The sequence below is a fragment of the Mesoplodon bidens genome, assembly GCF_964165515.1.
Source record: "Mesoplodon bidens genome assembly, chromosome: 10".
NCBI classification, from domain to species: Eukaryota; Metazoa; Chordata; class Mammalia; order Artiodactyla; family Ziphiidae; genus Mesoplodon; species Mesoplodon bidens.
The window spans coordinates 56,217,595-56,449,031 of record NC_138172.1 but is presented as its reverse complement, the minus strand read 5'-3'; the positions used below and the strand labels follow the sequence as shown (position 1 = coordinate 56,449,031).

The 231,437-nt window shown below is 38.9% G+C and overlaps 2 protein-coding genes and 1 pseudogene across 6 annotated transcripts; 1 reads left to right on the top strand and 2 right to left on the bottom strand.

The window, feature by feature from the left end:
* Positions 1-1,831: 1,831 nt before the first annotated feature.
* Positions 1,832-35,620, bottom strand: AZI2 (5-azacytidine induced 2). The gene is made up of 8 exons (XM_081245823.1): positions 35,514-35,620; positions 19,675-19,895; positions 18,075-18,200; positions 17,485-17,584; positions 16,276-16,424; positions 11,850-11,908; positions 6,306-6,424; positions 1,832-3,966 (listed from the first exon to the last, which is right to left on the bottom strand). Exons 2-8 carry the CDS (start codon positions 19,888-19,890, stop codon positions 3,554-3,556), a joined length of 1,182 nt encoding a protein of 393 aa, XP_081101949.1. The 5' UTR covers positions 19,891-19,895; positions 35,514-35,620; the 3' UTR covers positions 1,832-3,553.
* Positions 35,621-36,032: 412 nt separating this feature from the next.
* ZCWPW2 (zinc finger CW-type and PWWP domain containing 2) lies at positions 36,033-188,529 on the top strand. 4 transcript variants are annotated; one of them, XM_081245815.1, is made up of 9 exons: positions 36,033-36,109; positions 101,225-101,578; positions 115,501-115,660; positions 134,470-134,584; positions 165,130-165,176; positions 175,395-175,453; positions 176,536-176,603; positions 184,045-184,169; positions 187,921-188,529. In XM_081245815.1, the coding sequence occupies exons 2-9, from the start codon at positions 101,238-101,240 to the stop codon at positions 188,080-188,082; spliced, it is 1,077 nt and encodes a 358-aa protein (XP_081101941.1). In that variant the 5' UTR covers positions 36,033-36,109; positions 101,225-101,237; the 3' UTR covers positions 188,083-188,529. The 4 variants fall into 4 exon arrangements, with proteins under 4 accessions (XP_081101941.1, XP_081101944.1, XP_081101943.1 ...); XM_081245817.1 differs by lacking the exon at positions 36,033-36,109 and adding an exon at positions 97,581-98,909; XM_081245816.1 differs by lacking the exon at positions 36,033-36,109 and adding an exon at positions 100,566-101,117.
* A 12,684-nt stretch (positions 188,530-201,213) lies between these two features.
* LOC308623960 (small nuclear ribonucleoprotein Sm D1-like) lies at positions 201,214-201,817 on the bottom strand (annotated as a pseudogene). Its single transcript, XR_014017902.1, has 2 exons — positions 201,683-201,817; positions 201,214-201,559 (listed from the first exon to the last, which is right to left on the bottom strand). The product of XR_014017902.1 is annotated as a small nuclear ribonucleoprotein Sm D1-like (transcript).
* Positions 201,818-231,437: the final 29,620 nt, after the last annotated feature.

Genomic DNA, 231,437 nt, shown 5'->3' with positions numbered 1-231,437 from the left:
ACTGAGGATTAACTGAGTAGGTAAGTAGAGTATGTAGGACGGAGTCTTGGACGTGGTAAATGCGCTTTAATGGTTATTAGTAGAAGTAAAGGCTTATTTGGAAACATAGATGAGGAGATAAGTGCTTGTACATGAATTAGTTTTACTTACATCTTTAATAGAAAATTTCCTAAAATGTAGTGGCATTCCTTGGCCTGTTAATTCTGCTACTGAAAATATTTTAATCTTTTTAAAAGTCTTCTTTATAAGGATGAATGACCATTTTGTAACATGGTAGTGGTTTCAGGAACTAGTGTAAAAAATTCCTGTCCCAGTGTAATAATTTGATCCCAGGCTGAGCTTTTATATTAAAAGTTGCTCTTTTTTTTCCTATGAGCTGTTAACTCTTCACGATAGCCATTGTAACTAGTTTCCAGGTAAGTAAAATTTGTATGTACTTACATAGTTTTTATTAAAATGACAAATAGAAATTCCTGCCTACTAGGACAAGATTTAACTTAGGCCCCAATCCCATGAAATAGATCTGAGATCGAGTTAAAAGTAAATAGGACCCTAAAGAACCATGTGATGTTCAAGTTCCACACTTTGCTCTTGAGTAGACCACTCAAAGGAACTACTTGACTCTTACTTGAAACCCAGACCACATCTTCCAGGTATACAGATCAAAAGGAGGGAGACAACAGGAGCAGACAAGCAAAGCAGATACAGCCACGGAGACCACACGGCATGGGGGTAAACAAGCCCACGCTCCTCTGGGGGCCTTTGGATCTTGGTGCATTTCCTAGAGCACAGGAATTAGTTTGCTTTTAATGACTCAAGTGAAGAAAGGGCAAAATGGTTACTTTAAAAAGCTGCTAAAAATATACAACTTGTGGTTATTTTATAATTTTAATTAGAGGGGCCAGCTTCATTTTTATGTGGAAAATTCATCTATGTAGATGTTGCTTCCCCACAGGTGCTAGACAGACTAGGTTATAGCGTATAAAAATGTCCACTGCATGCATGGTACTCTGGGGAATCCGTCCCCGTCCACTCGGCTCTTCCTCTGGCTGGCAACCCTGCACCTCTGCTGACACTCTCCTGTTCAGTTACAGGCCACAGATCTTCTACCCATACGATCTGCCTTCTCCAGACAGCGCTTCTGCATGAGACAATCCTGTTTTCACAGGATTCAGTCCTTTAGTGCTTGAAGTCTGAACTCTCCCCTCTACTTCGGTTCTTGGGTTCCAGAGGTACATCCCTGCTCTAGTTATGAACTAGGTTCCATTTTAGCAGAACCTCAGTTTCCTTTTAGAGAAGATGTAACTTCTATTTTAGCTAATGGGGAGGATTGAGAGGTTTTTGTTGTTATCCATGTTCTTTTCACTGTTATGGATGTGCTGAATTGGGTTATCCTTATGAAAATCTGGAGGTTAAAGAAATTTTCAAGGGAAGTCCTTTGGAGCAAGCTTCAACTAGTATGAAACAAGTCAATACATTTTTCCATTTTAAATAAGCTACAGATGGGCCATTCTCTCACTTCTCTTTGAATCTTACCAATAACAGAAATGATCATAAAATACATTTAAAAATTCATGACTGGGAAAATTTCTTTTGGTTACTCTTTCCTAAATAGTTTTACATCATTTGTTTAGCACTTTAAACTGTCAAGAACATCAACCACTGATTTTCTAGCATACCTGTTTGATAGCTACCCTATTGTTTAGATGCAAAAGCACTGTCTCCATTCAGAAGTTGGTTTAACAAGACAAATGTCTGTTACATGAATCAGATTAACAACCTATAATTAGTACATGACCCTGGAATATTTAGGCAAGGACAATATTTCCACTTCAATTTCAAACAAAAATAATTTATTTTAAGTAATGTCTTGGCATTGTTCAAAACATTAATCAAGCCATTATGTCATACGACTTACTTTCTTTACAAAGGAAAATGCTCAATCTTGGTTTTAAAAAAGGCAAACCAGTAAGCTACATTAGAGATTAGATATAATGTACAGCCTATGCAGCCACATGACAAATAGTTTCTGCTGCTTTGTTATTACACAGGTAGTTGCTTCCTTCAGCTAAAGCCGGGAGTCTTGTATTTGTTTTATGCATATTGGGTTTTGTTCTATTACTTGGCAGGAGATGGTACTCCCTCGAGTCAGCTGTGTTCATTGGTCAGAATAAATTCCAGCATCTGACACCAACTCCATTAATCACAGACAAGCTTGAATAAGTGAGTAAGATAATAGACGAATATCTGGTGAATGGTGAACACTGTTTATATATGTATGCTATTCAGTTAATGTAGAAGAGATTTGAAATATTCTTTTGAGTCCAAGGTGTTTGCAACCATCTATCAAAAAGGATAAAGGCCTTCTACATGAAATGCTTTATCTCAGGCAAAAGATGTAGGAACGGAGACATATATTACTAATATTCTTAATACCACCACCCTGAAAGAATACAGAGAAATTTCCGTATAAAGCCATCCTTGTTACTTGTTTATAAATGATAGGCTCTTAGAATCAAAGCGCTGGGGGACATTTCATGATTATACTATATCATATATCAATACAGCACAGAATTTGGTTTCTAGGATTATAATTTCTAATTAATTAAAAACCACTTTCTCAATAAGTAAAATCATTACATTTCAAAACAAAGTTTAACCAGTTAATAAGCTGCTCTACGGAACAAGCAGGTGTAGACCCTTTGAAGAAAACGGCTTTATATAGTTAAACACCCATTGGGATTTTCACTATAGCACTGAAGGACAGATTACACTGAAGCCTTTGTGATACTATTCCTACTTCTAACTGGATAATGTATATGACTGTAATAGTTTATTCACACACCACATGGTTTTTCAACTATTTCATCACTTTTTTTCAATTAAGACTTGAGGGACGTACCAGGACAGAGTTGGCCTCAACAAGCAGATCACTTCAAGTCTTAAAATCCAAATTGTACTTTAAATTTTATCAACATCGTGATTAAAAAATGACTTTAAATCTTATACTTTGAGACACAACAGCACATATAGATGCAATAACCCAGATAATATTGTTCCACTGTAATCTCCTTATCCTTACGCATTATAAGGTCAGCAGAAATATAACCTAAGTCACGTTGCCGTTTTACTCCTTTATGCAACTTAAAGCAACTTAACATGCTTTTTCTCTGATACAATGGTCTCCTTTATTTTTATGAGTTAGGCATTTCACATGCTTTGTAAAACCGTGTCTGAAAACTTTCAATTCCATTCTTCACGTGAGGGACAGAAATGTACAATTATCATCAAAGGTAGAGTTGTCATTGTGAAACATCTTAGGTTTATTAATTAGTAACACATATCTGATTCTTAGCCAGAATATGGAGCTGGAGGGTGTTCTTTCATACTGAAAAATCAACTACATAATATGGTACATTATGTGCAAATGTAAATACCGAAGAACTCTGCAAAAGTTTAATCAAAATCTGCTTTCAGTTTGTTAATGATTTCCCAAGAAAATCACTGAGGGAGATACAGCAACCTCGTGAGAACATCATAAATCTCTTCATAATTAATTTTTATAATGGCAGTTTTGATTATGTTGATCCAAGTAATGCAGTAGTGGCAGGTTGGGTAAAGGCAAAGGTTTATTTTTAGTTTCCCCAAACGTGGTCTCACTTGATTTAGGAGGGCTTGGGAATACCCAAGAATTATCTTCCAGAGAATTTCTGCCATAAGAATTGTGTTCCTGAAAGTTTGTGCCATCGTGAGGAATGGATCGCTCATGATCTGTCCATGACTGGAGAGCTGCTTTCTCTGATAAAACCTTTGCATCTCCTGGTAAAGGGGAAGACGTGGTATGACAAAGAGTTTTGCCGTTTGGTGAGAGAGGGGCCTGTCTTTTGTACGTTGCAGTAAAATTCGTCAAGTGCAGTTTTGTGCTGTCTTTCCCAAGGTCTTCCATGCATCCTGCTGGGGCGCAAGCTGAAAAGAAAGCACAGGCTAAGCATCAGCTGTCCTGGTACTTATGATCATGAAACAGTAAACAAACACTTTGTTAACTTGGTTGATTCTAGAACTGGAAATGGACATTCCCCAGTTAGTGCGATCACTGTGGCAGTGTGACTTGAAGTTGACAGATGATCTCAGTTCTAATCCTGGACCCGCTATTTACTGACAGGGTGACACTTGACTGCTTGCTCCAGGTGTCACTTCTCTCGTCTGCAAAATGGACACAGGAATCTTGTCCCGCCCATTATCATAGTGAACATGAGGAAATTCCTATTTTAAAAAGCCGGAAACCAATTCACTTAAAATACAAGCAAAGACCCTGTTCCTGGCTCTTAATATGGCTGGAGAAGGCTTGCAGAATGTTTGTGTGTCAGTGGAGACTAAGAAAGCTGTTTTTAAGTTTTAAATATTTTGTTAGATATAATATTCCTTAGCTTTAGTCAAATCTGTTTTCCATAGGTGGTCCAAAAGTAAATTTTTCCAGAAATAACTACATTGTGAATTGGTGAGACCCAACTGAAATTTGATATATATTAAAGGCTTTTATGGATAAAACAATTTAAATTAAAAGCTATAAAATCATCTCATTTCTTGTCCAATATATATAATGGTAAATGTAAATTCTGCTATGGTCACAATATAGGTCAAAAAAAAAAAAAAGCAAAAAAAATGAGTTTAGTAACATGTAATGGCTTAGAAAACAGACCGCTCTCCAGCTGCTGTTCAGCCACAGACAACACAAAGCAAGGGTGTGCTTCCCTCCCTCTGCATTCCCTTTCCCCAGGCAGCAAAGACAAATTCACCCTCAGCCCAAGACGGATACCAAGTGCAACCAAGGCCTGACTCTAGTTTTAAAGGAGAAAGAAACTGAACCACATTAAAAAATAAGCTCATTGCCCCTTTTCTTGGGAGGAGGTGACAGTGCTCAGCTTCTGGACAGGGTGACATGTGGGTCTAGAGAAAAGGTGACCTGGGCTTACCTCTGGCCACTCCGCAAAGCACTCAGTTCTTTGTGGAGAGTGGTGGCCCCGGGCCTGGCACTGTCGTAGGAAACGTGCTAGAAACTTACGGTTCAAAGCAGGCAAAGACTGATCGTTCACCAGCTCAGAAGGGACATGACAGTAAGCATTTCCAAATGAGAAGACAGCATTTCTCCTTAATTATTTTTGGGAAGTTCTATTTAGTATATAAGACGCACACTGAAAACTCACTGAAAAATTACTCCATGAGTCTCGTTTAAGAGAGGTCTTATTTCTACCATCAACTTAAAGTTTTCTCATACGTAACCCTGGCCACTGGAAAACCTGAGGACAAATGAACCGTCAACTAAGTTGGGGCGTGCCAAAGCACCTTATTGTTTTGCCTGGTTCATAAGTAACTAACCCTAGAAACAGAAAGGCAATTCTGAATTTAGCTTTCTGTCCCAACGTGCAACGTCCCCCGCCCCACAGGAAACATTTCTGAGGAGGACTATTTATAAAATCTCTTGTGCCCTCTTTAGGAACAATCTGAGGTGCAAATGACAATTTTAAATTAATGATTTTTTTTTTTTAAAAAGTCACATCTCATCCTTTAAAAATAAAGTTTACGGCATTCAAATTTACATTACACAACTTTACAGGAATGCAACCATTACGTAATAAAAGGTACAAATGCACTGATTTTTCTCAGTATAGAAATAGCTTTGGCAAAGTAGCCACTACTAGTTAACCCAAAACTCAAGAAAAGGTTTAATCAGCCAAGCAGTTAAATATGAAAAGCAATGAAAAGTTTTGTTTGAAAGGGCTAAGTGAATAGCATCTACTCTCTATTCAAAACAATCTATCCTTTAAGGAAAGAAAAATTAAGTGTACAAAAAATGAAAATAACCAAATAACGCATCAGAGTTCTCTCTTTAAAAACAATTTAAAGAGCTACGTCTTTGGTGTATTCTGTAGCACTGGAATGAAAGTAGCTTTTGGTGTCTTTTTTTTTTTTTTTTTTTTTTTTTAATATATGAAGTAGTTGTGGTAAAAGGTCAACTAGAGCAAACTTAACACCTCAGCCTTGAACACATAAGCAACACTTGGCTGAGAAAAAAGCCACAAGGGGAAAAGAACACAGTACTGAAGAAACACACATCAGCAACACCTTTATGTGTGAAGTTGACCAGTATGAGGCTGAAGCCAGAGCAGAGAATGGGTGGCTGTGAATAGACTACATATACTTTGGCTTATCAAACTCATTTGATGAGATTTCAATAAGATACGATAACGAGCTGCTCTTTGAGCAGTTTGGCTGGAATCAGTGGTTTCCGGCAAACCCTGACTTGCCTTTCTTGATTGCAGTTGGGGTTTTCATCTTTCTTAGCAGTTCAGCTTGTACTTGAGTCACCAGATGTAAATTAGACATTTCTCTCTTCAGTTCCCAGTATGCACTTTGCATATTATCACTGAAATACAGGGTTTAAAAAAAAAATAAAGTTAATGGTTATTATTCTCGGTGGAGAGAAGGGAATAACTTTAAAATAGAAATAAGCTTATCTGCATTTCTGCTCAAATTCTTGTGCAATAATACAAATTAAGTAAAACTTCCTCATTAAATAATTACAGTATTTAAATAGAGCATTCTAACAAGTGAAAAAATCTTATTCACAATAACATTGACCTAATTTTTATCAATTAACTGAACTATATTAAACAGAAGGGTATTATAGAAAGTATTCTAACCAACGAGTTTAATAGTTCTCTTCTCAGGACTGAGATGTCATGGTAGCCTACGATGTGCAGTGGCGTTAATATATTTAATAGTAAGGGATATGGTCTTCACTTGCAAACCTGGTCAAGAATAAAGTGACATTCATTCATGGGTGGATTTTAAATTTGTATGTATCTTTTGATTATTCTGTCCTGATGCTGTGGATTGAAATGCTGTTATCAATTCTGAATGTACACCGAAGCCCACACTCAAATGAAATTTAGGTTTCGTGCATTCCGGTCTTTTATGTGTGACTGGGCTGTCTCATGTTGTTGGTGCTACACCGATGTGACATGACAGCACACACGCTGAGTTCCTGGTCCGGGAAAAGGAGCTGGAGAGAGGATCATGTGAGACACAAATACAAACTCCACAAATACCTCTCATAATTAAAAGCATCCTACCTCAGTCATCTGAGAAGTTATAAATCAGTTATGTTAAACCTAAGTTTACTGAGTTTCATCTTCCATTAAGCATTCTTATTCGCATATTTCATGATTTTTGTTTAGGTTCTTAGTTGCCCACTAAATAAATCAAAATCTTCAACACATATGTAAGCACTGATCTCATAGTGTTCAAACAACCCCTACTGCCTCTTAAAGATACTAGTGTAATTTTAGTGATAATGAAATCAAGTTAAACAGACATGTCACGTCATGCTTCAATTTTCTGTCTAGCTATAAACAAAAACCTTTAAACAAACTACAAGGATAACACTCTTCATATCTAAATCTAATATCTTATTCTAATTATGGAAACAGATATATTCAAAAACAGTTATTTTTAATTAGGACATTCCTTTTTTTGTCAAAATATTCCCATTCCACTCAGACTATAATTCTTTCAATAGGAGCAGGAGAATAAACTTTCTACTGCTTTTGAGAAAAATCTACTTGTTTTAATCTGTTGTAACGTCATTTGTTAACCAGTAGTCTATTAAAAAACACAGGGATTTTTGCAGGTTTTTGATAGGTGTGAAATAATTTCTTCACAAAAATTAGTTAACCACCTCTGCTTCGGCAGTCAACATCTGAGCCGTGTGCTACAATGAGTGTCTCACATAGGAACTGTCTGAGTTGTGAAGAGTCAGTGGTTCCTTGGTGCAATTCTGGGCATTCAGCATGCTTCCCAAAAAGAGTTACTCACACTACGTAGCAGCTAAGTGTAAACACTGTACATGTGCTAATTCATGCAGTCATGATATGAATCATACAGATTAAAAACAGTGGCTTGAGATGGTAAATCAGTACCTGACTTGGAGAAAAGCAAATACGGTACTCAAGACAGTGTTTGGATACTGGAATATCAAACATTTCATCATTCAAAATAGCTACCCATATAAAATAAGAGAAAATTATTAATAGAGGTGTTAATGCAGCACTAATACACATTTTCCAATTCAATTTAATGAACACTGCTTATAAATTAGGTGACACCAAAAACTAGGTCACCTAGTTTAACATATGTCTAATCTTTTTCTTTTGCCCTTAATGTCACCTGAATTGAAAACTACAGATATAAAAACCTAAAATTATTACTAAGTATAAGCTCTCCCTCTTGTGGATAACAAAGTAATGGCAGTTACTTTACACTTCACCATTTATATTAAAGTGCTATAGTCTTCAAAGTGTGTTAAAATTTTTAAAATTCTACTTGAACAAATCATTGCTTAAATAAGACTGGACAGTTGTCATCCACAGATCTTTAGCAGAGCTCCAGCTAACCTTTACTTATCCAGGTATTTTTGAGCCTATAAACTGTTCCCCTTCTACCTCGCACCAGCTGGGAATATAAATTAGTTAAATTTTGCTTTAAATACCATACAAGCAAAATCCTACTGATATATATAGTTGTGTACAAAGAACTCATAAAGCTACTTGAACACTGAGATGCAACACCAAAGCACCCCAAATGAGAACCCTAAGAAATAAGACAGATGAGACAAAAAGATAACGGTGGTTGAGCATGTACTATGTGCTAGACGGGCACCTCACCCCGTTCTCACACAAACGCGGCAACCTGGGAGCTCACTTCACACACAAGGAAGCAGGTGCAGGAGAACTTCCTGACTAACAAGCTGCTGTTCAAAGCTGCCTTTCAGCTATCCAGTCCTGTGACTGACTGCTGCCCTTTGTGGGTAACATTTTTCAAATCATCATAACCTTCAGCTTCATCACATGTTTACCAACTACTGACTTCCAACACAACCTTCTTCGTCCCAGTATAAAATTCCACACCTCTAAATTTTAAACGTAATGAAACCTGCTTATCCACATCTCAAGAAGGGGGCACATGTCCAGCTTACATGGTAAAAACTGTAAAAGCTCAGTTTTCTTAATTGACACTGTACGTTCAACTCTTTAATACTGAATGTTCCTTGTATAAGAAAAATCTACTTGATTTTTTTTTTTTTACTTCAGCCCTATTTTTCTTTAGCTTTTCAAAATTTATTGAGCTATTACATTCCCCAGAGGAATTAAAATGAAAGTATGGGATAGTCTTAGCCAAGAACTAGAGACTTAGAAATGTATATCTTGACAACTGTGATTTCTTCAAACAAGCATCTTTCAAATATTTTTAATTGTAAGGCACAGCAGGCAGTCATTTTACACTGCAACCCATATTCTGTTATGTTTTATTCTGTTTTATTTCTTATTTCTAAAATGCTTGTCTTAACTCACAAAATTTCATGATCAACTAAGGCAACACAGCACAGTGTGAAAAACACTAACCTAATCCCTATTTTCTAAACCAAGAATTTGCATCTGAAGAAGTTACCCCATACCTAGATCTGGCTTAAGAACTGAAGGCAACAACATAAAGATAACCCCAACTAGTACACTGGCAGGACACTGGCCAAGTTTCTGATGGGCAGGGCTGTTATTGTTAAATGATATTGTATACAATGAGGAACATATAAAAGGCCTCCAGTAATTAAAATGTTCACTCAGGAAACAATATGGGGAACAATACCTTGTTCCCCTGGCAATATGATGGAGGAAATGCAAAGAAGGAGGTGTTCCAAAAAGGGGAGTTTTCCAAATAACTGGAAAATAATCCTTAAAAATACCTAAACTTTTAGTTAATGGTTTTATGGAAACATTCCTATGTACTTTTCTCCTAATATAGTAAACTTAATTTAGCATCTGAATTGTTCCATTTAGAAGTGGATGACATAACTTAAAGACTAATAAAACAGGACTATAAACTGTAAATAGGTATAAATGATAAGGTAAAGGAAAAACAAGATAAAATGCAGTCAGGAATGAGGCTAACATAAAAATGCATGATATAAAGTTTACCAAGGGTAAGCTACAAGTTTGGTTATTAGTTTTCTAGTTGCTAACCAGAAGAGGGAGAGCTAATCAGTTCTGCAATCCACGCTGCTATGGGTTCGCAAACACAGAAATGTACTTGAGCACTGGGGAGCCATTAGGACCCGCTTTAATTACACAGTTCTTTAACATACAGAAACTCTTAGACTGAACTTAATTCATTCTAAAATCTTTTTCTCTCAGGTGATACCCTGAATTGATACTGAGCTTTAGAGAATTCAAAACTGTACTTCAAAGCCAAAATTACATAGTTCTCAGCCTCAGAAACCAGACTCATCTCTTGGGGCCTTCCTCCTCCTCCAAATCCTGGCCTAGAGATCCTTCACTATCTTTTTAGTTATATGATGCCTTCAAACACACATCTTTTTGGTGGGTGGCGGACAACTTTTCAAGTTATTCTCAAAAGAAGTGATCCAAATTATGTAACACTGCCCATGAATGGAAGCAGAAGCCCTGTTCTATACCATGTACTTCTAATAAACTATTTATATAAGCCCTTTTATTTGACCTACTGATTCTAACATGCTTCTTTCCAAAAATGGTTTAAGGCGGCTTATAAAAATGACAAATACAACAAAATTAGTAAGGGGAAACCTAGGTTGACAGGAAGAAAGAAGGTAACTGACATAGAAGACACCTTGGGAAAATAATTCACATGGACGCTATACTAGACACATGTTTTAAAAAAAAGGAAAAACTTCCTTGCTGGATACTTAGATGAAAATTGAAGGCATAAGTGAACTACTGTTTGAATGGCAGGGCTGAGTAGCTGCAATAGACTCTGGCCCATGACGCCTATAATACTTACTGCTGGCCCTTCACACAGGAAGAGGGGCTGCACCGTGTTTGCTCATACTGTTTTCCCCAACTGAGCGTTTCTCTCCATTAGATTTTTGATAGGAGGAATAGGTATGAGATAATTCAGTAAATTTTGGAAGTCAAATGAGTCTGTTTCATTGGGTGGAAGCATCCATGCAGAGGGGGGATGCTAACATAGCAGAACAAAAATTATCAGATAAAACAATGCACTTATGTTACTTAAATAAAAATGATATATATATTTGAGGAAAAAAAGGGCCAAAGTAACATACATGAACTCTGATAGCTACACTTTTTTTTTTTTTTTTTTTTTTTGCGGTACGCGGGCCTCTCACTGTTGTGGCCTCTCCCGTTGTGGAGCACAGGCTCTGGACGCGCAGGCCCAGCGGCCATGGCTCACGGGCCCAGCCGCTCCGCGGCATGTGGGATCTTCCCGGACCGGGGCACGAACCCGTGTCCCCTGCATCGGCAGGCGGACTTCTCAACCACTGTGCCACCAGGGAAGCCCATGATAGCTTATTTTATTCTTACCCCAAGAGGATAGTTCTCTTAAAATTCTTGTCGTATCAAAGACAAAGGCTGTCCACGTTTGCCCTTAAGACAAAGTGATATTGCTGTGTATGGAAATGCATAATTCTTCATGTAAAAATCAGGATTACAGAATACTTCTGCACAACTAGCTCCCTAAAATCCTATCTAAAATATTACTGAATGTTCAAAAATTTTATCTAAGGCATCACAATATGCACCTTTCTACTGCTCAAGTTCAAGCCTGTTGTTAAGGAACAGTTAAATATTTTTTATAAATACATTGTGATCAGAAATTACATGCAGTACCCAAATAGTGTCAATCTGTTTTTAAGGTCAAATCATAACAGAAATCTATGTACCTATACAAAGTGGCCTACAGAATAATCATTATTGTTATATAATGTATTATTATTCAATGCTGAAGGATGTTCATACCTTGAAATGCTTAGTCTTTGGAGATCTCTGCTCTTCAGATTGTCTTCCTGAGATGGATACTGTCATTGTTTAAAAAACAGTTTAAAAGTTGTAATTGTTACCTTCTATTTATTCTCAGTACTTTATTACCCTACACGTGCTTCACCTTTTACAGAATACATCTGTAACTGTACAGCATAAAACTAGTATCTTATATTCAATTTTAATGAAATAACTCCAAATCTATACCAGATATTTCTAAATCATTTCCAATTATTTAAAGCCAGTAATGCTTTAATTTTCTTTAAAAAATACACTTGCTCTCACATAAAAGACCTTGGAGTCTTACAAAATGTATTTCTGATGATACCAATCTGAAATCTATATTCAAAAAAGGGTAACAAATTTATCAAATTACTGTTTCTTCAGGTATAGCTGAGTGAATTCCACCAGAAAATGGAAGTTTATTGGTATTTCACTTTTTGGTATTATTACAAAGAAGTACCAAAATTTAACAGGTTATTGTTTAAAAAGATTAACATAAATTTCTTCTTTCCACAAGAAAATGACAGGGAAAGGACTTCATAAAGTCCTTATATACTTCTAAGTTTTAGTAGTTTAGGTTATAGATGACAAAAAGAACCTATAAAAGATATTTAAAAGTGGACTTAATACATTTAAGATAACTCTGTAACACACTTGTTCGCAATGCATTCAATTCAGGGTCTATAACAAATAAAAATGACTACCACAGGCACTAATTCTATTAGCAGAAATGGCCACTATAAACTAAGAGAACAAAATTTAACTTTACCATTTCTTATTTATATAATCTAAATGATATTTTTTAAAGTGGAACACTAAAAAGCCAGAAAAGGACTTCACGAGTCCTCTGAGTTTGGGAGTGTAAAATATCAAAATGTACTACAGAAGTTAAAGTGTCTTTGGATCTGATTGTTCAGAAAATACCAACTAAATACTGTCAATGATTTAGTTGCATCTCAGGGAGCCCTGTGGACAGGGGAAATAGAACTGGCCCACAAGTCAGAGGAAGTCTGACCACTAACAAAGCACATAACCTTGGACATTTTCCTTTCCTGTTCCTCACAGGAAATGAAGGAATCAGATCAAGTCACTTTTCGTTTCTCTGTATAATTAATTTAAAATGTACATTTTAATTACTGTATACTTATACATATATGCACAATGGAAACCTTCCTTGTTTTTAAAGCCAATGGTAGTAAACAAAACAAAACAAAAAACCTAACAGTTTTGCTTGGTGAAGTATTTCTCCAGCTACCACCTAATAATTCAGAAAATCTAACGTAAATTAGCAAAAAGCACAAAGGAATTGTCTCTAATACTCAAAGATCCTGTCCCGGCCAGTCGTCAGTTTGCCATGTTCTAAAGGCAGTAATGGATGTTTCCCAACTTGTGCCATCTGATGTTGGAGTTTCACATAAATGGGCCCATAGCTACAAAATCCTGGGAAACACTGTTCAAGTTAAATAGGTTCCTGTACTTCAGGACTGCTCAGAACCTTTAGTACACACAGCACACTGTGCATCTCTAAAGAGGCTGTTATTGGCTACCTTAGGCATCTACACCAACTCCATTTACTGAGCCAGTGTTTCCTATGCTTTGGTCCTAGTGTCTGTTTTTCTCAAAGGATCCACTGTTCTGAATATAAGTGGCTGGAAAACTGGAGGATACAGAAAGTAAAGAAGGCCCATAGTGGAACTGACCCTGGAACCTTGACCTCATTAATACCAAACACTCAATCAACTGAGTTCACTAAGTACTTTAAAAAAAAAAAGCAAAGCCCCCAAAGCCCCACTATTCTGTCCATGTAGGATGCTATTTCACACTTCAGAAGGTGTTATAAAATATGTTTCACAGAAAGTACCATCTTAAAAATATTTGTAAGTATAGCTACAGTAGATATAAGTAAGGTTATTAATGTGAACATAAATTTTCTCTCCATAGCTTGCTCTTTGACTCCCATATCCAAGAGGACTCTGACCAGTAACACCTTTGAAACAAGATTGAAATGTACACATCCCACAATACCAAGATTTAAACTTGGAACCCTTGATAAATTGATAAATTTCCACTCCATCTTTCCCTGGTTCATATCTTTATATTAGTTGTGAGCATTTTTGACTTTAAATCTCCCCTCCCCCAGCCAAATAAATTCCTATGAAGGGACCGTGTCTTAAATCCCCTTTTCAAAAAAACAATTCCTCCCTTACCTCACCTTCAACTCTTAAAGTTTCTTAGTCTCTCAGATTCAATTTCATCAGCAATAAAACAAGTGATTTCTAAAGTTTCTTCTACCTTCAAGTCTGTTTCTGATTTGTGAAAGATGAATTAAACTAAAAGCAAATTTATCCTCTAGCACCACCTAGTGGAAAACAAATAATAAGAACTGAACTGTATTAACACATATCACATACACACCCCTAAAGCGCTGCTTTTCTGGATTACCCTAATTAATTTTTTTGAAACACATTCACTTATTGAATACCCTATGTACTAGGCACCATGCTGCTTAGATATTTAATGTCAAGTTTATAGAAAAAAAGCTCAGTTAAATGAGTTTGCTAATGTCACAGTAAGCAACATAATCATGAACCAAGTTTTTATGATCCCATGGTTCTGCTTCCTACTCTACAAGGAGATATCCATTATTTATAAAAGCTATCAAATCATTTCAAGTAGAAAGTATATACTGACAATTGTAATTCAGAGCTTCAAGATGCAGAGCTTTTCCTGCAAGCACATCTTTTCAAAAGAAGCCTCTCAAGGGCTACGGCAACTGGGCTTGCAAGACAGGATGCGGGAAGCTACTAAAGGAATTGTGCGTGTAATCACGGGTGCAAAGCTAGGAAAATCAACTTCAGATGTCAAGTAGGAAAAACAATTTTTTTTTGCTCTAATGGGAGGTGATAGTAATTTTTATAGTGGGTGTTTCCCCTTTATCAGGTCTGGGGGCTCCAAATCAAGTTCTTAATGTCCAGTTCACAAGAATTCACCGGGTAAAGGCCAAGGCAGGATGCTGTATTATTCTTAATGCCTGTCTCATTCTTAACCAGTGGTCACCTTCAGTAAAGACCACATTAGAGACGAGAGACCTGTCGGCTCATCTAAGGATACTTGGGACTCAGGGCAGAGTGCTGGCTGGCAGTGAGCCACCTCCTCTTTCAGGTGGTGGCTGCTCAGAAGAACCTAGGGTGGGGACATAGCTCCTTAGTAGTGCTGGATACTCTGATGGGCAAAATGTTGACCTGAGGAATAATTATCTAAGTGGCTACCTTAGTTTGAAATACATAAGTGTATAGAATGTATATAATGGCTATTGAACTCCAGACTACTAAACTTTTCAATTTCTTGTAATAACTATTTTAAACTTTGTGTTTGGAGTATTGCTCCCACACTGCTCTGCTTCTCTACCATTCCTTCTTTTTATTCTCAGCATTGTCATGACATTGAAAACATTTATCCAAGCTTTTCTGAACCCAATGTAAACTTGTCCCTCAGTATCCTATCCAGGGGACACTGGTTCTAGGATCTGCAGTGGGTACCAAAATCTGCGTATGTTCAAGTCCCACAGTCGTCCCTCTGTATCCTCGGGTCAGCATCCATGGATTCAACCAACAATGGATAGCGTAGTCTACAACCTGTGGTGGCCTCGATCCACAGATGTGGAACCCACAGATACCAAAGACCGACTGTATACTTACTGAAAACAATCCTTGTATAAGCAGACCTCCACGGGTCACAATCCCATTGTTCAGGGATCACTGTATTAGTAGACAGACTCTGGGTGAGGACCTGAGAGGCAACTTATGTTTCAGTGGATGACTTCAGGCTAACCACACTTTAGCAGCTCAGCAGGGTTTTTGTTTTGCTCCCCACTCCCACCCCCCGCTCCGCCAACCCCAATTCTTGCATTCTCAGCTATTTGCTGAAAATTAAAGTTGCTCCAAAAGTATTAGACTTCTGAGAATTAGTGGATGCTGTAAAGTTTTGTTTTAATAATTCTAAAAGCAAGTCTCCTGTCATGTCTAAATTAATCCAATTATTACGTTAAATGAAGTGGGAAACTTAAAACCTGAGTTCTCTTTAAACTTTACAGAGAAAAAAATGACTTAAGGAAACTGAAGGAAACGAAGTCTGAAAGAACAGCTTTAATTAATAAACTAATAAGGTTTTTAAAAATTAGCTTTTAAACAAAAAAATCATAATTCTGGGATTATGCTAAAAGTATACAGTTATCATTTTAGCAAAAATGATTAAAGGGGAAGATAAAGGTGTATTTTCAGATAATGTGACTCTAAGAAGTTATAATTTATGTCAACTCTATGATTTAACACTTAGTTATAAATCCTACATATGATGCACACATATGCATGCTGAATTTCTCAATTCAATAATTTTGTAATACCGTTTGTCTGGCTTTTTGTAGCTCTATTTTGAGATCTCTACATTCTTTCCTCATCAGTTCCAGTTCTTGTTCCAAACCATGGATCTTCAGGTCACAGCTCAACTTTTCCACCTCCCAGTTGGATGAAGGTGGATTTAAATTTCTTATCACTAAAAAAAGGACGGACATTAAAATTGTTACTTCTGACTTCTACATTGGTTGCAATTCGAAAAAGATTATGCTAATAAAATGCAGGTTAAAAGAAAAACCAATATAAAACTTGAACAATTACTAAGTTTCTGAAAAACAGCAATTACTTTCAAGTATCTATGCTAGTAAGAAATCTAGCAATCTTATTTTAGAATGTATTAATTACCCCATCCCTGATTTTTGGTTTAGGATAAAGAGCAAATTTGTCAGCCTGAAACTTTAAAATATACAACACATATCAAGCATATGCTGAAATTATAGATGGATGAATAATCTATATACATCAAGGTTAAGAGTGATAAGAATTAAATGAAGTGAGTAAACTGATGCTCACTCAGCTCATCACTCCATCTAGTCCCTTTAGACAGTATAAAGTTTGACCATCAGGCCTAGAACATAACTTCCAAACAATTTTATTCATAAACATTCCACTGTACAAACTCAATACCACTGAATATGGACTAACCCTTGACTTGGTTCCTTAGGCTCTGTACATAGAAAAAGCCCCAATCAGCTGCCATGAGAGATCTCACCTCAATCTCCCATCAAAAGGTTTCTCAGAGGCCTACTCGTCAGCTTGTCTCATCAGAGTGAATGTGCATGGGAGCAGGCTAATACCCGCATCTCCCACTCTTAACTTTTCAACATAGCATCTCATCTGCACATTGTAACAACCTTTAGAAATTGGGGTGGGGGGGAAGCAACTGTAACTACTCAATGACAGGGCATCTAGCAGTGGGCAAGAGGCTTTGGAGAGGATGAGGTTCTACTCCTTTCTTCATCTACTTCACTGCAAACTAGCCCTCAATAAAAACCATCAAATTTTCCCTAGGAAAAGTACAATTTATATTCAAGGAAAAGTTAAAAGTTGATATTTTGTAAAAGCGCAATTAATATAAGCCTAAAAATTAAAAAATAAGTCCTTAGGATACAGATATAGAAAACTGATCATGGATATAACACAGGAATGGAAAAATGTATTAATTGCGTTAGAATTTATAACAAGTTTAAGTGGCCTACCCTGCTGAGTTTCCACCTCTGTCCTCAGCTGGAGGAGTTCTACTTCTTTAGATTGTAGCTGTTCATTCAATACTTTCAAAGATTCAGAGTTGTCTTTATTCTAGTTAAGTAGAGAAAATGCCAAATTACATTCAATAAAATCTATAGGTTGGTATTATACTATAAATTAATTTTCAGGCAGATGTTGAAAAAACTGATTCTAGCCTTTGAAAAGCAAGGTGGGAAATGAGCTCAGTTTTTCACTAATCTCTTTTTCTAACTTAGGACATATTATTCACTGGCTTTTTTAAAAAAACACAGTGATAAACTCTACTAAGTCATGATTTTTCAAAAAAAGTTAGTGGTGTTAGATGTACTTAAGACCTAAACATCAAAAAAAAAAAAAAAGACCTAAACATAATTACATATTGAGTACTTATTTTGTATAGAAATAACTTACAAATATTCCTATCAAAATTTTCTATTTTTGCCTTGAGCATGCAATTTTTTTAATCTAATAAGTGTAAATATCTCTCATTTCTAACTTTAACCTCTTGAAGGAGAAAACCCATTTACAATATACAGATACCATCCTTTTCAAACCAACTTACCATTTTATCCAATTTGCTCTTCAAATTATCTCTGTCAATGCAAACCTCTCGATATGCATGGTAGGCCTTATTTACTTGTTCTCGTCCCACAGAACTTGTTTCTTCATCCTTTCGAGCTCCTATAAGCTAATGGTATAAAATTAGAAGACAAAGCTTAAGAGGATATTCTACATAAGAAAATAAGTCAGTCTTCTATGGCTCCACAACTTACCTTAATTACTCTAATGCAGGGAATAAAGCCTGGACTACAATTAAGTGAACATTTCACTTCCACACAATTAAGCTTTACTGATTAAGAAAGTAAAAAGTACAGAACAGATATTTTAAAAACTCTTCTTTCAGGCTTTTACTTAATCAGTATCTTATACTTTGTAGTAACTATTTATAATATTAATTCGTCATACTAAACACAGTACATCATTCTTTTATAGTGCTTATGTGTTTTCCAAGCCAGCACAGAGTATTTAATTTCCATCATCAGAAAAGTATCAAGTTAGTGTGTACTTGACATTTTAAGGAATAGACGTGTTAGTTCAAGTCCTATATTATTCCAGAAGAGAAATTATTAGGATTGTTGGTCACAAAGTACAGAAATATGTCCAATGTTACTTATACCAAATCACATTTTTCTATTGACTTTTAGAATAAACCTAACTACAAGCTCCAAAATGTTACCTTTTGTCACTCTATCCAGTATGTCACAATTTTATTTAATAGTCATTAAGAAAATTCATACGAATACAAAGGAATTGATTATTTTTAAAACTGAGTCTTTTCTTACTTCCTCCAAATGAGTGAAACTCTACCAAGCCCTATCCTTAAGTTTTTATAACTAGATCATTTCCTTCCCCCTTTGTGCAAGCTGCTGTCTGTAACATACCACTACACTGAAGATCTAAGGATCATAAACTATGATCTGAAGAAAAATGAACTAAGTTAAACTTTAAAAATAAATGGATGCGTGAAGAAGATTTCCCAATAAATGGATGAGTGAGGAAGATTTCCCAATAAGCTAAGTAGATCTGATGATTTATAATTGAATCAGCTACCTTGCTTATGTATTCTATAACAGTTTCTGCATTAAAAGGTGTAAACAGAAGACATTAATTCATCAGTTAAATGCATTCTTATTACGTGTGTTCAAGAACAAAGAAGAATGTTGAGGTAAAGAAGATGTCAGTCCTGGTAAAATTTCAGTACTGATGAAAACATTATTAAACATATCAGAACAATGTTCCAGGAACTTCTTCCTTTGACACTTCATTTCCTTTGTTGGTATATAATTTTTTGCACATATTTAAAACTCCTGAATAAAATACATACAGCTATGAAGGTAAGGCAATCTGAAAAAAAGAGGTAAGAAAAATATTTGAACTTTAATCCCTTCATGTTGTTAATCCTATTCTGCAAATATTCACCAAGCACTATGATAAGTGAAACACAGTAGGCTAAGTAAAATGCCCAGAGTTTTGAGATTAGCAGGGAGTTATCCTTAGAAATTTGGTACTCATGGAAGACAGAGCAGAAAAATATTTAAAATTTCAAATGCTTTGAATTATTAAGTCACAAACATAATGAAGGTAGTAAATAGATAAATTACCTTTTCTTCCAAAACTCTTATTCTTTTTTTTAAGAAAGAGTTCTCTTTCTCTGAATCCTTAAGTCGTTTTTTGATGTCTTCATATGCAGTGACAAGGGCAAAATGTGAAGCAACAGATTCATCTCCTGAATATATTGAGACTGGAGTCACTGTATCTCTCCTATGGGCTTTTTCATGATTCAGAATGCAGATATCATCTTCTACCAGTGCATCCATGACAGCTATTTAAAAACATAAAACAGAATGTCTCATTGAATAAATGAGCAGAAAAAAGAAGGTATATTTAGAATAATGTGAATATTGGGGAAATGTTTAAAAACTCCTATTTCTTTTTCATTTTTTATTGAGATACAGTTGATGTATAATACTATGTAAGTTTCAGGTGTACAACACAGTGATTCACAATTTTAAAGGTTATATTCCATTTATAATTATTATAAAGTATTAGCTATATTTCCTGTGCTATACAATATATCCTTGTAGATCATTTTATACATAGTAGTTTGTACCTCTTAACTTCCTACCCCTATCTTGCCCCTCCCCCATTCCCTCTCCTCACTGGTAACCACTAGTTTGTTCTCTATACCTGTTTCTCTGTTATATTCACTAGTTTATTTTTTAGATTTCACATATAAGTGATACCATACAGTATTTGTCTTTCTCTGTCTGACTTGTTTCACTAAGCATAATACCCTCCAAATCCATCCATGTTGTTGCAAATGGCAAAATTTCATTCTTTTTTATGGCTGAGTAGTATTCATTCCATTGTACATATATACCACATCTTTTTTTCTCCATTCATCTGTCGATGGACACTTAGGTTGCTTGCTTCCACATCTTGACTATTGTAAATAGTACTATGAACACTGGGGTGCATGTATCTTTCTGAATTAGTGTTTTTACTTTTTTGGATATATACCCAGGAGTGAACTTGCTGGGTTATATGGTAACTCTATTTTTAGTTTTTTGAGAAACCTTCATACTCTTTCCACAGTAGTTGCACCAATGGCTTCTTGATGATAGCCATTCTGACAGATGTGAGATGATTTCTCATTGTAGTCTGAATTTGCATTTCTCTGACGATTAATGATGTTGAGCATGTTTTCCTGTGACTGTTGGCCATCTGCATTTGGAAAAATGTCTATTCAGGTCTTCCGTCCATTTTTTAATCAGGTTGTTTGTTTTTTTGATGTTGAGTTGTATGAGGTGTTTACATATTTTGGATATTAACCCCTTATCGGTCATAACACTTGGAAATATTTTCTCCCATTCAGTAGGTTGTCTTTTCATTTTGTGGATTATTTCCTTTGCTGTGAAAAAGCTTTTAAGTTTATTTAGGTCCCATTTGTGAATTTCTGCTTTTGTTTCCTTTGCTTTAGGAGATAGATCCAAAAAAAAAAAAATACTGCTATGAATTACGTCAAAGAGTGTTCCAACTGTTCTCTTCTTTATAGTTTCAGGTCTTACATTTAAGTCTTAATCCATTTTGAGTTTATTTTTGTATATCTTGTTAGAGAATGTTCTAATTTCATTCTTTTATATTAATTGTCCAGTTTTCCCAGCAACAGTTATTGAAGAGACTGTCTTTTCTCCATTGTTAACATTTTTTTTGTTTTTTACTTAAGTATAGTTGATTTACAATGTTCTGTTAGCTTCAGGTATACAGCACAGTGATTCAGTTTATGTATATATAATATGCACACACACACACACACGCCTGTAATGTTTGTTTTGCTTTATTTCAGACAACATGAATACTAAGGGAAGGTTTTGTTTGTTGTTTTCAGGGTCTGGTCTTCCATCATTGTCTATTTGCTTTTCTGATTTTATAACTGAAAGCTTCCAATTGCTCTCAACTAAAGTCAGAGTTTGGCATGTCCACTGATTTGTTTATATCTAGGATTATAGGAAAGTTAGGCAAAAGTAAATGTGTTTACTACAAATCTGAGTAGTTGAAACCTATGATTCAGTCATTCTTCACCAACACCAATTTAACGATTTCTAACCATGTAGGCCAACTCCTTAAGTTAGATTCTTTGCCAGTTTATCAAGAAAGTCGAAAAATACCCCAATATCCTACAATATCCCCCCAAAATGGCAGATCCTCATAACGATAATTAACTCCTGCTGCTTCCAGTACAAAACTGCACTTTCTCCTAATGATGGATAAAGAGTAAAGTTTTCTTCCTCTGAAGGGTTTACTTTTTCTTCTCTGGATTCAACTCTGTTCCAAAATAACAGTAAACTTAATTCGAATCACATTGCTAGTAGCTGAAATCCTCATATTTCCTTTCCAAAAGGAAAGTATGGGTTATTCCCATACTGCAAACCTCAAGTAGGCATATGTGTTTCTAAGACTCTTTCACACACACATTATATCTTAAAAGAGGAACAAGCAGAATAAGAGCACATGGCTAGTGGATGCAGTCTAGCTTAAGGAGAAGTAAAATTGTGCCTATCTTAGACATCTGACTTAAAATGTCTTAATATCCAACCAAATGGACAGGACTTATTCAACTGGAATCATTCTTTTTTTCCCTAAAGACAGCTGAAAAACAAACTGCTCTACAGAGTTGAAACAGATGGTATCCCACAGTTTGTGCACTTTGAGGATCCAAGCCTGTATGCTTTTGCTTTACACAAAGTTCTAACTAGGTCAGCAGTGTGACTTCCTACTCATTCATTTTTATCATGAAACAATCATTTACTCAGCAAGGAAAACCCAATGTGGGAGACGGCTGTGCAGTAAAATAATTGTTATGCCATAAAGGGAAGTAATATATTTGAGATAATACAGAATGCTATGAGGATTGAGGGGTGGGGAGGAGTAGGAATTTTTAAAGAAGGTACTGGGGAAAGATCAAATGACTCTTAACCCTGCATTCTTAGGTGAAGAGTGTGGTTATTTTTATTGTACTTTCTGTACTTAAACACTAACAGTTTGCTAACTTCCAGCAGGGGTAACAAGTTCAAGGGCCTGAAAGAGTGCGGAAAAAGAATGAGGAGGGGAATGACAAGAGATGAGATTGGAAAAACAGAATGGAGACCAATGGAGGTTGACCTTTACGATAAAGAGACTATAGGATTTGGTCCCCATTCTGTGGAATTTAAGAAAAACCTGGACATGATTCAAGAATGTGAGAAATACTTATACAACAACTATAAAATATATTTGTAATCAAATGAACTACTTAGTATTATGCTAAGTGTTTTACAAATGTTATCCCCATTAACTCTCATGATTACCCTATGAGGTAGGAAAATCTTATTACACCCATTTCACAGATGGAAAAACTGGGACCCATAAAGGTTATGAAGTTTAACCAAGATCAGCACAAAAACTTGGATTTCAGAGCCTGAACTATTAGTACTTTTCCCTCCCCACTGAATCTTTTTTTGTGTGTGTGTGCGGTACGCGGGCCTCTCACCGTTGTGGCCTCTCCCGTTGCGGAGCACAGGCTCCAGGCACGCAGGCTCAGCGGCCATGGCTCACGGGCCCAGCCTCTCCGCGGCATGTGGGATCTTCCTGGACCGGGGCACGAACCCGTGTCCCCTGCATCGGCAGGCAGACTCTCAACCACTGCGCCACCAGGGAAGCCCACCCAATGAATCTTTTACACACTAAATTCATCAAGAACTACAAAAGTAGGAACCTTTTGGAAGGTTTTTAAGTACCTTATATGGAAGGGAGTGTAATGATTTAACAATGTCACATTTTATGAAGTATGATAACTGGTCATTTTGAGGATAAAATGTGTAGTCAGATTGCTTATTTTATATACTTATATTTGTTGCCTATTTTATTTATAAATCACCCAAAGTTGCATATGGTCTCTCTCTAAATACAAGAAAACATTATTTGCCTAAAAAAGCTTTTTTCAAGTTTTATGTCATTATTCTATACACTATAAACATGACTTGGAATACACTGTCCTAAAAAATTGCTTATCTGTCTTAAAAAGTATATGAGAAATAGCCAAGCACACCAAAGAGAAAATCCACTTGCATCACAGATATGCATCAAATTTTAATAGTTGTCATTTAAATTTGTTATGAAATGAGAATGAAAATTTAATTTATATCCTTGCAAAAATAAATATAAAATCACATAAGTATCAGAAATATTAATGCTTATCATATTACTCCATACACACCCAACTTCTGGAGATTAAAAGCTGCAGGGCCAGGAAAATGAGATCTCAGAAAGGTACAAATAATAGAAGGCAGATATCCCACTGTATTTATTACTATACTGAAAGGAAAACTGCTAGCAAAGTAAAAAAACAGGTTATGTGTAACCTTTGGCTTTATTGCTAATGCAAGCATCCTTCCTCAACCTTATTTCTACAGAGAAGTAAAGGGAGCTGCAGTAGCCTACCTCGCAGTAAAGTAAGATTCAGTTTTATATACTTTGTGATGAAATGCCTCTTCATGGGTATCCAAAGTATCTGGCCCGGAAAATTTGATTTTCTGCATAAATGGTAAAAGCATAATTGGCTATTATTATACTTAAACTAGATGAAGCTAGCTTTAACATTTGCGAAAATTTATACTGTATCTAACCTTATTTACCATAACTTAAATTATCTTAAAATAACAAACCTGTGTTTACTTTAATCTTTAAAAAGTGAGTACCATGAGCAGAATATTATTATCAAAGATTAGAATGATCAAAAGATTAGACAGTATTTTAAATAGCCTAGCAGGAATTGATAATATTAATTTTTAAAACTTAACAAATGTCAAAAATATTATCCCAAGATTAAGTGGGCCTCTCTCTACCATGAAAGTCAATGATAAATGTATCCTACAGGAACATGCAACACAAAAAATGGTCTTTTACAAGAATATTCTAAGAAACTGGAGCTGACCTAGAGCAGTGTTTGCAAAGTGAGGAATGGATAACTGCCTTAGAATCATTTAGCCTTCTCTTCAAAACTACTGATTGCTAGGCTCCAGTGCAGATCTATGCAAATCAGAATGTTGGGGTGAAAATCATCAAACTGAACTGTCAGTAATCAGTCCATGTGACTTTAAGTCCCATTCCAATTTAAGGACCGCTACTGTAGTGGAAACAGAGCTAAGTGGAGACTACGTGATTTACAGAATCCCGATGATAACTAGTACTCCTAAACATTTGTGGGCACGGTTAGTTCTATGTTATCCGTTGGTAAACATCACCTAACTTTTCTTTTTTTTTTTTTTGAACATCTTTATTGGAGTATAATTGCTGTACAACAGTGTCATCACCTAACTTTTGCATGGAGATTTTGTTCTTATTACAGAAAGTTACTTCATATTCATCATTTCATCTTACCACAATAATAAAGGAGGGTGAGATATATTTATCTATAGACAAATAAATTTATATATAATCATGAAAACATTTTATATATTTGGCAATTAGATTTTGTTTCTTTTCAGAGGTTTACATAAGAGAAGTACAAATTAAAAGAGAATTAGAGGGCTTCCCTGGTGGCGCAGTGGTTGAGAGTCTGCCTGCCGATGCAGGGGATGTGCCCCGGTCCGGGAAGATCCCACATGCCGCGGAGCGGCTGGGCCCGTGAGCCATGGCCGCTGGGCTTGCGCGTCCGGAGCCTGTGCTCCGCAACGGGAGAGGCCACAACAGTGAGAGGCCCGCGTACCGCAAAAAAAAAAAAAAAGAGAGAATTAGAAAGGACTGAGGTGAAAGATGTTGACAATTGCTGAGAACAATGAAATTCCCAAGAACGATTAAAAGTTGTTGTGATCACCCAATTCCAGTGTGGGGGAGGAGGCATTTCCACACCATCAGCAAGCAATGCTCTGGACACCAGCTGGGTGCCCTACAATTCAACTCAATTCTGACACAATCTACCTAAAGATGGCATGGGATTCCACACATAAAGGGCTCAGTCCCACAAGACTTCCCTCTACTTCAGAAGCCAACGGCAAGCCCAAGTTGCTACCTGTACTTCTGAGGGACCAGCTGCAAACTGGAGGTTCCAATGATTCCCTCCAATTCAGGATGCCAATCACCAAGTCCAGGTTGTTACCTGTACTTCTGATCAACTGGCTGTAAATCAGAGGTGCCCACAACGTTCTTGAATTTGATTAACTTGCTAGAGCAGCTTAGAGAACCAAAGAAACCCATTTACTCACTTCATTACTGTTTATTATGAAGGATATTAAAGGGTATGAATCAACAGCCACGTGTAGAGATACACAGGGCCAGGTGCTAACAAAGGAGCTTCTGGCCTCCTGGAGTTTGGGGCCAGCATGGTGGCATGTGGAAATGTTCTGGTTCACCAACCTGGAAGCTCTCTAAACCCTCCCCTCTTTGGGTTTTTATGGAGGCCTCATTACATAGTCATGATTGATTAAATCACTGGCAACTGATTCAACATATCTCACCCTCCCACCCTCCATCCCCCAGGTCAATGGGACTGAAAGTTCTAATTCTCTAATCACCTGGTGAGTTCCCCTGGCAACCAGCCCTCATCCTGTGGTGCTTTCCAAAAGTCACCTCATTAACATAAATCCAGTCAAGGTGGAAAGTCTCCTGTTATAAGTAACAAGATACCCATTTATGTCACCTTGATGTCTCTGAAAAGGTTTCAGAAACTGAGGACAAGAGACCAAATATTATGGCAAAAGATGCTCCCATGGCTCTTATCCCTCAGGTAATTCCAAGCGTTTGGGGAGCTGTGGGCCAAGGAACCATGGATGAAGACCAAATGTATATGAGAAATATATTTTGGTCAGCTGAGTGACCACATATGTTTTTCTTACAAATCACAATATCACAATATTAATGGAGAAAGATGGGCACAATCTGACAGATGAGGTGGGTAGAAAAGAGAATAGCAGTCGCTGAAGGCTAGGGAAGAGATGTAAAAAGAAGAAGAAAAAAATTCAAACATTATTGATCAGAATTCATCTTAGGAGACCATAAATTTCAGTCTTTTCTACAATCAACTTTGAGAGGACCCTCAGTTGAGGTATGCTATACATACTGGGGTGTGAGAGACTAGAAAACATAGAATTATTTTCTGACACCAGATTAGTCTTTTTTCTAGGAAAAAAATGATTATCCTGTTGTATTTAATCACCTTAATATTTCCTATTTATTGCTCACTAACCATGTGACAGGTACTACTGCTTCTGCATAGTAGGGGAGAATTCACCCCCCCCAAAATATGTCTCTTTGGTTATGTTCTAAGAAACAAGAGAGGTGAGGAAAAACTGTTAAGACCAAGTAGGAGTTACCGTTTTGTAAGAAATTCACATTTATAAGGGAAATATCCATTTGTGAGGTTGTTTCCCTCTCTCTTCCAGAAAGCGGAGGATGACCAAACGTCTAGAAACTCTTATAACAACCTTATCCTTGTTTACCATGCTTATTCTAGGAACCTCCCATAACTGACTCTTCCCCACCCTTAACATCCCCTTTTGTCTTTAGCTGAGAATGGTAATATTTAAGGCGAGGGCTTTGACCATTTTGGCAAGTTACTCAGTTCTCCTGGGTCTCTCCCATGTATATGTATTAGTAAACTTTTGTTTCATTTTCTCCTGTTAACCTACCCTCATGTCAATTTAATTCTTAGACCAGCCAAAGGAACCTGGAAGGTGATATGATAAACTTCATATTTTATGGAAAGACAAGAAAAATTTAAACATAAAAGTTTTCTCTGCCCCTTTGGACCTCCTCCCTTCCCTTTAGTGTTGTGTTGTGCATCCGCATTAACCAGACCTCCTTAGGAGATAACTTCCTTCTTAATCTTTAAGGGGCCATGATGACCCCATGACCCACTACTCACTTTGTACTGGCAGATCTGGATTGTATAAACTGTCAATAACACATCATTTAGAGTATAACCCTTCTCTCAAAAACATGTAACTCTGCTTTGACCTCTAATGGGTGGAGCAGCCCTCAGAGCATTCTAAAAGACTGTCTCCCAGTACAATCACCAGGTTGGCTCAAGTAATATTTCCTATTTCTTTCTTAGATAGACTATTGATTAATCTTTTTGTTGACATGCATGTCTTACCACCAGAGGACACCTGGCGTCTACTGTGAACCAGTGCTCAGTACCAGCATGGGCTCATTAAGCCCCACCAGCTCAGATGTTCTGATGAGTTCTGATATTCAGATCTCATTACGTTTAAGTGATGATCCTAAAAATTTTATTCAGGCTGTTTTTACTTAAGACTTGGGTAACCGGTGCATTTCCCAGGCAGGGGACCTAAGGGGATCTGGGCTGGGCAGGAGGCCCAGGGAAACATAGGTGGCTGGGTTTTTGTTAGAGTTAAATTTAAAAAAACAAGTCAATATATGGTCTGAACAAAACTTCTGCTAGTGAAATGAGAAACTGAATTAATTCAGGTCTGAAGAACAAGGGACATCTGCTCCTTCCAGCCACAAAGAATTCTCAAGTGACTGAGAACCTAGTGGAAGTATCTGAGGATCAACCCTCGTGATGTCGCAGTCCTACAGGGGACCCCACTACAACCATTAAATACTGCTCTTCCAGAGGCGCACACTAGAAAGACTGATTGTCTTGTGCTCTTGATGCTGAGAACTCGGCCTCTTGTGCACCAGTGCCAAATCGAATCTCGGAGACAGTGTTCTGAGTGAAGTAGAAGAGAATAGCTTTATTGCTTTGCCAGGCAAAGGGGGACAAAGCAGGCTCCTGCCCCAAAAAACTGTGTGTCCTGACCTGGGAGGATATGATGAGGAGTTTATAGCAATGGTTCAAGGGTGAGGTTGCGGATAGAATTAGGGTGTGCCTCCTCTAATCTGGTCTCAGGTAATCTGCTTAATGAGCTCCTCTGGTTCCTTTAAAGTAGTCTCAGGTGGTCTTTCTCTGGTATGAAGAATGCTGACATTTTAAAGAGCTTAAAGACATTGTTATGTGTATCCCTTGAGGTGGCACCAGGACCCTGCCCCAAGGCTGCACAATTGTTTCTTGGCTGCTCCTCCCTTGTCTCTGCATCCCCTCCCTTCCTGGATTAGTAACTGTTCGAATCTGCCCTCTGGAACTCAGGGAGAGTCATGGAGGCTGGAGTTAAGAAACAGGGTACAGGAAGGCTTCCGTGCCCAGAAGCCCCACACAGTCTTGCTCAGTTTCACTATGAGCACTCTCAGAGGCTTTACTGGGGGAGGGAGAAACCGAGACACATAGAAGAGTAGAACTAATCCAAGAGTAACTCTTCAGGGAGCGAGAGAGAAGCAGCACACATCCCATCCACCTTTCTATCCTCAGAAAGTTGTTCAGAGCATATCTCATATCTGAATTAGACTACCAAATTCATAATGGGAAACTGTGCCTTAAAGGCCAAACAGCTCCTAGACATACTGCCACCTACGGGGATGCCAGCTGGGTTTATGTATGCTTGCAAGTGCTTACTTAATTGAGAATTAAAGGATATCCTGCCCTGAAACAGCCAAGATGGGGCTCTTTTTTGGCTTTCCAAAACTGATTTTTGCATGCAGTTAGAGAAAGCCAGCAGAAGCTAAGTTCTTACCCTGTCAGTCAGTCTCCTGGAACACTGCCTACAGGGTCTACTGGAAACGAGTGGTAAGAGTTTTTCTAAAATTAGATTATCATGAGAAAATATTTGTAAGGCTAGCTCCTCAGTTCCTTTGAATTAGAAAGACTTGTAAATTGTTGAAGTTTTAGAGAGCTCTCATCTTAAATTATTTTATCTATTTTAATTGGTATGCAGAAGCCCCAGAAGGCTTCAAAATGCCAAAACAGCTTCATTGAAAGATTTGTTGTAGAAGGCTAATGAAATATTAATGTTATAACAAGTACCTAAAATAAACAAAAAAATCCTTTAAGACTGATGATCCCTGGTCAGGAACTAAGATCCCACATGCTGTGCAGCATGGCCAAAAAAAAAAAAAAAAAAAGACTGACATAACTACTGCTCTCCTCTAACCTCCTTCAAGTACTCACTCATTCTAGTAATCCTCTGTCGGAATTGCCTTCCACTCTGAAGACACTATTAAGTGGTTACCATTAGAAATGGAATCACCCGAGGCTGTAAGTGAGCCTGTTCAGATCAGAGGCCAACTGAGGGCCATAGTTAAAGAATTTCTTAAACCCAGGAAGGATCCTCAAAAGTTTCTGTAAATAGATTACCAAGATGCGAGGCCACTGGTTTGACTAAATTGACCAGAGCTGATATTCAGAGCCTGATAGGAATTTTTTTTTTGGCGTTCTCCTCTAAGCTCAGTGAGGAAAAGAACATTCCAACATAGGTGGATGGGTAGGTCTTGATATCATTGCTGTGGCCATCCAATTCTTTGAGTAATTAAAAACAGCTGTCTTTTTTTTTTTTAATTACAAATCCAGTCTTTACAGAACCAGAGGTGTGGCTCCACAAACAATTTAAAGCCCACCAGTCCTTTTACCACTCCCAAAACCTCCCTTTGGTTTTTGGCTAAAATACCACTGGTTTTTAATCTGTGCTTTCCAGATACAAGGAAACCCTTCCCCTGGATCTAATTATGACTTATAGCAATTTGGTAAATTACACCTTTGTAAGTAGAATTGAAACATTTATCTTTTCTCTCTATCCAACCGTTCCCTCTAGAAATGGGAAACTCTTAGGTTCCCAGCACCTTTATCAGGTAAATAAGGAAGGCCACATCCTGATAGGTACAGGAATCTCAAGGTATTTGGGGGATCTCAAAAAGAGAGAACTTCACCCAAATCTACAGATATTGCAGGCAGAATCTGTGGCAAGTCTTTGGTGTAATTTATCTGGCCTTGAGAGGTCTTTTAAAGGTTTAATCTAAGATTCCTTATGAAAAGTTCCAACACAGCCAATTTATGAGTCTATGCGGTCAATTACAGACTTATTTCGCAAACAAATTAATATGGCTATATTTGGTAGAAATAAGGGTAATTTTAGAGAGAAAAAGATTATGCTTCAGTGGATATTAAATTCTAGTTTTGCTAAATGAGGCTTTTTTTTAAAATATTTACCGCCTGAGAGACTCGCTTCTTAGATGGCTCCTTGTTGTTATGCTTTATTACTGTAAAGTTTAATTGAATTATTAAAACAATACTCTAGTTTGTTTCTAAAGCTGATCACAATAATCTATTTTTTCTTTTCTTTCTTTTTTTTTTTTCTTGCTGTATGCGGGCCTCTCACTGTTGTGGCCTCTCCCGCTGCGGAGCACAGGCTCCGGACGCGCAGGCTCAGCGGCCATGGCTCACGGACCCACCTGCTCCGCGGCATGTGGGATCTTCCCGGACCAGGGCACGAACCCGCGTCCCCTGCATCGGCAGGCGGGCCCCCAACCACTGCGCCACCAGGGAAGCCCACAATAATCCATTTTTGGATGAAGATCAGATTCGCCGTGATCTGCAACCAGGAGATTATGCACACTGGAAAAGACATCAGATAAAAGACCCTGTACAGCCATGTTGGACGGGGCCATATCAGGCTTCCTCTCCTGAATGAACTGTAACTCCTATCTCTGACACCCGACTTTGACTAACTAGGACCAGCACTACCAGACCAGAACAAGAAGACAATGACATCTGAAGTAGACAGCTGACGCAAGATGACCCAGGCCTGCACACTATTACTTTGACAATTGCTCACACTTTTGCTTATAAATCCAATGTATTTTTTCCCTGGGCTCAATCATTTGCGAGTTTCAAAAATCAATCCAAACAAACCATAGGTTTGTGGACCTATGTCCAGTACTCCTAGGTTTCCTTGGAGGATTTCACCTCTCCAAGGCTCTAACTGGATGGCCCTTATTTTATTTTAGAAGAAACTCTAGTATTGTGCAAGCTACCCACTACCTTCAATATCACTAAGTGGGACCCTCTTATCTGGCCCATTAATGACACCTGTCCTGAACGTGCCCATAAACACTCCTTTTCACTAGATGAAAAGATACTGGGTAGCTCCTAATGGGACCTAATGGACTCATGAACAAGTTTATGGCCTTGGCTCTCTCCAGGATGATTAGAAAGATGTGCAACTGGTTTCCCTTGGGCTAAAGGTCACCTATGGGTAGCCTTGGAAACAGCCACTGCCAATTTGCCTTTAATGCTAGTGTGCTGGGTTTCTATCACTTTTCCAATAGTGTGACCATTTGGCCGAGATATTTGTTAACTCATAACACACATGAAGAGTCAAATTTCCACTCTGAATACTCCTCTTCCCAGTTTAGAAATAAAAATAGGAAAATGTTTTGATTTAGGAGGATCTTGGCTTAAACGTTTACTACTGACACTGTTACTCCTATTGTCAATCCTACATAGCTCTCTATAAATTAATGAACATGTACAACGCACCTGCAAAGTAGAATTGGCATAAGTCCTATTGGACAACTGGAATTGACCATTAGTCCTTGACAGACATCTCACTAGTACCACTCCCTAAAACAAGCTATTAAGACCCAACACCAAAGGACATGATGGACCCAGGGCACGTAAGCAACCACCCTGGCATAAGGCAACCAAATATTTGATTACCTAATGCTATCAAAAGATTAAAGATCAAAAGGGGGAACTGATGAGATAAAATTCATATTTTATAGAAGACAAGAAAAATTTAAACATAAAATTTTTCTCTACCCTTTTGGGCCTCCTCCCTTTCCTTTGGTGTGTGTTATGCATCTGCATTAACCAGACCTCCTTAGGAGATAACCTCCTTCTTAATCTCGTAAGAGGCCACAATGACCCACATGACTCATTACTCACTTTGTACATTTAGATCTGGATTGTGTAAACTGTCAAAATATGTCACTTGACGTATAATCCTTTGTCTCAAAAACTTATATATAACTATGCTTTGACCTCTAAGGGGCGGAACAGTCCTTAGAGCATTCTTAAAGACTGTCTCCTGGATTATAATCCTCAGGTTGGCTCCAGTAATATTAAGGTAGAGAAAAATTTCTTCTGGACAGCATGCATTTTCCTACTTCTCAGGTAGGTATTATTTTCCTAATTTATAAACAAATCTTAGAAAAATTAAAAGACCTTACCTACACCTACATAAAGAATCAGCAGCAAAGGTGAGAATGTGAACCCAGATAAGCCATCTTCCAAATGTATGCTTTTGACACCACATTCTGAGAGGCAACACAAAATTGATTCTTATTTTCCCAAGAAGAATCTGGACAAGGCAGAACTCAGTGGTAGAAAGAACAATGGCTTGAGATTCCAAAACCCAGACTCTAGTCTAAGATCTGCCACCTTTATTATTGATTAGTTTACCTCTCCAGATCTAAGTGTTCCCACTAATAAAACGCCAGGGTTGAACTACATCACTGAGATGCTGCCCTTCCTATATTGTGAAGGCAAACTTTTAATGTGAATACAGTATGGCAACCTCAACAGATAGAAGGGAATTCACTTTTACCAGGAACTGAGTAAAAGATATAGTACACATATTATGTCAACACCAAACTTGACTAGAAAGGTATTGTCACCACAGATGAGCAAACAGAGGCTCAAGGAAGTGAGGCAAATTTGTCTATACTCACACTGGCAGTATGTGACAGAGCTAGGGTCTGAATCAGGCCTATTTAATAGGCTCTTTCCTCGACTTTACATTGCCTCCTGAATTGAATCTTATCCAGAATTTTCATCATCTTTCTACCCCTCAAAAGCCAGACTATCCCTGTACCCACTTCTATGGAATAAGGATTAAGTCTTACAGAGGGAAATCAACACCTACTTCTCTTTCCCTTTTTAAAATGAAATAATTAAGGGCAGGAATGAGCTAACTGGTTTATAAAGAAGGGATCATCAAGTGCCTTTTTTCAAGATACTATGTACCTCAGCACTCTAATGCCCTATAATTCAGTGAGTGCCCCAAAATGTACTCAGCACCAGATATACAGTATGAAAAACCCCATTTTCATTTTTATAACCCTCATCGAGCTATCTCACTAACTGCCTTAGTCCAGAAATCAGTTTGTATGGCCACGGAATCATAAGACTCTTTCTGGGTTAGCACAGGTATGAAAAGCAGTCTACTTCTTTTCATTCCTTTCATAAATAATACATCTCAATGCAACTGAGCATCTTCACACACTAAATGTTACTAGTATTAGTGTTAATTATTCTCTAATAGTGATATGACAACTGTATTTTAATCCAAAATATAGGTACCAAAAGAAAGAAAAAAATTAAATTACACTGGTTTCATTACTTCAAGGATTATGAAGTACTTCATCACATCATCTTATTTAATAATCATGACAATGCTTTGTGTTGGCATGTCAGGTAGTGTGCTTTGACTTTTAGGGGAACTAGCTCATTTGTTCTCCATAACAATTCATTAGATATACATAAGACCTACGAGGTGAGCAAGAATTTCCTTATATCACAGATGGAGCAATTAAAACAGTGGGAGCCAGTAATGAAAAAATGGCTAGCTGACTCTATAGCTGCAAACTCTTGGAAACTATGCTTTGGTGCCTTGGAGAGAAAGATTATTCCCATTTTAGAGATAGGGAAAATGAAGAAGAGTTTTGGTTTCTTAGCCAGCGTCAAGTGAGTGGTAAATTCAGCACTCAGATTCTGAGTTAATGTTCTGACTTAATCCAGTGCATTTCCCATTTCACTACAATGTCTCTTTAACATTAAAACCTTACATTTGGGGCTTCCCTGGTGGCGCAGTGGTTGAGAATCTGCCTGCTAATGCAGGGGACACGGGTTCGAGCCCTGGTCTGCGAGGATCCCACATGCCGCGGAGCAACTAGGCCCGTGAGCCACAACTACTGAGCCTGCGCGTCTGGAGCCTGTGCTCCACAACAAGAGAGGCCATGATAGTGAGAGGCCCGCACACGGCGATGAAGAGTGGCCCCGGCTTGCCACAACTAGAGAAAGCCCTCGCACAGAAACGAAGACACAACATAGCAAAAATAAACTAATTAATTAATAAACTCCTACCCCCAACATCTAAAAAAAACAAAACAAAACAAAAAAAAACTTCCTGGTAAACTCACCAAGGCTGGCAAAAAATCTAAGAATAAAAATCAGTGCCAAAAGACAAGTACATTAAAAAAAAAAAACCTTACATTTGTGTACAACTTTCCATCTTAGAAAAACATAGCATTAAAATTTAACAACCCTGTGAAGGATGTACCATTCCTAACTGACAGACGATGTAAGGAGTGATCACAACAGGTTGGTAAATTAGACACGGTAAGTTTAGATAACTGTAATGTAAACCATGTCTTGAGATCTTGTTCAATCAAATTTAAAGCTCTAAAGGTAAAAAAGCAAGAGTCTTCTATGTTTAAGAGACAAGGATCAATTTCAATCCTAGTAGGTTGTCTTTGATCATCTCAGCATATCTCCAATATATCCTGGAGCAATTTGTTTTCATCTGTATTACAGTTTCTGTATTTTCTCTCACTTCTGAGTATCTGAGTTCCTTGTTTGTAGGGACGAGGGACTCAGCCTACCTGGCATGTAGTAGCCACTCAACAATGATGGAAAACCATCCTGAAAAAACCTAACATTACTGTTAGCCCTCGGTGATGTAAAGGGGTCGATTTACATCGCCCCAAGCAGGATCGTCCTAACCATACGCCCCTCTTTGGTTTCCGATTTAAACGCAGCCCCAATGAATTAAATAAAACTGCAGGCGCCCCGGTAAACCAGAGCACGGTAAGAAAACAAGCACTAGGGAGAACCGAGGACCAACCGGGGCCCGACCCGGCTCGCGGGAGTAGACGCGGTCGAGGATGCCGGGCGGGCCGCTCCCTGGTCCAAGGTTTGGAGAAATGACGCGTCTCTCCGCACCGGCGACGGGAGCAGAGGGTGGTCCCGGCACCGCCCCCGCCCCCGGGCCGGCCAAAGAGCGTCACTCACCCCGAACACAGGCTCCGTGGGGCCGCCCCAAGGGCCGCCGAGTTTCGATTCCCCAGCGTTTGGAAACGGACCGAAAACAAACCGGGTCGCTAGGGGTCACCGCGGGCTTCCTGTTTCCTCAAAGACAGCTCCGCTTCCCCGGCAAAGGCAGCCGCTCCGGGAACGCCGCGGAGGAACTCCCATTTCTCCCGCCTCGGTGGCGCCAGGGCCGGCGCGGCCAGCCAGTTGGCTACGGCCCGGGAGGCTCTGGAAGGAGGGCCGAGCCGCCGCCGGAGAAGGCCGGTTACCCGGCCCCGTCAGCGCCCGCCCTAGCCCGGCGCCGCGCAGGGGGAGCGCAGCGACGGGGCTGGCCAGGAGGGCACCCGGCTCACGACCGGAAACGGGGCCTCCAGTAATCCGCGGCTCGGCGCCTGGGCCGCGAAAGCAAACCGGAAGTCAGGCCGGAGGGAGATGGGAGGGCGTTCGCCAAGCCAGTGCTGGGGCTGGGTGGGGGAAAGGTGCGCAGAAAAGGAGGGCGCGGCGTACTACGTGTATAGTGAGCTCCCGCGACTGGACGGGCGGGGCCCCGGCAACGGCGGAGGCGGTGGCGCAGTGTGGTAAGACGTTATCCAACTTGGCGGAGGTTGAGTCGCTGGCCTCCTACAGCGCCGTCTTTTTCCCTCAGTGTCCGCTTGGGGGTCCCCGAACGTTGTAGCGCGTGTTGGCTCCGCTTAGTAGCGCTCGCCGTGGCCGGGAACTGGGGACCCGTGACGATTCGCGCCTGCGGGGAGCCGTTAACAACCCGACTAGTTTCGGGGCGTTGCTCCGGGTCCCCTAGTTATTCGGCACACAGCTCTTGTTAACATTGTGGAAGCTGTTGACTTCGGGGGGTGTACCCGGCTGCGCCAGGTAGAGGATGGACAGGTCTGAGCTGTGGGGTCACGAGTAGTTGAGTTGGGGGCCGTCCTTGGAGGTCTCAGGCAGACGGAACCCCTCCAGCTGTAGGCCTATTTTTGATTAAACGAATGAAGGGCATTTATCCTTACTGACTGCCAGTTAGCAGCAGTGATACTCCTCCCCAGCGCTTTCGACTAAGGACTTAAATATCGTTGGAGTCAGTGTTCTGTGGAAGATGTTTCTGCATCGCGGTTTTTTTAAAAAAATATTTATTTATTTTTGGCTGCGTTGTGTCTTCGTTGTTGCATCCGGGCTTTCTCTAGTTGCGGCGTTCTGGGGCAACTCATCGTTGCGGTGGGCGGGCTTCTCATTCCGGTGGCTTCTCTTGTTGCGGAGCACGGGCTCTAGGTGCGTGGGCTTCAGTAGTTGTGGCACTCAGGCTCAGTAGCTGTGGCTCTTGGGCTCTAGAGTGCAGGCTCAGTAGCTGTGGTGCCCAGGCTTAGTTGTTCCGCGGCATATGGGATCTTCCCGGACCAGGGCTTGAACCCGTGTCCCCTGCATTGGCAGGTGGATTCTTAACCACTGTGCCACCAGGGAAGCCCCGCATCGCAGTTCTAATTCATCAACCAACAGTCAGCTCATCAAGGATGGATTCGGCTCTAGGGTTTACTTTAAAATATTTTTTGTTGTTGTTAAGCCTCTCTTTGCTTTAGATTTAAGTGAAAATTCACAGCTGTTATGAACAAAGAGCACAACTTAAAGTTAACATGACATTTAAAAATATTTTAAAATCTGTATTAATGTAATCATTTAGAAAGATCCATTCAGTTTATCAGGCTGGGACATAAGAGCAGTGTTTAATATTTTGGACAAGAATCCTTTTTCGATTGGCTCGGTAATGTGCTTTACAGAATAAAAGCAAACCACCAAGAGGTATATTTTGCCTAGTTTTTGAAGAATGCTAACAAAATCGGTTGAGGCACCCCCAAATCATCAAAAATAAAATGATAATCTGGTTTCTGATTTGTAGATCTAGAAATGTTGAATCTTTACTCAATAATTTAGAATAATTTGAGACTTGTTGAAAAAGAAGGGAAATTCATTTTATCTTTTCTCTCTGAGTAAGATGACTTAGCTCAGTATTTTACTATATGTGATCAGTATGTTTTTGTTTTAAAATACACACTTCCCTATATAATAATGGAAAAAAGTGGGTCTTATTAACAATACTATTTGCTTGTTCAGAATGCATAAGCCTATCCATTTAGTCAAGTAAAACATCCTAATTTTTTTTGCCAGGGAATGGGGGCGGGGAGAGTGGTACCCCCGGTAGGTTATGACAAAATGTAATCCAGATATTTGTTAAATTGAGCTGAAATGGTCACTTTCTATCCACTTATGCATCCGCTTTAATTAATTTTAGCAAATAAATTATTAAAGAAAACTTGCCACACTTATGCTTTGTTATAGGCAGAAGTTGAAGTTTTATTACAATCTTGCTGTAAGGAAAAAGACCTCCGATAAGTCAAATAAAAGATGCAGTCTTGGTAGGGACATTTTATGGGAAAAGAAAATGGTTAGATAATTATCATTAAAGTAGATAACAGAAAGAAGGGAATTTGGGGGTCATTAGACTCTTAACTAATAGTCAACTGCTTAGGTGAGTGGATGGTTTTCCAGAGCAAATCTTAATTCTATTAAAGTTTTTTGGAAGGTTGCTTAGGCTTTTTTTTTTCAGGAATGGTCATTTCACCGCAAGAAAGGAGTTGTGAATTACAGTCATCCAAAAAAACATCTGTACCGGCCAGGTTTGGGACAGTTTTTTTTTAAATCATTATTACATCTTCTGTAACTACAAATGCAGTCTGAAATTTTCAAAACGATTCAGGTCTTTATAAACATATACTTGACACAAGGCACTTTTTTAAAGGTCCTGTTTTACAGGTTGTAGTAAACAAAAAAATAGGGAACAAAAGAGATTTTCCCCCACCTTGTCCCACCTTCTCCCATCCTCTCACCAAGGTCCTGATATTTTCCATCAGGAGCTGCTCCTGAAGGATAGAGTGAGGACTGGTTTCAGTGAGGTTCCCTTTTTCCCTGGGGTAGGTTGGATTTCCAAGCAATATCTGAACAAAGAATATGGCCCTGGCACAACTCTTGACTGTGGCTCAGCCTCCTTCTCCTGTTTTTAGGCAACTGTGCATCTTTAGAGCTGCTTCAAATTTTATTTTTTGTTTAATTAGGCACTATGTTAAAACAATGAAAAAAAGTGCTGTTGTGTTTTGTTTTTTTAATGGGAGCTATATATTTCCAGGTTGTGACGAATATTTACTGTTAGAGGAAAGAGAATACACCTTTTGAGGAAAATTTGTAAAGCGAATTTTGGGTTAGTGATTTAAATTTTATATTAGTTTAATTTGATTAAATCATACCATCCTAGGGATCATGTTTTCTGTGTCTCTGCCCTGTGTTCTGTGAGTACGGTGTATGTGTGGCTCTGCAGTGTCAGCAGAACAGAATTAAGATGTCAAAACCTTTAAGTTGAGGGCTTCCCTGGTGGCGCAGTGGTTGGGAGTCCGCCTGCCGGTGCGGGGGACACGGGTTCGTGTCCCGGTCCAGGAAGATCCCACATGCCGCGGAGCGGCTGGGCCCGTGAGCCATGGCAGCTGAGCCTGTGCGTCCGGAGCCTGTGCTCTGCAATGGGAGAGGCCACAGCAGTGAGAGGCCCACGTACTGCAAAAAAAAAAAAAACCTTTAAGTTGAAATAGCAATGTCACTTTTCATATTAAAATCAGCTTCAATGTCATTTCATCCATTAATGTCTTAAAAGCATTCTTCCTCTCTTCTCCCCCACCTATCGCATGTCCAGGTTAAAAGCCTTAGGGTAAGGGAATGGTTTCAGTGGCAGAGATACAAAACAGATTCAAAATTACTACCAATAATGAAAAATCTGCTATGTGAGCCTACATAGTCTGTTTTCCTTCTTTCCTCCCATACCTCATTGCTCATACCGCTACCCCCCCAACCAAAACACATACACACACAGAATGTCATGAATTGCAGAATCAAAGTTCATGATTTCTGTTACACTATGTGTATCTGAATCTGTGAATATGCCTGAAGCAGCAGGCAAACTGGACGTCATGGATCCCTAACCCTTAACCTTGGAAAGTACATGAAGGCTTTCCAGGGGGTTATGTAAATGATAGTTTAAGGGTATTAATTTTCATGCTGTTTACTTGCATGTTTCTTTCCTAAAATTGATCTGCCTCAGAGTGTGCCTAAACCAGGGCAGCTTTCCCCTTTCCTCTTTTGTACTTGTCCCTCTCCCGCTCTACAATTAAAGCAATACCTTTAATCTGACCTAAGTCTTGTTAGAAAGTAAATGATTCTAATAACTGGGTAGCTAATTGTTTCACAAGAGTAGTAATTTCCAATGGCTTTTGAAAATGCTTCAGAAGAACTCAATTGAGTTGTCAGCTGATCATTAAAAATAATTTTATGGGGGCTTCCCTGGTGGCGCAGTGGTTGAGAGTCCGCCTGCCGATGCAGGGGATACAGGTTCGTGCCCCGATCCGGGAAAATCCCACATGCCGCGGAGCGGCTGGGCCCGTGAGCCATGGCCGCTGAGCCTGCGCGTCCGGAGCCTGTGCTCCGCAATGGGAGAGGCCACAACAGTGAGAGGCCCGCCTACCGCAAAAAAAAAAAAAAAAAAAAAAAATTTATGACATACCCCATGTGATTTTTGGTACATAACTTAGTAGTTCAGAAGAATGATTATTGATATAACCAGAAATACTTCTGCTCCCAAATATTTGGAATGGAAGAACACAAAATATAAGAATAGGATCAGCTTGAACCCTGTTTCTTTCTAACAGCAAATAATATTCATTCTGATACATGACCTAAATGGGGGGAGAAGGTGCTATCCATTTCTGTATGAGATGCATTTCCAATAAAACTGACTTACAATATTTTATAATGATCATAATCTGTATTGAGTTTCTCATTTGATCAGTAGTGCTCTAGTAAATTAATGATAACACAATACTGATGACAGTTTTTAAAATTTATGTTCTCAGGAATTTTAAAATATACTCTTGTGTAGAGAAATATGATCAATTTAAAGTATTTTCAAGCACTAAAGTTATGTTGCGATAAGCTTGTGTGGGGGAAGTGAGATAATATGAATTCAAGGAGAAAAGGAATAATATCAGTTTCCTAACTGTGGAAGGAGATCTTGTTCATGTGCTTTTCAAATGGATGGGTTGATAGTAGATATCAAATTACTATGGCATTTACATTCCATTTATAAAAGGGATATATCCTACTGTCTCTAGCAGCTAACCTTGTCCTGGACAGGTAATCTGTGCTTCATAATAACTTTTTGACTTGAAATGTTTGCAGTCAGTAGGAATTAGCTTCTGACAGCTTTCTTTTTTTTTTTTTTGCTGTACACGGGCCTCTCACTGTTGTGGCCTCTCCCATTGCAGAGCACAGGCTCTGGACGCGCAGGCTCAGCGGCCATGGCTCACGGGCCTAGCTGCTCCGTGGCATGTGGGATCTTCCCGGACCGGGGCACGAACCCGTGTCCCCTGCATCGGCAGGTGGACTCTCAACCACTGCACCACCAGGGAAGCCCCTGACAGCTTTCATTTTTAGAAAAATAAACATGAATGTCATAACTTTATGCATAGAAACTAAATGCAGTGACTTTCTTTTGGAAACATATGTAGGTGAAGAAAAATTTAATAGTCTTAGAAAGCCTTTGATGTAAGGAGTGGGAGAAGAAATATGAGAAGAGCTAACAGAAGACCAGCAGCAGAGACCCCAAGATAGTGTTGGAAGATTGTACAGAGAAGGAAAAAAGATCCAGTAAGGGGAATTCTACACTTCTTACTAAATGAAGTAAGAGCAACCCTTCTCTGAGGCTTGATACTTACACTTTTACTATCTGAGATATGAATTAGTTTATTCAATACTTAACAAAATTCATTCAGAACTTACCATGTGTCATTGTTTTAGGCACTGAGATGAAACAGGCAAAACAGCTTTTTAAGGTATAAAGAAGTAAAATCTATCACAGAGAAATCAGTCACATAGACAAGACCTATGTGAAATTTAACATGATGAGAAATTACTTCCCATTAATTTTTTTTTATGACAGTTTCTATATATGCCTATGAAGAAAATAAACTTTTTCCTCTGTTTAAAATGGGAAGAGAGGAAGAAATAATTCTATTTTGTGACTGTCATATATACACTATAAAAACCAAGAAGATAAAGTCAGATTTTCAGAGGAAAGACATTTTTATAAAGCTACCAAATAAACAACAATGAAAGGATGGCATTAAACTTCAGTAAGATCTATAGAAAGAAATTAAATTAGATTTTTCAAGTAGACTATGTAGCAAAAGAGAGGGAAAATTTTCAAACCCATTTCACAGCTCACATGATATAAAAGTGAAATCATTGACTTTGTAACAGTTGCAAAATTACAGACATAATTTCCAACTGTAGGTTTTTCAGTTGTCTATGAATAGTCAGTTGATTCTTAAAACTCCAAAAGCAAAAAGATGTGTGTTTTTTTAAAAATTCACTTATATTTTGTTAATCATTTTCTCTTGACAGTCATTTTATATCATTCCCTTTTGGCTTTAATAACCCCCTCCCTCTCATCCCATAGCCAGTCTGTTCACCTGATTTTGTAGATTTTACCGTTTAGCTAATCTTTTGGATCTTTTTCATAGTCTCTACTATGCCACATTTTCCTATCCATCTATTATAATAGTTTCCTTTAATTAGTTCTAACTTTTTGTTTTTTAGTTTCCAAGTCATTCTTTATATTGATAGCTAAATGGTCTTTTAAAAATGTAAATCTTACCATTACGTTTCTCCTCTTAAACTCCTGGAATGACTCCTTAGCTTGTTTTAAAAGTCTATTCTTGGGCTTCCCTGGTGGCGCAGTGGTTGAGAGTCTGCCTGCTGATGCAGGGGACGTGGGTTCGTGCCCCGGTCCGGGAGGATCCCACATGCCGCGGAGTGGCTGGGCCCGTGAGCCATGGCCGCTGAGCCTGCGCTTCCGGAGCCTGTGCTCCGCAACGGGAGAGGCCACAACAGTGAGAGGCCCGTGTATCGCAAACAAAAACAAAAACAAAAACAAACAAAAAAATAAAAAATAAAAGTCTATTCTTTATCTAGCCTAGCCTATTTTACCACCAGCTTCTAGAGACACTGCCAGCTCAGACATTGAAATTGGATATCTTTACTCCTTTATAAGTTTTCATTCAGTTAACCCTGATTATGATTTTAGAATATTTACTTTCTTAGATTATCATTTGACATCTTTTCTAAATTTAAAAATTCTCAGAGAATTGGGGAACTCCAGAAAAAATTTTCAACATTAGTGTGAGAATTATGGCTCTACTTCTTACTTGTCCTAAAATGATATCACATTTGAAAGAGGATCCTATATCTTCAGATAATGGATATCAGCTTCAGAACATATGAAGCAAAACTAGACAGAACTAGGAGACATGCCCACAATACTGGAAGATTTTAACAGGTTTCCCTCACTAACTCATAGAATTTAAAAAAATACATTAAGGAAATAGATGATTGAATAAAATTATTAGCCTCACACTCATTAGGATGGCTATTATCAGAAATAAAACCAAAATGGAAAATATTCATCTTAAAATTAATATGGAATCTCAAAGGAACTTAAATAGTCAAAACAATCTTGAGAAAGAAGAACAAAGCTGGAGGCTTCCCATTTGCTGACCTCAAAACATATTACAAAGCTGCAGAATCAAAACGTGGTACTGGTGTAAAGACATACATATAGACCAATGGAATAGAATGGAGAGCACAAAAAGATCCTCACATATATGATTTTTAACAGATTTGCCAAGACCATCCCATGGGGAAATGTGGTTGGGAAAACTGAATATTCATATGCAAAACAATGAAGTTTGACCCTTACCTCACACTGGAAAAATTAAATCAAAATGGATCAAAGACCTAAATGTAACAACTAAAACTATGACACACTTAGAAGAAAAATAGCGGGAGGGCTTCATGACATTAGATTTGGCAATTTCTTGGATGTGACACCAAAAGCATAGGCAACAAAAAAAAATAGGTAACTAAAGGTCTCTAAATCAATCACTAATAAAATGTTAAAAAAATCATTATCTAGTGACTCCAATATTGGACAAATACTGTGTGATCTTTACTCTGAATTTCATTAGAATTATCTAAATTCAAAATTCCAAAAGTAAATAAAGAATATAATTTTAGGGACTTCCCTGGTGATCCAGGGGTTAAGAATCTGCCTTCCAATGCAGGGGACACGGCTTCAATCCCTGGTCGGGGAACTAAGATCCCACATGCCTCAGGGCAACTAAGCCTGTGTGCTCTAGAGCCCGCATGCCGCAACTACTGAGCCCGCACGCTCTGGAGCCTGCACGCCACAACTAGAGAGCCCACACGCCACAATGAAAGATCCTGCATGCCACAACTAAGACCCAACGCAGACAAATAAACATTAAAACAATTTTTTTAATATAATTTTATCTTCAAAACTAAAATAATGCCTATGCTTAAATAGTGTAGACATTTAATGATATGAGGAAATGTTCACAATATGTTGTTAAGAAAGCAAATTGTTGAGATCTGTTTGAGATTACAGACTGATTTACATCTTTTCCTTCCATTAAGATTGGAGTTAAAGAGTAAAATACATATACACATAACAGAAAAAGAAAGAGGTGGGGAGTCATCAGAGGACAAAGGATTTCAACAAATATTCTGAGAGAAACCAGGTATGAACCTCTCAGGAAATGAAGTGGAACCCAGGAAGCTTTAGCACAGAATATACTGGAGAAGAGTCCACAGAGGAGATAGGAATCAACCCTCCCAGAAAGATCATGATGAGGCCCTGAAGGCCCTAAATGAAAGATGGAGGATGGATATGACATTTTTGGAAGTCTTTCATGAAACTAATTTGCTTTTTTGTCTTCCCCATCTCATGCACAAAGACAAGCCGTCCAGACTCTCCTGTCAGAACAAAAGCGGAGAGAACCCTCTCCAAAGGAATTGAAAAGAAAATTAGACAAAGTGGGAAAAGCCTTTAGTTTGTTTCTTTCCAGGGTAGGAATTCCAACTTATTCCTGTTCTCAGTGTGTTATGCTTACTTTGCAATTTTAGATGTAGAAGAAGCATACTCTTAGTTTTGCATTATGCAATTTAAGTTAATTCCATTTTCACATTCTCATTTTAAAACTTTTTATTGATAGATTCCTTTTCTTAACATTTGTGTAGTGACTTTTGAAACATTAATTATATAGTTACTAGAATCCAGAGTAAAAAAGTTATCACTCTTTTTAAATTAGAATTATGCCACATTTCTGAAATGAGGAAAATAACTGACAATATATAAATAATATAATATATAAATTATTTTGAATGGCAAGTTTAAATTCTCTAATTAAATTAGCTTGAGATTCTGTTTCCATGTCTTGTGATTTAAAGGACATGATCAACTTAATTGAAGACTCTTCTTCTGCAATATTAGTGGAAGAAATTTTACCTTTAAGCAAATCAGCTGTGTGACTTACATGACAATATAACTTAGATAAAGGTCAATTGAGAATGGGCACATGTAGGGAGAAATAACTAAGCTGCTCTGAAATTAATACTCTCCTTGTTCAACCTACTGATATAATTCTAATCTTTTTATAGCAGTATTGCATTTGGTAGCCAGCCTGAAGAACTTAATTATTCTTGTTCGATCTGTTGTTTTATTCTCACAAGTCTCAATATAGTGAGTAATAGAAAATACTGGGATTCTTGCAGCCATCCAATATAGACATAAAGCATATAAACTGATTACTAAGGTTTAAAGTTGGCATTTAGCACAGTTTATCAGATTTCTACTTATTTGTTAACTTTTTCCTGGAAACAATTTAAAGCTGCAAAAGATACCATCCTTTAAATATGCCAGTAAACTTTCTTTCCATTTTATCAATACTTTGATTTCTTATTTTGGATGAAATCCATCAGTTATACTCATTATTAAAACAAAAAAAGAAAATATTAGGCATCTTGGAGCATTTATTGAGCTAGAAGCTACCCAGCAGTGTCTGCATAAAGTAGTCCCTGAATGATAAAGATAAATTACAACTTTGCACAGCTAATAGGCTCTTAAATTCCTGTTGAATTGTTAAATATAATCTAAGGTTGACATACAGGCACAAATTGGTTAATTAGGTATGAATGAACAGCAAATTTTAAATTTACATTATAGAGAAGATTAAGGATAAATGCATTTTAAGTTTAGAAACAAACTACCTAACCATTTGTTAAGTTGAGCACTTGAGAAAAATCATGAAGGAAAGACAAAATAGAGTGCTCTCATTCTGCATTGGTTTCTGCATATTTTAATTTTCTTATCTAACTATAAATACAACTCATTTAAAAGCAGTCTAGGGCTTCCCTGGTGGCGCAGTGGTTGAGAGTCCGCCTGCCGATGCAGGGGACACAGGTTCATGCCCCGGTCCGGGAAGATCCCACAGGCTGCGGAGCGGGTGGGCCCTTGAGCCATGGCCGCTGAGCCTGTGCATCTGGAGCCTGTGCTCTGCAACGGGAGAGGCCACAACAATGAGAGGCCCGTGTACCGCAAAAAAAAAAAAAAAAAAAAAAAAAGCAGTCTAGAAAGGAAGTCAAATATTTATTATATGTATTTAGTGTACCAGCACTGAAATGGGGTTTTTTATATGCTTTTTCATTTCATCATTAAAACCATCCTATGAATTATAATATTATTACCATCAACATGTACAGATGATAAAATGATAGATTATTTAACTGATTTGCCTTAATTTAAAAATCTCATAGGAAATGGAGCCAAAATTTAAATCCAGAGCTACGATTGATATTCAACTGATATACAAACAGCCATACTAGTTTTTAAATAATTTGAATATCGGTACTATCTAGGACAGCCTTAATGCTGAAGTTCATATTATTTTCATTATTTCATAATATAAATATTCACTCAGTGCTTCTCTTTGGCAAGTATTCTTTTAAGTGCTAGGGATACAGTGGTTAACAAGATAGATTGATTTGCCAGTGGATTTTCCTTGTCTTGTAGAGGACCTCATTAAATAAACTACAATACAGTGTGTTGAACGGTGTGGAGAGGGGGTAGAGATTGCTGGGGGCACACGGTAGGGGCATTGACTCTTAGTAATTTTTCAGATGGGCTTAGACATCACCTCTTCTCAGTAGCCTGACACAACCCCTACCTGGAAGTCTCAGGTGTGCCCCATACACTTCCAAATCATTCTGCATTGGTCTCTTAATAGCGCTTAATGTTACTTGAGGAGAGGAATTTTGTCTTTCCTTTAGCATTGTCTGGCTCATAGCAAACCCTCAAGAAGTATTTTAGAACAAAGAAAATAGAATTGAGGTCTGAAACAGCAGCAAGCAAGTGAGAGAACAGTTTTAGATAAGCTTTTAGGTATTGAGGTGGGAAGTGACAGAGATAATCCTTGTAATGTAGGAGGAAAGTTTATCTTTTGAGAATGGGGAGAATGGTCTGAGATTTTAAAAGGTTTAGAATAATCACTGAAGAATTGCAAGAGGAAAAAGAGAATACATAAAAAGGATAGACTTAAAGATGTGCTGAGGGCTCATCTGAGGTTGAAGTCTCTGAATTTGTAGTGGTACCAATAGGCATGACTACATAATATCCTCCAAGAATCAGCAGCTCAGATTCAAGACCTCGACGACTAAGGCTCTATTCCTTTGTTTTTAAATTAAACTAAATTAATTTATTTTTTATATAGCAGGTTCTTATTAGTTATCTGTTTTATACATATTAGCATCTATATGTCAATCCCAATCTCCCAATTCACCCCCCCACCACCAACCCCCTGCTTTCCCACCTTGGTGTCCATGTTTGCTCCCTACACCTGTGTCTCTATTTCTGCCTTGCATACCGGTTCATATGTACCATTTTTCTAAATTCCACATATATGTGTTAATATATGATATTTGTTTTAATCTTTCTGACTTACTTCACTGTGTATGACAGTCTCTAGGTCCATCCATGTCTCTACAAATGTCCCAGTTTCATTCCTTTTTATGGCTGATATTCCATTGTATATATGTACCACATCTTCTTTATCCATTCGTCTGTCAATGGGCATTTAGGTTGCTTCCATGACCTGGTTATTGTAAATAGTGCTGCAATGAATTGGGGTGCATGTGTTTTTTTTTTTTTTCTCTTGGTTATCTTTATTTTTTTAAATATATTTTTTGGAGTATAATTGCTTTACAATGTTGTGTTAGTTTCTGCTGTATAACAAAGTGAATCAGCTATACATATACATATATCCCCATATCCCTTCCCTCTTGTGTCTCCCTCCTTCCCTCCCTATCCCACCCCTCCAGGTGATCACAAAGCACCAAGCTGATCTCCCTGTGCTATGCAGCTGCTTCCCCCTAGCTATCTGTTTTACATTTGGTAGTGTATATATGTCAGTGCTACTCTTTCACTTTGTCCCAGCTTACCTTTTCCCCTCTCCATGTCCTCAAGAACATTCTCTACGTCTGCGTCTTTATTCCTGCCCTACCCGTAGGTTCATCAGAAAAAAAAATTTTTTTTTTTAGATTCCATATATATGTGTTAGCATACAGTATTTGTTTTTCTCTTTCTGACTTACTTCACTCAGTATGACAGACTCTAGGTCCATCCACCTCACTACAAATAACTCAGTTTTGTTTCTTTTTATGGCTGAGTAATATTCAATTGTATATATGTGCCACATCTTCTTTATCCTTTCATCTGTCAATGGATACTTAGGTTGCTTCCATGTCCTGGCTGTTATAAACAGTGCTGCAGTGAACATTGTGGTACTTGACTCTTTTTGAATTATGGTTTTCTCAGGGTATATGGCCAGTAGTGGGATTGCTGGGTTGTATGGTAGTTCTATTTTTAGTTTTTTAAGGCGCCTCCATACTATTGTCCACAGTGGCTGTATCAATTTACATTCCCACCAACAGTGCAGGAGGGTTCCCTTTTCTCCACATCCTCTCCAGCATTTATGGTTTGTAGATTTTTTGGTGATGGCCATTCTGACTGGTGTGGGGTGATACCTCATTGTGGTTTTGGTTTGCATTTCTCTGATGATTAGTGATGTTGAACATACTTTCATGTGTTTGTTGGCAATCTGTATATCTTCCTTGGAGAAATGTCTATTTAGGTCTTCTGCCCATTTTTGGATTGGGTTGTTTGTTTTTTTGATATTGAGCTGCATGAGCTGCTTGTATATTTTGACGATTAATCCTTTGTCAGTTGCTTCATTTACAAATATTTTCTCCCATTCTGAGAGTTGTCTTTTCATCTTGTTTATGGTTTCCCTTGCTGTGCAAAGCTTTTAAGTTTCATTCTGTCCCATTTGTTTAGTTTTGTTTTTATTTCTATTTCTCTAGGAGGTGGGTCAAAAAGGATCTTTCTGTGATTTATGTCATTGTCTTTTCGTCTTGTTTATGGTTTCCTTTGCTGTGCAAAAGCTTTTAAGTTTCATTAGGTCCCATTTGCTTATTGTTTTTGTTTGCTTTTTGTTTTTATTTCCATTTCTCTAGGAGGTGGGTCAAAAAGGATCTTTCTGTGATTTATGTCAAAGAGTGTTCTTCATATGTTTTCCTCAAAGACTTTGATAGTGTCTGGCCTTACATTTAGGTTTTCTATCCATTTAGAGTTTATTTTTGTTCAATGTGTTAGGGAGTGTTCTAATTTCATTCTTTTACATGTAGCTGTCCAGTTTTCCCAGCACCAGTTACTGAATAGGCTGTCTTTTCTCCATTGTACATTCTTGCCTCCTTTATCAAAGATAAGATGACCATATGTGTGTGGGTTAGTCTCTGGGCTTTCTATCCTGTTCCATTGATCTCTGTTTCTGTTTTTGTGCCAGTACCATGCTGTCTTGATTACTGTAGCTTTGTTGTATAGTCTGAAGTCAGGAAGCCTGATTCCTCCAACTCCGTCTTCCTTTCTCAATATTGCTTTGACTATTCGGGGTCTTTTGTGTTTCCATACAGATTGTGAATTTTTTTTGTTCTAGTTCTGTGAAAAATGCCATTGGTAGTTTGATAGGGATTGCATTGAACTTGTAGATTGCTTTGGGTAGTATAGTCATTTTCACAATGTTGGGTTTTCCAATCTAAGGGTATAGTATATCTCTCCATCTGTTTGTATCATCTTTAATTTCTTTCATTAGTGTCTTATAGTTTTCTGCATACAGGTTTTTCTCTCCCTAGGTAGGTTTATTCGTAGGTAGTTTATTCTTTTTGTTGCAGTGGTAAATGGGAGTGTGTCCTTAATTTCTCTTCCAGATTTTTCATCATTAGTGTATAGGAATGTGAGAGATTTCTGTGCATTGTTTTTGTATCCTGCTGCTTTATGAAATTCATTGATTAGCTGTAGTAGTTTTCTGGTAGCATCTTTAGGATTCTCTATGTATAGTATCATGGCATCTGCAAACAGTGACAGTTTTACTTCTTCTTTTCCGATTTGGATTCCCTTTATTTCTTTTTCTTCTCTGATTGCTGTGGCTAAAACCTCCAAAACTAGGTTGAATAACAGTGGTGAGAATGGGCATCCTTGTTTTGTTTCTGATTTTAGAGGAAATGGTTTCAGTTCTTCACCATTGAGAACAGTGTTGGCTGTGGGTTTGTCATATATGGCCCTTATTATGTTGAGGTAAGTTCCCTCTATGCCTACTTTCTGGAGAGTTTTTATCATAAATGGCTGTTGAATTTTGTCAGAAGCTTTTTCTGCATCTATTGAGATGATCATATGGTCTTTATCCTTCAGTTTGTTAATATGGTTTATCACATTGATTGATTTTCAAATACTGAAGAATCCTTGCATTTCTGGGCTAAGCCCTACTTGATCATGGTGAATTATCCTTTCAATGTCCCATTGGATTCTGTTTGCTAGTATTTTGTTAAGTATTTTTGCATCTATGTTCACCAGTGATATTGGCCTGTAGTTTTCTTTTTTTGTGACATCTTTGTCTGCTTCTGGTATTAAGGTGTGGTGGCCTTGTAGAATAAAATTAGGAGTGTTCCTCCCTCTGCTATATTTTGGAAGCGTTTGAGAAGTATACGTGTTAACTCTTCTCTAAAGTTTGATAGAATTCACCTGGGAAGCCTCTGGTCCTGGGCTTTTGTTTTTTGGAAGATTTTTAATCACAGTTTCAATTTCAGTGCTTGGGATTACTCTCTTTATATTTTCTATTTCTTCGTGGTTCAGTCTTGGAAGGTTGTGCTTTTCTAAGAATTTGTCCTTCTTCCAGGTTGTCCATTTTATTGGAATATAGTTTCCTGTAGTAATCCCTCATGAATCTTTGTGTTTCTGCAGTGTCAGTTGTTACTTCTCCTTTTTCCTTTCCAATTCTGTTGATTTGAGTCTTCTCCCTTTTTTTCTTGATGAGTCTGGCTAGTGGTTTATCAATTTTGTTTATCTTCTCAAAGAACCAGCTTTTATTTTTAGTTTTATTGATCTTTGCTATCATTTCCTTCATTTCTTTTTCATTTATTTCTTACTTGATCTTTATGATTTCTTTCCTTTGCTAACTTTCCTTTGGGGGGTTTTTGTTCTTCTCTCTCTAATTGCTTTAGGTTAGGTTGTTTATTTGAGATTTCGTTTGTTTCTTGAGGTAGGATTTTATTACTATAAACTTCCCTCTTAGAACTGCTTTTGCTGCATCCCATAGGTTTTGGGTCATTATGTTTTCACTGTCATTTGTTTCTGGGTATTTTTGATTTCCTCTTTGATTTCTTCAGCGATCTCTTGATTATTTAGTAGCATATTATTTAGCCTCCATGTGTTTGTATTTTTTACATTTTTTTCCCTGTAATTGATATCTAGTCATAAAGCACTGTCAGAAAAGAAACTTGATACAATTTCAATTTTTTAAAATTTACCAAGGCTTGATTTGTGACGCAAGATATGATCTATCCTGGAGAATGTTCCTTGAGCACTTGAGAAAAAAGATTATTCTGTTGTTTTTGGATGGAATGCCCTATAAACATCAATTAAATCCATCTTGTTTAATGTATCATTTAAACTTCTGTTTTCTTATTTTCATTTTGGATGAACTGTCCATTGGTGAAAGTGGGGTGTTAAAGTTCCCTACTATTATTGTGTTATTGTTGATTTCCCTTTTTATGGCTATTAGCATTTGCCTTATGTATTGAGGTGCTCCTATGTTGGGTGCATAAATATTTACAATTGTTATATCTTCTTCTTGGATTGATCCCTTGATCATTATGTAGTGTCCTTCTTTGTGTCTTCTAATAGTCTTTATTTTAAAGTCTATTTTGTCTGATATGAGAATTGCTACTCCAGCTTTCTTTTGGTTTGCATTTGCATGGAATATCTTTTTCCATCCCCTCACTTTCAGTTTGTATTTGTCCCTAGGTCTGAAGTGGGTCTCTTGTAGACAGCATATATGTTGGTCTTGTTTTTATATCCATTTAGCCAGTATTTGTTGGAGCATTTAATGCATTTACGTTTAAGGTAATTATCACTATGTCTGTTCATATTACCATTTTCTTAATTGTTTTGGGTTTGTTTTTGTATGTCTTTTCCTTCTCTTGTGTTTCCTGCCTAGAGAAGTTCCTTTAGCATTTGTTGTAAAGCTGGTTTGGCGGTGCTGAATTCTCTTAGCTTTTGCTTGTCTGTAAAGGTTTTAATTTCTCCATCGAATCTGAATGAGATCCTTGCTGGGTAGAGTAATCTTGGTTGTAGGTTTTTCCCTTTCATCTCTTTAAATATATCCTTCCACTCCTTTCTGGCTTGCAGAGTTTCTGCTGAGAGATCAGCTGTCAACCTTATGGGGATTCCCTTGTATGTTATTTGTTGTTTTTTCCTTGCTGCTTTTAATATTTTTGGTTTATATTTAATTTTTGATAGTTTTATTAATATATGTCTTGGTGTGTTTCTCCTTGGATTTATCCTGTATGGGACTCTATATGCTTCCTGGACTTCCTTTCCCATGTTAGGGAAGTTTTCAACTATAATCTCCTCAAATATTTTCTCAGACCCCTTTTTTTACTCTTCTTCTGGGAACTCTTAATTCGAATGTTGGTGCGTTTAATGTTGTCCCAGAAGTCTCTGAGACTGTCTTCAATTCTTTTCATTTTTTTTCTTTATTCTGCTCTGTGGCAGTTATTTCCACTATTTTATTTTCCAGGTCACTTATCCGTTCTTCTGCCTCAGTTATTCTGCTTTTGTTTTCTTTTAGAGAATTTTTAATTTCATTTTTTGTGTTGTTCATCATTGTTTGTTTGCACTTTAGTTCTTCGAGGTCCTTGTTAAACATTTCTTGTATTTTCTCTATTTGCAAGATTTTGTATCATCTTTACTATCATTACTCTGAATTCTTTTTCAGGTAGACTGCCTATTTCCTCCTCATTTGTTTGGTCTGGTGGGTTTTTACCTTGCTCCTTCATCTGCTGCATATTTCTCTGTCTTCCCATTTTGCTTAACTTACTGTGTTTGGGAGTCTACTTTTTGCAGCCTGCAGGTTCATCGTTCCCTTTGTTTTTGGTGTCTGCCCACCGTGGGTAAGGTTGGTTCAGTGGGTTGTGTAGGCTTCCTGGAGGAGGGGACTGGTGCCTGTGTTCTAGTGGGTGGGGCTGGATCCTGTCTTTCTGGTGGACAGGGCTGCGTCCAGTGGTGTGTTCTGGGATGTCTGTGAACTTAGTATGAGTTTAGGTAGCCTCTCTGCTAATGGATAGAGTTGTGTTCCTGTCTTGCTAGTTGTTTGGCATGGGGTGTACAGTACTGGAGCTTGCTGGTACTTGTGTGGAACTGGGTCTTAGCGTTGAGATGGAGATCTCTGGCAGAGCTCTCGTTGATTGATATTACATGGGGCTGGGAGGTCTCTGGTGGTCCAGTGTTCTGAACTAGGCTCTCCCACCTCAGAGGCTCGGGTGTGACAGCAGGCCGGAGCACCAGGACTCTGTAAGTCACACAGCTCAGAAGAAAAGGGAGAAAAAAATTTTTTTAATTAAAAAATATATTAAAAAAAAGAGAGCAACCAAACTGATAAACAAATTCACCAGTGACAACAAGCAGTAAAAACTATACTAAGATAAAAATAAAAATCAGGGGCCTCCCTGGTGGCGCAGTGGTTGAGAGTCCGCCTGCCGATGCAGGGGATACGGGTTCGTGCCCCGGTCTGGGAGGATCCCATATGCCGCGGAGCGGCTGGGCCCGTGAGCCATGGCCGCTGAGCCTGCGCATCCGGAGCCTGTGCCCCGCAACGGGAGAGGCCACAACAGTGAGAGGCCCGCGTACCGCAAAAAAAAAAAAAAATAAAAAAAAAAATAAAAATCAGAAACAAGTCAGTCGCAGACAGGAAACCCTGCATGTACAGTTGCTCCCCAAATCCACCATCTCAATTTTGGGTTGATTCGTTGTCTATTCTGGTATTCCACAGATGCAGGATATCTCAGGTTTATTGTGGGGATTTAATCCGCTGCTCCTGAGGCTGCACAGAGAAATTTCCCTTTCTCTTTGTTCGCACAGCTCCTGGGGTACACCTTTGGTTTTGGCCCTGCCTCTGCATATAGGTTGCCCTCAGGCTTCTGTTCCCGCCTGGACAGGACGGGTTTAAAGCAGCGGCTGATTAGGGGCTCTGGGTCATTCCTGCCAGGGCAAAGGGAGGGTTACGGTAGTTATAATTGGAATGCCGGGCGAGTCTGTGGCAGCAGAGGCTGGCGTTGACGTTGCAACAGCCTGAGGCACCCCATGTATTCTCTCAGGGAAGTTGTCCCTGGATCATGGGATCTTGACAGTGGCGTGTTGCACAGGCTCCCGGGGTGGGGCCTGTGGATAGTGTCCTGTGCTTGCACACAGGATTCTCGGTGGCTGCAGCAGCAGCATTAATGTTTCATGCCTGTCTCTGGGGTCTCAGCTGATAGCTGCCGCTCGCTCCCATCTCTGGAGCTTGTTTAGGCAGTGCTCTGGCTTCTGTGGGCAGACAGGGGAGGAATCCCCTCTCCTCTTGCACCCCGAAACAGTGGTCTCTTGCCTTAGGCAGGTCCAGAGTTTTTCCTGGACTCCCTCCTGGCTAGCTGTGGCACACTAGCCCCCTTCAGGCTGTGTTCATGCAGCCAACCCCAGTCCTCTCCCTGGGATCTCACCTCCTACGCCATCTTGAAGGTCCCCTACATGTGTCTTCTTGAATTATGGTTTTCTCTGGATATATGCCCAGTAGTAGGATTGCTGGGCCATATGGTAATTCTATTTTTAGTGTTTTAAGGAACCTCCATACTGTTCTCCATAGTGGCTGTATCAATTTACATTCCCACCAACAGTGCAAGAGGGTTCCCTTTTCTCCACACCCTCTCCAGCATTTGTTGTTTGTAGATTTTCTGATGATGCCCATTCTAACCGGTGTGAGGTGATACCTCACTGTAGTTTTGATTTGCATTTCACTAATAACTATTGATGTTGAGCAGCTTTTCATGTGCCTTTTGGCCATCTGTATGTCTTCTTTGGAGAAATGTCTATTTAGGTCTTCTGCCCATTTTTTGATTGGGTTTTTTGTTATTTTTAATATTGAGCTGCATGAGCTGTTTATATATTTTGGAGATTAATCCTTAGGCCTATATTCTCTAGGAATGCTTCTGGCCTCAACTAATTGGGAAGACAACAAATAGTGGATTAAACAGGTAAAGATTTATTTCCTCACATATCCAGAAGAGCAGGTATATAGAATGAGGGTAAGATTCCTAAAGTTAAAAACTGCAGCAACAACAACAAAAATAGCAGTTCCAGAATGTTACTATGAGTTCTTTCCTGAATATCAACAATTGGAAATGGGTTTTCTTTTTTTCTGAAATCTTGTTCTGTACAATAAATGCTTTTTATATTAAAATTGATTGTTGAAATAAAAGTTTAGAAGGAAAATATCTCTCGGTTGTTTCCAAAACCTTTTTTTGTTTTACGCTGAATGTTACTGACACAAATGAACACTTGAACATCATTACGGAACCCAGGACATAAAAAGAAATGATAGTATACTTTCAATGGGTGAATTCTGTAGTATGTGAATTATATCTCAATGCTGTTAAAGCAAAGAAACGAAGAGAAAATGGGAACTCCCCCCTGCCCCCAAACATAGCAAAACTTAAAAAATAGAAAAATTTGACCATTTGCAGTAAAGAAGATTCTTAGGAAGTAGCTTTCTGGTATTGGGGTAGAGGATGAGGTGAATTGTATTGGATCCTAATCTTCCACCAAAATTATTAGGTAAGTCAGGTTCATTTCTTTATACCAGGCTCCATCTCCTCAACCACCTGCATAATATACATGTCATAACTTGCTCTGATCCCCCAGTGCTTTCAAGCTTTCTCTTCTGTTTGCATATCTCTCATCCCCATTCACAGGAAAGCAAAACAACTACTCAAAGAGTTACCTAAAATTTTTTCTTCATTTCCTTACATCATAGTTACAGTTCGGCATGCTCCAATCAGGACTTCATCCCCAGCACTAACTAACCTAACATTGCTCTCAGATCATCAATGACTTCCATGTTTAAATCCAGTGGCAACTTCTCTGTCCTCATGACTGAAATTCTAAACAACATCTAATGCAATCAACCATTCTGTCTTTCTGGAAACATAAATGTCACTAACTTTGATCTAGTTACTTAAGCTGAAAACTTAGTAGTCAATCTTGATCCCTGTCTTTCCCTTATTCACTATAGGCAATACAACAATGAGTCTTACCTGTTCTACCTCTGAAACATGCATGGAATAAGTCCATTTTTCTTCAGAGCCTGATTTCTACCCAGGGCCAAAACATTGTCTCCCTACTCAAATGTATTCTTTATACTGTCATATATTTTTAAAATATATACTTTGTTGAACTATACCATATATACAAAAATTATAGATGAAAAGCTCAAAAATTATTACAAAGTGATTACACTTGTATAACGACATTCAGGTGAAGGATGAATCTCTTCTCCTCACATATTACCTGTCATAGTTGTCTGGACCCTAAAAGAGCATTGCCAGCCCCACAGAAGCTACCTCATGGCCCCTCTCAATCACTACACCCCCTTGACCCAAAGCTAACTGCCATTCTAACTTTTAACACCACGAATTAGTTCCACTTGTTTTAAATATATGTATGTATAGGTGTATATACATGTACATGGTATCATGTAGTGTGTATTCTTATATCTGGCTTCTTTTATTCAGTATGTTTCTGAGATTCACTCAAGTTTTGTGTCTCAAGAGTTTGTTCATTCTTCTTGCTATGTAGTATTCCACTGTATGAGTATACCACATTTCATTTTTGTTCTACAGGTTATAAATATTTGAATTGTTTACATGTTTTGAGTATGAATGTTCTCGTACATATCTTGAGATAGATATAGATATTAGATATAGATATTTGGTATGTATGTACTTAGAAGTATGTTCAACTTTAGTAGATAATGAAAAGCAAATTTGCCAATGATCATACTAATTGGCAACTCAACCAACTGTATGAGAGTTCCAGTCTGTTTATATCTTTGCCAACACTTGGCATTGTCATTCTTTCTAACACTGGCATTGCTGGTGTGTTGTGGTATCTCATTGTAGGTTTAATTTGCATTTCCTTTACAATTCTTAAGTTTGAGGACCTTTTCATATTTGTTGGTCATTTAGATTGCCTCTTTTGTGAAGTACCTGTTCAAGTCTGTTGGCTGTTTTTCTATTTGGTTCTGTGATTTTTTCCTAATTGATAGTAGATCTGGACAGGAAATCTTCCCTGCACTTATTACCTGTCACACTGGCTTCATTTTTGCCCTTCATATAGGCCAAAAATTTCCTCTTTTCAAGGCTCTTTATGGGCTGTGTCTTCAATATTCAAGTCTCAGCCCAAATGTCATACATCCATATAAACCTTCCTCGACCAAACCTCCTCCAACACACACACCTTCCTATCATATCACCCTATATTTCCCTTCAGTATTTATCAATATCTGACATTATTTACTTATTTATTGGTTTGCTTATATATACTGTCTATTTCCCCTCTTACTGGAATGTTAACTCATGCCTGCTGTGTCTGTTTTTATTCACTGGTGTTTCCCTAGCACCTAGAACTTTTGTGCAACATGTGAGAGGTACACAGTAAATTATCTGTTTAAAAAAATGAATGAGTGAAGGAATAAGTTAATATCTAGTTTGAGATATTGTCCATATTGCTGTATTTAAAGAAAACCAGTTTTTTTTCCAAAGGAATATGTTTTTGTAGGTTAAGGTCAACTTTCTTGAACTAGGAATATTGCTTGACCCTTCTGATATACATTATAATTACATTCCTAGAGACTATGATTATTGAACCCTTAATTATCTTCATTTTCCAAGGTAACTGTAAAATTAGCCATTATTGGCATATTACCTGATGCAGCTTTACAATTCTAAAATTTACAAGTGTATAAAACATTTTTACAATTTAACTTTTGCAACAAGAAGTTACAGTTTATCAAAAACTAAGACTTTGGGTACACAAGTGTTTAAAGAACAATGGAGATTGAAACCATTTTTATTGAAAATTTAATAGTTTGGTGGTTTATTTGGAAACCTGTTTTCATATTTTAAAAGTTCTCTAGAATTTTCAATAACTGATTTTAATTGAAAGTCTGATATATAAGCTGTAATTATGAACAAAATATATAGAAAAATAATACTAAATCTGATAAATTAATTTTCTGCAGCAAAATTTTCTGCAGTTCATCACCATTTTGATATATGTAGGTCTGATACTAAATACTTTTTTTCAAAATGTTTATTTCAAAGATAGATAATGTTATGTTGCTAAAATATCTTTGAGAAATAACTTTTAAATGTTAATTTTGTAATTTTACATTTATATTATCCCTGAATAGACCATGAAATGGACACTTGTTTACAGTATGAGAGCTGAAGCAAGAAGGCAGAGTGTTACCTTGCAAACATGCAGCAAATATTGATATTGCAGGTTACAAATAATTTATAGTGAGTAGGCAAAATTGCAAATATGGAATCTGCAAGTAATGAGGATTGATTGTATGAAATATGAATATGAAATATGAAATAATACAATTTTTAAATTTCCATTTAAAATTTTTGGAAGATAGAAGAGAAAACAATTCATAATCTTATCACCATAAGATTTTTATTTTCTATATTTTCTTCCACTTTTTGTCTCTGATATATATATTTTCAAATATTGCATAGATACCTACTCTTTTTGTCTTCCACCCCAATTTACCTCTGGAAAGTCTTCCTCCTCCACTGTATTTTGGGTGGGGTAGTCTCTACATCTTGCTCCAGACATGGGTATGTGACCTGTGCCTAAAAATTAGCACATGATATTCACCAGCTATAGTCATTGACACTGGGATAGACATATGCCCACTTAGAACCAGTGTGATGCCCTGAGTTTTTTGTGGACTCCTGGAGAAGAGACACTCCTTTCACACTGGACTTGAACTTACTGCCATCTTCTTTCACATGGAACCTAAGACTGAACCTAATGCAGAAGGAGGCAAAGTAGAGACTAAGGGAAACCAAGTCCTGATGAAATCAATCCTGAATTAATCAGTTTATTTTTATAAGAATTGTCTATATTTAAGATGTATAACAAGATGTTTTGATGTACAAATACATTATGAAATGGTTACTACAGTCAAGCTTATCAACGTCCATCACCTCGCATAGTTGCCTTGTGTGTGTGTGTGTGTGTGTGTGTGTGTTGAGAACACTTAAGATTTACTATATTAAAAGACAAATACTGTATGTTACCACTTATGTGGAATGTAAAGAGTAAAACAAATGAATTAATATAACAAAACAGAAACAAACTCACGGATATAGAGAACAAATTAGTGGTTACCAATGGGGAGAAGAATGGGGGAGGGGCAGGATGGGGTAGGTGATTAGGAGGAGCAAACTACTATGTATAAAATAAGTAAGCTATAAGGATATAATGGGACTTCCCTGGCGGTCCAGTGGTTAAGACTCCTCACTCTCAATGCAGGGGGCACGGGTTTGATCCCTGGTCAGGGAACTAAGAGCCCACATGCTGCACAGTGTGGCCAAAAAAAAAAAAAAATTAAGGATATATTGTAGAGCACTGGGAATATAGCCAATAGTTTATAATAACTTTAAAAGGAGTATAAGCTATAAAAATACTGAGTCACTATGTTATACATCTGAAACTAATATAATATTGTAAATAAACTATAATTTAATAAAATAAAAATTAAATATAGAAGGATTAAATAGACAAAGAATTCTGTGTAAATTTTAAAAAAGAATATTTACCTTCTATCTAACATTTGGAGATTGCAAACAATGTTTCTATCATTGTTTAAAAAAATTCACTCTCAGCAGATTTCAGGTATACAATACAGTATTACTAACTATAGTCACAGTGTACATTAGGTCTCTAGAACTTAGTCATCCCACATAACTGAGACTTTGTGCCCTTTGACGAAAATATCCCCATTTTCCTCTCCCTACCCCACCTCTGGTAACCACCATTCTCTCTGCTTCTATGATTCTGACTTTTTTTCAAATTAAGCAAGATCATATGGTATTTTTCTTTCTGCACCTGACTTATTTCATTCAGCACAATGCCTTTCTAGGTTCATCCATGTTGTCACAAATGACAGGATTTCCTCGTTTTTTAAGGCTGAATAATAATTCTTTTTTTAAATAAATTCATTTCTTTCTTTATCTTATTTTGGCTGCATTGGGTCTTCATTGCTGTGCACGGTCTTTCTCTAGTGGCAAGTGGGAGCTACTCTTTGTTGCAGTGTGCAGGCTTCTCATCGTGGTAGCTTCTCTTGTTGCAGAGTACAGGCTCTAGGCGCAGGGGCTTCAGTAGTTGTGGCTTGCAGGCTCTAGAGTGCAGGGTCAGTAGTTGTGGTGCACGGGCTTAGTTGCTCTGTGGCATGTGGGATCTCCCAGACCAGGGCTCGAACCCATGTCCTCTGCATTGGCAGGCAGATTCCTAACCACTGGGCCACCAAGGAAGTCCAGTAATTCTTTTATATATATGTCACTATTTCTCTATATATAAATATATATATATATATATATATATATATATATATATATATATATCAGTAAATATATATATTAGTATTTCTTTATCCGTTCATCCATCAGTGGTTGTTTCTGTTTCTTGGCTATTGTGATAATGCTGCAGTGGACATGGGAGTGCAGATACCTCTCTGAGATAAGGCTTTTATTTCCTTTGGATATATATCCAGAAGTGGGATTGTTGGATTATATGGTACTTCTATTTTTAATTTTTTGAGGAACCTTCATATTGTTTTCCATAATGGCTGGACCAATATACATTCCCACCAACAGTGTACAAGGATATCCTTTTCCTCCACATCCTTGTCAACACTTGTCATCCTTTAACTTTTTGATAATAACCATCCTAACAGGTGTGAAATGATATCTCATTGTGGTTTTGATTTGCATTTCCCTGATGGTTGATGACATTGAGCATTTTTTCATATACTTGCTGGCCATTTGTATGTCTTCTTTGGAAAAATGTCTGTTCCAGTCCTTTGCCCATTTCTTGATCAGGTTATTTGTTTCTTTGCTATTGAGCTGTAGGAACTCCTTATATATTTTGGATATTAATCCCTTATCAGATGTATGGTTTGTAGATATTTTCTGCCATTCCATAGGTTGCCTTTTCACTTTATTGTTTCCTTTGCTGTGAAAAGTTTTTTAGTTTGATACAGTCCTACTTGTCTATTTTTGCTTTTATTGCCTGTGCTTTTGGTATCATATCCATGAAATCATTGCCAAGACCAATGTCATGAAGCTTTTCCCCTATTGTCTTCTAGAAGTTCTAGTTTCAGGTGTTATGTTTAAGGCTTTAATCCATTTTGAGTTAATTTTTGTGTATGGTATAAGATAATGGCCCAATGCCATTCTTTTACATGTGGATATTCAGTTTCCCAACCCCACTTATTGGAGGGACTGTCCTTTCCTCATGATCTATTCTTGATGCCCTTGTTGAAGAATAGTTGACCATCTATGTGTGGATTTATCTCTGTTCTGTTCAGTTGATCTATATATCTTTCTTTGTTCAAGCAGCATAATGTTTTGATTACTATAGCTTTGTAATGTATTTTTGAAATCAGGAAATGTGAGGCCTTTAACTTGTTCTTCTTAAGATTGCTTTGGCTATTTGGGCTCTTTTGTAGCTCTCTATGAATTTTAGATTTTTTTTTCTATTTTTGTAAAAAATGTTACAGGGGTTTCATAGTGATTGCATTGAATCTGTAGCTCACTTTGCATAATATGGACATTTTAACAGTGTTCTTCCAGTCCATGAACACTGAATATCTTTCCATTTATTTGTGTCGTCTTCCATTTCTTTCATCAGTGTTTTATAGTTTTCATTTTACAGGTCTTTTACTTACTTGGTTAAATTTATTTCTAAGTATTTTATTATTTTTGATGCAATTGTAAATGAAATCATTTCCTTGGTTTCCTTTTTGGGTAGTTTGTTGTCGGTGTAAAGAAATGCTACTTATTTTTCTGTGTTGATTTAGTCCTGAATTTAGCTCTGCCTCATGTCAGCCATACTTATCACTTTTGGTATATGAGCCAATAGTTTTTTTCCTTCCTTTTTAATTTTTAATTTTTTGGCTTAAGCTGTCAGTTGCAACGAAATGAATCCTAGCTGATACAATGTAGTTTCAGTCATAGCATCATATGCATTTATAATCTTGCTTTCGCCCTCATAATATTTCATCTGGATATATAAATATAAGATTGACAGTTTTTAATTAACATCTGTTAATAATTTACAGGTTTTTTTCCAACAGGTAAATATAAAATTTATTCCATAATCTTAGAATATTTTTTAGTCATTTATGAAATTAGATAAATTATTAAATTTTCGACACATTTACATGTATTGCCACAGAGTTCCAACCAAATGACTGGAGTGAGAGCAATAATTTAGAATGCTGAATCTCTGATTGAAGATAAAGCAATTCTGAATACATTAACAAGTCTCAGTTTATATAGCATCAAAGAGCTTATTTTCAGGACATCACTAAAACCTTATTCTATAACGCAGTGTACTCTACTATTTAAAAATAGTAATAATGCATGAGCTTTTTTCATCTTATGTCTGATGATGGATAGCATATAGTGAACTATTTATGAAATATACTGAACTATCACATCAATTTTCTTTTTCTTTTTTTTTTTATTAGTTTCTGCTTTATAACAAAGTGAATCAGTCATACATATACATCTGTTCCCACATCCCTTCCCTCTTGCGTCTCCCTCCCTCCCACCCTCCCCATCTCACCCCTCCAGGCGGTCACAAAGCACCAAGCTGATCTCCCTGTGCTATGCGGCTGCTTCCCACTATCTATCTACCTTACGTTTGGTACTGTATATATGTCCATGCCTCTCTTTCGCTTTGTCACAGCTTACCCTTCCCCCTCCCCATATCCTCAAGTCCATTCTCAAGTAGGTCTGTGTCTTTATTCCTGTCTTACCCCTAGGTTCTTCATGACATTTTTTTTCTTAAATTCCATATATATGTGTTAGCATACGGTATTTGTCTTTCTCTTTCTGACTTACTTCACTCTGTATGACATACTCTAGGTCTATCCACCTCATTACAAATAGCTCAGTTGCGTTTCTTTTTATGGCTGAGTAATATTCCATTGTATATATGTGCCACATCTTCTTTATCCATTCATCCGATGATGGACACTTAGGTTGTTTCCAGCTCCGGGCTACTGTGAATAGAGTTGCAATGAACATTTTGGTACATGTCTCTTTTTGAATTATGGTTTTCTCAGGGTATATGCCTAGTAGTGGGATTGCTGGGTCATATGGTAGTTCTATTTTTAGTTTTTTAAGGAACCTGCATACCGTACTCCATAGTGGCTGTACCAATTCACATTCCCACCAGCAGTGCAAGAGTGTTCCCTTTTCTCCACACCCTCTCCAGCATTTATTGTTTCTAGATTTCTTGATGATGGCCATTCTGACTGGTGTGAGATGACATCTCATTGTAGTTTTGATTTGCATTTCTCTAATGATTAATGATGTTCAGCATTCTTTCACGTGTTTGTTGGCAGTCTGTATATCTTCTGTGGAGAAATGCCTATTTAAGTCTTCTGCCCATTTTTGGATTGGGTTGTTTGTTTTTTTGCTATTGAGCTGCATGAGCTGTTTATAAATTTTGGAGATTAATCCTTTGTCAGTTGCTTCATTTGCAATTATTTTCTCCCATTCTGAGGGTTGTCTTTTGGTCTTGTTTATGGTTCCTTTGCTGTGCAAAAGCTTTGAAGTTTCATTAGGTCCCATTTGTTTATCTTTGTTTTTATTTCCATTTCTCTAGGAGGTGGGTCCAAAAGGATCTTGCTGTGATTTATGTCATAGAGTGTTCTGCCTATGTTTTCCTCTAAGAGTTTGATAGTTTCTGGCCTTACATTTAGGTCTTTAATCCATTTTGAGCTTATTTTTGTGTATGGTGTTAGGGAATGATCTAATCTCAAACTTTTACATGTCCCTGTCCAGTTTTCCCAGCACCACTTATTGAAGAGGCTGTCCTTTCTCCACTGTACATTCCTGCCTCCTTTATCAAAGATAAGGTGACCATATGTGCGTGGGTTTATCTCTGGGCTTTCTATCCTGTTCCATTGATCTTTCTGTTTTTGTGCCAGTACCACACTGTCTTGATTACTGTAGCTTTGTAGTATAGTCTGAAGTCAGGGAGCCTGATTCCTCCAGCTCCGTTTTTTGTTCTCAAGATTGCTTTGGCTATTCGGGGTCTTTTGTTTTTCCAAACAAATTTTGAAATTTTTTGTTCTAGTTCTGTGAAAAATGCCGGTGGTAGTTTGATAGGGATTGCATTGAATCTGTAGATTGCTTTGGGTAGTACAGTCATTTTGACAATATTGATTCTTCCAATCCAGGAGCATGGTATATCTCTCCATCTATTTGTATCATCTTTAATTTCTTTCATCAGTGTCTTATAATTTTCTGCATACAGGTCTTTTGTCTCCTTAGGTAGGTTTATTCCTAGATATTTTATTCTTTTTGTTGCAATGCTAAATGGGAGTGTTTTCTTGATTTCACTTTCAGATTTTTCATCATTAGTGTACAGGAATGCCAGAGATTTCTGTGCATTAATTTTGTATCCTGCTACTTTACCAAATTCATTGATTAGCTCTAGTAGTTTTCTGGTAGCATCTTTAGGATTCTCTATGTATAGTATCATGTCATCTGGAAACAGTGACAGCTTTACTTCTTCTTTTCCAATTTGGATTCCTTTTATTTCCTTTTCTTCTCTGATTGCTGTGGCTAAAACTTCCAAAACTAAGTTGAATAAGAGTGGTGAGAGTGGGCAGCCTTTTCTTGTTCCTGATCTTAGTGGAAATGGTTTCAGTTTTTCACCATTGAGGACAATGTTGGCTGTGGGTTTGTCATATATGGCCTTTATTATGTTGAGAAAAGTCCCCTCTATGCCTACTTTCTGCAGGGTTTTTATCATAAATGGGTGTTGAATTTTGTCGATAGCTTTCTCTGCATCTATTGAGATGATCATATGGTTTTTCTCCTTCAACTTGTTAATATGGTGTATCACATTGATTGGTTTGCGTATATTGAAGAATCCTTGCATTCCTGGAATAAAGCCCACTTGATCATGGTGCATGATCCTTTTAATGTGCTGTTGGATTCTGTTTGCTAGTATTTTGTTGAGGATTTTTGCATCTATGTTCATCAGTGAGATTGGCCTGTAGTTTTCTTTCTTTGTGACATCCTTGCCTGATTTTGCTATCAAGGCGATGGTGGCCTCGTAGAATGAGTTTGGGAGTGTTCCTCCCTCTGCTATATTTTGGAAGAGTTTGAGAAGGATAGGTGTTAGCTCTTCTCTAAATGTTTGATAGAATTCGCCTGTGAAGCCATCTGGTCCTGGGCTTTTGTTTGTTGGAAGATTTTTAGTCACAGTTTCAATTTCAGTGCTTGTGATTGGTCTATTCATATTTTCTATTTCTTCCTGATTCAATCTTGGCAGGTTGTGCATTTCTAAGAGTTTGTCCATTTCTTCCAGGTTGTCCATTTTATTGGCATAGAGTTGCTTGTAGTAATCTCTCATGATCTTTTGTATTTCTGCAGTGTCAGTTGTTACTTCTCCTTTTTCATTTCTAATTCTATTGATTTGAGTCTTCTCCCTTTTTCTCTTGATGAGTCTGGCTGATGGTTTGTCAAATTTGTTTATCTTCTCAAAGAACCAGCTTTTAGTTTTATTGATCTTTGCTATCATTTCCTTCATTTCTTTTTCATTTATTTCTGATCTGATCTTTATGATTTCTTTCCTTCTGCTAGCTTTGGGGGTTTTTTGTTCTTCTTTCTCTAATTGCTTTAGGTGCAGGGTCAGGTTGTTTACTCGAGATGTTTCCTGTTTCTTAAGGTGGGATTGTATTGCTATAAACTTCCCCCTTAGAACTGCTTTTGCTGCGTCCCATAGGTTTTGGGTCGTCGTGTCTCCATTGTCATTTGTTTCTAGGTATTTTTTAATTTCCTCTTTGATTTCTTCAGTGGTCACTTCGTTATTGGGTAGTGTATTGTTTAGCCTCCATGTGTTTGTATTTTTTACAGATCTTTTCCTGTAATTGATGTCTAGTCTCATAGCACTGTGGTCGGAAAAGATACTTGATACAATTTCAATTTTCTTAAATTTACCAAGGCTTGATTTGTGACCCAAGATATGATCTATCCTGGAGAATGTTCCATGAGCACTTGAGAAAAATGTGTATTCTGTTGTTTTTGGATGGAATGTCCTATAAATATCATTTAAGTCCATCTTGTTTAATGTATCATTTAAAGCTTGTGTTTCCTTATTTATTTTCATTTTGGATGATCTGTCCATTGGTGAAAGTGGGGTGTTAAAGTCCCCTACTATGAATGTGTTACTGTCGATTTCCCCTTTTATGGCTGTTAGTATTTGCCTTATGTATTGAGGTGCTCCTATGTTGGGTGCATAAATATTTACAATTCTTATATCTTCTTCTTGGATCGATCCCTTGGTCATTATGTAGTGTCCTTCTTTGTGTCTTCTAATAGTCTTTATTTTAAAGTCTATCTTGTCTGATATGAGAATTGCTACTCCAGCTTTCTTTTGATTTCCATTTGCATGGAATATCTTTTTCCATCCCCTTACTTTCAATCTGTATGTGTCTCTAGGTCTGAAGTGGGTCTCTTCTAGACAGCATATATATGGGTCTTGTTTTTGTATCCATTCAGCTAATCTGTGTCCTTTGGTGGGAGCATTTAGTCCATTTACATTTAAGGTAATTATTGATATGTATGTTCCTATTCCATTTCCTTAATTGCTTTGGGTTCGTTATTGTAGGTATATTCCTTCTGTTGTGTTTCTTGCCTAAAGAAGTTCCTTTAGCATTTGTTGTAAAGCTGGTTTGGTGGTGCTGAGCTCTCTCAGCTTTTGCTTGTCTGTAAAGGTTTTAATTTCTCCATCAAATCTGAATGAGATCCTTGCTGGGTAGAGTAATCTTGGTTGCAGGTTTCTCTGCTTCATCACTTTAATTATGTCCTGCCACTCCCTTCTGGCTTGTAGAGTTTCTGCTGAGAGATCAGCTGTTAACCTGATGGGGATTCCCTTGTGTGTTATTTGTTGTTTTTGCCTTGCTGCTTTTAATATGATTTCTTTGTGTTTAATTTTTGACAGTTTGATTAATATGTGTCTTGGCGTATTTCTCCTTGGATTTATTCTGTATGGGACTCTCTGTGCGTCCTGGACTTGATTAACTATTTCCTTTCCCATATTAGGGAAGTTTTCAACTATAATCTCTTCAAATATTTTCTCAGTCCTCTTCTTTTTCTCTTCTTCTTCTGGAACCCCTATAATTCGAATGTTGGTGCGTTTAATGTTGTCCCAGAGGTCTCTGAGACTGTCCTCTGTTCTTTTCATTCTTTTTTCTTTATTTTGCTCTGCAGCAGTTATTTCCACTATTTTATCTTCCACCTCACTTATCCGTTCTTCTGCCTCAGTTATTTTGCTATTGATCCCATCTAGAGTATTTTTCATTTCATTTATTGTGTTTTTAATCGATGCTTGATTCATCTTTAGTTCTTCTAGGTCCTTGTTAACTGTTTCTTGCATTTTGTCTATTCTATTTCCAAGATTTTGGATCTTGGAAATAGAGTCTTGGATCATCTTTACTATCATTATTCTGAATTCTTTTTCAGGTAGACTGCCTATTACCTCTTCATTTGTTAGGTCTGGTAGGTTTTTATCTTGCTCCTTCACCTGCTGTGTGTTTTTCTGCCTTCTCATTTTGCTTATGTTACTGTGTTTGGGGTCTCCTTTTTGCAGGCTGCAGATTCGTAGTTCCCGTTGTTTTTGGTGTCTGTCCCCAGTGGCTAAGGTTGTTTCAGTAGGTTGTGTAGGCTTCCTGGTGGGGGGGACTAGTGCCTGTGTTCTGGTGGTTGAGGCTCGATCTTGTCTTTCTGGTGGACAGGTCCACGTCTGGTGGTGTGTTTTGGGGTGTCTGTGGCCTTATTATGTTTTTAGGCAGCCTCTCTGCTAATGCGTGGGGTTGTGTTCCTGCCTTGCTAGTTGCTTGGCATAGGGTGACCAGCACTGTAGGTTGCTGGTCGTTGACTGAAGCTGGGTGCTGGTGTTGAGATGGAGATCTCTGGGAGATTTTCGCTGCTTGATAATATGTGGTGCTGGGAGGTCTCTTTTGGACCAGTGTCCTGAAGTTGGCTCTCCCACTTCAGAGGCACAGCACTGACTCCTGGCTGCAGCACCAAGAGCCTTTCATCTCCCTGGCTCAGAATAAGAGGGAGAAAAAGTAGAAGGAAAGAATTAGTAGAAGAAAGAAAGAGAGAGAGAAAGAAAGAAGGAAAGAAAGGAAGGTAGGAAGAAAAAGAAAGGGAGGGAGGAAGGATGGAAAGAAAGAAAGGAGGGAGGGAGGGAGGAAGGAAAGAAAAAGAAAGAGTGAAAGGAATAAGGGTGGGAGGGAGGGAGGAAGGAAAGAAAGACAGACAGGAAGGAGGGAGGAAGGAAAGAAAGAGAGAAAGAAGGAAAGGAGGGGCGGAGGGAGGGGAGGAAGGGAAGCTAGGAAAAAAAGAGCATGTAAAGTAAAATAGAATAAATTATGAAATATAGTAGCGTTATTAAAATTAAAAAGTAATTATTGAAAAAGAAAACGGACAGATAGAACGCTGGGACATATGGTGGAAGCAAAGCTATACAGAGAGAATCTTACACAGAAGATTACACATACACATTCACAAAAAGAGAGCAGGGGAAAAATCAAAAATCTTGCTCTCCAAGTCCATCTCCTCAATTTGGGATAATTCGTTGTCAAAAGAGGAAAAGGGCGAGAAGTCTGAAATCTTGCTCTCTAAGTCCACCTCCTTAATTTGGGATAATTCGTTGTAAAAAGAGGAAAAGGGGGGGAAAGTCTTAAATCTTGTCCTCAAAGTCCACTTCCTCAGTTTGGGATGATTCGCTGTCCATTCATGCACTCCACAGACACAGGGCACATCAAGTGGACCATGGAGCTTTAATCCGCTGCCTCCGAAGCTGCACAGAGAGATTTCCCTGTCTCTGCTCTCACAGCTCCCAGGTCTCAGCCTTGGACCTGGCTCCGCCTCTGCGCGTAGGTCGCCGGAGGGCGTCTGTTCTTCGCTCAGACAGGACGGGTTTAAAGGAGCCGCTGATTCGTGGGCTCTGGCTCACTCAGGCAGAGGGGAGGGAGGGGCGCGCAGTGTGGGGCGGCCCTGCGGCGGCAGAGGCCGGCGTGACGTTGCACCAGACCGAGGCGCTCCGTGCGCTTTCCCGGGAAAGCCGTCGCCGGGTCCCGGGACCCCGGCAGTGGCGGGGTGCACAGGCCCTCCGGAAGGCGGGGCGGACAGTGACCCGCGCTCGCACACAGCCCCCGCGGCGGCGGCGGCAGCAGCAGCCCCAGCGTCCCACGCCCGTCTCCAGGGTCCGCGCCTTTAGCCGCGGCTCGCGCCCGTCTCCGGCGCTTCCCCAAGCAGCCCTCTTAATGCCCTCTCCTCGCGCACCAGGAAACAAAAGAGAAGAAAAAGTCTCTTGCCTCTTCGGCAGCTCCAGACCCTTTCCCCAGACTCCCTCCACACCCCTGTTGCTGTGCTCTCCTCCGCTACTCCGAAGCTTTACCCCTCCGCCACCCGCAGTCTCCGCCCGCGAAGGGGCTTGTAGTGTGTGGAAACCTTTCCTCCTTCACGGCTCCCTCCCACTGGTGCAGGTCCCGTCCCTATCCTTTTGTCTCTGTTTATTCTTTTTTCTTTTGCCCTACCCAGGTATGTGGGGAGTTTCTTGCCTTTTGGGGGGTCTGAGGTCTTCTGTCAGCATTCAGTAGGTGTTCTGTAGGAGTTGTTACACGTGTAGATGAATTTTTGATGTACCTGGCTTAGTTCCACAGGGACAGTTTCAGGAGGCAGTTGAGAGGTAAGATCTTGGACTGACGTATGAACGAGGTAATTATCAGCATACAAGTGGTAGTTGAAGGCAGACGGGTGGATGATGTCACCTGGGCAAAGCCTACCACTCTCTGCAAGGCTGTCAGCTCCGTGTCCGATGCTGGAACTGGAAGTCCTCAGGGGAGGCGGCTGGCCCAGGGTCCGAGAGGCTGGAGGAGGGTCTACGCTGGTGCGGTGGCAGGACTCGGGCTGCCTCACAGCAGCGCGGCAGCCAGCAAACTGGCGAGCATGCATAGGAGCTGCAAACGCGCTGGCCTCCCGCGCAGCAAAACCAATAATTTACAGTTTTAAAAAATATAAATATCAACTTTATATTCTCATTATTATAAGCCTCTAGATCCTATAGATTCCTATTGCAATATAAATTTTTTTATAACTTTTCCATTTCATTTTTGAGAGTTCATTTGCCTATCAGAATGTTCAATGTTTGAAAATGCAAGAAACATGTTTCAAAAATTTTCTTCTTCAATAATGTCTCTAGTCAAACTACAAGTAAATGCTTTTGTTGACATTTTTGTGCTGCTTCCTTTTCTAGAATTCAACTTTTACTTTAGTCATGTCAAGTTAAAAGCTGCAAGCCTTTTTTGTGTGTCACATTTTCTTTTGACTTACCAGAAATAATTTATATTAAAAAAATTAGTTCTCACTTGTTGCAGGTCATTATCCAGTAGTAGGTTATTGTTGCTGTAGACTTTGAAATAACACCTGGCTCGTTTTGTTTTAAGAAAAAGTTATAGTTTTGAACATAGAAACTATTCAGTTCTTATAGAACAATATTTAGAATAGTTTTAAATTTACATAACACTAATTATGGCCATTAGTAATTATAAGAATGCCAGTTAAATCATATCTAGAATTGTAAAGAGGTATTTAAAATTGCATATTGTATTATTATTTTATATATTAATCTTCCTATTTCTGTTAACTTACCATATTATGAACACATTAACAGGATACATATTCTAACAATACATTACCTATGATGTTAAGTATTTAAAGTTAAGACTCACAAACATTAAATAGCCACAATACTAGTAAAGTTTAGTCTACTGTAATTTTTTTATTAATCAAACTATTTTAAAATTTGTATCTTCAATGCCAGGTTCAGATAATTGTATAATATACATGATAAATAGATTTCAAGTATATTTTGCATGTAAGAGCAGAAGACTCCCTGATAGCTTGTCATTGTGATGGCATTATACAGAATATTGGAAAATACAGCACAGGAAGTATAATAAAAGGAAGATGAACAGTTCTGTTTTCACCACAAGAGGCTTAAATTTGTATATCTTAGCATTGACCTAGCCTGTGAGCTAAGCTCAAATCTTTGTGTGTGTGTATGTTTGTGTGCTTATGATTGATCCTAGATGAAAACAATAATTGAATGCATGGAAATATTTCCTATCTGGGGTCACTTGCTAAGGTGGGGAGGCAGAAGAGTGTGTTTTCAAGACAGAAATTGTCTGGGTGAGTGGGAAAGTAAACTTAAAGGGAATTGTGGTAGGATTATGGAGAAGTGTTGAGTATCCTTTTGAGATTTGTCATCATAGAATTTAAAATCAAATCAGTCTGCCTTGATACCAAAACCAGACATAAAAAGAAAAAATAATAGACCATTATCTTTTATAAATGTAGACACAAAAATCCTCCACAAAATACTAGCAAACTGAATCCAGCATCATATAAAAGACATTATACATAATGACTAAAGAAATTTGTCCTAGGAATTTAAAGTTAAACATCTGAAAATTAAGTAAAGTAGTATATCAATACAATAAAGAAAACCACATGATCATTTCAATAGATCCAGAAAAAGCATTTGACAAAATCCGACACATTTTCCTGATTTAAAAAGAAATTCAACAAACTAGGAATAGAAGGGAACTTCCTCAGTCTGAAAGGGCACCTACACGAAGCTCACAGATAATACCATACTTAATAATGAAAGAATGAGAGTGTTTCCTTTAAAATAAGAAACAAAACAAGAATGTCCACTCTTCCCAGTTGTATTCAACATTGTACTGAAGGGTCTAACAAGGGCAGTTAGGCAAGAAAGTGAAATTGAAAGTATTTAGATGGGAAATGGAAAAGTAAAATTATCTCTTGTTTGCAGATGACATGATTTTGTAAATAGAAAATCCTGAGGAATCCAGTAAAAAACTATTAGATGAAGATGAAGCCATATGTTTAATCTTTATTTCCTTATCCTATATGTCCCACCAAGTGTCCAGAATGCATTTAGATACTAAACATTCTTCAGCACCTTGTAATGCCAGTTACCTCCTCCCCAACCATGGATTCTGCCCCTTCCTTGCTTTTGAAGCTCTGCTGTGTGCTGCTTCTTTGTTAGAAGCAAAACCAAAAACTCTCATGGAGAACCAGCTGCAGAAGACAGTCTCCCTAGATAAGGCAGTTGAGGAGGGAGGGCCTGGATGTGCGGTCGGGAATGTCCTGGTGTACACGCCACACCTTAGGAACATTAACTGAGGATGGAATGGCAGCTTTTGGAAGACTGTTTCTAGAAGAAAAGATGTTGACTTTTACAAGCCAAAGATGTACTGAAGTATAGAAGGCTGCCATATTTGCAGAGCTAGGTTCTTCGGTTCTCACTTTAGTGACGGTAAATGCTGGAAGGACTTCTAGAGCTATTTGCAGTTCCAGGAGACTCCTTCAGAGCACTTCTGCAGTGGCTGAGTGCTACTTGTGAAAAGACAGGAAAAGCTGCCAGCAGGATAGAAAACAAACTGGAGTCACGTGGTAGGTAAAAGGGCAGTCCCCAGTCTAGACTCTATCTTGAAGCCAAAGAAAGTGGAAACTGTATCTGGAAAGGGATAAAGAAGCCACCAGCTCAGTAAACGGCAGGAAGAACCTCAGTCTCTCGACTCTGATGCCCACAGCCCCACATCAAGCACTTCTCCAGCCCTTCCTTTTCGTGCGGTTACCACTCAAGACGACAGCTCTGATATGGATATGGCTTCTGGTTTTGACAAGACAACTGTCTTTCCCTTTCAATCTCACGTGTGGGAAAAGGCAGAAAATATGTTGTGGGTTTATCTCTAAAGGCATTTTGGGGAAGTCTTCCTTAACGCCCATCTGTTTAAGCCTTACTGCAACAATAAGAAAGCAGCATCTGAGAAGCTGGAGGAGCGGGGCCAGAGCCTCCACCCATTTCCACTGAGGGGTGATGACTGAGGCTTATAGAGAAGGGGAACAAAAATCTATTTAAATTTTGGAAAGACAGAAGTGGCTGTGTTCGTTTTCTGGAGCTGCCATAACAAAGTATTATAGACTAAGTGCCTTAAACAACAGAAACTTATTTTCTCACAGTTCTGGAAGCTAGAAGTCTGAAATCAAGGTGTTGGCAGGGTTGGTTCCTTCTGAGATCCTGGAGGTCAGGTTCTGTTCCTCAGTTTCTAGATGTTTGTCTTCTCCCTCTGTCTTCACATTGTCTTCCCTCTGTGCTTGTCTGTGTCCAAATTTCCTCTTGTGATAAGGACAGCATTCAGACTGGATGAAGACCCACCCTAATGACTTCATTTTAATTTAATTACCTCGTTAAAGACCCTGTCTCTAAATACAGTTTTATTCTGAGGTACTGGAGTTTAGGACTTCAACATGTAAGTTGGGGGTCGGGGGAGACAATTTAAGCCCCTAACAGTTCCTATCCTGTTTTTGATTTGGATAATTTGCTATTCTGCCAAAAGACAATTTCTAGGATGGTATTGAATTGGTTCTTCTTTTCTCCATTTCCACACGCTCTAAAGCCAGTATCGAGTTTACTAAAAGAGAAAAAAGTATACATAATATTTAAGATAATGAGTATTTCATAGGAAGCTGAATGCTGCTATAAAGTGCTCTTAAAAGTCTTTAAACCTCCTTCTAATGAATGAAATTAGGGAAATATCAGGGGACAGAGATAGGGTTAATTATGTAGTTTTATCCTTCTATATTGAGAAGCAGTGGTTGAGGCATCTTTGAAAGATGGTTGTTTTCCCTCATAATAATAAACTTGTAATAATTTCTTAGGCTTGTCACTAGAAGTATTTGTTAACAATTCTGAATTCAGGTTTTGCCAAGGTTCTGATCACTCAGACTTTTACCACTGAAATATTAATCAAGCCACACTAAGCTTTCTAGTGTAAATACCTTGAAGGAGAATGTAATAAATATACAGAGAGGTGACTTGCATCCTGTGTCACCTTCCTCTGTGTTACTATTTGATAGGGTGTTTAATTTATATGAGACTTCTAAAGCAGGAAGAAGAAAGAGGAGAAGAGGAGAAGAAAGCTCCTTTTTGGGAAAACTCACATCTTTTAAGATAAGGGATCCTGTACGAATAGTACCAAAGCATTAACCCCCAGTAGCTAATGAATTCTATTGAAATGTTACACTATATGAAAAAATAAACTGTGCATGTCTTCAAGATGGCACAAAATACAGGTTACTGCTTCTTGGGGTACATTTCTTAGAGGGCTTACTAAATATGTAAATAGTTGACTTTTGTTAGTATTGTATGACTGATGACTTAACTGAGAACCTCCACAATTCAGGCTTAGCTCTGGATTCAGTTGACTTTGTGAAGTATTTACCCATGCAGAGTGGGCATTTGGCTTGTTTTAACCTATTAGGATTTTATTTTCATTTTATATTAAAGAAATTCTATTAGAAGAAAAGAGGTATGTATTAATCCTGAGTGGGCTGGTTTGGTCTTTTAGTGAGGCTTTCTAAACATTGAGATTAGAAATTAGGTAATTAGTGAATCCTGAAAGTCTAGCTCTTCAATTCTAAAATCTTCATTTAAAGCCTCTCATTTCAGCTTTTCTAAAAGTTCAAGGAAAAAAGGTCTCCAGACTTCTTCTGATAAGGGAAGAACATTTTGCCTACCTTATAAAAATGTGACTCAGTGCTTAAATTTAAAACTAGATTTAAAAATTAGTACAAATAACAAGCAGTGAGCCATTTTTATGGGTATACTATAATTGTATAATTATTAATCTAAAATTAAAATTTTATACTTCGTCCTTCTGAAAAAACCTACATACTACATGTCACAGTACACACAAACTACAAGGTGAAGTTGGGTGGGTGCTCCCGTAACCTTTGAGATATAGTATAGGAATCTTAGCCATTATCTTCTCTCTCTTGAGTAATATTTGAGTTTTATTTTGTATATTTTGGCTGGTCTTGGTATTGGTAGAATATACTCTAATGTGGATCATCTCTGTTTCTGTATTTATTTGTTACTAGACCCAACCACGGTCTTCTTTTCCCCTTTCTACCTCTCTTGACTTGTGGAATGTACTATATATGGTCATACAATTTGTAATCATATGTTAGAAATCACAAATCTGTTTTGTGCTTTTTATGTTGTTAGATACTGATACTTAGACTTTTACTAGGATATTAAATGCATTTAGTCTTATTACAAAATTTTAAAAACAGTATAAACAGAAAAGCACCCTTGAGGCTTCCCTGTTTTCATGAAGCTCTTCTACCAGGTACATTCACTTCATACTGTATGTATTCTGAATATTAATCCCTATGTCTGTGTATTGAAAATATTTCATCCTTGTTTTTTTCTTGCCTTTCAACTTATTTTATGGTTTTAACTTTTTTTTTTACTTTTAGTTACGCAGAACATTTAATCTCAACATGTTCAAGATTATCAATCTTTTATGACTTTTTTGTATTTTATTTACAAATATAAATATAATATACAAATGCATTTTTACTTCAATGCTATATATGTTGTTTGATACTTTTTACCTTAGTGTTTAGTCAGTCTGGAATTTATTTTTATAAATGGTGCTGGGTGGAGATTGAACTTTATTTTTTATTGTAAAAATCATGAGTGACTGTTAAATTTCTCACATGCTTTTGGGATCATCTTAAATATTAAGATGATCATAATGGTTTTCCTTCTCTAATCTGTAATGTGACATGTGCAAACAATGCAAGTGGCCAAGCAGCCCACATATCAGACTTGCCGGAGCAGTGTTTACTAGAGAACGCTCACGTGGATAGAGTCAGTAACTTAATGGTGAACCTCCATTGCCTCATTCCACTCTGAAGCAGGGCATAGCACAGTCTATTCAGGCCATAGGGCAGATGCCATTAGAGGGCCCTTTACCATTGAACTATGGAGCTTTTAATGAATAATTGGAGAAGCACCATGATTTCCCCTGGCATGATCAGGGACCAGACTATAGTAGTGATAAGATGTGGCAGAACTTTGATTCTAGCACTGTCCTGACAGCATGGCATTCAAGGTTGAAGGGAAATCTAAGACTGGTTATTACATTTGTAAGATGCTGCAAGTTAGCCATAGGATTGCCATGCCTAACTCACAGTGGGCCACACCAGTATATACGACTGGGTTAGCACCATCCCCTTCCCTGGCATGAAGGGGGTTAAAGGTGGCACTGGGGTCCACATACTGTGGTTGACCAGTATTGATTGCCTTAGGCTCTGGGCCATTGCCAGTTTCATGGAGCTTTGAAAGATGCCACATTTTGGGGACACCAGCTTGGAGGGGACCAGTGTTAGACTAATTAACTCTGACTTCTCATTGCCTGTTTGGCCATGATCCATTTTTCTATTAATATTCCAGCACATCTGATTTACATTACAGATTTGCTCTGCTTTAGCTAGGATTTTAAAAATCTACTTTCCTAAATGAGATTAAGATAGACTTTTCTTTTATTATACTCCCACTATCTGACTTTAAAATTTCCTTTTATGTTAAATATGTATAAAGGTATCCTCTAGGAACTTGTAAATTTTTCTATAGTTCTACAGTTGTGTTTCTAATATGATTTATTTCTGAATTTTCTCCTTTTAAAGACCCAGCTTTGGTTTTATTGATTGTTATGGAGTGAATGTTTGTGTGCCCCCCAAACTCATATGTTGAAGCCCCAGTCTCCAGTGTGGCTGTATTTGGAGATGGGGTCTCTAAGGAAGTAGTTAAGGTTAAATGAGGTCATAAAAGTAGGGGCCTGATCTGATAGGATTAGTGACTTTAGAGAAGAGCCACTAGAAAGCTTTCTCTTTCTCTCACTCTCTCTAGCTCTCTGCTCATGCACCAAGGAAAGACTATGTGAGAGGGAACATAGTGAGAAGGTAACCGTCTACAATCCAGAAAGAGGGCTCTCACCAGGTCAGCCAGAACCTTTATCTTGGACTTCCAACCTCCAAAATCAAGAGAAAATAAATTTTTGTTCTGTTCTTTAAGACTGTTGTTTAAGCCACCCAGTTTATCGGTTGTTTGTTTGTTTTAATGGCAGTCCATGATGATCAACTCTATTGCTTATTTATGTGCTAGATTTTCACTTGCTTGTTTCCTAGCTTATTTGTTTCTCTTACACATAATTTTTTTTAATTAATTAATTAATTAATTTTATTTTTGGCTGTGTTGGGTCTTCATTGCTGCCCGCGGGCTTTCTCTAGTTGCGGCAAGCGGGGGCTACTCTTCGTTGCGGTGCGCGGGCTTCTCATTGTGGTGGCTTCTCTCATTGCCGAGCATGGGCTTTAGATGCGTGGGCTTCAGTAGTTATGGCTTAGTTCTCTGCAGCATGTGGGATCTTCCCAGACCAGGGCTCGAACCTGTGTCCCCTGCACTGGCAGGCGGATTCTTAACCGTTGTGCCACCAGGGAAGTCACTTACACATCATTTTTAAAGAATGGGTTGCATTCTTTGAAAAACCCTTGGCTCAATCTTATAGTTCATTTATTTTTATTTTGACCATTTTGTTAGTGTATCAATTGATTTTTTAAAATTTCAGTGGTCAAAATTTAAATTTCCATGATATTCTGTTGATTCTTTTAAGAAATGAATATTCTTTCATATCTTTCTGAGATTAGTGGATATTCTAAAATGCCATCCTATTTAATTTAGTAAACTTGTGTTTTATAGGTAATGAATTTTTCCTTTTGTTAGGTTTGTTTCCTCTCTCTCATTATTGGATTTTGTCTTTGATTATTGTGATTGAGTGCTCAACTGCGTACTTGAGATTGTTTATGAATTCTGTTTGCTTTAGCTTTTCTCCAAATATGGAAGGAAGAGTGGTTAAGACAAAGCTCCTGGATGGGGTGAGCCAGTGGCTTCTTCTGGGTAGTGAGAACTCTCTATTTTTCCTGGGTGTTGCTAGCCTCCTGAAGCTTCTGTTTTACCCCTTCACCCCAGGATTAGCTATCTCCGCTCTCCCTGACAACAGATGTGTCTATTGCTTAAAGCCTGGCCCAAAGAGAGGTGACCCTGTATGCTCTACTTTAGTATTCCAGCCAGTCACTCTCTTAGTTTTCCCAGACCCCTCATGCATTCATTATCTTAGCACAGCCTTGGACCAGCTCTCATCTTTGTGGGAGTTTTTTTTCTGTTGGTGTTTGGGGCTGTGGCTTCCTTCTCTTCATTCCCATCTATTTTCTTTCATGAAAGGCTTCCTCATAGTTTCTGGAGACCTGGGGGTACTGCTTGCTTTTTTTTAAACTACATCTTTTAGGATATATACTCTTCTGAAATTTCCTGGCACCTGGGGTGGCATGAGAAAACTCTGGCATGTATTCAGTCTTCCATCTTGAACCAGTCTCCAAGGTAGCTACATTTTAAAAACCATTTTATTTTTATTTAATTTCAGACTCACAGAAAATTTTCAAGAATATAAGAAAGAATTTCCAGTTGCGTTACACCAGATTTCCCAAATATTCTCAATGTTAACATTTGAAAATAATGATTTGGGAATATATATTCAATATATATTTCGAAATATATATCGAATCATTTAAGAGTAAGTTGTGGTGATATTACTGAAAATGGCACTAAAGCAGTGATTAAACTGGAAAAAACTGTTAGAATTAACTTTTTTGGATCTCTGGAATCTAATTTTGGAGTCTGATAAAAACTTGACAACACCCAGAAGAGTGCTTACTAAAGAAAGCAGCTGCTAAATTTCAGTAAGTGAGTTATGTGATGTTTTTACTTTCCCATGTGTTAGGGTAATTCCGGAGGAACAGAACCAACAGGATATGTGTGTGTGTGTGTGTGTGTGTGTGTGTGTGTGTGTGTGTGTGTGTGTACAGAGAGAGAGAGAAAGAGAGATTTATTTTAAGGAGCTGGCTCATATGATTGTGGTATCTTAATAATACCAAAATCTGATGGGGTAGGCCAGCAGGCTGGAGACTCGGGAGAGTTGCGTTTCAAGTCCAAAGGCAGTTCTGCTGGCAAAATTCCTTCTTGCTCGGAGGAGGTCAGTTTTTTTCTATTAAGGTCTTTGATAGATGAGACTCATCCACATTGTGAAGGTTAATCTGCTTTACTCAAAGCCCATCAATTTAAATGTTAATCTCATTTAAAAAACACTCCTTCACAGCAACATCCAGAATAATATTTGACCAAATATCTAGGTACCCTGACCCAGCCAAGCTGACACATAAAACTAACGATGGTTAGTTTTAACACCCAGCTACTATCCCCCGTTCCCAGATCACAGGTGCCATAGGAATGGCAGCTTGCATGTGTAGTGTGTTGGTGCCAGAGGGGCTGACCACACACAGCAAAGAATACAATCTTTACAAAGAGTAAGTTGCAGACTCGATCTGTCTCTACCACTTGATACTTCAGTATACCAGTTGATATTTCAGTATGCTGTTTCCAAAAACAAGGAATTATTTTTATTATTACATGACTATAATGTAGTTATCCAAATCAGCAATTTACTTTGATGAAATACTGTTACTATATGGATGCATTTTAAAGGCTCTTGTTACATATTTCAAAATTTCCCTCCCAAAGTTTCTACCAATATACACTTTTGTCAGTAGTATATGAGAATTTCAAATAATTCTTTACCATCTTAAAATTGTAGACTTAAATAGTTTTCAACTTTGCTAGATTGATACATAGTGTCTTCAGATTCATCCCAGTAGAACTCCTATCTTTTTTTGCTATTATGGATCTTAACTTCCTTCTCTGTATTTTGGGTTTTCTTCATGGAATCTTCCTAAGAATGAAAAAGAAAAAATTTACAACTCTGGAAGTACTGGGGGGACTTCCAAACTTGACTGTCCCTAGCACAAAAGCACTTTTGTTACTATCACTGTTTTTTATTACATATACTAATTTAAAAAATTTAACTTTGTAACCTCTCTATAAAATAATAATTTTACAGATAAAATTATAAGAGATTAAATGTCTTTCCCAAAGTTATACAAGTAGTAGTTGGTAGATTCTGGACTCCTTTTAGACTGCCTGACTTCAGAGCTGATAACATTATATTGGGCTGCTTAGGTGGGAAGGACAGTGAAACACTCTATGCACATTTGCCAAAGGGAATTCATATCTGCCATATTTAATTGTCTTGAAGATAGTGATCAAAGCATCTTTCATGAAAGATGTTGGAAGGTATCAGACTGAAGACTCCAGATGGGAATTGAAAGTGATGGAGAGTGTTGGATGTTAATGATGGACAAGAAATACAGCTTTTAGACTAATACGATTGCTAAGTTAAGGGAGATTGTATGTGATCTGAAGACAGAATAAACACTGAAAACCAGCACATACTGCAAAGCTAATAAGGTTTAACAAATCTTCAGAGCTGACAAGACGTAACACAAATGTGATGAAAGTGTGGCTGGTGAAATTTGGACTCTGATACATGGCTAAAAAGAATATAGCAGAGGAGCTGATAACCCAGTAAAGAGGAGTAGAGGACTTTCAACGAAGAACAGTCAGAATAGAAAAATCAAGAAATATGAAAGCAGGACAAATTTTTGGAGATCATCTAGCCCTACTCTCTTTACCTTACAGATAAGAACACTGAGGCCCTCTTGAAATTATAGAGCTAGGAAGTTGCATAGTCAAGATTAGAAACTACATTTTTGACTCTTAACTCCTGATCTTTTTCTGCTGTCTCTTGAATATTATGAAATTTTAATCCATAATATTAAAATTATCTTATTTTCACTTCAACTTCTTTTTGGAAGTAGGCAGGTTCAGTGTTGTAGTCATTCAATTATTGGTTACAAGTGAGATATTTTCTAGAAATGGGAATGATGAAAATTGAAATTTTAATGCTGAAACACCCCAACTCTGAAGATAGTGATACAGATACTATTACTTTTCACAAACCAAAAAAAGTTGCATCATCTGGGTTAGTCTGTGGTTAAAAATATATGCACTTCCTGTAACAACAATGTTGGAGAACAAAAAAAGAATGGCAAGTTTTTTTTGTTTGAAGGAACAGTCATTATTTTTCTCATTCACATACAATAAAAACAATTTCTATTATAAGTAGTCATTTATCTTCATTCCTATTCTGTATTTATTTATTCACACTGTCTTATTAAATTCTGAGATTATTCAGAACTCCTTGGATATGTTGTAATTTTACCATCTGGGATACATCAGTCATAAAGTACATATACACTGTAATAAGTGATGCTTCGTAAGAATTCACGTTGGCTATACTCCATCTTTAAGACCTTTGTTCTGTTGAACAATGGAACTGTGTAATATTTCAGTTCAAGAAGAATTGATCTTATTTTCTAATTTTTTTCAGACTCTGCTATAACATTCTAAAATAACATTCATGAAATACAGAAATCTTTGGAGAATTTATGTAAAATCCATATTTTCTTTAGCTCATGAATTTCACTTTAATGCTACAAATATCTATAATAATTATACTATATTAAGTTATTTAAAACTGTTTAGTGGGATTCTACAGACCTTGGTGTTCTCTTTAATAAATTCCATTTAACTAGTAATGCATTGTAATGTATTGTTATAGATAAAAAATGGCTCATTAGCCCCTTTTGCATCCGTTAGTGTATTTAACCAGTTCCAGATGCTCCACAGACACATAGAAGAAGTTGAGGAAAATTAGGAAAGTGATATGAATGATTCCTGCATGTAAAGTACTATTTAGTCATTTGGGGATCAACAGACAGAGAACCATGTTTCCATCATCAACTCATTTATTGCTGGAGATTCAAAAATAAGTATCTCTGTCCTCAGAGAGGTTACAGTCTAGTGGTGGGAATTAGGCAGTAAACTTCATTATATTATGTCACAGTATGTTGTAAATACCAGAAGTTGAGAGGACATGAACATCAAGCAGGGAGAAATTGCAGCTGGTTGAGGATATCCAGGAAGACTTCTTGAAAGACATGGTATCTGAAGTGGGTCTTGAAAGTAGGTAATTTATAGGTTATGACAGAGTAAGGAGAATAACAAGAGCAAAGGTATAGAGACAGAATACATTGGATAAGTTTGGGAAATATCAAATGATGTAAGTTGATGCTGTTTGGAAGATGAAGAGAAGAAAGTAATGCTAGCAACCATTTAATGAGCACCTACTACATGTTGTGCTTCTTGCCACATACCCTGCATGCATTATTTTATTGAGCTTTCAGAACACTCTGAGATGGTGCTAGTATTATTCCTACTTTTCAGATGAAAAGATATTAAATGATTTGCCCAAGATGATACAGCTATTAAGTTGATGTTCTTAGATCTTAATCTAGGTCTGACTGATAATAAAATCTGTACTCTTAACTACTTCACTATAGAGTTACATTGTGGATAATTCAAAAACAAAGTGGGGATCTTATTTCCAATTATGTTAGCAATGTCAAACAATATTTTTTTTAGCAAGAGGACCAATTATTGGGAGTTTATAAGATTAATCTGTTATCAATGAGTTGAAAGAATATGGGGAGAGAGAAAGTAGACAGACTGGTTAGTAGGCTGTTTATAGCAGTCTAAATGAACTGATGAGGAACTGAGCTGGGTTGGTAGCAATAAGATTGGAAAGGTGGGAACACAACACAGAAACCTTTTTAGTTTTGTAACTTGTAACAAAATGACAACCATTTAAATGGAGGGGATGAGGAAGTAGGCAGTGTCAAAGTTGACCCTGGGTGAAATTTGAGTCTAGGTAACAGTATTGGGGAAGAGAAACTGTTTTGAAGGAAAAGAGAACCCAATTTGGCCCAAGTTCACTGTGCTTGAGTAAATCCAGGTGTCAAAATTATTTGAAATGTAGGTGATTGTGAGACTTGAGATGGAGTTCAAGGATGAGATATGGAGATTTGGCAGCTGTTTGCATGGCAGAGAGGGTCGCAGCTATTTGAGTGAAGTCCCCAAGGAAGAGAATGTAAAAAGAGAAGTTTGAAGACAGAACCTTGGAAAGGCCTACATTCAGGGACTAGGGAGAGAAAGAGCAACCAGTAAAGGAATCAGTAGTGGTTAGAGGTTTAAGAATAAGCCTTTGGATTAGGTGATTAGAAAATCTTTGGTCTCCTTTAAGAGAAATATTTGGTAAAAACCAGATGGTCAGGCATTTAAGAATTGAATAGATGCCTAGGGTTTCTTGTACCCAGTTTATACTCTGACTTTCTATTTGTGTGATTCTAAAATTTTTCTCTAGAGGAATAGACCCATATTTCATATTGCCTATTTAGCAGACTCACAAGTATTTTAAACTCAAGACTAAAAAGAACATATTATTTCTGTTCCCCAAACCCCAAACTTGCTCTGTATTTATGTCCCCTACTTGGTTATTAACTCCACTGTTCACTCATTTGTCCAGAATGGAAATCTAAAATTGATCTGCCACCATCTCCCCTTACCACTACACTAAGAACCTTCCCCTCTCTTTCAAAACCAGCATGTGTTTGATTGATTATTGCTATAGACTGAATGTTTGTGTCCCCCTAAAATGTGATGGTATTAGGAGGTGGAACCTTTGGGAGATGATTATGTAGTGAGGGCAGAGCTCTCATGAATGGAATTAATACACTTATAAGAGAGAGCCCGGGAAGTACCTTGCCCCTTCCTCCGAGTGAGGTTACCACAAAAAGGTGGCCATCTATGAACCAGCACGTGCATTCTTACCAGACACCAAATATGTCAGTGCCTTGATCTTGGACTTCCCAGCCTCCAGACCTGTGAGAAATAAATTTCTGTTGTTCATAAGTCACCTTGTTTATATGTTACCTGGTCTGGTATTTTTGTTATAGCAGCCCAAACAGACAAAGATAGAAATTGGTACTGGGAAGTGAGGGTTCTGCTGTAATAAATACCTAAAAATGTGGAAGTGGCTTTGGAACTGGGTGATGGGTAGAGGCTGGAAGAGTCTTGAGCTTCATGCTAGAAAAAGCCTACATTGCCACGAATGGATGGACCATTAAGGGCAATTCTGATGAGAGGCCAGAAAGAAAAGGCGAGAACTGTAGAAAAGCTTCAGTTTTCTTGGAGAATACCTAAGTAATCTTGAACAGAATTTTGGTAGAAATGTGGATGCAAAGGGGGCATTCTGGTAAGGTCTCATATGGAAATGAGGAACATGTTATTGAACAGTGGAGAAAAGGTGATCCTTGTTATAAAGTGGCAAAAACTTGGCTGATTTGTGTTCATGTTTAGTGTTTTGTGGAAGGTAGAACTTGTAATGAAAGTGGATATTTGGCTGAGGAAATATCTAAGCAAAGTTTTGAAGGTACAGCTTAGCCTCTCTTGACTAAGTAAAGTAAGTTTTCTTGACTTATCTCCATTGCCCAGTGGAGCTGTGGGTTGGAGCCGCCCTCATGACCCCAGGCCAGTAAAGCCCAGCTGAGCCACAGGCACCTGACTCTAACCTGTGAGAGCTACTGTGTGGGCTGCTCAAAGCCAAGGGGTAAGGCCACCTATAGCCTATGAGGCCCAACCCCTACCTGGCAAAACTGTGGGGGTGGAACCCAAGCCCCAGTGGGTCTGGAACCCAAGCCCCAGTGGGTCTGGAAGGGGTCCACAGCCCATTGTGCCTAGAGGGCAGAGCACAGAGCCAAAGAAGGTTATTATCCAGCATTAATGTTTAGACTTGCTCAAGACCTGTCACTCCTTTCTTTCTTATTTCTCCCTTTGGAAGGGGAATGAGTATCCTGTGCCTGTCCCACCATTGTATTTTGGAAGCACGGAACACATTTGATTTCACAGGTTCACAGCAGGAGAGGAATTTGCCTCAGGATGAATCCTGCCTTCAGTCTCTCTCATATCTGATTTAGGTGATATTTAGATGAGACTTTGGACTTCAGATTTTTGAGTTGATATTGGAAGGAGTTAAGACTTTTGGGAGTTGTTGGGAATGGAATAAATGTATTTTTCATGTGAGAGGAACATGAATTGTGGGGGGCCAGAGGTGGAATGCTGTAGACTGAATATTTGTGTCCCCTCAAATTCTTACTGAAACCTAACACCCGGTGTGATGGCATGAGGAGGTAGAGCCATTAGGTGGTGATTAAATCATAAAGTCTGAGCCTTTATGAATGGGATTAGTATCCTTATAAAAGAGGTTCCAGAGTGGTAGTACTCTTATTATCCCCAGAGAAGCAGTTAACTAATTTGTGAAGTAAAAAATGGTAGTGCTGTCTGAATGTGTAGCCTGAACTTTTGGCTGTATGATTTTGAATAAACATTCAATGTTTTCTATTTTCCAAATGTAATTTTAAAATTTTCTTCTAAATTCTATAGCTTAATATGTTAGCTAAGTTATGAAATAAAAAATTAAAAACATGTTGATTAAAGCAAGTTTACTTAGCACAGCTTTGCTTTTGTCAATATCTTTATAAACTGAAGTGTGGGGCTTCCTTGGTGGCGCAGTGGTTGAGAGTCCGCCTGCCGATGCAGGGGACACGGGTTCGTGCCCCGGTCCAGGAAGATCCCATATGCCGCGGAGCGGCTGGGCCCGTGAGCCATGGCTGCTGAGCCTGCGCGTCCAGAGCCTGTGCTCCGCAACGGGAGAGGCCACAGCAGTGAGAGGCCTGCCTACCGCAAAAAAAAAAAAAAAAAAAAAACTGAAGTGTGGACTACTTAGGCATGATTGTATAGGGACCCCCCTCAAAGATTCTAGCACTCTCCTGACCACATTCTCTTTCTCCTCTTCATTTGCACCTTTTGGATGTGGCAGTAATTTTGAAAACAACCAAGTGTTGGAGAAAAGAGAATCTGGTTTGAAAAGACTAAGTATTTTATAATCTGTATTATAAATTCTATTAGCCTGGATAAACTGTGTCAAATCTAAAATACCAAGAGGTTTAAGTTCGATACAATTGAAAATGAGTATCACTATTTAAGTAATAATGACATTTTCTTGGTGTTAATTTATCTTCTCAGTATTATCCACTGTGAGACCTAACTTCCTAAGAAAATCTGAAAACTTTATCTACCATTTAAAAGTAATCTTTTAATCCCCTTAACATTTTATAATAGGCTATCATAATGGATTTTCCTAAGCTTTCCATTGATGCAGGTGCCAGTGAACTTAGAGTGCTTTCTCCGATGGTTCCAAGATGGACAGAATCCTAGGCAGTTGAGTAACAGATAGTAATGCTTTGCTTTCTTTTATATCTCTTCTACTTTAATTATTTGTATTATTAGTATTCTCTTCAATATGATGTTTCTTTGTAGAAATATTTTAAAGTGACTTCATTTTGTGGGGAATAGTTAATCTATATAATATAATCCATAAACTTGTTTAACTAGTTAAATATAACTTCAATATGGTAAAAATAAATGGATAAATGAAGGGCACCTCTGTGAAACACTCTGCATTGTGGTACCTCCCACCTTTTGAGCAGGAGGCCTCATGTCCCGTTTAGGACATATGACCTACTTATATGTGGTCTGAGTGAGGATTCTTGTGTCATTTGATATTAAATACTAATAAGGCCTATTTTTCTTATTAAATAATAAATATAAATAGAAGGTTCTTGAATGAACATGTAATGGATAATTTCACTGTTTGTAGAACTGTACCCCAACTCCTTACCCTCAGCTTAGTTGTCCCCACTACCTGCCTTGGACTTAGAATCTCCCTCATCTCTCTTTATATTTGAGTTTGGCCAGTGGTCAACATATCTCCTCCTACTACTACATTGTTTGCAGTGCACAGTGGGGGCTCATGGAGGATGGATGACGGTGTGACAGCGTTCTGGAACATAAAACTAGAGGAAAGCCTTGACAAAGATAACTTTAATTTCTTCCATTTTTGGTGACCAGATCTATGTTTCAGTTTTGTCAAAGTCAGAAGATAAAGATGCCTGCTATTAGTACTGTTGTTTTCAGTTTTGTCAGAGTCACAAGATAAAGATGTCTGCTATTAGTACTATTGTTTAATATTTTCCTGGAGCTAATTAAAAGTAAAGAAAACAAAATACAAAGGACATCAGCAAGATAGCAGAATATGAGGCTCTGACTTTTCTGCCTCCCACAGATGCACTGAATGAACAGCTACACGCAAATCAATTCCTATGGAGAGAAATATAGAAACTAACTGAGGGACTTCCCTGGTTGCACAGTGGTTAAGAATCTGCCTGCCAATGCAGGGGACACAGATTTGAGCTCTGGTCCGGGAAGATCCCACAGATCGCGGAGCAACTAAGCCCACGCGCCACCATTACTGAGTCTGTGCTCTAGAGCCCACGAACCACAACTACCAAGCCCGCATGCCACAACTACTGAAGCCTGCATGCCTAGAGCCTGTGCTCCACAACAAGAGAAGCCACCGCAGTGAGAAACCCGCACACTGCAACAAAGAGTAGCCCCCACTTGACGCAACTAGAGAAAGCATGTGTGCAGCAATGAAGACCCAATGCAGCCAAAAATAAATAAATTAAATAAATTTAAAAAAAAAACTAATTGAGTTACTCTACACATTGGGTGACTGAGAAAATAACCTGCATTGAAACGAGTAGGAAAGCTAAGATACATTCATGCTGTAAACCTTCTTCTTGCAATCAGGCGGGAACCCCTAACTACCAGCTTCTCCCTAAGGAGTAGAGGGTTTGGACCACATGGCTAGCTCCTCAACTTTTGTGGCTGCTACCTAAGGAACTGGCTCCCAAATTACCTAGCTCTGAGAGCCAGTGGGGATCAGCATTTGTGAGTCCCCCAGGACCACATTAAACAAACAGGTGGTTTTAAACAGAGGTGTAAGTACTTACCATGGCTATACCCCTGGGCTCAACACAGAGGGAACAGGATAAAGCACAAGGTTATTAGTTTCTCCCTGATACTCTCAGTATGAGTTTGACTGTATACTTTTCTAGTTGCTGCCCAAGGATTGAGAGTTTCTAATCAGCTTGTGTCTGGAAGCTGATTGTGCTCCTCCAGGAGCCTGAAAGTGCTGTGGGCACTTCCCTCCCTGTCTCTGCCCTCACTCACTCCAGTGATAAAAGTGAGTGTCCAGCTTCTTCCTGGAAGGAGCTTGTCCATGCATCTAGCACCCCGACTTTTATGACTGCCACTCAAAGGACTGGCTCCCAAATCACCTAGCTTAGAGAGCCAAAAGGGCTTGGCACTCACAAGTCCCCATTCACCACAGAAAACTAGTAGGCAATTTCCAACAGATGTGTGAGCACTTCCTGCCATTGTCTCCCCAGGCTTATCACAGAGGGAGCAGGCAAAAACACAAGTCTCAGTTTCTACCTGGAAGGGATTTAAATATATACTTTTTTAGCTGCTGCCTAATGGTTCTGATTAGCCTGCATCTGGGAGCTCTTGGAGCACATAATTAAAAGTTCTGTGGGACCCTGAATGGACGTGTGGAAACTTCCTGTGCCTTCTTCTGACTTACCCCAGTGATAAAACCAAAGGAGATAAGTGATTTACATGTCAGGTAATTCAAAATGCTTGTCATCAAGATGCTCACTGAGATCAAGAGAGCAATGCATGAGCAAAGTGAGAATTTTAACCGAAAGAGGAAATATAGAAATACTAAAAAGAAATTGTAGAGCTGAAGAATAAGTGAAGTGAAAAAAACTCAAAAGAGCAGTTCAACAATAGACTTGATCAAACAGAAGAAAGGATCAATGAGCTTGAAGATAACTCACTGGAAGTCATCCAATCAGAGGAGGAAAAAGCAAAAAGAACAAAAAAGAGTGAAAATATGGAGTGGGATGATACATTCAAAGTTCTAAAAGAACTTATGAAAGAAAGAAAACTACCAACCAAGAATACTTTTCTGGCAAAGTTGTCCTTCAGAATTGAAGGGGAAATAAAGATATTCTTAAACAAACAAAAGCTGAAGGAATTCATCCCCAGTAAACCTGCATTACAAGAAATGCTAAAGGAGTTCTTAAGCTGAAATGAAAGGATGCTAATTAGGAATATGAAAACATAAAAGTATAAAGCTCTCTGGTAAAGGTAAATATAAAGTTGTATTCAAAATACCTAATAATGGTGGTGTGTAAGTCACATATAAACCCGGTATAAAGGTTAAAAGAAAAAAGTATTAAAAATCTCTATAGCTCCAATACTTTTTTAATGGACACATAATAGAAAAAGATGGAATTGTGACATCAAAAACATAAAATGTGGGAACAGGGTAAATGTGTGGAGATTTTGTATGTTATTGAAGTTATCAGCTTAAAATAGAATGTTATAACTATAGGATGTTTTAGGCAAGCCTCAAAGAAAAAATGTATAGTAAAAAGACACTGAGAAAGATAATGAGAAAAGAAGCAAATTGTACCACAGAAAATCATCAAATCATAAAAGATGAGAGAAAGAAGAAAATAGGAACAAAGGATCTATAAAACACCCAGAAAATAATTAACAGAAGGGCAATAGTAAGTCTTTACTTGTCAAAAATTACTTTAGATGTAAATGGACTAATTCTTTAGTTGTAGACTGAAAGTGAAGGGATGGTAAAAGATATTCCACACAAGTGGAAAGCAAAAGAGAGCAGCAATAGCTATTCTTGTATCAGACAAAATAGAATTGAAGTAAAAAAACTGTAAAAAGAGTCAAGGTTGTTATATCATGAGAAAGAGGTCAGTTCATCAAGAGAATTTAACAGTTGAAAATATTTATGCACTCAATATTGGAGCATCTCAATTTATAAAGCAAATATTAACAGATTTGAAGGGAGAAATAGACAGCAATACAATAATAATAAGGGATCTCGGTAGTCCACTTTGAACAATGAATAGATCATCCAGACAGAAAATAAGGAAAACTGTACTTAAATTATACGTTAGATGAAAAGAATCTCACATACATATACAGAACATCCATCTAACAGCAGCAGAGTGCACATTCTTCTCAAATGTACATGGAACATCTTCCAGGATAGATCATATGTTAGACCACAAAACTAGTCTTAACAAATATAAGAAGATTGAAATCATATCAATCATCTTTTCTGACAGTAATGGTATGAAACTGGAAATCAATTACAGGAGAAAAACTGGAAAATTCACAATATGTGGAGATTAAACAGCATGCTCCTGAACAAACAGTTGGTCAAAGAAGAAATCAAAAGAGAAGTCAAAAAATATTTTGAGACAAATGAAAATGAAATGCAACATAATAAAATTATGGGATACAGCAAAAGTGATTCTAAGAGGGAAGTTTATAGTGATAAATGTCTACATTAAGAAGAAAGATCTCAAACAAACTAACTTTACCCCAGAAAAAACTAGAAAAAGGAGAACTACTAAGCCTAAATTTAGTAGAAGGAGGAAATAGCACAGATCAGAGCAGAAATAAATAAGAGACTAGAAAGATAATAGAAAAGATCAGTGAAACTAAGAGTTGGTTTTTTTGAAAAGATAAACAAAATTGACAAACCTTTAACTAGACTTAACAGAAAAAAAGAAGACTCAAAATCAGAAATGAAAGAGGAAAATTTACAACTGATTAAAACTGATGCCTCAGAAATACAAAGGATCATAAGAGACTACTGTGATCAATTATATGCCAAAAAATTGGATAACATAGAAGGTTGGAGAAATTGCTACTAGAAACATACAACCTTCCAAGACTGAATTGTGAAGAAATAGAAAATTTGAACAGACCAATAACAAGTAAGGTGATTGAATCAGTAATCAAAAATTCTCCCAACAAAGAAAAGTCTAGGACCAGATGGCTTTACTGATGAATTCTCCCAAGCATTTAAAGAATAATTAGTGGTAATTCCTTCTTAAACTCTTTCAAAAAGCTGAAGAGGAGGGAACAATTCCAAACTCATTTTACAAGCCCAGGATTACCTGATACCAAGATCAGAAAAGAACATTACTAGAAAAGAAAAGTACAGGCCAATATCCCTGACGAACATATATGCAAAAATCCTCAACAAAAATACTAGCAAACAGAATCAACAGCACATTAAAAAGGATCATATACCAGGATCAAGTGGAATTTATTCACAAGATTCATGGATAGTTTAACATAAACCATCCATTGATTTGACATTTACAGTCAAATCAGTAAACATGATACACCATAATGAAGCGGAAAATAATCATGTTATATCATCTCAATAGATGCAAGAGAAAGAATTTGACAGAAGGCAATACCCTTTGAGGACAAAAGCTCTTGACAAATTGGGTATGGAAGGAATGTAGGTCAACAAAATGATAGCCATGTATAACAAGCTCACAGTTAACATGCTCACTAGTGAAAACTGAAAGCTTTTCATCCAGGATCAGGAATAAGACAAGGGTAGCCGCTATCACCACTTTTTTTTTTTTTGGTTTTTTTTTTTATTAGTTTCTGCTTTATAACAAAGTGAATCAGTCATACATATACATCTGTTCCCACATCCCTTCCCTCTTGCGTCTCCCTCCCTCCCACCCTCCCTATCCCACCCCTCCAGGCGGTCACAAAGCACCGAGCTGATCTCCCTGTGCTCTGTGGCTGCTTCCCACTATCTATCTACCTTACGTTTGGTACTGTATATATGTCCATGCCTCTCTTTCGCTTTGTCACAGCTTACCCTTCCCCCTCCCCATATCCTCAAGTCCATTCTCTAGTAGGTCTGTGTCTTTATTCCTGTTTTACCCCTAGGTTCTTCATGACATGTTTTTTTCTTAAATTCCATATATATGTGTTAGCATACGGTATTTGTCTTTCTCTTTCTGACTTACTTCACTCTGTATGACAGACTCTAGGTCTATCCATCTCATTACAAATAGCTCAGTTTCATTTCTTTTTATGGCTGAGTAATATTCCATTGTATATATGTGCCACATCTTCTTTATCCATTCATCCGATGATGGACACTTAGGTTGTTTCCAGCTCCGGGCTACTGTGAATAGAGTTGCAATGAACATTTTGGTACATGTCTCTTTTTGAATTATGGTTTTCTCAGGGTATATGCCTAGTAGTGGGATTGCTGGGTCATATGGTAGTTCTATTTGTAGTTTTTTAAGGAACCTGCATACTGTTCTCCATAGTGGCTGTACCAATTCACATTCCCACCAGCAGTGCAAGAGTGTTCCCTTTTCTCCACACCCTCTCCAGCATTTATTGTTTCTAGATTTCTTGATGATGGCCATTCTGACTGGTATCACCACTTTTATTCAACATAGTACTGGAAGTTCTAACCAGGGCAATTAGGCAAGGAAGATAAATAAAAGCATCCATATCAGAAATGAAGAAGTAAAATTGTCTCTGCAGAATACATGATCTCATATATAGAAAACCCTGAGAATGCCATCAAAAAATTGTTAAAACTAATAAATGAACTCAGTAAAGTTGCAAGATACAAAATCAACAAACAGAAATGAGTTGCATTTCTATACATTGACTACAAACTCTCTGGAAAAGAAATTAAGAAAACAATCGAATTTACAGTTGTGTTAAAAAAGAATAAAATCCTATGTAATAAATTTAACCTAGGAGGTGAAAGATCTGTAAACTTAAAACTATAAAACATTGATGAAAGGAACTGAAGAAGACACAAGTAAGTGGAAAGATATTCCATGTTCATGGATTAGAATTAATATTGTTAAAATATCCATACAAACCAAAATAATCTGTAGATTCAATGCAATCCCTATGAAAATTCCAATGGCATTTTTCACAGAAATAGAAAAAATAATCCTAAAATTTGTGTGGAATCATATGAAACCCCAAATAGCTAAGCAGTCTTGAGCAAGAAGAGAGAGCAAAGTTGGAGGCATTCTACTTCCTGATTTCAAACTGTCTTACAAAACTATAGTGATCAAAATGGTATGGTATTGACATAAAAGCAGACACAGATCAATGGAACAGAATAAGGAGACCAGAAATGAACCTACATATATATGGGTCAACTAATCTTAAACAAGGCATCAAGAATATACAATGCAGAAAGGATAGTCTCTACAGTAAATTGTCTTGGAGAACTAGATGTCCACGTGCAAAAGAATGAAATTGGATCCTTAACTCACACCATACACAAAAATCAACTCAAAATGGATTAAAGACTTAAATGTAAGACCTGAAACTAAAACTTCTGGAAGAAATCATAGAGGAAAACTTCCTTAAGACTGATCTTGTCAATGATTTTTTTTGGATCTGACACCAAAAGCAGAGGCAACAAAAGTAAAAAATTAAGAAGTAGGGCTACATCAAACTGAATTGTTTCTGCATAACAAGGGAGACAATCAGTAAAATGAAAGGCAGCCTACAGAATGGGAGAAAATATTTGTAAACATAGATCCAATAAGGGGTTAATGTCCAAAATATGTAAGGAACTCTTACAAGTAACAGCCAAAGAAAAGGTTTAAGTTAAAAATGTGAAGTTTTTCTAAAGAAAATGTGTGGCCATCGGATATATGAAAAGATCCTTCACCTCACTAATCATCAGGGAAATTGTAAATCAAAACCACAGTTAACTATGTATCACTTCACACCTGTTAGGATGGCTCTTATCAAAAAGTCAAAAGATAATAGATGTTGGTGAGGATGTAGATACACTGGAAACTTGTACACTGTAGGTGGGAATGCAAAATGATGCAGCTGCTATGGGAAACAGTATGGAGGTTCTTCAAAAAATAAAAATAGAACTACCATATGATTCAGCCATCCCACTTGTGGGTATTTATCCAAGAGAACTGAAATCCGGATCTCAAAGACACATTAGTACTCCTAGGTTTATAGCAGCACTATTCACAATACCCAAGATATGGAAACAACATGTGTCCATTGATGGATGAATAGATAAATAAAATGTATAATGGAATACTATTCAGCTTTAAATAAGAAGGAAGTTCTGCAGTATGCAACAACATGGATGAACCTGGGGGACATTATGCTAAGTGAAAGAAGCCAGTCACAGAAAGACAAATACTATGTGATTCCACTTATATGTGGCATCTACAGTAGTCAAATTCATAGCATCAAAGAATGGAATGGTTTCCAGGGACAAGGGAAATGGTGAAGTGGGGAGTTATAAATTAGCTGGCATAAAGTTTTAATGAAGAAAGATGAGTAAATAATAGAGATCTGCTCTACAACATTATACCTATAATCAACAATAATCTATTATGCACTTTAAAAAATTGTCAAGAGGGTAGATCTCATGTTAAGTATTCTTACCACAATATAAAAAAATTAATAAAGTTTTTTTTTTAAAAAAAGACTGAAAATGGACTTCCCTGGTGGCACAATGGTTAAGAATACGCCTGCCAACACAGGGGACATGGGTTCAAGCCCTGGTCCGGGAAGATCCCACATGCTGTGGAGCAACTAAACCCATGCACCACAACTACTGAGCCTGTGCTCTACGGCCTGTGAGCCACAACTACTGAGCCCGTGTGCCACAACTACTGAAGCCCGCATGCCTAGAGCTTGTGCTCCACAACAAGAGATGCCACCATTATGAGAAGCCCGCACACTGCAACAAAGAGTAGCCTCCACTCTCTGCAACTAGAGAAAGCCTGCACACGGCAATGGAGACCCAACGCAGCCAAAAAAAGACTGAAAATGAATTAACTAAGCATCAACTCAAGAAGAGAAAGATTAGCTCAACAAAGAATGCCCGAAGAAAGTAGAAGAAAGGAAAGATTAAAGTGCAGCTATCAATTATACAGAATTCAAAAGAATAAAAGAGAAGACTCAAGCTCTGGTTGTTTAAAAAGCCCTGACAAGATAAATGAGGGGGAAAAGGTATGAACAAATAAAGAGTGAAAGAAACATAATGAGAAATATAGTAGATGCACTAGAATTCTTTTTTTTTTGTATTCTCACTTTTTTTATTTACAGATTTGAAATTTATTACAAGAAACATTCTAAGTTTGTTTCATGATGAATTGTAGAAAATAAGCAACAAATTTGTATTTGTGAAAAACTCATATAGAATGCTTCTACATGATTCATAATTTTCTATCAATTTTACTAATTTATGTTTTTGTTAAATAATATTTTCAATTTTTGTTTTTTAATTATGAGAAATTTCCAATTTAGAGAAAAAATGAAATACCTATATACTCATTGCCTGGACTTAGTGGACATTAACATTTTATTCTATTTGCTTCTGGTTGCTTAATTTTTTTAAGAACTATAGTTGATTTACAATATTTTATTAGTTTTAGGTATACAACATAGTGATTCAGTATTTTTATAGATAACAGTCCTTTTAAATTACTATAAAATATTAGCTATATTCCGTGTGCTGTATAATATATCCTTGTGGCTTATTTACTTTACACATTGTAGTTTGTGCCTCTTTAGAATTCTTAAATATTTGATAAAATTGGAAAATCCTCCCTTAAGCAAACTTTCCAAAAAAGGAGCACATTCTATATTTCGCTTTATGAGGCTGTTTTAATCTTGATGTCAAAAACAAAGACAAAACTAGAAATGAAAGTTGTAGAGCAATCTCATCTGTAAACACATATATGAACCAATCTTAACTAATTATTAATAAACTGATTGCAACAACATATGTTAAAGAAAAAGATGTTATGATGTGAACCCAGAATGCAAATATGGTTTATCATTAATTAAATCCATTAATACAACCTACTCAATTCACATATTTAAAAAGAAAAACCTTGTGTTTACCTCAGTATACAGAAAAGCCTTTGGTAAAATTCAACACCACTTCAGGTTTAACAACAACAAGAAAAATTCTCTTCATTAACTGGTAACTGAAGGAAAACAATTTTTTGTTACCTTTCAATGGTCTCTACCAAAAAAATTGCATATATGTTTGACTTTATAGTCAAATAGTAGAATCATTCTCTTTAAAATTAGAAAAAAAAGTCAGGATAATGGCTTCTATTCAATATTATACCTGTCCTAGCCAGTGTAATAAAAGAAGACATAAGGATTGGAAATAGAGAAAGAAAAAGAAAGCTGTCATACACACACACACACAAACACGAGGAAGTACACCACATGTGAAGTGAAATGCAAAACAATGCCTTGCCCAAGGATATAGAGCTGGTGAGGAGAAGAGCCAGGAATTCACATTTCATTTGGTTCCAAAGTCTGGAGTCAACAGCTTCTAATCTACTGTCCAGTGACCCACTTCAACTGTAATATAAAATGCATTATTATTCCTCATAAATTTCCTTGCCAAAGTATTAGCCAAATTAATATATGTGTGTGTGTATATATATATATATATATATATATATATATATATATATATATCAGCAACATTTCATAATCTTCCTTTAGATTTTGTTTTTCCTGTTTTTAGATTTTTTCCACTCTTTCAATATGATAAACAGTGCACAGTGAATATTGTTGGTCTTTGTATGTATGTTAGTCACTTAAAATTTTTTTTTTAGTTTTTATATTTTATAATTAATTTTTATTGGAGTACAGTTGTTTTACAATGTTGTATTAGTTTCTACTGTGTAGCAAAGTGAATCAGCTATACATATACATATATCCCCTCTTTTTTGGATTTCCTTCCCGTTTAGGTCACCACAGACCACTGAGTAGAGTTCCCTGAGCTATACAGTGTGTTCTCACCAGTTATCTATTTTATACATAGTATCAATAGTGTGTATATGTCAATCCCAATCACCCAATTCATTCCACCCCCACTTCCCCCCTTGGTGTCCATACGTTTGTTCTCTATGTCTGTGTCTCTATTTCAGTCCTGCAAACAAGATCATATATACCATTTTTCTAGATTCCACATATATGCGTTAATATACAATATTTGTTTTTCTCTTTCTGACTTAGTTCACTCTGTATGACACTCTCTAGGTCCATCCACATCTCTACAAATGACCCAATTTCATTCCTTTTTGTGGCTGAGTAATATTCCATTTTATATATGTACCACATCTTCTTTATGTATTCCTCTGTTGATGGACATTTAGGTTGCTTCCATGTCCTAGCTACTGTAAATAGTGCTGCAGTGAACACTGTGGTGCATGACTTTTTTTTTTGGGGGGGGGGTACACGGACCTCTCATTGTTGTGGCCTCTCCCGTTGCAGAGCACAGGCTCCAGACGCGCAGGCTCAGCAGCCATGGCTCACGGGCCCAGCCGCTCCGCAGCACATGGGATCCTCCCAGACCGGGGCACGGACCTGTGTCCCCTGCATCGGCAGGTGGACTCTCAACCACTGCGCCACCAGGGAAGCCCTACATGACTTTTTGAATTACGGTTTTCTCTGGGTATATACCAAGTAGTGGGATTGCTGGGTCGTATGGTAGCTCTATTTTTAGTTTTTTAAGGAACCTCCATACTGTGCTCCATAGTGGCTGTATCAATTTACATTCCCACCAACAGCATAGGAGGGTTCTCTTTTCTCCACACCCTCTCCAGCATTTATTGTTTGTAGACTTTTTAATGATGTCCATTCTGACTGGTGCGAGGTGATACCTGGTTGTAGTTTTGATTTTCATTTCTATAATAATTAGTAATTCTGAGCACTTTTTCATGTATTTGTTGGCCATCTGTATGTCTTCTTTGGAGAAATGTCTATTAAGGTCTTCCGCCCATTATTTGATTGAGCTGCTTGTATATTTTAGAGATAATTCTTTGTCGATTGCTTCATTTGCAAATATTTTCTCCCATTCTGAGGGTAGTCTTTTCGTCTTGCTTATGGTTTCCTTTGCTGTGCAAAGCTTTTAATTAGGTCCCATTTGTTTATTTTTGGTTTTGTTTTCATTATTCCAGGAGGTGGATCGAAGAAGATCTTACTGCGATTTATGTCAAAGAGTGTTGTGCCTATGTTTTCCTCTAAGAATTTTATAGTGTCTGGCCTTACATTTAGGTCTTTAATCCATTTTGAGTTTATTTTTGTATATGGTGTTAGGGAGTGTTCTAATTTCATTCTTTAATGTGTAGCTGTCCAGTTTTCTGAGCATCATTTATTGAAGAGGCTGTTTTTTCTCCATTGTATATTCTTGCCTCCTTTGTCATAGCTTAGGTGACCATAGGTGCCTGGGTTTATCTCTGGGCTTTCTATCCTGTTCCATTGATCTATATTTCTGTTTTTGTGCCAGTACCATGCTGTCTTGATTACTGTAGCTTTGTAGTATAGTCTGAAGTCAGGGAGCCTGATTCCTCTGGCTCTGTTTTTCTTTCTTAAGATTACTTTGGCTATTCAGGGTCTTTTGCGTTTCTATAAATATCGTAAAATTTTCTGTTCTAGTTCTGTGGAAAATGCCGTTGGTAATTTGATAGGGATTGCATTGAATCTGTAGATTGCTTTGGGTAGTATGGTCATTTTCACAATATTGATTCTTCCAATCCAAGAACATGGTATATCTCTCCATGTGTTTCTGTCATCTTTGATTTCTTTCATCAGTATCTTATAATTTTCTGAGTACAGGTCTTTTGCCTCCTCAGGTAGGTTTATTCCTAGGTATTTTATCCTTTTTGTTGCAGTCGTAAATAGGATTGTTTTCTTAATTTCTCTTTCTGATCTTTCATTGTTAGTGTGTGGGAATGCAATAAATTTTTTTTTTTTTTTTTGCAGTACGCAGGCCTCTCACTGTTGTGGCATCTCCCATTGTGGAGCACAGGCTCCGGACACTCTGGCCCAGCAGCCATGGCTCACAGGCCCAGCCACTCTGCAGCATGTGGGATCTTCCCGGACCGGGACACGAACCCATGTCCCCTGCATTGGCAGGCGGACTCTCAACCACTGCGCCACCAGGGAAGCCCTGCAATAGATTTTTGTGTATTAATTTGGTATCCTGCAACTTTACTAAATTTATTGATTAGCTCTCATAGTTTTCTGTTAGCATCTTTAGGGTTTTCTATGTATAGTATCATGTCATCTGCAAACAGTGACAGTTGTACTTCTTCTTTTCCAATTTGGATTCCTTTTATTTCTTTTTCTTTTTTGATTGCCATGGCTAGCACTTCCAAGACTGTTGAATAATAGTCATGAAAGTGGACACCCTTGTCTTCTTCCTGATCTTAGAGGAAATGCTTTCAGTTTTTCACCATTGAGAATAACGTTTGCTGTGGGTTTTCCATATGTGGCCTTTATTATTTTGAGCTAGGTTCCCTCTCTGCCTACTTTCTGGAGAGTTTTTATCATATATCAGTGTTGAATTTTGTTAAAAGCTTTTTCTGCATCTATTGAGATGATCATGTGGTTTTTATTCTTCAATTTGTTAATATGGTGTATCACATTGATTGATTTGCATATATTGAAGCATCCTTGCATCCCTGGGATAAATCCCACTTGATCATGGTGTATAATCCTTTTAATGTGTTGTTGGATTCTGTTTGCTAGTATTTTGTTGAGGGTTTTTGCGTCTATGTTCATCAGTGATATTGGCCTGCAGTTTTCCTTTTTGTGATATCTTTGTCTCATTTTGGTATCAGGGTGATGGTGGCGTCATAGAATGAGTTTGGGAGTGTTGCACCCTCTGCAACTGTTTGGAAGAGTTTGAGCAGGATAGGCATTAGCTCTTCTCTAAATGATTGATAAAATTCGCCTGGAAAGCCATCTGGTCCTGGATTTCGTTTGTTGGAAGATTTTTAATTACAGTTTCAATTTCATTACTTCTGATTGGTCAGTTCATATTTTCTGTTTCTTCTTAATTCAGTGTTCAAGGTTGTACTTTTCTAAGAATTTGTCCATTTCTTCCAGGTTGTCCATTTTACTGGCATATAGTTGCTTGTTAGAAGTCTCTTATAATACCTTGTATTTCTGTGATGTCAGTTGTAACGTCTCCTTTTTCATTTCTAATTTTTTTGATTTGAGTCCTCTCCCTTCTTGATGAGTCTGGCTAAAGGTTTATCAGTTTTGTTTAACTTCTCAAAGAACCAGCTTTTAGTTTTATTCATCTTTGCTATTGTTTTCCTCATTAGGTTAGTCTCTTTTAAGTTTATTTTCTTTGTATACATTCAAATGAGTGGGATTAATAGGTCAAAAATTGCGGCTATGGCTATTGAAATATATTGGCAGATTTTATTCTAAAGCGATTTGTAGTGATCATGGAAAGGTATATGATTATAAGTGTGTTTCTAATTATACAATTAACTCATGGATTAAGAGCTTCTTTAAATGGTGCTTATATTGGATAGTGGTTGTTATACTCATTTATTAATATGATATATGTAAGTCTTTTTTTAAAAATTAGGTTTTATATTACAAAATAAGTTGCTGATAGTTTTTCTTGTATTTTAGCTATATTACTTATTTTTTAGTATACACGTAACTATTATTATTGATGCTAGAAGTCAGGGGCTAACTCATAATTCTAACGTTTTATATGTTTAAAATTTTCATAATAAAGAACCTCTGAGAAATCTTTTTCAAATCACATGAATTAATAATGGATAAAAGGAAAAGCTATATAAGCAAAAGAATCCTTTATTTTTTTTTAAATAAATTTCAAATTTTCACATGGTGAAATATTTTGCTACCTTTGGTTTTCCTCAGAATTAGAAAAGGGGATTAAGTCACACTATGTCCACCATATATCCAAGAGGCAGTACAGCCTAGTGGATAAGACCACACAATTAGGGAGAAAACTGCCTGCATTTAAATCCCAACTCTGTCACATAGTAGCTCTGGGACTTTAAATAAATTACTTGACTTTTCTAAGCTTTCCTTTTCTCTCTAAAAGTGCTCATACTGAGGTTGTTGGGAAGACTTTATAAGCTATGTGCATAAGGCACTTAGAATAGTATTTGGCTCATAGTCAGCACTGAATAAGGCTTAGCTCTTATTATGGCAAAAGTACTGGATATATATCAGATATGTACTGACTGGTAATAGAATAGATATTATAGTAAACCTCTACTCCACTTCTGCTCCATCATACTTTTCTTATTTTTAATTTTGGAGGATTTTATGACCAGAGTGATTGATGCTTCTGTTTTGTTCCTTTGTTTCTGGGTAGGTGGAAACATAACATGTTCAGCATGTACATAGAGAAGGTGGGCAAAAAAGATATAAAAGAGCTACTTCTCGGATTTTGGCTTGAACTTTCTCTCCTTTTACCCTCAAATCTTATTCTTTTATTTTCCTGTTATTTATTTTCCAGATTAAATGCATTTATGGAAAAAGGAAAATTGAATAGTAAGATGATAGCAGAATATTGTAATAGAACAATGGATTCCTCAGTGGAAAACAACATGTATGTAAACAAAGTGTGGGTTCAGTGTGAGAATGAAAGTTGTTTGAAATGGAGATTGTTGTCAAGTGAGGACGCAGCCAAAGTTGATCACAATGAATCATGGTACTGCTTCATGAACACTGATTTAAGGTACAATAAGTGCTCTGTTTCTGAAGAAGACTTTCCTGAAGAGTCTCAGCTTCATCAAAGTGGATTTAAGATCGTCTATTCACAGCTCCCTCTTGGAAGCCTGGTTTTGGTAAAATTAAAGAATTGGCCAAGGTAAGATTTTTGTTGCTGTTTTATAGTAAACTATTGAGGTATAGTCTTGCTAAGTTTATTAACTTTCAAAACTTTTCAAAGAATCAGCTTCTTCCCTATTGTTGTCTAACTTCTTATTTATTATTTTTTGATCTCATTGTTATTCTTTCCCTGACTTCTTTGGGTTTAATTCTTCTTTTTCTAGTTTCTTAAACTGGAAACTTAGATAACTGACTCATATCTGTTTCCCTCCTTATATGAGCAATTAAAGCTACAAATTTCTCTTATTAAGTACTACTTCAGTTATATCTCACAAATTTTAATATGTTGTATTTTATTACTATTCAGTTTGTGATTTTTTCTTTGAAATGAGTTATTGGAAGTGTGTTTTTAAATTATAAAATATGCAGGATTCTAAAATGTCTTATTTTTATTGATTCCTAATTTAACTGTTGTAGTCTGTTTCATTGAATCTTGATTTATGGCACAGCATGACCTATCCTGAAAAAAATTTATATTCTGTAACTGTTGCCTACATGCCTAAAAGATTTTTTTCTTTTTCTTTAGGTATTTGTATATTTACTACTGTATGGCTCAGTTTTTCCTGTTCTGAGTTTATTTCCCAAGTATGCAATGTGCCTTTTCAGTGTATGGTTTCAAATCTTTTTATTTCAATAACATTTTTTTAAAAAATTTTAAGCAGTTTATTCAGTTGCATTGCTTTGATTTTATTTTGGGACTTCTGTAGTACTGATAGTGAATCTCCTTTGGTTAGATTTGGTATTACTTTTTTCTTAAACTGTTATCATCTTTTCATTTTTTTAATTTAAATGTTTCCCTTTCCATCTTTTATTTTTCTGAAGGAGTTACAAATTGAACTTATTTTTTCTGTGTTCCTTCCAGTATAGTCCTTATTGAAAACTTTATAATTTCTTTCATGAGTTTTGCTGCCTCTCTTTTTTATTTTTTTTAATTTTTAAATTTTTTTAAACATCTTTACTGGAGTATAATTGCTATACAATGTTGTGTTAGTTTTGGCTGTATAACAAAGTAAATCAGCTCTATGTATACATATATCCCCATATGCACTCCCTCTCGTGTCTCCCTCCCACCCTCCATATCCCACCCATCTAGGTGCTAACAAAGCATCAGGGTGATCTCCCTGTGCTGTGCGGCTGCTTACCACTTGCTATCTATTTTACATTTGGTAGAGTATATATGTCAGTGCCACTCTCTCACTTCTTCCTAGCTTACCCTTCCCCCTCCCCATGTCCTCAAGTCCATTCTCTATGTCTGCATCTTTATTCCTCTCCTGCCCTTAGATTGTTCAGAACCATTTTTTTTTTTAGATTCCGTATATATGTGTTAGCATGCGATATTTGTTTTTCTCTTTCTCACTTACTTCATTCTGTATGACAGGCTCTAGGTCCATCCACCTCACTACAAATAACTCAATTTTGCTTATTTTATGGCTGAGTAATGTTCCATTGTATATATGTGCCACATCTTCTTTATCCATTCATCTGTCAATAGACACTTAGGTTGCTTCCATGTCTTGCCTATTGTAAATAGTGCTACAATGAACATCGTGGTATATGACTCTTTTTGAATTATGGTTTCCTCAGGGTATATCCCCAGTACTATGATTGCTGGGTCGTATGGTACTTCTATTTTTAGTTTTTTAAGGGACCTCCATACTGTTCTCCCTAGTGGCTATTTCAATTTACATTCCTACCAACAATGCAAGAGGGTTCCCTTTTCTCCACACCCTCTTCAGCATTTGTTGTTTGTAGATTTTCTGATGCCTATTCTAACTGGTGTGAGGTGATACCTCATTGTAGTTTTGATTTGCATTTCTCTAATAATTAGTGATGTTGAGCAGCTTTTCATGTGCTTCTTGGCCATCTGTATGTCTTCTTCGGAGAAATGTCTATTTAGGTCTTCTGCCCATTTTTGTATTGGGTTGTTTGTTTTTTGATATTGAGCTGGATGAGCTGCTTGTAAATTTTGGAGACTAATCCTTTGTCAGTTGCTTCGTTTGCAAATATTTTCTCCCATTCTGAGGGTTGTATTTTAATCTTGTTTATGGTTTCCTTTGCTGTGCAAAAGCTTTTAAGTCTCATAAGGTCCCATTTCTTTATTTTTGTTTTTATTTCCATTTCTTTAGGAGGTGGGTCAAAACGGATGTTGCTGTGATTTATATCAAAGTGTGTTCTGCCTATGTTTTCCTCTAAGAGTTTTATAGTGTTTAGCCTTACACTTACGTCTTTAATCCATTTAGAGTTTATTTTTGTGTATGGTGTTAGGGAGTGTTCTATTTTCATTCTTTTACATGTAGCTGTCCAGTTTTTCCAGCACCATTACTGAAAGCACTGTCTTTTCTCCATTGTGTATTCTTGCCTCCTTTCTCAAACATAAGGTGGCCATATGTGCATGGGTTTATTTCTGGGCTTTCTATTCTATTCCATGTATCTATATTTCTGTTTTTGTGCCAGTACCATACTGTCTTGATTACTGTAGCTTTGTAGTATAGTCTGAAGTTAGGAAGCCTGATTCCTCCAGCTCCATTTTTCTTTCTCAAGATTGCTTTGGCTATTTGGGGTTTTTTCTGTTTCCATATAAATTGTGAAATTTTCTGTTCTAGTTCTGTGAAAAATGCCATTGGTAATTTGATAGGAATTGCACCGAATCTGTAGATTGCTTTGGGTAGTATAGTCATTTTCACATTATGGATTCTTCCAATCCAAGAACATGGTATATCTCTACATCTGTTTGTATCATCTTTAATATCTTTCATCAGTGCCTTATAATTTTCTGCATACAGGTCTTTTGCCTCCTTAGGTAGGTTTATTCCTAGGTATTTTATTCTTTTTTTTTTACAGTGGTAAAAAGGAGTGTTTCCTTAATTTCTAGTTCAGATTTTTCATCATTAGTGTACAGGAATGCAAGAGATTTCTGTGCATCAATTTGTATCCTGCTACTTTACCAGATTCATTGATTAGCTCTAGTAGTTTTCTGGTAGCATCTTTAGGATTCTCTATGCATATTACCATGTCATCTGCACACAGTGACAGCTTTACTTCTTCTTTTCCTTTTTGGATTCCTTTTATTTCTTTTTCTTCTCTGATTGCTGTGGCTAAAACTTCCAAAACTATGTTGAATAATAGTGGTGAGAGTGGGAAACCTCGTATTGTTCCTTATCTTAGTGGATATGGTTTCAGTTTTTCACCATTGAGAACGATGTTGGCTGTGGGTTTTGTCATATATGACCTGTATTAGTCTTAGGTTGAGGTAAGTCCCCTGTATTCCTACTTTCTGCAGGGTTTTTATCATAAATAGGTTTAAGCTTTAGTTGAAGCTTTTTCAGCATCTATTGAGCGTTTCATATGGTTTTTGTTCTTCAGTTTGTTAACATGGTGTATCACATTGATTGATTTGCGTATATTGAGTAATACTTTCATTCCTGAGACAAACCCCACTTGATCATATTGTATGATCCTTTTAATGTGCTGTTGGAATCTGTTCGCTAGTATTTTGTTGAGAATTTTTGCATCTATGCTCATCAGTGATATTGGCCTGTGTTTTCTTTTTTTTGTGACATCTTTGTCTGGTTTTGGTATCAGGGTGATGGTGGCCTCATAGAATGAGTTTGGGAGTGTTCCTGCCTCTGCTATATTTTGGAAGACTTTGAGAAGGATCAGTGTTAGCTCTTCTCTACATGTTTGATAGATTTCACCTGGAAAGCCATCTGGTCCTGGGCTTTTGTTTGTTGGAAGATTTTTAATCACAGTCTCAATTTTAGTGCTTTTGATTGGTCAGTTTATATTTTCTATTTCTTCCTGGTTCAGTCTCAGAAGGTTGTGCTTTTCTAAGAATTTATCCATTTCTTCCCGGTTGTCTATTTTTTTGGCATATTGTTGCTTGTAGTAATCCCTTAACGATCCTTTGTATTTCTGCAGTGTCAGTTGTTACTTCTCCTTTTTCATTTCTAAGTCTGTTGATTTCAGTCTTCTCCCTTTTTTTCTTGATGAGTCAGGCTAATGGTTTATCAATTTTGTTTATCTTCTCAAAGAACCAGCTTTTAGTTTTATTGATCTTTGCTATCGTTTCCTTCATTTCTTTTTTATTGATTTCTGATCTGATTTCTATGATTTTTCTCCTTCTGCTAACTTTAGGGTTTTCTTGTTCTTTTCTCTCTAATTGCTTTAGGTGCAAAGTTAGGTTGTTTATTTGAGATGTTTCTTGTTTCTTGAGGTAGGATTGTATTGCTATAAACTTCCCTCTTAGAAGTGCTTTTGCTGCATCTCATAGGTTTTAGGTTGTCGTGTTTTCGTTGTCATTTGTTTCTGGGTATTTTTTGCTTTCCTCTTTGATTTCTTCAGTGATCTCTTAGTTATTTAATAGCATATTGTTTAGCTTCTATGTGTTTGTATGTTTTACATTTTTTTTCTGTAATTGATTTCTAGTCTCTTTGCGTTTTGGTTGGAAAAGATAATTGATACAATTTCAACTTTCTTAAATTTACCAAGGCTTGATTTGTTGCCCAAGATATCATCTATCCTAAAGAATGTTCCACGAGCACTTGAGAAGAAAGATTATTTTGTTGTTTTGTATGGAATGTCCTATAATTATCAATTAAGTCCATCTTGTTTAATGTATCATTTAAAGCTTGTGTTGCCTTATTTATTTTCATTTTGGATGATCTGTCCATTTATGAAAGTGGGGTGTTAAAGTCCCCTACTATCATTGTCTTACTGTCGATTTCCCCTTTTATGGCTGTTAGGATTTGCCTTATGTATTGAGGTGCTCCTATTTACGGTTAATAAATATTTACACTTGTTACATCTTCTTGGATTGAACCCTTGATCATTATATAATGTCCTTCTTTGTCTCTTGTAATAGTCTTTATTTTAAAGTCTATTTTGTCTGATATGAGAGTTGCTCCTCCAGCTTTCACTTGATTTCCATTTGCATGGAATATTTTTTTCCATCCTCTCACTTTCAGTCTGTATGTGTTCCTAGGTCTGAAATGGATCTCTTGTAGACAGCATATATACGGGCCTTTTTTTTGTATCCATTCATCCAGTCTGTTCCTTTTGGTTGGAGCATTTCATCTATTTACATTTAAAGTAATTATCGATATGCATGTTCCTATAACCATATTCTTAATTGTTTTGGGCTTATTATTGTTGGTGTTTTCCTTCTCTTTTCTTTCCTGCCTAGAGAAGTTCCTTTAGCATTTGTTGTAAAGCTGGTTTGGTGGTGCTGAATTCTCTTTTGCTTGTTTGTATAGCTTTTAATTTCTCCATCGAATCTGAATGACATCTGTGCTGAGTATAGTAATCTTGGTTGTAGGTTTTTCCCTTTCTTTAGATGTGTCATGCCGCTCCCTTCTGTCTTGCAGAGTTTCTGCTGAAAGATCAGGTGTTAACCTTATGGCAGTTCCCTTGTATGTTATTCGTTGCTTTTCCCTTGCTGCTTTTAATATTTTTTTTTGTATTTAATTTTTGATGGTTTGGTTAATATGTGTCTTGGCATGTTTCTCCTTGGATTTATCCTGTATGGGACTCTCTGCGCTTCCTGGACTTTATTGACTATATTCTTTTCCATACTAGGGAAGTTTTCAAGGATAATCTCTTCAAATATTTTCTCAGTCCCTTTCTTATTTCTTCTTCTTCCTGGAACCCTATAATTTGTCTTTTTGTCTTTTTTTTTTTTTTGCGGTACGCAGGCCTCTCACTGTTGTGGCCTCTCCCGTTGTGGAGCACAGGCTCCGGACGTGCAGGCTCAGCGGCCATGGCTCACGGGCCCAGCCACTCTGCGGCATGTGGGATCTTCCCAGACCGGGGCACGAACCCGTGTGCCCTGCATCGGCAGGCGGGCTCTCAACCACTGCGCCACGAGGGAAGCCCTGGAACCCTATAATTTGAATGTTGATGCTTTTAATGTTGTCCCAGAGGTCTCTGGGACTATCCTCCATTCTTCTCATTCTTTTTTCTTTAGCCTGCTCTGCAGTAGTTTTTTCCACTATTTTATCTTCCAGGTCTCTTATCAGTTATGCTGCTATTGATGCCTTGTAGAGAATTTTTAATTTCATTTATTGTGTTCTTCATCATTGTTTATTTGCTCTTTCATGCTTCTAGGTCTTTGTTATACGTTTTATGTATTTTCTCCATTCTATTTCCAAAATTTTGGATCATCTTTACTATCATTACTCTGAATTCTTTTTTTGTTTGTTTTTTTTTGTGGTACGCGGGCCTCTCACTGTTGTGGCCTCTCCCGTTGCAGAGCGCAGGCTCTGGATGCGCAGGCTCAGCGGCCATGGTTCATGCGCCTAGCGGCTCCACAGCATGTGGGATCTTCCCGGACTGGGGCACTGTGCTACCAGGGAAGCCCTGAATTCTTTTTCATGTAGCTATTTCCTTTCCATTTCTTTGGTCTGGTGGGATTTTACTTTGCTCCTTCATCTGCTGCGTATTTCTCTGTTTTCTCATTTTGCTTAACTTACTGTGTTTGGCATCTCCTTTTCGCAGCCTGCAGGTTCACAGTTCCCGTTGTTTTTTGTGTGTGCCCCCAGTGGGTAAAGTTGGTTCAGTGGGTTGTGTAGGCTTCCTGGTTGAGGGGACTGGTGCCTGTGTTCTGGTGGATGAGGCTGGATCTTGTCTTTCTGGAGGGCAGGATCGTGTCCGATTGTGTGTTTTGGGGTGTCTGTGGAGTTAGTATGATTTTAGGCAGCCTCTCTGCTAATGAGTGGGGTTGTGTTCCTGTCTTGTTAGTTGTTTGGCATGGGCCGTCCAGCACTGGAGCTTGCTGGTCATTGAGTGGAGCTGGGTCTTAGCATTGAGACTGAGATCTCTGGGAGAGCTCTCACTGATTGATATTACATGGAGCCAGGAGGTCTCCAGTGGTCCAATGTACTGAACTCGGCTTTCCCACCTCAGAGGCTCAGTACTGACACCCAGCTGGAGCACCAAGACCCTGTCAGCCACATGGTTCAGAAGATAAGGGAGAAAAAAAAGAAAAAAAGAAAAGTAAAATACAGTAAATAAGTTATTAAAGTAAAAGATAAAAACAATATTATTAAAATAAAAACATAAAAAAGTAATAAAAAAGAGGAGAGCAACCAAAGCAATAAACAAATCCACCAATGATAACAAGTGCTAAAAACTATACTAAGATATACATGAATTTCAGAAACTTATCAGTCACATACAGCAAACCCCAAGTCTACAGTTGCTCCCAATGTCCACAGCCTCAATTTTGGGATGATTTGTTGTCTATTCAGGTATTCCACAGATGCAGGGTTCATCAAGTTGATTTTGGAGATTTAATCCGCTGCTCCTGTGACTACACGGAGAAATTTCCCTTTCTCTTCTTTGTTCGCACAGCTCCTGGTGTTCAGCTTTGTATTTGGCCCCGCCTCTGTGTGTAGGTCGCCCTCTGGCATCTGTTCTTCGCCCAGACAGGATGGGGTTAGAGGAGTGGCTGTTTAAGGGGCACTGGCTCACTCAGGCCAGGGGGAGGGAGGGTATGGAATGCAGGGCAAGCCTGCGGTGGCAGAGGCTGGGGTAATGTTGCAACAGCCTGAGGCGTGCCGTGTGTTCCCCTGGGGAAGCTGTCCCTGGATCACAGGACCCTGGCAGTGGTGGGCTGCACATGCTCCTGGGACGGGAGGTGTGGATAGTGACATATGCTTGCACACAGGCTTCTTGGTGGCTGCAGCAGCAGTGTTACCATTTCATTCCCGTCTCTAGTGTTCGCGCTGATAGCTGTGGCTCATGCCCTTCTCTGAAGCTCGTTTAGGCGGTGTTCTGTATCTCCTCTCCTCGCGCACCCCCAAACAGTAGTCTCTCGCCTCTTAGGAAGGTCCAGACTTTTTCCAGGACTACCTCCTGGTCAGCTGTGGCGCTCTAGCCCCCTTAAGGCTGTGTTCACGCTGCCAACCCCAGTCCTCTCCCTGCGATCCGACCGAAGCCGGAGCCTCAGCTCCCAGCCCCCGCCCGCCCTGGCAGGTGAGCAGACAAGCCTTTTTGGGCTGGTGAGTGCTGGTCGGCACCGACCCTCAGTGCAGGAATCTCTCCGCTTTGCCCTCTGCACCCCTGTTGCTGCGCTCTCCTCTTTGGCTCTGAAGCTTCCCCGCACCCCCACCCCCCCAGCCTCTGTCTCCACCAGTGAAGGAGCTTCCTAGTGTGTAGAAACTTTTCCTCCTTCACAGCTCCCTCCCACTGGTGCAGGTCCCGTCCCTTTTCTTTTGTCTCTGTTTATTCTTTTTTCTTTTGCCCTACCGAGGTACGTGGGGATTTTCTTGCCTTTTGGGAGGTCTGAGGTCTTCTGCCAGCATCAGTAGGTGTTCTGTAGGAGTTGTTCCACATGTAGATGTATTTCTGATGTATTTGTGGGGAGGAAGTTGATCTCCACGTCTTACTCCTCTGCCGTCTTGAAGGTCCTCTCCCTCCTCTTCCTTTTCTCCCGTCATCTTGTTTTCATTTATATTCACCTATTCTCCATGAAAAATATCAGATGTTTGCTTTCATTGGGAGACTGTGATGGGCTCATGTAACACACACACAGAACACACATGAGAGGCCTTCAAGTCAGTGCCTAGATTTGTGCTCTTGCTCTGTCACTTACCGTTGTGGGCTGAATTGTGTTCCCCCAAAGGTCATAAGTTAAAATTCTAACCTCAGAATGTGACTGTATTTGGACTAAGGGCCTTTAAAGGGGTGATTATGTTAAAAGAAGCCATTAGAATGAGCCCTAATCCAATCTGACTGGTGTTCTTATAAGAAGAGAAAATTTGGATACACAGAGAGACTCCAGGGGTGCATGTGCACAGAGTAAAGACCATGTGAAGACAGAGCACGAGGGCAGCAGTCTGCTGCCCAGGGAGAGACCTCAAGAGAAACCAGACCTGCTGACCTTGTTCTTGGACTTCTAGCCTTTAAAACTGTGAGAAAATAAGTTCCTGTTGTTCAAGCCACCCAATCTGTGGTATTTTCCTATGGCAGCCTTAGCAAACCAATACATTTAATATCTTTGCAGAGAGATTCAACCAATACACTTAATATCTACCTCATAGAGATTTCCACATCTCAGAGAGATTTGGAATGTTACACATCAGCTCTGAGTAACTTTTTGTTACTGAGAGTTTTTCTAAGGATCAAATATGAAATGTTGTAAAAAGATATATATATTAATTGACTTCTGTGTAACTAGGATGGGCATGAAGAGGAACTAGATGGTTATGTATATGAACACTCATTTTTGAAGTTATTTATGAAGGTATTTGTAGTCTCATTGTCATTTTTCATATCTCTAACATTTTGAAAGCAGAGTGTTTGTATTTTCTACTGGAAATTCTGAAGTTTCAATAACTCTCATTTAAGAAATGGTTTTGAATCTTGTCACTATATCTGAAATATTATGTTAGAAATTTGATTAGGAATTTCTTTTGCAGTTTTGTACTTACAGCTGAGGGTTAAGATTTGAAATACGAATGAAGCATGTTTTACTCTAGTCCCTAAATTATCTCCAATCTATGATTAGGACTGTCAAAATGCTGCAGAATACAGCTGTAACTACCTTCTTGTTGTTTGGAAAGAGTAGAATGCACTTGGCACGTAGTCACATTTATTTCTTTTTATAAACTAAGTACAAATGAGCACAGACTTAAAATACAGATTAAGAAATTCAAATCTGTTGCTGTATAGCTTATTCAGTTCCACAAATACAATAGAAAGATGATAACAAGATAAATTGCAGTAGTAGAATATAAAGCTGAATTAGCCTACTAAAAGCAGCCAAACATCAATTTTTTTTTTTTCGGTATGCAGGCCTCTCACTGTTGTGGCCTCTCCCGTTGCGGAGCACAGGCTCCAGACGCACAGGCTCAGCGGCCATGGCTCATGGGCCTAGCCGCTCTGCGGCATGTGGGATCTTCCCGGACCGGGGCACGAGCCCATGTCCCCTGCATCGGCAGGCGGATTCTCAACCACTGCGCCACCAGGGAAGCCCCAAACATCAATTCTTAATGAAGAAATGTTATAGACCCTGAAATTTCAAGTGGGAAGACCAGTCAGCTGGCTACAGAGACACTTAACGGTGTAGCATTATCTGGGTCAATTCTTATTAGCCCGTGTCCTTACACGAAGCTTTTGAAGGCTTAGAAATTCGATCTTACCAACATCTCAGTTATTCTTTCTCAGAAGAGTTCATACTTTCCAATAAAGCTAAAAAGCTAAAAAGAGACTGATACAGAGTCACGAAATGCCTGCTTAATCTTTATATAATAAAAATAAATAATAGTTAAGAGAATATCATTTTCTTTGTCTATGGTCAAGCTCCATGGAAAATCAAATTATAATAGTTATATTTATCACCACATCATAAGATAGCACACACCTACATACTTATAAAATACTTATGCAGCCTCTTGCCTTTGAGTAGTGCCTATGTGAGCTTGAGGGTGGGGCTGTCTGCATCACTAGGAAGAGAAAAACTATCTCTACAATGTTTAAGAAGTCTTGATTTTTAAAGATTGATCAAATACATTGTATTTAGCTAGAAAGAGCAAAGAAATTAAAAGTAAAAATTAACAATGCATCTCTCACTTAGTATAGGAAAATATAGTATCAAGCAGAAACTAGGCATATTTACCAGACATTTTACAATGATTTCTCATAAGTATGAAAATTAATTTATACAGAATATATTTGCATTCTAAATACTGTAGTCTAAACAGTTTAGTAATCAAATATGCCTTTAAGTTAACTAATCCAGTGATACTTTTTAGATATAGTATATACATTTATAAATTGTGGTTTCTGCTAGATCCTTTCAGTATTATAAAATAGTATTTGATTACTTCTCATTTGCATACTTTTGCTTATGGATTTATATGTGTGTGGATGAGAAATTTCCTCTTCCCAGTGGTCCCTGCAGTTAGGTATAGCAAAGAGATTTCTTGGAAAGTATGACATTAAGTTAGTGATGATTCCAACTCATCCATTTTGTTTCCCACAGATTAAGAATGAGGCCCAAGTAAATCTGCTACCTTCTTAAACATCCAGACCACAGTTTGAAAATAAAAGTTATATATTTCTTCTCATTCGGTATAAATACATGGCAGCTGTTATCATGCTTAAGCTTCAACTTATTGAAGGCAGTAGCCAACTCATTAAAGATCGTTTCTGCTGGATAAGGAATGTGTAAGACATCAGTTTCTTTGTAATGTATTTTCACTTTCCTTTGAAGTTTCTTGTCCTGCCAAAATTTCCATTTCCTCCTGCAAGTGGATTTCAACACCTGATGTCTGTTTGACCTTGTTGTGTTTGTACATTTTACCTTCCACCACCCACAGGTTCTGAGATTGACCATACACTTTCCTTGTAATTCTGACACCCTTCCATTGGGTGGACTATTCTTACTGTCCCTCTCCACCTTTAAGCCCCCACACAACACTCAGAATTTCTCCTCAATATGAAAGTGAGAAATCAGGAAGTAGAAATGCACAATGCACTATCATCATTGACAGTTTGGGAACTCAAATTGAGGTCAGAGTGAGGGCAATAAATGGACATCAACTTCTTTCTTCAATCATAGGAAGTCAGAGATGATGATGGATGTAGCAGCTGGAGAGAAGTAATCATGTTTTCTACATGTATTGCCTCTGCTCAGCTTTTCCTGTAGTTTGGTACATTCTGTTTTAGCTGATATGTACAGACTAGGAGTCAGACAGTTCCTTTGCACAACCTGAAAGTACCCCAGTTATTTGGACATTTCATAATACTTTTCATAATTCATCTTTAAATCAGTATGCAATACTTTCTGTAATAAAATATGTTTTAAATAATGAACCGAAGCTTTTTTCTTTTTTTGGTATCTAATTCTTTTTAGGAGTCATCTCTTTTTGTTTATATTTTATTGAGTAATAATTTAAATTGAATACTCTGGGACCCAATAGGTTCCACTTAAAAAATAGTTGTATCAGAATTTGTGTCAGAAAAGTAGCAGCTCATCTTACACATAATAACTGTAGAATCTTTCTTTCATGTGTTAAATATCAGAAATCCATTTTGTGAGACAGTTTTACACTGAATGGGGTAGGTACTGCTCATTGGTATTGGGTTGACAGTAATCCTTATTAAAATTGCTGTGAAGTGCAAATCACCTAGTATTAAACATGAGCCCCTTTTATAAAGAGTTTAAACAAATATAATGTAACAATCATAGTTTGGTTGTTTTTAAAATAGCTATTGATTATATTGAAGGACCCACTTGTTCCTTGACTTCTGATAAGTTGAGGGTCTCCATTGCAGCTACCACTCATTCTTAGTCATTCATTTGCCTGTTGAAGTCCCCGTCTTTTGAGTGTGTTCCCTCAGCAATGTAGATTTCCATTGTAGATTTAAAAGATAAACTGCACTCAAGTTTAACTTGAGCTTTAAGAGTCAGCAAATAGCAGTAAGATACCTTGAAGTGAGCCTGATAACAACCAGATGGTCCTCTTCATTTAGGTCCTGAACTTTCACTTGACTTTCCATTATCGTTTCCAATTCTTCTTTGGCTTACAGATTGTCTCACTCAATTTTTAATTTCTCTAGCCCTTATTTTCCCACGGTTCTGGGGGCTAAAATTCTGAGGTCAGTGTGCCAAGCGGGTTGATTTCTTCTCAGGCCTCTCCTTGGCTTGTAGGTGGGTCTCTCTTTTTGTGTCTTCTTGTGGTCTTCCCTCTGTGTGTGTCTGGGTCCTAATCTTCTCTTTTTATAAGGAAACTAGTCATGTTGGATTGGGGCTCACCTTTTAACTTAGTTACTTCCTTAAAGACCCCCTCTCCAAATACAGTCACATTCTGAGATACTGGCGGTCAGGACTTCAACATATGAATGTGGGTTGGTGGGATGACATAATTCAGCCCATAATGATGGCACTTTACAGTATTTTAATTTGCCAGAAACCAAAAATGTGTAAAGCACATGTTTGTTTGAACTTTGAAACAGCGCAGTGAGGAACCAGAGTTATAGTGAGGCCTAGTTACCTGCTTGAGGCCTCCTGTCTGGTAGAAGGCAGAACTAGAGCCTGGGCCTTCTAATTTGAACTTCTCTACCTTTTTCGCTCTGTGGTACTGCAAACTGAATTTGTTAATTGTACAGATAATTGAACTTGATAATTGTACAGATAATTATAATATTATAAATAATAGAACTTGATAATTGTACAGATTTTTGAATGCTTGGGTGTATTAGATATGCATATTTTGGATCTTGATCTGTAAAACTCAGTCAGATTTCTGCTGTACATTCCCCTAAGATTTATTTTTAGTAAAGGATAAACCTTATTTGCAGTATTGAGGATTTGTAGCCATTTGGTCACTGCCAGTGGAACAGATGTGGTGGGGGAGGGATAACACAGAACCGCTGACTCTATTTCTACTTTTCTCACAGTGGTTACAAAGTTCAGTGTCAGAACAGCCCGAACCACTTTGGCAGTCCTGGCTCATGAATCGCTAGCTCTCTCCTACCCCATCAGAAGCCCTGTCAGTGGGTTAACATTTTAGTAGTTAATCATTCTGATTGGTGAGAGTTGATTCAAGCCTGCCATGAATCTGATGACTCTTTTTTCTCTTATCTTTCCTATTAGCAGTGCCTAAATGTCTCTTATAGACCCTGGAAATCATTCTTTGGTCCTATGATTCTTTCTCCTCATATCTTATGAATGTCTTGAGTATGTGACTGTTTCAAAGCTTTCTATATCTACAAAGATACAAATGATCACTTGCATCACTTGAATATCCTTCTTTTAAAAGATACAAATATGACTATGTTTAAAATTTGTAAAGAAGTTATTAAAATTCAAAGGGCAAAGTTTGACAGATGATTGTGACAGATATATTAATGTCTACCTTTTTTAAGCATCAAAATAATAAAAATATTTTCTTTTGAAAGTTGGCCAGGGATACTTTGCCCTGATCCTTTTAAAGGGAAATATGTGACCTATGACCTGGATGGAGACGTTGAACAGTATCACATAGAATTCCTGGGTGATCCCCATTCAAGATCATGGATAGATGCAACGTTTGTTGGACATTATAGTATCACATTAAAGGTAGGTACAGTAACATCAAGACTTTGTTCCTCTTGCACTTGTTTTTAATTATAGCCATCTTGTCTCAGATCCTAAAAGAGATATAATTTTTTACTTTTACGTTTATATAAACAAAATAGTATGTACTATTTGTTTAAACTCAAATATTTGTATTTTTAAAGCAGCTTTTTCAAAGGAAGTATGGATATAAAAATAGCCACGAGGTAGTTTTAAATTTTATTTCTCTAATGGCAATATAGTATAAATCAACTGAGGACTCTCCATAATTGCCTTTTGAAACAGTTTTACGATTCCATCATTTGGTAATTTTTTAATTCTCTTGAGAAGATTCTAAGTTATAGCCCTAGCTCACAGGGAAGATTAATTAGGGAATGCAACCAGATTTTTCAAATTTCAAACAGTATTTCATTATACTAACTCCATCAGTATTTTTTTATTCTTTTTAAACTTTAAATCATACACTACAATTAATGAATAGACTCAATTCTCAAGTTGATGAGAGTAAGTGAATTGGACCTGTTTTCCTGGGTTTGGTTTAATTGTTATAAATTAATTCAATTATCTGTATCTATATTCTAATATTGAAACTTTTCATCTACAAACCATGCTTTCATTAGAAATCTGATTAAAAAGTAGATGTCAGAAATGTGAATGCCTTTGACTCAATTTGGATGGTTCTTATTTTAGAGTGAGAAGTATATATATATTCAAATATACATATACATGTATGTACATTTAAGGCATGCCATTTAATCCATAGTATAAGTAAATCTGTGGAAATCTGAGGTACTTGCAGATGGACTTCTACTATTTCTCTGGCATAAACAGTACCTTTGTTCCATTCAGCTTGAAAGCAGCTGGAAGGGATGGCTGTTTCAGTAGAAATATTTAAGTGTGGAATAACATCACATACATTCATTTCATGGTAGTTGTGAGCCAGTCATTTTAGTATGAGGCACCTTCTCTGCTCGGACATTTCGGATGTGTCCCTGGGCACTTCTGATGGCAACCACAGAAGATAGGAAGGAGTGTTCTCCTTTATGTGCCCCTCCCCTTTTCTAAAAGATAGGGAAACCTAGCTTCTCATGAGGCAGAAATTAGAATCTTAAATATATGACAGTGTGTTAAAGAGCAGGGCATTCTTAAGAAACTGTATTTAAACATACATAAAAAATCAAAGTGTATTTTTAAGTTGTCTGAAGTAATGTTACTCTCAGGATTTGAGTTCTGTCAGGATAAATTTGAATAGTCTGATTCCATTGAGCATACCATTAATCCCTGGGACAAGGAAAAAATCTGATGCAAAACAAAACTAAACTCAAGAATCAGGAGCCATAAGGTTTTAACCTTCTGAAAACATTAAAACAAACAAATTCTTGCAAAGACCAGGAATCCAGGGCTGCTTAAATTAAATAGGCTCCTAAAGCAAGAATCAGAGCAGAAAAGAATAAAGCATTTGTTTCACCTCTTCTGTCCCCTACTCCCCCAGCTGGCTGGGTGCTCTGGGTGGATAACTCACTGGGTGACCACAGGCTCTGGGACAGGCTCTCTCCTCTACTGTCATACATGGTGTCTACCTACAGGCTCGTGTCTCTTACTGTCTTCTTGTTTGTATCTTTCTTCACTTCCTCTCTTGGAGCTAATATAATAGGGATGCCTTCTTCTGCGGGTCTCTTCATTCAAGGCTGAAATTTTAGTTCCCCTTTACCTCAGATTCAGCTGGCACATGCCCGGCTGCCCTGCTATGCTCCGATTCCCTACTCTTGGCTATCTAAGAGTCTCCACTTGCCAGGAAGGAAACTCACAGATGATTAAAGCCTCATTGCCCCAATGAGAAGTCAAGAAACAGAAAGCAAAGAGGTCAACTGACAACCAAGATAGAAAAATGGTCAAAATCGTACATATGAGAAATTGTTTGAAAATGAATAATATCAAACTATATCCCTTGGAGATAGATATAGTATTGACTCCCAACGTGCAGTTCAATTGCCTAGACGTCCCAGGAATTTAATCTGTTATGGTCCTCTCTGCACTGGAGCTCCTACTTCCTCAAATACTGTCTCTACACTGTACCAGGTTGATCCAGATATTAAATTCACACCCCTGCCCCCATAAAAATATCACTTACACAAAAATAAATAATGTGTATTAGACAATGTAGACCTTCTTAAAGATTTTTGTAGAAGAGATGGAGAACGGTTGCACATTGCACCTGTTGTCTGAGCTCCTTTTCTAAAAGTAGACAGAATGATAGGCATATACAGCTCTCACTGTTTAAGCTGACTATATCTTACTTCATATATATTATTTCAACATTACTTTCTCCTAATTTGTGTAAGCTTAGTTTAACAAATGATTAAATAATATTTCAGAGTTTTCACTGACTGTGGACTATATTTTGCAGTGTGTGTTTTACTGTGGGAGAGAAATAAGCTCTTCTAGAAAGACATATACATTTATGAAAAAATAAAATATTTTTTAGTTTTAGATTCTGAAAATGTTAAGTCTTCTCTTTTAGTTCATATTTGTCTAGTTTTTTTCTTTTATTTTTTTTAGTAGTCACTGAAAAATTGATATGTTTATGGGACCAGTGACTTATTAATTTTCTTGTTGACAGCGCAACAGATCTCTGTCACTGTGGATGAACATGTATATGAATATATAGGTGATAAGCTTTTCCCCAGTACATAAAATTACTCATCAATATGTTGGGATATACTTCAGAAAAAAGTTGAAGGCAATATTTAGATTTTGTATTTGTAATTTATATTAGTTTACTCATACATTTTATTTTTTCATTTACTATAAAATCAGTTGTATAAAGATAGCTGAAATTCCCTTCCCCTTTTAAAGAAACCTTGATTCTTTTATGGTATATATTCAAAATACATGTCACTCTGGTAATTACTTAGAGAAAATAGACATGAACATGTGCTAGATAGCTATTTAAGAGTTGATGCATGGAGTACAATTCTTTCCCCAGTTAGCACAAATGTTGTTTCTTTTATATTTAGTAGGTACATGTCTGCAGAATCCATTATTTGCAAGTTTACTTCTTTGCTTGATAGACTACATGACTTAGTTTAGTATTTCTTAAGCCTGGCTTTGCATTAGAAGGCTTTATAAAGCAATGACAACAACCAAAACACAACAATGCCTGGGCTGTACTCTACTGGATCAATTAAATCAGAAGCTCTTGAAGTAGGGCCAGGCCTCAGCATTTCTAAGTCCCTCAAGTGAATCTGTTTGTATCCCAGAGAGAGAGAACCACTGACTAAGTTTTCTCAACTTGAGGCGTCAGACTTTTGTTGGTTTAGCTCTACTAATGCAGTAATGTAACTGTGGTCATGGCTCACTGTTTCACGACGCCTTTCTCCTACTTCCTTTGTTAGTCTTTTACTCTGGTTTGCCTAGAGATGATGCTGACTGCCATAGGTTCACATGTCTAACCCAGAAGTAAGAGTTTCCCTGAACACAGCCTTAAAGTCAATCTTGTCATTCAACATTGTACATAATTTATAGATATTGCTGATAAAGCTGATGTATAATTTAAATGTAATATGTATAGCATGTTTTAGTTGATCATCTATAAGTTATATAGAGTCATTATAATTTTTATTGGACATAAATTGTGTACTCCAACCAGTGATCGCTTGGCCTACAATTTTCTAGTTCTTTATACTGCAAGAAAATGTAAGTAGTTCACCCCTGATGCTAGGAGGCTCCTGTGGTAAAATTTAGGGGTTTTTTCGTCCATGATGTGAGTGGATTTTTTTGTCTTATGTATTTTAACAGTCTGCTCACTACTGTATGGAGGATATACCTGTAGATGTGTAAGCATTTCTTTGGGTACCAGATGTCATTTGGGTATTTACCCATTGTATTATGGAGCTGCCTCTGTTTTCCAGGGATATGAAAAGGGAGCAATGCTGTATTGCTAAACTTGAGCTCTGCAATTCCTAGAATTCTGCTTCCTAATTGGGGTGGTCATTAATACTGTTCACCAAAATGTTGCAGGTTACTGCCTTCCTGTTATAAAGTAGAGATGCACATTTGATACTCTTGAGGTGGGGTGAGACCAATGAGTTGTGAGTGAGTGATGAATATCTGAGCATATGACTGTGTCCAGTGCAACATCCTCCAGAGTTCTTTCTTTCTCTGTGGCTCTGTGACTGATAATTGAAATTTTGGTTTGCTACTCTCTCAGCCCAGATCCCTTGATCACTCTTAGCAAAGGCCCCCACTGCCAACAAATAACAGGTCTGCAATGTGAAGAAGATATAGGCCTCACTTTAAGCCCCTAGGATTATTCTAACAGATAGACTAATGATACTACAGAGGACGTTACAGTTCTTTGTAACCTGTATCTTTAGCAGGACCATTCCTGAAGCTTCAGTACTCTTCAGAATACGGCCAAACGACTGAAATCACATTACTCTTAATTTTTCCAGTCTGTAAGTAGAACTAACACAACCTGTAGTAATTTATCAAATAAGTTGATTTCTTTTATGTATTATGATAAACATATGATAGAAATTACCAGCATTGATGACACATTGAATCTAAATTTGGTCCAGTAAATATCCTCCAGCAAAGGGCTCTGATTGTCAGTATGTACTGCAGTGACTCCAATAACTAAACAAGCCTATAAATAGCAATCATGTAATTGAACCCCTGCTACAGGCCAAGGATTGGGTAGATCCTTTTATAATAATATAACACAATAATATATAATATGTATATATAATATAATAAATATAATATTTAAAGTCTCATAGCAACCCCATGAAGATAGGCATCATCACTATTGACATATGGAAGAAACTGTGATTCAGGCTTCATGTCTAGCCCAAGGTCAATCAGCTGCTAAGTGATGGGGCAATGATTAGAATCAGGAAGTCTAACCCCAAGGTCCAATTCTTCTCTTCTATACCTTGCCAATTTACATATACATAAGCAATAGTTTAATTTATTGTTGAATGTTTTTCCACATTGAAATGAGGAACATTTTCACCTTTTAATTCTAATATACATGTTGAATGATGGTAGTTTCTGGTAGACTTGTTTTTTATTTACTGCTTGATGTTCCCCTTTGGAGGAGGACTAGTGACCAAGCAGAACTCTTGATGTTTTCAAATTACATTTGCAGCAGTCGTTTGACAAGTGTGTCTGGATTAACATCTATTTGAGCAAGTGTTTTGCTTCTAAGATTTATTAAGATCCAGATTCTAAGAATGTAGTCTATAATAAGGATTAGCAAATTAGCTTATAACTAGATTATCAGGCAACATTTCACTCTTAGAGTAATAAAGTGAAACTGGATACAAATCTATTGAGCTAGCTCTCAGTGGAAAATCACATTTGCCAAAAAGAAAGTGTACATATGTATATATCTGTGTGTTTTTGTACCATGTTCCTGCTGGCAAATAATCTGTATAGCTACCAACCTCTCAGCAAATTTTTATCATACCAATTCTATATTTGGTATAAAATTTGCTATAATTTTGGTATTATTGGATTAAGATTTTTTTGTTTGTTTGCTTGTTTTCTAAGCATCCTTTAGTTTTGGCCTGGAGAAAGTTTAAGGGAATTAGAACATGTTTTTATAACTGTGAACTATTTGTGGATAATCTGCCAAGAAAACTTTTGTAGTAATGTATTAGGAAAAGAGTGAAGTTGTCATAGTGATTTAAAAAGGCAGGCTCTAGAGCCAGGTTCTTTGGGTTTGAAGGTTGGCTGTGCTAGTTACTAGACATTTGACCTGAGGGAAGTCACTTACCTGTTACAAATTCCACACACCTCATCTTAAAATGGAGGTTATGATAGTATATGCCTCATAGAGTTGTTACAGGTTTAACTGAGATTATACATGTAAAGCACTTAGCACAGTGCTTGTCGTATAGTAGGCTCTTAATAATAATAGTAATAGTTCATACTGTCATTGGAAGTACAGGAGAAATACATAGTTACATTACTTATTTCCTCTTCCTAGAAACCCACATCTACAGGAGAGAGTACCAAAAAACAAACAAACAAACAAAAAGAAGAAATCCAATAACAATCAGGTGGATAATAATATATTTTCTTTTGACTAAGATTATGTGTGAAAAATGACATGATTTTAGTGTTTTTTTTATCAGCCAATACGTTGCTCCCAGAAATTGAGTGGCCATTGCTGCCCTGCTTTTCTAGTTTAGTGTAAGCAAAAGTGCTAAGACCTTTTGAAAGTAGGAGATAGGTTAGAGCCTTCTTAATCTGAGTACTTGGTGAATGAATAGTCCCTAATATCAGCAATGCCTCAAGATACTTTAAATTTCTTTGATGGAATTTGGAAGAGACTAGGAAATATTATCTTTCAAGTTCTTGGCAACTGAATAAAACCAGTTTTTTTCCATATCTCTCTTATGCCTTTTCGATTTACTTACGATTTCGATTTGTATATGCTGACTTTGCTGCTCCAAATTAATTCTTGAATTTACCTCTGTCATCTCTCGACTTAATCTCTTATAAATTTAGATATCTGAACTTGTATTGAAGTTAAAAGTCCAAATCCAAATAATATGACCAACTTTACTCAGTTGATAAAGGAAGGAACAGGTGGCTGCCTTTCCCATCATCAAATGCATGAAAAATGTATTAAGTCAGCTAGATTTCTCATATTGACTCCTCAGTGGAACAACAATAATCTTTCCTAGAAACATTTAGCCTTATATAACCTTCTCAACTTTCTAGAAGTGCTTATTTTCTGTTAAAGAAACCAGAGTCAGATCATTGTCTTTAAGCCAAAATACAAGGCTCACTAAATTGCCTTCAGGGTCATATCCCTTATGAGTAAGGCTTCCTTATATAATGAGTCTTCTATGTTGAGGTTCTTAAATTAGTAAACAGTTGCAGAGTAACTTTTTGGTACATTCTTCCATTAGGGAACGATGAAGTCCAAAACTCAGAGCCATATAACTGAAAGTGTACAATTGATATATTAACTGTTCTTTAATTTCTCCACTTTAAAAAAAAATTTCTTCTAACCAATTACCAGGAACAGTCTGTGATTCAGGCAAAACCCTAAACAATGCAGATTGAACTGACTTTGAAAATAAATTCCAGAATTACCACTTCCTCACCATTTTGTTCAGCTCACAGGATATGAACTGATTGTGTCACATATTTAACCATCCTCTTCTCCTGGCTCTCCCACCTGCTTGTATGATTCTATTTTTAAACAGAATCCGAGTATCTGTCTGTAATAAATATGACATTTGTTTTCCCATAAACACATATTCCCTAAAAAACAAGCAAATGTGGAGTAGAAAATAGCAGCCAAGTATGTTAACTGTCATTTAGGCTCAGGTCTTGATATCCATTCATACCGTTACTTAAAATCCTTTAAGCCAATCCTGACGTTTTTAAGGCTCAGAGCAAATGAGCACATGGCTGATATAAACCCATCTCCCACTTCTATTTAACATCCGCAGGTGGAGTAGGCAGCCTGGCTAGAGCTGTGGGAGACAGCAGCCCTGGAGATAAGCACGGGCCTTAAAAATTATCTATTGACCCAGTGCTCACTTGCTTCCTGTGCTTTATTTCATCAATATATTACTAATACTTTTACAGAACAATGAAATAATTTCTTGTGGCAGACTTAATGAAATATTCAGTTTTGCAAAATAAAAATTCTACAACTTGAAATCAAAATATGTAAAATACTTTAAACTGTACACAATAAATAAAATTAAGGTTTTTTATTTTTTAATTGTGCTAAAATATATGTAACAAAAAATTTACCATTTTAACTGTATATCCAGTGGTGATTTAAGTTTTTAACGGCTGATTAATAATCCTAGAAAAAATTTTCCGAAGAAATGTAACTATGACCTGGTACAGAAAATGCCAGATGGTAGTTTCTGATCATTTTCAACACAATTTATTTCTTATGATAATGACCTACAAGCTCTTCATAACATCATCTTGGAGATTTGTGCAACAGAATGCCTTTTAGTGAAATATCATTTTATAGTCATTGAGCCCGTGAATTCTGGAGGCAGGTTGCCTGTGTATGAATCCCAGCTCTATCACTTACTGGCTGTATGAACTTGGGCAATGTCTAAACTCAGTGCCTCAGTTTCTTTATGTGTAAAATGAGGATAATCATAGTACCTACCTTGTAAGCTTGTTGGGAAGTAAAAAAAGTTGTTTGTAAAGTGCTTCAAACTGTGCCTGACACTTAGTACTAAATAAGCATTGGATAAATTAGTAAATAAAAATAACAATGGACTCTTTAATAGTAGAATTCCTTTGGACATAAAGTACACAGTCAACTCCTCCCTATTATAGGTAGAGTTTCTGTCTCATTTTCTTGGACTGCAGAGACTAGATGATAAATGTTTATATTCTGATCATTTATGACATTGATAACCAACATTTGAAAATGCTTTACATTTTATAAAGTACGTCTTACATATGCTATCTCATGTGATCTTCATTTATTGTTAAGAAAGTTAGGGCTCAGGTTAAGTGACTTGCCTGAGGTCACATAGCAGCAGAACTGGGACTGAAGCCCAGGTCTTCTGACTGCAAGCTCCAGGCTTTTACATTATATGTCAGCCTGCTTGAGGCTTACATTGGACCATCTGTTTCTAATCTTCATAAGCATACCGAATTCATAATAAGCTCTCATCTATAAACTGGAAAATCACAAAGCCCTTCTTATTGGTCTCCTGTTGTTAATTCAGCCAGCTTGATTAATTAACTTAACCTTTAACCAGGGCTTTTCAAAGTTGGACAAAGACGTGAAAGCTCTCTTCATGTTTAGTGCATTGATTCCCACCCATAGATTTTGGGCCTCTTCGTGGCTGTCATTAAAACCTAGTATTTATTATTTCATTCCCTTGTAATTCTCTTAGAAGTAATTGGTTACTATTAACGTTGTTAATAGTTAACAACGTTAACTATTGATGCCAGGGTTTGTTTTGTTTTTTTGTTTTACTCTGTTTTTGGTTCCCAAACTTGCTCATCATCACATTCTCCCATAGAACTCTTTAAAAATATATATTCCTGAACCTGCATACTGGGGAGTGTGCTGAGAATCTCTACAGTTCCTCAGTGAATCTCAAGAACCACTGTATAGCATATTTTCTCACCATAATACCTATTTTCTGATTTACTAGAATTAGCTAAAAAAGAGATATATGAAACATACATTATTATGTTTACTTTGTGAAATTTATGAATGTATTTATGAGTTTGTGGTGCTAAAGAAGCCATGCAAATCTTTAGCAAAATTGTGATGTTAGATTCCCCTGTCCCTTTAATTAGTGTCTCTCTTTGGTGGTGACTGATTGTCTCCCTGCTGTGATATCTGGAGCCCTCTTTCCTTCTCTCCTTCTCTCAAAATCTGGTTTCAGGTCCACACACTAAATGACAACTGTATTGGTTGTATAAAAATTGTTTTCTAGGGGCTTCCCTGGTGGCGCAGTGGTTGAGAGTCTGCCTGCCGATGCAGGGGACGCAGGTTCGTGCCCCAGTCCGGGAAGATCCCACATGCCGTGGAGCGGCTAGGCCCGTGAGCCATGGCCGCTGGGCCTGCACATCTGGAGCCTGTGCTCTGCAACGGGAGAGGCCACAACAGTGAGAGGCCCGCGTACCACAAAAAAAAAAAAAAAAAAAAAAAATTGTTTTCTAAATGATGTCAGTCGAGATAACAGACCAGCCTAAAATGTTAGACTAGGTCTTTAAAATCAACATGCAGTGGTTGTTTATCCATCTTGGTAAGAAAAGAACTTAGATATTCAAAATACTTAGAAAACATATGTTAAAGTCTAGGTTAATAAAGAGCTTATCTAGTAGCCTGTGATTTTTCTGATTTGTCCATTGGGGCTGTTTTACCTAAAACTGCTTGGCTTCCTTCCCCTTCCCCACATCAAGGTTCAGCATATGCTCAGGCCCTGGCATTGGTAATTCCCAGTGTTTCAAGCCAAGTAATGGAATCACACTGTGAAGATTTGACTCTCACATTTTCTTATTCTTTCTTTTCTGCCTAATTTCTCTCCTAGTGCTCATTGCATTCTTGGTATTATCTTTCAAATTGATGTAAAGGATCAGACTAAACAGAGCTAGAACTTTTTTGGGGGGTGGTGGGTGGTCAACTTAACTGGTTCACACTTTCTAGTGGTATAGGAAGTGGGGGACCTAAGTTATTTTGGTCTTAAAATCCTGCTGAGTTAGAGTAAGCAAATTCCTATTTATGATTTCAAAAGCATTATTGCTTCGAGTGTTCAATAATTTGAGCTGTCTAAATAATGCAGAACCTGTGTTAAAGACAGCAGGTGAGAAGGGAGACAGGTGTTAGGAAGCCCAGGCGTGTGTGGTTCACAGGGGTGGCTGTGACTATCTTCTAGTTGGCATCAAAGGAATGGGAATGTTCTTACTGTCGAGATTACTGGTTGCTGTTGGAGAAATCCAATTTAAGGAAGACAAGATAGCCTTGTGATTAACCTTCTGTTGGATTGCTTTAAGTGAAAACGATAGCTTTGGCCCGATAGTAAATATTTAGAAGGGTGCGTCATGGGTAGAGCCAGCGAGGTGCACTGGAAGCTTGAATGTATAAATAGCAGCAGTCAACATGAATCCCCAGGCAGAGGACTTTATAATAGGTGGTGGTGTTGATCCTCAAACATTTAGGAGAGATGTATTACAAAGGAAAATTATTCTGTATTTCTTTAGGTTATGAAATCTGTGACTAATCTTCCCAAGTTTTTAAAGGCATATTATAACTTAAAGTAATGAAATAACTTAAAGTAATTGTCAATATTTGAAGCCATTTCAATGAATTTATGAAGCCCAATAAAGCAATCTAGGTACTTATGATTCCAGTTTTCCAGATTTTAATAGATGCTCAACATTATGTCTGAAAGATAAATTTTCTGAATTGTAAATACTTTTATTTGCAGCTAACTTTTATGTCTATATAATCAAAATTTGAATTGATAATTTTGGATAGTAAATGCTATATTGTACCTACAGGATTTTAGTGAGGCTCTACTGTCCCCCCAAATAGGTCATATTAAGCGTTTGATTGAACTTAGTTTTAAAATTAAGTACTATTTTTTACATAACATTCAAAGTACTTGAAATTAGGCCCACTTTTTTTTTCAAGAAAAAATGCCTCTAATATCATAGGATAAATCAGTGGCTCATGAAGTACTTTAAAGATCTGCATCCTTATAAAAAATGAAGTTTAATATCATCTTAGTAGTAATATCACCATATTATAATGCTAGATAGTCATCATGCTTATACATTTTTCTTTTACCTTTCTAGGGATAATAACATAATTCAGGATTGTAGCCCAGCCTTTTAGTTTCATCCCCAATTTCCTGTCTGGGCTTTCCCCATGCCACCCTGAATAAAAAATGTCTATTTATAATACCCAAAACATTTACTGAGCTCCTATTATTTCTACCAATTCTAGACTCTGAAGTGATCAAAACAGACAAAATTTAAATGCTGTCACGAGACTTAAATTAGTGGGATGAGACACATAGTTAACAAGTAAATTTTTTTAAAAAAGATATGGTATGTTAGTTGTTGACGAGTGCCATGGGGAGAAATGAAGGGAGAGCCATAGGCAGGTAGAGTGAAGGAGCAGGGTTCCCAGGGGTGGGGAGGAAAGACTCCACCTGCAGAGTCTGTGCGCTAGGAAATCCTTCCCCACAGCCAGCCAGATACCAGTGGTCGGTTGATAATAATTCTTGTTTTGATTGTATTTTTCCCTTTCACTTATTCCAAAAAGTGGTCAGGCCCCTCATGTTCTCATGTCTCAGGGGCATTTTCTGTTGGGATCTAAAGCAGAGCTTACCTGTCTTGACCTGAGTTCCCTGAGGGTGGGCAGTAATGGGAACAGGGCAGGCAGGAGCAGCTAGTCAGGGAAGAGATTCCCTCAGACACGGAAGAGGACAGAGGTCTGCCGGTGCCCTGGGGAGTGGAGCACCTTGGAGAAGAAGAGCACGAGGTGCACCAGGAGGTTGAAGCCACGCTGGCAAGGTTCCCAGCCTTGGAAAGGATCCTTTGGACCAGGCATGGCAAGGAAGCTGTTTGATTACCTGACTTCAAGGGACTTGAACAAAGATGTTATTCATGAAAGCCTTAAGGGTTGAGGAGTAATGATCTGTCCTTGCTCTTCGGGCACCATTTATTCCCTTCCAATTTACAGGAACCTAGAGATAGTAAGGGGTGGCCCAAAAATGGGCAAGATCAAATTTCTTATCCTTGTTGGACAACGGCTGTCACATTCAGTTTTATTTAGCAAAAAGAAGGTAATGTGACATTGCTTACACATTTGAGTTTGAGAAGTGAAACTTATCCTGCTACAGCTCCAGATGATTATATCTTGATTAATTTTTATGTGGAGAAGCAATCTTAAAATAGAAAGCAACAGATGATATGAATTTCTGCCAGATTGCAGATTTCTTTTTACTAGCCTTATTGGGTGGACAAATACATAGGTATTCTTTTCTTTGAATGTGCCACTTCGTATTAGTATATGGTGATAGCACACAGCATGCTTAGTGAGTTGGAAGTTACTGAGAAGGGACATTCAGCCTCCTCCTCAGACCCTAAGAAATATGAAAATGGTGCTGAGGCTCTCAGTCAGCCAGTGATGCTTGATTGGAACAAGATCATGTAGGAAAGTAGTTTACAAACTTCAGTTTTGGATACAGCTAGGAATTTTCTCAGACATAGGGTACTATCTTTCCCTGCCTAACCATCTGTTTAGTCTCAAACCTCGTCCTTACTCCAAATATTTACATGCTTATTCATCTATCAAGAACACATCTATCAAGAATTATCTTATTTATGCTCATAAATTCACACAAATTTTTAGACTATATGTCTTCCTTCTCTTTCTATGATGATTATTTTCCCCCTCCACCCTAAATTTAATAAAACTGATTGAGAAAATTCAAGTTGCCAAAGCAATGTAAACATAATGAAAGATATGATATTCCCTCTTTTTAAAAAAAAAATTTGTTTATTTTATCATTATTTTTTTGGCTGTGTCAGGTCTTAGTTACGGCATGCAGGATCTTTGCAGCACGTGGGCTCTTCTTTGCAGAGCAGGGGCTCCTCTCTAGTTGTGGTGCGTGGGGTTCTCTCTAGTCGTGAACGCGGGCTCCAGAGCACACGGGCTCATTACTTGGGGTACGCAGGCTCTCTAGTTGTGGCGCGCAGGGTCCAGAGCACGTGGGCTCTCTAGTTGTGGCATGCAGGCTCCAGAGCCCGTGGGCTCTGTAGTTGCCACACGCAGGCTTAGTTGCTCTGCAGCATGTGGGATCTTAGTTCCCCGACCAGGGATAGAACAGCGTCCCCTGCATTGCAAGATGGATTCTTAACCACTGGACCACCAGGGAAGTCCCTGATATTCTCTCTTGAGATCAAAGAATTTACTGGAACTTGAAGAATGCCCAGCCCTTCCTGTAGTCTTATCTGAAGTCATTGATCTTAATCCTTGACTTCATAAGCTTTTAGCTCCTTGGAAGTCTGTTACAGAGCTGCCTTGAAGATTTCTTTCTTAAACAGGTATATTTAAAAGCTTGTCTGTGTTTTGTTTTGTTATTATTGTTTACCTGGAAAACTTGTAGAACTCAAATGGGAAAACTATTATAAATAAAACTATTATAAACAACAGAAGAACTGTTACAAACAATAGGGAGATTCAGTTATGTGGCAGTTGTAAAATTACTCTAAAGCAGTAACAAATGTGAAAATATGAAGGGATAAATAGCATTTATAATAGCAACAAAGCATATATAATGTTCTGGAGTAAGTTTAAGGAGCACGTACAAGATCTATATGAATAAAACTTTAAAATACTACCAAGAGACAGAAAATAAAACTTAAGGAAATGGAAAGATATAATCCTCTTCTTGGTTTGGAAGATTTCATATGGAAGGATGTCCATTCTCCCTAAATTAATTTTAATGCAATCTCAATTTTTACTTATTTTTATTTTTTAAATTTTCTATTGGAGTATAGTTGATTAACAATGTTGTGTTGTTTCAGGTGTACAGCAGAGTGATTCAGTTATACATATACATGTATCTATTCTTTTTCAAGTTCATTTCCTATTTAAGTTATTACAGAGTATTGAGCAGAGTTCCCTGTGCTATACAGTAGGTCCTTGTTGGTTATTTTATATATAGCAGTGTATACATGTCAATCCCAAACTCCCAATCTGTTATCCCCCGCTTTCCCCAACGAGCAACCATAAGTTTGTTCTCTGAGTCTGTGAGTCTGTTTCTGTTTTATAAATAAGTTCGTTTGTATCATTTTTTAAGTTTCCGCATATAAGCAATATCATATGATATTTGTCTTTCTCTGTCTGACTTACTTCACTTAATATGATAATCTCTAGATCCATTCAGGTTGCTGCAAATGGCATTATTTCATTCTTTTTAATGGTTGAGTAATATTCTATTGTATATATGTACCACATCCATTAAAAAGGACTTAAAAACCCCCCTACAGTTGACCCCATGAACAACCTGGGGGTTAGGGATGCCAACTCCCTTTGCAGTCAAAAATCCACCTGTAACTTTTCAGTAATTTTACAGTGGCCATGAAAGTTCACCTGTTCTGTACCTACAGATTTAACCAACCGTGGATTGTGTAGTACAGCAGTACCTATTTAGTGAAAAACTCCACATATAAATGGAGCTGCAAAGTTTAAACCTGTGTTGTTCAAGGGTCAAATTCTAACATTTGTAAGAAAATAAAACATAGAAGAGGGAGTTAGACCTATAAAATATAAAATTATAGTAATACTCTAGTAGTTAAAGCAGTTTGATATTAACAGTTATTTGACAGATTAATAGAACAATATACTGTCCAAAAGTACTTGAAAATAGTTAATGATAAGGTTGTATTCAAATAATTAAGGAAAAGTTTTACTGTTAATAAATTATGTATGTACAAATGGCTAGCTACTTGGGAAAAAATGAAGTAGAAGCTATACCTCACACCTCACATCCACATTAGTTCTAGAAGGATGAAAATTTTAAATGAACAAAAAAGAAAATACAAACATACTAAAAGATAAACTATTAACAGGAGAAGATATTCTCAATACATATAGCAAAGGGCCATTTTTTAATATACAAAAATCTGTTACAAATCAATGAGATAACAACCAATATAAATATTAACACAGGATTTGAACAGTCATTCCATAGAAAAGAAAATATAAATGGCTTTTTAAAATATGAAAAATTGATGAATAAGTTCTAGGGAATCTAATGTGTAGCACGGTGACTATAGTTAATATTAATTACTGTGTTATATACTTGAAAGTTGCTAAGAGAGTAGATCTTAAGTGTTCTCACCACACATACAAATAAAGGTTTTAATGTGAGCTAATGGATATGTTAACTAACCCTATATGGTAATCATTTCCCAATGTGTATGTGTATCGAGTCATTGTGTAGTACTCCTTAAGTTTACACAGTTATTTGTCAATTATATCTCAGTAAAGCTGGAAAAAAATATGAAAACTTGCTCATATTACAGAATTCAAAAAATGAAAATGATAATAAAAAGGAAATACCAATCTTTTCCTTAAAAATATTGGCAGAGATCTAAGTTTGGTAACGGAAGTGTTCTCCAGAGTGTGAGGAAGCATTTGTTCATGGCGTTGTAAATTTTGACCACCTCACTCGAGTGATTTCACAAAAGCTTCCAAAATTTAAAATATGTATAAACCTGTCATTCAACATCTTAGGAATTTATGCTTCAATACACTTTCACATGGGTAAAGAGACATACAGACAAAAATTTTTTTATTGCAGCATTGTTTCATATTGCAAAATATTTGAAAAAACTTAAATCCATCACAAGGGTGTTCGTAAAATAAATAATGGTACATGCCATACTATGTATTTGGATATATATACATCTATATACTCATTCCCTTGGTTTTCTCATCTAATTTCTTGCCTTTAAATATGGTGTGCGTGTGTGTGTGTGTGTGTGTGTGTGTGTCTGTCTGTCTATGTTTCCTACATTTTATCTGCAGTTCAGTTCTCTCTCCCGAATTCCCTTACCAAACTGCTACTTGGTATCTTCGCTTGGGTGTCATAATGTGTACTCAGCATATCTGAACTCTTGATCTCCACCCCCCCCATTTCACTTCCTTGACAGCCTTCCCCATCTCAGTGGATGGCAAATCACATCCTCCTCTCGCTCAGTCCCAAAGCCTTAGAGTCATCCTCTCTTTTTCTCTCTTAACCAATCTTCAGTTGGTCAAGAAATGATTTTTGCTCTACCTTTAGATTATATCCAGAATCCTACCACTTTTCACCACAGTGGCTGCTATGACCTGATCTATACCACCATTATTTCTTGCCTGGATGATTGCAGTAACCAGTCATCCACATCTGCACTTGCCTTTGTATAATCTGTTCTCATCAAAGCAAGCAGAGTGATTGTTATAAAATGTTAAATCAAATCAAGTGTTATTCTTCTGCTCAGAACTCTGTAATGGCTCCTGTTTCACTCAGAGTAAAAGCCCAAATCCCTACAATGGCCTGCAAGGACCTCCATGACCTGGCACCTGTTAATTTATTGGACATCATTCCCTATTACTCACTCACTTGCTCATTCACCCACAACCACCTTCCCTTCTTTGATGCCTCTTGAATAAACTTGTTTTCTCCCATCTTAAAGCCTTTTTTCTCTGCCTGCAGTGCTCTTTCCTTGGACATCTACAGGGCTAACTCCTTGACCTCCTTTAGGTCTTCACTCAGTTGTCACTTTTTCAATGACAGTTACCCTGACCACTTTATTGCCTCATCTTTTCTTTATTACATAGTATTTATAACCTCTTAAACTGTAGCCTTAACTTATTTGTTATGCTTATTGTGGATTGTCTGTTTCACTGGTTAGAATGTAAGCTTTGTCTGTTTTCTTCAGTGATTGATCCCAAGGGTCTAGAATATGTTGAATAAATCCATAGATGAAGCAATCTGAAATACAAATAGAAAAACTCAAAGTATATAACAATTCATAGCAGTCTGTAAAAGCAGATATTTAAATGATGTAAATGCCTGTAGGTACATACCGTGTCTCTGGAAGACTGTGAAAGAAACTGGTAATATTGGGTGTCTTGGGGAGAAACACTCAGTACTAGGGATGGATAGGGAGTCACATTCTACACTTTTAGAGTCACTTCAATTAAAGAACAAACTACTTGGAAAAAAATACAATGCATAGCTGAGCCTTATTCTGGAATTCAAAATTCTTTATAAAGTTAAGAGTCTTTAACTTTTTGAGTTCTTTAGAAGATGTTTAATTGTATTACTACCACTAGGTGGCACATACATACTGATAAATTCTTAAAGATTCAGAGACACAGGTTTAAAAAATGCTTTTTAGTTCCCCAAACTTGCCAGTTTATTTTAGCAATGTATCACATTGGTTTTCCTCAAGAAATTTCCTTAACTTCAGTTGTTTAGTGCTATAACAGCTTACAGGTGATTTTTCACTACCCATTAATTCTTAGCATCATTATAACATTTGAGTTGCAGAAATGTCTTAAATCTGTAAATGTTAGCTTAGATATTCTTAAATTAGTTTAAATTTTCTAATGTTTATTGAATTGTATCCACCTATCTTTTCTTTTTCCTAAGAAATAATAAATGAAATTTAAATATTCTGTATACAAAACTAGGTTTTTGTTTGATAAGTTTTTTTCATTGCTTTTATGCCAGATAAATTAGTGTCCAGGACCACATGCAGTGTAACACCTGTATTCTTTTTGATGGTGAAGTTTTCAAAAAGAAAATGGTGGCATGTGTTTTATAAATTGTAACATTTATAAACATTATAAAAACCTTTTTGGGGCAAGCTCTAAAATAACATTGGCAAAATTACTGGGCCAGATAATATGATAAAAATGATCTTATTTACAAAACAGAAACAAATTCACAGACTTAGAGAATGAACTTATGGTTACCGGGGGAAGGTGGGGGGGAGGGATAGTTAGGGAATTTGGGATTGACATGTACACACTGCTATATTTAAAGTGGATAACCAACAAGGACCAACTGTATAGCACAGGGAACTCTGCTCAATATTCTGTAACAACCTAATTGGGAAAAGAATTTGAAAAAGAATAGATGCATGTATATGTATAACTGAATCACTTTGTTGTACACCTGAAACTAACACAACATTGTTAATCAACTGTACTCCAATATAAAACAAAAAGTTTAAAAAATAAAAGAGAACTAAAAAAAAAAAACAACGAAATAAACATTTAGAAAAAGTACCGTATTCAAGTAGAATAACATTTATTGAGCGCTTACTATGCCTGAAAACAGTCATTTATTAGATGTGAATGGAATTAATTTTATTTACTACAATAAAAAACTAGGCTTTTCAGTTTTCATCGCTTCATTATCATTGCTATGTTACTTAAAAGGGAATCAACATTATTCTGATAAAATAGATTAATATTCACTACTTTGTTACACTGGTGGTCTTAACTTTTTGTAACTTTCTAAATATGAGATAAATCATATAAAAATATTATCTTAGTGAATTAAGACTCTGACCCTTCTGGCTATTAACATGCAAAATTTCCACAACTTTGCTATATTCCAAAATACTAATAAAATAATAATTAGATAACAAAATCTAAGGAATATATTGTACAATGCTTAAGATTTAGTTCCAGCTCAACAGCTAAATCAAGTCGATGTTAAAACAAAATTATATGCTTAAACATGAATCTTATTATTTTTTCTGTCTTTCATTAGCCAGGAAAATGTACGAATAAAAAGAAGTGGTATAAAAGTGCACTACAAGAAGCATACCTCCTCTATGGATACTCTCATGAGCAAAGACTGGAAAGGTGCTGCCTATCAAAACAGGGTACATGTGATTTTTTATTCTTTACCACCTCAAAATAAGGATTTATTCAGGTGCATGCTTTCCAAAATATGTTTGCACATTTTAAAATTTCTCTCTCCTTTTCATAGGAAAATAGTATATCTTTGTCCAGTGAAAAATCATTCTTATATTGGTTCATAGTATGCATTTTTGCCCTCTGAAACTATTTTCCATGAATAAACATGCACTCTATTTAAATGTAGGTGTTTTAATTAGCACTCTGTCATCTTTGTTCTTAGCCTTTCTACATAGGTCCTCTTGTGTATTTCAAAGCATGTATTTCAAAATTAGAAGCCATGGCTTTAAAATATATTCCTGGATTGAAACTTTTACTTGGATGTGCTATATTATTTCAGAACAAAGTATTTTTCAAAATGTTTTATTTTTAAATAAATTCAAGGCAGAGATAGAAAAATAATCTTCAACTTTTTTAATTAGGTGAAAAAATATAATATTTCAAGTCGTTTTCAAGGAAAGTTCTCTTGAATCATAAATATTATGGTTTATGAATAGCTTTTTTAATGAATTGATCATAAGACATATAGCAGGTAGAACACATTTTTAACTCTAAAAAGAATGTAATAGTTGCATGGAAATGATTTTTCAATTAACAAATATATTAAAAAATTTTTCTGCTTAGTGATCATAAGAATTTTTTTATCTTACGAGGCCCCTTCTCATTTTATCCACCTAAAGTTCTAAAACAGATTATTCTATGGGAGGATCTGGTCTTTGGTGCTAACTGAATTTTAAAGTAAGAGTGATATTTTTTATCCTGTGGAAAAGTTTAATATATATATTTTATTTTATTTATTTATTTATTTTTTTTGCGGTATGGGGCCTCTCACTGTTGTGGCCTCTCCCGTTGCGGAGCACAGGCTCCGGACGCGCAGGCTCAACGGCCATGGCTCACGGGCCCAGCCGCTCCTCGGCATGTGGGATCTTCCCGGACCGGGGCACGAACCCGTGTCCCCTGCATCGGCAGGCGGACTCTCAACCACTGTGCCACCAGGGAAGCCCGATTTTTAAAAACTTATATGTAAAAACATTTTACTTGAAAAAAAGTTTGTGTAAACCTAGCCACCTAAGTTTAGATTTTAAAGCATATAAATAGGTTTGAAAAGAGTAGAAAAAGAATGACAAGCAAACTACTCTGGTCAAAAGACATTTCTTACCACAAATGTGATTTTATTCCTTGTGCTGAAAATATAATGTCTCTGTTTATTAGCCATAAAGGTTGAACTCACTTTACTGTCACAAGTACAATTTTACACTTTGCATGGGCTGTACATTTCTCTTGTGTAACCAGAGTAAACTTTGAAATATTTAGTTTTTTTAAACATTAATATTTTGAAGTAATGTAGTCTGTTACTTTTAAAAGTTATATTACAGCCATTTTACACTAGCAATATCCTGCTTTCTCAGTAAGTTATGGAACTATGCCGTTGCCATTGTTGTGTGTGCCAGGGCGTTTATGTCTGGGTCCTTTGGCATTCTTACTTGTCCAGAGACTCTCGAGCTGGGTTATATCTGATCGGTTTTGCAGGAACAGACCATTTTCTAGCTGAAAGTCTGATGATTTTTGCATGCAGAATTTGTGTAATTCGGCCTGATTATAGAGAGCCATATGCCTAAGGACTGTCATTTTGTGCCTGAAGTAGCCCAAATTGACAGGCACGAACAGACTTCCAGGAGCTCAGTCTTTGCCATCATGGGCTCACTCATTGCATACTCACTCTTCACCGTCTCCAAAATAAACAGTTTAGTCCCATGCCTGCTTAGCTTCCAGGGTGGATTCTAGGATGTATTCAGCTTCTTACTGTATTCAAAGTAGTTTTGAGAGGTAATTAACCATTATTCAGATATTTTACAAAAGCTTAGTTGCTTAGAGGCAAACCATTTATTTCATTCCAGCAACTTTGAGGATTTCTTTACCCCCAAAATTCATTCTTTCAACCTAGAAATAATTACTACTAACTTTTTTGGCCTAAATTCTTCCTACCCTGCAGAAATTGGCCCACTATTATGTTTGATGCAATTGTTTCATTGTTGAAATCTACAGGGTCAGTCAATGCTACATAAATATAGACCCAGTCATAGTATAACAAAATTCCATGTCCTATACACATGATTTGGTTACCATGTTTTTGTTGTATTAACTATTACTCCAAATCATTGATTCTTCTGTTGGGTCTAGAAAACTTCTTCTTATATAGGAAATTCATTATTTTTTATTTTCAATTATATTTTTTAAATGAATCGGGTATTACTCATATAGTCTCTTCATAACTCAGCATTAGGATTTTGTATTATTTGTAGGATGAATGTTTTTTATATATTCTACATTTTAGAGTAGATGTCCTTATCTCTACCCTTGTTTCTCAGAATTACTTATTTTTAAATATACTAATTTTTTAGAGCACTTTTAGGTTCATAACGAAATTAAGCAGAAAGTACAGAGTTCCCATATACCCCCTGCCCTACGCACGCACAACATCACTCACTGTCAACATCCTGCACCACAGTGGTTCATTTGTTACAATCTATGGACCAACACTGACACATCATTATAACCCAAAGTCCATAGTTTACATTAGGGTTCACTCTTGGTGTTGGACATTCTATGGGTTTTGACAAATATACACAGTGACATGTATCTACCACTTTATTATCATACAGAATTGTTTCATTGTTCTAAAAATCCCCTGTGTTCCACCTATTTATTCCTCTCCCAGCCCAATCCCTACCCCTCTGATTGGCAACTACTGTCCTTTTTTTTTTTCAACTTTATTTTTATTGGAGTATAGTTGCTTTATAATGTGGTGTTAGTTTCTACTGTACAGCAAAATGAATCAGCTATGTGTATACATATATCCCCTCTTTTTTGGATTTCCTTCCCATTTAGGTCACCACAGAGCAAAAAGTAGAGTTCCCTTTGCTATACATTACGTTCTCATTTGTTGTCTATTTTATACATGGTGTCAGTAGTGTATATGATCAATCCCAATCTACCCATTCCTCCCACACACATCACCCTTTCCCCCTCGGTATCCATACATTTGTTCTCTACTTCTGTATCTCTATTTCTGCTTTGCAAATAAGATCATCTATACCATTTTTCTAGATTTCACATATATGTGCTAATACACGATATTTGTTTTTCTCTTTCTGACTTCACTCTGTATGATACTCTCTAGGTCTATCCACATCTCTGCAAATGACCCAATTTCATTCCTTTTTATGGCTGAGTAATATTCTATTTTATATATGTACCACATCTTCTTTATCCATTCCTCTGTTGATGGGCATTTAGGTTGCTTCCATGTCCTGACTGTGGTAGATAGTGCTGCAGTGAACATTGGGGTGCATGTGTCTTTTTGAATTATGGTTTTCTCTGGGTATATACCCAGTGGTGGGATTGATGGATCATATGTAGTTCCATTTTTAGTTTTTTAAGGAACCTCCATACTGTTCACCATAGTGGCTGTATTACATTCCCACAAACAGCATAGGAGGGTTCCCCTTTCTCCACACCCTCTCCAGCATTTATTGTTTGTAGATTTTTTGATGCTGGCCATTCTGACCAGTGTGAGATGATACCTCGTTGTAGTTTTGATTTGCATTTCTCTAATAATTAGTGATGTTGAGCATCTTTTCATGTGCTTCTTGGCCATCTGTATGTCTTCTTTGGAGAAATGTCTATTTAGGTCTTCTGCCCATTTTTGGATTGGGTTGCTTGTTTTTTTGATATTGAGCTCTATGTGCTGCTTGTATATTTTAGAGATTAATCCTTTGTCAGTTGCTTCATTTGCAAACAGTTTCTCCCATCCTGAGGGTTGTCTTTTTGTCTTGTTCATGGTTTCCTTTGCTGTGCAAAAGTTTTTAAGTTTCATTAGGTCCCATTTGTTTATTTTTGTTTTTATTTTCATTTTTTATTTTCATTACTTTAGGAGGTGGTTCAAAGAAGATCTTACTGTGATTTATGTCAAAGAGTGTTGTGCCTATGTTTTCCTCTAAGAGTTTTATAGTGTCTGGCCTTACATTTAGGTCTTTAATCCATTTTGAGTTTATTTTTGTGTGTGGTGTTAGAGAGTGTTCTAATTTCATTCTTGTACATGTAGCTGTCCAGTTTTCCCAGCACCACTTATTGAAGAGGCTGTCTATTCTCCGTTCTTGCCTCCTTTGTCATACCTTAGGTGACCATAGGTGCATGGGTTTATCTCTGGGCTTTCTATCCTGTTCCATTGATCTTCTGTTTTTGTGCCAGTACCATACTGTCTTGATTACTGTAGCTTTGTAGTATAGTCTAAAGTCAGGGAGCCTGATTCCTCCGTTTTTCTTTCTCAAGATTGCTTTGGCTATTTAGGGTCTTTTGTGTTTCCATACAAATCTTAAAATTTTCTGTTCTAGTTCTGTGAAAAATGCCATGGGTAATTTGGTAGGGATTGCATTGAATTTCGAGATTGCTTTGGGAAGTATAGTCATTTTCACAATATTGATTCTTCTAATTCAGGAACATGGTATAGCTCTCCATCTGTTTGTGTTGCCTTTGGATTCTTTCATCAGTTTCTTATAGTTTTCTGCATACAGGTTTTTGCTTCCTTAGGTAGGTTTATTCCTAGGTATTTTATTCTTTTTGGTGCAGTGGTAAATGGGATTGTTTCCTTAATTTCTCTTTCTCATCTTTTGCTGTTAGTGTATAAGAATGTAAGAAATTTCTGTTTATTAATTTTGTATCCTGCGACTTTACTAAATTCATTGATTAGCTATAGTACTTTTCTGGTGGTATCTTTAGGATTTTCTGTGTATAGTATCATGTCATCTGCAAACAGTGACAGTTGTACTTCTTCTTTTCCAATTTGGATTCCTTTTATTTCTTTTTCTTTTCTGATTGCCGTGGCTAGGACTTCCAAAACTGTGTTGAATAATAATGGCGAGAGTGGACACCCTTGTCTTGTTCCTGATCTTAGAGGAAATGCTTTCAGTTTTTCACCATTGAGAATAATGTTTGCTGTGGGTTTATCATATATGGCCTTTATTATGTTGAGCTAGGTTCCCTCTATGCCCACTTTCTGGAGAGTTTTTATCATAAATGTGTGTTGGATTATCTGTTGAGATGATCTTATGTTTTTATTCTTCAATTTGTTAATATGGAGTATCAGATTGATTGATATGCATATATTGAAGAATCCTTGCATCGCTGGGATAAATCCTACTTGATCATGGTGTATGGTCCTTTTAATGTGTTGTTGGATTCTGTTTGCTAGTATTTTGTTGAGGATTTGTTCATCAGTGATATTGGCTTGTTGCTTTTTTTGTAGTATCTTTGTCTGGTTTTGGTATCAGGATGATGGTGGCTTTGTAGAATGAGTTTGGGAATGTTCTACCCTCTGCAATTTTTTGGAAGAGTTGGAGAAGGATAGGTATTAGCTCTTCTCTAAATGTTTGATAGAATTCACCTGGGAAGCTATCTGGTCCTGGACTTTTATTCACTGGAAGATTTTAATCACAGTTTCAATTTCATTACTTATGATTGGTCAGTTCATATTTTCTATTTCTTCCTATTTCAGCCTTGGAAGGTTGCACTTTTCTAAGAATTTGTCCATTTCTTACAGGTTGTCCATTTTATTGGCATATAACTGCTTGTAGTAGTCTCTTATGATCCTTTGTATTTCTGTGATGTCAGTTGTAACTTCTTTTTCATTTCTAATTTTATTGATTTGAGTCCTCTCCCTTTTTCTTGATGAGTCTGCTAAAGGTTTATCGATTTTGTTTATCTTCTCAGAGAACCAGCTTTTAGTTTTATTGACATTTGCTATTATTTTCTTCATTTCTATTTTCATTTATTTCTGCTCTGACCTTTATGATTTCTTTCCTTCTACTGTCTTTGGGTTTTGTTTGATCATCTTTCTTTAGTTGCTTTAGGTGTGAGGTTAGGTTGTTTATTTGAAATTTTTCTTATTTTTTGAGGTAGGAATGTATTGCTATACACTTCCCTCTTAGAACTTCTTTTGCTGCATCCCAAAGGTTTTGGGTCATTGTGTTTTCATTGTCATTTGTTTCCAGGTATTTTTTATTTCCTCTTTGATTTCTTCAGTGATCTCTTGGTTATGTAGTAGTGTATTGCTTAGCCTCCATGTTTTTATATTTTTCACAATTTTTTTCCTGTAATTTAGTTCTAATCTCATAGTGTTATGGTTGGAAAAGATGCTTGATACAATTTCAATTTTCTAAAACTTACCAAGGCTTGATTTGTGACCCAAGATGTCCATCTATCCTGGAGAATGTTCCATAAGCACTTGAGAAGAAAGTGTATTCTTCTGCTTTCAGGTGGAATGTCCTATAAATATCAGTTAAGTCTATTTGTTCTATTGTGTCATTTACAGCTTGTGTTACCTTATTTATTTTCTGCCTGGATGACCTGTCCATTGGTGTAAGTGGGGTGTTAAGGTCCCCAACTCTTATTGTGTTACTGTTGATTTCCTCTTTTAAGGCTGTTTGCATTTGTCTTATGTATTCAAGTGCTCCTATGTTAAGGTGCATTAATGTTTACAATTGTGATATCTTCTTCTTGGAATGATCCCTTGATCGTTATGATTGTAATAGTCATATGATCGTTGTCTCTTGTAATAATCTTTATTTTAAAGTCTATTTGGTCTGATATGAGTATTGCTATTCCAGCTTTCTTTTGATTCCCATTTGCATGGAATATCTTTTTCCATCCCCTCACTTTCAGTCTGCATGTGTCCCTAGGTCTGAAGTGGGTCTCTTGTAGACAGCGTATATATTGGTCTTGTTTTTGTATCCATTCAGGTAGTCTGTGTCTTTTGGTTGGAGCATTTAATCCATTGACATTTAAGGTTATTATCAATATGTATGTTCCTGTTATCATTTTCTTAATTATTTTGGGTTTGTTCTTGTAGGTCTTTTTCTTCTCTTCTGTTTCCCGGCTAGAGAAGTTCCTTTAGCATTTGTTTTAAAGCTGGTTTGGTGATGCTGAATTCTTTTAGTTCTTGCCTGTCTGTAAAGCTTTTGATTTCTCTGTCAAATCTGAATGAGATCCTTGCTAGGTAGAGTAACCTTGGTTGTAGGTTTTTCCCTTTCATCACTTTAAATATGTCCTCCTGCCACTCCTTTCTGGCCTGCAGAGTTTCTGCTGAAAAATCAGCTGATAACCTTATGGGGATCCCCTTGTAGGTTATTTGTTGATTTTCCCTTGCTGCTTTTAGTATTTTTTTCTGTATATTTAATTTTTGTTCATTTGATTAATATATGTCTCGGCATGTTTCTACTTGGGTTTATCCTTTATAGAGCTGTCTGCACCTCCTGGATTTGATTGACTATTTCCTTTCCCATGTTAGGGAAGTTTTCCACTATAATCTCTTCAAATATTTTCCCAGGCCTTTTCCCTTTCTCTTCTTCTTCTGGACCCCTATAATTTGAATGTTGGTGTGTTTAATGTTGTCCCAGAGGTCTCTGTCCTCATTTCTTTTCATTCTTTTTTCTTTATTCTGCTCCTCAGCAGTTATTTCCACCATTCTGTCTTCCAACTCACTTATCCATTCGTCTGCCTCAGTTATTCTGCCCTTGATACCTTCTATTGTATTTTTCATTTCAGTTACTGTATTGTATATCACTGATTGTTTGTTCTTTAGTTCTTCTAAGTCCTTGTTAAACATTTCTTGTATTTTCTGGATCCATGCCTCCATTCTGTTTCCAAGATCTTGGATCATCTTTACTTTCATTACCCTGAATTCTTTTTCAGGTAGATTGCCTATTTCCTCTTCATTTATTTGGTCTTGTGGGATTTTACTTTGCTCCTTCATCTGCAACATATTTCTCTGTCATCTCATTATGTCTAACCTACTGTGTTTATGGTATCCTTTCTGCAGCCTGCAAGGTTATAGTTCCTTTTGCGTCTGCTGTCTTCCCCCTCATGAGTGAGGCTGGTCTGGGGGCTCGTGTAGGCTTCCTGGTGGAAGGGACTGGTGCCTGCACTCTGGTGGTTGAAGCTGAATCTTTTCCCTCTGACGGGCAGGACCGTGTCAGGTGGTATGTTTGGCGTGTTTGTGAGCTTACTATGACTTTAGGCAGCCTGTCTGCTGATGGGTGGGGCTGTGTTCCTGTCTTGCTGGTTGTTTGTTGTGAGGTGTCCAGCACTGAATCCTGCAGGCAGTTGTGTGGGGCCAGCTCTTGGTGTTGATATGCATACCTCCAGTAGTGCACATGCCAATTAATCTTCCCTGGGCCCGGGAATTGTCTGGTGGTCCAGAGGCCTGGACCTGTCACCCCCCCACCAAAAGGCCCAGGCCCAACCCCTGGCCAGTGAACCAAGAGCCCGCAAGCTGCACATTGCAGCCAGAGAGAAAAGAAAGAAAAGAAAAAGAAAGCAAACAGACAAAACCCAAGACAAATACCAAAAACAACAGCAAACAAACAGCGGCAACACACAGGCACAGAATGAATGAATGAATGAATGAATGAATAAATAAATAAATAAATAAAACAAGAGAACAAACAGCTCAAAAATGAGACCAGTCAATAAGGACTAAACTAACAAAAACAAAAAATGAAAAATTAAACAAAAACAGAAAGCAAACAAACAACAAAAGAAGCAAAGAAAACATAAAATATACACATAAAAACAATCAAAAATAAAGAAAAACCACGAAACAGCAAAAAAGTGAAGTAAAAATAGAAAGGTAAAAAATATATATATTAAAAAAAGAAAAATAATAAAAAGAAAATATAAAGAAAAATAAAAGCAACAATACCAACAACTGAACAAAACGAAACAAAGAAGAAAAGAATAGCAGTAATAATAATATTTCCTGGAGCCTCCTCTGTCAGTGTCCTTGCTCGCACCGTGAGCCAGAGCCATCCCTGACCTGCCCAGGAGGCCTTCCAGTACTTCTAAGTAGGTCTGGACCTGCTTTGAGCACTGTGGGGCCAGCTCAGACTCTGACCTGGCTCAACTCCCACATGTGCTTGCCCCCAAAGTCCACTGCTGCAAAGGCTAGATTGGTCTCAATTGTGGGAACACTCGTCTATTCAGGTATTCCACAGACGCAGGATTTACCAAGCCATTCTCAGAGATTTAATCTGCTACTTATGTAGCTGCACAGAGAGATTTTCATTCCTCTTCCTTAGTCACACCACCCCTGGGGCTCAGCTTTGGTTTTGGTCCCACCTCTGCATTTGGGCCACCCTCAGGTGTCTGTTCCTTGCCCAAGCAAGAGGGAGGAAAAGAAGTGGCTGCTTGGGGCACACTTACTCACTCAGGCTGGGGAGGGGTACAGCAGCTACAATTGGGTTGTGCATGAGTTGCCTGCAGTGGCCTGGACCAGCAGGCAGTTGCAACAGACTGTGGCGCACACGTTCTGGTGGGAATCCCTCCCAGTGCCCACGGAGGCAGGCACTGATATGTGGGGGTGGTGGCGGCCCTGCCCCCCACGTGCCTCTCAACTATGGCACCTCGCTTTCCAGGCAGGCCATACTTCTAGGGGCATTCCTGGCCATGTATCCCCTCACTCCTGTCCCCTCTGCTGTATCTGCACAGCCAACAGTGCTCCTCTCCCCATATCCGTTCTACCAACCCCTCACTTTAGCACTCAGCCCCTGCCAGCATCAGCAGACTGTTGTCCCAGTGGCATGGGTGCCCAGGGCTGATTCCCAAGGAGGCTTTGGGATGGGCAGCGCTCAGGCCCCAAGAACCCACATGGGCAAAGGAGACCCTGGCCCGAGGGGCAGGCAGGCCCACTTAGATGGGGGCCCCTCCCAGTGCCCCCAGAGGCTGAAGAAGCCGGTGGGTGGGGAAAGGGGTTGTAATGGCGGCTCTGCCCCTTGCGCACTACTCAACAATACGCCTTGCTTCTGTGGTGTCCCGGGCTTTTTCCACAGACTTTCCTGGTTGTGGAGCTCTTTACTCCTGTCCCTTCTGGCTATCTTTTCACAGCTAACAGCTGTCCCCTCCCTGGGTCCATGCTCCAAATCCCACTTTCCAGCACCCAGCCCCCCTTTGCAACTGGCGACTCATGACTCAGAGTGGAATGCGCAGAGCTGTGGTGTAGATCATGCATGCAGTTCTGACTTTGTCCTTTCTTCCACAAACCATCCACTGCATTCTTCTTTGATCCCCCGAAGTTCCTTTTCTGTCCCAGCTGATTTCCCCACCATGAGGGAGTTTTTCTGAGTGTGGAAACCTCCCCTCACCTTCAGCTTTCCGAAGGGTCTGCTGGTCCCTTTTTTGATTCCTCTTTTCTTTTTTAATTCTTTCTTTCATGTTACCCGATAGTTGAGGGGATTTTTCTTGTCCTTTTAGGTGTCTGAAGTCTTCCGCTCATGTTCAGCAGGTGCTGTGTGAGAATTCTTCCATTTGTAGGTGTATCCTTCTTTTTTTTTAAGTTGCTCTCAAAGAAATTTTATTTATTTATTTATTTATTTATTTATTATTACTTTCTGCTTTATACCAAAGTGAGTCACTTATACATATACATCTGTTCCCATATCCCTTCCCTCTTGCATCTCCCTCCCTCCCACCCTCCCTATCCCACCCCTCCAGGCGGTCACAAAGCACCAAGCTGATCTCCCCGTGCTATGCGGCTGCTTCCCACTATCTATCTACCTTACGTTTGGTACTGTATATATGTCCATGCCTCTCTCTCGCTTTGTCACAGCTTACCCTTCCCCCTCCCCATATCCTCAAGTCCATTCTCAAGTAGGTCTGTGTCTTTATTCCTGTTTCACCCCTAGGTTCTTCATGACTTTTTTTTTTTAATTCCGTATATATGTGTTAGTATACGGTATTTGTCTTTCTCTTTCTGACTTACTTCACTCTGTATGACAGACTCTAGGTCTATCCACCTCATTACAAATAGCTCAGTTTCGTTTCTTTTTATGGCTGAGTAATATTCCATTGTATATATGTGCCACATCTTCTTTATCCATTCATCTGATGATGGACACTTAGGTTGTCTCCATCCCTGGGCTATTGTGAATAGAGCTGCAATGAACATTTTGGTACCTGTCTCTTTGAATTATGGTTTTCTCAGGGTATATGCCTAGTAGTGGGATTGCTGGGTCATATGGTAGTTCTATTTTTAGTTTTTTAAGGAACCTCCATATTGTTCTCCATAGTGGCTGTACCAATTCACATTCCCACCAGCAGTGCAAGAGTGTTCCCTTTTTTCCACACCCTCTCCAGCATTTATTGTTTTTAGATTTTTTGATGATGGCCATTCTGACTGGTGTGAGATGATGTCTCATTGTAGTTTTGATTTGCATTTCTCTAATGATTAATGATGTTGAGCATTCTTTCATGTGTTTGTGTTGGCAGTCTGTTTATCTTCTTTGGAGAAATGTCTATTTACGGCTTCTGCCCATTTTTGGATTGGGCTCTTTGTTTTTTTGCTATTGAGCTGCGTGAGCTGCTTATAAATTTTGGAGATTAATCCTTTGTCAGTTGCTTCATTTGCAAATATTTTCTCCCATTCTGAGGGTTGTCTTTTGGTCTTGTTTATGGTTTCCTTTGCTGTGCAAAAGATTTGAAGTTTCATTAGGTCCCATGTGTTTATTTTTGTTTTTGTTTCCATTTCTCTAGGAGGTGGGTCAAAAAGGATCTTGCTGTGATTTATGTCATACAGTGTTCTGCTTATGTTTTCCTCTAAGAGTTTGATAGTTTCTGGCCTTACATTTAGGTCTTTAATCCATTTTGAGCTTACTTTTGTGTATGGTATTAGGGAGTGATCTAATCTCATACTTTTACATGTCCCTGTCCAGTTTTCCCAGCACCACTTATTGAAGAGGCTGTCCTTTCTCCACTGTACATTCCTGCCTCCTTTATCAAAGATAAGGTGACCATATGTGCGTGGGTTTATCTCTGGACTTTCTATCCTGTTCCATTGATCTATCTTTCTGTTTTTGTGCCAGTACCACACTGTCTTGATTACTGTAGCTTTGTAGTATAATCTGAAGTCAAGGAGCCTGATTCCTGCAGCTCCGTTTTTCGTTCTCAAGATTGCTTTGGCTATTCGGGGTCTTTTGTTTTTCCAAACAAATTTTGAAATTTTTTGTTCTAGTTCTGTGAAAAATACCAGTGGTAGTTTCATAGGGATTGCATTGAATCTGTAGATTGCTTTGGGTAGTAGAGTCATTTTCACAATATTGATTCTTCCAATCCAGGAACATGGTATATCTCTCCATCTATTTGTATCATCTTTAATTTCTTTCATCAGTGTCTTATAATTTTCTGCATAAAGGTCTTTTGTCTCCTTAGGTAGGTTTTTTCCTAGATATTTTATTCTTTTTGTTGCAATGGTAAATGGGAGTGTTTTCTTGATTTCATTTTCAGATTTTTCATTATTCGTGTACAGGAATGCCAGAGATTTCTGTGCATTAATTTTGTATCCTGCTACTTTACCAAATTCATTGATTAGCTTTAGTAGTTTTCTGGTAGCATCTTTAGGATTCTCTATGTATAGTATCATGTCATCTGCAAACAGTGACAGCTTTACTTCTTCTTTTCCGATTTGGATTCCTTTTATTTCCTTTTCTTCTTTGATTGCTGTGGCTAATACTTCCAAAACTAAGTTGAATAAGAGTGGTGAGAGTGGGCAGCCTTGTCTTGTTCCTGATCTTACTGGAAATGCTTTCAGTTTTTCACCATTGAGGATGATGTTGGCTGTGGGTTTGTCATATATGGCCTTTATTATGTTGAGGAAAGTTCCCTCTGTGCCCACTTTCTGCAGGGTTTTTATCATAAATGGGTTTTGAAATTTGTCAAAAGCTTTTTCTGCATCTATTGAGATGATCATATGGTTTTTCTCCTTCCAGTTCGTTAATATGTATCACATTGATTGATTTGCATATATCGAAGAATCCTTGCATTCCTGGAATAAACCCCACTTGATCATGGTGTATGATCCTTTTAATGTGCTGTTGGATTCTGTTTGCTAGTATTTTATTTAGGATTTTTGCATCTATGTTCATCAGTGAGATTGGCCTGTAGTTTTCTTTCTTTGTGACATCCTTGTCTGATTTTGCTATCAAGGTGATGGTGGCCTCGTAGAATGAGTTTGGGAGTATTCCTCCCTCTGCTATACTTTGGAAGAGTTTGAGATGGATAGGTGTTAGCTCTTCTCTAAATGTTTGATAGAATTCGCCTGTGAAGCCATCTGGTCCTGGGCTTTTGTTTGTTGGAAGATTTTTAATCACAGTTTCAATTTCAGTGCTTGTGATTGGTCTATTCATATTTTCTATTTCTTCCTGATTCGGTCTTGGCAGGTTGTGCATTTCTAAGAACTTGTCCATTTCTTCCAGGTTGACCATTTTATTGGCATAGAGTTGCTTGTAGTAATCTCTCATGATCTTTTGTATTTCTGCAGTGTCAGTTGTTACTTCTCCTTTTTCATTTCTAATTCTATTGATTTGAGTCTTCTTCTGTTTTTTCTTGTGAGTCTGGCTAATGGTTTATCAATTTTGTTTATCTTCTCAAAGAACCAGCTTTTAGTTTTATTGATCTTTGCTATCGTTTCCTTCATTTCTTTTTCATTTATTTCTGATCTGATCTTTATGATTTCTTTCCTTCTGCTAACTTTGGGGGGTTTTGTTCTTCTTTCTCTAATTGCTTTAGGTGCAGGGTCAGGTTGTTTACTCGAGATGTTTCCTGTTTCTTAAGGTGGGATTGTATTGCTATAAACTTCCCCCTTAGAACTGCTTTTGCTGCATCCCATAGGTTTTGGGTGGTCGTGTCTCCATTGTCATTTGTTTCTAGGTATTTTTTAATTTCCTCTTTGATTTCTTCAGTGATCACTTCGTTATTAGGTAGTGTATTGTTTAGCCTCCATGTGTTTGTATTTTTTACGGATCTTTTCCTGTAATTGATATGTAGTCTCATAGCATTGTGATTGGATAAGATACTTGGTACAATTTCAATTTTCTTAAATTTACCAAGGCTTGATTTGTGACCCAAGATATGATCTATCCTGGAGAATGTTCCATGAGCACTTGAGAAAAATGTGTATTCTGTTGTTTTTGGATGGACTGTCCTATAAATATCAAGTCAGTCTTGTTTAATGTATCATTTAAAGCTTGTGTTTCCTTATTTATTTTCATTTTGGATAATCTGTCCATTGGTGAAAATGGTGTGTTGAAGTCCCCTACTATGAGTGTGTTACTGTCGATTTCCCCTTTTATGGCTGTTAGTATTTGCCTTATGCATTGAGGTGCTCCTATGTTGGGTGCATAAATATTTACAATTGTTATATCTTCTTCTTGGATCGATCCCTTTATCATTATGTAGTGTCCTTCTTTGTCTCTTCTAGTAGTCTTTATTTTAAAGTCTATTTTGTCTGATATGAGAATTGCTACTCCAGCTTTCTTTTGGTTTCCATTTGCATGGAATATCTTTTTCCATCCCCTTACTTTCAATCTGTATGTGTCTCTAGGTCTGAAGTGGGTCTCTTGTAGACAGCATATATATGGGTCTTGTTTTTGTATCCATTCAGCCAATCTGTGTCTTTTGATGGGAGCATTTAGTCCATTTACATTTAAGGTAATTATCGATACGTATGTTCCTATTCCCATTTTATTAATTGTTCTGGGTTCATTATTGTAGGTATTTTCCTTCTGTTGTGTTTCTTGCCTAGAGAAGTTCCTTTAGCATTGTTGTAAAGCTGGTTTGGTGGTGCTGAACTCTCTCAGCTTTTGCTTGTCTGTAAAGATTTTAATTTCTCCAACAAATCTGAATGAGATCCTTGCTGGGTAGAGTAATCTTGGTTGCGGTTTTTTCTCCTTCATCACTTTAAATATGTCCTGCCACTCCCTTCTGGCTTGTAGAGTTTCTGCTGAGAGATCAGCTGTTAACCTGATGGGGATTCCCTTGTGTGTTATTTGTTGTTTTGCCCTTGCTGCTTTTAATTTGTTTTCTTTGTGTTTAATTTTTGACACTTTGATTAATATGTGTCTTGGTGTATTTCTCCTTGGATTTATTCTGTATGGGACTCTCTGTGCGTCCTGGACTTGATTAACTATTTCCTTTCCCATATTAGGGAAGTTTTCAACTATAATCTCTTCAAATATTTTCTCAGTCCCTTATTTTTCTCTTCTTCTTCTGGAACCCCTATAATTCGAATGTTGGTGTGTTTAATGTTGTCCCAGAGGTCTCTGAGGCTGTCCTCAGTTCTTTTCATTCTTTTTTCTTTATTCTGCTCTGCAGCAGTTATTTCCACTATTTTGTCTTCCACGTTACTTATCCGTTCTTCTGCCTCAGTTATTCTGCTGTTGATCCCATCTAGAGTATTTTTAATTTCATTTACTGTGTTTCTAATCGTTGCTTCATTCATCTTTAGTTCTTCTAGGTCCTTGTTAACTGTTTCTTCCACTTGGTCTATTCTATTTCCAAGATTTTGGATCATCTTTACTATCATTATTCTGAATTCTTTTTTAGGTAGACTGCCTATTTCCTCTTCATTTTTTAGGTCTGGTGGGTTTTTATCTTGCTCCTTCACCTGCTATGTGTTTTTCTGTCTTCTCATTTTGCTTATCTTACTGTATTTGGGTCTCCTTTTTGCAGGCTGCAGGTTCATAATTCCCGTTGTTTTTGGTGTCTGTCCCCAGTGCCTAAGGTTGTTTCAGTTGGTTGTGTAGGCTTCCTGTTGGAGGGGACTGGTGCCTGTGTTCTGGTGGATGAGGCTCGATCTTGTCTTTCTGGTGGACAGGTCCACATCTGGTGGTGTGTTTTGGGGTGTCTGTGGCCTTATTATGTTTTTAGGCAGCCTCCCTAGTATTTGCTCATTTACTCAAGTAAGCTGAAACCTTATGCCCACAAAAAATTCTGCACACGGATGCTTACAGCAGCTTTATTAATAATTGCCAAAACATGGAAGCAACCAGGATATCCTTCAGTGGGTGAATGGATAAATGAACTGTGGTACACACAAACAATAGAATATAATTCAGTGCTTTAAAAAGAGTTATAAAGGCATGGGGAAACATAAATGCATATTACTAAATGCATATTGCTAATGGGTGTGTTTGTGTTCCTGTCTTGCTAGTTGCTTGGCATAGGGTGACCAGTACCGTAGCTTGCTGCTCGTTGAGTGAAGCTGGGTGCTGGTGTTGAGATGGAGATCTCTGGGAGATTTTCGCCATTTGATATTATGTGGAGCTGGGAGGTGTCTTGTGGACCAGTGTCCTGAAGGTGGCTCTCCCACCTCAGAGGCACAGCACTGACTCCTGGCTGCAGCACCAAGAGCCTTTCATTCACCCGGCTCAGAATAAAAGGGAGAAAAAGCAGAAAGAAAGAATTAGTAGAAGAAGAAAGAAAGAAAGAAAAGAAAGAAAGTAGAAGGAAGGAAGGAAAGAAAGAAGGGAGGGAGGGAGGAAGGAGGGAAGGTAGGAAAAAGAAAGAGAAGATGAAGTAAATATAATAAAGTATGATAAAGTATAATAGCGTTATTAAAATTAAAAATGTATTTAAAATTTTTTTTTTAAAAATTAAAGAAAAAGTACGGACGGATAGAACCCTGGGACAAATGGTGGAAGCAAAGCTATAGAGACAAAATCTCACACAGAAGCATACACATGCACATTCACAAAAAGAGAAAAAGGGGGAAAAATCATAAATCTTGCACTCATAGTCCACCTCCTCAATTTGGGATAATTCGTTGTAAAAAGAGGAAAAGGGGAAAATATCATAAATCTTGTTCTCTAAGTCCACCTCCTCAATTTGGGATGATTTGCTGTCTGTTCATGTATTCCACAGATGCAGGGTACATCAGATTGATTGTGGAGTTTTAATCTGCTGCTCCTGAGACTGCTGGGAGAGATTTCCCTTTCTCTTCTTTATTCTCACAGCTCCCGGGTCTCAGCTTTGGATTTGGCCCCACCTCTGCTTGTAGGTCGCCGGAGGGCGTCTGTTCTTTGCTCAGATAGGACGGGTTTAAAGGAGCAGCTGCTTCGGGGACTCTGGCTCACTCAGGCCGGGGGAAGGGAGGGGTACGGAGTGCGGGACGAGCCTGCGGCGGAAGAGGCCGGCTTGACGTTGCACCAGCCCGAGGTGCGCCATGCTCTCTCCCAGGGAAGCCGTCTCTGGATCCCGGGACCCCGGCAGTGGCAGGCTGCACAGGCTCTCCGGAGGGGGGTCGTGGACAGTGACCTGTGCTCGCACACAGGCTTCTTGGCGGCGGCAGCAGCAGCCCCAGCAACCCACGCCCGTCTCTGGGGTCCGCGCTGTTAGCCACGGCTCGCGCCCGTCTCTGGAGCTCCTTTAAGCAGCGCTCTTAATCCCCTCTCCTCACGCACCAGGAAACAAAGAGGGAAGAAAAAGTCTCTTGCCTCTTCGGCAGGTCCAGACTTTTTCCAGGACTGCCTCCCGGCTAGCCGTGGTGCACTAACCCCTTCAGGCTGTGTTCACGCCGCCAGCCCCAGTCCTCTCCCTGCGCTCCGACAGAAACCCGATACCCGAGCCTCAGCTCCCAGCCCCGCCCGCCCCGACGGCGGAGCAGACAAGCCTCTGGGGCTGGTGAGTGCCGGTCGGCACCGATCCTCTGTGCGGGGATCTCTCCGCTTTGCCCTCCGCACCCCTGTTGCTGTGCTCTCCTCTGCTACTCCGAAGCTTCCCCCTCCGCCACCCGCAGTCTCCGCCCGCGAAGGGGCTTCTAGTGTGTGGAAACCTTTCCTCCTTCACGGCTCCCTCCCACTGGTGCAGGTCCCCGTCCCTATCATTTTGTCTCTGTTTATTCTTTTGCCCTACCCAGGTATGTGGGGGAGTTTCTTGCCTTTTGGGAGGTCTGAGGTCTTCTGCCAGCATTCAGTAGGTGTTCTGTAGGAGTTGTTCCACGTGTAGATGAATTTCTGGTGTATCTGTGGGGAAGAAGGTGATCTCCGTGTCTTACTCTTCCGTCATCTTCCCCCAAGTCCGCCTGTAGGTGTATTCTTGATGTACTTGTGAGGAGCGACAAATTCCATGTCCTCGTATTCCACCATCTTGACTCCTCTACTGTTCTTTTTACTGTCACCATAGTTTTGCCTTTTCTAGAATGTGATATAGTTGGAATCATATGGTATGTAGCTTTTCAAATTGGCTTTTTTCACTTAGTAATATGCATTTATGTTTCCCCATGTCTTTACAACTCTTTTTTAAGCACTGAATTATATTCTATTGTTTGTGTGTACCACAGTTCATTTATCCATTCACCCACTGAAGGATATCCTGGTTGCTTCCATGTTTTGGCGATTATTAATAAAGCTGCTGTAAGCATCCATGTGCAGGATTTTTTGTGGGCATAAATTTTCAGCTTACTTGAGTAAATGAGCAAATACTAGGGAGTGCGGTTGCTGGATTACATAGTAAGAATATGTTTAGTGTTGTAAGAAACTGTCAAAGTATCTTCCAAAGTGGCTGTACCATTTTGCATTCCCACCAGGAATAAATGAGAATTCCTGTTGCTCCACATCCTTGATGTGGGTCATTCTAATAGGTGTGTAGAGGTATCTTATTGTTTTAATTGCAGTTCTCTAATGACATGTGATGATGAATATCCTTTCATATACTTATTGGCCATCTTTGAGTCTTCTTTTGTGAGTTGTCTGTTTATTGCTCATTTTGTAATCCAGTTCATTTTCTTATTCCTTTATCAGATATGTATTTTGTAAATATTTTCTCTCACTCTGTGGATTGTCTTATTCTCTTGAGAGTGTTCTTTGTAGAATATAAGTTTTTAATTTTAATGAAATCCAGCTTATCAGTTACTTCTTTCATGCATCTTGCCTTATCAGCATGTCCAAAATCATCTAGATTTTCTCCTATGTTACTCTCTAGGAGTTTTATAGTTTTGCATTTTACATTTAGATGTGTGGTCTATTTTGAGTTAATTTTTGTGAAAGGTGTAAGGTCTGTGTCTAGATTCTTTGTGTATGTGTGTGTGTGTGCACGCCATGTGGATATTTAGTTGTTCCGACATCAATTGTTGAAAACATTAGCTTTTCTCCATTATATTGTCTTTGCTCCTTTGTCAAAGATCAGTTGACTTTATTTGTTGGGTCTGTTTCTGGGCTCTGTATTCTGTTCCATTGGTCTATTTTTATTATTTTCCCAATATTATACTGTCTTGATCATTGTAGCTTTTTAGTAAGTCTTGAAGTCAGGTAGGATCAGTTCTTCAACTTTGCCCTTCTTCAATATTGTGTTAGCTTTTCTGGGTCTTTGTTTCTCCATAAAAACTTTAGAATCAGCTTGATATCTGCAAAATAACTTGTTGAGATTTTGATTGAGATTGCATTGAATCTATAGATCAAGTTTGGAAGAACAGAGATCTTGACAATATTGAGTTTTCCTATCCATGAACATGGAATCTCTCTCCATTTATTTAGATCTTCTTTCATTTTTTATCAGAGTTTTATAGCTTCCCTGGTATAGATCTTGTCCATATTTTGTTAGATTTATGGCTAAGTATTTCATTTTGGGGGGTGTCTGCATAAATGATAATGTGTTTTCAATTTCAAATTCCACTTGTTCATTGCTGGTAAATAGGAAAACAATTGATTTTTGTGTTAATATTAACCTTGTATCCTGCAACTTTGCTCTAATCACTTATTTCTTTCAGGAGTATTTTCCTTGATTCTTTTGGATTTTCTACTTAGATGATCATGTTATGTGCAAACAAAGATAGTTTTATTTATTTCTTCTCAATTTGTATCTTTTATTTCTTTTATTGTCCTATTTCATTAGTTAGGAGTTCCAGTACAATATTGAAAGGAGTGGTGAGGAGGGAATGTCTTTGACTTGCTCCTGATCTTAGTGGGAAAGCTTTGCATTTCTCACCATTAAGGATGATGTTAGCTGTAGATTTTTTGTAGATTCTCCTCAAATTGAGGAAGTTTCCCTCTATTCCTAGTTTGCTGTGAGTTTTTATCATGAATGGGTGTTGTATTTTGTCAAGTGCTTTATCTGCTTCTATTGATATGATCATGTGACTTTTCTTCTTTAGCCTATTGATGTCATGGATTACATTAATTGATTTTGAATGTTGAACCAGCCTCGTATACCTGGAATAAATCTCACTTGATTGTGGTATGTAATTCTTTTTTATACATCGGTGGATTTGGTTTGCTAATAGTTTGTTGAGGATTTTTGCATCTATGTTCATGAGAAATATTGATTGTGGTTTTCATGTAATGTCTTTATTTGGTTTGGGTATTTCAGGTAATACTGGCTTCATTGAATGAATTAGGAAATATTCTGTTCGCTTCTATCTTCTGAAGGAGTTTATAGAGAATGGGTATAGTTCCTTCCTTAAATGTTTGGTAGAATTCACCAGAGAACTCACCTGGGCTTGATGCTTTCTGTTTTGGAAGTTTATTATATTGATTCAATTTTTAAACAGATACATGCTCTTCAGATTGTCTGTTTCTCCTGAGTGACTTTTGGCAGATTGTGTTTTTCAAGGAATTTGTCCATTTCATCTAGGTTATCAAATTTGTGGGCATGGAGTTATTCATAACATTTATTTATTATCCTTTTAAAGTCCATGGGATCTGTAATGATGCCCTCTCTTTCATTCTTTGTCACTAGTATTTCTGTTTTCTCTTTTCTTTTCTTAGTTATCCTGGCTAGAGGCTTACTAATTTTATTGATTTTTCAAAGAAACAGCTTTTGGTTTTATTAATATTCTCTATTGACTTCCCATTTCCAATTTCATTTGTTTCTCCTCTAATTTTTATTTCTTTTCTCATGTTTACTTTAGATTTAACTGGCTCTTCTTTTTCTAGCTTCCTAAGGTGGAAGCTTAGCATACTGGTTTTAGATCTCTGGTCTTTCATAATATATGCATTTAATGCTATAAATTCCCCTCTAAACACTGCTTTCATTGTATCTCACAAATTTTGATAAGCCATATTTATTTTTTCATCTCATTCAAAATATTTTAAAATTTCTTTTGAGATTTTTTGTAACCCATATGTTATTTAGAAATGTGTTGTTAAAGCTCCAAGTATTTTGGGATCTTCCAGTTATCCTTCTGTTTTTTATTTCTACTTTTATTCCGTTGTGATATGAGAGCAGATTATTGGATTGGTCAAAAAGTTCGTTCAGGTTTTTCCGAAACATCTTACGGAAAAACCTGAGTGAACTTTTTGGCCAACCCTATATGATATCTATTTCTTTAACTTTTTAAGGTATGTTTTGTGGCCCAGAATGTAGTCTATCATGGTGAATGTTCCAAGCAAGCTTGAGAAGAATGTGTATCTGCTGTTGTTAAATGAAGTAGTCTATAGTGTGTTCTGCCTTTTGTAGTGTTAATTGAGCACTTCATATAATTCTGTTTTCTCTCCTTTCTTAGCATATCAATTATTCTTTCTTTTTAATTTTTCTAGTGGTTTTCCTACAGTTTGCAATATTCATTTACAGTTATCCAAGTCCACTTTCAAATAACACTTTATAACTTCATGAGTAATGAATGTACCTTATATTAACAAAAATTTCCTGATTTCTCTTCTGTCCATTGTATCATTGTTGTCATTCATTTCATACATACACACACACACACACATAATATATAATTGAATATATTGTTGCTATCATTTTGAACAAAGTATTTTCTGTTAGATACATTAAGAATGAGAAAAATAAAAGTTTTTACCTTTACTTAGTCATTCTCTGCTGCTTTTCCTTTATGTAGATCCAAATTTCTGGTTTATACCATTTTCTATCTCTTTTATAACTTTTTTAATAGATTTATTTATTTTTATTTATTTATTTTTGGCTGTGTTGGGTCTTCATTTCTGCTCGTGGGCTTTCTCTAGTTGTGGTGAGCAGGAGCTACTCTTAGTTGCGGTGCATGGGCTTCTCATTGCAGTGACTTCTCTTGTTGCAGAGCATGGACTCTAGGCACACAGGCTCTAGAGTGCAGGCTCAGTAGTTGTGGTGGATGGGCTTAGTTGCTCCACGGCATGTGAGATCTTCCCAGACCAGGGCTCGAACCCGTGTCCCCTGCATTGGCAGGCAGATTCTTAACCACTGCACCACCAGGGAAGTCCCTCTATCTCTCTTTTAACATTTCTTGTAAGGCAGGACTTCTAGCAATAAATTCCTCCAATTTTTCTTCGTCTCACAATTTGTATATTCCTTTACTTTTTTTTTTGCAGTACGCAGGCCTCTCACTGTTGTGGCCTCTCCCGTTGCGGAGCACAGGCTCCGGACACGCAGGCTCAGCGGCCATGGCTCACGGGCCCAGCCACTCCATGGCATGTGGGATCTTCCCGGACCGGGGCACGAACCCGTGTCCCCTGCATCAGCAGGTGGACTCTCAACCACTGCGCCACCAGGGAAGCCCTATTCCTTTACTTTTGAAGAATAATTTTACAGAGTAGAGAATTCTAATTTTGTGGGGGTTTTTCCCTCAACACTTGAAATATTTCACTCCACTCTCCTCTCACTTGCACGGTTTCTGAGAGGAATTGGATGAAATTCTTATCTTCCCTCCTTTATAGGTAAGGAGCAAAGATAAGAATTTCCCCTCTCTGGCTTCTTTCAAGAAGTTTCTTTATTTTTGATTTTCTGCAGTTTAAATAGGACATGCCTAAGTGTAGTTTTTATTGGCATTTGTCCTGCTTGGTGTTCTCTGAGCTTCCTGGGGCTATGGTTTGGTGTCTGACATTAATTTGGGGAAATTGTCAGTCATTATTAATTCAAATATTTCTTCTGTCCCTTTCTCTCTCTCTTTTCCTTCTGGTATTCCCATTACACGCATGTTACACTTTTGTAGTTGTCCCATAGATCTTGGGTATTCTGTTCAGTTTTTTTTTTCAGTCTTTTTTCTCTTTGCTTTATCAGTTTTAGAAGTTTCTATTGATGTATCCTCAAGGTCAGAGAGTCTTTTCTCAGCTGTGTCCAGTCTACTGATGAGCCCATCAAAGGCATTCTTCTTTTCTGTTACAGTGTTTTGATCTCTAGTATTTCTTTTTTATTATTTCTTAGAATTTCTATATCTCTGCTTACATTGCACACCTGTTCTTGCAAGTTGTCTGCTTTTAACGTTAGAGCCCTTGGTATATTAACTGTAGTTGCTTTAAATTCACAGTCTGATAATTCCAACATCTATGCCATATCTGGGTCTGCTTACAGCGCTTGCTCTGTCACTTCAAACTGTGATTTCCCTTTTAGTATGCCTTGTAATTTTTTGTGGAAAGGTGAGTATGATGTACTAGGTAAAAAGAATTGTGGTAAAGAGGACTTTACTAGTGCAGTGGTAAGCTGTGTGGGGTTGGGGAGGCATTTTGTAGTCCTGTGATTAGGTCTCAGTCCTGGGCTTTGAGTTTCATGAGTGCTTCTCATTTTTTTTTTTTTTCTTTACCACTTAGGTGGTCCATGATGGCTGAAGGGGGCTGGAGTTGGAATTCCCTTCCCCCACATGGAAGGCTACAGCAGACTGGATTTGGGCATTTCCCTTCCCCCAGACTGGTTAGGCTCTGAAAAAAACCCAGTAGGTTAGGTTCTGGTAAAATAGTTTCTCTTGAGGGCAGGTGTTGTTAGAAGAATTGAAAGCTCTGGCATATTTCAGAACCGTTACTTTTTTCCTCCCACTGCCTGAAGCACAGGGAATAATTTTCCCAGTTGGCACTGTGAGAACTTGATGGAGTTCCTGGAGGTAAATTCACCAAAGTACATCTCCCTCCCCCAGGGCTGGATCCGTCTGGGGTTTTTCTCTCTCAGGCTTGTTCACACTGAGCCTCCAGCACTTCGTGAATTTCAGTTCCTATTTCCCTCCCAGGCATTGGCTCTTGGTGAGGTTTCAACTCCAGTAAATTGTGGTTCTTTTAATTTGCCAGTAAGCAATTTGTCTCTCCAAATTTGGGGGCAGTGGTTTGCCCTGTGAACTCACTCCCTGAGGGATCTAAGAAGAGTTACTGATTTTCATTCTGTTCATCTTTTTACTTGTTGTTAGGACAGAGTGGTGACTTCTAAGCTCTTTACTGACAGACAAGAAACTGGACTGTCCTTTCTGTTTTTAAGAAAATGCTCTCAGCTGTCATGTTTAAAGAACATACTGACAGTTTTTCTGAGGCCATGAATGGACAAGCTTTAGAAAAATTATTTAAAGAAGAGAAGCCATTGATTTATATTAATATTTGTACCTCTCTCTAATATGGTTGTAAATAAAAATTTTTAACATCTGTTATGAGTCATGAGGCATAACCATCTCTACTCATTTGGAACATTTTCATTTTCTACCTGCAGCTTCTCTTTTATACTTTAAAAATATGATTTGGATGTAGCTCAGAAGAGGCCCTTTTAATTATCCAAATCTACATTTCCTGTTAACTGCTTTTCACTCTGTGTGTGAGGGTCCTTACATGCAGAGATTTCTGAAGGGAGGAAATTAAACCTTTCTCACTAGGGAGAATGCAGCTCTTGGAAAGTAGTTAATGCTGCTGAAGTTGAACATGGACCTACTGTTACTATCAGAGAAACCGCTAGTTATTGTTTTGTTTTTAAGTATTACATTAGAATTTCCCTTTGGCATTTGAAATTAGAGTGGTTCTCTTGCACTGGAAGATGATTCTGCAACTTTTGAGCATAAAATGTTCCTTGAACAACAGTTTGGATACTTCTGTTCCCAATTCATCTCCCTACTGGAAATTTTACATAAGAATGACTTAACGTTTTGAGGAGAAACATAAATTTCTATTCTGTTATCATTAACTCTCAATATATGATCAGGGTCCTTTGGATCCAATTTTAGTTTCTGTGTTTCTTTTTGTGCAGTTTTAGCTATTCGTACAGATTAATATTTCATTGTGATTTTTATTGTTATCAGAGGTCTTCAAAAGGACAGGGAGAAAAAAATTTTTAGATACAACAAAACTTATTCTATCTTGTAACTGCTATCAGGTTTCACTGGGCCACGATCTTATTTTTTCCTCTCTTTTGAAACATTTTGCTACTTTATCATTACTCATCAATTATTCCCAACTATGTTTGAAAGACAAATAATTATTTAAATGGAATAATGATGGAATCACTTAAAAAGAGACAATAGTGAAATATATCATCAATGAACTATTTTTCCTAGTACTACAAGGAGGTCTCTCTCTTTCTCTAACACACATACCAATTAGCTAAAATGGAAGAGAACATTTTTGATTATCTAAAATCCACCAGACATTGTTTTAGGAGCTTTATTTATATAGATTATATTATTTAAATCTCACAGTATACCAGTATATTACTCCTGGGTTATCAGTAAAGAAACTGAAGGTCTGAGAACATACAGTGTTTTATATTTTACACTGTCTAGTATAGTAACTTATGCCATGTAAATATTCTATGTATTTCAATTAATAAATTATACTAATTTGTTCAGGTACAGTATATATTTCAGATCCATATAATATTTTGAATAAAATACATATATATTTAATTAAGTATAAAAAATTGAGCACCTATGCATATGAAAAATGGTCCCTGCCTTGAGACACATCTTAGCCTTGCAGAGTGCTTACACATATATAGAAGTAACCATAATATCAGTACAAGTTAGAAAGTTCTATGGCCTAAGGTGACTATGGATTTGCAAAAGAGGTGGGAATTTCTCCTAGTTGAAGAATCATCTGTGTCGGTAGATGGTCTTGTACGTTCATCAGTAGGGAAAAAGTACTCCAGAAGAAGGGATTATTTCAGGCACACAGCTGAGCACAGGAAAAAGGACAGTTTACATGTGGCCAGCCAGTTGTAGGTATAAATATAATAACCTGTTCCTCTAGATTTCTATGTTTTATGAAAAATAGTTTTTTTACTACAAAATTTGCTTTTAGATAGCAAGCATTTACTTTCTCTTATATTCATGGGTATTTATCCTTTTTGTTTGTTTTACATGTTCATTGTGAATTATAATTCTATATTGATAAATTAAATTTCTATGCATTTTTCTTTAATGTTAAATGTAACCCTAAAACTTTACAATTAATGTCCATAGCTCTTTCCATTTTTCATTACCACAATATTAAGGTTTCTAAAACATATCTATGAATAAATACTTACATATAATCTATTCAATAATGAAATTCCAGATTGAACATTTTTTAAAAATCCAACAGTTGTGCCAATGATTTTTACTAATATACACACATACATACTTTTGCTCATATCAAAATGATATCTTGAAATAATTTTCTATACAGTTGACCCTTGAACAACATAGGTTGGAACTGTGTGAGTCCACTTACATGCAGATTTCAACGAATTCACTTAATAAATATATGGAAAATTTTGGGGAGATTTGTGACAACTTGAAAAAATTCACAGATGAACTGCATAGCCTAGAAATATTGAAAAAATTAAGAAAAAGGTATGTCATGAATGATTAAAATATATGTAGATACTAGTCTATTTTATCATTTACTACCATGAAATATGCACAAATCTGTTATAAAAAGTTAAAATTTATCAAAATGTATGCAAACACAGGTTGTATGTGGAACCATTCATAGTCGAGAGAAATGTAAACAAGCATAAAAATGCAGTATTAAACCATGATTGCATAAAGATAACTGTGATACACACTGTACTACGGTAATACTTTCCTAGCCATCTCCTGCTGCTGTAGCAGTGAGCCCAAATGTAGTGCACATCTGCTTAAAACGCTGTGACACCAGTCACCTCTGCACGAGCACTTCGTCTTTCCACTAAGTTGCATATCACAGTAGAAAGTTCTTTCTCGTGGTTCTCATGTACTTGGTTGGCCAAAAAGTTCGTTCGGTTTTAAGTAACAATAAAAGACGCGTTTTTCATTTTTACCAAGAATTTTATTGAACAATGTATTCACTAACTGAACGAATTTTTTGGCCAGCCCAATATTTTCCATAATATTTAGTGCAATACCATAAACCCTGAATAACACCATGGGACCCACAAAGTGCCACTCGTGATGTTGGAAGTGCTCCCAAGAAATAAGTCATGCTTGGTGTGTACCATAGATTGAGGTCTGCAGCTGAAGTTGCCACCATTTCAAGATGGATGAATCCAACCATTGTTTAAAAATAAAAAAGAGAAGGAAAGGAAATTTGTGAAGCCATCACTGTGGTTACACCAGCATGTGCAAAAACCTTGCACTTTTTGTGCAGTACCTTTTTATCTTGAAGTTGTGGCCTTAATGTGGGTGCAGGTTTGCTAAGGACATACATTAGACTCTAATATGATTCAAGAAAAAGTGAGGTCATTATTTGACAACTTAAAGCAAATGGAAGGTGAAGGATCTAAAGTTGGAGAATTTAATGCCTGCAAAGGATGGTTTGATAATTTTAGAAAGAGGTTTGACTTAAATGTCAAGATAACAGGAGAAGCAGCTTCTGCTGACCAAGAGGCAGGAGACAAGTTCCCAGACACCATTAAATCACTGAGGAGAAAGGATGTCTGCCTGAACAGATTTTTAATGCAAACAAAAGTGCATTCTGGAAAAAAATGCCACGAAGGATATTTGTTAGTAAGCAAAAGAAGCTAGTATCAGGATTTAAAGCAGGAAGGAATAGGCTAACTGTATGATTTTGTGCAAATGCAGTTGGGTTTATGATCAGGACTGCCCTTATCCATAAAGCTGCGAACCCATAAGACTTGAAGGGAAAAGATAAACAGCAGCTGCCAGTCTTTTGGTTGTACTACAAGAAGAAGGCCTGGATGACAAGAAGCCTCCCCCCGCCCCCCGGTACGCGGGCCTCTCCCATTGCGGAGCACAGGCTCCAGACGTGCAGGCTCAGCGGCCATGGCTCACGGGCCTAGCTGCTCTGCGGCATGTGGGATCTTCCCGGACCGGGGCACGAACCCATGTCCCCTGCATCGGCAGGCAGACTGTCAACCACTGCGCCAGGGAAGCCCGATAAGAAGCCTTTTTCTGGATTGGTTTCATCTGTGCTTTGTCCCTGGAGTCAGGAAGTACTTTGCCAGGAAGGGACTGCCTTTTAAAGTTCTTCTGATATTAGACAATGCCCCTGGCCACCCAAAACCCCATGAGTTCAACACTGAAGGCGTCAAAGTGGCCTACTTGTCCCCCAAACACAACGTCTCTAATTCAGGGGGTCATAAGGACCTTGTAAGGCTCATTACTCACAGTGCTCTATGGAAGGAATTGTCAGCGCTGTGGAAGAGAATACTGATAGAACGTCATGAAAGTCTGGAAGGATTATACCATTGAAGATGTCATTGTTGTTATAGAAAAAGTTGTGAAAGCCATCAAGCCTGAAACAATAAATCCCTGCTGAAGAAGACTGTGACCAGATGTTGTGCATGACTTCACAGGATTTACGATGGAGCCAGTCAAGGAAATCATGAAAGAGATTGTAGATAAGGCAAAAAGGGTGGGGGGCGAAGAGTTTCAAGATATGGATCTTGGAGAAATTCAAGAGCTAAGAGACACCACACCAGAGGAATTAACAGATGAGTGCTTCTGAACCAGGGCTAGATGAGGAAGAGGATGTAGAAGAAGCAGTGCCAGAAAACAAATTGACATCAGACAAGCTGGCAGAAGGCTTCCAAATATTCAAGATGGGTTTTGACTTTTTATGACATGGACTCTTCTATGATATGGGCTAAAGCAACACAACAGGAACCCTTGTACGGTACAGGCACTGAAACTAAAGCAAACGGTAGAAGGGTTGGTACCATATAGAAACATTTTTGGAGAAATGAAAAAGCAAAAAAAGCAGACAGAAATTAAGATGTACTTCTGTAAAGCTACACCAAATGTGCCTGCCTCTCCTGTCTCCCCTTCCATCTCCTCCACTTTGTCTGCCTCTGCCACCCCTGAGACAGCAAGTCCAACCCCTCCTTCTCGTCCTTCTCCTCGGCCTAGTCAGCGTGAAGTTGACGAGGATGAAGACCTTTATGATGATCCACTTCTACTCAATCAATAGTAAATAATCATCTTGACATACAGTTAATAAACTTATCAGTTGTGTATTATGAGAGTATCTTCGTGTGAAAATCGAATACCTGTATGGCAAGTACTGTATGAGACTTTTTGTGTCCTCATCAGCACCCAAAGCATTCGTCATGTAGAACGTTGTGTGCAAGGTGTGTACTGAAGTGGATAGCCTAACCTTATATAGGCATAAGATGAGTGATATTTAACATAAAAGTAATAACATGTTAGTTTTCTTACTATCTTATAACTTTGCTTTCAAAGAATTATATTACCATACAGTATGTCTCTCTTTCTCTCTCTCATAATTGGAGATACTGCATATCAACCTATCATCACAGGTAAGGGGTTTTTAACAAAATGTAACAGTGTTTCCCATCCTGTCTTATGAGTATGACTGTACTACTCTATGCCATAAAAATGTGATAACCATTTATTCATTAGTGTATAGGAAAGGCTACTGTGAAACAATCATATCTATTGCACTAGACAACCATAAGGCAGTCATGTTGCTGTTTCTTTGTTAAACATGAATTTCTTTTTCACATTATCTTTTAATTTTTGATGTCTAGTGTTATTAATACATATGACATCTACAGTGTTTTGTATCATAGAAGACATTATTGCTGTAGGTACTGACAGGCAGATGATTCATCTTGTAAACAGATAACTTACAGCACTGATATATACAGTACAGTACTGTAAATGTTTTTTCTCTTACTATTTGCTTAATAACATTTTCTTTTCTCTGGCTTACTTTATTGTAAGAATACAGTGTATAATACATATAACATACAAAATATGTGTTACTCGACTGTTTATGTTATCACTAAGGCTTCCATTCAACAGTAGGCTATTAGTTGTTAAGTTTTAGGGTAGTCAAAAATTATATGTGGATTTTTCACTGTGCAAGGGGTCGGCACTTTTAATCCACATGTTGTTCAAAGGTCATCTGTTCTCTATTTGATTAGACTCTTCATTCTTTCTGAGTCTTTCTCTGATGCACTGTTGGCAGCTCAGGGACCCCAGATGGAAGCAGCAGGCATAAAGCTTAGGGACTTGTAGTTGAATGGATCTGCCCCCACTGCATGACCTCATGCTGTGAAGTGCGGATGGAGTACGCCTCTTTTAAAACTATCACGGGGATTAAATAAGATACTGTCTCTATGAAGTCTTTAATACGTGTCTGGCTGGTAGTATAGGGTTGGCCAAAAAGTTCATTAGAGTTTTTCCAAACTTTTTGGCCAGCCCAATAGATGTACACGTAGAGGTAGCTGGGATTTAATTCCAGGTCCTACGTACTCTAGAGCACATAAGCTGACCAGAGTCTAGAAATGAGATACACTAGATGCTAGCTGGTGGACATCCAACCAGCCATCAGATTTAAGGGAGGAGGTTTGTCAAATAAGTATACCAATCCCTGATGTTATTACTTTGGGATGACTTCGTTTTACTCAACTCTGGGAGCTGAGTTTGTTAGCATTTTGATCAAAAGAACCACTGAAAACACATATCATGGTATGAGAAAGTAGAAAATTCTAACTGTGTAATGTTGCATTTATTTGAACAGGAGTGTAGTTCACTTTTTTGAAGCATCCATACCTTATTATCTTACAGGCAAATCCAAAGCAGATGGCAGAGTTGCTGTGGTGGCCAAGAAAAGGGTAAGATCATGTTTTATTAAATCAAATATACAGACTTCAAATTCAATCTGATTAACACTATTTTTAAAAGAAAATTAAATTAATATTTTAAATCAAAATGACATATAATCAAATTTTTCTTCTAAATGTTAATTGACACTAGGAATTTAATATTTATGGTTACTTGTATCAATGTTATAGAATTATCAAATATTACAATAATAGAAATATTGTAAGTTAACAAATAAACAATTGCTTTTATTTGTACATACTCTCATATGCTAAAATATTTTTAATATGTCATGTTATTATAATGTATGCAATCTTCATAGAAAATTCAAATAATTAAAATTCACAGCTTAATATGGACTTTACCTTAAAGTTAAGTAGAGAACAATATCAGACATTTGTATGAATCCTTTTAATGAAAATTTATAAAGTTAATAGCATTTTAAAAGAATTTTTAAATTTTAACATGTCGTTCTATACATTGTGTGTGGAGATATGTTTAACTCTAGTTACTGTCAAAACTGTGATTGGGGTAGGTTGAGCCTTGACAGTCTTCTTAAGTGACAGTATTCTCGAATAGTAGTTTCTCTCCTTGTGTCCACCACTACCAATGCTTTTCCCACTCCCTTACCAGCTTTAGATATCACCAATTTTTACATATTTGCCAATATTTGAAAGGAGAAAAATATGCCATTGTTACTTCCATCTGCTGTTATTTATTCTTTTATTTTAGTGAGGTTGAGCATTTTTCATGTATTTATTGGACATATTTCTTCTGAAAACTGCCTATGCATATCCTTGCCCATTTCTTCCATGGGCTTTTTTTTACTTTGATTGATTGATTTATAGGTTGAACTGCTTCTTTGGATCTTCATTTCCTTATGAAGGCTCCCTGTCACATAAAACTTACCTTAGATAAATCTGTATGCTTTTCTCTTTTTAATCTATCTTTTGTTACAGGGGCCAAAACCGAGAGCTTAGAAGGTAGAGGAAAAAGACATTTTTCCTCCCCTACACTAAAACCAGTTATCCAAATACCATTTATTGACTAATAAATAATCTTTCCCTTCTTTACTTTACTGTTTTTCTTTTGTTATCTTCTTTATAGTATATAGTATACCTTCTTCATAACATAACATACGGCATTTAACATGTCAAAATATCTGTTTCTATATCACGTATCTAGTCTTAAAAATAATTCTAAATTGCTGTAATTATTGTTTCTCTATCTTTTCTTTAATGTGTGGATTGGTGATCCTTCATTACCCTACTTTTTCAAAAATTGTTTTCATAGTTCTTGCATGTTTAGTTTTTCAGATAGTATGTATGTATGTATATTATGATGAATTGACATTTTAAAAACACTTTCTGTTTGGGGAGGGACTGTCCCTCCCAAGACTAGCCAGTTCTTCTAGATGGCACAGGGTACATCTTTCATATGCACCAACTAATTCCAAACCCACATCACCCAACTACCTTCTTATCAAATTCTGAAATACCAAGCCAGTATTGCCCCTGCCCTAAATTATCCCAGGCCCAGGTTCCAGCCAATGGAGATCACCCCTCTAGACCAAAGCCTTCCAGAATTATTCAAAGTAGCCAGTCCTAAACTGTTTACCCTACCCTACCTTTCCTTTCCCATGGAAACCTCAATAAAGGCACAATTTAAATAGTTTTAACAACACACAGATGAACTTTAGAAATATTTAGTTAAGTCTCCCAAGAAAAATTCTGTTGAGGTGATGATTGGTATTGTAGAAAATCTATGTATTAATTTGGAGAGAAATTACATGTTTATAAAGTGAATGCACACACATAGAAATGTCTATCATTTTTTCTTTAGTTTTTTTAATGTAGAATTTTACATATTTCTAACTAAGGCCTTCCCACATTATTTGTTACTAATTGGATAAGGATCTCTTTTTTATTTTTTCTAATTTAAAAAAATCATTTATGGGGCTTCCCTGGTGTCGCAGTGGTTAAGAGTCCGCCTGCCGATGCAGGGGACACGGGTTCGTGCCCCGGTCCGGGAATATCCCACATGCCGCGGAGTGGCTGGGCCCGTGAGCCATGGCCGCTGAGCCTGCGCGTCCGGAGCCTGTGCTCCGCAACGGGAGAGGCCACAACAATGAGAGGCCCGCATACCGCAAAAAAAAAAAAAAAATCATTTATTTATTTTTGGTTGCATTAGGTCTTCGTTGCTGTGCGTGGGCTTTCTCTAGTTGTGGCGAGTGGGGGCTACTCTTTGTTGCTGTGCGTGGGCTTCTCATTACAGTGGCTTCTCGTTGCAGAGCTTGGGTTCCAGCCATGCAGGCTTCAGTAGTTGCAGCACGCAGGCTCAGTAGTTGCAGCACATGGGCCCTAGAGTGCAGGCTCAGTAGTTGTGGTGCACGGGCTTAGTTGCTCCATGGCATGTGGGATCTTCCCGGACCAGAGATCGAACCCTTGTCCCCTGCATTGGCAGGTAGATTCTTAACCACTGTGCCACCAGGAAGCCCCCTCTAAATTTTTTTAGTTTATATATAGAAAGTATGTATATATGCATATCTTTTTTTCTAACACTTTATTTTTATTAATGCCAAGAGTTTAACTTATACCTCTTGAAAGACAAAATTAATGACCACTTTCTTGATTTATACATTTATGTATGAGGAATTCAAGCTATTATATTTTCTGATAAAAAAATTTCCCCCCAAATTATTGCAGAAATTCTTAAGTAGGAAAATTTCATTAGCCCAATTGCAGAAGTCGCTTACATTTTATGAGTAGATATCTGGATATTTGTGCTAATTAATAAGCTTGCTTATTAATGTAGAATTCATGTACTGCAACTCACTTGATTCACTTAGCTTTATATGCATCTTTCCACAAAAATAAATATTATAATAGATCTCTACTGCTGGCTTCTAGCACCAGGCAGAGAGATACCTCAGGAAAGAACAGTAAGTAGAGGAACCCCTTGGGAAGAGTCACAGCCAGGTTTCAAATCTCATTTAATTTCCTTTTGGATTTTACTTTTCTTCACCTTTCCATAGACCAGTGTTCCCAAAACTTGAATCATTCAAGTATTCCATCATCATTTGGCCATTTTCTCTGCTGTTAGTTACTATAGTTTTCTTTCACTTGATTAACCTTTTTAGTAATTTAATTATTTTATTGAGGCAAAATTTAAACACCGTGAAATGCACAGATCTTAAGGGTGGAGTTTGATGAGTTTTTCTTAAGTGTATACACCCATGTAACTACCATTCCAGATTAAAATAGAGAACATTTTCGTTACCCCAAAAAGTTTCCTAACCAAAATTTTAAGATGTAAATGTACTCTTTTGATGTGAGTTGCATTTTCAAATATATAAATAAATATATATTAATATAGAAAATTGTCCATTTATCACTTTAAATCATCAGCGGAAACCTTCACACAGAAAGTTCTTTTTGTACTAATTTCAGTTTCCCTGTTCTCAAACTCTGTGCCACTCTATGGCATTATTATGAAACAGCCTTCCAGGGGAATGATTTTTAACAAGATATTCTTTACTAACTTAAAAACTAAACCTGCCTGATTAGGTTGCAAGCTTTACCTCTTTTATCTTGAATTAAAATCTATAGGAATTCTGTAGGATAACTATTAGTAGGAAAGTAGTAAAATTAGGCAAAATGGATTAATTGTTGATATCCAGAGACTTTTATATACCATTTATGAGAACAAGCAAAGACCCCTTGATTTAGAGTACCTCTTTTCTGGTGTGGATGATTATATTTGTTTCTTAAATAGAAAAGTCTACTATGGGACTTATATATTGGCTTAACCCTGTTTTTGACTTGACTTTCAGTTTATGGATCTGACTTCAGCCAAACTGACCTCTGACCTCCTTGTAGTTTTCTTAAGATGGGCAGTGGGAATGGGAGGAGCTGGGATAGAGGCGAAGTGGGCATCGGGGTGAGTATAGCAGGCGTGAAAATCCCTTTGTTTTTCTTCCCTGGAAGTAAAATGACAGCATCCTAGTGTGAGGGCCATGCTGGTCTCCAAGCTCTCAGGTTGTTGTCCAGCAGCCGGCTTACGGCTTGCAAAGGGTAGGTTTTCCACCCACAGGGCTGCGTTTTCATCCTAATTACTAAAAAACAAAATATCATTTTTAAAATGTCACCATTTATAATAATAGAAAGTTGTATTAATTTTTGTTTCTCTACACATTATACCCATTTGAAAATTCACTCAAGGTATTAATTCACTTGGAATTCAAGTTTAGTAATACTTAAAATCTAGTGTCACAGATTCCAGAAACTCAAAACTTTTCAACCATAACTCTCCACGTTTTCTACTCTATATTTTAACTTTGAGCCAGAAGGCAATAAAAAGAATTCTACAAAATGTGATTGCTCTTTTGTTAAGATACAAAAACCTTTCCAACTTGAGTCCTACTAATCACATGAAGAGCAGGTGTTGTCCTTTGTTACTTGGGACTAAAGGTTGTATTATGCAGCTTTCTTCAGTTTTGTTGATTATATTCATTACAAGTATAGTCCTTTCTCTCATCCAGACACACAAATTATGACTCCAACATCAAGCTACACACACGATGAATCTGGGTTTCTTCCAAAGTTTGGGATATTTCTCATTCACCATCACCTTCCTCATCCCATTACAATCTTACTAATCCATAGAAAAGTGGATATAACATACAAAAGGAATAAAATAATAAAAATGGATATAACATACAAAAGGAATTTGAATGTAGCTATTGCACTAGATATTAAAAATGATCTTTCTATGTCTAGTAGAAATAGCTATTGTTTTCCTGTTTGCAGAGGGAAGTTGTTATTACTGGAAAAAATATGCCAGTGAAAATTAGTAGAATTTACATATAACTTATTAGAATGAATCTATAATTTTAAATTTATAAACATTTGGCGTCTGCCCATAATAGCTTCTTCAAACTTTTTATTTATATTAGACAACATAAGCCTATTTCTTTTCTTTGAAGACCTATAAATTATTACTTTTAAATTCTTTAAAATTATAATGACTTTGGGGTGATATTTTTCTTTTTTTATGTACTAATACCTTTACTTTGCTTCAAAAATAATTTGCTCTGTTATGAAATATGTATATTAGGTACACATCTTAAATCTGTATTCCCCACATACTGGGAACACAGTCACCCAGATCAAAGGGAGGTGTATCTTGCATCTCCTTCCATGAATCTAGGTTCAAGAATGTCTTTCATTTCAACCTCTGGGATCCTCAGCTGATGTAAAGACTTGGATCCAGATAAAATATTTTAAAGAATAGTCTTTTTTTTAAAAAAATTGTGCTGTTATGCAGAGTCTGTCTATTCCTATGTAGGGGAGATCATCTTTTGCATGTTGCTGAGGATTAATGTTCAGAATTTGACAGTGATCGTGGGTTAAAGAATCAGGCCAATTATCCTTACTACTCAAGTTGATGGAGAGAAAAGTGGTAAAATAGATAATGAAGGTCTCAAAATTTGTTCTTTAGTCCAGAAAGAATAGTGTAATATGGGTACTATAATCATTGAATATTCTCTGTACATCAGCTTTTTAGAATTTAATTGAAATATGTAGATTCTAGAAAGTCTTCCTGAGAAATCTTACCTTTTCCCAACATTCCTCTTGCTAAAATATCTAGTGACTTAGGAAAAACTATACACAAATAGGAATTGTTTTTAACAGACTTGGATTTTTAGACACTGTCCAATTGCAAGTCAAATAATCTAACTTACCAGCTTCATTCAATCAGATAAACAACTGATATAAGTTCTGCTTTCTTCTGATTTCCATGGAACTCTTTCCTCTCTGGACACCCTGTTCCTGTTAGTCCTTAGTATTCTGAATCTCTATATAAATATGAGAACAATCTGTGCTATTTAAAAAAAAATAAACTTCCTGAATTTCTGTGTTCTATCACTGGTATAGCTAGATGGTCAAAGACTGTTAAAAAAAAAAAATCAAGTGCAAGACTTCAGAATTTATCAGTGAAGTACATAGTCATATAGTTCCTTGAGGTGTCCTATTACTTCTGTCCTCAGCCAAGATTGGGAGGTGTTAATAGAAGGCCTTTTCATGCCTTCTGTTTAAGGTGGTCTAGTGGTCAATTTCTATTATAGGGGAAAATATTCTCCTGTGTCTCAGCTCACTGCTTGACCACACACTCCAGTACTTTTTCTAGTAAGCTCCTCAAAGCAGAGAAATCCACAGTGCTTTAAGTGTGAACTTACACATGGCTGAAGAGAGTGCAAGGGACAACTAGATGTTTATAAGTCATGTTGCCAGGGACTGGTCTCTGATTGTCCAAATCTCACAGGAATACCCCTCTACTGAAGATTGACCAGAGTGAAGCATTGGTCATTAGCAGACATCTATATAAGAAACACTGGATTTGTAGATGATCTGTTGAAATCATGTTTAAATAGGGCTAGAAAATGATCATTTCAACCTTCCCTCCTTTTCAAAGAAGTGTTAAAAACAAATATTATCTGGACCCGAAGACTTAATTTTATTATTGGTACTCTCCAGATACTCAGATTAAGTTATAACCATCTTTTACGATGTTGCATGAAAACAGTTTTCATCCTTTTCCAAGCATATATTTCCCAGCAGATTTACCAAAGGGGAATGAGAATATTGGCTTTTCCTTCTATATGATGACTTTTGACAAGGAGTTTATGTACATTATTCAAGGTACAGATTCATTCTTCTGTCAAAGTAGGCAACTCTTTAGTGATTACTGACTGACAATTATTCTCAGAAGGTTACAAAACATATTTATGTCTTCTGTGAGCATAAAATGCTGATCAAAATTTTACACCCTCAGATTTAGCACAGCTAACAAACTTGTTCTTCTTGCTTAAAGAGATTTTTAATTTTGGGACTTCCCTGGAGGTCCAGTGGTTAAGACTCCATGCCTCCACTGCAGGGGCCTTGGGTTCGATCCCTGGTTGGGGAACTAGATCCTGCATGCCACACGGCCAAAAAAAAAGGTTTTTAATTTAGATGAATAGTGGCTTAAGGAAATGGGCAATATCAAGTCAGTTTATGCAGATTATATTAATCTGATGTAAACACAATTCTTATAGATTTTCTGTCCTTTGCAATAAAAGGCAGTTCTCTCATTTGCCATTCTAGTCCGCAATGCTAATTTTTTTTTCAGTAAATGGCATATGCTGTCTATACATACACCTCTTTGTTTTTATGTCCAACAAGAAAAGAATTAATACTTGCTTTGTTTTCTTTAAAATCAGTGACACTTGTATAGCAGTATATTTGTGTGGATGGGTGTGGGCTAGATCAGTGCCTGGAAAACTTTAGAGTCACCTTATTTAAGTACAGATTCCAGGCCCCACCCACAGAGTTTCTGATTTGGTACGCTTGGGATAGGCGTGAGTATTTGCATTTCTAACAAGCTCTCAGATGTTGCAGATTCTGTCATGTCATGGCTCTTGTTCTGAATAGCATTGGACTGGACAACATAGGAGAATCAGCTGTGCAAAACAGGAAGAGAAGAAGAGATAGATTAGATAAAGTAATCTTTAGTGTCTACTTGTACTGGGTTGGATAGTAGCCTCCGAAAGATATGTCCACCAGGAACCTCAGAATGTGACCTTATTTGAAATAAGGATCTTTGCAAATCCTTTGGGTAAGGATTTTGAGATGGGCTCATCCTGGATAATGTGGGCCCTCAATCCAACGATAAGTGTTTTTATGAGACAGACATCTATCCTTCAGAACTGTAAGACAATAATTTTCTGATGCTTTACCAAATCTGTGGCAATTTGTTATGGGAGATTTGGGAAACTAATACACCACCAAAGTCCAGCCTTATCAAAGTGCCAAGTTCCCTCTGTCGTATGGTCTAAGGAAAAAGGATAGAGTTCTGACACTGACCCGGTGGACTGGTATAACAATGAAACAGTGACTGAACATCAACTAATTGCCAAACACTGTTGGATACTTCCTGGCATGTTATGTAATTAATCTTCCCTCAAATACCTTGAGGTAGTTATTTTTTTAGCATTATTTAACGAAAGAAGACCCTGAAATGCAGAATGGTCATTTAATCAGAAAATATTTATTAAGTGTCTACTTTACGCCAGGCTCTTGCTGGACGTTAGAGTAGTCAGTGACTTACCAAAGGTGATCCCGCTTGTAGGTGCCAGAGTCAGTGTCCAGATCCAGACCCTCTCCTTCCAGGTACAGTGCCCTTCTCCATCCATCATACATTGTCAAAGGCTGGAGCAGGAAAGCACAGGGTGTTTGGCAAATATTGACTAGTCCATTTTGGCTGCTTTGGAGTATTTAACAAAGGAGGAAAGGAATTTATTATGACCAGCACAACTCACCATAATTTATGGTAGTCGTCTAGCAGTATTTCTTTCTATTAGTACCTATAAAGCAGTTTGCACTTTGTTATCTGAATTTCATTTCCGCTTGTGACCAGCATTTCAATTCATACTCAAATATGCATGTAATATAAGCTGATCCTTAATAACAAGATAGAAATAATAGCATTACATTATTTTTGGAGATATAGTTCAATGATTTAGACAACAATATTTCTATACATATTTTTTACCATATAGATATATAACAGTCCTGGAAAAACTATTTGAATATTACCTGAGGTTGAAGATCACAAAAAGAAGATCACTTACTCTTTAGCATCATAATAATATGAATTCCCTGAATGTTTCATACAAACTTCCCCTGAGTGATTATTAGGATATAATTTTTTTATGAGAAGTAAATTAAAATATCCCCTTTTAACTGTAAATTCGTCAGCTTCTACTTGTAATTCTGTTTCTCTGTGTATATTTTAAGGCTAAGATTTTGGTATATACAGGTTCAGGACTATTATATTTTGGGGGTAGATTGTTTCTTTTAGCATCAAGTAATAACCTTTTTATCTCTGATTATGCTTTTTGTCTTAACATCTGCTTTTTTCTACCAGTAACACTGTAGCAGTATTCCCTTTGTTAATAATCATTGATATATTGTATCTATCTCCTTACTTTCAATTTTTCCATGTCACTGCATTTAAAAAAATTTTTTACCTTCATTGAGATATAACTTATTCAGTCCTTTAAATTGTAAAATCCAGTGTTTCTTAGTATATTCACAGTTGTCAACCAATACCACTATCTAATTTCAGAACACTTTTTCATACCACCAAAAGGGAACCTGATATTCATTAGGAATCGCTGCCCATTTCTACATCCCCTCAGTCCCTGGAAATCACTAATCTACTTTTGTCTCTATGGATTTGCCTTTTCTGGACATTTCAGATAAATGAAATCATACAACGTGGCGTTTTGTGTCTGACTTTTTTTCAACTTTTCACTTACCATAATTATTTCAAGATTCATCCACGTTGTAGTATGTGTCAGTACTTCACTATTTTTAAAGGCTGAGTAATATTTCATTACATGGATATATCACATATTATCTATCCATTAATGGATATTTGGGTTGTTTCTACTTTTTTGGCTATTATGAATAATGCTGTTACGCACATTCATAGTTTAATAATTATGACCAAACATAATTTTTTACATGGACGTATGTTTTCATTTCTCTTGGACATATACCTAGAAGTGGAATTGCTGCATCATGGGATAACTCTACATTTAACATATTGAGGAACTGTCAAACAGTATTCCAAAATGGCTCCACCATTTCACATTCCCACCAGCAATGTATGAGGGTTCCAGTTCCTCCACATCCTTCATCTTGTCCTTACTTAGACATTAAAACCCCAGTCCCAAGCCCTTTTGGCCCTTCTCTGGTATAAATTCTCTGTGGGTCTTCACCATGTCAGTTCCCACCTATACAGTTCCAATGTATAGCTTTGCATTCCACATGTTTCTGGCATCTGAATATTTCTTTTTCTTTCTTTAAAGATCATATATGAATTAAAATTTAAACATAGTTTTACTTAGTATTTTTGTGTATTTGTAGAAGGAGAGGAAAGGAGAGTGGATATAGGGGGTAGGCATTTGTACTGGATGAGTCAACCATTCCTAGAAGTTGAGCAGGTCAGTGGAATTGCAGTGATGATGAAGTGGCTGACTTAGAATTACATATGTTGTTTAGGGCTGGGGGCCAGAGTTTTTCTTCTGGGCTAACTTACTCAGACCATATAGGATCCATTATTATTGCTGAACTCATCATATCCCATATGAACTAACTGATCTTTTTGTTGTTATTTTACAGATGCAAGCTTCCAAAAATAATACTGAAAAGAAAAAGCCCAAATTTAGGAAAAGGAAAAGGTATGCTTTTTTAAATTAAAAACTATTATGATAAAATTGAAATATATATATATTGGTTTTAATTTTTATATGACATTTCCCCCTGGTTCTTAATTTTGTTTCTCTAGGGAAATACGTTTTAAATTTTCTAAAAGAATTAATAAAATGATAAGTAGTAGTCTTAGAAGTATGGAGAAAGTTTTATGTTGGTACAAATGTGTTGAACTATAAGTTTCAAAGATTAATATCATGTGAGCAACCAGATAAGAAGCAGGTTTTTAGTTTAAAAATAGGTAATGCAAACCAGAAATAAGCCTTTATAATAAGTCACTGATGACAAGTTCTAGTGTTTATCACTGAACCAGCCATACAGGTTATTTATTTTTTTAATGGATAGTAATCAGTGTTATGTGAAAAGGAGTCCTACTCAAAGACAAAGACTGGCCTAATATGATAGTCCTTCTCTTCTTCTTTGTCCTTTTTTAGAAGATGAATAATTAAATTTTTAAAAAGGACTTTCACTTCCTAATCTTGACACTTCACAGTAACCCCACCAAATAGATAAGGGTATATCATAATTATCTCCACCTAAAAGATGAAGAATTTGTGCCTTAAAGAAGTCAAGTGACTTTCTCAAGATCTTCTGGTTAGAGAAAATGCATTTGAACAGATGTTTTCTGACTCTAAATCAGCAACATGGTGTGGTGGGAAAAACATGGATTTTGCAGTCTGACAGAATTTAGTACTGTCACGTTCAACCATTTTCCTATGTTGTCAAATTTCTTAGTTCCTCTGAGCATCATTTTCTTTATGCTCAGAATGAGAGTAACAATTACTTGGTAGGTTTTTGGAGGGAGGATTACACGAAAAAGGCTGTGTAAGGTGCTGGGTAGATTATTAGTGGTTTTCACCTAGTGAGAGCTCAGATCAGTATTATTTTGTTTTTCACTGGCTTACTTACTGTGTACAACAACAAAGAAAACGTACCCCAAGGTAGGAAATATATACTCATAATTTACAGTTACCAATGAATATACATGAACGGTCATTTAAATATACATGCTTGATCTTTTGAAAATAAATCTGTCAAATTCTTTTTCTAGGAAAGCTATTTTAAAATCATCTTTTGAACGTGTTTGTTCAGATGATGCCTTTTCAAAGGAAAACATGGGTATGTGAAGGCCTGTCCTGCTTTTAGTTCTTTTACCTGTATTTAATTCCGCCAAATATAATTGTAGTCCTTTGAAGAAAAAAAAATGTACATGTATACATATATGAGAAGCATTAGTGGGTTTTTGGTATTGATTTACATACTAGGGCTTTTCAGTTGTCTTCAGGTTTCTATTCCCTCGAATTAAATTTTCTCTGGCTTTGTCATATATTTAATTTTTTAAAATAAAGCATCAGCAGTTGTGGGAGGAAATACCAGCATCAATACGCTTCAATCCAGACTTATCTATTCCACATTTATTGGGGTCCTAGGGGTCCCAAAGGGGGAGAAGGAAAAAAAGGAGCAGCCTAGGGCTGCCAGCTGAATTAATTGCCATTGGAGTTAGACCACAGTGGGGAGAATGTCACCTGCAGGGAGAAGTTCTTCACTTTCAAAAGCACTTTACTTTTCCTACATTTTCATTGGTCTTGAAAAGCAGGCACATGCTTGTTTGCTAGGTGGAACTTTGGCAGCCATACAAAGAGGTTTCAAAGCCAGTTAAACCCAGAGAAGTCATTGTGCCACACTCCCTCTCCTTGAAGCCACCCCCAGATCCTACGGGGCTCTCATTTCCATTGGCTAAATACGCCATTTGTTTTCAGTCTCAGTAAAGGAAAGGAAAGCAAGCAGAGGAAGGACGAGGTAGTTATTTTTTAAAAAGAAATTTATTTGGTTCCTCTCCTAAACCACTACAAAATTCTGTTGTTTCTATCTCTTCTTAAACTTATTCTGCTACTGCTTTCCCGCTATTTAAGGTGCTTTTTGGGTTTTTTGGGTTATTTTGTTCCTTTGCCTCACATGATCAGTTCAGATATTCCTGTAGAAAGGCAAAAGTCATTTTATCCCTAGGCTGAGTTACCACCAGGTGACCCTGATACTACAGCTGGATCCTTCTCTCCAACTAGCACAGGATCCTACAGAAGAAATTCATGGCTGCCAGGAATCCACTGACTGGAAATGACTCTTCCATGTAAATGAGTGAACACATCTCAGTAGTCTACCACTAAAGGGAAGCCCTGTCAGTAGTCTCATGTTCTGTATGGCTCTGAAAGTCTCAGTAGTTAATTGTTAAAATAGTTTACCTGATCAGTGTTCCACTCCTCAATCCCATTTGAACTAAAGAACAGAAACATCTAGTCTTCTGTGTTCTTTGTAAGAGCTGACTACTTCCTGAAAGAGTAGTTCTTTTTCAGTAGTTTGTACCCTCCTCAAATTTTTCACCCACTACCCATATTTCTGTGGATCCCTTGATGCAGGCCTCTGAGATCTCTCATTTCTTCTTAGCTTAAGGTAAGATCAGTCCTAGATCGAGCAAGAGGAAAATTATACCGTCAGATTATTGAATCTCCACCCCACTTTTGAACCCTCTTTCTTTACACTCCCCGGTGCTAATGTGTCTCCTGTTAGTCTACTGCCCCCGCTGTGATATTCCATTATGGGTTTTATGCTCTACAGTTGCTTCTCTCTTTCCCTTAGTTAAAGATCCAAGGGAGAGTCAATTAAGTGCATCTACTTTACATTTCCGAGTATCAGTTTCTTCATCTGTAATAAAGAAATGCAGTAGAAGCCCTCTTATCCAACAAAGAGAGGACTATTTCTGGAAAATAATAGAAAAAATTGAGGAATCATTGAATAAATTAAACCGTATATTCATGGCTGTATAAAGATTTAATCTAATGCCGGGAGGGAGAGATAAATTAGGAGTTTGGGATTAACATATACACACTACTATATATGTAAAATAGGTAAACAACAAGGACCTACTGTATAGCATAGGAAACTAATATCTTATAATAACCTATAATGGAAAAGAATCTGGAAAAGAATATATATACACATATATATGTATATATATGTAAATCACTTTGCTGTACACCTGAAACTAACACAACATTGTAAATTAACTATACTTCAATTTTAAAAAGTGGTTATAAAAAGATTTAATCAAAGAAATAGCTATTTGTGGAGCATGTCTGTATTTTTTTGGAGAATTGCTACCAGGAATATCTTATATTATATTTTTTTTTCAGTGTTTAGGGACGAAAAAGAAAATCCATTGATGATGATGAAATAATAGTACAATAATAATAATGATAACACCTGTAACAGTTAGTATGTGTCCTCACTTTTCGAAACATTTCATATATATTAATTTATTTAACCCTCACAAGATCTATATGAGATAGATAAGGTAGATATTATTTTAACTCCCATTCTGTCAGTGGAGAAACTGAGGTACTTAATAGGTTACATGACTTTTCTAAGATCATATAGCTTCTTAAAATTAATCAAAGTTTGCAACAATTTCCTTGGTTGCTTTGAGTACCAGAAGCTTAAAGCTAAATTTATGGGTTTTCTTTACAGCACTTGTAGTTGGTCTAAGCATTTTTTTAAATGTAATGCCTTTCGTATCTTCCTTAATGAATTGATTTTGACTTCTTTTATTTTCAGTCTTTGAGTTTTTGTCACTTGTTTTATTGTATCAGTGTTTTCTGTTGGCAAATACCTCATTTCTTTTTGGGGAGTAGACAGTGTATTAAACTTTTGATAGATAAAAGATTGACATAGTACCCTGGATTAACTAATAATCTACTGATATTAATTAATAAGTTAGCAAAGGATGTATTCATTAGCTGCCTGAGATAGGTGAGCATGGCAGAGAATGGCTAATATAGGAAAGGTCTGGATGGTGGCTGAGCCCAGGTAGGAGATGAAAGCTTGAGACCTGGGTCTGGGGTGTAAAAGGCTAATGGGGAGAAGGGTGCTGTCTCCCATTCAAGGCAAACTTTGCCCACCTGCTCTTGGTTTGGAGTCACCTTCAACCTCTCGGCCTTTGTGCCTCCTGTTTCTGTTTGTGTCCCAGAAAGGTGTCCTCTTCTTCATTCCACTTCAGCCTGTATTTCACTCATCTCTGCATTTAAATCATGAACACACAGAGGAGGGTTTGTGGTTACTTGAAAACAAAACAAAACCAAGTGCTTTTTCCTCCTCTTCACCCTCCTCTTCTGTAAAAATGGCTTCAAAATTTCAGCATTGAAATGGCCCTGAAAGTTTATTTAAGATGCTATTTTTCAGTGCCAGGTTTGAAATAACCCAACCAGTAGCCTCTTTATATAAGGGAGGAAATAGCTTCTTTAGACATTTAGTAGAGAAATAGAGAGTAAAGAAAACTTCATAAATATACATTTGAAGGCTTTTAAAATAGTGACTGATTGGACTTCCCTGGTGGCGCAGGGGTTAAGAATCCGCCTGCCAACGCAGGGGACACCGGTTCGATCCCTGGTCTGAGAAGATCCCACATGCTGCGGAGCAACTAACCCTGTGCACCACAACTACTGAACCTGTGCTCTAGAGCCCGTGAGCCACAACTGCTGAGCCCACGTGCCACAACTACTGAAGCCCGCAGCCCTAGAGCCCGTGCTCCGCAACAAGAGAAGCCACCACAATGAGAACACACTGTGGGATAGGGAGGGTGGGAGGGAGACTCAAGAGGGAGGAGATATGGGGATATATGTATATGTATAGCTGATTCACTTTGTTATAAAGCAGAAACTAACACACCATTGTAAAGTAATTATACTCCAATAAAGATGTTAAAAAAAAAAAAGCATGCACACCGCAACGAAGAGTAGCCCCCACTCTCTGCAACTAGAGAAAGCCCACGTGTGGCAACGAAGACCCAACACAGTGAAAAATAAATAAATAAAATATAAATAAATTTATTTTAAAAAGTGACTGATGGGAACATATGTATATGTATAACTGATTAAATTTGTTATAAAGCAAAAAATAAATAAATAAATAAATAAATAAAAGTCAGGGCTTCCCTGGTGGCGCAGTGGGTGAGAATCTGCCTGCTAATGCAGGGGACACGGGTTCGAGCCCTGGTCTGGAAGGATCCCACATGCCGCGGAGTAACTAGGCCCATGAGCCACAACTACTGAGCCTGTGCGTCTGGAGCCTGTGCTCCGCAACAAGAGAGGCTGCGCGCCGCGATGAAGAGTGGCCCCCGCTTGCCACAACTAGAGAAAGCCCTTGCACAGAAACGAAGACCCAACGCAGCAAAAATTAATTAATTAATAAACTCCTAAAAAAAAAAGTCAGATAAGTGTTGGTGAGGACGTGAAGAAATCAGAACACTCATACACTGCTGGAGGAAATGTAAAATGGTGCAGCCACTTTAGAAAATAGTCTGGGAGTTTCTCAAAGGATTAAACATAGAGTTATTATATGACCCAATGATTCTACTCCTAGGGATATACCCAAGAGAAAAGAAAACTATGTCTACACAAACCCCAAATGTTTATAGGAGCATTATCCATAGTAGCAAAAGCTGGAAACAACCCAAATGTCTACTAACTGATGAATGGATAAACTAAATGTGGTATCCATACAATGGAATATTATTAATAAAAAGAAAGGAAGGGCTGACACATGCTACAACATGAGTGACCCTTGAAGACATTACAGTAAGGTTAAAAAAAAAAGCCAGATGCAAAAGGCCACGTTATAATATTGTACAATTCCATTTATATGAAATGTACATAATAGCCAAATTATATATACATATATATAGAGAGAGAGAGAATTGTGGCTGATTCGGACTGGGAAGGATGGGCTAGTGGGTGATAGCTAATGGTATGGGGTTTCTTCTTGAGGTGATGAAAACGTTCTAAAATTGACTATCATGAATGTTTCACATATCTATGAATATACTAAAAACTATTGAATTGCACACTTTAAAAAAAAAGCGACTGATGTATTGAGACAAACAGTAAGTTATTTCTGATCAGGAATGGAAAAAAACACTGATTTATTTTATAAAAAGTCATTTTTAAAAGCCAGATATGGACTTCAGTATGAGAGATACTTTTTTCTTTCCTTTTCTTTTCTTTTTTTTTCCACTTTCTCTGCTTGATAGAGCAGCTACCACTCAACAACAAATTGAAGCAAGTCAGGAAAACTACAGGATAATGAGGACTGATAGAAGTTGATTGGTCATGCAGTTAGCACAGGCGTGCATTCTCTCTCTGTCTTTGGAGGAGATCATTGACCAATTTTGATAACCTAGTTTGTAGATTACAGTAACTGCAATTTCTGAGAATTATTTTTGCACTCTCTGCCTTTACAGTATAGGAATACCTGTTTAGAAAAGCCTCCTGTTGCTCTGGAAGTAGAATTTGACATCAGTCAAGTTGGTGTTATGAACCCTGGTTGATTCATGAAGTCATCCATTACTTTGTCTTCCCTTTGATCGAAAGGCAGTGTACATACTTTTCCAGATCACTTGAAAACAGAGAGGCTGCAATGGTGCTTGGCAATGACATTCATTATCATAAATTGATTGTATTTTAGTCTAGCCTTAGAAATACAAAGAAGTTTGTGTGCCATTTTTCCTTTACAGCAGAGCTCAAAATACATCTCAGCAGTGCACTGAATGTCAGTATCAATTTCCATAGACTCAGAATGTAAAGTAGGAAAACCCAACGTCTGTGAGTGGGACTGGGGAATTGGTGTGAAGATAGCCACACAGTTGTTATTAAGTGACAGGTTACTAAGTAAGAAATCGGTCATAAAGAGAGGTTAATCTCATTAACAAAACTGCTTCAATTAAAATGTACTTTCCTACAGAAAATTCTGATTCAGTAGACATGGTGTTGCATTCGTATTTTTTAATAAAGTCTCCAGGTGATCCTTGTGCCCCCAGATTTTGAATATCATTGTTCTAGAATGTTATAGCTTATATTCTGTGTTCTTAGGCTTTAGCAGTTACCACAGAACACAGATCTGTGTGCTTACAACTAACATGTCAGTTACGGTTTTTGTTTGTTTGTCTTTAAACATAGGAACTGGTTCTGAGGTATGGAATGGCTTATCAGAAAGCTTCTTTCAAACTGTTTTTGAGAGTTTTCCACAAAGAAAACCTAAGACTGGCTAGGTGGAGATGATGAACAGAAAGGCTCGTTGGTCTGTGGCTCTTCTCTGGGGCCCCTGACCCTTAGTAGGCACGCAATAAACATTTGTTGATTAAATAAAAGAAGATGGTAATAAAATATGAATTCTTTTGAGCTGGAACGTCTCATGTTAATAACCTCTGTTTTTACCTTATAACATGCTTAGTTTACAAGGATACCTGTGTGTGTAAACACAAACACAAATGGATGTGTATATCATGCACAATTAAAATTAATATTATTGCTGAGAACACCTTGATATATTCATTGATAATATTTTAGCGCTGAAGGGTATGTCCTGCTTGGGTTCCATGAACTTTCAGCTGCTCTACCTCATGTGATTTTTGGTTACTTGCCAATGAGCAGTCCATAATAGGGGTGGTGTGTCAGATTTGTATAACCAGAGTGGAAGGTGATGGGGTGTGTGTTCGTGGCCTTTCTCTTTCAATCATGCTGCCCTTGGAAGACTTCTCAGGGGCCCCATCAGTCTGTTTTGCAGGAGCAGGCCACCCGAGTCTCCTTCCCCTTATCTTTATTTCAACAAGACTCGGTATCAAATGAAAATGTTTGCTTTATTTAAATCGGGAATTCAGTGGATATTGTTAATCAGTGATTGAGTCTGTAGAGTTATAATAGGTGTTTATTTCTTTGATGGGGATATTATTTTATCTCAGCAAGTTCAATCAATTACCAGATTTTTTACATACTTACATATTTCTGTCACAGCACCAAAAAAACACAATTTTTATAAGTGTGTGTGTGTGTTTTTTTTTAAATCAGATTAGGCACTTAAGATGCATTGATATTTTGATTAGGAATAGACTAGTCTGGATTTAGCCTTGCCACTTAATTACATGGCTTCCCCTTTTAAACAGTAGCTTTAATAGTTTATTGCAGGGATTGACAAGTTGTGGCCCATGGTCTACCAGTTGCTGCCTGTTCTTGTAAATAAAGTTTTATTGGGACACAGCCACTCTCATTTGGTTTAAGTGTATGTGTATGGTATGCATCCAACAGCAGTATTGAGTAGTTGTGAGAGAGACCATCTGGCCCACAAAGCCTGAAATATTTACTCTCTGGTCCTTCATAGAAAAAATGTTGCTGACCCCCGGTCTATAAATAACAATTTAGTTTGGTGCCCTTGGCTCCTTATTTTAAAAATGCAAACTTCTAGTGAGCTTTTGATGTTTCAGGGATACTTTATAGTCCACACATAGCAAGATGTAACCTACATTTTTCAAGGAGTAATTATTCAATATAAAAGATTCACCTGGAAATCCATAGCAATTTCACATCAAGCAGAGGCCATATCTGAAAATTATACAAAGTATTTATTTTTTAATCTCATAACTTTAGAAAATGTCCTCTTTGGGAGTGGTTAATAGTATAAATTAGATTGAATTAATTAAGATATAACATTTTTGACTATATTAACGTTGTTTCTTTAGTTGTCTCTGAGACAGAACTTTTACTAAAAGAGCTGGAGCAAATGCTAGAGCAAGCACGGGAGCCCACAGCCGCCCCTGATGAGTCTGAAGGGGAGCGCAGAGAGGAGACAGATACAGGAGAAAAGGTAGGGTCCATAGTGACCGTCAGGCCTAAACAGCAACTCCATACTCCTTAAACAGCAGAAATTGTTCCTGGATCTTCATTTTCACTATATGGGAAATGCTTTTCACTTCTGAAACTTGAGCCCTTGATTATCATGAGGTGAATAATGAACTAGTAGTAGCCTGTTGAGAAATCAAGATGCATCTATCAGTCTTTGAAAAAAGTATATTTGAGCCAAGGAGCTCTTTTATTTTAGATATTTAAGGCTGGAATGAAGAGAGATGGAGGGGCTCACTGTCATCGAGGGGGTGCCGATCTTTACAGTCAGGAGAAGGGCCAGGACAAGAGCAGCTCAGGAAACCTGCTCTGCCTGGTTCGTGCACAGGGTTGACCTCCATGGGGACAAACCTCATTAGTAACATCCTGGAGGTGGGGTTTTTCACTGGAATCTATTTCACCATTCTTAACTAAATTGTCTTTTTCTTTTGGTCAGCTATATTGGGCTGAGGAAGGCCATGTGTGCTTACTGTATTCAATATTTATATATGAAAACAGAAATTTTGAGTTGGTTGACACTGCTCAGCACATCAGCTCCATGTCTGTTTAAATAAAATGAGGTACAAGCCCATCTCATTAACACAGAGCAGCAGTGTGGCAGGTGTGAGAAAAATAAGTCATGGGGCAGACACTTCCACAAGGTGGTACAGCTGTTCCCTATGTAGTTAGGAAGAAAAACAGCAGTGGGGAGCCCTGGAACCTTAAGGTTTCATTCCTTCTCTCATTCCCTCATTTGGGTATACAGTGTGCCTGGAGTCTGGAGGGCAGTGGATAGGAGACAGGCTCAGGATACAGTGCCTACATGCCCATCCTGGTCCTGCCAGTGAGGACTTGAGGGACTTGGCAAGGTTGCCTAGCCAAGGGTGAAACAAGGCAAACCAGGAAAAGTGCTTTGCAGAGTAATTGACACTTAAGGTTGGCTGTTATTACAGATGAGAATTGTCAGTGGCAGCCGCTGGAGAGAGTAAGAGCTAAGAATTTGTCGCTTTGTCTCTTTTCCCATATTTTCACTTTGCGGAACTACCCATCCGCAAGTCTGTCTGTTCTGAGATGCAGAAAAGGTGGATTTGTAAGTGGACAAGATTGTTTACCCACTTTGGCTGATTTCAGTCAGAACTTCAAGAAGAATAAAGATGATTCTTAAATACCTCCTTGACTGAGTTAGAAATGAAGAAAATACACAGAATTTACAGTTGAGATCAAAATGTCAAGGAAAATAAAATTAATGATAAAAACACTTGCTGAGCTGAAAAAGATAATTGTTTTCTTGGTCAGCGATACCAACTTGTACTTGAATTTCCATGGGTTGTGAATGCCATTTTTCCAATTAGAGTTCCTTTGAAAAAAACAAAAACAAAACAAAAAAAAAAACTTGTCCCTATATAGATCCTACCCTTTGTAGAACAAGAGCTATAGATTGGTGATATATATGTTGTATACATGTAGTTAATATACAAATTATTCTTTTCTAGCAAATGTGTGTTTTGTTTGAGCACCATATGGATTTTTGCAGTGGTTTTTTTTTCAGTCTTAGCAGTTTGTCTTTTCAAAAATACAGCCAGGTTGATTTTTATAGAAATGTCCTGGAGCTTTTACAGCCACAGAATTGGCTTCTATTTTGCCATTATAACTAGTAACTTCATACCACAGAAAATTACTTCTGATTTTTATTTCTTAAGGTAAAATACATAGTTTTTATACATCACCAGCCAGGAGCTTGCTCTTTGTTTTAGATTCTTGTAATATTTTATGCTTTCAAAGTCATTTAGAAATTATAAAAATTAACCATTTTAACTTGCTGGTAGGCAGGTGAGTGCCGCCTGCTGACTGGTTCATAAGCTTCTCTCCACACTGAGCTCTACAAGTCTGGAATTCATGCCAGGTTCAGGGTACTTAGGGGTTTGTTCACTTTTAAATAAGGAGAATAGCAATGAGACCAACTGTCAAAGCTGGAGCAATTTACAGCTTAAAAATAAAGAAATGATCACATCAGGGATTTCTTTTTTTTGTTTTGTTAGTAGGAAAAATTAATATGGGGCTTCCCTGGTGGCGCAGTGGTTGAGAGTCCACCTGCCGATGCAGGCAGGTTCGTGCCCTGGTCCGGAAAGATCCCACATGCCACGGAGCAGCTGGGCCCGTGAGCCACGGCCGCTGAGCCTGCGTGTCACGCCGGAGCCTGTGCTCCGCAACAGGAGAGGCCACGACAGTGAGAGGCCCGCGTACCGCAAAAACAAACAAAAATTAATATGGCTTCCAAAGGTAATACCACTTAACACTGAAGATGTGTTTTGTTTGTAGGAGAAAGTGGCCTTTACAGGCTAACACATCAAAAGGAGCCATCTGATAATTTTAAAGTTCTGAGCATGTTTATTCTCTGGGCACATAGTGTTTGAGCTATTTTCAAAGTTGTAAATTTGATGATGTTTTCATCATTCATTTCATGTATGAGGTTTCAGGTTGGTTACTCTCAAGCATTTATACCAATGAATTGAGAGTAGCAACATGAACAAAAAGCATACACACATGGATAATCAAAATCCATTTCTATTTGTCATTGAAATACTTTATGAGATTATTTTCCTCAGTAGAGTCACCTTTCTAATTAATTATGTTCTTAGCTAATATTAACACTAGTTGACATGCCCTGGCGTGAAAAAGAATGGGAAGGAATTAATTTCAGATTATTAAAAGAATCCACCTGAATAATTCACAAATTAGATAGTCCATATACAGATAAGACAGAGTTTACTGAATAATAATTATTTTAATAATTATTGTAATAAAAGGTACATTTTTGATACATGAAAGCACTTGTCTAAACTGCATGTCTTTTTTTAAAATTTATTTATTTTTGGCTGCATCAGGGCTTCGTTGCTGCATGTAGGCTTTCTCTGGTTGCAGCGAGCTCTTTGTTGCAGTGCGCAGGCTTCTCATTGAGGTGGCTTCTCTTGTTGTGGAGCACGGGCCCTAGGTGTGTGGGCTTCAATTATTGTGGCACGCGGGCTCAGTAGTTGTGGCTCATGGGCTCTAGAGTGCAGGCTCAGTAGTTGTGGCGCATGGGCTCAGTTGCCCTGCGGCATGTGGGATCTTCCCAGAGCAGGGCTTGAACCTGTGTCCCCTGCATTGGCAGACGGATTCTTAACCACCGCACCACCAGGGAAGTCCCATAAACTGCATGTATTTTTTTTCTTACATTGTGTGGGAAGTTACCTCTGCCTTTAATGAACCTTGAAGTTGTAAATCTCGTGTGTGTGTGTGTGTGTGTGTGTGTGTGTGTTTGCATTGTTTTTGCCTGTGTTCTTTCCCACTAAGCTAGCACACACTCTGTTCGTAAGGAATGCAGATGCTTATGAGAAAATGAGAACAGAAAAGTGTGACTAAAACAGTTTTAACTTGTATTCCCCATAATAATCATTTTTTAAATAAACAAATATAGAAAACTCTCAGAAGTTTAATTTTAATGACAACATTTTTCCAAAGCATAAAATTAAAACTAACGAAAAATGTGTGATGTTGGAGAATAGAGACAGGACTAAATACTATGTTATTTTTACACTCACACACTTACTGTACGTTATACTTTACGTGGGGATCATTATTAGACCACCAGCAAATGGAACACCTTCTTAAGGAGTTACTGACAACTTTATGTTTTGTTCAAATAATTAAGCCTGGTCTTCAAGTAAATTTGATGACTTGTATGGTTATTTTTACAGTTATTGAAATGTGGCCCTGAAGCTCCTGTTGGCAGCTTGCTTGAGAACCACTGTGAAGAGGACTATCTTGTAATTGATGGGCTAAGATTAAAAGCTGGAGAATGTATTGAATATATAACTAACAGGTTTAAAGAAATAGATGCGTTGATGTCTGCATTTTAGGGCATTACAAATATTTTCAAAAGTTAATTATAAAAACATTTACATCTTTACATTTTCCCAAAGTCAAAACTTAAAAATGTTTAGTGAAATAGGTATACATTATACCAAAGTTGTTATTTCTAATAACTTTCTACTTTGTGTTTTGAGAATATCCATTGTTTTGAGAGTCAATCAAATGGTAATTAAGTTAGTGTTATAAATTTAGAATCTGAGAAACCCTGATATTTGTATTTATAGGTTTTTTTTCTTGTTTGCCTTAATTTTAAAATGGCTTATGAAACCTACTTCACAAATACATGCTTTACAATGATTATTTAGGCCCTTTGTTCAAATGTAGCTAACTGTTAAAATGACTGCCAATGCTATTATAATTCTTACAGATATTTCAAATCTAATATACTTAGAGAATGTGAATTGGTAGTAGAAAGAAGCTACTGTAAAATAAAAGGAAATAATAAAAAAATGGTTGTGTAATAGAGTTGGAGCTTTTCTTAAAAAGCAAAAAATGTCAATTGCCTTATATTATACTGGAAACAATCTTTTCAGCTACAGTTCCCTAACTGACTGACAGAGTCTATGGAGGGTCTTTGGAAGATCAGAATCCTGGACCCTTTTCCACTGAATTAGTATCTCTGGAGGTGAGGATGGGAAAATGTAATTTAAAATATATAGAGGTAAGTTAAACGTATTCACTATAGAAAAATCTAAAGAATATACAAAAGTAAAAGGTACATCCTGCAGTACCACTTCCTTAGCATCCCCCCTGGAGCCCCATTCCTTAGGGGTCCCCATGAATGGTTTCGGTGAGTGTCCTTCTCACTCATGTTCTGTACTCATCAACTTGTGTGTCTGCACATCCATCTCCAGTTCTAGCTCTGGCTCCCTCTCTATACCTCCCTCTCCCTGGGGGCAGGGGTAGGGGAAAGGGCATTCCACGCACATAAAAACAAAAACCAAAGCTTAAGCAGAGAAGAAAAGAGAGCATCTGGGCCCTGGTGTTGGTTGAAGTAGCTGAAGTGGAGTGTGATGGGGGAAGGTTGAGCCACAGCAGTTGAGGAGGCTGTGTACCCAGGCTAAGCAACCTGGGGAAGAGGTTCAAACATCTGAGGAAACTCACAGCAGTGCAGTGTGGGTGAGTGAGCAGGAGGGACCGTGGAGTCAAGAGCATCAGCGGACAGGCTACTTGGTTATTTGGTTGTGAGATCATGGGGGCCTGTATTATGGTGGTGCCTTGATGGAGAGAAGCAGGTAGAGTCAGGCTCAATTAACATGAGTGGATGATTAGGACTTGGAGATTGGATATAAGCATGGGACCAGGTTTCTGGTGTTCACAGTGCTGTTCACTGAGGTAGGAACACATGCATATTAGAAACGTAGGACACATGTCAACTTTGGGCCAAACTGTGTAAGTTCAGCTAAGAGTCTAGGCTGTTCGTGCTTTAACAAAATCTGTGTTTCAACACCACACTATGAACCAGAGTGACTAGGAACAGTCTCTCCATACATCCTATTTCAATTCTAAGTGGTTTAAAACAGTGAAGGATAAGGCTTCCTTTTTCTTCCAGCTGAATTTACTCCAGAGTATTTTAGAAAAACTCTTTCACTTTTCCTTAGTAGTGTGATTTTATATTCACAGCCTACGAAATATCTCAAGAAGTAATTGATCCTATTGTGTGTTACTCCTTAGAATCAACTATAAAAATGACTTCAACTGTATTTGCAAGACTTTATCCACAATTCAGGTGTTTAATCTGAACCCCAACTAGTAGGTCAGTTAGATCACTTATAGCTAATTCGTCTTGGTGGAGCAGCCGGTGCTCATCAAAGTGAGAGTCCGTACGTAAGATGCTGAAATTTCCAGACTGAATTCGACTCTGCAGTGGTCGAAGTGATAGAGTCTGGAATGTCCACTGGAGTCTTTGTGAGCTTGAGCAGCTCAAAATGATGCTGCGAACAAACATTTGAGTTGGCTCTTCGGCAGAGGAAACTGCAGTCTCCTTCCAAGAGGCTGGGGGAGCCTCTTCATGTGAAGATACAGGCTTTCAAATTTCCAGATGGGATGTGCCCAGGAAGAGGATGAAGGTGCAGTCAACTAACATCTCTGTCCTCAGGGCTGAGAATCACGCCTGGCTGAAGACCCTCCCCGCAGGTAACATCCCATGTGGAAACAGAATGCCTGCCTTCAGATCCCGGTGCTGCCATCTACTAGCTGGGAGACCCGAGACAAGTTATTGAACTTCTCTGAGCCTAGGCTTCTTTCCATCTGTAGAGTGGAGGTTACTGTGAAAGGAAACATAATCTACATAAAGTGTGTGTAACAGTCGGAACACATGGAAAAGATGCAAGTTATGACTATGAATGTCATTGGCTCAGAGCCTTTCCCCTCTGACTGCCCCTGCCATGCTCCTCTGGGTCCTAATAGACTAACATCTTCCTTTCAGCACAGCCACAGGTGACACCTGCTCCTGCGGGTCTGGGACCAAGGATCTGATTAGCTGCCTTCTAGGGCCGGCCTAGAGGTGAGCAGTACCCTACGTTTATAGCCAGAGTGTCTAGTTGTGCCCCAAGGAAGACAGTGTAAGGAAATTGCATCTGCCTTCCAAGGGAAGTTAAACTCTATGTACACTAGTTACACCAGGTTTGATATGTGAGGTGTAAGGCAATATGTCAGGGCCTCCTGCCCAAGCATTTGGATTCGAGTAAGAGCCCCTCTTTGTCCAGTTTGAGGAGGCTGCCTGATCCTTTTTGGAATGATTTGGGCCAAGTCATCCCAGTCTACAGCCTCCATGAACTTAGGGAGGGTCAGCACCCATTGGAAGCTGGGTCCCCAGTTAGACCTGCAGACCCTGGAGAGTTGAACACTGAAGCCAGCTCTGTTACCCTATATTCTAGGAAGACCTGGTCCATTTGCCCCATGCTAGAAGCTGGATTCATTCAGGGATTTCCACTGGTAAGAGGCTTAGCTCTATCTTTACTGGAGACAAACTGTGTACATTGAATGGATTGGTCTCTTTTTGCCTCCAGTGGGACAAAGTCTTGCAAGAGTCTGTAATGTCTATAGCCTTGGCCTTACTGGCTCTGCAGTGGAGGCCGATGGGCCACAGATAGTTAACCCATCTACTATAGACCTAGGCGCTGTCATAAACTTTGCAGATCGGTCTAGAGTCTTTGTGGGAAAAAATGGTGGTTTGCTCGTACGGACACCGGGGGGGTAAGTGGTGGGGTGGGGAGGGGTGGTGGTGGTGGTGGGATGAACTGGGAGATTGGGATTGACATATATACACTAATATGTATAAAATGGATAACTAGTAACCTGTTGTATAAAAAAATATACAAAAAAATGGTGGTTTGCTCTTTGTAGAAGAATCTTGCATTCATGTATCTGAGGTGACCTGTGTATTGCTTTAGGTCAGGGGTCCCCCAACCCCCGGGCCATGGACTGGGTACCCGTTAGAACTGGGCCGCACAGCAGGAGGTGAGCGGCAGGTGATCTAGCGAAGCTTATCTGTATTTACAGCTGCTCCCCATAGCTTGCATTACCGCCTGAGCTCTACCTCCTGTCAGCATTATGGTGAGTTGCCTAATTATTTCATTATATATTATAATGTAATAATAAGAGAAAGTGCACAATAAATGTAATGTGCTTGAATCATCCTGAAACCATCCCCCTCCCCGGGTCCATGGAAAAATTATCTTCCACGAGCCCAGTCCCTGGTGCCAAAAAGGTTGGGGACTGCTGCTTTAAGTGGAACCAGATCATTCTGCCATCTACTGTCTCTACCAAATAGCTGGTAATCTATGACTCCACCATATTGGGGCTGACAAATGGTAGAGTTCTGTTCCAGGTACTTCCAGACCAGTAGAATTTGCTGTGGCCCTTCCAAAGGCTGAAGGTAAGATTTTGAAAATTTTTGAAATAATCGAGTCCTATTCTATCATTTTTCTCTCTATTGGGTTCCAACAGGAGACATAGTACAATTTAAAAATTCTAATATTTCTTTAGGGCTGAACCAGTTCTTGATACCTCTCAGTAGAGTTCTAGAAGAGTTGGTTAGTACAGATAAATTTGGTCTTAAGGTCCAAGTGGGACATTCTCTGTGAACAAAGCTAAATATTAGGATTTTTCCATCCACTGATTTGTTGCATGGTAAAATCACTCAAAGAAGTGAGCAACATAATCAAAGGAAAGGGCAGACAGAGAAAATTTTTGAAAGAATGAGCTGTTTGCTTTTAAATGCATATAATAAGTTACTACAAGGAAGAGATGCGCTCAAACCAGAAACCAAACAAAAGAACAGTTTGCAAGCAGCCCAGAAGTTGCTACTTAGAAAATAAAACTGTTATCTTCAGCCAGTCTAGGCAGGAAAAGATTCTTAAATTAAGATACAGCCTGGGGACAAAGATTAAGTCCAGGGAATGGTTGTTGAATCATATAGCAGGAAAGACAAAGACCAAATTCAGGTGACTTGCAAGAAAACATGGCTTCAGGGCAAAGACCCAGTCAGGGGTGTGGCTGTAACACTGCAAAATATGACAAGATGACTTTTTGTAGCTCTTTCAGCTGGACAGAGGCATGGGTCCACAGCCACTGGATGTGCCCAAAGTGCTAGTTATTCAATCTGGAGAGAAACGTGTCTTGAAAAAAATTGTAATTTTGACACATGGAATGAACTGCAATCAAATCCATAGAAAGCCCACTAAGTTGTAGAGTGATATTACCAAAGTCCTACCAGCCTGAACTAAAGAGACTGAAACATTTTTTGAGAGACCAAAAGAAACTTCTGAGTGTCCAATTTTCTTCAGGTGGGAAGCAGGCTGGGAAAACGTAGCCACCAATGAAAGGTATAATTTTCAGTGTCCTCTTCAGAAGCAATGAGGAACGTGATGGCAAGGGTATCTCGGGACAGAGCCAGGAGCTGTAGAGAGCATGGACTGTGGGTCCCAACCCTTACCCCCTCCCCCAACCACCCCTCCCTTTCCCATGGGAACAGAACCAAGATCCAATCAAGAAACACTTCCGTGGGAAGCAGCCGCATAGCACAGGGAGATCAGCTCGGTGCTTTGTGACCGCCTGGAGGGGTGGGATAGGGAGGGTGGGAGGGAGACGCAAAAGGGAGGGGATATGGGAACATATGTATATGTATAACTGATTAAATTTGTTATAAAGCAAAACAGAAAAGAAAAAAAAAAAACACTTCCTATAATGGCCTATATGGGAAAAGAATCTTAAAAAAAGTGGATATATGTATAACTGGTTCATTTTGTTGTATACCTGAAAGTAACAGCATTATACATCAACTGTACTCCAATAAATTTTTTTAAAAGAATTAAAAATATATATATATTAAATTTTTTTAAAAAGAGAGAAAGAAACACTTCCCACTCACATGGCAGGGGAACTCCTAATTTGCCTAGAGGGACTTCAGATTTGCTGAAGATCAAGTTTCCTTGTTTTGAATAGGGGTGCCTATTGTGATTATCCTGTCTCTGTTACAATGTTGCTTGTTGTGTGGGTGTGGCAGGGGGTGGTCCAGTAGCTTGTGATTTTAGTTCCCAGGTTCATTTCACATCTGGACCATATGTAATCATGGTGTCCTAAATGTTTCCTGATGCCACAATTGGGTGAGACTTCTGGATGCCCTTTGATGGAGGTAGGGATGTTTTTCGTACTGGAGGGATATAATAATGTGGCCATGGAGGTGGGCAGAGTTAATTGGACTACTGGCCCGAGTTAGTTCTTTGAGTCTCCTGCATAGTTACCACGGCCCTGTCATGGGCAGTGTCCTTCTCCGCTTGTGACACTGGGCTTGGCCTTTTGCTTTGCTCCATGAAATAGGGCTGAAGTGATAGTGCTAATTTTTTTTTTTTTTTTTTTTTTTTTTTTTTTTTGCGGTACGCGGGCCTCTCACTGTTGTGGCCTCTCCCGTTGCGTAGCACAGGCTCCGGATGCGCAGGCCCAGCGGCCATGGCTCACGGGCCCAGCCGCTCCGCGGCATATGGGATCCTCCCAGACCGGGGCACGAACCCGTATCCCCTGCATCGGCAGGCGGACTCTCAACCACTGCGCCACCAGGGAGGCCCATATAGTGCTAATTTTTAGTCAAGGCTCTACAAGGCTTGGCATGTTTCTTCCTTTCCTCCTGTGCCTCTGCCATCACCTTGAGAGGAATGTGCCCCCACAAGCCCTCTGGGAGAGGGAGAGACCGAGACCATGGCAAGGACTCAGACCTGTAGACCTGCAGAGTGAAGCAGAGCTGCCCCAGGTGACCTCTAGAGCCATAGGATAAAGGAGTGTTGCTTTTAGCCACTCGACTTTGGGGTCATTTATTACACGGCATTATTGTGGCCCTAGTTAAGCGACACACTTGGCTTCTTGGTCCCAGCAACAATCTCACAGACCAGCTGTGGTGTCAGCTTCCCAGCTGTACCTGCAGCAGTTTCTCCTCAGGCTGGAACTACTGTCACAATAGTCCTGCCTCCTGGGTGGACCCAGAGTGCTAGCCTGAGGCCTTCTGCCTGGACCTTCCCAGCTTTGCCTGGATCTGGCCCAGACTGGCCCCTCAGACTGGCTCAGCCCACCCCTGCACTGCCCACAGTGGTAAGTTTTATTGGAAGCTTTATTGCTTTATCAAGGAGGCAGCATATGTGTAGATATTACAAATAAATAGTATACCAACACCACCAGCGTATCACTAAGGGCTTGTAAGAGTGAGTCACTTGTTCCTTGTAAGTAGTTTTAGACACTCCAGTAATCACATAGAGTAGAGATATGCCCATGATGGTGGAACGTCTCATTTGACAAAGAAAAGTAGGCATGTTTTTCCCTCCCCCTTGTGTTGCCTGTGTCTTCCTTGGCATCTTGGTATTGTGTCGTAGGATTGTGAGTTGCAAAATCTAGGTTTGGGTCCAGATTTTAACTATTAACTTGTCTAAGTCATATGACCAGTAAATGGAAGGGCCAGAATTTGAGTACATTTCTGTTTGGTTCCAGATCCCATGCCCTTAATTATTGTCTATATTGTTTAATAACCTGGTTACTAGCTGGGTGGTAGAATGCTCATCTGCTTTCCTCTTATGTAAAATGGGGGTGGAACTTTCTAAAGCAAAGCATTGTGAGGAAAAAATGAGAAATTTTATTTGAAAGTGCTTTGTAACTCAACTTTATCTTCTATTCTTTTAGAAGGAAATCAAGTATGTGTTTAAGGACATTGCAGTTATAGTTATTGAGATTAAATGTAACTATGCACTTGACATGATCACTTGTCTTAGTTTTGTATTACTCCATCTGCTAGTCATCAATATCAGATTTCCTTTTTTCTCTTTTAAATTAATCTTTGGAAATCATCGCTAGCAGCATCACCATTTTCTCTCTAATGGGTATGTGAAGAGCAACGTCTGTCTTCTAAGGGACATCTCACTGTTGAACTTTAGCTGTGGGTTTAAATCACCTTGCCTTCGTCACAGACTTTCAGTTAAAGACAGTGGAGGGGGAGGGTCTTAATACTGATGGGCAGTGTCAGGATTCTTTGTCTCTTTAGATGCATTCCAGTAAATGTGTGAATGCCTTTCACAGGGAGCCCATGTGTGTTTAAGCACACCCTCAACCAGCAAGGTGGAATTTGGACCATGGCTCCAAAGACCTTTTGAAAGCCAGGAAGCTGACCAAAGTATTTGATCAGAATTAGTCTGTTTTAGCAGTGACACTTGCTTATTATGACAGACAATTAAATTGCATACATTTAATTTTTTTAAAATAACCCTCTTGCAATTTGCAGAGGGAAAGGAGCTGGCAGGAGAGAAATGTGTGTGGCTATACCCCTCTCTTCTGGAATTTTCTATCTAGTGATGGAGCAACAGAAAAATATAGGGGGTCCTCCAAGCAGAAAGTACATTTGAAAACTGAATGTCTCAAAGCAGAGGGAGTTCTCTTTCCAGATAGCTACAAAGTCCCTTCATACAATTCCTTCCCTCTTAGGTGTCCCCTGCCAGAGGTGAGATGCCATACCTCACAGACTCTGAGGTCAACACACAGCTTTAGACCTGGGCAGTCAATAGCTATTCAACAGCTATTCAGCTATTCATTTGGAGGGGGTTAAGCAAAAACTAGGACCCCCCCCTTAAATCCCTTTTTTTGTTCCTCTTGAATTGCAGAGAAGGCCAATGACAGCAACACCTGATGTTTAAACCCCACTAGGTCTTGACATGAGGGGACTCAATGCTTCCACCACACAATTGGCTCAGACTCTAGGTGCTCCTATGACCACCGTTTCCTCTCTCCCCTTCCTGCTGAGCTGTCTGCCTGCAGCCCATTGCCCCTGTTCCTCTACAACCACAACAACCTCACCTACTGCTGTGGTTGAAGCTAAAATGTGGGAGGCATAGGAGGGGAGGTTGGCAGGGGACCTGCATCTTGGGTGGTGGTTCTAAGTGAACCAGCAAGCTCTTGGAGCCCCTTCATCAGAGGGGGAAAGGCTATGCTTCTTCATGGTGAGGGCTGCCCACAGCCCTTCTGCTCACCTCTCCTGTGGTCTCCTGGGCCTGTCTCAGGAGCAGCTGCCGTCCGGCAGTGCCAGAGCTGGAGGTCACCTGATCTATGCAAGCCTGACTTCTTTCCGGCAAAGGAGGTCTAAGGTGTGAATGCACAGCAATGCATGACAGTGCGGATTATTTGGAAACTGGGCTCCAGTTATATGAGGTAGAATGTGTTAAGGTGGAGATTTGAAAGCCAAGGAGAGTGCGATTCATTCTGCCTGCAGGAACAGCCTCAAAGAGAGGTTTCATTCGTTCCTTCATTCAGTGTGATGGGCACTGGTAATATTATAGTGAACATGTGACCTCCAGACCCACTGGTACTGGTGCTCTGGGCAAGTTGCTTCAGCCTCTTCATGCCTCACTTTCCTTATCTGAAAACTAGGATACGTGGTGATGATAATAATAATAGTAATGATGCTAATCTCCTAGAGTTGTAGAACAGGATAAAATGAGCTAAGACAGGCAAAGCACCTAACAAAGTGCCTGGCTTGTTGCATATTATGTGATGATCGTTTTTATTACTTTTTTAAAATTTATTCATAATATTTTTTTTGGCTGTGTTGGGTCTTCATTGCTGCACACAGGCTTTTTCTAGTTGCGGCGAGCAGGGGCTACTCTTCGTTGCGGTGCGCAGGCTTCTCATTGTGGTGGCTTCTCATTGCAGAGCACGGGCTCTAGGCACGTGGGCTTCAGTAGTTGTGGCACGCAAACTCAGTTGTTGTGGCACACGGGCTTCAGTAGTTGTGGCTCATGGGCTCTAGAGTGCAGGCGCAGTAGTTGTGGTGCATGGGCTTAGTTGCTCCATGGCATGTGGGATCTTCCTGGACCAGGGCTCGAACCCATGTCCCCTGCATTGGCAGGTGGATTCTTAACCACTGCGCCACCAGGAAAGTCCCTTAATGATCGTTTTTACAGTCTAGTTGGGGAGCGAGTCCTAGGAAGCAAAGCCCAAACTGGAAGATAGAAGAGGAGGAGGCTGGAGGGGATGAGAGTCACAGGCTGAAGGAGCACAGAGGTGAGAAAAGCAGGAACAGCAGATACTTAACCTGGGTAAGCGGAGTGCAGGGGGTGGAGGGGAAGGATCTTGCGAGTTAGGGCTGGCCAGGCAGGCTGGGCTCTGCTCGAGGAAAGATTTGTCCGTCACACCAAAGGCAGCACTTCATTCCACAGGACAGCCGGGCTCGGCAACACCCCCAGCATCTCCAGGATGAACACATAAGGGTGCTGGGTGCTGGATGAGTTTGGGATGTCATACCATTCTGTGATCTTCAGGCACCGGGGGGAGGGAGGGACCAGTGGGCGGACATCACTGTGCCAGCCTGTGCCCCGTGTCTGAGCATCTCCATGCCCTGATGTTAGCTCAGATTGTCAGCTTCTAAAGTGAGCGCCTTGGGGCTGCCAGCAGGCGGCCTCGGACTGGAAGGTTTGGTGTCTCTGCGATGTCTTTATTAAACTCTCGGCTGCCTGGGAATGATGCACCCCAGCCGCGGAATTTTCGATGGCAGTGGGTCTCTGGCTGTCAGAAAGGTTACAGGTAGATAAGTTCATTTGTCCTCCTTGAAAACGTAATATCATTTTCTTCTGTTCGAGTCAACTTAGAGACCTCATTACTTTAAGTTCATCCAGTTGTTGGAGCAGCCTTTTTGATTTCATGATGCTCTCAGCATCCGGTTGGGGAAGAGCTGATGCATTTTTAACTAGCTTCAAGTTTAAAGCTCTTGAGTGCAGTGGCACGTGCATCCAGTCATTGGTGACTGTCTGAGAGCCGGGTCTGTGCCAGGAGGGTCCCCGATTGCAGTGTGTGTTCCAGGAGGGGGGCAGGGTGTGTCCTTGCACTTGGTGACCCACCCAGACCGTGGCACAGTGCCTTGCACATGGTAGAACATCAGTTCCACTTTTATATTGATTTCAAACTTTCTTCCAGTCTAGCCTGTTCAGAAATGTCTTCTGGCAAGTTCTATACTACAACTTTGGTTTGAACCTGAGCTGGTTGTTGATTTTTCTTCCAACTCCCATTGTGCTCTACTGGTTGCCTGTGGCTACATGAATGCAGGGCAGCCAGCAAACACGAAATGCCAGCAGCAGACAACAAAGCATGTGATTGAGTTAGGGACCCTGCAAGGCTGGGGGGGGTGGCTACCTTCCTCTGGTCTCACGCCCTGGGCCAGTGGTTGGCAGGTCTGCCTGAGCAGGACTCTGCTGATCTTCTGGGCTCACTCAGGATCTGGGGACTGGCCGGCCCTTGGGGAGCTGGGGCAGTCTCAGGGGGAAAACGGGCAGCTCAGCTCAGCCTCACTCACCCATCACCTTTCATCTGCCAATGGACATGTCCTTGTGGACACAGCAGAGGGGCAAGGGTGAGAGTAAGTCCATCGTGCCAGTGCTTTCCAAGCCTCTGCCCGCACCATGCCTGCTCACATCCTGCTGGCCAAACAAGTCACGCAGCCTACCCCAGAGCCCAAGTCGTTGAGGGTAGGGATGAGCGTTTGATGTGATGCATCCACTAAGTGTGCTTGTGGAAAAAGAAGAGAAAATCTCGATAAGAAAATGCAAATCGGGATTTCTCTGGCTGTCCAGTGGTTAGGGCTCTGCATTTCCACTGCCAAGGGCCCCTGGGCGGGAAACTAGATCCTGCAAGCTGAGCAGCATGACCAAAAAAAAAAGGAAAAAGAAAATGCAAATCACCTACAATCCTACCAACTACAGATAAATCATTGCTGACACTGTAAAAATCCTTCCAACCTCATTTCCAAGTAAATATGTACTCTTAAAAGCACATATGTAATATCGATCACACGATTGTTTCCATTGCTTTTTTATGTACTTAGATATTTATATCCGCACAATGAAATACTCTCTTGATGAGCATTTAATTTGTTTCTGTTTTCACAAATATAAATCACTCTGCCATGAACATCCTTATCATTCCATCTTTGGGTCCATTCACATTTTTGTCCTTCCTAGAAGAGGAATTAGTAAGTCAGTGTGTCTGTACAGTTGTCAGGCTCTTACGTCTGTCCTTGGTTCCACCACAGGTATAGAGGGTCTATTTCTCTGCTATGCTGGGTTTTTTGTTTTTTTTTTCATGTTCTTAAATTTATTTTATTATTTTTTTGATCCTTCAATCCTATGACTGTTTGGGGTTTGGTTTCTGCTTGAATTTTATGTTACCTGTAACAGTGCATTGGGTTAATCTCTGTATTAAAGAATATTGACCAAATGACTGAGATGGTAGTTTTTCTCTAATTCCTTAGAGAGGGAGGAAAATTAACATTAACGTAGGCCATAAACTTGGGCCTGAAAGTGAGATAAGAATAATAAATCAGGCAATGGATAGGGAGAAGAGAAAATGTTAAAAGAATCAGTGGTCACTTAATTTAGATGCTAAATGTCCTTTTGGTCAATCACTGTTGTGATAAATACTAGTGGAGAGTCATTGGTCTTGAACATGTTTTGGTGGCCTGATAAATTAAAAACCCATAAAAATCAGTTGCATTCCCATTTGGGCATGGGAGGGGAAGTAGAGGTGCTTTAGAGAATAAGATGAGTTTCTACTGATTCCTTTTGCTAAGGTGGTCATGTGGCTTCCCTTCACATTTTGTAATCATGATTGGTGACATTTTTTCTTTTTCTTTATTTTTTTTTTGTGGTGCGCGGGCCTCTCACTGCTGTGGCCTCTCCTGTTGTGGAGCACAGGCTCCGGACGTGTAGGCTCAGCGGCCATGGCTCACGGGCCCAGCCGCTCCGCGGCATGTGGGATCTTTCCGGACTGGGGCACGAACCCTTGTCCCCTGCATCGGCAGGCGGACTCTCAACCACTGCGCCACCAGGGGAGCCCAGATTGGTGAATTTTTTGATGTTAGATTACTTAGCTGATTATTTCCAAAATCCACCTTTCTTCTATTAAATTGAAATTGCTTATACTGACAGCATGATGACAATTTTATTTTCCATTCACATAATGTGAATATGAAATGGAGCAGGACCATATGGTCCTTGCCCCCCATGTCCTCAGCCTGCCTTTTGTCTGTGGAAAAACTTTAGCCAAAGAATTAGTTTAATTAGAAAAGTGAGAAACTGCAGAAACAAAGGAAAACAGTCCAACAAGACTAAATAATAATAGTTTAGTCATGAAGCAAAGAGGAACCTTTAGTTCCTCTTCATGGGCTAGAGATAATATTCTGAGCCATATCCTGCGAGCTGTCTTATAGATACTGAAACCCCCGCCAGGTGGAAGACATTAACTGCATGATGACCAGACTGTAGCCATGACATAAGCTGACACAGTTCCAAGAACTGGCCTCAGAGAAATGGGAACAAACCAACCCTGGAACTGAAGATTAACTGTACTTAAAACAATCAAGATGACGGTGGTCAGACCATTGGTGGATGACCAATTTCAAGATGACTGTCAGAGCTGACTGTACTGTTTCTGCATGTAGTCCCCTCCCTCCGCCTATAAAAGCTCTTGCCCACTGATTGTCAGTGTGGGGAATGGCCTTTGGACATGATTCTGCCCCCCCCGACCCCACCCTTGTTGCCAGCATCCGAAATAAAGCAAATTTTCCTTTCTACCAACTTCAGCTCTTTTTTTTTTTTCTGTCCTACATTTATGTTTATTAAAAACTGCCACAAACAAACAAAGCCTGTACAAAAAGCAGCCGGGGCATCGATCACTTTGAAATCATAATCTTGAGAGACACAATTTGCTTAGGACTCCACCATCTTCTAACTTAGCCACGTAGACTTCCTCTGCCGTCTTCTTCTTCGTTACTTTGAAATAGTAGTCTTGAGAGATATTATCGCCTAGGACCCCCTCTTCCTCTGCCTCGGCCACGTCCTCTTCCTCTTCCTCGGCCTCGGCCTCTTCCTGCAACAGCTTCCCTTTTCTTAGACTTCACCTTTGGTTCAACATCCACGAGAAGTGTATCCAGAGGTAAGCTGTCTGGCAGAATAAAATATCAAATGTTATTTCCTCGAATACTCAGCGTTTCCAGCTGTACAGGTTCTCTGTTCTTCAAGGTCATTTTCACAGCTTTAAGATGTGTATTCATGCTGACATCTACACCTGTGATTGTTCCATGGACCTGTGTTCCATTCTTTAATTCAATGGTTAACAGTTTCGTGACTCAATTTCATCAAAAATCTCACAAGCTTCATCCTAGCAGCGCCGTCACCCTTTCGGTCCGATAGTGCACAAAACCCAACCTCAGCTCTTTATTTGCTTTTGAGCAGTGAGCAGCCAGACCCCACTTTCGGTAACAGATATTTTGTGTATTTGTAATTTCTGTTTTTAGTGTCCAGAGAAAAACTGGCTTTGGATGATGGTCCTTGCCCCACTGCACAAAGTATTAAATTCACTCAAAACCATTATGGCTCCAAAGTTTGGACCTTATACACCCTGGACTGTGAGTTCCCCCTTCCCAGGATCTGAGCTTTATTCATAACCCTGGACCTAGCACAGCAAGCAGTGGCTTAATAAATATTATGTATAAATATTTATTTAATGAATAATTATGTAATAAATATTTACTGAATAAATAAATGAATGGGGTGTATGTTATGAAAATATCTGGAACCTTTGTGCAGATGAGGTTTAAATTTGCCGTCTAACTAAGCCTTTCCAACTATGTAAGTCCAAGTTCTCAAAACAGATTGAATCTAGAATGTTTTCACAGTATAGCACTTAATTATACGTGGATACATATGCTTCGTTATTTATTCCATGTGTGTGATAGCCAGTCTCCAAGGTCATTCTCACCTCCTGGTATTCATACTCTTGCAGATTAGGGCTCACCTGTATGACCATAAGGGAGTTACAAACGTGGCAGAGGGCGACCTCCAAGGCAGGTCAGAAGAGACATTGAGGATTTCACTTGGCTGTCTTCTGGGTCACTCATCTGGAAGAATCCCGCTGCAGGTCATGAGGACACTCAAGCAGCCTTCTGGAGAGGTCCATGTGGTGAACAACTGAAGCCTGCCACCAAAAACCAGCTCTGTGGCTGAGCTCGCTTGGAAGTGGCCCTTCAGCCCCAGGCAACCTTCAGGTGACCAGCTCCGGCCGATGTCTTGGCTGTGACCCCATGAGACACCCTGAGCCAGGACCACCCAGTCAAGCCACTCCTAGATTCTGATCCACAGAAACTGTGTGTTATAATAAACACTTATTGTTTTAAGCTACTGGTGTTTGGGGTAATTTGTTACACAGTAGTAGATAGCTAAAAAAATATGTGACAGGCTTGTCTCACCAAATAGATTATAAGCATCTTGAAGAAAAGGACCATGTCTTTCATTTGTCACAGTGACTTGCATGGTATTGAGATGATATTAGTCAAGGAAAATGATGTTAATGCTTCACAATTACCTTCTAGTCAAGTCAACAAATATTTATTTGATGCCCTTCAGACACCCTTCTAGGAGCTAAGAAAAGCAGTAAACAAAAAGGAATAAATTCTAGTGGATAAAATATATAGTAATAAAACTAAAGTTATGGACCAGGCCAATGAAGATAGGAAGCTAAGAAGAAAATAAAACGAAGATGAAGGATGCTATTTTGTGTATTTGACTTAGGATGTCAGGAAAGCTTTCTCCATAGACATTTGGGCCGAGAGCCATGCGTGCATCTGGGAAACACCAGCCCAGGCAGAGGGAACCACAAGTTCAAAGGCCATCGAAGTAGAAAGTGGGGTGCGGCCAGTGTGGCTGAGGCTGCAGTTACTGTTGCAGATTTCACTAGTCAGTTGCTTGAGTGTCTCACAGGTCCAACTTCACAGTTAAATCTCTCTCTTGGGAGCTTGGACCCCTCTTTCCTTGTTTCCTGAACTTGTACAGGGCACTGGATATTGGTCTACTTTACACAGACCTGCTTATGTAAATAAATCACTATGTAAACAGATAAACATGACTAATGAGTCAAAATAGGTTCATATTTTTAGCCAGAATGAAAAATTAGAAAATTCATAGATTGCAGTCTGCCTTACATTACGTCTGCTACTCGAAACTTTCTGACTTCATTAAAGCCATCAGTGCCCTCCAATAAATTATATAGATAGTAACACAAATATGTCTGAATGTTTCTGACCCAGCAAAAAGTAATCTGTTCAATCAATATAAGTTTATCAAGACATAAGGTCGCAAATCGACATGTAATTAGCTCTCCCAACAGAAGAGCAAATAAAATTCTGTTTCTGAAATGTTCTGTCATTCTCTGCTGTGGATTTCACCACTCCTCCCTCTCGCTGGAAGAAACACAGTGATTGGAAGGATCTCTGGACGGTGAGTCCTGTCTGGATCGCAGGGTGACGGTGATGTCTGCGGTTCAAAGCCACCTGAATCTGTCACTCTTGCATCTCACCTCGGAGAGACAGGCTTGTCCTTTTTGAATAAGCTAACGCCCCTCAGAGAGGCATAACGCAGAACTGCAACACCTTCAACATGTTAAATGATCGAGCTCCTGTATTGTTCTGTGGCAGCAGCTGGTGTTCACTCTTTATAAAACTGATTGATTTGCTTGCTTTTATCACTTGCTATCATCATTTATTATTTGCTCCCTTTTATCAACATAATCTTGGCAAATTAATTATTTTATTTTTGCTTTAATTCTGAAGAGTAAGTTTCTTTGAGAGGTTTACATAGGGAAGTAGGGAAGAGAGAAAGAATCGAACAGAGGAGGCCAGAGAGAGAGACACACAGAGACAGAAGAATCCCTGGGAGAGGTGTGATGTATGTGGTTTGTGTGTGTGGTATGTGTGTGTATGTGTGGTGTGGTATGTGGTGTGTGTGTGATGTATGTGGTATGTATGTGGGGTGTGTGTGTGATGTATGTGGTATGTATGTGGGGGTGTGTGTGTGTGATGTATGTGGTATGTATGTGGGGGGGTGATGTATGTGGTATGTATGTGGGGGTGTGTGTGTGTGATGTATGTGGTATATGTGGGGTGTGTAGGGGCAAGAGACAGGAAAGGTCACCATTGAGATGTAATCAGAAGGGAAAAAAGGACAACTAGACTAGGATTTGTTTGTGAAAAGGAAGAAGAGTACTTTTTAAAAATACATATATCTATAAATTGAAAAAGTAATTACTGTCTGTGTTTTTCTTCTTAAAAATAATAGACCATTCGGGCTTCCCTGGTGGCGCAGTGGTTGAGAGTCCACCTGCCAATGCAGGGGACGCGGGTTCGTGCCCCAGTCTGGGAGGATCCCACATGCCGCGGAGTGGCTGGGCCCGTGAGCCATGGCCGCTGAGCCTGCGCGTCCGGAGCCTGTGCTCCGCAACGGGAGAGGCCACAACAGTGAGAGGCCTGCGTACCGCAAAAAATAAATAAATAAAATAATAATAATAATAATAGACCATTCAAACTATGAGAGGCAAAATATTAGAAATACCTAAGAGGAAATGCTCTTAGTGAATAGGTTACCCAGAAGCCCACTATTGTACATTTTTGTCAAAGCAAGTTAATTTAAAATATTTGAGGACCAGGCATGTGTTGTATCATTTATAATTAATTTTTCTCGGGTCTAACTGCATCTACTCTATAGCACAGGTTATGAAAACAATGAGTTTTTTAAATCCCGTTTAACATTTTTACACGTTAGCCTAGTCATGCATAGGCAAAAGTATTTTTTTAAAAAATCTTTCTTTGGTGCATATTTAATTACGATGAAGTGTTTAAAACATGGCGACATTTGGATATGATAATTACCAAAAAATTTTTTTAGCTTTGATGGAAGTCAAGCAAATGAATTTGCAAAATGTAAAGGAATTTCAGTCTTTCTTACAAGTTGTTTTTCATGAGCTGTAATGCTGATGACTTTATAAATTTGGCATAAACGTAAACATATGCTGAAGTCTATGAACCCTTTAATGAGCCTTTTCAAAGATATTTTTATTTGAAATATAAAGTCATGTTTTGTTGGCACTAAATGGAGCTTGGGGTGTGGGAGAGAAAGCTTGGAGCCCAAGGGTGAAAGGTGTCTCTGAACAAGGTCAAAGTCACTCTTCCAGTCTCAAATGAGATCAAAGTAAAGAACAGAATGTTCACTGTGTGATAGCATTTGTGAGCCAAAGATTTTAAAAAGAAGTAAAGTTCTCCTGAAACCATTAAATATCTAAAGCCCCAAACAAATTCTACATAAAGTAGAATTATTACATGTACTTATTACATGTTAATAATAGTATTACATGAGTAATAATAGCTAATATTTATTAAACTCTTAGTATATGCCTGGCACTGTGCTAGGTGTCTAAGCTCATAATAGAACGTGTAATCCTCAAGACCACTCTGTGGGGTGCATTTTTAAAGGTTGTGATAAGGCTTTCTGATGAGTAAGTTGGAGTTTCTTGAATTCGATTGGTGTGTGTCTTAGTAGTTTTTTAATTTGGAGACAAATATGTTTAAAGCCCAATTTTTTTAGCTTGTTTATTTATGTTGCTGACTGTCTGAGTTGGGGTTTTCCCCAGAACCAGACAAGATTAGGGCTCAAGTGGTTTATTTGGACGGTGATTCCAGACAACACATTCTGGTGGTCGTGGAAGGGTGCACTGACAGTGTGTTGTTGGCAGGTCTCCACCATGGTCACCTGGAGCTCAGTTTTGCTGGGAGCTCTGGGAGCTGCTGCCCCCCACCAGGGGTGAGGAGGCTGGGGGATTTCTATACCAGTTGCCACTGGTCATTGGTTGAGGGCCACTCCTGGAGACTGTATCCCCAAGCCCCTGTCCCATCCTGCACACCAGAATGGACTGAGACGGTGGGGACCATGGAGACGTGGGCTGTGCAGATAACATCTGCTCCTCTGCCACACCTTCTGTTTATTTCAGAGTTAAAAGCATAGGAGGTTCATGGTGGGAAATTGAGAAAGCTTTATCTAAGCCATTTTTCAAGCAAAAGACAGTCTGATTGATGCAAGTAATTTGAGGGCCTTAATTACTCAGAGTTTAAAAACCAAGCTCAATGTGTATTTGCTTAGACGCTCCACTTTCCTTTACATGAGTAATAATAGCTAACATTTATTAAACTCTTAGTATGTGCCTGGCACTGTGCTAGGTGTCTAAGCTCATAATAGAACATGTAATCCTCAAGACCACTCTGTGAGGTGCATTTTTAAAGGTTGTGATAAGGCTTTCTGATGAACCTGTGAAGGGGTGCAGAGCCTCTGGGATGGGGCTTAAGCCCAGAGGGCACAGAGCAACTGCCTTTTCAGGTAGAAGGACCAGGTCCCAGCTTGTCTGTGGAAGCCACCTTTTATAAGAGGATGTAAGTGTCCAGTGATCACAGTTCGCCATGATAAATGGGTGGTAAACATCTACCCAGCGGGGAAAAATTGGCTAATAGAAATTCCAGGAATGGGTCAGTGGGCAGCAGAGATGACGACAGATTTTGGTCTCATCATCATTTACTTTTCTTGATGCCGACAGTGTATTTGGAACTGAGTGAGATGTTTACTAATAGGCAGTACAAGGAGGTATAGGTTGAAGGAGGAATCACTCACAGTGTATGACCTGGGGGTGGGGGGGACCTGGCACTGGCAGCCACCTTTGGGGAGGCTTTCTGGCTCCTGAACACAGATCTATGTGTCCCGAGACTCTGCTGCCTGCTCCACTGGCTGTTTGTCCCTGACTAGGGCTGATTTGATCTGCCCAGAGGAATGGGGACTTTCTCTAATTCACACACAGGTATCACATAAGTCAATAGTAGCCCTGACTTTTCTCCTCTGGCCATAATCCTAATGCTGCATGCTTTTCTTCAAAGTTGGGACAAACTGGAGATGCTTTTGTGGTTCAAATTATTCAAAGAAACAACTTTACCGTCTAGTATAACTTGTAGTCACCGGTTGGTCTTAAACTGACCTATTTTTTCCTGACTCTCCTTGTGTTTTGGTGCAACCCTATTTTCCCTTAGAATGTTACCTCTACTTAGTTCTCAAGTACTTGAGAAATACACTTGAACTTGAGTATACCAGTATATGTTATCTTCAGTTTTACTGTCACTCTCTCGCTGTGACTGACTCTGTTTGCTTGTAGCAAAAGGACCTTAACTAATACATTAGCCTAAGAAGTTGTGCAAAGAAACACCAGGATTGCTTAATCAACATGGCAGCTCTAGCTGCAAAAGTATTTTTAAAAATGCCAAAGTAGTCTTGGCAGTATTAGCAGCATCAGGCAATTACGGAACCTACTGCAATAAATGGCCAAGGTTATGGCACCCATAAAGTTTAATTTGCATTCTGAATATTACGATGTGTTCACCGAGAATGCAAAGCAGGCTCCACAGGACATGAGCAGCTAAATTACAGAGCATTTCAGGATGTCTTGATTCATGCAAAGTCAGGAGGGTGGCTTGCTGGTGTGTGGTCGGCCTCACCTTTGCCTCCTTCACCAGGACATAAGGAGCATTGGAGCAGATGGCCCTTCTGGGCTGCTCCTGGAGGAGACCCTGTCACCAGATGGTCTGTTGTAAATTGGGACTGGGCTGCACTGCAGCTAATCGGATTAACCGGGTCATTTGGGGGATTTATGTAGATGGCCAGGAGATTGATCAGGTTGCCATGACTGGAACCTGCTGGTAAGAGGATGTAAATGATTTAGCCACTTGTGCCAAGTGTGTGTTATTCCAAGTCACTCCCTGAGAGACTGAGTGGGCGTCTTGCAGAGGCTCTGAAATTGGATGAGGGTCTCATTGGCATAGAAGTAAAACATATAGCATATTGTATTCCCAGATCAACAAGATGTACAGGAATCACACTCCTACAGGGGAGGCTGGTCTAAGCCCATCGCGATTCCATACGCCTCCCCACACGTACCTGGCACGTTTGCATCATTGGGGGCGGGGTGGGGGGCGGTGGGTGGAGGCCAGGGCCTGACTGATGCTGAGAAGCTTCTCTGCTTGACCACGTGGTGGGTCCCTGTTCTCTCCTCCCTGCTCCTGGGCACCCTCCACATGTCAGGGTCCACAGACAGCATCTCCCAGTTTGTACAATGAGGGGCATACTTCCAGGATGTCTGTCTGTTCCACGTCTCTCTGCTTTATCATAGCCACGAGCATAGTGGGCGCCACACTGAGAAAATCAGCCGGGATTATTTTCTGGTGAAACAAGGTGGAATTTGGGGACATCAGGAGAGAGCAAGTGTGAGAGAGAGTGGCCAGAAGTGTCGCACCATCCTTTTCTCCCTGGAGAAGTGACCCCGAGAGCAGGTGAGGGTCCTCAGTTGGTAAGGATCCAGAGTGTGGTCCCCTCATCCTTGCGTATGAGGGGGAGGGCAGGGGAGGATGGAGGGCAGGGTTTCCGACCCGAGTCTGTGGCTCTGAGCAGCATGGCTAACCATTCACTCCGGAGGGGACTGTCCTGGCCCCTTTTATTGATCGCATCACTGAAGGTGAGACCAGGGGACCAGCTGTGGTCTCCTAACAGTTCCTCTATCTCACTGAGATTAAAAATGTCCCCTTGACGCAACAGGGAGGGGATATGGGGATATATGTATACATATAACTGATTCACTTTGTTATACAGCAGAAACTAACACAACATTGTAAAGCAATTATACTCCAATAAAGATGTTAAACAAATAAAATAAAAATGTCCCCTCACGTCTTTAATAAGTGTGTTGGCATAATATTTTTTAAAAAGAGGATTTTTTCTTTAACAAAAAAGAAGCAGGCTCACAGATATAGAGAACAGACTAGTGGTTACCAATGGGTCAAGGGAATGGAGAAGGGGCAAGTGAGGTGGGGACTGGGAGGTACAAACTCTTAGGTATAGAACGGGCTGCAGGGATGTGTCCTGCAGCATGGGGAATAGAACCGATACTTTGCAATGGCTATGGATGGAGTGTCACCTTTGGGAACTGTGGATTCCCGTGTTGTGTACTTGTAACTTGTATGGTATTGTGCAGCACCTATACATCAGTCATAAATAAATAAATAAATAAATAAATAAAATTTTTAAAAAGGATTTTTTGCAGGAATTTAAATTGTAGATATCTTCTATAATAAGGCAGAACACACGCACACACATCAGCAAACAAACAAAAAAGCCTATGTAAATGAGTGTATGAATCACACTAGACAATTTAGAATTATTACTATATAATTACTTGGAGAGAAATATAGAAATAATAAAAATCACCCATAACCCTCCACTTGGGTTGTGGTATATTTCCTTCTAGATATTTTTCTGCATGTGTATGAAAATAAATTTATAAAATTTGCATCATTGGCATACACACACACACACACACACACACGCACCCCTCTCACATAAGCTCTTCCACTTAATTGTATGTGATAATCTTTCCCCCATATCATTAAATAGTTTTAAAAACAACATAATTTGATGGCTACACTATAACTCATGTATCCTTTTCCTGTTTTAATTGTTCATAATAGAGAACATGTTTTTCTGTTCATGAATAATATTGAATGAACATTTACTTATATCAATGTATGAATATCTGTCTTTTGGTTGAATTTTTAGCTGTTTGATGAAAGGGTTCTGACTGAATTTTTACTGCGCGGTAAAAGCCGTCAGGGAGGCAGCAGTGGTGAGAGAGACTCAGTAGTGCCCGTGGGCACTGGCTGGCCCCGTTTCCCCTTCTCCACATTCCCATTCTTGGACCTCAGGTCACTGACCATCAGGGGGCCCAGGCTCACCACCAAGTCCGTGGTCCCCGCTGTGACCCCAGCCCAGCAGCGGGAGGTGCCTGCCAGTTCACAGGGTTCTGATAGGAACAGCTAATGATTTACAGGTGCTGTAATGCCAGGCTTCCCTCGGGGTCCAGCCTCCGTCTCTCCCACTCTCTTTTCACTTGGCACTGAATGTCACACCTGAGGACATCCCCGTCTCATCAGCAGAAAGTGGTGGAACAGAAGCTCACACTTTTGTCATTATCCACTGAGCTGACTTTGAGATTCCTAGGAGAGCTTAAAGCAAGATCAGCTGGATCCAGTCAGAGCAGACATTCCAGTGGAAACATGCTTTTCTGAGATGGCTAAGACATCTACACCTGCCTCTGCTGCCCCGTCATTTTCTGTGTGGGGGGGGCGGGGGGGAGGGGGGGGCACGTGCATGCAGTGGAGGGTCCAAGTCAGGGTTTTCAACAATGAGACTCCCGAGTTGTGGCCAGCATTTCTGCAGTGTGTATTTCCAACCCCTTGCTCTGGTTACCATGCTCTTTATTTCATTTTCTTCACATCCTGTCCAACACTCAAGGCCCATTTCTTTCTCCTCTTTTTCCCTGAGCACTTCCAGGAATACTACTCTGACTTGTTCCTGCCCTGCAGTAAGAGGATGATAGAAACTTGCAGCCAGAAGGGATCTAAAGGCCCCTCTAGCCTCAAACACTTCACAGCACTCGAGTCTGTGCCAACTAGTTGTTCAGCCTGTGCTTCAACAAACTATTGCATCACGCCCATTATCTTAGAGTTAATAAAAATGGTTCTAATTATAACTTAGTTTTCACTCCTCAGTGAAACAGTCATGGGTTGTTCCTTGTTGATCTCTTTCAACTCTTAACACAATGCTAGGTATTTGTATTGGTTAGGACTGCTTTGGGGTGCATGTAACAGAAAATGGAATGAAGTTGACATAAATAGGGCTCTCCCTTCCCCTCTTGTGGGATAGGCCATTGCTCTTTCTGGTGGGGGGTGGGCAGGGGTGCTGGGGCAGCACATTCTTTTCCATGAAGCTCTTTGTTGCAGCAAATGTCAAATGGTACCACAGTTATCAATACTTTCGAGGCAGGAAGAGGGCGGTTGCATCTATAATGAGAACAGGAGCTTCTCCAGAAGATTTCCACCCGCTTTATGCTTATATCTCACTGGCTAAGGTGGTCATACCCTTGCGGTTGCAAGATTGGTTGGAAAAGCTGAAAATGAAATTGTGATGTTTGGTGTATCCCAGTAACAATCTATCTCCTGGGGCTAGGCTTACTGCCCCGCCCTCAAATATTAGGGTTCTGATTTTCAGGAAGACAGAAAGAATGGCTGTTAGGAGGGCTACGTCATATGCTGTGTTCCTCTAGAAGCTGATCATGACACAGAGTCACAAGCAAAAAGGGCTTATTTAGTAGGCTATCCCAGGAAGCGTTGGCAGGAGAGCAGGAAAGTGAGAAAATAAAGGCAAGGAAGCCCATGTATATTAATGAGCAGGTTAGTGCTGCAGGCAACTGGTCTCAGGCCAAATTAACACATCTGTGAGGCAGCATAGGACACACCTCAGAGCTTCCCCACCCGGGAGGCAAAGAAGCTGGGGCACTTCTGCCCCCGTTCCCATACGTCATTGGTGGAGAGCTGCTGGCAGGGACAGTGACCACCCAGCACTTCCAGCCTCCCCATGTGCAGACCAAGCGCCTCCCTTGAACACAGTCTCAGATGCTTGTAATCCAAGCAAAAGCCATCCCTGTACTCAGGAATGGTGGGTCCCCAGGAGTACATACAGGGTCTGCTAAATGACCACCAGTGCCTGTCACAGTGCTTATGAGGTGCTCAGTAAATGCTTTAATTCAATGAACATTTACTGAGTACCTACTACTTACCAAGTACTCAGCAAGGTTTTTAAATACTAATTGATTTATTCTTAGATGGACTTCCTTGATACAAACAAAAACAAAACAAGTATTTGTACTCAGATCTTTTTATTTTATACTGAAGTTATCGCTTATACGTGGAATCTAAAACAAACGATACAGATGAACTTATTTACAAAAGAGAAACAGACTCATGGACTTTGAAAACAAACTTGCGGTTACGGAGGGTGTGGGGGGAAGGGTTGGGGGGAGGGATGGATTGGGATTTGGGGATCGACATGTACACACTGCTATATATAAAATAGACAACCAACCAGGACCTACTGTATACCACAGGGAACGCTGCTCACTACTCTCTACTCAGATCTTGATATACTGTAAAATGCACTTTCCTGGTGGTGGTGACCCTGACCCTTCCCTATACAACACCACCATGTACACTTCCTGTTCCTATCGAAGGATCAGTCCTGGAACATCCTGTCAGTGCTCATAGTGCAGTTCTTAGGAAACAAGCTGTTTTATTTAATGAAATGTTTAGCATTTCCGAGTTCTACTTTGTCCAAAGAGCAGACAAAATATTTTCTAAACAGTCCACTAGATGCTTGCAAGGATGAATGCCTCTTTTTCTTATTCTAGGGCAATGATTTACTGCTGTGAGCTTTCTGGCATTATAGTCGTCATTGTTCTTTTCTGTTCCTTTTGTAATAATTAAAATCCGGAAGTGACTGTGGTGAATGTAGGTCTTAGCTGCAATCCTCCCTCAGGAGTTATTTTTAGCCACCTGTTACAGCTGGAAGGATGTAATCAACCTACCATCCCCTGCTGGCTTTGCTCTAGGACGAGGGTCTCTGGTGTTTAGTGGGTTGAGTCTGATGCCAGTGCCGTGGCTGCTGTGCCTTCAGGTTCTTTTGCTTCCCTCCTCCCTGGCTTCACCCTCCTGCTGTCAGTGACCCCTGACTCCTCTCCAGCATCCATCCCAGCCCTTTTCTGTTGTGGCAGGCGTGTGGTTGGGTGGGATGGACCCCCACCCCAGATCCAGGGCAGGATGTGATTGGCTTACATCGATCAGATTATCATACGTTGTTGGCCGTGGTGATTAGTTCCTGGGAGGGTGAGTCTAATAATTGTGGAACCAGCATGAGGGCTAAGATGATACAACAGATAAAGATGCGTCCAAGAGAATGGTCGTGAAATAAAGCAGAGCCCAGTTCAATCTGTGCCAGAAACTATATTATTTCCAGACATTCTAGTTCCAAGGACCAATAAATTCCCTTCATTGTTAAAACAGTTTGAGTTGGTTTTTTGTTACTTGCAGCCCAAGAACATCTCTACTGAAACTGATAGCTAATATTCCTTTCTGGTTTCAGCCCTGAATTGACTCCACCTTTCACTCCTGATCTCCTTTGTTGTTTCACTGGGTTCCAACTCTGGATCCTGGCCACCTGATACCTACGGCCCAACTTGCCAAATACCTTCTCAAAATGTGGCCAGTGCTTGACCATGGAAAGGGCCAGTCATCCACTCACTAAGACCTCTTAGACCTGGCAAATTAAAACGTATGATAATTGTGTCCTGTAGTAGTGTCTTTCAATCATATAATCCAAAATGGTTGCCTTATCCTAATTATATATACAAACTGTGAGGCCAGAGAACGCTGAAGATAAGCCTCTCGTTCTGGAATTGGTGTTCAGGGTCATTACTTCTCCCACTGCAAACCAAAATTCTTTTATTTGTGAAAAGTGAATGATTAGCTTTGGAACCTAGGGAGTGTAATATTTTAGCAAATTATATTTAGTGTAGTTCACCTTGCTCTGACCTCTGAGGGAGAAGTCATTTCCATTCATATAATCTGGTCCAATGCAAGTCTACACATTTGGTACAAGAGCTAATCTGCAGTGCACTCCACATAACGCGAGAGGGGAGACTCACCTGGTCACGGGAGTGAGTTACCACAGCTGTGAGCACAGTTTGCATCATGTGAAGGGTTTTAAGAACTGGTGTGACAGCTTACCCTTCCCCCTCCCCATATCCTCAAGTCCATTCTCAAGTAGGTCTGTGTCTTTATTCCTGTTTTACCCCTAGGTTCTTCATGACATTTTTTTTTAAATTCCAGATATATGTGTTAGCATACGGTATTTGTCTTTCTCTTTCTGACTTCACTCTGTATGACAGACTCTAGGTCCATCCACCTCATTACAAATAGCTCAGTTTCGTTTCTTTTTATGGCTGAGTAATATTCCATTGTATATATGTGCCACATCTTCTCTATCCATTCATCCGATGATGGACACTTAGGTTGTTTCCATCTCCGGGCCACTGTGAATAGAGCCGCAATGAACATTTTGGTACATGTCTCTTTTTGAATTATGGTTTTCTCAGGGTATATGCCCAGTAGTGGGATTGCTGGGTCATATGGTAGTTCTATTTTTAGTTTTTTAAGGAACCTCCATACTGTTCTCCATAGTGGCTGTACCAATTCACATTCCCACCAGCAGTGCAAGAGTGAAGGGCAAGAGTGACAAAGCGAAAGAGAGGCATGGACATATATACACTACCAAATGTAAGGTAGATAGATAGTGGGAAGCAGCCGCAGAGCACAGGGAGATCAGCTCGGTGCTTTGTGACCGCCTGGAGGGGTGGGATGGGGAGGGTGGGAGGGAGGGAGACGCAGGAGGGAAGGGATGTGGGAACAGATGTATATGTATGACTGATTCACTTTGTTATAAAGCAGAAACTAATAAAAAATAAATTAAAAAAAAGAACTAGTGTGGGTTATTCAGGGAGGTTAGGGAACATTCGCATTTGGTAATACTTAAGAATAGAACCAATGGATTCTCATTGTTTGAACATGGTTAAGTGAAGAGTTGCTTAAGGACAATGGAAAATAGAGTCTTTGGATGTTTGAGGTTTGACACAGAAAAGCATATGCTTAGTTTCATGGCAAAGGACTCAAAGGAAACTTCAGAATGAGTAACACTATAAACATAGAAGCAAAAATGTGCCGCATGTTGAAGGTATGGATTTTTCCTTTTTTCTCCTCAACAATAAACTTGTTGGCCTCTGCTATTCCAATGCATAGCTGATGGTACACTAGGTCAGCTTTGGTTGAAATCTGATAACTGCATGGCCCATAGATTTTGCCCTTACTTTAATCAGCTTTGGAAACCTTGCTTGGTGTCCTCACATGTGGCCCAAGGATATTTATAGTTTGCTCAGTGACCTTGGAACTCTTAATTTATTTTCTTAATATTTATTTATTTATTTAGGCTACTCCGGGTCTTAGTTGCAGCATGTGGGATCTTTTAGTTGCAGCATGCGTGCGGGATCTAGTTCCCCGACCAGGGATTGAACCTGGGGCCCCTGCATTGGGAGCTTGGAGTCTTACCCACTGGGCCACCAGGGAAGTCCTAGAACTCTTAACTTAGAAGCAACAAGTACATCTAATGACTCACCCAGTCTGTTGATCATACTTTCTATTTCTAATTTAGAATCCAATGCTTTCTCTTCCTTTCTGTGGCCACTTGACTTATTAAAAATCTTATTTCTTGCTTCCGTTACTGCTATGGTATCTTAGTTGGTTTCCCTGCCTCCTAGTCTTATCTTCTCCATAGAGTTTTTGTCATAGAATCTCCTACCTCTTCTTAGTTGCAACTTAAAACACCACCACATCCCCCCTACCCCCGGCATGCATGGTGTAATATCGGGGCCCCTTACATGACATGGAAGTGCCTTCGTGGTCTGGATGCAGCCAACCTTTGCATCCCCCTCTCATTTCTCCTGTACATGCGTGGGTGCCTGCAATGTGCCCTGTCACTCTCAACCTCCACGCCCTGTCCTGTTGTTCCCTCTACCTTGAAAATTACACTCCCTCCCTTTTATTCTTCCTTGTTAAGCCCTCTTCAGTCTTCCAGATTCAGCCCTGCCATCACCTCCTCCCTGACCCCTGGGTTCCCCCAGCACCTTGGGCTGGATATCAGTCTCCCGAGCTCCTGGAGGGCTAGAGCTGTGTTTTGCATTTCTGTATCTCTGGTATCTTTATTTAGTTCCTGGACAGGCCTCAGAAAGGCTTGTGGAATGAATGGATGAACGCATGAGGTAGATATTTTGTTCTCTCTCTCAAAGAAGAAATGAATGGGTAAGTCTCACTATACACTCCTGAGAGTTTTGGACTGTGGTTGAGCAAAAGTTTTGCCCTTGTAAGAAGACCACGGTTGGCCCTGTTTTGGATTTTAGTCAAAATCTAGACCTCTGACTACACAAAAAATATAGCGCCATGGAGTCCCACCATTCAAGCATATCGAGGGCAGATCAGGCCCCTGCAGCTGGTCCAACCCACACAGACAGGTGACCTAACTTGCTATTACATGCACCCTGGAGTTTGGGAAAGGCAGGTGAGGGCTGCAAATTGGTGCAGAAGTATCCTTTATCAGTGTGTCCTAATATACCCACACTAGAATCCTCTCTATGGGACGAAAAGTTTCAAGGGATCTTTCAAGGCTGGATCCATTAAGATTTTAAATTTGCAATTAAAATGGAGTCTAATAATCCCTAATGCATATTTATAAGTGTGATAAGTAAAAGCTTGAGGTAATTTTGTCATTTAATCCACACAACAACCCAAAGGTATAGGAACTATTATTATACCCATATTACAGATGGGGAAATTGAGGCCCAGAGAAATTTAATAATTTAAGTAACTTTCCAAAGTCACACATTTACTGATGGTGGAGTTAGGATTTGAAATTTTATTGTCAGACCTCAGAAGCTTCTACTCTTAATTAATCACCTCTCTGAAGCTTTGCCACCAGGGAAAGAAATGTGCACATTTTCAGTTCTTTTTTATTGATACTGTGTCAACAAAAGCATATGAAGTTTTAACTATATAAACAAGCTAGCAAGGTATGAAGCATCAAATATTTAAAACTAAGAATATGGAATAAAAGTAAATATGTAGGAAAAATATAATTCTTCTAGCTGTGCAAGGCAAGGTTTATGATTCACAGAGTAATGGTGACAAAACTGAGATCAGAGAGAGACCAGGCTGATTTGTCCAACGTCACAGAGTGGCCGACGTGGGATAGGAAGAAGAGCCGTCTTATGCTGAAATCCTCCCGGGGCCTCAATTGCTGTACCCTGGCAAGTCTCTTACTTAAACTTGTAATGGAAACATAGAGGATCAGTAGGCTTAATGCCAGAAATCCTACTTATTACTCAGCATAGGATTAGAAGACAAGGTTGAGTCAATGATTTCTGCCACTGAAAGCCAACTGCTCTGGTATTAAAATGAGCTACATGCTACAACATGGATGAGCCTTGAGGACATTATGTTAAGTGAAATAAACCAGTCACAAAAGGACAAGTACTGTATGGTTCCCCTTACATGAGGTACCCAGAGTAGTCAGATTCACACAGAGAGTAGAGTGGTGGCTGCAGGGGCTGAGGGAGAGGAAATGAGGGGTCAGTGTTTAGGGGGACAGAGTTTCAGTTTTACAAATGAGAAGAGTTCTGGAGATGGATGGGGTGAAGGTTGTACAACCACATGAATGTACTCAGTGTCACTGAACTACATAGTTAAATATGATTAAGATGGTCACTTTTGTGTTATGTGCATTGTGCCACAATTTAAAATAATATTTTGAAATGAGATAGCTTGGTTCATCAGTCAGGATCCAGTCAGGAAAGCTGACACCACCCCAGTCTTTCAGATATAAGGGGTTGTGATAGAAGGTGTCAGCTATGGGGTGGCGGCCAGGGGATGCTGAAACTAGCCAGAGCAGGAGGCGGGTGCACCCCAGGGCTGCAGGTCCACAGGGGAGGGTGTGTTACCTAATCCCAGAATCGGGCTACATGGTGGGGGGCGGGGGTGGGTGCTGCCCCAGCCGATGGCTAGGGCTGGGGGCAAGAGGAAAGGGAGAAAGCCCCCAGCCCCCCTCTTGCACCCTCTGCTTTTCACATCCTACCGCAGACTTACATTAAGACAGTACGCAAGGGAGTCCAGACGTGTCATCTCCTGTGACACATGCAAAGCAGGGCATGCAACAGACATGGTGAGGAATGGGTGTCAGAGGAAGCTGGCAAAGCTCAAGCGCACAGGCCATGAGAGACGTCTTTCCCCATCACTGAAAAAAGCTCTTCAAATTTCTGTAAAAAATTTTTTAAAATCTCCCTACACTGACTTTCCAACATGATGACGCTCAGTGATGTTGGTTCATCTCAATTAAATTAATTTACCCTCTACAGGTTGGACACATTCAAACAGAGTCAGAGGTTCAGCTTTGGGTATCATTCAGTGCTTCAGAGACTGTCTCTAGGCAATCAACTCAAAGTCATCCTGCGCTGAACGGCATATATTTCGTTTTGTTTTGATTTCTGTTTGTAATGTGTGAGCTCAGATGGACCACAACTCCTACTATTCCTTCAAACTTGGCTCAGAACTCACTTCCTTCTCCTTTCCCTCACCCAAATCTAGGTTAGTGCGCCTTTTCTTTGCAACCTCAGCATCTGAGTTTTCTTGGAATCTAATACCTATAACAATTGTGATTTGTTGACTTGTCTATTTGTTTTGCATAAGCCTCTAAATTACTTGACAGCAAAGACACTATGTAAATTTATATATATATATATATTTTCCCACACATATTTGTGTGTGTGTGCGTGTGTACTATTGAATCTCCATCACTAATTAACAACAACCAAGGCAGGGCCAATTACATAGTAGGTACTCAATACATGTTCTTGAATGAATGAATAAAGTATTATATTTGATGAGTAGGAGGAATAGGTCTGAGCAGCAACCTGTTGGGACCTGGGAACCAAGGAGTCAAAGCTGCATATGAGCTGGTCAGCACTGGTGATGAGGAAGAACAGAGCTGCTCAGGTAAATCTTGAAGAATAAGTAAGGCTTGGTTTTAACAAAGAGCTTTGTGAAGCTGGGTTTTGAAAAATTCTAATAGACAATCAGAACTGTGAAACTGGCTTCAACAGAGATGTCAGGGCTTGGAGATAAAAGTTTGGATGTCATCTTCACAGGTGGGCTTTTGAGAGGACTCATGATGCGTCAGCTTGTTTCTTCCACCGACGGCTGCAGCAGGGTTTCCTCCTGTTCTACAGGTTTTTCTATCTAGTACCTCGCTACTTTCTTCCTCATTGACAGGTGGCGTCTATGCAGCCTCCGTTTGAACCTGGGTGGGCCTTTGTGTTTGCCTCGACCAACAGCACAGCAGGAATGACACGGTGATTAAGTCATAAAAATGCCCCGTGCTACTGCCTCCTTCCATTAGGCTCTTTGCTCTTGGAATCCGGCCTCCATGCTGTGAGGAAGCCCAAGTAAACTCTGGTGAGGCCCCGGAGTCCCAGCCAGGGGCCAGTGCCCACAGTGAGCCCAGCTGAGCCGCTTGGATGACAGTGCCAGGAGCACATCACAGCCACCCAGCTCTGTGTGCACCACAGGTGTGTGAGCAACACAAATGACTATTGTGCTGTAGAGCCTTGAGTTCACTGATAATTGGTATGCATAGGTGTATGATCGTGAAATGAGTCAGGCAGGTCTGGGTTCAGGCTCTGATTCTGCCACTACCAGGGTGTTGGCTTTAGGCTTGTTACTCAGGCTGTCAGAACCCTGGTTTCCTTGTGTATAACATGGGGCTTGTAATGGCTCTGCAGAGAGGTGACATGAGCGTTAAAAGAGATGCTACCTGTTGACACCTAATGCTCTGCTGGATCTCTCTGGTGATTGACAGGGATGCTGTTTCCCCGAGATGAGGATGTTTTGTGAGCTCTCTGAATAAAGGACACATGGAGGACAGGTTGCTTGAAGATGGGGAGGAAAAGAAGAGTGAAAAATACGGTTGGTAAGGGGGCAGTCAGAGGATGAGGAGGGAATCAAGACCGAGGAGCTTCCTGGGATGTTTGGAGTGAAATACAGGACAGCTCAGATCAGGAGCCAGAAAGGCATTGATTTAGGCAGTAGAGTGGTGACCAGTGACATGTAACACAACTGTGCCCACAGAGCACAGGGCTGACGGCCTGTACACTGAGGGAGAAGTGAGAAGAAGTAGTTTGTGTTCACTTAGGCCTTAATTTCCAAGCTTGTATGATATTCCTAAGAGACATGAGCACCATTATAAAGATATAAATCACCCAGTGAAATTTCCATTTCCTCACCGTAAGTGGTCCTTCTCTTTTCTCTGGAGATACATTCAGGTGAATCTTGCTGGTCATCACCCACATGATACTGGTTTTCCTTATGTGTTCATTTGTTATGTTTATTGCTGTCTCTGTGGATTGTTTCCTGTGTGTTTTGTATTTACATTTAAATTCCTGGTTCCCCCAAATGTCTTACCTAATTATGACTGTAGTTTTACATGTTACTTATACTCTGGTTCCAAAGTGAAAAGCAAAGTTACAGATAAAGGACATGATGACCCAGACACCAATGGCCATGTCTACAAATAGGGGAAGAGACTTGCTATTTGTTTAAACTTTTATTTTATATTGGAGTATAGTTGGTTTACAATGTTGTGTTAGTTTCAGGTGTACAGCAAAGTGATGTAGTTATATGAGATTTGATATTTAATAGATGAAAATGAAAGCATATCATTCCAAACTAAAGAGGGTTTCCCCATCACTGGATTATTGGATGATGCTTTCATTGTTCAATTAACTGGTCAGAAAATATCTACTATTGTTATCTCAGAGTCTTTGAGCTAAAAGGAATTATAGGTTCCTCGATTCATAAAAAAAAGGAGATGGAGACTCAGACAAGGTCCTTGTGCAAAGTTACAGTTATTTACCCTCTTGCAGTGGTTCAGTGACATTGATACAGACAAGTGATCACGGGAAGTCCATGGTAAAAGCCTAGTTTCCAAATTGCCTATTCTTGTTTTACTTTTTTGAAGACTGAATTTTCCGAGACGAGATGCAAAGTCATTTCTAAGCCTCCACATACAAGGTTTTTAATATTCCTTCTCAAACATTATTTAGTGGCTACCTTGTGCAGGGCACTGCATTAGGTGGGTCTTCTAAAATATACTATGCAAGAGAATGAAAGATAATTTCTGATTTAAAAAGCCAAATTATGAAAATGTAGTATTTATTAAGCACCTGTAAGATAAAAGGCACTTGCTGGAGCATCACCACTGCCAGCTTTACCCCTCCGTGAAATTTCTGGTTTGCTCAGTTGATGTCTGTCTGATGCTAATGGGAGTCAGGGGAGGAATGTGATTCCTGAGAGCTTTGTGTGACGAATGTTAATTCTGACCAATCACGTCTAAGACCCGGTAAGTTAGTTCTACAATTGAGGGGAATGGGGCTGGCAGAGCTGATGATGGCCTGGGGACCCCCAGGACCAGTGAGGGATATAAGAGGCGGGAAGAGGAGCTGTCCAGGGTGGGCTCCCAGAATTCCCCCACCACTGGGGGCACCAAGCAGCAAGGGCGACTGGGACACAGGATGTGGGTCTTGGGGCTGATAGTGAAGCAGAGGTCATTTGGGGGATTAACACTTCTCCACTTCTGAGGGTTCTTTCCGGGCATAGGGAGTTCAGGATGCACTCCTGGCGTCTCTCTACTCTCTTCCTCTCTCTGCTCCAGGAGAGGTGTGTGACTGGGTGGATTTGTCTGTCTGATCCAGGTGTTCAGAAATAAGAAGCCCATTTGCTGACAGATAGCATCTCCTTCCTTATCAGTAATAAAGGGGATATTTTGACACTGGTCACATCTAGAACCAACTCAGCGAAACTCTCATTCTGTACAAGAGTCAGGAAGACAAACAGACCCTCTTCATAGGTAGACTTGCTCCCATGTTGCTGGGGCCTCTGCTCTTAAAATTGCAATCTCCTGGAATATTTTCAGGTGACCCAGAAGTTAAAGTTCAGAATCCCTGGGATTCTTTATGTTCATAAACTACACCTAAACGTTTAGCCAAGAAACGTGTGTGTTTGAACAAGTGAAGGGTAGAGGAATCCCCCAAACATTGCCTAGAACAATGACTGGGACTTGTGACTTGATCTTAATTAGCTGTGTCGTTATGCAGGGCATCCGTAAAGCTATGTAAACAGATAACTTTAGACCATTAATGAGGGGAGTGAATATTTTCTTCTTTCATTTCAATCTTCCTGCTCCCTTCTGAGCTGTATTGGTGTGAATCAATCAATGTGAAGAAACTTGCCCTCAGTTTCTGAAGGAAAGGAGAGCCTGGGTGATGGGGATCTTAGGTGCCTGAATGTCAGGACAGTTCTGAATGGCTTCTGAGCTCACAGCCAACCTCCTGAAAGCCTATTGTCTGAAGTCCCCTGGAGTTTCTTTATTTATTGGTTTCAGTTGCTAAGAAGTGACCATCTTCAGAAGTGAGGCTGTTGCCCTTGGCTACACATTTCTTTATGGGCATAATCTTGCATCACACGGTACCAAACTGGCAGCTGAGCAAAGCACAGACCTTGATGAAATGTCTTCCTGATGTTGGCCTCCTGGTATGAGGTAGGTTGTGCTAATTCACCTTTTCAATCAAAGGCAAGGGCTGACACTGTCCTCTTCCCTCTCAAGTAGGAATTTGCTTATTTTTGCTCTGAGATGTGTCAGTTAAAATCATGTCCCCTGAAAAATCTCTTTCCTGATCATATCCACCTCGCGGGGTCCCTGGGAGCCTGCGTGGTGAAGGCAGTGTGTTGTGATTGTGGGCGGTGGTGCTGATTTTCTCACCTTGGAAAAGGGAAGGCTCCAGGGGTCTGGTGCCTGTTTCAAATCACATGTATTTTTGTCCCCTCTCTGCCCTACCCACCTCCCTGCCCCTTGATTCCACAGATTAGATATTCACATTCAGGGTAACTGTTGAGTGCATTTCTAGTTTGAATTTCATTTGCTATCTTCTGGCAACTTGACCTCTCTTTTGTTTGCATCTCATCTTCCATTTGGGGAGGAATGTTCGAATTTTGATATTTATTTTCAACACAGATACCCTCTGAATTTATGGAACTTTCTCTGGTGCACCAATAAGATGGTGGAGATGAGGTGTCTTTTTGTGTCTTCTACCCCAAATCCATTTGCAGTCTTTTGTCTCTTTTTCTTAAAGCAGCTCCAAATGCGCCCCATGCCTGCTGCTGTTTGAAAAGGCTGTAAAATTCAAGCTACGTGACTATGAATACTATGAAAAAGGTTTTGACAACTTTCGGTGGCATTTAATTCAAGTTAAATTCCTCTTATTCAAAATAATAAGCATAATGTTACTTATTATGTAGATGAGGTGGTGAGGCAGATGTTTGTCGTCTCAGTGCATTCACTGGGGATTAATAAGTACACGGGCTGAGCAGGGGGGCCTGGGTTCAACCTGGGAATTTGAAAAAGGGTTGAGGAACAGGAAGGATGATTACCCTGGAGCTGCTCTGTCCAGTACGGGGGGCAGCAACCATATGAGGCCGTTTACATTTAAAGTAATTAAAATGAAATAGAATAAAAATGAAAAGTTTCTTGGTCATGTTGGCCATCATTCAGTCACTTACTGAAGAGCACAGACACAGAAGATTTCTGTCATTGTAGGCAGTCCTATTGGGCAGCGCTGCTAACCACGGGATTGTTAAAACAGCCGGGGATGCTTGTAGATTTCTCTCATCAATGGGAACTTTATCTGTAAGGGTTCTGAAAGCTTCTCAGAATGGGTATAGATCTGTAAAGAGCCAAGAGGTGAAGTAGTTACCATCAGGTTGCAGCTGTTTGAGTGCCACCCCTGTGTCCCGTGGGCTATGCTAGAGCCGTGCTTCTCAAACTTGAAATGTGCAGACACAGCACTTGGAGAGCTTAGAGTGCAGATACTGACTCGGTAGGTCTGGGGTGGGGCCTGAGAGTCAGTGTTCATAAACCGCTCCCCTAGAGATGCTGCCGCCTCGGTCTTGGAGACGACACTTGGAGAAGCACAGGTTGACAGCACTGATTCCCAATCTTGGCTGTACATCGTAATCAGCTGGAATCTAAACACCACTGACACCTAGATCTCAACCCCAGAGGTTCTAATGTCACTTGTCTGGGGAGTAATCTGGGCACTGAAGATTTTAAAAAGCTCCCCAACCGATTAATATTTGAGAACCATTGATGGAGGTAAAACAAGTCTATTAGGTCTGAGGACCAGAAACATGGCCTCATCTGGAAGTTTATTAGAAATGCAGATTCTCAGGCTTGAACCCCATCCTGCCAAGCCCCAATCTGCCTTCCAGGGACATTCGCCAGGGGATTTCATGTACTTTACAGGTGAGAACTACTGTACCAGGTAGCCTTTATTTATTTATTTTTTTGGCTGTGTTGGGTTTTCATTAAAGCGTGTGGGCTTTCTCTAGTTGCAGCGAGCAGGGGCTGCTCTTTGTTGCCGTGCACGGGCTTCTCATTGCAGTGGCTTCTCCTTGTGGAGCACGGGCTCTAGGCGCATGGGCTTCAGTAGTTGTGGCACACGGGCTCAGTAGTTGTGGCACACGGGCTTAGTTGTTCTGCGGCATGCGGGATCTTCCTGGACCAGGGCTTGAACCCATGTCCCCTGCAATAGCAGGTGCATTTTTAACCACTGCGCCATGAGGGAAGTCCCCAGGTAGGCTTTAAAAGTAATAACTTATTGATCTGTGTACATGTGCTTTAAAGAAATTCTTTAAAGCAACAAGTTCTGTTAGTTCCTAAAAATATTGGAGCATATAATTTAGTCCATTCCTCTGCCTAATTATTGAAGCTTTAATAGACTGTCATGGCACAGACACTAACATGATGGTTTCTGCTTGCATTGTAACAGAAAGTATCAATAATCCCAGCAGAGTGGGCACTGGACTTTCACATCTTAACTAGAAGGTCAAGAATAACCAAGTTTTTAAGGAATTAGTTCCACATGGTTTTAGAAAATTGTATGCTTCTAAATCATTAGCAGAGGTATACAACATAGGTAGATTCTTAATTGATGTAATTTTTCATCATGCAACACTCAGATCTCAGATCCTCAGGGGTTGGGGGAGAGTGAGAAGGGATTATAATGTCTTGACCAAAACAAAAAAGTGTCTAACATTGTGTTTTACTGATAGGTCTTTCTGAGTGGTATTTTAGAGGTACAGTGCCAAAGAATTATAATGGAGAAAGGCCAACTATGCTATGAGTTAGAGCAGCACTTCTCAGACTTAAACATGGTAGGAAACACTTCAAGATCTTGTTAAAAATTAGACTCTGATGCAGTCAGTCTGGGGCAGGGGCCTGAGACTGTATTTCACACAATACAGGTGTTGGGACGCTACATGTCCATCGACTACATTTTGAGTAGCAAGGGGTTAGATGACTCTTCCAGGATACCTTCTTGTAAACTCTCATTTCAGTGACTCAAAAATCAAGTGGCGGGCTTCCCTGGTGGCGCAGTGGTTGAGAGTCCACTTGCCGATGCAGGGGACACGGGTTCGTGCCCCGGTCCGGGAAGATCCCACATGCCGCGGAGCGGCTGGGCCCGTGAGCCATGGCCGCTGAGCCTGCGCGTCCGGAGCCTGTGCTCTGCAGTGGGAGAGGCCACAACAGTGAGAGGCCCGCGTACCGAAAAAAAAAAAAAAATCAAGTGGCCTGGTATAAACAATAATAAGGTTGATTTTGTTGAAATTGCTGATTTGCTCACTTGAATCATCCAAAAGAGAGACATCAAGAGGTCAGAATTGTTCATAGACCCATCATTAATGGAAAGCTCATGGGGAAATGAAGTCATTTAAGGCAAAAGAAAAATAGTAACATAAATACCTCAGATGACTACCAGGGCAAAATTTTCAAAATGTTGCAAGTTGTCTGCATGCTTGAAGTAGCAATTTACATGCATAATTAGGTGCAATCAACAGTTTTGAAATGTAATATATTTTCTGAGCCCATATTTACTTACGACAGATGCAAAAAAAAACTATCCCCTCCAAAAATAGAAGGGCAGAGAAAGGAAAAGTACTTGCCTTTGACAATGGGAATCTTTACAAGCTCTTGCCTAAATTTAGAACAAATTTAGTTGAAGTATTGGATCTTTGTTTTGATTTACTCTTCACTGAAGTTCACAAACACATTTTGGAAGTAACAAGCATGTAAGAATAATAACTTTCCAGTCAGCTCTTCCAGCTCCTGTTGGAACTGACATGTACTTTTTATTTCTACACTGTAAAAGGAAAATCTGTCAAATTCAAAACTTTATTACACAGAACACCATTGACTTTCTTCCTGCCTTCAGAAGGGGCTTCATTTTTTTTTTTTTTTTTTTTTTTTTTGTGGTACCCGGGCCTCTCACTGTTGTGGCCTCTCCTGCTGCAGAGCACAGGCTCCGGATGCGCAGGCCCAGCGGCCATGGCTCACAGGCCCAGCCGCTCCGCGGCATGTGGGATCTTCCCAGACCGGGGCACGAACCTGTGTCCCCTGCATCGGCAGGCGGACTCTCAACCACTGCACCACCAGGGAAGGCCCTGGGGCTTCATTTTTTGAAGATGCCAAATATCTTTTAGAATAATTTATAGAAAGAGATTAATTAAACTAGCAATTTCGTCTCAGATGAGTGCTCATGGTGAATTTCTATCATCTTACTATTTTCAGTAAAACAGGCACTGAGTGCTTCCTATACCCTAAGGCACTTTCCTAAGCTCTTTACACAGATCATCGAATTTACCATTATAAAAATACTATAAGGGGCTTCCCTGGTGGCGCAGTGGTTGAGAGTCCGTCTGCCGATGCAGGGGACGTGGGTTCGTGCCCTGGTCCGGGAAGATCCCACGTGCCGCGGAGCGGCTGGGCCCGTGAGCCATGGCCGCTGGGCCTGCGCGTCCGGAGCCTGTGCTCCGCAATGGGAGAGGCCACAACAGTGAGAGGCCTGCGTACCACAAAAAAAAAAAAAAAAAAAAAAAAAAAAAAAAATACTATAAGGATTGATTGATTACAATGTACTGGGGAGGAAAGGGAGAGCAAGTAACTTTTTTTTTAAAACAAATATTATTTTTCTTTTTTCCTTATTTATTTATTTTTGGCTGCGTTGGGTCTTCTTTGCTGCGCGGGGGCTTTCTCTAGTTGCGGGGAGTGGGGGCTACTCTGTTGCGGTGCGCGGGCTTCTCTTTGCAGTGGCTCCTCTTGTTGCGGAGCATGGGGTCTAGGCACGTGGGCTTCAGTAGTTGTGGCACGCGGGCTCAGTAGTTATGGCGCAGGGGTTAGTTGCTCCATGGCATGTGGGATCTTCCTGGACCAGGGATCCAATGGTGTCTCCTGCATTGGCAGGCAGATTCTTTTTTTTTTTTTTTAACATCTTTATTGGAGTATAATTACTTTACAATGGTGTGTTAGTTTCTGCTTTATAACAAAGTGAATCAGTTATACATATACATATGTTCCCATATCTCTTCCCTCTTGCGTCTCCCTCTCTCCCACCCTCCCTCCCACCCCTCCAGGTGGTCACAAAGCACTGAGCTGATCTCCCTGTGCTGTGCAGCTGCTTCCCACTAGCTATCTATTTTACGTTTGGTAGTGTATATATGTCCATGCCACTCTCTCCCTTTGTCACAGCTTACCCTTCCCCCTCCCCATATCCTCAAGTCCATGCTCTAGTAGGTCTGTGTCTTTATTCCCATCTTATCCCAAGGTACTTCATGACCTTTTTTTTTTCTTAGATTCCATATATATGTGTTTAGCATACAGTATTTGTTTTTCTCTTTCTGACTTACTTCACTCTGCAGATTCTTAACCACTGCACCACCAGGGAAGTCCGCAAGTAACTTCTTTAAAGGCACAAAGCTCTGTATTTTCTTGGCTGGCACTTCACTACATGAAAGGTCATAATGTCATTTTAAAAGTATAGTGAATGTCAGACTAAAGCAAGCTCATGTTATTTTGAACAAGTTCCCAATTTAGAAAATGAGCTTGAAATCTAATTTTTCATAATTTTGAAGAAAAAGAATGAGTAATTCCATCCCCAAACTTTTCTTTCCAAAAGCATGTTCACATTGCATTATCTAGATTGACTGTCTGCACTGATGAAATTAAAGTGGCAATTAATTTCTATCACAGTTAGAGTCAGAGATTAAGCGATTGCATTGAAGGATAGGACTCATGCTGTGTTCTTGTGTAACTGCATCTATTGGGACAGTGTGTCTTGAAATTGTCAAAGTTGTCTTTAAGTTAATGCAAAGCAGTCAGGAGATGAACAACTTAACTTTCTAGTTTCAGAAGGCAATTGTTGCTGGAGGAAGAAAGCTAAGTAAGCTCTGCTAAGAAATGCACGGAGAGTTTATTTATCTGCTGATCCATTTGGGGGCATTATGGAACTCAAAGCCCAGAACAATGGGCTCTATTTAACATTAAACAGCTTCTTAATAATCTGTTATTTCTCTCCATAGCTGCCGGAAGGTCCCTCGGGAGTGCAGTCTCTGTAGCAGTCCCCGTGAAGTTGTAAGCTACTCCCCAGGACCAAGTAGTGTTAAATATAGAAGTCACCCTAATCACCTGACTGTCGGAGAGCCCCGTGTAAGAATTCCCAAGTCTACCCTTGTCATCTCCATCTGTCTCTCTAGATTTACAGACGCAGCTCACCGCACCGCCTGGGGTCCCCACCGGCACCTCCCTGAGCCCTGCCCGGCGGAGTACGCCCTTCCAGCGCAGAGGGCTGGCGGGGAGCTGGCGCCAACCGGGGCACCTGGCGGCCGATGCCTGGCCGCGACCCCTCGCTCTCCCTCCGCCTCCCCCTCCGCCCCTCTGCTGCCGACCTTTACGAGGAACTCCGCTGCGCTTCGAGACTCGCGTCCTCGCCCTGGGCGCGGGGCCCCACCCCTTGCGGGTGCCGCCCGCTACCGGGACGGAGGCGAGGGTAGGTGAACTGCTGGCCCGGTCTTGGCCACCGCTTGCTCGGTCCTAGTCCTCAGGCGCCGGCTGGGCGGCGCGGGGCCGCGTGAGCGCGGGGATGCACTCGCGCGCGCGGGAGGGGTGACCCCGGGGACACGTGCGGCCGCGTGAGGGAGCGCGGGAGGGGCCTGGGGCCGGCGTGGGGGTGGGGGTCGCCCGGGGTTGGAGTGGGAGCCCCGGACGCCAGCCCTCTGCCGGCTCCCCTCCTTTCTAGGGCTCCGCCGCCGCCTGGCACAAATCGGAAAGCCTTGCCTTCCTCGGCTGGAGCGGGCAGGGTGAGGGGTCGGTGCCTGGTCAGCGGGCGGGGATGGTAGATTTCACTTACACCTGACCCGCCCCACTCCTGTCAGTTTCGCCGGCAGGTCCTAGTGATGCGATTGTTCTTCCAGTAACTTTGTTCAGAGGCGGAGGGGAGGGGAGACGCCGAGAGGCCCCCGGAGAGGCTGGAAAGCGACGAGGATCGGGAGGCCCAGCTGGGGAGGGAGTCCCCGGGCGGCCCCGGGGCTGGGCGCGTGGCTGGGAGGCGTCGCTGCCGCCTCCTCCGGGATGCGCTCGGCTTAGCGGGACTGCCGGGGGCTCCTGAAGGCCACTGCTCCGAGGACGCGCGGCCACCCCCTGCTCACCCTCCCCGGGCCGGCGCCGCCGGTGCCGGAGCCGAGCGGCGAGCGGAGCTGCAGGGCGCGCGGGCGAAGGCTAGCGGGAGGGAGGGCGCGCAGGAGGCGGCTCCTCCTCGGCGAGCCATGCGTGCCACCGGCAGCTGAGCCGCCGCCGGCGCCGCTGTCAAATCTGCGCTCCGCTTTTGTCTTGTCCTCCAGTGAATGGGAAGATGGAGATGGATGTGGAGGGAGTTTCTCCGTGCCCGGAGCCCATCCCCCGCTCCCAGGGGGCTGGCGGAGCCTGCCAGGCGCCGCCACAGCCGCCGTCGCCGCCGCAGCATCCGGCTCCGGATGATCCGCCCGGCAAGAGTGCCGGCGCCGAGGACAGCGACGATCCCGAAGCGAGAGCCAGCGGCGAGAAGGACGAGAGCAAGGTAGGTCCGCCGCGTTGGCGCTGACACCTTTTGAACAAAACCACGGAGCTCTGGCAGCGGCTGTCACTTTAACCCCTGCGCTCCCCCACCCCCTTCCCTCGTCCGGGAGGTGGTGAGGGTTGCAGATGTAGGGAAGGCGTAAGATGGAAGGGAATCGCTGGGCGACAGTGACTTTCTGAACGGGAAGGCGCGTGCAGAAGTCCCTCCTGGTTTCCGTATTCAGTGTCCGTGCAGAGAAAAGTCTTCTGGTCCAGGCAACGTGATGCCGGGTGGAGCGCAGCACCCCGGGAGAGCGAGATTGAGAGACCTTTGCTCGCCCGCACCGTATAGCCACAGATTATTTGGATGATCTAGGTCAAGGGGAAACATGTCTTCAGGAGCTGCCAAGTGGCTTCTGAGACTCCTTGAAGGGAGGTTACATCAACCTAAAGATGACAACAGTGGGAGCAAAGTTTGGCTCTTTTGCAGAATGGAGAGCTCTGCCTAACCCAGCTCTAAGCTGGAGCACCTGCTCCTCCCCTAGCATCCTCCTGCCCAGGAGGGCAGGGGCCAGGTGCCTGGCACCAGGTGAGCTCTGGAAACCTTTTGAAGCCCTGCTGTGTCATTGTAGCCCCGGGGATAGCGGCTGCTGATTGTGGAGAGAGGAGCTCCTCAGGTAATTGGGTTCCAGTAAGAAATAGCTCAAATGCCATTCTCTGGTGCTGATGTTTTTTCCTGTTGAGAAAATTGTAAAGTAGAGGAAGTGGCATAGAAATAATGCCTTGGTGTGATATTCTTGGAGTGTATTTATTGCAGCTTGGTCTCTGAGCAGGGTTTTCTTTCTCCATATACACTTGGAATTGAGTTTTGTGGATGCTAGTGCCGGCCAGTTGTATCTCTGTGAAGTGTATACATGTGTTTGTTAATGCATTTTGGAAGTGGCTGCAAGTGTTGGGGAAAAGCTGGTTCAACAAATCAGAACCAACCAAACAGGAGTCAGCTGAAGTACTTTCTCACTGTGGCTCACTGGAGGAAGCACGCAAGGAAACAGCCACCGTGCCTGCTTAGGAAAGCGAGTCATGACATGCTTCTCCTGGCAGGTTGCCTGGGTTTCTGCTGGACCTTCCTAGAGGTGCTAGTGGACTAAACAGTATCCCAAACATGTTGGGATCACATTGAGTGTTGCCTCTCTGTACTTGGAGACAGGCTCACCTTAACAAGATGGTATTTGCAAATCCTCAAAATTGTTTTGCATTTGGATACTGAGCTAAGGATTTAGATTGTGGTTTATCTACCAAGATCAATATTATAACTTATATGGCATTCTACCAAGGAACTGGCATTTGAACACACTCTAGACTGGGCCAGGGTGATACATACAAGATTTACATTGCCAAACTATGAGGAATTTTAATATTCTAACGTCCTCAGCTTTTCAGTCTCA

Coding starts and splice junctions, on each gene's coding strand:
- ZCWPW2 (XM_081245815.1), top strand. CDS start 101,238: ATGGAAAAAGGAAAATTGAATAGTAAGATGATAGCAGAATATTGTAAT. Junction 165,177..175,394: donor CTGTGGTGGCCAAGAAAAGG/GTAAGATCATGT, acceptor GTTATTTTACAG/ATGCAAGCTTCCAAAAATAA. Junction 175,454..176,535: donor AAATTTAGGAAAAGGAAAAG/GTATGCTTTTTT, acceptor TTCTTTTTCTAG/GAAAGCTATTTTAAAATCAT.
- AZI2 (XM_081245823.1), bottom strand. CDS start 19,890: ATGGATGCACTGGTAGAAGATGATATCTGCATTCTGAATCATGAAAAA. Junction 6,425..11,849: donor CAAAGACTAAGCATTTCAAG/GTATGAACATCC, acceptor CCTGTATTTCAG/TGATAATATGCAAAGTGCAT. Junction 3,967..6,305: donor CCCAACTGCAATCAAGAAAG/GCAAGTCAGGGT, acceptor CTTTCTTTTCAG/CTTGCGCCCCAGCAGGATGC.